The sequence below is a fragment of the Macaca fascicularis genome, chromosome 1 (assembly GCF_037993035.2).
Source record: "Macaca fascicularis isolate 582-1 chromosome 1, T2T-MFA8v1.1".
Taxonomy (NCBI): domain Eukaryota; kingdom Metazoa; phylum Chordata; class Mammalia; order Primates; family Cercopithecidae; genus Macaca; species Macaca fascicularis.
In genome coordinates this window covers 93,992,395-94,280,752 of record NC_088375.1, presented here as the reverse complement: position 1 = coordinate 94,280,752, position 288,358 = coordinate 93,992,395, and positions in this window count along the sequence as shown.

The window sequence follows — 288,358 nt, the reverse complement described above, 5'->3', positions numbered from 1 at the left end:
GGATCCCTTTGAAGACTATAGGGCCAAAGGAAATATCCTCCGATAACAAAGAGAAAGAAGCTTTCTGAGAAACTTCTTTGTGTTCTGTGAAATCATCTCACAGGGTTACAGCTTTCCCCTCAAGAAGCCTTTCGCTAAGATAGTTCTTGTGGAATTGGCAAAGTGATATTTGGAAGCCCATAGAGGGCTATGGTGAAAAAGGAAATATCCTCAGATGAAATCTGGAAAGAAGCTTTCTGAGAAACTGCTTAGTGTTCTGTTAATTCATCTCACAGAGTTACATCTGTATTTCCTGGATCTCTTTGCTAGCCTTATTTCTGTGGAATCTGAGAACAGATATTTCGGATCCCTTTGCAGACTATAGGGCCAAAGGAAATATCCTGCGATAACAAAGAGAAAGAAGCTTTCTGAGAAACTTCTTTGTGTTCTGTGAAATCATCTCACAGAGTTACAGCTTTCCCCTCAAGAAGACTTTTGCTAAGACAGTTTTGTGGAATTGACAAAGTGATATTTGGAAGCCCATAGAGGGCTATGGAGAAAAAGGAAATATCCTCAGATGAAATCTGGAAAGAAGCTTTCTGAGAAACTGCTTAGTGTTCTGTTAATTCATCTCACAGAGTTACATCTGTATTTCGTGGATCTCTTTTCTAGCCTTATTTCTGTGGAATCTGAGAACAGATATTTCGGATCCCTTTGAAGACTATAGGGCCAAAGGAACTATCCTCCGATAACAAAGAGAAAGAAGCTTTCTGAGAAACTTCTTTGTGTTCTGTGAAATCATCTCACAGAGTTACAGCTTTCCCCTCAAGAAGCCTTTCGCTAAGACAGTTCTTGTGGAATTGGCAAAGAGATATTTGGAAGCCCATAGAGGGCTATGGTGAAAAAGGAAATATCCTCAGATGAAATATGGAAAGAAGCTTTCTGAGAAACTGCTTAGTGTTCTGTTAATTCATCTCAAAGAGTTATATCTGTATTTCGTGGATCTCTTTGCTAGCCTTATTTGTGTGGAATCTGAGAACAGATATTTCGGATCCCTTTGAAGACTATGCAGCCAAAGGAAATATCCTGCGATAACAAAGAGAAAGAAGCTTTCTGAGAAACTTCTTTGTGTTCTGTGAAATCATCTCACAGAGTTACAGCTTTCCCCTCAAGAAGCCTTTCGCTAAGACAGTTCTTGTGGAATTGGCAAAGTGATATTTGGAAGCCCATAGAGGGCTATGGTGAAAAAGGAAATATCCTCAGATGAAATCTGGAAAGAAGCTTTCTGAGAAACTGCTCTGTGATGTGTGATTTCCACTCACAGAGTTACATCTGTATTTCGTGGATCTCTTTGCTAGCCTTATTTCTGTGGAATCTTAGAACAGATATTTCGGATCCCTTTGAAGACTATAGGGCCAAAGGAAATATCCTCCGATAACAAAGAGAAAGAAGCTTTCTGAGAAACTTCTTTGTGTTCTGTGAAATCATCTCACAGAGTTACAGCTTTCCCCTCAAGAAGCCTTTCGCTAAGACAGTTCTTGTGGAATTGGCAAAGTGATATTTGGAAGCCCATAGAGGGCTATGGTGAAAAAGGAAATATCCTCAGATGAAATCTGGAAAGAAGCTTTCTGAGAAACTGCTTAGTGTTCTGTTAATTCATCTCACAGAGTTACATCTGTATTTCGTGGATCTCTTTGCTAGCCTTATTTCTGTGGAATCTGAGAACAGATATTTCGGATCCCTTTGAAGACTATAGGGCCAAAGGAAATATCCTCCGATAACAAAGAGAAAGAAGCTGTCTGAGAAACTTCTTTGTGTTCTGTGAAATCATCTCACAGGGTTACAGCTTTCCCCTCAAGAAGCCTTTCGCTAAGACAGTTCTTGTGGAATTGGCAAAGTGATATTTGCAAGCCCATAGAGGGCTATGGTGAAAAAGGAAATATCCTCAGATGACATCTGGAAAGAAGCTTTCTGAGAAACTGCTAAGTGTTCTGTTAATTCATCTCACAGAGTTACGTCTTTATTTCGTGGATCTCTTTGCTAGCCTTATTTCTGTGGAATCTGAGAACAGATATTTCGGATCCCTTTGAAGACTATAGGGCCAAAGGAAATATCCTCCGATAACAAAGAGAAAGAAGCTTTCTGAGAAACTTCTTTGTGTTCTGTGAAATCATCTCACAGAGTTACAGCTTTCCCCTCAAGAAGCCTTTCGCTAAGACAGTTCTTGTGGAATTGGCAAAGTGATATTTGGAAGCCCATAGAGGGCTATGGTGAAAAAGGAAATATCCTCAGATGAAATCTGGAAAGAAGCTTTCTGAGAAACTGCTTAGTGTTCTGTTAATTCATCTCACAGAGTTACATCTGTATTTCGTGGATCTCTTTGCTAGCCTTATTTCTGTGGAATCTGAGAACAGATATTTCGGATCCCTTTGCAGACTATAGGGCCAAAGGAAATATCCTGCGATAACAAAGAGAAAGAAGCTTTCTGAGAAACTTCTTTGTGTTCTGTGAAATCATCTCACAGAGTTACAGCTTTCCCCTCAAGAAGCCTTTCGCTAAGACAGTTTTGTGGAATTGACAAAGTGATATTTGGAAGCCCATAGAGGGCTATGGAGAAAAAGGAAATATCCTCAGATAAAATCTGGAAAGAAGCTTTCTGAGAAACTGCTCTGTGATGTGTGATTTCCACTCACAGAGTTACATCTGTATTTCGTGGATCTCTTTGCTAGCCTTATTTCTGTGGAATCTGAGAACAGATATTTCGGATCCCTTTGAAGACTATAGGGCCAAAGGAACTATCCTCCGATAACAAAGAGAAAGAAGCTTTCTGAGAAACTTCTTTGTGTTCTGTGAAATCATCTCACAGAGTTACAGCTTTCCCCTCAAGAAGCCTTTCGCTAAGACAGTTCTTGTGGAATTGGCAAAGTGATATTTGGAAGCCCATAGAGGGCTATGGTAAAAAAGGAAATATCCTCAGACGACATCTGGAAAGAAGCTTTCTGAGAAACTGCTAAGTGTTCTGTTAATTCATCTCACAGAGTTACATCTTTATTTCGTGGATCTCTTTGCTAGCCTTATTTCTGTGGAATCTGAGAACAGATATTTCGGATCCCTTTGAAGACTATAGGGCCAAAGGAAATATCCTCCGATAACAAAGAGAAAGAAGCTTTCTGAGAAACTTCTTTGTGTTCTGTGAAATCATCTCCCAGAGTTACAGCTTTCCCCTCAAGAAGCCTTTCGCTAAGACAGTTCTTCTGGAATTGGCAAAGTGATATTTGGAAGCCCATACAGGGCTATGGTGAAAAAGGAAATATCCTCAGATGAAATCTAGAAAGAAGCTTTCTGAGAAACTGCTTAGGGTTCTGTTAATTCATCTCACAGAGTTACATCTGTATTTCGTGGATCTCTTTGCTAGCCTTATTTCTGTGGAATCTGAGAACAGATATTTCGGATCCCTTTGAAGACTAGAGGGCCAAAGGAAATAACCTGCGATAACAAAGAGAAAGAAGCTTTCTGAGAAACTTCTTTGTGTTCTGTGAAATCATCTCACAGAGTTACAGCTTTCCCCTCAAGTAGCCTTTCGCTAAGACAGTTCTGGTGGAATTTCCAAATTGATATTTGGAAGCCCATAGAGGGCTATGGTGAAAAAGGAAATATCCTCAGATCAAATCTGGAAAGAAGCTTTCTGAGAAACTGCTTAGTGTTCTGTTAATTCATCTCACAGAGTTACATCTGTATTTCATGGATCTCTTTGCTAGCCTTATTTCTGTGGAATCTGAGAACAGATATTTCGGATCCCTTTGAAGACTATAGGGCCAATGGAAATATCCTCCAATAACAAAGAGAAAGAAGCTTTCTGAGAAACTTCTTTGTGTTCTGTGAAATCATCTCACAGAGTTACAGCTTTCCCCTCAAGAAGCCTTTCGCTAAGACAGTTCTTGTGGAATTGGCAAAGTGATATTTGGAAGCCCATAGAGGGCGATGGTGAAAAAGGAAATATCCTCAGATGAAATCTGGAAAGAAGCTTTCTGAGAAACTGCTTAGTGTTCTGTTAATTCATCTCACAGAGTTACATCTGTATTTCGTGCATCTCTTTGCTAGCCTTATTTCTGTGGAATCTGAGAACAGATATTTCGGATCCCTTAGAAGACTATAGGGCCAAAGGAAATATCCTCCGATAACAAAGAGAAAGAAGCTTTCTGAGAAACTTCTTTGTGTTCTGTGAAATCATCTCTCAGGGTTACAGCTTTCCCCTCAAGAAGCCTTTCGCTAAGACAGTTCTTGTGGAATTGGCAAAGTGATATTTGGAAGCCCATAGAGGGCTAAGGTGAAAAAGGAAATATCCTCAGATGACATCTGGAAAGAAGCTTTCTGAGAAACTGCTTAGTGTTCTGTTAATTCATCTCACAGAGTTACATCTTTATTTCGTGGATCTCTTTGCTAGCCTTATTTCTGTGGAATCTGAGAACAGATATTTCGGATCCCTTTGATGACTATAGGGCCAAAGGAAATATCCTCCGATAACAAAGAGAAAGAAGCTTTCTGAGAAACTTCTTTGTGTTCTGTGAAATCATCTCACAGAGTTACAGCTTTCCCCTCAAGAAGCCTTTCGCTAAGACAGTTCTTGTGGAATTGGCAAAGTGATATTTGGAAGCCCATAGAGGGCTATGGTGAAAAAGGAAATATCCTCAGATGAAATCTGGAAAGAAGCTTTCTGAGAAACTGCTTAGTGTTCTGTTAATTCATCTCACAGAGTTACATCTGTATTTCGTGGATCTCTTTGCTAGCCTTATTTCTGTGGAATCTGAGAACAGATATTTCGGATCCCTTTGAAGACTATAGGGCCAAAGGAAATATCCTCCGATAACAAAGAGAAAGAAGCTTTCTGAGAAACTTCTTTGTGTTCTGTGAAATCATCTCACAGAGTTACAGCTTTCCCCTCAAGAAGCCTTTCGCTAATACAGTTCTGGTGGAATTGGCAAAGTGATATTTGGAAGTCCATAGAGGGCTATGGTGAAAAAGGAAATATCCTCAGATGAAATCTGGAAAGAAGCTTTCTGAGGAACTGCTTAGTGTTCTGTTAATTCATCTCACAGAGTTACATCTGTATTTCGTGGATCTCTTTGCTAGCCTTATTTCTGTGGAATCTGAGAACAGATATTTCGGATCCCTTTGAAGACTATAGGGCCAAAGGAAATATCCTCCGATAACAAAGAGAAAGAAGCTTTCTGAGAAACTTCTTTGTGTTCTGTGAAATCATCTCACAGAGTTACAGCTTTCCCCTCAAGAAGCCTTTCGCTAAGACAGTTCTTGTGGAATTGGCAAAGTGATATTTGGAAGCCCATAGAGGGCTATGGTGAAAAAGGAAATATCCTCAGATGAAATCTGGAAAGAAGCTTTCTGAGAAACTGCTCTGTGATGTGTGACTTCCACTCACAGAGTTACATCTGTATTTCGTGGATCTCTTTGCTAGCCTTATTTCTGTGGAATCTGAGAACAGATATTTCGGATCCCTTTGAAGACTATAGGGCCAAAGGAAATATCCTCCGATAACAAAGAGAAAGAAGCTTTCTGAGAAACTTCTTTGTGTTCTGTGAAATCATCTCACAGAGTTACAGCTTTCCCCTCAAGAAGCCTTTCGCTAAGACAGTTCTTCTGGAATTGGCAAAGTGATATTTGGAAGCCCATAGAGGGCTATGGTGAAAAAGGAAATATCCTCAGATGAAATCTGGAAAGAAGCTTTCTGAGGAACTGCTTAGTGTTCTGTTAATTCATCTCACAGAGTTACATCTGTATTTCATGGATCTCTTTGCTAGCCTTATTTCTGTGGAATCTGAGAACAGATATTTCGGATCCCTTTGAAGACTATAGGGCCAATGGAAATATCCTCCAATAACAAAGAGAAAGAAGCTTTCTGAGAAACTTCTTTGTGTTCTGTGAAATCATCTCACAGAGTTACAGCTTTCCCCTCAAGAAGCCTTTCGCTAAGACAGTTCTTGTGGAATTGGCAAAGTGATATTTGGAAGCCCATAGAGGGCTAAGGTGAAAAAGGAAATATCCTCAGATGAAATCTGGAAAGAAGCTTTCTGAGAAACTGCTTAGTGTTCTGTTAATTCATCTCACAGAGTTACATCTGTATTTCGTGCATCTCTTTGCTAGCCTTATTTCTGTGGAATCTGAGAACAGATATTTCGGATCCCTTAGAAGACTATAGGGCCAAAGGAAATATCCTCCGATAACAAAGAGAAAGAAGCTTTCTGAGAAACTTCTTTGTGTTCTGTGAAATCATCTCTCAGGGTTACAGCTTTCCCCTCAAGAAGCCTTTCGCTAAGACAGTTCTTGTGGAATTGGCAAAGTGATATTTGGAAGCCCATAGAGGGCTAAGGTGAAAAAGGAAATATCCTCAGATGACATCTGGAAAGAAGCTTTCTGAGAAACTGCTTAGTGTTCTGTTAATTCATCTCACAGAGTTACATCTTTATTTCGTGGATCTCTTTGCTAGCCTTATTTCTGTGGAATCTGAGAACAGATATTTCGGATCCCTTTGATGACTATAGGGCCAAAGGAAATATCCTCCGATAACAAAGAGAAAGAAGCTTTCTGAGAAACTTCTTTGTGTTCTGTGAAATCATCTCACAGAGTTACAGCTTTCCCCTCAAGAAGCCTTTCGCTAAGACAGTTCTTGTGGAATTGGCAAAATGATATTTGGAAGCCCATAGAGGGCTATGGTGAAAAAGGAAATATCCTCAGATGAAATCTGGAAAGAAGCTTTCTGAGAAACTGCTTAGTGTTCTGTTAATTCATCTCACAGAGTTACATCTGTATTTCGTGGATCTCTTTGCTAGCCTTATTTCTGTGGAATCTGAGAACAGATATTTCGGATCCCTTTGAAGACTATAGGGCCAAAGGAAATATCCTCCGATAACAAAGAGAAAGAAGCTTTCTGAGAAACTTCTTTGTGTTCTGTGAAATCATCTCACAGAGTTACAGCTTTCCCTTCAAGAAGCCTTTCGCTAATACAGTTCTGGTGGAATTGGCAAAGTGATATTTGGAAGTCCATAGAGGGCTATGGTGAAAAAGGAAATATCCTCAGATGAAATCTGGAAAGAAGCTTTCTGAGGAACTGCTTAGTGTTCTGTTAATTCATCTCACAGAGTTACATCTGTATTTCGTGGATCTCTTTGCTAGCCTTATTTCTGTGGAATCTGAGAACAGATATTTCGGATCCCTTTGAAGACTATAGGGCCAAAGGAAATATCCTCCGATAACAAAGAGAAAGAAGCTTTCTGAGAAACTTCTTTGTGTTCTGTGAAATCATCTCACAGAGTTACAGCTTTCCCCTCAAGAAGCCTTTCGCTAAGACAGTTCTTGTGGAATTGGCAAAGTGATATTTGGAAGCCCATAGAGGGCTATGGTGAAAAAGGAAATATCCTCAGATGAAATCTGGAAAGAAGCTTTCTGAGAAACTGCTTAGTGTTCTGTTAATTCATCTCACAGAGTTACATCTGTATTTCGTGGATCTCTTTGCTAGCCTTATTTCTGTGGAATCTGAGAACAGATATTTCGGATCCCTTTGAAGACTATAGGGCCAAAGGAAATATCCTCCGATAACAAAGAGAAAGAAGCTTTCTGAGAAACTTCTTTGTGTTCTGTGAAATCATCTCACAGAGTTACAGCTTTCCCCTCAAGAAGCCTTTCGCTAAGACAGTTCTTCTGGAATTGGCAAAGTGATATTTGGAAGCCCATAGAGGGCTATGGTGAAAAAGGAAATATCCTCAGATGAAATCTGGAAAGAAGCTTTCTGAGGAACTGCTTAGTGTTCTGTAAATTCATCTCAAAAAGTTACATCTGTATTTCGTGGATGTATTTGCTAGCCTTATTTCTGTGGAATCTGAGAACAGATATTTCGGATCGCTTTGAAGACTATAGGGCCAAAGGAAATATCCTCCGATAACAAAGAGAAAGAAGCTTTCGGAGAAACTTCTTTGTGTTCTGTGAAATCATCTCACAGAGTTACAGCTTTCCCCTCAAGAAGCCTTTCGCTAAGACAGTTCTTGTTGAATTGGCAAAGTGATATTTGGAAGCCCATAGAGGGCTATGGTGAAAAAGGAAATATCCTCAGATGAAATCTGGAAAGAAGCTTTCTGAGAATCTGCTTAGTGTTCTGTTAATTCATCTCACACGGTTACATTTGTATTTCGTGGATCTCTTGGCTAGCCTTATTTCTGTGGAATCTGAGAACAGATATTTCGGATCCCTTTGTAGACTATAGGGCCAAAGGAAATATTCTCCGATAACAAAGAGAAAGAAGCTTTCTGATAAACTTCTTTGTGTTCTGTGAAATCATCTCACAGAGTTACAGCTTTTCCCTCAAGAAGCCTTTTGCTAAGACAGTTCTTGTGGAATTGGCAAAGTGATATTTGGAAGCCCATAGAGGGCTATGGTGAAAAAGGAAATATCCTCAGATGAAATCTGGAAAGAAGCCTTCTGAGAAACTGCTTAGTGTTCTGTTAATTCATCTCAAAGAGTTATATCTGCATTTCGTGGATCTCTTTGCTAGCCTTATTTCTGTGGAATCTGAGAACAGATATTTCGGATCCCTTTGAAGACTATAGGGCCAAAGGAAATATCCTCTGATAACAAAGAGAAAGAAGCTTTCTGAGAAACTTCTTTGTCTTCTGTGAAATCATCTCACAAGGTTACAGCTTTCCCCTCAAGAAGCCTTTCGCTAAGACAGTTCTTGTGGAATTGGCAAAGTGATATTTGGAAGCCCATAGAGGGCTACGGTGAAAAAGGAAATACCCTCAGATGAAATCTGGAAAGAAGCTTTCTGAGAAACTGCTCTGTGATGTGTGACTTCCACTCACAGAGTTACATCTGTATTTCGTGGATCTCTTTGCTAGCCTTATTTCTGTGGAATCTGAGAACAGATATTTCGGATCCTTTGAAGACTATAGGGCCAAAGGAAATATCCTCCGATAACAAAGAGAAAGAAGCTTTCTGAGAAACTTCTTTGTGTTCTGTGAAATCGTCTCACAGAGTTACAGCTTTCCCTTCTAGAAGCCTTTCGCTAAGACAGTTCTTCTGGCATTGGCAAAGTGATATTTGGAAGCCCATAGTGGGCTATGGTGAAAAAGGAAATATCCTCAGATGAAATCTGGAAAGAAGCTTTCTGAGAAACTGCTTGGTGTTCTGTTAATTCATCTCACAGAGTTACATCTGTATTTCGTGGATCTCTTTGCTTGCCTTATTTCTGTGGAATCTGAGAACAGATATTTCGGATCCCTTTGAAGACTATAGGGCCAAAGGAAATATCCTCCGATAACAAACAGAAAGAAGCTTTCTGAGAAACTTCTTTGTGTTCTGTGAAATCATCTCACAGAGTTACAGCTTTCCCCTCAAGAAGCCTTTCGCTAAGACAGTTCTTGTGGAATTGGCAAAGTGATATTTGGAAGCCCTTAGAGGGCTATGGTGAAAAAGGAAATATCCTCAGATGAAATCTGGAAAGAAGCTTTCTGAGAAACTGCTTAGTGTTCTGTGAATTCATCTCACAGAGTTACATCTGTATTTCGTGGATCTCTTTGCTAGCCTTATTTCTGTGGAATCTGAGAACAGATATTTCGGATCCCTTTGAAGACTATAGGGCCAAAGGAAATATCCTCCGATAACAAAGAGAAAGAAGCTTTCTGAGAAACTTCTTTGTGTTCTGTGAAATCATCTCACAGAGTTACAGCTTTTCCCTCAAGAAGCCTTTCGCTAAGACAGTTCTTGTGGAATTGGCAAAGTGATATTTGGAAGCCCATAGAGGGCTATTTTGAAAAAGGAAATATCCTCAGATGAAATCTGGAAAGAAGCTTTCTGAGAAACTGCTTAGTGTTCTGTTAATTCATCTCACAGAGTTACATCTGTATTTCGTGGATGTATTTGCTAGCCTTATTTCTGTGGAATCTGAGAACAGATATTTCGGATCAATTTGAAGACTATAGGGCCAAAGGAAATATCCTCCGATAACAAAGAGAAAGAAGCTTTCTGAGAAACTTCTTTGTGTTCTGTGAAATCATCTCACAGAGTTAGAGCTTTCCCCTCAAGAAGCCTTTCGCTAAGACAGTTCTTGTGGAATTGGCAAAGTGATATTTGGAAGCCCATAGAGGGCTATGGTGAAAAAGGAAATATCCTCAGATGAAATCTGGAAAGAAGCTTTCTGAGGAACTGCTTAGTGTTCTGTTAATTCATCTCACAGAGTTACATCTGTATTTCGTGGATCTCTTTGCTAGCCTTATTTCTGTGGAATCTGAGAACAGATATTTCGGATCCCTTTGAAGACTATAGGGCCAAAGGAAATATCCACCGATAACAAAGAGAAAGAAGCTTTCTGAGAAACTTCTTTGTGTTCTGTGAAATCATCTCACAGAGTTACAGCTTTCCCTCCAGAAGCCTTTCGCTAAGACAGTTCTTGTGGAATTGGCAAAGTGATATTTGGAAGCCCTTAGAGGACTATGTTGAAAAAGGAAATATCCTCAGATGAAATCTGGAAAGAAGCTTTCTGAGAAACTGCTTAGTGTTCTGTTAATTCATCTCACAGAGTTACATCTGTATTTCGTGGATCTCTTTGCTAGCCTTATTTCTGTGGAATCTGAGAACAGATATTTCGGATCCCTTTGAAGACTATAGGGCCAAAGGAAATATCTTCCGATAACAAAGAGAAAGAAGCTTTCGGAGAAACTTCTTTGTGTTCTGTGAAATCATCTCACAGAGTTACAGCTTTCCCCTCAAGAAGCCTTTCGCTAAGACAGTTCTTGTTGAATTGGCAAAGTGATATTTGGAAGCCCATAGAGGGCTATGGTGAAAAAGGAAATATCCTCAGATGAAATCTGGAAAGAAGCTTTCTGAGAATCTGCTTAGTGTTCTGTTAATTCATCTCACACGGTTACATTTGTATTTCGTGGATCTCTTGGCTAGCCTTATTTCTGTGGAATCTGAGAACAGATATTTCGGATCCCTTTGAAGACTATAGGGCCAAAGGAAATATTCTCCGATAACAAAGAGAAAGAAGCTTTCTGAGAAACTTCTTTGTGTTCTGTGAAATCATCTCACAGAGTTACAGCTTTTCCCTCAAGAAGCCTTTTGCTAAGACAGTTCTTGTGGAATTGGCAAAGTGATATTTGGAAGCCCATAGAGGGCTATGGTGAAAAAGGAAATACCCTCAGATGAAATCTGGAAAGAAGCTTTCTGAGAAACTGCTCTGTGATGTGTGACTTCCACTCACAGAGTTACATCTGTATTTCGTGGATCTCTTTGCTAGCCTTATTTCTGTGGAATCTGAGAACAGATATTTCGGATCCTTTGAAGACTATAGGGCCAAAGGAAATATCCTCCGATAACAAAGAGAAAGAAGCTTTCTGAGAAACTTCTTTGTGTTCTGTGAAATCGTCTCACAGAGTTACAGCTTTCCCTTCTAGAAGCCTTTCGCTAAGACAGTTCTTCTGGCATTAGCAAAGTGATATTTGGAAGCCCATAGAGGGCTATGGTGAAAAAGGAAATATCCTCAGATGAAATCTGGAAAGAAGCTTTCTGAGAAACTGCTTGGTGTTCTGTTAATTCATCTCACAGAGTTACATCTGTATTTCGTGGATCTCTTTGCTTGCCTTATTTCTGTGGAATCTGAGAACAGATATTTCGGATCCCATTGAAGACTATAGGGCCAAAGGAAATATCCTCCGATAACAAACAGAAAGAAGCTTTCTGAGAAACTTCTTTGTGTTCTGTGAAATCATCTCACAGAGTTACAGCTTTCCCCTCAAGAAGCCTTTCGCTAAGACAGTTCTTGTGGAATTGGCAAAGTGATATTTGGAACCCCATAGAGTGCTATGGTGAAAAAGGAAATATCCTCAGATGAAATCTGGAAACAAGCTTTCTGAGAAACTGCTTAGTGTTCTGTAAATTCATCTCATAGAGTTACTTCTGTATTTCGTTGATCTCTTTGCTAGCCATATTTCTGTGGAATCAGAGAACAGATATTTCGGATCCCTTTGAAGACTATAGGGCCAAAGGAAATATCCTGCGATAACAAAGAGAAAGAAGCTTTCTGAGAAACTTCTTTGTGTTCTGTGAAATCGTCTCACAGAGTTACAGCTTTCCCTTCAAGAAGCCATTCGCTAAGACAGTTCTTGTGGAATTGGCAAAGTGATATTTGGAAGCCCATAGTGGGCTATGGTGAAAAAGGAAATATCCTCAGATGAAATCTGGAAAGAAGCTTTCTGAGAAACTGCTTAGTGTTCTGTTAATTCATCTCACAGAGTTACATCTGTATTTCGTGGATCTCTTTGCTAGCCTTATTTCTGTGGAATCTGAGAACAGATATTTCGGATCCTTTTGAAGACTATAGGGCCAAAGGAAATATCCTCCGATAACAAAGAGAAAGAAGCTTTCTGAGAAACTTCTTTGTGTTCTGTGAAATCATCTCACAGAGTTACAGCTTTCCCCTCAAGAAGACTTTCGCTAAGACAGTTCTTGTGGAATTGGCAAAGTCATATTTGGAAGCCCATAGAGTGCTATGGTGAAAAAGGAAATATCCTCAGATGAAATCTGGAAACAAGCTTTCTGAGAAACTGCTTAGTGTTCTGTTAATTCATCTCATAGAGTTACATCTGTATTTCGTGGATCTCTTTGCTAGCCATATTTCTGTGGAATCTGAGAACAGATATTTCGGATCCCTTTGAAATCTATAGGGCCAAAGGAAATATCCTCCGATAACAAAGAGAAAGAAGCTTTCTGTGAAAGTTCTTTGTGTTCTGTGAAATCATCTCACAGAGTTACAGCTTTCCCCTCAAGAAGCCTTTCGCTAAGACAGTTCTTGTGGAATTGGCAAAGTGATATTTGGAAGCCCATAGAGGGCTATGGTGAAAAAGGAAATATCCTCAGATGAAATCTGGAAAGAAGATTTCTGAGAAACTGCTTAGTGTTCTGTTAATTCATCTCACAGAGTTACATCTGTATTTCGTGGATCTGTTTGCTAGCCTTATTTCTGTGGAATCTGAGAACAGATATTTCGGATCCCTTTGAAGACTATACGGCCAAAGGAAATATCCTCCGATAACAAAGAGAAAGAAGCTTTCTGAGAAACTTCTTTGTGTTCTGTGAAATCATCTCACAGAGTTACATCTTTCTCCTCAAGAATCCTTTCGCTAAGACAGTTCTTGTGGAATCGGCAAAGTCATATTTGGAAGCCCATAGAGTGCTATGGTGAAAAAGGAAATATCCTCAGATGAAATGTGGAAAGAAGCTTTCTGAGAAACTGCTTAGTGTTCTGTAAATTTATCTCACAGAGTTACATCTGTATTTCGTGGATCTCTTTGCTAGCCTTATTTCTGTGGAATCTGAGAACAGATATTTCGGATCCCTTTGAAGACTATAGGGCCAAAGGAAATATCCTCCGATAACAAAGGAAAGAAGCTTTCTGAGAAACTTCTTTGTGTTCTGTGAAATCGTCTCACAGAGTTACAGCTTTCCCCTCAAGAAGCCTTTCGCTAAGACAGTTCTTGTGGAATTGGCAAAGTGATATTTGGAAGCCCATAGAGGGCTATGGTGAAAAAGGAAATATCCTCAGATGAAATCTGGAAAGAAGCTTTCTGAGAAACTGCTTAGTGTTTTGTTAATTCATGTCACACGGTTACATCTGTATTTCGTGGATCTCTTTGCTAGCCTTATTTCTTTGGAATCTGAGAACAGATATTTCGGATCCCTTGGAAGACTATAGGGCCAAAGGAAATATCCTGCGATAACAAAGAGAAAGAAGCTTTCTGAGAAACCTCTTTGTGTTCTGTGAAATCATCTCACAGAGTTACAGCTTTCCCCTCAAGAAGCCTTTCGCTAGGGCTGTTCTTGTGGAATTGGCAAAGTGATATTTGGAAGCCCTTAGAGGGCTATGGTGAAAAAGGAAATATCCTCAGATGAAATCTGGAAAGAAGCTTTCTGAGAAACTGCTTAGTGTTCTGTTAATTCGTCTCACAGAGTTTCGTCTGTATTTCGTGGATCTCTTTGCTAGCCTTATTTCTGTGGAATCTGAGAACAGATATTTCGGATCCCTTTGAAGACTATAGGGCCAAAGGAAATATCCTCCGATAACAAAGAGAAAGAAGGTTTCTGAGAAACATCTTTGTGTTCTGTGAAATCATCTCACAGAGTTACAGCTTTCCCCTCAAGAAGCCTTTCGCTAAGACAGTTCTTGTGGAATTGGCAAAGTGATATTTGGAAGCCCATAGAGGGCTATGGTGAAAAAGTAAATATCCTCAGATGAAATCTGGAAAGAAGCTTTCTGAGAAACTGCTTAGTGTTCTGTTAATTCATCTCACAGAGTTACATCTGTATTTCGTGGATCTCTTTGCTAGCCTTATTTCTGTGGAATCTGAGAACAGATATTTCGGATCCCTTAGAAGACTATAGGGACAAAGGAAATATCCTCCGATAACAAAGAGAAAGAAGCTTTCTGAGAAACTTCTTTGTGTTCTGTGAAATCATCTCACAGAGTTACAGCTTTCCCCTCAAGAAGCCTTTCGCTAAGACAGTTCTGGTGGAATTGGCAAAGTGATATTTGGAAGCCCATAGAGGGCTATGGTGAAAAAGGAAATATCCTCAGATGAAATCTGGAAAGAAGCTTTCTGAGAAACTGCTTAGTGTTCTGTTAATTCATCTCACAGAGTTACATCTGTATTTCGTGGATCTCTTTGCTAGCCTTTTTTCTGTGGAATCTGAGAACAGATATTTCGGATCCCTTTGAAGACTATAGGACCAAAGGAAATATCCTCCGATAACAAAGAGAAAGAAGCTTTCTGAGAAACTTCTTTGTGTTCTGTGAAATCATCTCACAGAGTTACAGCTTTCCCCTCAAGAAGCCTTTCGCTAAGACAGTTCTTGTGGAATTGGCAAAGTGATATTTGGAAGCCCTTAGAGGGCTATGTTGAAAAAGGAAATATCCTCAGATGAAATCTGGAAAGAAGCTTTCTGAGAAACTGCTTAGGGTTCTGTTAATTCATCTCACAGAGTTACATCTGTATTTCGTGGATCTCTTTGCTAGCCTTATTTCTGTGGAATCTGAGAACAGATATTTCGCATCCCTTTGAGGACTAAAGGGCGAAAGGAAAAAACCTGCGATAACAAAGAGAAAGAAGCTTTCTGAGAAACTTCTTTGTGTTCTGTGAAATCATCTCACAGAGTTACAGCTTTCCCCTCAAGAAGCCTTTCGCTAAGACAGTTCTTTTGGAATTGGGAAAGTGATATTTGGAAGCCCATAGAGGGCTATGGTGAAAAAGGAAATATCCTCAGATCAAATCTGGAAAGAAGCTTTCTGAGAAACTGCTTAGTGTTCTGTTAATTCATCTCACAGAGTTACATCTGTATTTCGTGGATTTCTTTGCTAGCCTTATTTCTGTGGAATCTGAGAACAGATATTTCGGATCCCTTTGAAGACTATAGGGCCAAAGGAAATATCCTCCAATAACAAAGAGAAAGAAGCTTTCTGAGAAACATCTTTGTGTTCTGTGAAATCATCTCACAGAGTTACAGCTTTCCCCTCAAGAAGCCTTTCGCTAAGACAGTTCTTGTGGAATTGGCAAAGTGATATTTGGAAGCCCATAGAGGGCGATGGTGAAAAAGGAAATATCCTCAGATGAAATCTGGAAAGAAGCTTTCTGAGAAACTGCTTAGTGTTCTGTTAATTCATCTCACAGAGTTACATCTGTATTTCGTGGATCTCTTTGCTAGCCTTATTTCTGAGGAATCTGAGAACAGATATTTCGGATCCCTTTGAAGACTATAGGGCCAAAGGAAATATCCTCCGATAACAAAGAGAAAGAAGCTTTCTGAGAAACTTCTTTGTGTTCTGTGAAATCATCTCACAGAGTTACAGCTTTCCCCTCAAGAAGCCTTTTGCTAAGACAGTTCTTGTGGAATTGGCAAAGTGATATTTGGAAGCCCATAGAGGGCTATGGTGAAAAAGCAAATATCCTCAGATGAAATCTGGAAAGCAGCTTTCTGAGAAACTGCTTAATGTTCTGTTAATTCATCTCACAGAGTTACATCTGTATTTCGTGGATCTCTTTGCTAGCCTTATTTCTGTGGAATCTGAGAACAGATATTTCGGATCCCTTTGAAGACTATAGGGCCAAAGGAAATATCCTCCGATAACAAAGAGAAAGAAGCTTTCTGAGAAAGTTCTTTGTGTTCTGTGAAATCATCTCACAGAGTTACAGCTTTCCCCTCAAGAAGCCTTTCGCTAAGACAGTTCTTGTGGAATTGGCAAAGTGATATTTGGAAGCCCTTAGAGGGCTATGGTGAAAAAGGAAATATCCTCAGATGAAATCTGGAAAGAAGATTTCTGAGAAACTGCTTAGTGTTCTGTTAATTCATCTCACAGAGTTACATCTGTATTTCGTGGATCTCTTTGCTAGCCTTATTTCTGTGGAATCTGAGAACAGATATTTCGGATCCCTTTGAAGACTATACGGCCAAAGGAAATATCCTCCGATAACAAAGAGAAAGAAGCTTTCTGAGAAACTTCTTTGTGTTCTGTGAAATCATCTCACAGAGTTACATCTTTCTCCTCAAGAAGCCTTTCGCTAAGACAGTTCTTGTGGAATCGGCAAAGTCATATTTGGAAGCCCATAGAGTGCTATGGTGAAAAAGGAAATATCCTCAGATGAAATCTGGAAAGAAGCTTTCTGAGAAACTGCTTAGTGTTCTGTAAATTTATCTCACAGAGTTACATCTGTATTTTGTGGATGTATTTGCTAGCCTTATTTCTGTGGAATCTGAGAACAGATATTTCGGATCCCTTTGAAGACTATAGGGCCAAAGGAAATATCCTGCGATAACAAAGAGAAAGAAGCTTTCTGAGAAACTTCTTTGTGTTCTGTGAAATCATCTCACAGAGTTACAGCTTTCCCCTCAAGAAGCCTTTCGCTAAGACAGTTCTTGTGGAATTGGCAAAGTGATATTTGGAAGCCCATAGAGGGCTATGGTGAAAAAGGAAATATCCTCAGATGAAATCTGGAAAGAAGCTTTCTGAGAAACTGCTTAGTGTTTTGTTAATTCATGTCACACGGTTACATCTGTATTTCGTGGATCTCTTTGCTAGCCTTATTTCTTTGGAATCTGAGAACAGATATTTCGGATCCCTTGGAAGACTATAGGGCCAAAGGAAATATCCTGCGATAACAAAGAGAAAGAAGCTTTCTGAGAAACCTCTTTGTGTTCTGTGAAATCATCTCACAGAGTTACAGCTTTCCCCTCAAGAAGCCTTTCGCTAGGGCAGTTTTTGTGGAATTGGCAAAGTGATATTTGGAAGCCCTTAGAGGGCTATGGTGAAAAAGGAAATATCCTCAGATGAAATCTGGAAAGAAGCTTTCTGAGAAACTGCTTAGTGTTCTGTTAATTCGTCTCACAGAGTTTCATCTGTATTTCGTGGATCTCTTTGCTAGCCTTATTTCTGTGGAATCTGAGAACAGATATTTCGGATCCCTTTGAACACTAGAGGGCCAAAGGAAATATCCTCCGATAACAAAGAGAAAGAAGCTTTCTGAGAAACATCTTTGTGTTCTGTGAAATCATCTCACAGAGTTACAGCTTTCCCCTCAAGAAGCCTTTAGCTTAGACAGTTCTTGTGGAATTGGCAAAGTGATATTTCGAAGCCCATAGAGGGCTATGGTGAAAAAGGAAATATCCTCAGATGAAATCTGGAAAGAAGCTTTCTGAGAAACTGCTTAGTGTTCTGTTAATTCATCTCACAGAGTTACATCTGTATTTCGTGGATCTCTTTCCTAGCCTTATTTCTGTGGAATCTGAGAACAGATATTTCGGATCCCTTAGAAGACTATAGGGCCAAAGGAAATATCCTCCGATAACAAAGAGAAAGAAGCTTTCTGAGAAACTTCTTTGTGTTCTGTGAAATCATCTCACAGGGTTACAGCTTTCCCCTCAAGAAGCCTTTCGCTAAGACAGTTCTTGTGGAATTGGCAAAGTGATATTTGGAAGCCCATAGAGGGCTATGGTGAAAAAGGAAATATCCTCAGATGACATCTGGAAAGAAGCTTTCTGAGAAACTGCTTAGTGTTCTGTTAATTCATCTCACAGAGTTACATCTTTATTTCGTGGATCTCTTTGCTAGCCTTATTTCTGTGGAATCTGAGAACAGATATTTCGGATCCCTTTGAAGACTATAGGGCCAAAGGAAATATCCTCCGATAACAAAGAGAAAGAAGCTTTCTGAGAAACTTCTTTGTGTTCTGTGAAAACATCTCACAGAGTTACAGCTTTCCCCTCAAGAAGCCTTTCGCTAAGACAGTTCTGGTGGAATTGGCAAAGTGATATTTGGAAGCCCATAGAGGGCTATGGTGAAAAAGGAAATATCCTCAGATGAAATCTGGAAAGAAGCTTTCTGCGAAACTACTTAGTGTTCTGTTAATTCATCTCACAGAGTTACATCTGTATTTCGTGGATCTCTTTGCTAGCCTTATTTCTGTGGAATCTGAGAACAGATATTTCGGATCCCTTTCAAGACTATAGGGCCAAAGGAAATATCCTCCGATAACAAAGAGAAAGAAGCTTTCTGAGAAACTTCTTTTTGTTCTGTGAAATCATCTCACAGAGTTACAGCTTTCCCCTCAAGAAGCCTTTCGCTAAGACAGTTCTTGTGGAATTGGCAAAGTGATATTTGGAAGCCCATAGAGGGCTATGGTGAAAAAGGCAATATCCTCAGATGAAATCTGGAAAGAAGCTTTCTGAGAAACTGCTTAGGGTTCTGTTAATTCATCTCACAGAGTTACATCTGTATTTCGTGGATCTCTTTGCTAGCCTTATTTCTGTGGAATCTGAGAACAGATATTTCGGATCCCTTTGAGGACTAAAGGGCGAAAGGAAAAAACCTGCGATAACAAAGAGAAAGAAGCTTTCTGAGAAACTTCTTTGTGTTCTGTGAAATCATCTCACAGAGTTACAGCTTTCCCCTCAAGAAGCCTTTCGCTAAGACAGTTCTTGTGGAATTGGGAAAGTGATATTTGGAAGCCCATAGAGGGCTATGGTGAAAAAGGAAATATCCTCAGATGAAATCTGGAAAGAAGCTTTCTGAGAAACTGCTTAGTGTTCTGTTAATTCATCTCACAGAGTTACATCTGTATTTCGTGGATCTCTTTCCTAGCCTTATTTCTGTGGAATCTGAGAACAGATATTTCGGATCCCTTAGAAGACTATAGGGCCAAAGGAAATATCCTCCGATAACAAAGAGAAAGAAGCTTTCTGAGAAACTTCTTTGTGTTCTGTGAAATCATCTCACAGGGTTACAGCTTTCGCCTCAAGAAGCCTTTCGCTAAGACAGTTCTTGTGGAATTGGCAAAGTGATATTTGGAAGCCCATAGAGGGCTATGGTGAAAAAGGAAATATCCTCAGATGACATCTGGAAAGAAGCTTTCTGAGAAACTGCTTAGTGTTCTGTTAATTCATCTCACAGAGTTACATCTTTATTTCGTGGATCTCTTTGCTAGCCTTATTTCTGTGGAATCTGAGAACAGATATTTCGGATCCCTTTGAAGACTATAGGGCCAAAGGAAATATCCTCCGATAACAAAGAGAAAGAAGCTTTCTGAGAAACTTCTTTGTGTTCTGTGAAAACATCTCACAGAGTTACAGCTTTCCCCTCAAGAAGCCTTTCGCTAAGACAGTTCTGGTGGAATTGGCAAAGTGATATTTGGAAGCCCATAGAGGGCTATGGTGAAAAAGGAAATATCCTCAGATGAAATCTGGAAAGAAGCTTTCTGCGAAACTACTTAGTGTTCTGTTAATTCATCTCACAGAGTTACATCTGTATTTCGTGGATCTCTTTGCTAGCCTTATTTCTGTGGAATCTGAGAACAGATATTTCGGATCCCTTTCAAGACTATAGGGCCAAAGGAAATATCCTCCGATAACAAAGAGAAAGAAGCTTTCTGAGAAACTTCTTTTTGTTCTGTGAAATCATCTCACAGAGTTACAGCTTTCCCCTCAAGAAGCCTTTCGCTAAGACAGTTCTTGTGGAATTGGCAAAGTGATATTTGGAAGCCCATAGAGGGCTATGGTGAAAAAGGCAATATCCTCAGATGAAATCTGGAAAGAAGCTTTCTGAGAAACTGCTTAGGGTTCTGTTAATTCATCTCACAGAGTTACATCTGTATTTCGTGGATCTCTTTGCTAGCCTTATTTCTGTGGAATCTGAGAACAGATATTTCGGATCCCTTTGAGGACTAAAGGGCGAAAGGAAAAAACCTGCGATAACAAAGAGAAAGAAGCTTTCTGAGAAACTTCTTTGTGTTCTGTGAAATCATCTCACAGAGTTACAGCTTTCCCCTCAAGAAGCCTTTCGCTAAGACAGTTCTTGTGGAATTGGGAAAGTGATATTTGGAAGCCCATAGAGGGCTATGGTGAAAAAGGAAATATCCTCAGATGAAATCTGGAAAGAAGCTTTCTGAGAAACTGCTTAGTGTTCTGTTAATTCATCTCACAGAGTTACATCTGTATTTCGTGGATCTCTTTGCTAGCCTTATTTCTGTGGAATCTGAGAACAGATATTTCGGATCCCTTTGAAGACTATAGAGCCAAGGAAATATCCTCCGATAACAAAGAGAAAGAAGCTTTCTGAGAAACTTCTTTGTGTTCTGTGAAATCATCTCACAGAGTTACAGCTTTCCCCTCAAGAAGCCTTTCGCTAAGACAGTTCTTGTGGAATTGGCAAAGTGATATTTGGAAGCCCATAGAGGGCTATGGTGAAAAAGGAAATATCCTCAGATGAAATCTGGAAAGAAGCTTTCTGAGAAACTGCTTAGTGTTCTGTTAATTCATCTCAAAGAGTTATATCTGTATTTCGTGGATCTCCTTTCTAGCCTTATTTCTGTGGAATCTGAGAACAGATATTTCGGATCCCTTTGAAGACTGTAGGGACAAAGGAAATATCCTGCGATAACAAAGAGAAAGAAGCTTTCTGAGAAACTTCTTTGTGTTCTGTGAAATCATCTCACAGAGTTACAGCTTTCCCCTCAAGAAGCCTTTCGCTAAGACAGTTCTTGTGGAATTGGCAAAGTGATATTTGGAAGCCCATAGAGGGCTATGGTGAAAAAGGAAATACCCTCAGATGAAATCTGGAAAGAAGCTTTCTGAGAAACTGCTCTGTGAGTGTGACTTCCACTCACAGAGTTACATCTGTATTTCGTGGATCTCTTTGCTAGCCTTATTTCTGTGGAATCTGAGAACAGATATTTCGGATCCTTTTGAAGACTATAGGGCCAAAGGAAATATCCTCCGATAACAAAGAGAAAGAAGCTTTCTGAGAAACTTCTTTGTGTTCTGTGAAATCATCTCACAGAGTTACAGCTTTCCCCTCAAGAAGACTTTCGCTAAGACAGTTCTTGTGGAATTGGCAAAGTCATATTTGGAAGCCCATAGAGTGCTATGGTGAAAAAGGAAATATCCTCAGATGAAATCTGGAAACAAGCTTTCTGAGAAACTGCTTAGTGTTCTGTTAATTCATCTCATAGAGTTACATCTGTATTTCGTGGATCTCTTTGCTAGCCATATTTCTGTGGAATCTGAGAACAGATATTTCGGATCCCTTTGAAGACTATAGGGCCAAAGGAAATATCCTCCGATAACAAAGAGAAAGAGGCTTTCTGTGAAAGTTCTTTGTGTTCTGTGAAATCATCTCACAGAGTTACAGCTTTCCCCTCAAGAAGCCTTTCGCTAAGACAGTTCTTGTGGAATTGGCAAAGTGATATTTGGAAGCCCATAGAGGGCTATGGTGAAAAAGGAAATATCCTCAGATGAAATCTGGAAAGAAGATTTCTGAGAAACTGCTTAGTGTTCTGTTAATTCATCTCACAGAGTTACATCTGTATTTCGTGGATCTGTTTTCTAGCCTTATTTCTGTGGAATCTGAGAACAGATATTTCGGATCCCTTTGAAGACTATACGGCCAAAGGAAATATCCTCCGATAACAAAGAGAAAGAAGCTTTCTGAGAAACTTCTTTGTGTTCTGTGAAATCATCTCACAGAGTTACATCTTTCTCCTCAAGAATCCTTTCGCTAAGACAGTTCTTGTGGAATCGGCAAAGTCATATTTGGAAGCCCATAGAGTGCTATGGTGAAAAAGGAAATATCCTCAGATGAAATGTGGAAAGAAGCTTTCTGAGAAACTGCTTAGTGTTCTGTAAATTTATCTCACAGAGTTACATCTGTATTTCGTGGATCTCTTTGCTAGCCTTATTTCTGTGGAATCTGAGAACAGATATTTCGGATCCCTTTGAAGACTATAGGGCCAAAGGAAATATCCTCCGATAACAAAGGAAAGAAGCTTTCTGAGAAACTTCTTTGTGTTCTGTGAAATCGTCTCACAGAGTTACAGCTTTCCCCTCAAGAAGCCTTTCGCTAAGACAGTTCTTGTGGAATTGGCAAAGTGATATTTGGAAGCCCATAGAGGGCTATGGTGAAAAAGGAAATATCCTCAGATGAAATCTGGAAAGAAGCTTTCTGAGAAACTGCTTAGTGTTTTGTTAATTCATGTCACACGGTTACATCTGTATTTCGTGGATCTCTTTGCTAGCCTTATTTCTTTGGAATCTGAGAACAGATATTTCGGATCCCTTGGAAGACTATAGGGCCAAAGGAAATATCCTGCGATAACAAAGAGAAAGAAGCTTTCTGAGAAACCTCTTTGTGTTCTGTGAAATCATCTCACAGAGTTACAGCTTTCCCCTCAAGAAGCCTTTCGCTAGGGCAGTTCTTGTGGAATTGGCAAAGTGATATTTGGAAGCCCTTAGAGGGCTATGGTGAAAAAGGAAATATCCTCAGATGAAATCTGGAAAGAAGCTTTCTGAGAAACTGCTTAGTGTTCTGTTAATTCGTCTCACAGAGTTTCGTCTGTATTTCGTGGATCTCTTTGCTAGCCTTATTTCTGTGGAATCTGAGAACAGATATTTCGGATCCCTTTGAAGACTATAGGGCCAAAGGAAATATCCTCCGATAACAAAGAGAAAGAAGGTTTCTGAGAAACATCTTTGTGTTCTGTGAAATCATCTCACAGAGTTACAGCTTTCCCCTCAAGAAGCCTTTCGCTAAGACAGTTCTTGTGGAATTGGCAAAGTGATATTTGGAAGCCCATAGAGGGCTATGGTGAAAAAGTAAATATCCTCAGATGAAATCTGGAAAGAAGCTTTCTGAGAAACTGCTTAGTGTTCTGTTAATTCATCTCACAGAGTTACATCTGTATTTCGTGGATCTCTTTGCTAGCCTTATTTCTGTGGAATCTGAGAACAGATATTTCGGATCCCTTAGAAGACTATAGGGCCAAAGGAAATATCCTCCGATAACAAAGAGAAAGAAGCTTTCTGAGAAACTTCTTTGTGTTCTGTGAAATCATCTCACAGAGTTACAGCTTTCCCCTCAAGAAGCCTTTCGCTAAGACAGTTCTGGTGGAATTGGCAAAGTGATATTTGGAAGCCCATAGAGGGCTATGGTGAAAAAGGAAATATCCTCAGATGAAATCTGGAAAGAAGCTTTCTGAGAAACTGCTTAGTGTTCTGTTAATTCATCTCACAGAGTTACATCTGTATTTCGTGGATCTCTTTGCTAGCCTTTTTTCTGTGGAATCTGAGAACAGATATTTCGGATCCCTTTGAAGACTATAGGGCCAAAGGAAATATCCTCCGATAACAAAGAGAAAGAAGCTTTCTGAGAAACTTCTTTGTGTTCTGTGAAATCATCTCACAGAGTTACAGCTTTCCCCTCAAGAAGCCTTTCGCTAAGACAGTTCTTGTGGAATTGGCAAAGGGATATTTGGAAGCCCATAGAGGGCTATGTTGAAAAAGGAAATATCCTCAGATGAAATCTGGAAAGAAGCTTTCTGAGAAACTGCTTAGGGTTCTGTTAATTCATCTCACAGAGTTACATCTGTATTTCGTGGATCTCTTTGCTAGCCTTATTTCTGTGGAATCTGAGAACAGATATTTCGCATCCCTTTGAGGACTAAAGGGCGAAAGGAAAAAACCTGCGATAACAAAGAGAAAGAAGCTTTCTGAGAAACTTCTTTGTGTTCTGTGAAATCATCTCACAGAGTTACAGCTTTCCCCTCAAGAAGCCTTTCGCTAAGACAGTTCTTGTGGAATTGGGAAAGTGATATTTGGAAGCCCATAGAGGGCTATGGTGAAAAAGGAAATATCCTCAGATCAAATCTGGAAAGAAGCTTTCTGAGAAACTGCTTAGTGTTCTGTTAATTCATCTCACAGAGTTACATCTGTATTTCGTGGATTTCTTTGCTAGCCTTATTTCTGTGGAATCTGAGAACAGATATTTCGGATCCCTTTGAAGACTATAGGGCCAAAGGAAATATCCTCCAATAACAAAGAGAAAGAAGCTTTCTGAGAAACATCTTTGTGTTCTGTGAAATCATCTCACAGAGTTACAGCTTTCCCCTCAAGAAGCCTTTCGCTAAGACAGTTCTTGTGGAATTGGCAAAGTGATATTTGGAAGCCCATAGAGGGCGATGGTGAAAAAGGAAATATCCTCAGATGAAATCTGGAAAGAAGCTTTCTGAGAAACTGCTTAGTGTTCTGTTAATTCATCTCACAGAGTTACATCTGTATTTCGTGGATCTCTTTGCTAGCCTTATTTCTGTGGAATCTGAGAACAGATATTTCGGATCCCTTTGAAGACTATAGGGCCAAAGGAAATATCCTCCGATAATAAAGAGAAAGAAGCTTTCTGAGAAACTTCTTTGTGTTCTGTGAAATCATCTCACAGAGTTACAGCTTTCCCCTCAAGAAGCCTTTCGCTAAGACAGTTCTTGTGGAATTGGCAAAGTGATATTTGGAAGCCCATAGAGGGCTATGGTGAAAAAGCAAATATCCTCAGATGAAATCTGGAAAGCAGCTTTCTGAGAAACTGCTTAATGTTCTGTTAATTCATCTCACAGAGTTACATCTGTATTTCGTGGATCTCTTTGCTAGCCTTATTTCTGTGGAATCTGAGAACAGATATTTCGGATCCCTTTGAAGACTATAGGGCCAAAGGAAATATCCTCCGATAACAAAGAGAAAGAAGCTTTCTGAGAAAGTTCTTTGTGTTCTGTGAAATCATCTCACAGAGTTACAGCTTTCCCCTCAAGAAGCCTTTCGCTAAGACAGTTCTTGTGGAATTGGCAAAGTGATATTTGGAAGCCCATAGAGGGCTATGGTGAAAAAGGAAATATCCTCAGATGAAATCTGGAAAGAAGCTTTCTGAGAAACTGCTTAGTGTTCTGTTAATTCATCTCACAGAGTTACATCTGTATTTCGTGGATCTCATTGCTAGCCTTATTTCTGTGGAATCTGAGAACAGATATTTAGGATCCCTTTGAAGACTATAGGGCCAAAGGAAATATCCTCCGATAACAAAGAGAAAGAAGCTTTCTGAGAAACTTCTTTGTGTTCTGTGAAATCATCTCACAGAATTACAGCTTTCACCTCAAGAAGCCTTTCGCTAAGACAGTTCTTGTGGAATTGTCAAAGTGATATTTGGAAGCCCATAGAGGGCTATGGTGAAAAAGGAAATATCCTCAGATGAAATCTGGAAAGAAGCTTTCTGAGAAACTGCTTAGTGTTCTGTTAATTCATCTCAAAGAGTTACATCTGTATTTCGTGGATCTCTTTGCCAGCTTTATTTCTGTGGAATCTGAGAACAGATATTTCGGATCCCTTTGAAGACTATAGGGCCAAAGGAAATATCCTGCGATAACAAAGGGAAAGAAGCTTTCTGAGAAACTTCTTTGTGTTCTGTGAAATCATCTCACAGAGTTACAGCTTTCCCCTCAAGAAGCCTTTCGCTAAGACAGTTCTTGTGGAATTGGCAAAGTGATATTTGGAAGCCCATACAGGGCCATGGTGAAAAAGGAAATAGCCTCAGATGAAATCTGGAAAGAAGCTTTCTGAGAAACTGCTCTGTGATGTGTGACTTCCACTCACAGAGTTACATCTGTATTTCGTGGATCTATTTGCTAGCCTTATTTCTGTGGAATCTGAGAACAGATATTTCGGATCCTTTGAAGACTATAGGGCCAAAGGAAATATCCTCTGATAACAAAGAGAAAGAAGCTTTCTGAGAAACTTCTTTGTGTTCTGTGAAATCATCTCACAGAGTTACAGCTTTCACTTCAAGAAGCCTTTCGCTAAGACAGTTCTTGTGGCATTGGCAAAGTGATATTTGGAAGCCCATAGAGGGCTATGGTGAAAAAGGAAATATCCTCAGATGAAATCTGGAAAGAAGCTTTCTGAGAAACTGCTTAGTGTTCTGTTAATTCGTCTCACAGAGTTACATCTGTATTTCGTGGATCTCTTTGCTAGCCTTATTTCTGTGGAATCTGAGAACAGATATTTCGGATCCCTTTGAAGACTATAGGGCCGAAGGAAATATCCTCCGATAACAAAGAGAAAGAAGCTTTCTGAGAAACTTCTTTGTGTTCTGTGAAATCATCTAACAGAGTTACAGCTTTCCCCTCAAGAAGCCTTTCGCTTAGACAGTTCTTGTGGAATTGGCAAAGTGATATTTGGAAGCCCATAGAGGGCTATGGTGAAAAAGGAAATATCCTCAGATGAAATCTGGAAAGAAGCTTTCTGAGAAACTGCTTAGTGTTCTGTTAATTCATCTCACAGAGTTACATCTGTATTTCGTGGATCTCTTTCCTAGCCTTATTTCTGTGGAATCTGAGAACAGATATTTCGGATCCCTTAGAAGACTATAGGGCCAAAGGAAATATCCTCCGATAACAAAGAGAAAGAAGCTTTCTGAGAAACTTCTTTGTGTTCTGTGAAATCATCTCACAGGGTTACAGCTTTCCCCTCAAGAAGCCTTTCGCTAAGACAGTTCTTGTGGAATTGGCAAAGTGATATTTGGAAGCCCATAGAGGGCTATGGTGAAAAAGGAAATATCCTCAGATGAAATCTGGAAAGAAGCTTTCTGAGAAACTGCTTAGGGTTCTGTTAATTCATCTCACAGAGTTACATCTGTATTTCGTGGATCTCTTTGCTAGCCTTATTTCTGTGGAATCTGAGAACAGATATTTCGGATCCCTTTGAGGACTAAAGGGCGAAAGGAAAAAACCTGCGATAACAAAGAGAAAGAAGCTTTCTGAGAAACTTCTTTGTGTTCTGTGAAATCATCTCACAGAGTTACAGCTTTCCCCTCAAGAAGACTTTCGCTAAGACAGTTCTTGTTGAATTGGGAAAGTGATATTTGGAAGCCCATAGAGGGCTATGGTGAAAAAGGAAATATCCTCAGATGAAATCTGGAAAGAAGCTTTCTGAGAAACTGCTTAGTGTTCTGTTAATTCATCTCACAGAGTTACATCTGTATTTCGTGGATCTCTTTGCTAGCCTTATTTCTGTGGAATCTGAGAACAGATATTTCGGATCCCTTTGAAGACTATAGGGCCAAGGAAATATCCTCCGATAACAAAGAGAAAGAAGCTTTCTGAGAAACTTCTTTGTGTTCTGTGAAATCATCTCACAGAGTTACAGCTTTCCCCTCAAGAAGCCTTTCGCTAAGACAGTTCTTGTGGAATTGGCAAAGTGATATTTGGAAGCCCATAGAGGGCTATGGTGAAAAAGGAAATATCCTCAGATGAAATCTGGAGAGAAGCTTTCTGAGAAACTGCTTAGTGTTCTGTTAATTCATCTCAAAGAGTTACATCTGTATTTCGTGGATCTCCTTGCTAGCCTTATTTCTGTGGAATCTGAGAACAGATATTTCGGATCCCTTTGAAGACTATACGGCAAAGGAAATATCCTGCGATAACAAAGAGAAAGAAGCTTTCTGAGAAACTTCTTTGTGTTCTGTGAAATCATCTCACAGAGTTACATCTTTCTCCTCAAGAAGCCTTTCGCTAAGACAGTTCTTGTGGAATCGGCAAAGTCATATTTGGAAGCCCATAGAGTGCTATGGTGAAAAAGGAAATATCCTCAGATGAAATCTGGAAAGAAGCTTTCTGAGAAACTGCTTAGTGTTCTGTAAATTTATCTCACAGAGTTACATCTGTATTTCGTGGATCTCTTTGCTAGCCTTATTTCTGTGGAATCTGAGAACAGATATTTCGGATCCCTTTGAAGACTATAGGGCCAAAGGAAATATCCTCTGATAACAAAGAGAAAGAAGCTTTCTGAGAAACTTCTTTGTGTTCTGTGAAATCATCTCACAGAGTTACAGCTTTCCCCTCAAGAAGCCTTTCTCTAAGACAGTTCTTGTGGAATTGGCAAAGTGATATTTGGAAGCCCATAGAGGGCTATGGTGAAAAAGGAAATATCCTCAGATGAAATCTGGAAAGAAGTTTTCTGAGAAACTGCTTAGTGTTCTGTTAATTCATCTCACAGAGTTACATCTGTATTTCGTGGATCTCTTTGCTAGCCTTATTTCTGTGGAATCTGAGAACAGATATTTCGGATCCCTTAGAAGACTATAGGGACAAAGGAAATATCCTCCGATAACAAAGAGAAAGAAGCTTTCTGAGAAACTTCTTTGTGTTCTCTGAAATCATCTCACAGGGTTACAGCTTTCCCCTCAAGAAGCCTTTCGCTAAGACAGTTCTTGTGGAATTGGCAAAGTGATATTTGGAAGACAATAGAGGGCTATGGTGAAAAAGGAAATATCCTCAGATGAAATCTGGAAAGAAGCTTTCTGAGAAACTGCTCTGTGTTGTGTGACTTCCACTCACAGAGTTACATCTGCATTTCGTGGATCTCTTTGCTAGCCTTATTTCTGTGGAATCTGAGAACAGATATTTCGGATCCCTTTGAAGACTATAGGGCCAAAGGAAATATCCTCCGATAACAAAGAGAAAGAAGCTTTCTGAGAAACTTCTTTGTGTTCTGTGAAATCATCTCACAGAGTTACAGCTCTCCCCTCAAGAAGCCTTTCGCTAAGACAGTTCTTGTGGAATTGGCAAAGTCATATTTGGAAGCCCATTGTGTGCTATGGTGAAAAAGGAAATATCCTCAGATGAAATCTGGAAACAAGATTTCTGAGAAACTGCTTAGTGTTCTGTAAATTCATCTCACAGAGTTACATCTGTATTTCGTGGATCTCTTTGCTAGCCTTATTTCTGTGGAATCTGAGAACATATATTTCGGATCCCTTTGAAGACTATAGGGCCAAAGGAAATATCCTCCGATAACAAAGAGAAAGAAGCTTTCTGAGAAAGTTCTTTGTGTTCTGTGAAATCATCTCACAGAGTTACAGCTTTCCCCTCAAGAAGCCTTTCGCTAAGACAGTTCTTGTGGAATTGGCAAAGTGATATTTGGAAGCCCTTAGAGGACTATGGTGAAAAAGGAAATATCCTCAGATGAAATCTGGAAAGAAGCTTTCTGAGAAACTGCTTAGTGTTCTGTTAATTCATCTCACAGAGTTACATCTGTATTTCGTAGATCTCTTTGCTAGCCTTATTTCTGTGGAATCTGAGAACAGATATTTCGGATCCCTTTGAAGACTATAGGGCCAAAGGAAATATCCTCCGATAACAAAGAGAAAGAAGCTTTCTGAGAAACTTCTTTGTGTTCTGTGAAATCATCTCACAGAATTACAGCTTTCCCCTCAAGAAGCCTTTCGCTAAGACAGTTCTTGTGGAATTGGCAAAGTGATATTTGGAAGCCCATAGAGGGCTATGGTGAAAAAGGAAATATCCTCAGATGAAATCTGGAAAGAAGCTTTCTGAGAAACTGCTTAGTGTTCTGTTAATTCATCTCACAGAGTTACATCTGCATTTCGTGGATCTCATTGCTAGCCTTATTTCTGTGGAATCTGAGAACAGATATTTAGGATCCCTTTGAAGACTATAGGGCCAAAGGAAATATCCTCCGATAACAAAGAGAAAGAAGCTTTCTGAGAAACTTCTTTGTGTTCTGTGAAATCATCTCACAGAATTACAGCTTTCACCTCAAGAAGCCTTTCGCTAAGACAGTTCTTGTGGAATTGTCAAAGTGATATTTGGAAGCCCATAGAGGGCTATGGTGAAAAAGGAAATATCCTCAGATGAAATCTGGAAAGAAGCTTTCTGAGAAACTGCTTAGTGTTCTGTTAATTCATCTCAAAGAGTTACATCTGTATTTCGTGGATCTCTTTGCCAGCTTTATTTCTGTGGAATCTGAGAACAGATATTTCGGATCCCTTTGAAGACTATAGGGCCAAAGGAAATATCCTGCGATAACAAAGGGAAAGAAGCTTTCTGAGAAACTTCTTTGTGTTCTGTGAAATCATCTCACAGAGTTACAGCTTTCCCCTCAAGAAGCCTTTCGCTAAGACAGTTCTTGTGGAATTGGCAAAGTGATATTTGGAAGCCCATACAGGGCCATGGTGAAAAAGGAAATAGCCTCAGATGAAATCTGGAAAGAAGCTTTCTGAGAAACTGCTCTGTGATGTGTGACTTCCACTCACAGAGTTACATCTGTATTTCGTGGATCTATTTGCTAGCCTTATTTCTGTGGAATCTGAGAACAGATATTTCGGATCCTTTGAAGACTATAGGGCCAAAGGAAATATCCTCTGATAACAAAGAGAAAGAAGCTTTCTGAGAAACTTCTTTGTGTTCTGTGAAATCATCTCACAGAGTTACAGCTTTCACTTCAAGAAGCCTTTCGCTAAGACAGTTCTTGTGGCATTGGCAAAGTGATATTTGGAAGCCCATAGAGGGCTATGGTGAAAAAGGAAATATCCTCAGATGAAATCTGGAAAGAAGCTTTCTGAGAAACTGCTTAGTGTTCTGTTAATTCATCTCACAGAGTTACATCTGTATTTCGTGGATCTCTTTGCTAGCCTTATTTCTGTGGAATCTGAGAACAGATATTTCGGATCCCTTTGAAGACTATAGGGCCGAAGGAAATATCCTCCGATAACAAAGAGAAAGAAGCTTTCTGAGAAACTTCTTTGTGTTCTGTGAAATCATCTAACAGAATTACAGCTTTCCCCTCAAGAAGCCTTTCGCTAAGACAGTTCTTGTGGAATTGTCAAAGTGATATTTGGAAGCCCATAGAGGGCTATGGTGAAAAAGGAAATATCCTCAGATGAAATCTGGAAAGAAGCTTTCTGAGAAACTGCTTAGTGTTCTGTTAATTCATCTCAAAGAGTTACATCTGTATTTCGTGGATCTCTTTGCTAGCTTTATTTCTGTGTAATCTGAGAACAGATATTTCGGATCCCTTTGAAGACTATAGGGCCAAAGGAAATATCCTGCGATAACAAAGAGAAAGAAGCTTTCTGAGAAACTTCTTTGTGTTCTGTGAAATCATCTCACAGAGTTACAGCTTTCCCCTCAAGAAGCCTTTCGCTAAGACAGTTCTTGTGGAATTGGCAAAGTGATATTTGGAAGCCCATACAGGGGAGTGGTTAAAAAGGAAATAGCCTCAGATGAAATCTGGAAAGAAGCTTTCTGAGAAACTGCTCTGTGATGTGTGACTTCCACTCACAGAGTTACATCTGTATTTCGTGGATCTCTTTGCTAGCCTTATTTCTGTGGAATCTGAGAACAGATATTTCGGATCCTTTGAAGACTATAGGGCCAAAGGAAATATCCTCTGATAACAAAGAGAAAGAAGCTTTCTGAGAAACTTCTTTGTGTTCTGTGAAATCATCTCACAGAGTTACAGCTTTCACTTCAAGAAGCCTTTCGCTAAGACAGTTCTTGTGGCATTGGCAAAGTGATATTTGGAAGCCCATAGAGGGCTATGGTGAAAAAGGAAATATCCTCAGATGAAATCTGGAAAGAAGCTTTCTGAGAAACTGCTTAGTGTTCTGTTAATTCATCTCACAGAGTTACGTCTGTATTTCGTGGATCTCTTTGCTAGCCTTATTTCTGTGGAATCTGAGAACAGATATTTCGGATCCCTTTGAAGACTATAGGGCCGAAGGAAATATCTTCCGATAACAAAGAGAAAGAAGCTTTCTGAGAAACTTCTTTGTGTTCTGTGAAATCATCTCACAGAGTTTCAGCTTTCCCCTCAAGAAGCCTTTCGCTAAGACAGTTCTTGTGGAATTGGCAAAGTGATATTTGGAAGCCCATAGAGGGCTATGGTGAAAAAGGAAATATCCTCAGATGAAATCTGGAAAGAAGCTTTCTGAGAAACTGCTTAGTGTTCCGTTAATTCATCTCACAGAGTTACATCTGTATTTCGTGGATCTCTTTGCTAGCCTTATTTCTGTGGAATCTGAGAACAGATATTTCGGATCCCTTTGAAGACTATAGGGCCAAAGGAAATATCCTCCGATAACAAAGAGAAAGAAGCTTTCTGAGAAACTTCTTTGTGTTCTGTGAAATCATCTCACAGAGTTACAGCTTTCCCCTCAAAGAGCCTTTCGCTAAGACAGTCTTGTGGAATTGGCAAAGTGATATTTGGAAGACAATAGTGGGCTATGGTGAAAAAGGAAATATCCTCAGATGAAATCTGGAAAGAAGCTTTCTGAGAAACTGCTCTGTGATGTGTGACTTCCACTCACGGAGTTACATCTGTATTTCGTGGATCTCTTTGCTAGCTTTATTTCTGTGGAATCTGAGAAGAGATATTTCGGATCCCTTTGAAGACTATAGGGCCAAAGGAAATATCCTCCGATAACAAAGAGAAAGAAGCTTTCTGAGAAACTTCTTTGTGTTCTGTGAAATCATCTCACAGAGTTACAGCTTTCCCCTCAAGAAGCCTTTCGCTAAGACAGTTCTTGTGGGATTGGCAAAGTCATATTTGGAAGCCCATAGAGTGCTATGGTGAAAAAGGAAATATCCTCAGATGAAATCTGGAAACAAGCTTTCTGAGAAACTGCTTAGTGTTCTGTAAATTCATCTCACAGAGTTACATCTGTATTTCGTGGATCTCTTTGCTAGCCTTATTTCTGTGGAATCTGAGAACAGATATTTCGGATCCCTTTGAAGACTAGAGGGCCAAAGGAAATATCCTCCGATAACAAAGAGAAAGAAGCTTTCTGAGAAACTTCTTTGTGTTCTGTGAAATCATCTCACAGAGTTACAGCTTTCCCCTCAAGAAGCCTTTCGCTAAGACAATTCTTGTGGAATTGGCAAAGTCATATTTGGAAGCCCATAGAGGGCTATGGTGAAAAAGGAAATATCCTCAGATGAAATCTGGAAACAAGCTTTCTGAGAAACTGCTTAGTGTTCTGTTAATTCATCTCACAGAGTTACATCTGTTTTTCGTGGATCTCATTGCTAGCGTTATTTCTGTGGAATCTGAGAACAGATATTTCGGATCCCTTTGAAGACTATAGGGCCAAAGGAACTATCCTCCGATAACAAAGAGAAAGAAGCTTTCTGAGAAACTTCTTTGTGTTCTGTGAAATCATCTCACAGAATTACAGCTTTCACCTCAAGAAGCCTTTCGCTAAGACAGTTCTTGTGGAATTGGCAAAGTGATATTTGGAAGCCCATAGAGGGCTATGGTGAAAAAGGAAATATCCTCAGATGAAATCTGGAAAGAAGCTTTCTGAGAAACTGCTTAGTGTTCTGTTAATTCATCTCACAGAGTTACATCTGTATTTCGTGGATCTCTTTGCTAGCCTTATTTCTGTGGAATCTGAGAACAGATATTTCGGATCCCTTTGAAGACTATAGGGCCGAAGGAAATATCCTCCGATAACAAAGAGAAAGAAGCTTTCTGAGAAACTTCTTTGTGTTCTGTGAAATCATCTCACAGAGTTACAGCTTTCCCCTCAAGAAGCCTTTCGCTAAGACAGTTCTTGTGGAATTGGCAAAGTGATATTTGGAAGCCCATAGAGGGCTATGGTGAAAAAGGAAATATCCTCCGATGAAATCTGGAAAGAAGCTTTTTGAGAAACTGCTTAGTGTTCTGTTAATTCATCTCACAGAGTTACATCTGTATTTCGTGGATCTCTTTGCTAGCCTTATTTCTGTGGAATCTGAGAACAGATATTTCGGATCCCTTTGAAGACTATAGGGCCAAAGGAAATATCCTCCGATAACAAAGAGAAAGAAGCTTTCTGAGAAACTTCTTTGTGTTCTGTGAAATCATCTCACAGAGTTACAGCTTTCCCCTCAAGGAGCCTTTCGCTAAGACAGTCTTGTGGAATTGGCAAAGTGATATTTGGAAGCCCATAGAGGGCTACGGTGAAAAAGGAAATATCCTCAGATGAAATCTGGAAAGAATCCTTCTGAGAAACTGCTTAGTGTTCTGTTAATTCATCTCAAAGAGTTATATCTGTATTTCGTGGATCTCTTTGCTAGCCTTATTTCTGTGGAATCTGAGAACAGATATTTCGGATCCCTTTGAAGACTATAGGGCCAAAGGAAATATCCTCCGATAACAAAGAGAAAGAAGCTTTCTGAGAAACTTCTTTGTCTTCTGTGAAATCATCTCACAAGGTTACAGCTTTCCCCTCAAGAAGCCTTTCGCTAAGACAGTTCTTGTGGAATTGGCAAAGTGATATTTGGAAGCCCATAGAGGGCTATGGTGAAAAAGGAAATACCCTCAGATGAAATCTGGAAAGAAGCTTTCTGAGAAACTGCTCTGTGATGTGTGACTTCCACTCACAGAGTTACATCTGTATTTCGTGGATCTCTTTGCTAGCCTTATTTCTGTGGAATCTTAGAACAGATATTTCGGATCCTTTGAAGACTATAGGGCCAAAGGAAATATCCTCCGATAACAAAGAGAAAGAAGCTTTCTGAGAAACTTCTTTGTGTTCTGTGAAATCGTCTCACAGAGTTACAGCTTTCCCTTCTAGAAGCCTTTCGTTAAGACAGTTCTTCTGGCATTGGCAAAGTGATATTTGGAAGCCCATAGAGGGCTATGGTGAAAAAGGAAATATCCTCAGATGAAATCTGGAAAGAAGCTTTCTGAGAAACTGCTTAGTGTTCTGTGAATTCATCTCACAGAGTTACATCTGTATTTCGTGGATCTCTTTGCTTGCCTTATTTCTGTGGAATCTGAGAACAGATATTTCGGATTCCTTTGAAGACTATAGGGCCAAAGGAAATATCCTCCGATAACAAACAGAAAGAAGCTTTCTGAGAAACTTCTTTGTGTTCTGTGAAATCATCTCACAGAGATACAGCTTTCCCCTCAAGAAGCCTTTCGCTAAGACAGTTCTTGTGGAATTGGCAAAGTGATATTTGGAAGCCCTTAGAGGACTATGGTGAAAAAGGAAATATCCTCAGATGAAATCTGGAAAGAAGCTTTCTGAGAAACTGCTTAGTGTTCTGTTAATTCATCTCACAGAGTTACATCTGTATTTCGTAGATCTCTTTGCTAGCCTTATTTCTGTGGAATCTGAGAACAGATATTTCGGATCCCTTTGAAGACTATAGGGCCAAAGGAAATATCCTCCGATAACAAAGAGAAAGAAGCTTTCTGAGAAACTTCTTTGTGTTCTGTGAAATCATCTCACAGAATTACAGCTTTCCCCTCAAGAAGCCTTTCGCTAAGACAGTTCTTGTGGAATTGGCAAAGTGATATTTGGAAGCCCATAGAGGGCTATGGTGAAAAAGGAAATATCCTCAGATGAAATCTGGAAAGAAGCTTTCTGAGAAACTGCTTAGTGTTCTGTTAATTCATCTCACAGAGTTACATCTGTATTTCGTGGATCTCATTGCTAGCCTTATTTCTGTGGAATCTGAGAACAGATATTTAGGATCCCTTTGAAGACTATAGGGCCAAAGGAAATATCCTCCGATAACAAAGAGAAAGAAGCTTTCTGAGAAACTTCTTTGTGTTCTGTGAAATCATCTCACAGAATTACAGCTTTGCCCTCAAGAAGCCTTTCGCTAAAACAGTTCTTGTGGAATTGGCAAAGTGATATTTGGAAGCCCATAGAGGGCTATGGTGAAAAAGGAAATATCCTCAGATGAAATCTGGAAAGAAGCTTTCTGAGAAACTGCTTAGTGTTCTGTTAATTCATCTCAAAGAGTTACATCTGTATTTCGTGGATCTCTTTGCCAGCTTTATTTCTGTGGAATCTGAGAACAGATATTTCGGATCCCTTTGAAGACTATAGGGCCAAAGGAAATATCCTGCGATAACAAAGGGAAAGAAGCTTTCTGAGAAACTTCTTTGTGTTCTGTGAAATCATCTCACAGAGTTACAGCTTTCCCCTCAAGAAGCCTTTCGCTAAGACAGTTCTTGTGGAATTGGCAAAGTGATATTTGGAAGCCCATACAGGGCCATGGTGAAAAAGGAAATAGCCTCAGATGAAATCTGGAAAGAAGCTTTCTGAGAAACTGCTCTGTGATGTGTGACTTCCACTCACAGAGTTACATCTGTATTTCGTGGATCTATTTGCTAGCCTTATTTCTGTGGAATCTGAGAACAGATATTTCGGATCCTTTGAAGACTATAGGGCCAAAGGAAATATCCTCTGATAACAAAGAGAAAGAAGCTTTCTGAGAAACTTCTTTGTGTTCTGTGAAATCATCTCACAGAGTTACAGCTTTCACTTCAAGAAGCCTTTCGCTAAGACAGTTCTTTGGCATTGGCAAAGTGATATTTGGAAGCCCATAGAGGGCTATGGTGAAAAAGGAAATATCCTCAGATGAAATCTGGAAAGAAGCTTTCTGAGAAACTGCTTAGTGTTCTGTTAATTCATCTCACAGAGTTACATCTGTATTTCGTGGATCTCTTTGCTAGCCTTATTTCTGTGGAATCTGAGAACAGATATTTCGGATCCCTTTGAAGACTATAGGGCCGAAGGAAATATCCTCCGATAACAAAGAGAAAGAAGCTTTCTGAGAAACTTCTTTGTGTTCTGTGAAATCATCTAACAGAATTACAGCTTTCCCCTCAAGAAGCCTTTCGCTAAGACAGTTCTTGTGGAATTGTCAAAGTGATATTTGGAAGCCCATAGAGGGCTATGGTGAAAAAGGAAATATCCTCAGATGAAATCTGGAAAGAAGCTTTCTGAGAAACTGCTTAGTGTTCTGTTAATTCATCTCAAAGAGTTACATCTGTATTTCGTGGATCTCTTTGCTAGCTTTATTTCTGTGTAATCTGAGAACAGATATTTCGGATCCCTTTGAAGACTATAGGGCCAAAGGAAATATCCTGCGATAACAAAGAGAAAGAAGCTTTCTGAGAAACTTCTTTGTGTTCTGTGAAATCATCTCACAGTGTTACAGCTTTCCCCTCAAGAAGCCTTTCGCTAAGACAGTTCTTGTGGAATTGGCAAAGTGATATTTGGAAGCCCATACAGGGGAATGGTTAAAAAGGAAATAGCCTCAGATGAAATCTGGAAAGAAGCTTTCTGAGAAACTGCTCTGTGATGTGTGACTTCCACTCACAGAGTTACATCTGTATTTCGTGGATCTCTTTGCTAGCCTTATTTCTGTGGAATCTGAGAACAGATATTTCGGATCCTTTGAAGACTATAGGGCCAAAGGAAATATCCTCTGATAACAAAGAGAAAGAAGCTTTCTGAGAAACTTCTTTGTGTTCTGTGAAATCATCTCACAGAGTTACAGCTTTCCCCTCAAAGAGCCTTTCGCTAAGACAGTCTTGTGGAATTGGCAAAGTGATATTTGGAAGACAATAGTGGGCTATGGTGAAAAAGGAAATATCCTCAGATGAAATCTGGAAAGAAGCTTTCTGAGAAACTGCTTAGTGTTTTGTTAATTCATGTCACAGGGTTACATCTGTATTTCGTGGATCTCTTTGCTAGCCTTATTTCTTTGGAATCTGAGAACAGATATTTCGGATCCCTTGGAAGACTATAGGGCCAAAGGAAATATCCTCCGATAACAAAGAGAAAGAAGCTTTCTGAGAAACTTCTTTGTGTTCTGTGAAATCATCTCACAGAGTTACAGCTTTCCCCTCAAGAAGCCTTTCGCTAAGACAGTTCTGGTGGAATTGGCAAAGTGATATTTGGAAGCCCATAGAGGGCTATGGTGAAAAAGGAAATATCCTCAGATGAAATCTGGAAAGAAGATTTCTGAGAAACTGCTTAGTGTTCTGTTAATTCATCTCACAGAGTTACATCTGTATTTCGTGGATCTCTTTGCTAGCCTTTTTTCTGTGGAATCTGAGAACAGATATTTCGGATCCCTTTGAAGACTATAGGGCCAAAGGAAATATCCTCCGATAACAAAGAGAAAGAAGCTTTCTGAGAAACTTCTTTGTGTTCTGTGAAATCATCTCACAGAGTTACAGCTTTCCCCTCAAGAAGCCTTTCGCTAAGACAGTTCTTGTGGAATTGGCAAAGTGATATTTGGAAGCCCATAGAGGGCTATGTTGAAAAAGGAAATATCCTCAGATGAAATCTGGAAAGAAGCTTTCTGAGAAACTGCTTAGGGTTCTGTTAATTCATCTCACAGAGTTACATCTGTATTTCGTGGATCTCTTTGCTAGCCTTATTTCTGTGGAATCTGAGAACAGATATTTCGCATCCCTTTGAGGACTAAAGGGCGAAAGGAAAAAACCTGCGATAACAAAGAGAAAGAAGCTTTCTGAGAAACTTCTTTGTGTTCTGTGAAATCATCTCACAGAGTTACAGCTTTCCCCTCAAGAAGCCTTTCGCTAAGACAGTTCTGGTGGAATTGGCAAAGTGATATTTGGAAGCCCATAGAGGGCTATGGTGAAAAAGGAAATATCCTCAGATGAAATCTGGAAAGAAGCTTTCTGAGAAACTGCTTAGTGTTCTGTTAATTCATCTCACAGAGTTACATCTGTATTTCGTGGATCTCTTTGCTAGCCTTATTTCTGTGGAATCTGAGAACAGATATTTCGGATCCCTTTGAAGACTATAGGGCCAAAGGAAATATCCTGCGATAACAAAGATAAAGAAGCTTTCTGAGAAACTTCTTTGTGTTCTGTTAAGTCATCTCACAGAGTTACAGCTTTCCCCTCAAGAAGCCTTTCGCTAAGACAGTTCTTGTGGAATTGGCAAAGTGATATTTGGAAGCCCATAGAGGGCTATGGTGAAAAAGGAAATATCCTCAGATGAAATCTGGAAAGAAGCTTTCTGAGAAACTGCTTAGTGTTCTGTTAATTCATCTCACAGAGTTACATCTGTATTTCGTGGATCTCTTTGCTAGCCTTATTTCTGTGGAATCTGAGAACAGATATTTCGGATCCCTTTGAAGACTATAGGGCCAAAGGAAATATCCTGCGATAACAAAGAGAAAGAAGCTTTCTGAGAAACTTCTTTGAGTTCTGTGAAATCATCTCACAGAGTTACAGCTTTCCCCTCAAGAAGCCTTTCGCTAAGATAGTTCTGGGGAATTGGCAAAGTGATATTTGGAAGCCCATAGAGGGCTATGGTGAAAAAGGAAATATCCTCAGATGAAATGTGAAAAGAAGCTTTCTGAGAAACTGCTTAGTGTTCTGTTAATTCATCTCACAGAGTTACATGTGTATTTCGTGGATCTCTTTGCTAGCCTTATTTCTGTGGAATCTGAGAACAGATATTTCGGATCCCTTTGAAGACTATAGGGCCAAAGGAAATATCCTCCGATAACAAAGAGAAAGAAGCTTTCTGAGAAACTTCTTTGTGTTCTGTGAAATCATCTCACAGAGTTACAGCTTTCCCCTCAAGAAGCCTTTCGCTAAGACAGTTCTTGTGGAATTGGCAAAGTGATATTTGGAAGCCCATAGAGGGCTATGGTGAAAAAGGAAATATCCTCAGATGAAATCTGGAAACAAGCTTTCTGAGAAACTGCTTAGTGTTCTGTAAATTCATCTCACAGAGTTACATCGGTATTTCGTGGATCTCTTTGCTAGCCTTATTTCTGTGGAATCTGAGAACAGATATTTCGGATCCCTTTGAAGACTATAGGGCCAAAGGAAATATCCTCCGATAACAAAGAGAAAGAAGCTTTCTGAGAAACTTCTTTGTGTTCTGTGAAATCATCTCAGAGAGTTACAGCTTTCCCCTCAAGAAGCCTTTCGCTAAGACAGTTCTTGTGGAATTGGCAAAGTGATATTTGGAAGCCCATAGAGGGCTATGGTGAAAAAGGAAATATCCTCGGATGAAATCTGGAAAGAAGCTTTCTGAGAAACTGCTTAGTGTTCTGTTAATTCATCTCAAAGAGTTATATCTGTATTTCGTGGATCTCTTTGCTAGCCTTATTTCTGTGGAATCTGAGAACAGATATTTCGGATCCCTTTGACGACTATAGGGCCAAAGGAAATATCCTCCGATAACAAAGAGAAAGAAGCTTTCTGAGAAACTTCTTTGTGTTCTGTGAAATCATCTCACAGAGTTACAGCTTTCCCCTCAAGAAGCCTTTCGCTAAGACAGTCTTGTGTAATTGGCAAAGTGATATTTGGAAGCCCGCAGAGGGCTATGGTGAAAGAGGAAATATCCTCAGAAGAAATCTGGAAAGAAGCTTTCTGAGAAACTGCTCTGTGATGTGTGACTTCCACTCACAGAGTTACGTCTGTATTTCGTGGATCTCTTTGCTAGCCTTATTTCTGTGGAATCTGAGAACAGATATTTCGGATCCCTTTGAAGACTATAGGGCCAAAGGAAATATCCTCCGATAACAAAGAGAAAGAAGCTTTCTGAGAAACTTCTGTGTGTTCTGTGAAATCATCTCACAGAGTTACAGCTTTCCCCTCAAGAAGCCTTTCGCTAAGACAGTTCTTGTGGCATTGGCAAAGTGATATTTGGAAGCCCATAGAGGACTATGGTGAAAAAGGAAATATCCTCAGACGAAATCTGGAAAGAAGCTTCATAGAAAATGCTTAGTGTTCTGTTGATTCATCTCACAGAGTTACATCTGTATTTCGTGGATCTCTTTGCTAGCCTTATTTCTGTGGAATCTGAGAACAGATATTTCGGATCCCTTTGAAGACTATAGGGCCAAAGGAAATATCCTCAGATAACAAAGAGAAAGAAGGTTTCTGAGAAACTTCTTTGTGTTCTGTGAAATCATCTCACAGAGTTACGGCTTTCCCCTCAAGAAGCCTTTCGCTAAGACAGTTCTTGTGGAATTGGCAAAGTGATATTTGGAAGCCCATAGAGGGCTATGGTGAAAAAGGAAATATCCTCAGATGAAATCTGGAAACAAGCTTTCTGAGAAACTGCTTAGTGTTCTGTAAATTCATCTCACAGAGTTACATCTGTATTTCGTGGATCTCTTTGCTAGCTTTATTTCTGTGGAATCTGAGAACAGATATTTCGGATCCCTTTCAAGACTATAGGGCCAAAGGAAATATCCTCCGATAACAAAGAGAAAGAAGCTTTCTGAGAAAGTTCTTTGTGTTCTGTGAAATCATCTCACAGAGTTAAAGCTTTCCCCTCAAGAAGCCTTTCGCTAAGACAGTTCTTGTGGAATTGGCAAAGTAATATTTGGAAGCCCATAGAGGGCTATGGTGAAAAAGGAAATAGCCTCCGATGAAATCTGGAAAGAAGCTTTCTGAGAAACTGCTCTGTGATGTCTGACTTCCACTCACAGAGTTACATCTGTATTTCGTGGATCTCTTTGCTAGCCTTATTTCTGTGGAATCTGAGAACAGATATTTCGGATCCCTTTGAAGACTATAGGGCCAAAGGAAATATCCTCCGATAACAAAGAGAAAGAAGCTTTCTGAGAAACTTCTTTGTGTTCTGTGAAATCATCTCACAGAGTTACAGCTTTCCCCTCAAGAAGCCTTTCGCTAAGATAGTTCTGGGGAATTGGCAAAGTGATATTTGGAAGCCCATAGAGGGCTATGGTGAAAAAGGAAATATCCTCAGATGAAATCTGGAAAGAAGCTTTCTGAGAAACTGTTTAGTGTTCTGTTAATTCATCTCACAGAGTTACATCTGTATTTCGTGAATCTCTTTGCTAGCCTTATTTCTGTGGAATCTGAGAACAGATATTTCGGATCCCTTTGAAGACTATAGGGCCAAAGGAAATATCCTCCGATAACAAAGAGAAAGAAGCTTTCTGAGAATCTTCTTTGTGTTCTGTGAAATCATCTCACAGAGTTACAGCTTCCCCTCAAGAAGCCTTTCGCTAAGACAGTTCTTGTGGAATTGGCAAAGTGATATTTGGAAGCCCATAGAGGGCTATGGTGAAAAAGGAAATATCCTCGGATGAAAGCTGGAAAGAAGCTTTCTGAGAAACTTCTTACTGTTCTGTTAATTCATCTCACAGAGGTACATCTGTATTTCGTGGATCTCTTTGCTAGCCTTATTTCTGTGGAATCTGAGAACAGATATTTCGGATCCCTTTGAAGACTATAGGGCCAAAGGAAATATCCTCCGATAACAAAGAGAAAGAAGCTTTCTGAGACACTTCTTTGTGTTCTGTGAAATCATCTCACAGAGTTACAGATTTCCCCTCAAGAAGCCTTTCGCTAAGACAGTCTTGTGTAATTGGCAAAGTGATATTTGGAAGCCCGCAGAGGGCTATGGTGAAAGAGGAAATATCCTCAGAAGAAATCTGGAAAGAAGCTTTCTGAGAAACTGCTCTGTGATGTGTGACTTCCACTCACAGAGTTACGTCTGTATTTCGTGTATCTCTTTGCTAGCCTTATTTCTGTGGAATCTGAGAACAGATATTTCGGATCCCTTTGAAGACTATAGGGCCAAAGGAAATATCCTCCGATAACAAAGAGAAAGAAGCTTTCTGAGAAACTTCTGTGTGTTCTGTGAAATCATCTCACAGAGTTACAGCTTTCCCCTCAAGAAGCCTTTCGCTAAGACAGTTCTTGTGGCATTGGCAAAGTGATATTTGTAAGCCCATAGAGGACTATGGTGAAAAAGGAAATATCCTCAGATGAAATCTGGAAAGAAGCTTTCTGAGAAACTGCTTAGTGTTCTGTTGATTCATCTCACAGAGTTACATCTGTATTTCGTGGATCTCTTTGCTAGCCTTATTTCTGTGGAATCTGAGAACAGATATTTCGGATCCCTTTGAAGACTATAGGGCCAAAGGAAATATCCTCAGATAACAAAGAGAAAGAAGGTTTCTGAGAAACTTCTTTGTGTTCTGTGAAATCATCTCACAGAGTTACAGCTTTCCCCTCAAGAAGCCTTTCGCTAAGACAGTTCTTGTGGAATTGGCAAAGTCATATTTGGAAGCCCATAGAGGGCTACGGTGAAAAAGGAAATATCCTCAGATGAAATCTGGAAACAAGCTTTCTGAGAAACTGCTTAGTGTTCTGTAAATTCATCTCACAGAGTTACATCTGTATTTCGTGGATCTCTTTGCTAGCTTTATTTCTGTGGAATCTGAGAACAGATATTTCGGATCCCTTTCAAGACTATAGGGCCAAAGGAAATATCCTGCGATAACAAAGAGAAAGAAGCTTTCTGAGAAAGTTCTTTGTGTTCTGTGAAATCATCTCACAGAGTTAAAGCTTTCCCCTTAAGAAGCCTTTCGCTAAGACAGTTCTTGTGGAATTGGCAAAGTGATACTTGGAAGCCCTTAGAGGGCTATGGTGAAAAAGGAAACATCCTCAGATGAAATCTGGAAAGAAGTTTTCTGAGAAACTGCTTAGTGTTCTGTTAATTCATCTCACAGAGTTACATCTGTATTTCGTGGATCTCTTTGCTAGCCTTATTTCTGTGGAATCTGAGAACAGATATTTCGGATCCCTTTGAAGACTATAGGGCCAAATGAAATAGCCTCCGATAACAAAGAGAAAGAAGCTTTGTGAGAAACTTCTTTGTGTTCTGTGAAATCATCTCACAGAGTTACAGCTTTCCCCTCAAGAAGCATTTCGCTAAGACAGTTCTTGTGGAATTGGCAAAGTGATATTTGGAAGCCCATAGAGGGCTATGGTGAAAAAGGAAATATCCTCAGATGAAATCTGGAAAGAAGCTTTCTGAGAAACTGCTTAGTGTTCTGTTAATTCATCTCACAGAGTTACATCTGTATTTCGTGGATCTCTTTGCTAGCCTTATTTCTGTGGAATCTGAGAACAGATATTTCGGATCCCTTTGAAGACTATAGGGCCAAAGGAAATATCCTACGATAAAAAAGAGAAAGAAGCTTTCTGAGAAACTTCTTTGTGTTCTGTGAAATCCTCTCACAGAGTTACAGCTTTCCGCTCAAGAAGCCTTTCGCTAAGACAGTTCTTGTGGAATTGGCAAAGTGATATTTGGAAGCCCATAGAGGGCTATGGTGAAAAAGGAAATAGCCTCCGATGAAATCTGGAAAGAAGCTTTCTGAGAAACTGCTCTGTGATGTCTGACTTCCACTCACAGAGTTACATCTGTATTTCGTGGATCTCTTTGCTAGCCTTATTTCTGTGGAATCTGAGAACAGATATTTCGGATCCTTTGAAGACTATAGGGCCAAAGGAAATATCCTCTGATAACAAAGAGAAAGAAGCTTTCTGAGAAACTTCTTTGTGTTCTGTGAAATCATCACACAGAGTTACAGCTTTCCCTTCAAGAAGCCTTTCGCTAAGACAGTTCTTGTGGCATTGGCAAAGTGATATTTGGAAGCCCATAGAGGGCTATGGTGAAAAAGGAAATATCCTCATATGAAATCTGGAAAGAAGCTTTCTGAGAAACTGCTTAGTGTTCTGTTACTTCATCTCACAGAGTTACATCTGTATTTCGTGGATCTCTTTGCTAGCCTTATTTCTGTGGAATCTGAGAACAGATATTTCGGATCCCGTTGAAGACTATAGGGCCAAAGGAAATATCCTCCGATAACAAAGAGAAAGAAGTTTTCTGAGAAACTTCTTTGTGTTCTGTGAAATCATCTCACAGAGTTACAGCTTTCCCCTCAAGAAGCCTTTCGCTAAAACAGTTCTTTTGGAATTGGTAAAGTCATATTTGGAAGCCCATAGAGTGCTATGGTGAAAAAGGAAATATCCTCAGATGAAATCTGGAAATAAGCTTTCTGAGAAACTGCTTAGTGTTCTGTTAATTCATCTCACAGAGTTACATCTGTATTTCGTGGATCTCTTTGCTAGCCTTATTTCTGTGGAATCTGAGAACAGATATTTCGGATCCCTTTGAAGACTATAGGGCCAAAGGAAATATCCTCCGATAACAAAGAGAAAGAAGCTTTCTGAGAAACTTCTTTGTGTTCTGTGAAATCATCTCACAGAGTTACAGCTTTCCCCTCAAGAAGCCTTTCGCTAAGATAGTTCTGGGGAATTGGCAAAGTGATATTTGGAAGCCCATAGAGGGCTATGGTGAAAAAGGAAATATCCTCAGATGAAATCTGGAAAGAAGCTTTCTGAGAAACTGCTTAGTGTTCTGTTAATTCATCTCACAGAGTTACATCTGTATTTCGTGGATCTCTTTGCTAGCCTTATTTCTGTGGAATCTGAGAACAGATATTTCGGATCCCTTTGAAGACTATAGGGCCAAAGGAAATATCCTCCGATAACAAAGAGAAAGAAGCTTTCTGAGAATCTTCTTTGTGTTCTGTGAAATCATCTCACAGAGTTACAGCTTCCCCTCAAGAAGCCTTTCGCTAAGACAGTTCTTGTGGAATTGGCAAAGTGATATTTGGAAGCCCATAGAGGGCTATGGTGAAAAAGGAAATATCCTCAGATGAAATCTGGAAAGCAGCTTTCTGAGAAACTGCTTAGTGTTCTGTTAATTCATCTCACAGAGTTACATCTGTATTTCGTGGATCTCTTTGCTAGCCTTATTTCTGTGGAATCTGAGAACAGATATTTCGGATCCCTTTGAAGACTATAGGGCCAAAGGAAATATCCTCCGATAACAAAGAAAAAGAAGCTTTCTGAGAAACTTCTTTGTGTTCTGTGAAATCATCTCACAGAGTTACAGCTTTCCCCTCAAGAAGCCTTTCGCTAAGACAGTTCTTGTGGAATTGGCAAAGTGATATTTGGAAGCCCATAGAGGGCTATGGTGAAAAAGGAAATAGCCTCAGATGAAATCTGGAAAGAAGCCTTCTGAGAAACTGCTCTGTGATGTCTGACTTCCACTCACAGATTTACATCTGTATTTCGTGGATCTCTTTGCTAACCTTATTTCTGTGGAATCTGAGAACAGATATTTCGGATCCTTTGAAGACTATAGGGCCAAAGGAAATATCCTCTGATAACAAAGAGAAAGAAGCTTTCTGAGACACTTCTTTGTGTTCTGTGAAATCATCTCACAGAGTTACAGCTTTCCCTTCAAGAAGCCTTTCGCTAAGACAGTTCTTGTGGCATTGGCAAAGTGATATTTGGAAGCCCATAGAGGGCTATGGTGAAAAAGGAAATATCCTCAGATGAAATCTGGAAAGAAGCTTTCTGACAAACTGCATAGTGTTCTGTTAATTCATCTCACAGAGTTACATCTGTATTTCGTGGATCTCTTTGCTAGCCTTATTTCTGTGGAATCTGAGAACAGATATTTCGGATCCCTTTGAAGACTATAGGGCCAAAGGAAATATCCTCCGATAACAAAGAGAAAGAAGCTTTCTGAGAAACTTCTTTGTGTTCTGTGAAATCATCTCACAGAGTTACAGCTTTCCCCTCAAGAAGCCTTTCGCTAAGACAGTTCTTGTGGAATTGGTAAAGTCATATTTGGAAGCCCATAGAGTGCTATGGTGAAAAAGGAAATATCCTCAGATGAAATCTGGAAATAAGCTTTCTGAGAAACTGCTTAGTGTTCTGTAAATTCATCTCACAGAGTTACATCTGTATTTCGTGGATCTCTTTGCTAGCCTTATTTCTGTGGAATCTGAGAACAGATATTTCGGATCCCTTTGAAGACTATAGGGCCAAAGGAAATATCCTCCGATAACAAAGAGAAAGAAGCTTTCTGAGAAACTTCTTTGTGTTCTGTGAAATCATCTCACAGAGTTACAGCTTTCCCCTCAAGAAGCCTTTCGCTAAGATAGTTCTGGGGAATTGGCAAAGTGATATTTGGAAGCCCATAAAGGGCTATGGTGAAAAAGGAAATATCCTCAGATGAAATCTGGAAAGAAGCTTTCTGAGAAACTGCTTAGTGTTCTGTTAATTCATCTCACAGAGTTACATCTGTATTTCGTGGATCTCTTTGCTAGCCTTATTTCTGTGGAATCTGAGAACAGATATTTCGGATCCCTTTGAAGACTATAGGGCCAAAGGAAATATCCTGCGATAACAAAGATAAAGAAGCTTTCTGAGAAACTTCTTTGTGTTCTGTGAAGTCATCTCACAGAGTTACAGCTTTCCCTCAAGAAGCCTTTCGCTAAGACAGTTCTTGTGGAATTGGCAAAGTGATATTTGGAAGCCCATAGAGGGCTATGGTGAAAAAGGAAATATCCTCAGATGAAATGTGAAAAGAAGCTTTCTGAGAAACTGCTTAGTGTTCTGTTAATTCATCTCACAGAGTTACATCTGTATTTCGTGGATCTCTTTGCTAGCCTTATTTCTGTGGAATCTGAGAACAGATATTTCGGATCCCTTTGAAGACTATAGGGCCAAAGGAAATATCCTCCGATAACAAAGAGAAAGAAGCTTTCTGAGAAACTTCTTTGAGTTCTGTGAAATCATCTCACAGAGTTACAGCTTTCCCCTCAAGAAGCCTTTCGCTAAGATAGTTCTGGGGAATTGGCAAAGTGATATTTGGAAGCCCATAGAGGGCTATGGTGAAAAAGGAAATATCCTCAGATGAAATGTGAAAAGAAGCTTTCTGAGAAACTGCTTAGTGTTCTGTAAATTCATCTCACAGAGTTACATGTGTATTTCGTGGATCTCTTTGCTAGCCTTATTTCTGTGGAATCTGAGAACAGATATTTCGGATCCCTTTGAAGACTATAGGGCCAAAGGAAATATCCTCCGATAACAAAGAGAAAGAAGCTTTCTGAGAAACTTCTTTGTGTTCTGTGAAATCATCTCACAGAGTTAAAGCTTTCCTCTCAAGAAGCCTTTCGCTAAGACAGTTCTTGTGGAATTTGCAAAGTGATACTTGGAAGCCCTTAGAGGGCTATGGTGAAAAAGGAAATATCCTCAGATGAAATCTGGAAAGAAGTTTTCTGAGAAACTGCTTAGTGTTCTGTTAATTCATCTCACAGAGTCACATCTGTATTTCGTGGATCTCTTTGCTAGCCTTATTTCTGTGGAATCTGAGAACAGATATTTCGGATCCCTTTGAAGACTATAGGGCCAAAGGAAATAGCCTCCGATAACAAAGAGAAATAAGCTTTCTGAGAAACTTCTTTGTGTTCTGTGAAATCATCTCACAGAGTTACAGATTTCCCCTCAAGAAGCCTTTCGCTAAGACAGTCTTGTGTAATTGGCAAAGTGATATTTGGAAGCCCGCAGAGGGCTATGGTGAAAGAGGAAATATCCTCAGAAGAAATCTGGAAAGAAGCTTTCTGAGAAACTGCTCTGTGATGTGTGACTTCCACTCACAGAGTTACGTCTGTATTTCGTGTATCTCTTTGCTAGCCTTATTTCTGTGGAATCTGAGAACAGATATTTCGGATCCCTTTGAAGACTATAGGGCCAAAGGAAATATCCTCCGATAACAAAGAGAAAGAAGCTTTCTGAGAAACTTCTGTGTGTTCTGTGAAATCATCTCACAGAGTTACAGCTTTCCCCTCAAGAAGCCTTTCGCTAAGACAGTTCTTGTGGCATTGGCAAAGTGATATTTGTAAGCCCATAGAGGACTATGGTGAAAAAGGAAATATCCTCAGATGAAATCTGGAAAGAAGCTTTCTGAGAAACTGCTTAGTGTTCTGTTGATTCATCTCACAGAGTTACATCTGTATTTCGTGGATCTCTTTGCTAGCCTTATTTCTGTGGAATCTGAGAACAGATATTTCGGATCCCTTTGAAGACTATAGGGCCAAAGGAAATATCCTCAGATAACAAAGAGAAAGAAGGTTTCTGAGAAACTTCTTTGTGTTCTGTGAAATCATCTCACAGAGTTACAGCTTTCCCCTCAAGAAGCCTTTCGCTAAGACAGTTCTTGTGGAATTGGCAAAGTCATATTTGGAAGCCCATAGAGGGCTACGGTGAAAAAGGAAATATCCTCAGATGAAATCTGGAAACAAGCTTTCTGAGAAACTGCTTAGTGTTCTGTAAATTCATCTCACAGAGTTACATCTGTATTTCGTGGATCTCTTTGCTAGCTTTATTTCTGTGGAATCTGAGAACAGATATTTCGGATCCCTTTCAAGACTATAGGGCCAAAGGAAATATCCTGCGATAACAAAGAGAAAGAAGCTTTCTGAGAAAGTTCTTTGTGTTCTGTGAAATCATCTCACAGAGTTAAAGCTTTCCCCTTAAGAAGCCTTTCGCTAAGACAGTTCTTGTGGAATTGGCAAAGTGATACTTGGAAGCCCTTAGAGGGCTATGGTGAAAAAGGAAACATCCTCAGATGAAATCTGGAAAGAAGTTTTCTGAGAAACTGCTTAGTGTTCTGTTAATTCATCTCACAGAGTTACATCTGTATTTCGTGGATCTCTTTGCTAGCCTTATTTCTGTGGAATCTGAGAACAGATATTTCGGATCCCTTTGAAGACTATAGGGCCAAATGAAATAGCCTCCGATAACAAAGAGAAAGAAGCTTTGTGAGAAACTTCTTTGTGTTCTGTGAAATCATCTCACAGAGTTACAGCTTTCCCCTCAAGAAGCATTTCGCTAAGACAGTTCTTGTGGAATTGGCAAAGTGATATTTGGAAGCCCATAGAGGGCTATGGTGAAAAAGGAAATATCCTCAGATGAAATCTGGAAAGAAGCTTTCTGAGAAACTGCTTAGTGTTCTGTTAATTCATCTCACAGAGTTACATCTGTATTTCGTGGATCTCTTTGCTAGCCTTATTTCTGTGGAATCTGAGAACAGATATTTCGGATCCCTTTGAAGACTATAGGGCCAAAGGAAATATCCTACGATAAAAAAGAGAAAGAAGCTTTCTGAGAAACTTCTTTGTGTTCTGTGAAATCCTCTCACAGAGTTACAGCTTTCCGCTCAAGAAGCCTTTCGCTAAGACAGTTCTTGTGGAATTGGCAAAGTGATATTTGGAAGCCCATAGAGGGCTATGGTGAAAAAGGAAATAGCCTCCGATGAAATCTGGAAAGAAGCTTTCTGAGAAACTGCTCTGTGATGTCTGACTTCCACTCACAGAGTTACATCTGTATTTCGTGGATCTCTTTGCTAGCCTTATTTCTGTGGAATCTGAGAACAGATATTTCGGATCCTTTGAAGACTATAGGGCCAAAGGAAATATCCTCTGATAACAAAGAGAAAGAAGCTTTCTGAGAAACTTCTTTGTGTTCTGTGAAATCATCACACAGAGTTACAGCTTTCCCTTCAAGAAGCCTTTCGCTAAGACAGTTCTTGTGGCATTGGCAAAGTGATATTTGGAAGCCCATAGAGGGCTATGGTGAAAAAGGAAATATCCTCATATGAAATCTGGAAAGAAGCTTTCTGAGAAACTGCTTAGTGTTCTGTTACTTCATCTCACAGAGTTACATCTGTATTTCGTGGATCTCTTTGCTAGCCTTATTTCTGTGGAATCTGAGAACAGATATTTCGGATCCCGTTGAAGACTATAGGGCCAAAGGAAATATCCTCCGATAACAAAGAGAAAGAAGTTTTCTGAGAAACTTCTTTGTGTTCTGTGAAATCATCTCACAGAGTTACAGCTTTCCCCTCAAGAAGCCTTTCGCTAAAACAGTTCTTTTGGAATTGGTAAAGTCATATTTGGAAGCCCATAGAGTGCTATGGTGAAAAAGGAAATATCCTCAGATGAAATCTGGAAATAAGCTTTCTGAGAAACTGCTTAGTGTTCTGTTAATTCATCTCACAGAGTTACATCTGTATTTCGTGGATCTCTTTGCTAGCCTTATTTCTGTGGAATCTGAGAACAGATATTTCGGATCCCTTTGAAGACTATAGGGCCAAAGGAAATATCCTCCGATAACAAAGAGAAAGAAGCTTTCTGAGAAACTTCTTTGTGTTCTGTGAAATCATCTCACAGAGTTACAGCTTTCCCCTCAAGAAGCCTTTCGCTAAGATAGTTCTGGGGAATTGGCAAAGTGATATTTGGAAGCCCATAGAGGGCTATGGTGAAAAAGGAAATATCCTCAGATGAAATCTGGAAAGAAGCTTTCTGAGAAACTGCTTAGTGTTCTGTTAATTCATCTCACAGAGTTACATCTGTATTTCGTGGATCTCTTTGCTAGCCTTATTTCTGTGGAATCTGAGAACAGATATTTCGGATCCCTTTGAAGACTATAGGGCCAAAGGAAATATCCTCCGATAACAAAGAGAAAGAAGCTTTCTGAGAATCTTCTTTGTGTTCTGTGAAATCATCTCACAGAGTTACAGCTTCCCCTCAAGAAGCCTTTCGCTAAGACAGTTCTTGTGGAATTGGCAAAGTGATATTTGGAAGCCCATAGAGGGCTATGGTGAAAAAGGAAATATCCTCAGATGAAATCTGGAAAGCAGCTTTCTGAGAAACTGCTTAGTGTTCTGTTAATTCATCTCACAGAGTTACATCTGTATTTCGTGGATCTCTTTGCTAGCCTTATTTCTGTGGAATCTGAGAACAGATATTTCGGATCCCTTTGAAGACTATAGGGCCAAAGGAAATATCCTCCGATAACAAAGAAAAAGAAGCTTTCTGAGAAACTTCTTTGTGTTCTGTGAAATCATCTCACAGAGTTACAGCTTTCCCCTCAAGAAGCCTTTCGCTAAGACAGTTCTTGTGGAATTGGCAAAGTGATATTTGGAAGCCCATAGAGGGCTATGGTGAAAAAGGAAATATCCTCAGATGAAATCTGGAAAGAAGCTTTCTGAGAAACTGCTTAGTGTTCTGTTAATTCATCTCACAGAGTTACATCTGTATTTCGTGGATCTCTTTGCTAGCCTTATTTCTGTGGAAACTGAGAACAGATATTTCGGATCCCTTTGAAGACTATAGGGCCAAAGGAAATATCCTCCGATAACAAAGAGAAAGAAGCTTTCTGAGAAACTTCTTTGTGTTCTGTGAAATCATCTCACAGAGTTACAGCTTTCCGCTCAAGAAGCCTTTCGCTAAGACAGTTCTTGTGGAATTGGCAAAGTGATATTTGGAAGCCCATAGAGGGCTATGGTGAAAAAGGAAATAGCCTCAGATGAAATCTGGAAAGAAGCCTTCTGAGAAACTGCTCTGTGATGTCTGACTTCCACTCACAGATTTACATCTGTATTTCGTGGATCTCTTTGCTAACCTTATTTCTGTGGAATCTGAGAACAGATATTTCGGATCCTTTGAAGACTATAGGGCCAAAGGAAATATCCTCTGATAACAAAGAGAAAGAAGCTTTCTGAGACACTTCTTTGTGTTCTGTGAAATCATCTCACAGAGTTACAGCTTTCCCTTCAAGAAGCCTTTCGCTAAGACAGTTCTTGTGGCATTGGCAAAGTGATATTTGGAAGCCCATAGAGGGCTATGGTGAAAAAGGAAATATCCTCAGATGAAATCTGGAAAGAAGCTTTCTGACAAACTGCATAGTGTTCTGTTAATTCATCTCACAGAGTTACATCTGTATTTCGTGGATCTCTTTGCTAGCCTTATTTCTGTGGAATCTGAGAACAGATATTTCGGATCCCTTTGAAGACTATAGGGCCAAAGGAAATATCCTCCGATAACAAAGAGAAAGAAGCTTTCTGAGAAACTTCTTTGTGTTCTGTGAAATCATCTCACAGAGTTACAGCTTTCCCCTCAAGAAGCCTTTCGCTAAGACAGTTCTTGTGGAATTGGTAAAGTCATATTTGGAAGCCCATAGAGTGCTATGGTGAAAAAGGAAATATCCTCAGATGAAATCTGGAAATAAGCTTTCTGAGAAACTGCTTAGTGTTCTGTAAATTCATCTCACAGAGTTACATCTGTATTTCGTGGATCTCTTTGCTAGCCTTATTTCTGTGGAATCTGAGAACAGATATTTCGGATCCCTTTGAAGACTATAGGGCCAAAGGAAATATCCTCCGATAACAAAGAGAAAGAAGCTTTCTGAGAAACTTCTTTGTGTTCTGTGAAATCATCTCACAGAGTTACAGCTTTCCCCTCAAGAAGCCTTTCGCTAAGATAGTTCTGGGGAATTGGCAAAGTGATATTTGGAAGCCCATAAAGGGCTATGGTGAAAAAGGAAATATCCTCAGATGAAATCTGGAAAGAAGCTTTCTGAGAAACTGCTTAGTGTTCTGTTAATTCATCTCACAGAGTTACATCTGTATTTCGTGGATCTCTTTGCTAGCCTTATTTCTGTGGAATCTGAGAACAGATATTTCGGATCCCTTTGAAGACTATAGGGCCAAAGGAAATATCCTGCGATAACAAAGATAAAGAAGCTTTCTGAGAAACTTCTTTGTGTTCTGTGAAGTCATCTCACAGAGTTACAGCTTTCCCTCAAGAAGCCTTTCGCTAAGACAGTTCTTGTGGAATTGGCAAAGTGATATTTGGAAGCCCATAGAGGGCTATGGTGAAAAAGGAAATATCCTCAGATGAAATGTGAAAAGAAGCTTTCTGAGAAACTGCTTAGTGTTCTGTTAATTCATCTCACAGAGTTACATCTGTATTTCGTGGATCTCTTTGCTAGCCTTATTTCTGTGGAATCTGAGAACAGATATTTCGGATCCCTTTGAAGACTATAGGGCCAAAGGAAATATCCTCCGATAACAAAGAGAAAGAAGCTTTCTGAGAAACTTCTTTGAGTTCTGTGAAATCATCTCACAGAGTTACAGCTTTCCCCTCAAGAAGCCTTTCGCTAAGATAGTTCTGGGGAATTGGCAAAGTGATATTTGGAAGCCCATAGAGGGCTATGGTGAAAAAGGAAATATCCTCAGATGAAATGTGAAAAGAAGCTTTCTGAGAAACTGCTTAGTGTTCTGTAAATTCATCTCACAGAGTTACATGTGTATTTCGTGGATCTCTTTGCTAGCCTTATTTCTGTGGAATCTGAGAACAGATATTTCGGATCCCTTTGAAGACTATAGGGCCAAAGGAAATATCCTCCGATAACAAAGAGAAAGAAGCTTTCTGAGAAACTTCTTTGTGTTCTGTGAAATCATCTCACAGAGTTAAAGCTTTCCTCTCAAGAAGCCTTTCGCTAAGACAGTTCTTGTGGAATTTGCAAAGTGATACTTGGAAGCCCTTAGAGGGCTATGGTGAAAAAGGAAATATCCTCAGATGAAATCTGGAAAGAAGTTTTCTGAGAAACTGCTTAGTGTTCTGTTAATTCATCTCACAGAGTCACATCTGTATTTCGTGGATCTCTTTGCTAGCCTTATTTCTGTGGAATCTGAGAACAGATATTTCGGATCCCTTTGAAGACTATAGGGCCAAAGGAAATAGCCTCCGATAACAAAGAGAAAGAAGCTTTCTGAGAAACTTCTTTGTGTTCTGTGAAATCATCTCACAGAGTTACAGCTTTCCCCTCAAGAAGCCTTTCGCTAAGACAGTTCTTGTGTAATTGGCAAAGTGATATTTGGAAGCCTGCAGAGGGCTATGGTGAAAGAGGAAATATCCTCAGAAGAAATCTGGAAAGAAGCTTTCTGAGAAACTGCTCTGTGATGTGTGACTTCCACTCACAGAGTTACGTCTGTATTTCGTGGATCTCTTTGCTAGCCTTATTTCTGTGGAATCTGAGAACAGATATTTCGGATCCCTTTGAAGACTATAGGGCCAAAGGAAATATCCTACGATAAGAAAGAGAGAGAAGCTTTCTGAGAAACTTCTTTGTGTTCTGTGAAATCCTCTCACAGAGTTACAGCTTTCCCCTCAAGAAGCCTTTCGCTAAGACAGTTCTTGTGGCATTGGCAAAGTGATATTTGGAAGCCCTTAGAGGACTATGGTGAAAAAGGAAATATCCTCAGATGAAATCTGGAAAGAAGCTTTCTGAGAAACTGCTTAGTGTTCTGTTGATTCATCTCACAGAGTTACATCTGTATTTCGTGGATCTCTTTGCTAGCCTTATTTCTGTGGAATCTGAGAACAGATATTTCGGATCCCTTTGAAGACTATAGGGCCAAAGGAAATATCCTCAGATAACAAAGAGAAAGAAGGTTTCTGAGAAACTTCTTTGTGTTCTGTGAAATCATCTCACAGAGTTACAGCTTTCCCCTCAAGAAGCCTTTCGCTAAGACAGTTCTTGTGGAATTGGCAAAGTCATATTTGGAAGCCCATAGAGGGCTATGGTGAAAAAGGAAATATCCTCAGATGAAATCTGGAAAGAAGCTTTCTGAGAAACTGCTTAGTGTTCTGTAAATTCATCTCACAGAGTTACATCTGTATTTCGTGGATCTCTTTGCTAGCTTTATTTCTGTGGAATCTGAGAACAGATATTTCGGATCCCTTTCAAGACTATAGGGCCAAAGGAAATATCCTGCGATAACAAGAGAAAGAAGCTTTCTGAGAAAGTTCTTTGTGTTCTGTGAAATCATCTCACAGAGTTAAAGCTTTCCCCTCAAGAAGCCTTTCGCTAAGACAGTTCTTGTGGAATTGGCAAAGTGATACTTGGAAGCCCTTAGAGGGCAATGGTGAAAAAGGAAACATCCTCAGATGAAATCTGGAAAGAAGTTTTCTGAGAAACTGCTTAGTGTTCTGTTAATTCATCTCACAGAGTTACATCTGTATTTCGTGGATCTCTTTGCTAGCCTTATTTCTGTGGAATCTGAGAACAGATATTTCGGATCCCTTTGAAGACTATAGGGCCAAATGAAATAGCCTCCGATAACAAAGAGAAAGAAGCTTTCTGAGAAACTTCTTTGTGTTCTGTGAAATCATCTCACAGAGTTACAGCTTTCCCCTCAAGAAGCATTTCGCTAAGACAGTTCTTGTGGAATTGGCAAAGTGATATTTGGAAGCCCATAGAGGGCTATGGTGAAAAAGGAAATATCCTCAGATGAAATCTGGAAAGAAGCTTTCTGAGAAACTGCTTAGTGTTCTGTTAATTCATCTCACAGAGTTACATCTGTATTTCGTGGATCTCTTTGCTAGCCTTATTTCTGTGGAATCTGAGAACAGATATTTCGGATCCCTTTGAAGACTATAGGGCCAAAGGAAATATCCTACGATAAAAAAGAGAAAGAAGCTTTCTGAGAAACTTCTTTGTGTTCTGTGAAATCCTCTCACAGAGTTACAGCTTTCCGCTCAAGAAGCCTTTCGCTAAGACAGTTCTTGTGGAATTGGCAAAGTGATATTTGGAAGCCCATAGAGGGCTATGGTGAAAAAGGAAATAGCCTCCGATGAAATCTGGAAAGAAGCTTTCTGAGAAACTGCTCTGTGATGTCTGACTTCCACTCACAGAGTTACATCTGTATTTCGTGGATCTCTTTGCTAGCCTTATTTCTGTGGAATCTGAGAACAGATATTTCGGATCCTTTGAAGACTATAGGGCCAAAGGAAATATCCTCTGATAACAAAGAGAAAGAAGCTTTCTGAGAAACTTCTTTGTGTTCTGTGAAATCATCACACAGAGTTACAGCTTTCCCTTCAAGAAGCCTTTCGCTAAGACAGTTCTTGTGGCATTGGCAAAGTGATATTTGGAAGCCCATAGAGGGCTATGGTGAAAAAGGAAATATCCTCATATGAAATCTGGAAAGAAGCTTTCTGAGAAACTGCTTAGTGTTCTGTTAATTCATCTCACAGAGTTACATCTGTATTTCGTGGATCTCTTTGCTAGCCTTATTTCTGTGGAATCTGAGAACAGATATTTCGGATCCCGTTGAAGACTATAGGGCCAAAGGAAATATCCTCCGATAACAAAGAGAAAGAAGCTTTCTGAGAAACTTCTTTGTGTTCTGTGAAATCATCTCACAGAGTTACAGCTTTCCCCTCAAGAAGCCTTTCGCTAAAACAGTTCTTTTGGAATTGGTAAAGTCATATTTGGAAGCCCATAGAGTGCTATGGTGAAAAAGGAAATATCCTCAGATGAAATCTGGAAATAAGCTTTCTGAGAAACTGCTTAGTGTTCTGTTAATTCATCTCACAGAGTTACATCTGTATTTCGTGGATCTCTTTGCTAGCCTTATTTCTGTGGAATCTGAGAACAGATATTTCGGATCCCTTTGAAGACTATAGGGCCAAAGGAAATATCCTGCGATAACAAAGAGAAAGAAGCTTTCTGAGAAACTTCTTTGTGTTCTGTGAAATCATCTCACAGAGTTACAGCTTTCCCCTCAAGAAGCCTTTCGCTAAGACAGTTCTTGTGGAATTGGCAAAGTGATATTTGGAAGCCCATAGAGGGCTTGGTGAAAAGGAAATATCCTCAGATGAAATCTGGAAAGAAGCTTTCTGAGAAACTGCTTAGTGTTCTGTTAATTCATCTCAAAGAGTTATATCTGTATTTCGTGGATCTCTTTGCTAGCCTTATTTCTGTGGAATCTGAGAACAGATATTTCGGATCCCTTTGAAGACTATAGGGCCAAAGGAACAATCCTCCGATAACAAAGAGAAAGAAGCTTTCTAAGAAACTTCTTTGTGTTCTGTGAAATCATCTCACAGAGTTGCAGCTTTCCCCTCAAGAAGCCTTTCGCTAAGACAGTTCTTGTGGAATTGGCAAAGTGATATTTGGAAGCCCATAGAGGACTATGGTGGAAAAGGAAATATCCTCAGATGAAATCAGGAAAGAAGCTTTCTGAGAAACTGCTTAGTGTTCTGTTAATTCATCTCACAGAGTTACATCTGTGTTTCGTGGATCTCTTTGCTAGCCTTATTTCTGTGGAATCTGAGAACAGATATTTCGGATCCCTTTGAAGACTATAGGGCCAAAGGTAATATCCGCCGATAACAAAGAGAAAGAAGCTTTCTGAGAAACTTCTTTGTGTTCTGTGAAATCATCTCACAGAATTACAGCTTTTCCCTCAAGAAGCCTTTGGCTAAGACAGTTCTTTTGGAATTGGCAAAGTGATATTTGGAAGCCCATAGAGGGCTATGGTGAAAAAGGAAATATCCTCAGATGAAATCTGGAAAGAAGCTTTCTGAGAAACTGCTTAGGGTTCTGTTAATTCATCTCACAGAGTTACATCTGTATTTCGTGGATCTCTTTGCTAGCCTTATTTCTGTGGAATCTGAGAACAGATATTTCGGATCCCTTTGAAGACTATAGGGCCAAAGGAAATATCCTGCGATAACAAAGAGAAAGAAGCTTTCTGAGAAACTTCTTTGTGTTCTGTGAAATCATCTCACAGAGTTAAAGCTTTCCCCTCAAGAAGTCTTTCGCTAAGACAGTTCTTGTGGAATTGGCAAAGTGATATTTGGAAGCCCATAGAGGGCTATGGTGAAAAAGGAAATATCCTCAGATGAAATCTGGAAAGCAGCTTTCTGAGAAACTGCTTAGTGTTCTGTTAATTCATCTCACAGAGTTACATCTGTATTTCGTGGATCTCTTTGCTCGCCTTATTTCTGTGGAATCTGAGAACAGATATTTCGGATCCCTTTGAAGACTATAGGGCCAAAGGAAATATCCTCCGATAACAAAGAGAAAGAAGCTTTCTGAGAAACTTCTTTGTGTTCTGTGAAATCATCTCAGAGAGTTACAGCTTTCCCCTCAAGAAGCCTTTCGCTAAGACAGTTCTTGTGGAATTGGCAAAGTGGTATTTGGAAGCCCATAGAGGGCTATGGTGAAAAAGGAAATATCCTCAGATGAAATCTGGAAAGAAGCTTTCTGAGAAACTGCTTAGTGTTCTGTTAATTCATCTCACAGAGTTACATCTGTATTTCGTGGATCTCTTTGCTAGCCTTATTTCTGTGGAAACTGAGAACAGATATTTCGGATCCCTTTGAAGACTATAGGGCCAAAGGAAATATCCTCCGATAACAAAGAGAAAGAAGCTTTCTGAGAAACTTCTTTGTGTTCTGTGAAATCCTCTCACAGAGTTACAGCTTTCCGCTCAAGAAGCCTTTCGCTAAGACAGTTCTTGTGGAATTGGCAAAGTGATTTTTGGAAGCCCATAGAGGGCTATGATGAAAAAGGAAATAGCCTCAGATGAAATCTGGAAAGAAGCTTTCTGAGAAACTGCTCTGTGATGTCTGACTTCCACTCACAGATTTACATCTGTATTTCGTGGATCTCTTTGCTAACCTTATTTCTGTGGAATCTGAGAACAGATATTTCGGATCCTTTGAAGACTATAGGGCCAAAGGAAATATCCTCCGATAACAAAGGGAAAGAAGCTTTCTGAGAAACTTCTTTGTGTTCTGTGAAATCATCTCACAGAGTTACAGCTTTCCCTTCAAGAAGCCTTTCGCTAAGACAGTTCTTGTGGCATTGGCAAAGTGATATTTGGAAGCCCATAGAGGGCTATGGTGAAAAAGGAAATATCCTCAGATGAAATCTGGAAAGAAGCTTTCTGACAAACTGCTTAGTGTTCTGTTAATTCATCTCACAGAGTTACATCTGTATTTCGTGGATCTCTTTGCTAGCCTTATTTCTGTGGAATCTGAGAACAGATATTTCGGATCCCTTTGAAGACTATAGGGCCAAAGGAAATATCCTCCGATAACAAAGAGAAAGAAGCTTTCTGAGAAACTTCTTTGTGTTCTATGAAATCATCTCACAGAGTTACAGCTTTCCCCTCAAGAAGCCTTTCGCTAAGACAGTTCTTGTGGAATTGGTAAAGTCATATTTGGAAGCCCATAGAGTGCTATGGTGAAAAAGGAAATATCCTCAGATGAAATCTGGAAATAAGCTTTCTGAGAAACTGCTTAGTGTTCTGTAAATTCATCTCACAGAGTTACATCTGTATTTCGTGGATCTCTTTGCTAGCCTTATTTCTGTGGAATCTGAGAACAGATATTTCGGATCCCTTTGAAGACTATAGGGCCAAAGGAAATATCCTCCGATAACAAAGAGAAAGAAGCTTTCTGAGAAACTTCTTTGTGTTCTGTGAAATCATCTCACAGAGTTACAGCTTTCCCCTCAAGAAGCCTTTCGCTAAGATAGTTCTGGGGAATTGGCAAAGTGATATTTGGAAGCCCATAAAGGGCTATGGTGAAAAAGGAAATATCCTCAGATGAAATCTGGAAAGAAGCTTTCTGAGAAACTGCTTAGTGTTCTGTTAATTCATCTCACAGAGTTACATCTGTATTTCGTGGATCTCTTTGCTAGCCTTATTTCTGTGGAATCTGAGAACAGATATTTCGGATCCCTTTGAAGACTATAGGGCCAAAGGAAATATCCTCCGATAACAAAGAGAAAGAAGCTTTCTGAGAATCTTCTTTGTGTTCTGTGAAATCATCTCACAGAGTTACAGCTTCCCCTCAAGAAGCCTTTCGCTAAGACAGTTCTTGTGGAATTGGGAAACTGATATTTGGAAGCCCATAGAGGGCTATGGTGAAAAAGGAAATATCCTCAGATGAAATCTGGAAAGAAGCTTTCTGAGAAACTTCTTAATGTTCTGTTAATTCATCTCACAGAGGTACATCTGTATTTCGTGGATCTCTTTGCTAGCCTTATTTCTGTGGAATCTGAGAACAGATATTTCGGATCCCTTTGAAGTCTATAGGGCCAAAGGAAATATCCTGCGATAACAAAGATAAAGAATCTTTCTGAGAAACTTCTTTGTGTTCTGTGAAGTCATCTCACAGAGTTACAGCTTTCCCCTCAAGAAGCCTTTCGCTAAGACAGTTCTTGTGGGATTGGCAAAGTGATATTTGGAAGCCCATAGAGGGCTATGGTGAAAAAGGAAATATCCTCAGATGAAATCTGGAAAGAAGCTTTCTGAGAAACTGCTTAGTGTTCTGTTAATTCATCTCACAGAGTTACATCTGTATTTCGTGGATCTCTTTGCTAGCCTTATTTCTGTGGAATCTGAGAACAGATATTTCGGATCCCTTTGAAGACTATAGGGCCAAAGGAAATATCCTGCGATAACAAAGAGAAAGAAGCTTTCTGAGAAACTTCCTTGTGTTCTGTGAAATCATCTCACAGAGTTACAGCTTTCCCTTCAAGAAGCCTTTCGCTAAGACAGTTCTTGTGGCATTGGCAAACTGATATATGGAAGCCCATAGAGGGCTATGGTGAAAAAGGAAATATCCTCATATGAAATCAGGAAAGAAGCTTTCTGAGAAGCTGCTTAGTGTTCTGTTAATTCATCTCACAAAGTTACATCTGTATTTCGTGGATCTCTTTGCTAGCCTTATTTCTGTGGAATCTGAGAACAGATATTTCGGATCCTTTGAAGACTATAGGGCCAAAGGAAATATCCTCTGATAACAAAGAGAAAGAAATTTTCAGAGAAACTTCCTTGTGTTCTGTGAAATCATCTCACAGAGTTACAGCTTTCCCTTCAAGAAGCCTTTCGCTAAGACAGTTCTTGTGGCATTGGCAAAGTGATATATGGAAGCCCATAGAGGGCTATGGTGAAAAAGGAAATATCCTCATATGAAATCAGGAAAGAAGCTTTCCGAGAAGCTGCTTAGTGTTCTGTTAATTCATCTCACAAAGTTACATCTGTATTTCGTGGATCTCTTTGCTAGCCTTATTTCTGTGGAATCTGAGAACAGATATTTCGGATCCCTTTGAGGACTATAGGGCCAAAGGAAATATCCTCCGATAACAAAGAGAAAGAAGCTTTCTGAGAAACTTCTTTGTGTTCTGTGAAATCATCTCACAGAGTTACAGCTTTCCCCTCAAGAAGCCTTTCGCTAAGATAGTTCTTGTGGAATTGGCAACGTGATATTTGGAAGCCCATAGAGGGCTATGGTGAAAAAGGAAATATCCTCAGATGAAATCTGGAAAGAAGCTTTCTGAGAAACTGCTTAGTGTTCTGTTAATTCATCTCACAGAGTTACATCTGTATTTCGTGGATCTCTTTGCTAGCCTTATTTCTGTGGAATCTGAGAACAGATATTTCGGATCCCTTTGAAGACTATAGGGCCAAAGGAAATATCCTGCGATAACAAAGAGAAAGAAGCTTTCTGAGAAACTTCTTTGTGTTCTGTGAAATCATCTCACAGAGTTAAAGCTTTCCCCTCAAGAAGCCTTTCGCTAAGATAGTTCTTGTGGAATTGGCAAAGTGATATTTGGAAGCCCATAGAGGGCTATGGTGAAAAAGGAAATATCCTCAGATGAAATCTGGAAAGCAGCTTTCTGAGAAACTGCTTAGTGTTCTGTTAATTCATCTCACAGAGTTACATCTGTATTTCGTGGATATCCTTGCTAGCCTTATTTCTGTGGAATCTGAAAACAGATATTTCGGATCCCTTTGAAGACTATAGGGCCAAAGGAAATATCCTCCGATAAAAAGAGAAAGAAGCTTTCTGAGAAAGTTCTTTGTGTTCTGTGAAATCATCTCACAGAGTTAAAGCTTTCCCCTCAAGAAGCCTTTCGCTAAGACAGTTCTTGAGGAATTGGCAAAGTGATACTTGGAAGCCCTTAGAGGGCTATGGTGAAAAAGGAAATATCCTCAGATGAAATCTGGAAAGAAGTTTTCTGAGAAACTGCTTAGTGTTCTGTTAATTCATCTCACAGAGTTACATCTGTATTTCGTGGATCTCTTTGCTAGCCTTATTTCTGTGGAATCTGAGAACAGATATTTCGGATCCCTTTGAAGACTATAGGGCCAAAGGAAATAGCCTCCGATAACAAAGAGAAAGAAGCTTTCTGAGAAACTTCTTTGTGTTCTGTGAAATCATCTCACAGAGTTACAGCTTTCCCCTCAAGAAGCCTTTCGCTAAGACAGTTCTTGTGGAATTGGCAAAGTGATATTTGGAAGCCCATAGAGGGCTATGGTGAAAAAGGAAATATCCTCAGATGAAATCTGGAAAGAAGCTTTCTGAGAAACTGCTTAGTGTTCTGTTAATTCATCTCACAGAGTTACATCTGTATTTCGTGGATCTCTTTGCTAGCCTTATTCTGTGGAATCTGAGAACAGATATTTCGGATCCCTTTGAAGACTACAGGGCCAAAGGAAATATCCTCCGATAACAAAGAGAAAGAAGCTTTCTGAGAAACTTCTTTGTGTTCTGTGAAATCATCTCACAGAGTTACAGCTTTCCGCTCAAGAAGCCTTTCGCTAAGACAGTTCTTGTGGAATTGGCAAAGTGATATTTGGAATCCCATAGAGGGCTATGGTGAAAAAGGAAATAGCCTCAGATGAAATCTGGAAAGAAGCTTTCTGAGAAACTGCTCTGTGATGTCTGACTTCCACTCACAGGGTTACATCTGTATTTCGTGGATCTCTTTGCTAGCCTTATTTCTGTGGAATCTGAGAACAGATATTCCAGATCCTTTGAAGACTATAGGTCCAAAGGAAATATCCTCTGATAAGAAAGAGAAAGAAGCTTTCTGAGAAACTTCTTTGTGTTCTGTGAAATCATCTCACAGAGTTACAGCTTTCCCTTCAAGAAGCCTTTCGCTAAGACAGTTGTTGTGGCATTGGCAAAATGATATTTGGAAGCCCATAGAGGGCTATTGTGAAAAAGGAAATATCCTCATATGAAATCTGGAAAGAAGCTTTCTGGGAAACTGCTTAGTGTTCTGTTAATTCATCTCACGGAGTTACATCTGTATTTCGTGGATCTCTTTGCTAGCCTTATTTCTGTGGAATCTGAGAACAGATATTTCGGATCCTTTGAAGACTATAGGGCCAAAGGAAATATCCTCTGATAACAAAGAGAAAGAAGTTTTCTGAGAAACTTCCTTGTGTTCTGTGAAATCCTCTCACAGAGTTACAGCTTTCCCTTCAAGAAGCCTTTCGCTAAGACAGTTCTTGTGGCATTGGCAAAGTGATATATGGAAGCCCATAGAGGGCTATGGTGAAAAAGGAAATATCCTCATATGAAATCAGGAAAGAAGCTTTCTGAGAAGCTGCTTAGTGTTCTGTTAATTCATCTCACAAAGTTACATCTGTATTTCGTGGATCTCTTTGCTAGCCTTATTTCTGTGGAATCTGAGAACAGATATTTCGGATCCCTTTGAGGACTATAGGGCCAAAGGAAATATCCTCCGATAACAAAGAGAAAGAAGCTTTCTGAGAAACTTCTTTGTGTTCTGTGAAATCATCTCACATAGTTACAGCTTTCCCCTCAAGAAGCCTTTCGCTAAGATAGTTCTTGTGGAATTGGCAAAGTGATATTTGGAAGCCCATAGAGGGCTATGGTGAAAAAGGAAATATCCTCAGATGAAATCTGGAAAGAAGCTTTCTGAGAAACTGCTTAGTGTTCTGTTAATTCATCTCACAGAGTTACATCTGTATTTCGTGGATCTCTTTGCTAGCCTTATTTCTGTGGAATCTGAGAACAGATATTTCGGATCCCTTTGAAGACTATAGGGCCAAAGGAAATATCCTGCGATAACAAAGAGAAAGAAGCTTTCTGAGAAACTTCTTTGTGTTCTGTGAAATCATCTCACAGAGTTAAAGCTTTCCCCTCAAGAAGCCTTTCGCTAAGATAGTTCTTGTGGAATTGGCAAAGTGATATTTGGAAGCCCATAGAGGGCTATGGTGAAAAAGGAAATATCCTCAGATGAAATCTGGAAAGCAGCTTTCTGAGAAACTGCTTAGTGTTCTGTTAATTCATCTCACAGAGTTACATCTGTATTTCGTGGATATCCTTGCTAGCCTTATTTCTGTGGAATCTGAAAACAGATATTTCGGATCCCTTTGAAGACTATAGGGCCAAAGGAAATATCCTGCGATAACAAAGAGAAAGAAGCTTTCTGAGAAACTTCTTTGTGTTCTGTGAAATCATCTCACAGAGTTACAGCTTTCCCCTCAAGAAGCCTTTCGCTAAGACAGTTCTTGTGGAATTGGCAAAGTGATATTTGGAAGCCCATAGAGGGCTATGGTGAAAAAGGAAATATCCTCAGATGAAATCAGGAAAGAAGCTTTCTGAGAAACTGCTTAGTGTTCTGTTAATTCATCTCACAGAGTTACATCTGTATTTCGTGGATCTCTTTGCTAGCCTTATTTCTGTGGAATCTGAGAACAGATATTTCGGATCCCTTTGAAGACTATAGGGCCAAAGGTAATATCCTCCGATAACAAAGAGAAAGAAGCTTTCTGAGAAACTTCTTTGTGTTCTGTGAAATCATCTCACAGAGTTACAGCTTTCACCTCAAGAAACCTTTCGCTAAGACAGTTCTTGTGGAATTGGCAAAGTGATATTTGGAAGCCCATAGAGGGCTATGGTGAAAAAGGAAATATCCTCAGATGAAATCTGGAAAGAAGCTTTCTGAGAAACTGCTTAGTGTTCTGCTAATTCATCTCACAGAGTTACATCTGTATTTCGTGGATCTCTTTGCTAGCCTTATTTCTGTGGAATCTGAGAACAGATATTTCGGATCCCTTTGAAGACTATAGGGCCAAAGGAAATATCCTGCGATAACAAAGAGAAAGAAGCTTTCTGAGAAACTTCTTTGTGTTCTGTAAAATCATCTCACAGAGTTACAGCTTTCCCCTCAAGAAACCTTTCGCTAAGACAGTCTTGTGGAATTGGCAAAGTGATATTTGGAAGCCCGCAGAGGGCTATGGTGAAAAAGGAAATATCCTCAGAAGAAATCTGGAAAGAAGCTTTCTGAGAAACTGCTCTGTGATGTGTGACTTCCACTCACAGAGTTACATCTGTATTTCGTGGACCTCTTTGCTAGCCTTATTTCTGTGGAATCTGAGAACAGATATTTCGGATCCCTTTGAAGACTATAGGGCCAAAGGAAATATCCTCCGATAAAAAGAGAAAGAAGCTTTCTGAGAAAGTACTTTGTGTTCTGTGAAATCATCTCACAGAGTTAAAGCTTTCCCCTCAAGAAGCCTTTCGCTAAGACAGTTCTTGAGGAATTGGCAAAGTGATACTTGGAAGCCCTTAGAGGGCTATGGTGAAAAAGGAAATATCCTCAGATGAAATCTGGAAAGAAGTTTTCTGAGAAACTGCTTAGTGTTCTGTTAATTCATCTCACAGAGTTACATCTGTATTTCGTGGATCTCTTTGCTAGCCTTATTTCTGTGGAATCTGAGAACAGATATTTCGGATCCCTTTGAAGACTATGGGGCCAAAGGAAATAGCCTCCGATAACAAAGAGAAAGAAGCTTTCTGAGAAACTTCTTTGTGTTCTGTGAAATCATCTCACAGAGTTACAGCTTTCCCCTCAAGAAGCCTTTCGCTAAGACAGTTCTTGTGGAATTGGCAAAGTGATATTTGGAAGCCCATAGAGGGCTATGGTGAAAAAGGAAATATCCTCAGATGAAATCTGGAAAGAAGCTTTCTGAGAAACTGCTTAGTGTTCTGTTAATTCATCTCACAGAGTTACATCTGTATTTCGTGGATCTCTTTGCTAGCCTTATTCTGTGGAATCTGAGAACAGATATTTCGGATCCCTTTGAAGACTACAGGGCCAAAGGAAATATCCTCCGATAACAAAGAGAAAGAAGCTTTCTGAGAAACTTCTTTGTGTTCTGTGAAATCATCTCACATAGTTACAGCTTTCCGCTCAAGAAGCCTTTCGCTAAGACAGTTCTTGTGGAATTGGCAAAGTGATATTTGGAATCCCATAGAGGGCTATGGTGAAAAAGGAAATAGCCTCAGATGAAATCTGGAAAGAAGCTTTCTGAGAAACTGCTCTGTGATGTCTGACTTCCACTCACAGGGTTACATCTGTATTTCGTGGATCTCTTTGCTAGCCTTATTTCTGTGGAATCTGAGAACAGATATTCCAGATCATTTGAAGACTATAGGTCCAAAGGAAATATCCTCTGATAAGAAAGAGAAAGAAGCTTTCTGAGAAACTTCTTTGTGTTCTGTGAAATCATCTCACAGAGTTACAGCTTTCCCTTCAAGAAGCCTTTCGCTAAGACAGTTGTTGTGGCATTGGCAAAATGATATTTGGAAGCCCATAGAGGGCTATTGTGAAAAAGGAAATATCCTCATATGAAATCTGGAAAGAAGCTTTCTGGGAAACTGCTTAGTGTTCTGTTAATTCATCTCACAGAGTTACATCTGTATTTCGTGGATCTCTTTGCTAGCCTTATTTCTGTTTAATCTGAGAACAGATATTTCGGATCCTTTGAAGACTATAGGGCCAAAGGAAATATCCTCTGATAACAAAGAGAAAGAAGTTTTCTGAGAAACTTCCTTCTGTTCTGTGAAATCCTCTCACAGAGTTACAGCTTTCCCTTCAAGAAGCCTTTCGCTAAGACAGTTCTTGTGGCATTGGCAAAGTGATATATGGAAGCCCATAGAGGGCTATGGTGAAAAAGGAAATATCCTCATATGAAATCAGGAAAGAAGCTTTCTGAGAAGCTGCTTAGTGTTCTGTTAATTCATCTCACAAAGTTACATCTGTATTTCGTGGATCTCTTTGCTAGCCTTATTTCTGTGGAATCTGAGAACAGATATTTCGGATCCCTTTGAGGACTATAGGGCCAAAGGAAATATCCTCCGATAACAAAGAGAAAGAAGCTTTCTGAGAAACTTCTTTGTGTTCTGTGAAATCATCTCACATAGTTACAGCTTTCCCCTCAAGAAGCCTTTCGCTAAGATAGTTCTTGTGGAATTGGCAAAGTGATGTTTGGAAGCCCATAGAGGGCTATGGTGAAAAAGGAAATATCCTCAGATGAAATCTGGAAAGAAGCTTTCTGAGAAACTGCTTAGTGTTCTGTTAATTCATCTCACAGAGTTACATCTGTATTTCGTGGATCTCTTTGCTAGCCTTATTTCTGTGGAATCTGAGAACAGATATTTCGGATCCCTTTGAAGACTATAGGGCCAAAGGAAATATCCTGCGATAACAAAGAGAAAGAAGCTTTCTGAGAAACTTCTTTGTGTTCTGTGAAATCATCTCACAGAGTTAAAGCTTTCCCCTCAAGAAGCCTTTCGCTAAGATAGTTCTTGTGGAATTGGCAAAGTGATATTTGGAAGCCCATAGAGGGCTATGGTGAAAAAGGAAATATCCTCAGATGAAATCTGGAAAGCAGCTTTCTGAGAAACTGCTTAGTGTTCTGTTAATTCATCTCACAGAGTTACATCTGTATTTCGTGGATATCCTTGCTAGCCTTATTTCTGTGGAATCTGAAAACAGATATTTCGGATCCCTTTGAAGACTATAGGGCCAAAGGAAATATCCTGCGATAACAAAGAGAAAGAAGCTTTCTGAGAAACTTCTTTGTGTTCTGTGAAATCATCTCACAGAGTTACAGCTTTCCCCTCAAGAAGCCTTTCGCTAAGACAGTTCTTGTGGAATTGGCAAAGTGATATTTGGAAGCCCATAGAGGGCTATGGTGAAAAAGGAAATATCCTCAGATGAAATCAGGAAAGAAGCTTTCTGAGAAACTGCTTAGTGTTCTGTTAATTCATCTCACAGAGTTACATCTGTATTTCGTGGATCTCTTTGCTAGCCTTATTTCTGTGGAATCTGAGAACAGATATTTCGGATCCCTTTGAAGACTATAGGGCCAAAGGTAATATCCTCCGATAACAAAGAGAAAGAAGCTTTCTGAGAAACTTCTTTGTGTTCTGTGAAATCATCTCACAGTGTTACAGCTTTCACCTCAAGAAACCTTTCGCTAAGACAGTTCTTGTGGAATTGGCAAAGTGATATTTGGAAGCCCATAGAGGGCTATGGTGAAAAAGGAAATATCCTCAGATGAAATCTGGAAAGAAGCTTTCTGAGAAACTGCTTAGTGTTCTGCTAATTCATCTCACAGAGTTACATCTGTATTTCGTGGATCTCTTTGCTAGCCTTATTTCTGTGGAATCTGAGAACAGATATTCCAGATCCTTTGAAGACTATAGGTCCAAAGGAAATATCCTCTGATAAGAAAGAGAAAAAAGCTTTCTGAGAAACTTCTTTGTGTTCTGTGAAATCATCTCACAGAGTTACAGCTTTCCCTTCAAGAAGCCTTTCGCTAAGACAGTTGTTGTGGCATTGGCAAAATGATATTTGGAAGCCCATAGAGGGCTATTGTGAAAAAGGAAATATCCTCATATGAAATCTGGAAAGAAGCTTTCTGGGAAACTGCTTAGTGTTCTGTTAATTCATCTCACAGAGTTACATCTGTATTTCGTGGATCTCTTTGCTAGCCTTATTTCTGGGGAATCTGAGAACAGATATTTCGGATCCTTTGAAGACTATAGGTCCAAAGGAAATATCCTCTGATAACAAAGAGAAAGAAGCTTTCTGAGAAACTTCTTTGTGTTCTGTGAAATCCTCTCACAGAGTTACAGCTTTCCCTTCAAGAAGCCTTTCGCTAAGACAGTTCTTGTGGAATTGGCAAAGTGATATTTGGAAGCCCATAGAGGGCTATGGTGAAAAAGGAAATATCCTCAGATGAAATCTGGAAAGAAGCTTTCTGAGAAACTGCTTAGTGTTCTGTTAATTCATCTCACAGAGTTACATCTGTATTTCGTGGATCCCTTTGCTAGCCTTATTTCTGTGGAATCTGAGAACAGATATTTCGGATCCCTTTGAAGACTATAGGGCCATAGGAAATATCCGCCGATAACAAAGAGAAAGAAGCTTCCTGAGAAACTTCTTTGTGTTCTGTGAAATCATCTCACAGAGTTACGGCTTTCCCCTCCGGAAGCCTTTCGCTAAGACAGTTCTTGTGGAATTGGCAAAGTCATATTTGGAAGCCCATAGAGTGGTATGGTGAAAAAGGAAATATCCTCAGATGAAATCTGGAAACAAGCTTTCTGAGAAACTGCTTAGTGTTCTGTAAATTCATCTCACAGAGTTACATCTGTATTTCGTGGATCTCTTTGCTAGCCTTATTTCTGTGGAATCTGAGAACAGATATTTCGGATCCCTTTGAAGACTATAGGGCCAAAGGAAATATCCTCCGATAACAAAGAGAAAGAAGCTTTCTGAGAAAGTTCTTTGTGTTCTATGAAATCATCTCACAGAGTTACAGCTTTCCCCTCAAGAAGCCTTTCGCTAAGACAGTTCTTGTGAAATTGGCAAAGTGATATTTGGAAGCACTTAGAGGGCTATGGTGAAAAAGGAAAAATCCTCAGATGAAATCTGGAAAGAAGTTTTCTGAGAAACTGCTTAGTGTTCCGTTAATTCATCTCTCAGAGTTACATCTGTATTTCGTGGATCTCTTTGCTAGCCTTATTTCTGTGGAATCTGAGAACAGATATTCCGGATCCCTTTGAAGACTATAGGGCCAAAGGAAATATCCTCCGATAACAAAGAGAAAGAGGCTTTCTGAGAAACTTCTTCGTGTTCTGTGAAATCATCTCACAGAGTTACAGCCTTCCCCTCAAGAAGCCTTTCGCTAAGACAGTTCTTGTGTAATTCGCAAAGTGATATTTGGAAGCCCATAGAGGGCTATGGTGAAAAAGGAAATATCCTCAGATGAAATCTGGAAAGAAGCTTTCTGAGAAACTGCTTAGTGTTCTGTTAATTCATCTCACAGAGTTACATCTGTATTTCGTTGATCTCTTTGCTAGCCTTATTTCTGTGGAATCTGAGAACAGATATTTCGGATCTCTTTGAAGACTATAGGGCCAAAGGAAATATCCTCCGATAACAAAGAGAAAGAAGCTTTCTGAGAAAGTTCTTTGTGTTCTGTGAAATCATCTCACAGAGTTAAAGCTTTCCGCTCAAGAAGCCTTTCGCTAAGACAGTTCTTGTGGAATTGGCAAAGTGATATTTGGAAGCCCATAGAGGGCTATGGTGAAGAAGGAAATAGCCTCAGATGAAATCTGGAAAGAAGCTTTCTGAGAAACTGCTTAGTGTTCTGTTAATTCATCTCACAGAGTTACATCTGTATTTCGTGGATCTCTTTGCTAGACTTATTTCTGTGGAATCTGAGAACAGATATTTCGGATCCCTTTGAAGACTATAGGGCCAAAGGAAATATCCTGCGATAACAAAGAGAAAGAAGCTTGCTGAGAAACTTCTTCGTGTTCTGTGAAATCATCTCACAGAGTTACAGCTTTTCCCTCAAGAAGCCTTTCGCTAAGACAGTTGTTGTGGAATTGGCAAAATGATATTTGGAAGCCCATAGAGGGCTATGGTGAAAAAGGAAATAGCCTCAGATGAAATCTGGAAAGAAGCTTTCTGAGAAACTGCTCTGTGATGTCTGACTTCCACTCACAGAGTTACATCTGTATTTCGTGGATCTCTTTGCTAGCCTTATTTCTGTGGAATCTGAGAATAGATATTTCGGATCCTTTGAAGACTATAGCGCCAAAGGAAATATCCTCTGATAACAAAGAGGAAGAAGCTTTCTGAGAAACTTCTTTGTGTTCTGTGAAATCATCTCACAGAGTTACAGCTTTCCCTTCAAGAAGCCTTTCGCTAAGACAGTTCTTGTGGCATTGGCAAAGTGATATTTGGAAGCCCATAGAGGGCTATGTTGAAAAAGGAAATATCCTCATATGAAATCTGGAAAGAAGCTTTCTGAGAAACTGCTTAGTGTTCTGTTAATTCATCTCACAGAGTTACATCTGTATTTCGTGGATCTCTTTGCTAGCCTTATTTCTGTGGAATCTGAGAACAGATATTTCGGATCCCTTTGAAGACTATAGGGCCAAAGGAAATATCCTCCGATAACAAAGAGAAAGAAGCTTTCTGAGAAACTTCTTTGAGTTCTGTGAAATCATCTCACAGAGTTACAGCTTTCCCCTCAAGAAGCCTTTCGCTAAGACAGTTCTTGTGGAATTGGTAAAGTCATATTTGGAAGCCCATAGAGGGCTATGTTGAAAAAGGAAATATCCTCAGATGAAATCTGGAAAGAAGCGCTCTGAGAAACTGCTTAGTGTTCTGTTAATTCATCTCACAGAGTTACATCTGTATTTCGTGGATCTCTTTGCTAGCCTTATTTCTGTGGAAACTGAGAACAGATATTTCGGATCCCTTTGAAGACTATAGGGCCAAAGGAAATATCCTCCGATAACAAAGAGAAAGAAGCTTTCTGAGAAACTTCTTTGTGTTCTGTGAAATCATCTCACAGAGTTACAGCTTTCCGCTCAAGAAGCCTTTCGCTAAGACAGTTCTTGTGGAATTGGCAAAGTGATATTTGGAAGCCCATAGAGGGCTATGGTGAAAAAGGAAATAGCCTCAGATGAAATCTGGAAAGAAGCTTTCTGAGAAACTGCTCTGTGATGTCTGACTTCCACTCACAGATTTACATCTGTATATCGTGGATCTCTTTGCTAACCTTATTTCTGTGGAATCTGAGAACAGATATTTCGGATCCTTTGAAGACTATAGGGCCAAAGGAAATATCCTCCGATAACAAAGAGAAAGAAGCTTTCTGAGAAACTTCTTTGGGTTATGTGAAATCATCTCACAGAGTTACAGCTTTCCCTTCAAGAAGCCTTTCGCTAAGACAGTTCTTGTGGCATTGGCAAAGTGATATTTGGAAGCCCATAGAGGGCTATGGTGAAAAAGGAAATATCCTCAGATGAAATCTGGAAAGAAGCTTTCTGACAAACTGCTTAGTGTTCTGTTAATTCATCTCACAGAGTTACATCTGTATTTCGTGGATCTCTTTGCTAGCCTTATTTCTGTGGAATCTGAGAACAGATATTTCGGATCCCTTTGAAGACTATAGGGCCAAAGGAAATATCCTCCGATAACAAAGAGAAAGAAGCTTTCTGAGAAACTTCTTTGTGTTCTGTGAAATCATCTCACAGAGTTACAGCTTTCCCCTCAAGAAGCCTTTCGCTAAGACAGTTCTTGTGGAATTGGTAAAGTCATATTTGGAAGCCCATAGAGTGCTATGGTGAAAAAGGAAATATCCTCAGATGAAATCTGGAAATAAGCTTTCTGAGAAACTGCTTAGTGTTCTGTAAATTCATCTCACAGAGTTACATCTGTATTTCGTGGATCTCTTTGCTAGCCTTATTTCTGTGGAATCTGAGAACAGATATTTCGGATCCCTTTGAAGACAATAGGGCCAAAGGAAATAGCCTCCGATAACAAAGAGAAAGAAGCTTTCTGAGAAACTTCTTTGTGTTCTGTGAAATCATCTCACAGAGTTACAGCTTTCCCCTCAAGAAGCCTTTCGCTAAGATAGTTCTGGGGAATTGGCAAAGTGATATTTGGAAGCCCATAAAGGGCTATGGTGAAAAAGGAAATATCCTCAGATGAAATCTGGAAAGAAGCTTTCTGAGAAACTGCTTAGTGTTCTGTTAATTCATCTCACAGAGTTACATCTGTATTTCGTGGATCTCTTTGCTAGCCTTATTTCTGTGGAATCTGAGAACAGATATTTCGGATCCCTTTGAAGACTATAGTGCCAAAGGAAATATCCTGCGATAACAAAGATAAAGAAGCTTTCTGAGAAACTTCTTTCTGTTCTGTGAAGTCATCTCACAGAGTTACAGCTTTCCCCTCAAGAAGCCTTTCGCTAAGACAGTTCTTGTGGAATTGGCAAAGTGATATTTGGAAGCCCATAGAGGGCTATGGTGAAAAAGGAAATATCCTCAGATGAAATCTGGAAAGAAGCTTTCTGAGAAACTGCTTAGTGTTCTGTTAATTCATCTCACAGAGTTACATCTGTATTTCGTGGATCCCTTTGCTAGCCTTATTTCTGTGGAATCTGAGAACAGATATTTCGGATCCCTTTGAAGACTATAGGGCCATAGGAAATATCCGCCGATAACAAAGAGAAAGAAGCTTCCTGAGAAACTTCTTTGTGTTCTGTGAAATCATCTCACAGAGTTACGGCTTTCCCCTCAGGAAGCCTTTCGCTAAGACAGTTCTTGTGGAATTGGCAAAGTCATATTTGGAAGCCCATAGAGTGGTATGGTGAAAAAGGAAATATCCTCAGATGAAATCTGGAAACAAGCTTTCTGAGAAACTGCTTAGTGTTCTGTAAATTCATCTCACAGAGTTACATCTGTATTTCGTGGATCTCTTTGCTAGCCTTATTTCTGTGGAATCTGAGAACAGATATTTCGGATCCCTTTGAAGACTATAGGGCCAAAGGAAATATCCTCCGATAACAAAGAGAAAGAAGCTTTCTGAGAAAGTTCTTTGTGTTCTATGAAATCATCTCACAGAGTTACAGCTTTCCCCTCAATAAGCCTTTCGCTAAGACAGCTCTTGTGTAATTCGCAAAGTGATATTTGGAAGCCCATAGAGGGCTATGGTGAAAAAGGAAATATCCTCAGATGAAATCTGGAAAGAAGCTTTCTGAGAAACTGCTTAGTGTTCTGTTAATTCATCTCACAGAGTTACATCTGTATTTCGTGGATCTCTTTGCTAGCCTTATTTCTGTGGAATCTGAGAACAGATATTTCGGATCTCTTTGAAGACTATAGGGCCAAAGGAAATATCCTCCGATAACAAAGAGAAAGAAGCTTTCTGAGAAAGTTCTTTGTGTTCTGTGAAATCATCTCACAGAGTTAAAGCTTTCCGCTCAAGAAGCCTTTCGCTAAGACAGTTCTTGTGGAATTGGCAAAGTGATATTTGGAAGCCCATAGAGGGCTATGGTGAAGAAGGAAATAGCCTCAGATGAAATCTGGAAAGAAGCTTTCTGAGAAACTGCTTAGTGATCTGTTAATTCATCTCACAGAGTTACATCTGTATTTCGTGGATCTCTTTGGTAGCCTTATTTCTGTGGAATCTGAGAACAGATATTTCGGATCCCTTTGAAGACTATAGGGCCAAAGGAAATATCCTGCGATAACAAAGAGAAAGAAGCTTGCTGAGAAACTTCTTCGTGTTCTGTGAAATCATCTCACAGAATTACAGCTTTTCCCTCAAGAAGCCTTTCGCTAAGACAGTTGTTGTGGAATTGGCAAAGTGATATTTGGAAGCCCATAGAGGGCTATGGTGAAAAAGGAAGTAGCCTCAGATGAAATCTGGAAAGAAGCTTTCTGAGAAACTGCTCTGTGATGTCTGACTTCCACTCACAGAGTTACATCTGTATTTCGTGGATCTCTTTGCTAGCCTTATTTCTGTGGAATCTGAGAATAGATATTTCGGATCCTTTGAAGACTATAGCGCCAAAGGAAATATCCTCTGATAACAAAGAGGAAGAAGCTTTCTGAGAAACTTCTTTGTGTTCTGTGAAATCATCTCACAGAGTTACAGCTTTCCCTTCAAGAAGCCTTTCGCTAAGACAGTTCTTGTGGCATTGGCAAAGTGATATTTGGAAGCCCATAGAGGGCTATGTTGAAAAAGGAAATATCCTCATATGAAATCTGGAAAGAAGCTTTCTGAGAAACTGCTTAGTGTTCTGTTAATTCATCTCACAGAGTTACATCTGTAATTCGTGGATCTCTTTGCTAGCCTTATTTCTGTGGAATCTGAGAACAGATATTTCGGATCCCTTTGAAGACTATAGGGCCAAAGGAAATATCCTCCGATAACAAAGAGAAAGAAGCTTTCTGAGAAACTTCTTTGTGTTCTGTGAAATCATCTCACAGAGTTACAGCTTTCCCCTCAAGAAGCCTTTCGCTAAGACAGTTCTTGTGGAATTGGTAAAGTCATATTTGGAAGCCCATAGAGGGCTATGGTGAAAAAGGAAATATCCTCAGATGAAATCTGGAAAGAAGCTTTCTGAGAAACTGCTTAGTGTTCTGTTAATTCATCTCACAGAGTTACATCTGTATTTCGTGGATCTCTTTGCTAGCCTTATTTCTGTGGAAACTGAGAACAGATATTTCGGATCCCTTTGAAGACTATAGGGCCAAAGGAAATATCCTCCGATAACAAAGAGAAAGAAGCTTTCTGAGAAACTTCTTTGTGTTCTGTGAAATCATCTCACAGAGTTACAGCTTTCCGCTCAAGAAGCCTTTCGCTAAGACAGTTCTTGTGGAATTGGCAAAGTGATATTTGGAAGCCCATAGAGGGCTATGGTGAAAAAGGAAATAGCCTCAGATGAAATCTGGAAAGAAGCTTTCTGAGAAACTGCTCTGTGATGTCTGACTTCCACTCACAGATTTACATCTGTATTTCGTGGATCTCTTTGCTAACCTTATTTCTGTGGAATCTGAGAACAGATATTTCGGATCCTTTGAAGACTATAGGGCCAAAGGAAATATCCTCCGATAACAAAGAGAAAGAAGCTTTCTGAGAAACTTCTTTGTGTTCTGTGAAATCATCTCACAGAGTTACAGCTTTCCCTTCAAGAAGCCTTTCGCTAAGACAGTTCTTGTGGCATTGGCAAAGTGATATTTGGAAGCCCATAGAGGGCTATGGTGAAAAAGGAAATATCCTCAGATGAAATCTGGAAAGAAGCTTTCTGACAAACTGCTTAGTGTTCTGTTAATTCATCTCACAGAGTTACATCTGTATTTCGTGGATCTCTTTGCTAGCCTTATTTCTGTGGAATCTGAGAACAGATATTTCGGATCCCTTTGAAGACTATAGGGCCAAAGGAAATATCCTCCGATAACAAAGAGAAAGAAGCTTTCTGAGAAACTTCTTTGTGTTCTGTGAAATCATCTCACAGAGTTACAGCTTTCCCCTCAAGAAGCCTTTCGCTAAGATAGTTCTGGGGAATTGGCAAAGTGATATTTGGAAGCCCATAAAGGGCTATGGTGAAAAAGGAAATATCCTCAGATGAAATCTGGAAAGAAGCTTTCTGAGAAACTGCTTAGTGTTCTGTTAATTCATCTCACAGAGTTACATCTGTATTTCGTGGATCTCTTTGCTAGCCTTATTTCTGTGGAATCTGAGAACAGATATTTCGGATCCCTTTGAAGACTATAGGGCCAAAGGAAATATCCTCCGATAACAAAGAGAAAGAAGCTTTCTGAGAATCTTCTTTGTGTTCTGTGAAATCATCTCACAGAGTTACAGCTTCCCCTCAAGAAGCCTTTCGCTAAGACAGTTCTTGTGGAATTGGCAAAGTGATATTTGGAAGCCCATAGAGGGCTATGGTGAAAAAGGAAATATCCTCAGATGAAATCTGGAAAGAAGCTTTCTGAGAAACTTCTTAATGTTCTGTTAATTCATCTCACAGAGGTACATCTGTATTTCGTGGATCTCTTTGCTAGCCTTATTTCTGTGGAATCTGAGAACAGATATTTCGGATCCCTTTGAAGACTATAGGGCCAAAGGAAATATCCTGAGATAACAAAGATAAAGAAGCTTTCTGAGAAACTTCTTTGTGTTCTGTGAAGTCATCTCACAGAGTTACAGCTTTCCCCAAAAGAAGCCTTTGGCTAAGACAGTTCTTGTGGAATTGGCAAAGTGATATTTGGAAGCCCATAGAGGGCTATGGTGAAAAAGGAAATATCCTCAGATGAAATCTGGAAAGAAGCTTTCTGAGAAACTGCTTAGTGTTCTGTTAATTCATCTCACAGAGTTACATCTGTATTTCGTGGATCTCTTTGCTAGCCTTATTTCTGTGGAATCTGAGAACAGATATTTCGGATCCCTTTGAAGACTATAGGGCCAAAGGAAATATCCTCCGATAACAAAGAGAAAGAAGCTTTCTGAGAAAGTTCTTTGTGTTCTGTGAAATCATCTCACAGAGTTAAAGCTTTCCTCTCAAGAAGCCTTTCGCTAAGACAGTTCTTGTGGAATTGGCAAAGTGATACTTGGAAGCCCTTAGAGGGCTATGGTGAAAAAGGAAATATCCTCAGATGAAATCTGGAAAGAGGTTTTCTGAGAAACTGCTTAGTGTTCTGTTAATTCATCTCACAGAGTCACATCTGTATTTCGTGGATCTCTTTGCTAGCCTTATTTCTGTGGAATCTGAGAACAGATATTTCGGATCCCTTTGAAGACTATAGGGCCAAAGGAAATATCCTCCGATAACAAAGAGAAAGAAGCTTTCTGAGAAACTTCTTTGTGTTCTGTGAAATCATCTCACAGAGTTACAGCTTTCCCCTCAAGAAGCCTTTCGCTAAGACAGTTCTTGTGGAATTGGCAAAGTGATATTTGGAAGCCCATAGAGGGCTATGGTGAAAAAGGAAATATCCTCAGTTGAAATCTGGAAAGAAGCTTTCTGAGAAACTGCTTAGTGTTCTGTTAATTCATCTCACAGAGTTACATCTGTATTTCGTGGATCTCTTTGCTAGCCTTATTTCTGTGGAATCTGAGAACAGATATTTCGGATCCCTTTGAAGACTATAGGGCCAAAGGAAATATCCTCCGATAACAAAGAGAAAGAAGCTTTCTGAGAAACTTCTTTGTGTTCTGTGAAATCATCTCACAGAGTTAAAGCTTTCCCCTCAAGAAGTCTTTCGCTACGACAGTTCTTGTGGAATTGTCAAAGTGATATTTGGAAGCCCATAGAGGGCTATGGTGAAAAAGGAAATATCCTCAGATGAAATCCGGAAAGCAGCTTTCTGAGAAAATGCTTATTGTTCTCTTAATTCATCTCACAGAGTTACATCTGTATTTCGTGGATCTCTTTGCTAGCCTTATTTCTGTGGAATCTGAGAACAGATATTTCGGATCCCTTTGAAGACTATAGGGCCAAAGGTAATATCCTCCGATAACAAAGAGAAAGAAGCTTTCTGAGAAACTTCTTTGTGTTCTGTGAAATCATCTCAGAGAGTTACAGCTTTCCCCTCAAGAAGCCTTTCGCTAAGACAGTTCTTGTGGAATTGGCAAAGTGATATTTGGAAGCCCATAGAGGGCTATGGTGAAAAAGGAAATATCCTCAGATGAAATCTGGAAAGAAGCTTTCTGAGAAACTGCTTAGTGTTCTGTTAATTCATCTCACAGAGTTACATCTGTATTTCGTGGATCTCTTTGCGAGCCTTATTTCTGTGGAATCTGAGAACAGATATTTCGGATCCCTTTGAAGACTATAGGGCCAAAGGAAATATCCTCCGATAACAAAGAGAAAGAAGCTTTCTGAGAAACTTCTTTGTGTTCTGTGAAATCATCTCACAGAGTTACAGCTTTCCGCTCAAGAAGCCTTTCGCTAAGACAGTTCTTGTGGAATTGGCAAAGTGATATTTGGAAGCCCATAGAGGGCTATGGTGAAAAAGGAAATAGCCTCAGATGAAATCTGGAAAGAAGCTTTCTGAGAAACTGCTCTGTGATGTCTGACTTCCACTCACAGAGTTACATCTGTATTTCGTGGATCTCTTTGCTAGCCTTATTTCTGTGGAATCTGAGAACAGATATTTCGGATCCTTTGAAGACTATAGGGCCAAAGGAAATATCCTCTGATAACAAAGAGAAAGAAGCTTTCTGAGAAACTTCTTTGTGTTCTGTGAAATCATCTCACAGAGTTACAGCTTTCCCTTCCAGAAGCCTTTCGCTAAGACAGTTCTTGTGGAATTGGCAAAGTGATATTTGGAAGCCCATAGAGGGCTATGGTGAAAAAGGAAATATCCTCAGATGAAATCTGGAAAGAAGCTTTCTGACAAACTGCTTAGTGTTCTGTTAATTCATCTCACAGAGTTACATCTGTATTTCGTGGATCTCTTTGCTAGCCTTATTTCTGTGGAATCTGAGAACAGATATTTCGGATCCCTTTGAAGACTATAGGGCCAAAGGAAATATCCTCCGATAACAAAGAGAAAGAAGCTTTCTGAGAAACTTCTTTGTGTTCTGTGAAATCATCTCACAGAGTTACAGCTTTCCCCTCAAGAAGCCTTTCGCTAAGACAGTTCTTGTGGAATTGGTAAAGTCATATATGGAAGCCCATAGAGTGCTATGGTGAAAAAGGAAATATCCTCAGATGAAATCTGGAAATAAGCTTTCTGAGAAACTGCTTAGTGTTCTGTAAATTCATCTCACAGAGTTACATCTGTATTTCGTGGATCTCTTTGCTAGCCTTATTTCTGTGGAATCTGAGAACAGATATTTCGGATCCCTTTGAAGACTATAGGGCCAAAGGAAATATCCTTCGATAACAAAGAGAAAGAAGTTTTCTGAGAAACTTCCTTGTGTTCTGTGAAATCATCTCACAGAGTTACAGCTTTCCCTTCAAGAAGCCTTTCGCTAAGACAGTTCTTGTGGCATTGGCAAAGTGATATATGGAAGCCCATAGAGGGCTATGGTGAAAAGGAAATATCCTCATATGAAATCAGGAAAGAAGCTTTCTGAGAAGCTGCTTAGTGTTCTGTTAATTCATCTCACAAAGTTACATCTGTATTTCGTGGATCTCTTTGCTAGCCTTATTTCTGTGGAATCTGAGAACAGATATTTCGGATCCTTTGAAGACTATAGGGCCAAAGGAAATATCCTCTGATAACAAAGAGAAAGAAGTTTTCTGAGAAACTTCCTTGTGTTCTGTGAAATCATCTCACAGAGTTACAGCTTTCCCTTCAAGAAGCCTTTCGCTAAGACAGTTCTTGTGGCATTGGCAAAGTGATATATGGAAGCCCATAGAGGGCTATGGTGAAAAAGGAAATATCCTCATATGAAATCAGGAAAGAAGCTTTCTGAGAAGCTGCTTAGTGTTCTGTTAATTCATCTCACAAAGTTACATCTGTATTTCGTGGATCTCTTTGCTAGCCTTATTTCTGTGGAATCTGAGAACAGATATTTCGGATCCCTTTGAGGACTATAGGGCCAAAGGAAATATCCTCCGATAACAAAGAGAAAGAAGCTTTCTGAGAAACTTCTTTGTGTTCTGTGAAATCATCTCACAGAGTTACAGCTTTCCCCTCAAGAAGCCTTTCGCTAAGATAGTTCTTGTGGAATTGGCAAAGTGATATTTGGAAGCCCATAGAAGGCTATGGTGAAAAAGGAAATATCCTCAGATGAAATCTGGAAAGAAGCTTTCTGAGAAACTGCTTAGTGTTCTGTTAATTCATCTCACAGAGTTACATCTGTATTTCGTGGATCTCTTTGCTAGCCTTATTTCTGTGGAATCTGAGAACAGATATTTCGGATCCCTTTGAAGACTATAGGGCCAAAGGAAATATCCTGCGATAACAAAGAGAAAGAAGCTTTCTGAGAAACTTCTTTGTGTTCTGTGAAATCATCTCACAGAGTTAAAGCTTTCCCCTCAAGAAGCCTTTCGCTAAGATAGCTCTTGTGGAATTGGCAAAGTGATATTTGGAAGCCCCTAGAGGGGCTATGGTGAAAAAGGAAATATCCTCAGATGAAATCTGGAAAGCAGCTTTCTGAGAAACTGCTTAGTGTTCTGTTAATTCATCTCACAGCGTTACATCTGTATTTCGTGGATATCCTTGCTAGCCTTATTTCTGTGGAATCTGAAAACAGATATTTCGGATCCCTTTGAAGACTATAGGGCCAAAGGAAATATCCTGCGATAACAAAGAGAAAGAAGCTTTCTGAGAAACTTCTTTGTGTTCTGTGAAATCATCTCACAGAGTTACAGCTTTCCCCTCAAGAAGCCTTTCTCTAAGACAGTTCTTGTGGAATTGGCAAAGTCCTATTTGGAAGCCCATAGAGGGCTATGGTGAAAAAGGAAATATCCTCAGATGAAATCTGGAAAGAAGCTTTCTGAGAAACTGCTTAGTGTTCTGCTAATTCATCTCACAGAGTTACATCTGTATTTCGTGGATCTCTTTGCTAGCCTTATTTCTGTGGAATCTGAGAACAGATATTTCGGATCCCTTTGAAGACTATAGGGCCAAAGGAAATATCATGCGATAACAAAGAGAAAGAAGCTTTCTGAGAAACTTCTTTGTGTTCTGTAAAATCATCTCACAGAGTTACAGCTTTCCCCTCAAGAAACCTTTCGCTAAGACAGTCTTGTGGAATTGGCAAAGTGATATTTGGAAGCCCGCAGAGGGCTATGGTGAAAAAGGAAATATCCTCAGAAGAAATCTGGAAAGAAGCTTTCTGAGAAACTGCTCTGTGATGTGTGACTTCCACTCACAGAGTTACATCTGTATTTCGTGGATCTCTTTGCTAGCCTTATTTCTGTGGAATCTGACAACAGATATTTCGGATCCCTTTGAAGACTATAGGGCCAAAGGAAATATCCTCCCATAAAAAGAGAAAGAAGCTTTCTGAGAAAGTTCTTTGTGTTCTGTGAAATCATCTCACAGAGTTAAAGCTTTCCCCTCAAGAAGCCTTTCGCTAAGACAGTTCTTGAGGAATTGGCAAAGTGATACTTGGAAGCCCTTAGAGGGCTATGGTGAAAAAGGAAATATCCTCAGATGAAATCTGGAAAGAAGTTTTCTGAGAAACTGCTTAGTGTTCTGTTAATTCATCTCACAGAGTTACATCTGTATTTCGTGGATCTCTTTGCTAGCCTTATTTCTGTGGAATCTGAGAACAGATATTTCGGATCCCTTTGAAGACTATAGGGCCAAAGGAAATAGCCTCCGATAACAAAGAGAAAGAAGCTTTCTGAGAAACTTCTTTGTGTTCTGTGAAATCATCTCACAGAGTTACAGCTTTCCCCTCAAGAAGCCTTTCGCTAAGACAGTTCTTGTGGAATTGGCAAAGTGATATTTGGAAGCCCATAGAGGGCTATGGTGAAAAAGGAAATATCCTCAGATGAAATCTGGAAAGAAGCTTTCTGAGAAACTGCTTAGTGTTCTGTTAATTCATCTCACAGAGTTACATCTGTATTTCGTGGATCTCTTTGCTAGCCTTATTTCTGTGGAATCTGAGAACAGATATTTCGGATCTCTTTGAAGACTATAGGGCCAAAGGAAATATCCTCCGATAACAAAGAGAAAGAAGCTTTCTGAGAAACTTCTTTGTGTTCTGTGAAATCATCTCACAGAGTTACATCTTTCCCCTCAAGAAGCCTTTCGCTAAGACAGTTCTTGTGGAATTGGTAAAGTCATATTTGGAAGCCCATAGAGGGCTATGCTGAAAAAGGAAATATCCTCAGATGAAATCTGGAAAGAAGCTTTCTGAGAAACTGCTTAGTGTTCTGTTAATTCATCTCACAGAGTTACATCTGTATTTCGTGGATCTCTTTGCTAGCCTTATTTCTGTGGAAACTGAGAACAGATATTTCGGATCCCTTTGAAGACTATAGGGCCAAAGGAAATATCCTCCGATAACAAAGAGAAAGAAGCTTTCTGAGAAACTTCTTTGTGTTCTGTGAAATCATCTCACAGAGTTACAGCTTTCCGCTCAAGAAGCCTTTCGCTAAGACAGTTCTTGTGGAATTGGCAAAGTGATATTTGGAAGCCCATAGAGGGCTATGGTGAAAAAGGAAATAGCCTCAGATGAAATCTGGAAAGAAGCTTTCTGAGAAACTGCTCTGTGATGTCTGACTTCCACTCACAGATTTACATCTGTATTTCGTGGATCTCTTTGCTAACCTTATTTCTGTGGAATCTGAGAACAGATATTTCGGATCCTTTGAAGACTATAGGGCCAAAGGAAATATCCTCCGATAACAAAGAGAAGGAAGCTTTCTGAGAAACTTCTTTGTGTTCTGTGAAATCATCTCACAGAGTTACAGCTTTCCCTTCAAGAAGCCTTTCGCTAAGACAGTTCTTGTGGCATTGGCAAAGTGATATTTGAAAGCCCATAGAGGGCTATGGTGAAAAAGGAAATATCCTCAGATGAAATCTGGAAAGAAGCTTTCTGACAAACTGCTTAGTGTTCTGTTAATTCATCTCACAGAGTTACATCTGTATTTCGTGGATCTCTTTGCTAGCCTTATTTCTGTGGAATCTGAGAACAGATATTTCGGATCCCTTTGAAGACTATAGGGCCAAAGGAAATATCCTCCGATAACAAAGAGAAAGAAGCTTTCTGAGAAACTTCTTTGTGTTCTGTGAAATCATCTCACAGAGTTACAGCTTTCCCCTCAAGAAGCCTTTCGCTAAGACAGTTCTTGTGGAATTGGTAAAGTCATATTTGGAAGCCCATAGAGTGCTATGGTGAAAAAGGAAATATCCTCAGATGAAATCTGGAAATAAGCTTTCTGAGAAACTGCTTAGTGTTCTGTAAATTCATCTCACAGAGTTACATCTGTATTTCGTGGATCTCTTTGCTAGCCTTATTTCTGTGGAATCTGAGAACAGATATTTCGGATCCCTTTGAAGACTATAGGGCCAAAGGAAATATCCTCCGATAACAAAGAGAAAGAAGCTTTCTGAGAAACTTCTTTGTGTTCTGTGAAATCATCTCACAGAGTTACAGCTTTCCCCTCAAGAAGCCTTTCGCTAAGATAGTTCTGGGGAATTGGCAAAGTGATATTTGGAAGCCCATAAAGGGCTATGGTGAAAAAGGAAATATCCTCAGATGAAATCTGGAAAGAAGCTTTCTGAGAAACTGCTTAGTGTTCTGTTAATTCATCTCACAGAGTTACATCTGTATTTCGTGGATCTCTTTGCTAGCCTTATTTCTGTGGAATCTGAGAACAGATATTTCGGATCCCTTTGAAGACTATAGGGCCAAAGGAAATATCCTCCGATAACAAAGAGAAAGAAGCTTTCTGAGAATCTTCTTTGTGTTCTGTGAAATCACCTCACAGAGTTACAGCTTCCCCTCAAGAAGCCTTTCGCTAAGACAGTTCTTGTGGAATTGGCAAAGTGATATTTGGAAGCCCATAGAGGGCTATGGTGAAAAAGAAAATATCCTCAGATGAAATCTGGAAAGAAGCTTTCTGAGAAACTTCTTAATGTTCTGTTAATTCATCTCACAGAGGTACATCTGTATTTCGTGGATCTCTTTGCTAGCCTTATTTCTGTGGAATCTGAGAACAGATATTTCGGATCCCTTTGAAGACTATAGGGCCAAAGGAAATATCCTGCGATAACAAAGATAAAGAAGCTTTCTGAGAAACTTCTTTGTGTTCTGTGAAGTCATCTCACAGAGTTACAGCTTTCCCCTCAAGAAGCCTTTCGCTAAGACAGTTCTTGTGGAATTGGCAAAGTGATATTTGGAAGCCCATAGAGGGCTATGGTGAAAAAGGAAATATCCTCAGATGAAATCTGGAAAGAAGCTTTCTGAGAAACTGCTTAGTGTTCTGTTAATTCATCTCACAGAGTTACATCTGTATTTCGTGGATCTCTTTGCTAGCCTTATTTCTGTGGAATCTGAGAACAGATATTTCGGATCCCTTTGAAGACTATAGGGCCAAAGGAAATATCCTCCGATAACAAAGAGAAAGAAGCTTTCTGAGAAACTTCTTTGTGTTCTGTGAAATCATCTCACAGAGTTAAAGCTTTCCTCTCAAGAAGCCTTTCGCTAAGACAGTTCTTGTGGAATTGGCAAAGTGATACTTGGAAGCCCTTAGAGGGCTATGGTGAAAAAGGAAATATCCTCAGATGAAATCTGGAAAGAGGTTTTCTGAGAAACTGCTTAGTGTTCTGTTAATTCATCTCACAGAGTCACATCTGTATTTCGTGGATCTCTTTGCTAGCCTTATTTCTGTGGAATCTGAGAACAGATATTTCGGATCCCTTTGAAGACTATAGGGCCAAAGGAAATAGCCTCCGATAACAAAGAGAAAGAAGCTTTCTGAGAAACTTCTTTGTGTTCTGTGAAATCATCTCACAGAGTTACAGCTTTCCCCTCAAGAAGCCTTTCGCTAAGACAGTTCTTGTGGAATTGGCAAAGTGATATTTGGAAGCCCATAGAGTGCTATGGTGAAAAAGGAAATATCCTCAGATGAAATCTGGAAAGAAGCTTTCTGAGAAACTGCTTAGTGTTCTGTTAATTCATCTCACAGAGTTACATCTGTATTTCGTGGATCTCTTTGCTAGCCTTATTTCTGTGGAATCTGAGAACAGATATTTCGGATCCCTTTGAAGACTATAGGGCCAAAGGAAATATCCTCCGATAACAAAGAGAAAGAAGCTTTCTGAGAAACTTCTTTGTGTTCTGTGAAATCATCTCACAGAGTTAAAGCTTTCCCCTCAAGAAGTCTTTCGCTAAGACAGTTCTTGTGGAATTTTCAAAGTGATATTTGGAAGCCCATAGAGGGCTATGGTGAAAAAGGAAATATCCTCAGATGAAATCTGGAAAGCAGCTTTCTGAGAAAATGCTTATTGTTCTCTTAATTCATCTCACAGAGTTACATCTGTATTTCGTGGATCTCTTTGCTAGCCTTATTTCTGTGGAATCTGAGAACAGATATTTCGGATCCCTTTGAAGACTATAGGGCCAAAGGTAATATCCTCCGATAACAAAGAGAAAGAAGCTTTCTGAGAAACTTCTTTGTGTTCTGTGAAATCATCTCAGAGAGTTACAGCTTTCCCCTCAAGAAGCCTTTCGCTAAGACAGTTCTTGTGGAATTGGCAAAGTGATATTTGGAAGCCCATAGAGGGCTATGGTGAAAAAGGAAATATCCTCAGATGAAATCTGGAAAGAAGCTTTCTGAGAAACTGCTTAGTGTTCTGTTAATTCATCTCACAGAGTTACATCTGTATTTCGTGGATCTCTTTGCTAGCCTTATTTCTGTGGAATCTGAGAACAGATATTTCGGATCCCTTTGAAGACTATAGGGCCAAAGGAAATATCCTCCGATAACAAAGAGAAAGAAGCTTTCTGAGAAACTTCTTTGTGTTCTGTGAAATCATCTCACAGAGTTACAGCTTTCCGCTCAAGAAGCCTTTCGCTAAGACAGTTCTTGTGGAATTGGCAAAGTGATATTTGGAAGCCCATAGAGGGCTATGGTGAAAAAGGAAATATCCTCAGAAGAAATCTGGAAAGAAGCTTTCTGAGAAACTGCTCTGTGATGTCTGACTTCCACTCACAGAGTTACATCTGTATTTCTTGGATCTCTTTGCTAGCCTTATTTCTGTGGAATCTGAGAACAGATATTTCGGATCCTTTGAAAACTATAGGGCCAAAGGAAATATCCTCTGATAACAAAGAGAAAGAAGCTTTCTGAGAAACTTCTTTGTGTTCTGTGAAATCATCTCACAGAGTTACAGCTTTCCCTTCAAGAAGCCTTTCGCTAAGACAGTTCTTGTGGCATTGGCAAAGTGATATTTGGAAGCCCATAGAGGGCTATGGTGAAAAAGGAAATATCCTCAGATGAAATCTGGAAAGAAGCTTTCTGACAAACTGCTTAGTGTTCTGTTAATTCATCTCACAGAGTTACATCTGTATTTCGTGGATCTCTTTGCTAGCCTTATTTCTGTGGAATATGAGAACAGATATTTCGGATTCCTTTGAAGACTATAGGGCCAAAAGAAATATCCTCCGATAACAAAGACAAAGAAGCTTTCTGAGAAACTTCTTTGTGTTCTGTGAAATCATCTCACAGAGTTACAGCTTTCCCCTCAAGAAGCCTTTCGCTAAGACAGTTCTTGTGGAATTGGTAAAGTCATATTTGGAAGCCCATAGAGTGCTATGGTGAAAAAGGAAATATCCTCAGATGAAATCAGGAAAGAAGCTTTCTGAGAAACTGCTTAGTGTTCTGTAAATTCATCTCACAGAGTTACATCTGTATTTCGTGGATCTCTTTGCTAGCCTTATTTCTGTGGAATCTGAGAACAGATATTTCGGATCCCTTTGAAGACTATAGGGCCAAAGGAAATATCCTCCGATAACAAAGAGAAAGAAGTTTTCTGAGAAACTTCCTTGTGTTCTGTGAAATCATCTCACAGAGTTACAGCTTTCCCTTCAAGAAGCCTTTCGCTAAGACAGTTCTTGTGGCATTGGCAAAGTGATATATGGAAGCCCATAGAGGGCTATGGTGAAAAAGGAAATATCCTCATATGAAATCAGGAAAGAAGCTTTCTGAGAAGCTGCTTAGTGTTCTGTTAATTCATCTCACAAAGTTACATCTGTATTTCGTGGATCTCTTTGCTAGCCTTATTTCTGTGGAATCTGAGAACAGATATTTCGGATCCTTTGAAGACTATAGGGCCAAAGGAAATATCCTCTGATAACAAAGAGAAAGAAGTTTTCTGAGAAACTTCCTTGTGTTCTGTGAAATCATCTCACAGAGTTACAGCTTTCCCTTCAAGAAGCCTTTCGCTAAGACAGTTCTTGTGGCATTGGCAAAGTGATACATGGAAGCCCATAGAGGGCTATGGTGAAAAAGGAAATATCCTCATATGAAATCAGGAAAGAAGCTTTCTGAGAAGCTGCTTAGTGTTCTGTTAATTCATCTCACAAAGTTACATCTGTATTTCGTGGATCTCTTTGCTAGCCTTATTTCTGTGGAATCTGAGAACAGATATTTCGGATCCCTTTGAGGACTATAGGGCCAAAGGAAATATCCTCCGATAACAAAGAGAAAGAAGCTTTCTGAGAAACTTCTTTGTGTTCTGTGAAATCATCTCACAGAGTTACAGCTTTCCCCTCAAGAAGCCTTTCGCTAAGATAGTTCTTGTGGAATTGGCAAAGTGATATTTGGAAGCCCATAGAGGGCTATGGTGAAAAAGGAAATATCCTCAGATGAAATCTGGAAAGAAGCTTTCTGAGAAACTGCTTAGTGTTCTGTTAATTCATCTCACAGAGTTACATCTGTATTTCGTGGATCTCCTTGCTAGCCTTATTTCTGTGGAATCTGAGAACAGATATTTCGGATCCTTTGAAGACTATAGGGCCAAAGGAAATATCCTCTGATAACAAAGAGAAAGAAGCTTTCTGAGAAACTTCTTTGTGTTCTGTGAAATCCTCTCACAGAGTTACAGCTTTCCCTTCAAGAAGCCTTTCGCTAAGACAGTTCTTGTGGAATTGGCAAAGTGATATTTGGAAGCCCATAGAGGGCTATGGTGAAAAAGGAAATATCCTCAGATGAAATCTGGAAAGAAGCTTTCTGAGAAACTGCTTAGTGTTCTGTTAATTCATCTCACAGAGTTACATCTGTATTTCGTGGATCCCTTTGCTAGCCTTATTTCTGTGGAATCTGAGAACAGATATTTCGGATCCCTTTGAAGATATAGGGCCATAGGAAATATCCGCCGATAACAAAGAGAAAGAAGCTTCCTGAGAAACTTCTTTGTGTTCTGTGAAATCATCTCACAGAGTTACGGCTTTCCCCTCAGGAAGCCTTTCGCTAAGACAGTTCTTGTGGAATTGGCAAAGTCATATTTGGAAGCCCATAGAGTGGTATGGTGAAAAAGGAAATATCCTCAGATGAAATCTGGAAACAAGCTTTCTGAGAAACTGCTTAGTGTTCTGTAAATTCATCTCACAGAGTTACATCTGTATTTCGTGGATCTCTTTGCTAGCCTTATTTCTGTGGAATCTGAGAACAGATATTTCGTATCCCTTTGAAGACTATAGGGCCAAAGGAAATATCCTCCGATAACAAAGAGAAAGAAGCTTTCTGAGAAAGTTCTTTGTGTTCTATGAAATCATCTCACAGAGTTACAGCTTTCCCCTCAAGAAGCCTTTCGCTAAGACAGTTCTTGTGAAATTGGCAAAGTGATATTTGGAAGCACTTAGAGGGCTATGGTGAAAAAGGAAAAATCCTCAGATGAAATCTGGAAAGAAGTTTTCTGAGAAACTGCTTAGTGTTCCGTTAATTCATCTCACAGAGTTACATCTGTATTTCGTGGATCTCTTTGCTAGCCTTATTTCTGTGGAATCTGAGAACAGATATTCCGGATCCCTTTGAAGACTATAGGGTCAAAGGAAATATCCTCCGATAACAAAGAGAAAGAAGCTTTCTGAGAAACTTCTTTGTGTTCTGTGAAATCATCTCACAGAGTTACAGCTTTCCCCTCAAGAAGCCTTTCGCTAAGACAGTCTTGTGGAATTGGCAAAGTGATATTTGGAAGCCCATAGAGGGCTATGGTGAAAAAGGAAATATCCTCAGATGAAATCTGGAAAGAAGCTTTCTGAGAAACTGCTTAGTGTTCTGTTAATTCATCTCACAGAGTTACATCTGTATTTCGTGGATCTCTTTGCTATCCTTATTTCTGTGGAATCTGAGAACAGATATTTCGGATGCCTTTGAAGACTATAGGGCCAAAGGAAATATCCTCCGATAACAAAGAGAAAGAAGCTTTCTGAGAAACTTCTTCGTGTTCTGTGAAATCATCTCACAGAGTTACAGCCTTCCCCTCAAGAAGCCTTTCGCTAAGACAGTTCTTGTGTAATTCGCAAAGTGATATTTGGAAGCCCATAGAGGGCTATGGTGAAAAAGGAAATATCCTCAGATGAAATCTGGAAAGAAGCTTTCTGACAAACTGCTTAGTGTTCTGTTAATTCATCTCACAGAGTTACATCTGTATTTCGTGGATCTCTTTGCTAGCCTTATTTTTGTGGAATCTGAGAACAGATATTTCGGATCCCTTTGAAGACTATAGGGCCAAAGGAAATATCCTCCGATAACAAAGAGAAAGAAGCTTTCTGAGAAAGTTCTTTGTGTTCTGTGAAATCATCTCACAGAGTTACAGCTTTCCGCTCAAGAAGCCTTTCGCTAAGACAGTTCTTGTGGAATTGGCAAAGTGATATTTGGAAGCCCATAGAGGGCTATGGTGAAGAAGGAAATAGCCTCAGATGAAATCTGGAAAGAAGCTTTCTGAGAAACTGCTTAGTGTTCTGTTAATTCATCTCACAGAGTTACATCTGTATTTCGTGGATCTCTTTGCTAGCCTTATTTCTGTGGAAACTGAGAACAGATATTTCGGATCCCTTTGAAGACTATAGGGCCAAAGGAAATATCCTGCGAAAACAAAGAGAAAGAAGCTTGCTGAGAAACTTCTTCGTGTTCTGTGAAATCATCTCACAGAGTTACAGCTTTTCCCTCAAGAAGCCTTTCGCTAAGACAGTTGTTGTGGAATTGGCAAAGTGATATTTGGAAGCCCATAGAGGGCAATGGTGAAAAAGGAAATAGCCTCAGATGAAATCTGGAAAGAAGCTTTCTGAGAAACTGCTCTGTGATGTCTGACTTGCACTCACAGAGTTACATCTGTATTTCGTGGATCTCTTTGCTAGCCTTATATCTGTGGAATCTGAGAATAGATATTTCGGATCCTTTGAAGACTATAGCGCCAAAGGAAATATCCTCTGATAACAAAGAGGAAGAAGCTTTCTGAGAAACCTCTTTGTGTTCTGTGAAATCATCTCACAGAGTTACAGCTTTCCCTTCAAGAAGCCTTTCGCTAAGACAGTTCTTGTGGCATTGGCAAAGTGATATTTGGAAGCCCATAGAGGGCTATGTTGAAAAAGGAAATATCCTCATATGAAATCTGGAAAGAAGCTTTCTGAGAAACTGCTTAGTGTTCTGTTAATTCATCTCACAGAGTTACATCTGTATTTCGTGGATCTCTTTGCTAGCCTTATTTCTGTGGAATCTGAGAACAGATATTTCGGATCCCTTTGAAGACTATAGGGCCAAAGGAAATATCCTCCGATAACAAAGAGAAAGAAGCTTTCTGAGAAACTTCTTTGTGTTCTGTGAAATCATCTCACAGAGTTACAGCTTTCCCCTCAAGAAGCCTTTCGCTAAGACAGTTCTTGTGGAATTGGTAAAGTCATATTTGGAAGCCCATAGAGTGCTATGGTGAAAAAGGAAATATCGTCAGATGAAATCTGGAAAAAAGCTTTCTGAGAAACTGCTTAGTGTTCTGTAAATTCATCTCACAGAGTTACATCTGTATTTCGTGGATCTCTTTGCTAGCCTTATTTCTGTGGAATCTGAGAACAGATATTTCGGATCCCTTTGAAGACTATAGGGCCAAAGGAAATATCCTCCGATAACAAAGAGAAAGAAGCTTTCTGAGAAACTTCTTTGTGTTCTGTGAAATCATCTCACAGAGTTACAGCTTTCGCCTCAAGAAGCCTTTCGCTAAGATAGTTCTTGTGGAATTGGCAAAGTGATATTTGGAAGCCCATAGAGGGCTATGGTGTAAAAGGAAATATCCTCAGATGAAATCTGGAAATAAGCTTTCTGAGAAACTGCTTAGTGTTCTGTAAATTCATCTCACAGAGTTACATCCGTATTTCGTGGATCTCTTTGCTAGCCTTATTTCTGTGGAATCTGAGAACAGATATTTCGGATCCCTTTGAAGACTATAGGGCCAAAGGAAATATCCTGCGATAACAAAGAGAAAGAAGCTTTCTGAGAAACTTCTTTGTGTTCTGTGAAATCATCTCACAGAGTTAAAGCTTTCCCCTCAAGGAGCCTTTCTCTAAGACAGTTCTTGTGGAATTGGCAAAGTGATATTTGGAAGCCCTTAGAGGGCTATGGTGAAAAAGGAAATATCCTCAGATGAAATCTGGAAAGAGGTTTTCTGAGAAACTGCTTAGTGTTCTGTTAATTCATCTCACAGAGTCACATCTGTATTTCGTGGATCTCTTTGCTAGCCTTATTTCTGTGGAATCTGAGAACAGATATTTCGGATCCCTTTGAAGACTATAGGGCCAAAGGAAATAGCCTCCGATAACAAAGAGAAAGAAGCTTTCTGAGAAACTTCTTTGTGTTCTGTGAAATCATCTCACAGAGTTACAGCTTTCCCCTCAAGAAGCCTTTCGCTAAGACAGTTCTTGTGGAATTGGCAAAGTGATATTTGGAAGCCCATAGAGTGCTATGGTGAAAAAGGAAATATCCTCAGATGAAATCTGGAAAGAAGCTTTCTGAGAAACTGCTTAGTGTTCTGTTAATTCATCTCACAGAGTTACATCTGTATTTCGTGGATCTCTTTGCTAGCCTTATTTCTGTGGAATCTGAGAACAGATATTTCGGATCCCTTTGAAGACTATAGGGCCAAAGGAAATATCCTCCGATAACAAAGAGAAAGAAGCTTTCTGAGAAACTTCTTTGTGTTCTGTGAAATCATCTCACAGAGTTAAAGCTTTCCCCTCAAGAAGTCTTTCGCTAAGACAGTTCTTGTGGAATTTTCAAAGTGATATTTGGAAGCCCATAGAGGGCTATGGTGAAAAAGGAAATATCCTCAGATGAAATCTGGAAAGCAGCTTTCTGAGAAAATGCTTATTGTTCTCTTAATTCATCTCACAGAGTTACATCTGTATTTCGTGGATCTCTTTGCTAGCCTTATTTCTGTGGAATCTGAGAACAGATATTTCGGATCCCTTTGAAGACTATAGGGCCAAAGGTAATATCCTCCGATAACAAAGAGAAAGAAGCTTTCTGAGAAACTTCTTTGTGTTCTGTGAAATCATCTCAGAGAGTTACAGCTTTCCCCTCAAGAAGCCTTTCGCTAAGACAGTTCTTGTGGAATTGGCAAAGTGATATTTGGAAGCCCATAGAGGGCTATGGTGAAAAAGGAAATATCCTCAGATGAAATCTGGAAAGAAGCTTTCTGAGAAACTGCTTAGTGTTCTGTTAATTCATCTCACAGAGTTACATCTGTATTTCGTGGATCTCTTTGCTAGCCTTATTTCTGTGGAATCTGAGAACAGATATTTCGGATCCCTTTGAAGACTATAGGGCCAAAGGAAATATCCTCCGATAACAAAGAGAAAGAAGCTTTCTGAGAAACTTCTTTGTGTTCTGTGAAATCATCTCACAGAGTTACAGCTTTCCGCTCAAGAAGCCTTTCGCTAAGACAGTTCTTGTGGAATTGGCAAAGTGATATTTGGAAGCCCATAGAGGGCTATGGTGAAAAAGGAAATATCCTCAGAAGAAATCTGGAAAGAAGCTTTCTGAGAAACTGCTCTGTGATGTCTGACTTCCACTCACAGAGTTACATCTGTATTTCTTGGATCTCTTTGCTAGCCTTATTTCTGTGGAATCTGAGAACAGATATTTCGGATCCTTTGAAGACTATAGGGCCAAAGGAAATATCCTCTGATAACAAAGAGAAAGAAGCTTTCTGAGAAACTTCTTTGTGTTCTGTGAAATCATCTCACAGAGTTACAGCTTTCCCTTCAAGAAGCCTTTCGCTAAGACAGTTCTTGTGGCATTGGCAAAGTGATATTTGGAAGCCCATAGAGGGCTATGGTGAAAAAGGAAATATCCTCAGATGAAATCTGGAAAGAAGCTTTCTGACAAACTGCTTAGTGTTCTGTTAATTCATCTCACAGAGTTACATCTGTATTTCGTGGATCTCTTTGCTAGCCTTATTTCTGTGGAATATGAGAACAGATATTTCGGATCCCTTTGAAGACTATAGGGCCAAAAGAAATATCCTCCGATAACAAAGACAAAGAAGCTTTCTGAGAAACTTCTTTGTGTTCTGTGAAATCATCTCACAGAGTTACAGCTTTCCCCTCAAGAAGCCTTTCGCTAAGACAGTTCTTGTGGAATTGGTAAAGTCATATTTGGAAGCCCATAGAGTGCTATGGTGAAAAAGGAAATATCCTCAGATGAAATCAGGAAAGAAGCTTTCTGAGAAACTGCTTAGTGTTCTGTAAATTCATCTCACAGAGTTACATCTGTATTTCGTGGATCTCTTTGCTAGCCTTATTTCTGTGGAATCTGAGAACAGATATTTCGGATCCCTTTGAAGACTATAGGGCCAAAGGAAATATCCTCCGATAACAAAGAGAAAGAAGTTTTCTGAGAAACTTCCTTGTGTTCTGTGAAATCATCTCACAGAGTTACAGCTTTCCCTTCAAGAAGCCTTTCGCTAAGACAGTTCTTGTGGCATTGGCAAAGTGATATATGGAAGCCCATAGAGGGCTATGGTGAAAAAGGAAATATCCTCATATGAAATCAGGAAAGAAGCTTTCTGAGAAGCTGCTTAGTGTTCTGTTAATTCATCTCACAAAGTTACATCTGTATTTCGTGGATCTCTTTGCTAGCCTTATTTCTGTGGAATCTGAGAACAGATATTTCGGATCCTTTGAAGACTATAGGGCCAAAGGAAATATCCTCTGATAACAAAGAGAAAGAAGTTTTCTGAGAAACTTCCTTGTGTTCTGTGAAATCATCTCACAGAGTTACAGCTTTCCCTTCAAGAAGCCTTTCGCTAAGACAGTTCTTGTGGCATTGGCAAAGTGATACATGGAAGCCCATAGAGGGCTATGGTGAAAAAGGAAATATCCTCATATGAAATCAGGAAAGAAGCTTTCTGAGAAGCTGCTTAGTGTTCTGTTAATTCATCTCACAAAGTTACATCTGTATTTCGTGGATCTCTTTGCTAGCCTTATTTCTGTGGAATCTGAGAACAGATATTTCGGATCCCTTTGAGGACTATAGGGCCAAAGGAAATATCCTCCGATAACAAAGAGAAAGAAGCTTTCTGAGAAACTTCTTTGTGTTCTGTGAAATCATCTCACAGAGTTACAGCTTTCCCCTCAAGAAGCCTTTCGCTAAGATAGTTCTTGTGGAATTGGCAAAGTGATATTTGGAAGCCCATAGAGGGCTATGGTGAAAAAGGAAATATCCTCAGATGAAATCTGGAAAGAAGCTTTCTGAGAAACTGCTTAGTGTTCTGTTAATTCATCTCACAGAGTTACATCTGTATTTCGTGGATCTCCTTGCTAGCCTTATTTCTGTGGAATCTGAGAACAGATATTTCGGATCCTTTGAAGACTATAGGGCCAAAGGAAATATCCTCTGATAACAAAGAGAAAGAAGCTTTCTGAGAAACTTCTTTGTGTTCTGTGAAATCCTCTCACAGAGTTACAGCTTTCCCTTCAAGAAGCCTTTCGCTAAGACAGTTCTTGTGGAATTGGCAAAGTGATATTTGGAAGCCCATAGAGGGCTATGGTGAAAAAGGAAATATCCTCAGATGAAATCTGGAAAGAAGCTTTCTGAGAAACTGCTTAGTGTTCTGTTAATTCATCTCACAGAGTTACATCTGTATTTCGTGGATCCCTTTGCTAGCCTTATTTCTGTGGAATCTGAGAACAGATATTTCGGATCCCTTTGAAGATATAGGGCCATAGGAAATATCCGCCGATAACAAAGAGAAAGAAGCTTCCTGAGAAACTTCTTTGTGTTCTGTGAAATCATCTCACAGAGTTACGGCTTTCCCCTCAGGAAGCCTTTCGCTAAGACAGTTCTTGTGGAATTGGCAAAGTCATATTTGGAAGCCCATAGAGTGGTATGGTGAAAAAGGAAATATCCTCAGATGAAATCTGGAAACAAGCTTTCTGAGAAACTGCTTAGTGTTCTGTAAATTCATCTCACAGAGTTACATCTGTATTTCGTGGATCTCTTTGCTAGCCTTATTTCTGTGGAATCTGAGAACAGATATTTCGTATCCCTTTGAAGACTATAGGGCCAAAGGAAATATCCTCCGATAACAAAGAGAAAGAAGCTTTCGGAGAAAGTTCTTTGTGTTCTATGAAATCATCTCACAGAGTTACAGCTTTCCCCTCAAGAAGCCTTTCGCTAAGACAGTTCTTGTGAAATTGGCAAAGTGATATTTGGAAGCACTTAGAGGGCTATGGTGAAAAAGGAAAAATCCTCAGATGAAATCTGGAAAGAAGTTTTCTGAGAAACTGCTTAGTGTTCCGTTAATTCATCTCACAGAGTTACATCTGTATTTCGTGGATCTCTTTGCTAGCCTTATTTCTGTGGAATCTGAGAACAGATATTCCGGATCCCTTTGAAGACTATAGGGTCAAAGGAAATATCCTCCGATAACAAAGAGAAAGAAGCTTTCTGAGAAACTTCTTTGTGTTCTGTGAAATCATCTCACAGAGTTACAGCTTTCCCCTCAAGAAGCCTTTCGCTAAGACAGTCTTGTGGAATTGGCAAAGTGATATTTGGAAGCCCATAGAGGGCTATGGTGAAAAAGGAAATATCCTCAGATGAAATCTGGAAAGAAGCTTTCTGAGAAACTGCTTAGTGTTCTGTTAATTCATCTCACAGAGTTACATCTGTATTTCGTGGATCTCTTTGCTATCCTTATTTCTGTGGAATCTGAGAACAGATATTTCGGATGCCTTTGAAGACTATAGGGCCAAAGGAAATATCCTCCGATAACAAAGAGAAAGAAGCTTTCTGAGAAACTTCTTCGTGTTCTGTGAAATCATCTCACAGAGTTACAGCCTTCCCCTCAAGAAGCCTTTCGCTAAGACAGTTCTTGTGTAATTCGCAAAGTGATATTTGGAAGCCCATAGAGGGCTATGGTGAAAAAGGAAATATCCTCAGATGAAATCTGGAAAGAAGCTTTCTGACAAACTGCTTAGTGTTCTGTTAATTCATCTCACAGAGTTACATGTGTATTTCGTGGATCTCTTTGCTAGCCTTATTTTTGTGGAATCTGAGAACAGATATTTCGGATCCCTTTGAAGACTATAGGGCCAAAGGAAATATCCTCCGATAACAAAGAGAAAGAAGCTTTCTGAGAAAGTTCTTTGTGTTCTGTGAAATCATCTCACAGAGTTACAGCTTTCCGCTCAAGAAGCCTTTCGCTAAGACAGTTCTTGTGGAATTGGCAAAGTGATATTTGGAAGCCCATAGAGGGCTATGGTGAAGAAGGAAATAGCCTCAGATGAAATCTGGAAAGAAGCTTTCTGAGAAACTGCTTAGTGTTCTGTTAATTCATCTCACAGAGTTACATCTGTATTTCGTGGATCTCTTTGCTAGCCTTATTTCTGTGGAAACTGAGAACAGATATTTCGGATCCCTTTGAAGACTATAGGGCCAAAGGAAATATCCTGCGAAAACAAAGAGAAAGAAGCTTGCTGAGAAACTTCTTCGTGTTCTGTGAAATCATCTCACAGAGTTACAGCTTTTCCCTCAAGAAGCCTTTCGCTAAGACAGTTGTTGTGGAATTGGCAAAGTGATATTTGGAAGCCCATAGAGGGCAATGGTGAAAAAGGAAATAGCCTCAGATGAAATCTGGAAAGAAGCTTTCTGAGAAACTGCTCTGTGATGTCTGACTTGCACTCACAGAGTTACATCTGTATTTCGTGGATCTCTTTGCTAGCCTTATATCTGTGGAATCTGAGAATAGATATTTCGGATCCTTTGAAGACTATAGCGCCAAAGGAAATATCCTCTGATAACAAAGAGGAAGAAGCTTTCTGAGAAACCTCTTTGTGTTCTGTGAAATCATCTCACAGAGTTACAGCTTTCCCTTCAAGAAGCCTTTCGCTAAGACAGTTCTTGTGGAATTGGCAAAGTGATATTTGGAAGCCCATAGAGGGCTATGTTGAAAAAGGAAATATCCTCATATGAAATCTGGAAAGAAGCTTTCTGAGAAACTGCTTAGTGTTCTGTTAATTCATCTCACAGAGTTACATCTGTATTTCGTGGATCTCTTTGCTAGCCTTATTTCTGTGGAATCTGAGAACAGATATTTCGGATCCCTTTGAAGACTATAGGGCCAAAGGAAATATCCTCCGATAACAAAGAGAAAGAAGCTTTCTGAGAAACTTCTTTGTGTTCTGTGAAATCATCTCACAGAGTTACAGCTTTCCCGTCAAGAAGCCTTTCGCTAAGACAGTTCTTGTGGAATTGGTAAAGTCATATTTGGAAGCCCATAGAGTGCTATGGTGAAAAAGGAAATATCGTCAGATGAAATCTGGAAAAAAGCTTTCTGAGAAACTGCTTAGTGTTCTGTAAATTCATCTCACAGAGTTACATCTGTATTTCGTGGATCTCTTTGCTAGCCTTATTTCTGTGGAATCTGAGAACAGATATTTCGGATCCCTTTGAAGACTATAGGGCCAAAGGAAATATCCTCCGATAACAAAGAGAAAGAAGCTTTCTGAGAAACTTCTTTGTGTTCTGTGAAATCATCTCACAGAGTTACAGCTTTCGCCTCAAGAAGCCTTTCGCTAAGATAGTTCTTGTGGAATTGGCAAAGTGATATTTGGAAGCCCATAGAGGGCTATGGTGTAAAAGGAAATATCCTCAGATGAAATCTGGAAATAAGCTTTCTGAGAAACTGCTTAGTGTTCTGTAAATTCATCTCACAGAGTTACATCCGTATTTCGTGGATCTCTTTGCTAGCCTTATTTCTGTGGAATCTGAGAACAGATATTTCGGATCCCTTTGAAGACTATAGGGCCAAAGGAAATATCCTGCGATAACAAAGAGAAAGAAGCTTTCTGAGAAACTTCTTTGTGTTCTGTGAAATCATCTCACAGAGTTAAAGCTTTCCCCTCAAGGAGCCTTTCTCTAAGACAGTTCTTGTGGAATTGGCAAAGTGATATTTGGAAGCCCTTAGAGGGCTATGGTGAAAAAGGAAATATCCTCAGATGAAATCTGGAAAGCAGCTTTCTGAGAAACTGCTTAGTGTTCTGTTAATTCATCTCACAGAGTTACAGCTGTATTTCGTGGATCTCTTTGCTAGCCTTATATCTGTGGAATCTGAGAACAGATATTTCGGATCCCTTTGAAGACTATAGGGCCAAAGGAAATATCCTGCGATAACAAAGAGAAAAAAGCTTTCTGAGAAACTTCTTTGTGTTCTGTGAAATCATCTCACAGAGTTACAGCTTTCCCCTCAAGAAGCCTTTCGCTAAGACAGTTCTTGTGGAATTGGCAAAGTGATATCTGGAAGCCCATAGAAGGCTATGGTGAAAAAGGAAATATCCTCAGATGAAATCAGGAAAGAAGCTTTCTGAGAAACTGCTTAGTGTTCTGTTAATTCATCTCACAGAGTTACATCTGTATTTCGTGGATCTCTTTGCTAGCCTTATTTCTGTGGAATCTGAGAACAGATATTTCGGATCCCTTTGAAGACTATAGGGCCAAAGATAATATCCTCCGATAACAAAGAGAAAGAAGCTTTCTGAGAAACTTCTTTGTGTTCTGTGAAATCATCTCACAGAGTTACAGCTTTTCCCTCAAGAAGCCTTTCGCTAAGACAGTTCTTGTGGAATTGGCAAAGTGATATTTGGAAGCCCATAGAGGTCTATGGTGAAAAAGGAAATATCCTCAGATGAAATCTGGAAAGAAACTTTCTGAGGAACTGCTTAGTGTTCTGTTAATTCATCTCACAGAGTTACATCTGTATTTCGTGGATCTCTTTGCTAGCCTTATTTCTGTAGAATCTGAGAACAGATATTTCGGATCCCTTTGAAGCCTATAGGGCCAAAGGAACTATCCTCCGATAACAAAGAGAAAGAAGCTTTCTGAGAAACTTCTTTGTGTTCTGTGAAATCATCTCACAGAGTTACAGCTTTCCCCTCAAGAAACCTTTCGCTAAGATAGTTCTTGTGGAATTGGCAAAGTGATATTTGGAAGCCCATAGAGGGCTATGGTGAAAAAGGAAATAGCCTCAGATGAAATCTGGAAAGAAGCTGTCTGAGAAACTGCTCTGTGATGTCTGACTTCCACTCACAGAGTTACATCTGTATTTCGTGGATCTCTTTGCTAGCCTTATTTCTGTGGAATCTGAGAACAGATATTTCGGATCCTTTGAAGACTATAGGGCCAAAGGAAATATCCTCTGATAACAAAGAGAAAGAAGCTTTCTGAGAAACTTCTTTGTGTTCTGTGAAATCATCTCACAGAGTTACAGCTTTCCCTTCAAGAAGCCTTTCGCTAAGACAGTTCTTGTGGCATTGGCAAAGTGATATTTCGAAGCCCATAGAGGGCTATGGTGAAAAAGGAAGTATCCTCAGATGAAATCTGGAAATAAGCTTTCTGAGAAACTGCTTAGTGTTCTGTTAATTCATCTCACAAAGTTACATCTGTATTTCGTGGATCTCTTTGCTAGCCTTATTTCTGTGGAATCTGAGAACAGATATTTCGGATCCCTTTGAGGACTATAGGGCCAAAGGAAATATCCTCCGATAACAAAGAGAAAGAAGCTTTCTGAGAAACTTCTTTGTGTTCTGTGAAATCATCTCACAGAGTTACAGCTTTCCCCTCAAGAAGCCTTTCGCTAAGATAGTTCTTGTGGAATTGGCAAAGTGATATTTGGAAGCCCCTAGAGGGCTATGGTGAAAAAGGAAATATCCTCAGATGAAATCTCGAAAGCAGCTTTCTGAGAAACTGCTTAGTGTTCTGTTAATTCATCTCACAGAGTTACATCTGTATTTCGTGGATATCCTTGCTAGCCTTATTTCTGTGGAATCTGAAAACAGATATTTCGGATCCCTTTGAAGACTATAGGGCCAAAGGAAATATCCTGCGATAACAAAGAGAAAGAAGCTTTCTGAGAAACTTCTTTGTGTTCTGTGAAATCATCTCACAGAGTTACAGCTTTCCCCTCAAGAAGCCTTTCGCTAAGACAGTTCTTGTGGAATTGGAAAAGTGATATTTGGAAGCCCATAGAGGGCTATGGTGAAAAAGGAAATATCCTCAGATGAAATCAGGAAAGAAGCTTTCTGAGAAACTGCTTAGTGTTCTGTTAATTCATCTCACAGAGTTACATCTGTATTTCGTGGATCTCTTTGCTAGCCTTATTTCTGTGGAATCTGAGAACAGATATTTCGGATCCCTTTGAAGACTATAGGGCCAAAAGTAATATCCTCCGATAACAAAGAGAAAGAAGCTTTCTGAGAAACTTCTTTGTGTTCTGTGAAATCATCTCACAGAGTTACAGCTTTCCCCTCAAGAAACCTTTCGCTAAGACAGTTCTTGTGGAATTGGCAAAGTGATATTTGGAAGCCCATAGAGGGCTATGGTGAAAAAGGAAATATCCTCAGATGAAATCTGGAAAGAAGCTTTCTGAGAAACTGCTTAGTGTTCTGCTAATTCATCTCACAGAGTTACATCTGTATTTCGTGGATCTCTTTGCTAGCCTTATTTCTGTGGAATCTGAGAACAGATATTTCGGATCCCTTTGAAGACTATAGGGCCAAAGGAAATATCCTGCGATAACAAAGAGAAAGAAGCTTTCTGAGAAACTTCTTTGTGTTCTGTAAAATCATCTCACAGAGTTACAGCTTTCCCCTCAAGAAACCTTTCGCTAAGACAGTCTTGTGGAATTGGCAAAGTGATATTTGGAAGCCCGCAGAGGGCTATGGTGAAAAAGGAAATATCCTCAGAAGAAATCTGGAAAGAAGCTTTCTGAGAAACTGCTCTGTGATGTGTGACTTCCACTCACAGAGTTACATCTGTATTTCGTGGATCTCTTTGCTAGCCTTATTTCTGTGGAATCTGAGAACAGATATTTCGGATCCCTTTGAAGACTATAGGGCCAAAGGAAATATCCTCCGATAAAAAGAGAAAGAAGCTTTCTGAGAAAGTTCTTTGTGTTCTGTGAAATCATCTCACAGAGTTAAAGCTTTCCCCTCAAGAAGCCTTTCGCTAAGACAGTTCTTGAGGAATTGGCAAAGTGATACTTGGAAGCCCTTAGAGGGCTATGGTGAAAAAGGAAATATCCTCAGATGAAATCTGGAAAGAAGTTTTCTGAGAAACTGCTTAGTGTTCTGTTAATTCATCTCACAGAGTTACATCTGTATTTCGTGGATCTCTTTGCTAGCCTTATTTCTGTGGAATCTGAGAACAGATATTTCGGATCCCTTTGAAGACTATAGGGCCAAAGGAAATAGCCTCCGATAACAAAGAGAAAGAAGCTTTCTGAGAAACTTCTTTGTGTTCTGTGAAATCATCTCACAGAGTTACAGCTTTCCCCTCAAGAAGCCTTTCGCTAAGACAGTTCTTGTGGAATTGGCAAAGTGATATTTGGAAGCCCATAGAGGGCTATGGTGAAAAAGGAAATATCCTCAGATGAAATCTGGAAAGAAGCTTTCTGAGAAACTGCTTAGTGTTCTGTTAATTCATCTCACAGAGTTACATCTGTATTTCGTGGATCTCTTTGCTAGCCTTATTCTGTGGAATCTGAGAACAGATATTTCGGATCCCTTTGAAGACTACAGGGCCAAAGGAAATATCCTCCGATAACAAAGAGAAAGAAGCTTTCTGAGAAACTTCTTTGTGTTCTGTGAAATCATCTCACAGAGTTACAGCTTTCCCCTCAAGACGCCTTTCGCTAAGACAGTTCTTGTGGAATTGGCAAAGTGATATTTGGAAGCCCATAGAGGACTATGGTGAAAAAGGAAATAGCCTCAGATGAAATCTGGAAAGAAGCTTTCTGGGAAACTGCTCTGTGATGTCTGACTTCCACTCACAGGGATACATCTGTATTTCGTGGATCTCTTTGCTAGCCTTATTTCTGTGGAATCTGAGAATAGATATTCCAGATCCTTTGAAGACTATAGGTCCAAAGGAAATATCCTCTGATAAGAAAGAGAAAGAAGCTTTCTGAGAAACTTCTTTGTGTTCTGTGAAATCATCTCACAGAGTTACAGCTTTCCCTTCAAGAAGCCTTTCGCTAAGACAGTTGTTGTGGCATTGGCAAAATGATATTTGGAAGCCCATAGAGGGCTATTGTGAAAAAGGAAATATCCTCATATGAAATCTGGAAAGAAGCTTTCTGGGAAACTGCTTAGTGTTTTGTTAATTCATCTCACAGAGTTACATCTGTATTTCGTGGATCTCTTTGCTAGCCTTATATCTGTGGAATCTGAGAACAGATATTTCGGATCCCTTTGAAGACTATAGGGCCAAAGGAAATATCCTGCGATAACAAAGAGAAAGAAGCTTTCTGAGAAACTTCTTTGTGTTCTGTGAAATCATCTCACAGAGTTACAGCTTTCCCCTCAAGAAGCTTTCGCTAAGACAGTTCTTGTGGAATTGGCAAAGTGATATCTGGAAGCCCATAGAAGGCTATGGTGAAAAAGGAAATATCCTCAGATGAAATCAGGAAAGAAGCTTTCTGAGAAACTGCTTAGTGTTCTGTTAATTCATCTCACAGAGTTACATCTGTATTTCGTGGATCTCTTTGCTAGCCTTATTTCTGTGGAATCTGAGAACAGATATTTCGGATCCCTTTGAAGACTATAGGGCCAAAGGTAATATCCTCCGATAACAAAGAGAAAGAAGCTTTCTGAGAAACTTCTTTGTGTTCTGTGAAATCATCTCACAGAGTTACAGCTTTTCCCTCAGGAAGCCTTTCGCTAAGACAGTTCTTGTGGAATTGGTAAAGTGATATTTGGAAGCCCATAGAGGTCTATGGTGAAAAAGGAAATATCCTCAGATGAAATCTGGAAAGAAACTTTCTGAGGAACTGCTTAGTGTTCTGTTAATTCATCTCACAGAGTTACATCAGTATTTCGTGGATCTCTTTGCTAGCCTTATTTCTGTGGAATCTGAGAACAGATATTTCGGATCCCTTTGAAGCCTATAGGGCCAAAGAAACTATCCTCCGATAACAAAGAGAAAGAAGCTTTCTGAGAAACTTCTTTGTGTTCTGTGAAATCATCTCACAGAGTTACAGCTTTCCCCTCAAGAAACCTTTCGCTAAGATAGTTCTTGTGGAATTGGCAAAGTGATATTTGGAAGCCCATAGAGGGCTATGGTGAAAAAGGAAATATCCTCAGATGAAATCTGGAAAGAAGCTTTCTGAGAAACTGCTTAGTGTTCTGTTAATTCATCTCACAGAGTTACATCTGTATTTCGTGGATCTCTTTGCTAGCCTTATTTCTGTGGAATCTGAGAACAGATATTTCGGATCCCTTTGAAGACTATAGGGCCAAAGGAAATATCCTCCGATAACAAAGAGAAAGAAGCTTTCTGAGAAACTTCTTTGTGTTCTGTGAAATCATCTCACAGAGTTACAGCTTTCCGCTCAAGAAGCCTTTCGCTAAGACAGTTCTTTTGGAATTGGCAAAGTCATATTTGGAAGCCCATAGAGGGCTATGGTGAAAAAGGAAATAGCCTCAGATGAAATCTGGAAAGAAGCTTTCTGAGAAACTGCTCTGTGATGTCTGACTTCCACTCAGAGTTACATCTGTATTTCGTGGATCTCTTTGCTAGCCTTATTTCTGTGGAATCTGAGAACAGATATTTCGGATCCCTTTGAAGACTATAGGGCCAAAGGTAATATCCTCCGACAACAAAGAGAAAGAAGCTTTCTGAGAAACTTCTTTGTGTTCTGAGAAATCATCTCACAGAGTTACAGCTTTTCCCTCAAGAAGCCTTTCGCTAAGACAGTTCTTGTGGAATTGGCAAAGTGATATTTGGAAGCCCTTAGAGGTCTATGGTGAAAAAGGAAATATCCTCAGATGAAATCTGGAAAGAAGCTTTCTGAGGAACTGCTTAGTGTTCTGTTAATTCATCTCACAGAGTTACATGTGTATTTCGTGGATCTCTTTGCTAGCCTTATTTCTGTGGAATCTGAGAACAGATATTTCGGATCCCTTTGAAGCCTATAGGGCCAAAGGAACTATCCTCCGATAACAAAGAGAAAGAAGCTTTCTGAGAAACTTCTTTGTGTTCTGTGAAATCATCTCACAGAGTTACAGCTTTCCCCTCAAGAAACCTTTCGCTAAGATAGTTCTTTTGGAATTGGCAAGGTGATATTTGGAAGCCCATAGAGGGCTATGGTGAAAAAGGAAATATCCTCAGATGAAATCTGGAAAGAAGCTTTCTGAGAAACTGCTTAGTGTTCTGTTAATTCATCTCACAGAGTTACATCTGTATTTCGTGGATCTCTTTGCTAGCCTTATTTCTGTGGAATCTGAGAACAGATATTTCGGATCCCTTTGAAGACTATAGGGCCAAAGGAAATATCCTGCGATAACAAAGAGAAAGAAGCTTTCTGAGAAACTTCTTTGTGTTCTGTGAAATCATCTCACAGAGTTAAAGCTTTCCCCTCAAGTAGTCTTTCGCTAAGACAGTTCTTGTGGAATTGGCAAAGTGATATTTGGAAGCCCATAGAGGGCTATGGTGAAAAAGGAAATACCCTCAGATGAAATCTGGAAAGAAGCTTTCTGAGAAACTGCTTAGTGTTCTGTTAATTCATCTCACAGAGTTACATCTGTATTTCGTGGATCTCTTTGCTAGCCTTATTTCTGTGGAATCTGAGAACAGATATTTCGGATCCCTTTGAAGACTATAGAGCCAAAGGAAATATCCTCCGATAACAAAGAGAAAGAAGCTTTCTTAGAAACTTCTTTGTGTTCTGTGAAATCATCTCACAGAGTTACAGCTTTCCCCTCAAGACGCCTTTCGCTAAGACAGTTCTTGTGGAATTGGCAAAGTGATATTTGGAAGCCCATAGAAGGCTATGGTGAAAAAGGAAATATCCTCAGATGAAATCTGGAAAGAAGCTTTCTGAAAAACTGCTTAGTGTTCTGTTAATTCAACTCACAGAGTTACATCTGTATTTCGTGGATCTCTTTGCTAGCCTTATTTCTGTGGAATCTGAGAACAGATATTTCGGATCCCTTTGAAGACTATAGGGCCAAAGGAAATATCCTCCGATAACAAAGAGAAAGAAGCTTTCTGAGAAACTTCTTTGTGTTCTGTGAAATCATCTCACAGAGTTACAGCTTTCCGCTCAAGAAGACTTTCGCTAAGACAGTTCTTGTGGAATTGGCAAAGTCATATTTGGAAGCCCATAGAGGGCTATGGTGAAAAAGGAAATAGCCTCAGATGAAATCTGGAAAGAAGCTTTCTGAGAAACTGCTCTGTGATGTCTGACTTCCACTCACAGAGTTACATCTGTATTTCGTGGATCTCTTTGCTAGCCTTATTTCTGTGGAATCTGAGAACAGATATTTCGGATCCTTTGAAGACTATAGGGCCAAAGGAAATATCCTCTGATAACAAAGAGAAAGAAGCTTTCTGAGAAACTTCTTTGTGTTCTGTGAAATCATCTCACAGAGTAACAGCTTTCCCTTCAAGAAGCCTTTCGCTAAGACAGTTCCTGTGGCATTGGCAAAGTGATATTTGGAAGCCCATAGAGGGCTATGGTGAAAAAGGAAATATCCTCAGATGAAATCTGGGAAGAAGCTTTCTGAGAAACTGCTTAGTGTTCTGTTAATTCATCTCACAGAGTTACATCTGTATTTCGTGGATCTCTTTGCTAGCCTTTTTTCTGTGGAATCTGAGAACAGATATTTCGGATTCCTTTGAAGACTATAGGGCCAAAGGAAATATCCTCCGATAACAAAGAGAAAGAAGCTTTCTGAGAAACTTCTTTGTGTTCTGTGAAATCATCTCACAGAGTTACAGCTTTCCCCTCAAGAAGCCTTTCGCTAAGACAGTTCTTGTGGAATTGGCAAAGTCATATTTGGAAGCCCATAGAGTGCTATGGTGAAAAAGGAAATATCCTCAGATGAAATCTGGAAAGCAGCTTTCTGAGAAACTGCTTAGTGTTCTGTAAATTCATCTCACAGAGTTACATCTGTATTTCGTGGATCTCTTTGCTAGCCTTATATCTGTGGAATCTGAGAACAGATATTTCGGATCCCTTTGAAGACTATAGGGCCAAAGGAAATATCCTGCGATAACAAAGAGAAAGAAGCTTTCTGAGAAACTTCTTTGTGTTCTGTGAAATCATCTCACAGAGTTACAGCTTTCCCCTCAAGAAGCCTTTCGCTAAGACAGTTCTTGTGGAATTGGCAAAGTGATATTTGGAAGCCCATAGAGGGCTATGGTGAAAAAGGAAATATCCTCAGATGAAATCAGGAAAGAAGATTTCTGAGAAACTGCTTAGTGTTCTGTTAATTCATCTCACAGAGTTACATCTGTATTTCGTGGATCTCTTTGCTAGCCTTATTTCTGTGGAATCTGAGAACAGATATTTCGGATCCCTTTGAAGACTATAGGGCCAAAGGTAATATCCTCCGATAACAAAGAGAAAGAAGCTTTCTGAGATACTTCTTTGTGTTCTGTGAAATCATCTCACAGAGTTACAGCTTTTCCCTCAAGAAGCCTTTCGCTAAGATAGTTCTTGTGGAATTGGCAAAGTGATATTTGGAAGCCCATAGAGGGCTATGGTGAAAAAGGAAATATCCTCAGATGAAATCTGGAAAGAAGCTTTCTGAGAAACTGCTTAGTGTTCTGTTAATTCACCTCACAGAGTTACATCTGTATTTCGTGGATCTCTTTGCTAGCCTTATTTCTGTGGAATCTGAGAACAGATATTTCGGATCCCTTTGAAGACTATAGGGCCAAAGGAAATATCCTGCGATAACAAAGAGAAGAAAGCTTTCTGAGAAACTTCTTTGTGTTCTGTGAAAACATCTCACAGAGTTAAAGCTTTCCCCTGAAGAAGTCTTTCGCTAAGACAGTTCTTGTGGAATTGGCAAAGTGATATTTGGAAGCCCGTAGAGGGCTATGGTGAAAAAGGAAATATCCTCAGATGAAATCTGGAAAGCAGCTTTCTGAGAAAATGCTTAGTGTTCTGTTAATTCATCTCACAGAGTTACATCTGTATTTCGTGGATCTCTTTGCTAGCCTTATTTCTGTGGAATCTGAGAACAGATATTTCGGATCCCTTTGAAGACTATAGGGCCAAAGGAAATATCCTGCGATAACAAAGAGAAAGAAGCTTTCTGAGAAACTTCTTTGTGTTCTGTGAAATCATCTCACAGAGTTACAGCTTTCCGCTCAAGTAGCCTTTCGCTAAGACAGTTCTTGTGGAATTGGCAAAGTCATATTTGGAAGCCCATAGAGGGCTATGGTGAAAAAGGAAATAGCCTCAGATGAAATCTGGAAAGAAGCTTTCTGAGAAACTGCTCTGTGATGTCTGACTTCCACTCACAGAGTTACATCTGTATTTCGTGGATCTCTTTGCTAGCCTTATTTCTGTGGAATCTGAGAACAGATATTTCGGATCCTTTGAAGACTATAGGGCCAAAGGAAATATCCTCCGATAACAAAGAGAAAGAAGCTTTCTGAGAAACTTCTTTGTGTTCTGTGAAATTATCTCACAGAGTTACAGCTTTCCCCTCAAGAAGCCTTTCGCTAAGACAGTTCTTGTGGAATTGGTAAAGTCATATTTGGAAGCCCATAGAATGCTATGGTGAAAAAGGAAATATCCTCAGATGAAATCTGGAAATAAGCTTTCTGAGAAACTGCTTAGTGTTCTGTTACTTCATCTCACAGAGTTACATCTGTATTTCGTGGATCTCTTTGCTAGCCTTTTTTCTGTGGAATCTGAGAACAGATATTTCGGATCCCTTTGAAGACTATAGGGCCAAAGGAAATATCCTCCGATAACAAAGAGAAAGAAGCTTTCTGAGAAACTTCTTTGTGTTCTGTGAAATCATCTCAAAGAGTTACAGCTTTCCCCTCAAGAAGCCTTTCGCTAAGATAGTTCTTGTGGAATTGGCAAAGTGATATTTGGAAGCCCATAGAGGGCTATGGTGAAAAAGGTATATCCTCAGATGAAATCTGGAAAGAAGCTTTCTGAGAAACTGCTTAGTGTCTGTTAATTCATGTCACACGGTTACATCTGTATTTCGTGGATCTCTTTGCTAGCCTTATTTCTGTGGAATCTGAGAACAGATATTTCGGATCCCTTTGAAGATTATAGGGCCAAAGGAAATATCCTCCGATAACAAAGAGAAAGAAGCTTTCTGAGAAACTTCTTTGTGTTCTGTGAAATCATCTCACAGAGTTACAGCTTTCCCCTCAAGAAGCCTTTCGCTAAGACAGTTCTTGTGGAATTGGCAAAGTGATATTTGGAAGCCCATAGAGGGCTATGGTGAAAAAGGAAATAGCCTCAGATGAAATCTGGAAAGAAGCTTTCTGAGAAACTGCTCTGTGATGTCTGACTTCCACTCACAGAGTTACATCTGTATTTCGTAGATCTCTTTGCTAGCCTTATTTCTGTGGAATCTGAGAACAGATATTTCGGATCCTTTGAAGACTATAGGGCCAAAGGAAATATCCTCTGATAACAAAGAGAAAGAAGCTTTCTGAGAAACTTCTTTGTGTTCTGTGAAATCATCTCACAGAGTTACAGCTTTCCCTTCAAGAAGCCTTTCGCTAAGACAGTTCTTGTGGCATTGCCAAAGTGATATTTGGAAGCCCATAGAGGGCTATGGTGAAAAAGGAAATATCCTCATATGAAATCTGGAAAGAAGCTTTCTGAGAAACTGCTTAGTGTTCTGTTAATTCATCTCACAGAGTTACATCTGTATTTCGTGGATCTCTTTGCTAGCCTTATTTCTGTGGAATCTGAGAACAGATATTTCGGATCCCTTTGAAGACTATAGGGCCAAAGGAAATATCCTCCGATAACAAAGAGAAAGAAGCTTTCTGAGAAACTTCTTTGTGTTCTGTGAAATCATCTCACAGAGTTACAGCTTTCCCCTCAAGAAGCCTTTCGCTAAGACAGTTCTTGTGGAATTGGTAAAGTCATATGTGGAAGCCCATAGAGTGCTATGGTGAAAAAGGAAATATCCTCAGATGAAATCTGGAAAGAAGCTTTCTGAGAAACTGCTTAGTGTTCTGTAAATTCATCTCACAGAGTTACATCTGTATTTCGTGGATCTCTTTGCTAGCCTTTTTTCTGTGGAATCTGAGAACAGATATTTCGGATCCCTTTGAAGACTATAGGGCCAAAGGAAATATCCTGCGATATCAAAGAGAAAGAAGCTTTCTGAGAAACTTCTTTGTGTTCTGTGAAATCATCTCACAGAGTTACAGCTTTCCCCTCAAGAAGCCTTTCGCTAAGATAGTTCCTGTGGAATTGGCAAAGTGATATTTGGAAGCCCCTAGAGGGCTATGGTGAAAAAGGAAATATCCTCTGATGTAATCTGGAAAGAAGCTTTCTGAGAAACTGCTTAGTGTTCTGTTAATTCATCTCACAGAGTTACATCTCTATTTCGTGGATCTCTTTGCCAGCCTTATTTCTGTGGAATCTGATAACAGATATTTCGGATCCCTTTGAAGACTATAGGGCCAAAGGAAATATCCTGCGATAACAAAGAGAAAGAAGCTTTCTGAGAAACTTCTTTGTGTTCTGTGAAATCATCTCACAGAGTTACAGCTTTCCCCTCAAGAAGCCTTTCGCTAAGACAGTTCTTGTGGAATTGGCAAAGTGATATTTGGAAGCCCATAGAGGGCTATGGTGAAAAAGGAAATAGCCTCAGATGAAATCTGGAAAGAAGCTTTCTGAGAAACTGCTCTGTGATGTGTGACTTCCACTCACAGAGTTACATCTGTATTTCGTGGATCTCTTTGCTAGCCTTATTTCTGTGGAATCTGAGAACAGATATTTCGGATCCTTTGAAGACTATAGGGCCAAAGGAAATATCCTCTGATAACAAAGAGAAAGAAGCTTTCTGAGAAACTTCTTTGTGTTCTGTGAAATCATCTCAGAGAGTTACAGCTTTCCCTTCAAGAAGCCTTTCGCTAAGACAGTTCCTGTGGCATTGGCAAAGTGATATTTGGAAGCCCATAGAGGGCTAGGGTGAAAAAGGAAATATCCTCAGATGAAATCTGGGAAGAAGCTTTCTGAGAAACTGCTTAGTGTTCTGTTAATTCATCTCACAGAGTTACATCTGTATTTCGTGAAACTCTTTGCTAGCCTTATTTCTGTGGAATCTGAGAACAGATATTTCGGATTCCTTTGAAGACTATAGGGCCAAAGGAAATATCCTCCGATAACAAAGAGAAAGAAGCTTTCTGAGAAACTTCTTTGTGTTCTGTGAAATCATCTCACAGAGTTACAGCTTTCCCCTCAAGAAGCCTTTCGCTAAGACAGTTCTTGTAGAATTGGCAAAGTCATATTTGGAAGCCCATAGAGTGCTATGGTGAAAAAGGAAATATCCTCAGATGAAATCTGGAAAGCAGCTTTCTGAGAAACTGCTTAGTGTTCTGTAAATTCATCTCACAGAGTTACATCTGTATTTCGTGGATCTCTTTGCTAGCCTTATATCTGTGGAATCTGAGAACAGATATTTCGGATCCCTTTGAAGACTATAGGGCCAAAGGAAATATCCTGCGATAACAAAGAGAAAGAAGCTTTCTGAGAAACTTCTTTGTGTTCTGTGAAATCATCTCACAGAGTTACAGCTTTCCCCTCAAGAAGCCTTTCGCTAAGACAGTTCTTGTGGAATTGGCAAAGTGATATTTGGAAGCCCATAGAGGGCTATGGTGAAAAAGGAAATATCCTCAGATGAAATCAGGAAAGAAGATTTCTGAGAAACTGCTTAGTGTTCTGTTAATTCATCTCACAGAGTTACATCTGTATTTCGTGGATCTCTTTGCTAGCCTTATTTCTGTGGAATCTGAGAACAGATATTTCGGATCCCTTTGAAGACTATAGGGCCAAAGGTAATATCCTCCGATAACAAAGAGAAAGAAGCTTTCTGAGAAACTTCTTTGTGTTCTGTGAAATCATCTCACAGAGTTACAGCTTTTCCCTCAAGAAGCCTTTCGCTAAGATAGTTCTTGTGGAATTGGCAAAGTGATATTTGGAAGCCCATAGAGGTCTATGGTGAAAAAGGAAATATCCTCAGATGAAATCTGGAAAGAAGCTTTCTGAGGAACTGCTTAGTGTTCTGTTAATTCATCTCACAGAGTTACATCTGTATTTCGTGGATCTCTTTGCTAGCCTTATTTCTGTGGAATCTGAGAACAGATATTTCGGATCCCTTTGAAACCTATAGGGCCAAAGGAACTATCCTCCGATAACAAAGAGAAAGAAGCTTTCTGAGAAACTTCTTTGTGTTCTGTGAAATCATCTCACAGAGTTACAGCTTTCCCCTCAAGAAACCTTTCGCTAAGATAGTTCTTGTGGAATTGGCAAAGTGATATTTGGAAGCCCATAGAGGGCTATGGTGAAAAAGGAAATATCCTCAGATGAAATCTGGAAAGAAGCTTTCTGAGAAACTGCTTAGAGTTCTGTTAATTCATCTCACAGAGTTACATCTGTATTTCGTGGATCTCTTCGCTAGCCTTATTTCTGTGGAATCTGAGAACAGATATTTCGGATCCCTTTGAAGACTATAGGGCCAAAGGAAATATCCTGCGATAACAAAGAGAAGGAAGCTTTCTGAGAAACTTCTTTGTGTTCTGTGAAATCATCTCACAGAGTTACAGCTTTCCCCTCAAGACGCCTTTCGCTAAGACAGTTCTTGTGGAATTGGCAAAGTGATATTTGGAAGCCCTTAGAGGGCTATGGTGAAAAAGGAAATATCTTCAGATGAAATCTGGAAAGAAGCTTTCTGAGAAACTGCTTAGTGTTCTGTTAATTCATCTCACAGAGTTACATCTGTATTTCGTGGATCTCTTTGCTAGCCTTATTTCTGTGGAATCTGAGAACAGATATTTCGGATCCCTTTGAAGACTATAGGTCCAAAGGAATTATCCTCCGATAACAAAGAGAAAGAAGCTTTCTGAGAAACTTCTTTGTGTTCTGTGAAATCATCTCACAGAGTTACAGCTTTCCGCTCAAGAAGCCTTTCGCTAAGACAGTTCTTGTGGAATTGGCAAAGTCATATTTGGAAGCCCATAGAGGGCTATGGTGAAAAAGGAAATAGCCTCAGATGAAATCTGGAAAGAAGCTTTCTGAGAAACTGCTCTGTGATGTCTGACTTCCACTCACAGAGTTACATCTGTATTTCGTGGATCTCTTTGCTAGCCTTATTTCTGTGGAATCTGAGAACAGATATTTCGGATCCTTTGAAGACTATAGGGCCAAAGGAAATATCCTCTGATAACAAAGAGAAAGAAGCTTTCTGAGAAACTTTTTTGTGTTCTGTGAAATCATCTCACAGAGTTACAGCTTTCCCTTCAAGAAGCCTTTCGCTAAGACAGTTCTTGTGGCATTGCCAAAGTGATATTTGGAAGCCCATAGAGGGCTATGGTGAAAAAAGGAAATATCCTCAGATGAAATCTGGAAAGAAGCTTTCTGAGAAACTGCTTAGTGTTCTGTTAATTCATCTCACAGAGTTACATCTGTATTTCGTGGATCTCTTTGCTAGCCTTATTTCTGTGGAATCTGAGAACAGATATTTCGGATCCCTTTGAAGACTATAGGGCCAAAGGAAATATCCTCCGATAACAAAGAGAAAGAAGCTTTCTGAGAAACTTCTTTGTGTTCTGTGAAATCATCTCACAGAGTTACAGCTTTCCCCTCAAGAAGCCTTTCGCTAAGACAGTTCTTGTGGAATTGGTAAAGTCATATTTGGAAGCCCATAGAATGCTATGGTGAAAAAGGAAATATCCTCAGATGAAATCTGGAAATAAGCTTTCTGAGAAACTGCTTAGTGTTCTGTTAATTCATCTCACAGAGTTACATCTGTATTTCGTGGATCTCTTTGCTAGCCTTTTTTCTGTGGAATCTGAGAACAGATATTTCGGATACCTTTGAAGACTATAGGGCCAAAGGAAATATCCTCCGATAACAAAGAGAAAGAAGCTTTCTGAGAAACTTCTTTGTGTTCTGTGAAATCATCTCAAAGAGTTACAGCTTTCCCCTCAAGAAGCCTTTCGCTAAGATAGTTCTTGTGGAATTGGCAAAGTGATATTTGGAAGCCCATAGAGGGCTATGGTGAAAAAGGAAATATCCTCAGATGAAATCTGGAAAGAAGCTTTCTGAGAAACTGCTTAGTGTTCTGTTAATTCATCTCACAGAGTTACATCTGTATTTCATGGATCTCTTTGCTAGCCTTATTTCTGTGGAATCTGAGAACAGATATTTCGGATCCCTTTGAAGACTATAGGGCCAAAGGAAATATCCTGCGATAACAAAGAGAAAGAAGCTTTCTGAGAAACTTCTTTGTGTTCTGTGAAATCATCTCACACAGTTACAGCTTTCCCCTCAAGAAGCCTTTCGCTAAGACAGTTCTTGTGGAATTGGCAAAGTGATATTTGGAAGCCCATAGAGGGCTATGGTGAAAAAGGAAATAGCCTCAGATGAAATCTGGAAAGAAGCTTTCTGAGAAACTGCTCTGTGATGTGTGACTTCCACTCACAGAGTTACATCTGTATTTCTTGGATCTCTTTGCTAGCCTTATTTCTGTGGAATCTGAGAACAGATATTTCGGATCCTTTGTGGACTATAGGGCCAAAGGAAATATCCTCTGATAACAAAGAGAAAGAAGCTTTCTGAGAAACTTCTTTGTGTTCTGTGAAATCATCTCACAGAGTAACAGCTTTCCCTTCAAGAAGCCTTTCGCTAAGACAGTTCTTGTGGCATTTGCAAAGTGATATTTGGAAGCCCATAGAGGGCTATGGTGAAAAAGGAAATATCCTCAGATGAAATCTGGGAAGAAGCTTTCTGAGAAACTGCTTATTGTTCTGTTAATTCATCTCACAGAGTTACATCTGTATTTCGTGGATCTCTTTGCTAGCCTTTTTTCTGTGGAATCTGAGAACAGATATTTCGGATCCCTTTGAAGACTATAGGGCCAAAGGAAATATCCTCCGATAACAAAGAGAAAGAAACTTTCTGAGAAACTTCTTTGTGTTCTGTGAATTCATCTCACAGAGTTACAGCTTTCCCCTCAAGAAGCCTTTCGCTAAGACAGTTCTTGTGGAATTGGCAAAGTCATATTTGGAAGCCCATAGAGTGCTATGGTGAAAAAGGAAATATCCTCAGATGAAATCTGGAAAGCAGCCTTCTGAGAAACTGCTTAGTGTTCTGTAAATTCAGCTCACAGAGTTACATCTGTATTTCGTGGATCTCTTTGCTAGCCTTATTTCCGTGGAATCTGAGAACAGATATTTCGGATCCCTTTGAAGACTATAGGGCCAAAGGAAATATCCTCCGATAACAAAGAGAAAGAAGCTTTCTGAGAAAGTTCTTTGTGTTCTGTGAAATCATCTCACAGAGTTAAAGCTTTCCCCTCAAGAAGCCTTTCGCTAAGACAGTCTTGTGGAATTGGCAAAGTGATACTTGGAAGCCCTTAGAGGGCTATGGTGAAAAAGGAAATATCCTCAGATGAAATCTGGAAAGAAGTTTTCTGAGGAACTGCTTAGTGTTCTGTTAATTCATCTCACAGAGTTACTTCTGTATTTCGTGGATCTCTTTGCTAGACTTATTTCTGTGGAATCTGAGAACAGATATTTCGGATCCCTTTGAAGACTATAGGTCCAAAGGAATTATCCTCCGATAACAAAGAGAAAGAAGCTTTCTGAGAAACTTCTTTGTGTTCTGTGAAATCATCTCACAGAGTTACAGCTTTCCGCTCAAGAAGCCTTTCGCTAAGACAGTTCTTGTGGAATTGGCAAAGTCATATTTGGAAGCCCATAGAGGGCTATGGTGAAAAAGGAAATAGCCTCAGATGAAATCTGGAAAGAAACTTTCTGAGAAACTGCTCTGTGATGTCTGACTTCCACTCACAGAGTTACATCTGTATTTCGTGGATCTCTTTGCTAGCCTTATTTCTGTGGAATCAGAGAACAGATATTTCGGATCCCTTTGAAGACTATAGGGCCAAAGGAAATATCCTCCGATAACAAAGAGAAAGAAACTTTCTGAGAAACTTCTTTGTGTTCTGTGAAATCATCTCACAGAGTTACAGCTTTCCCCTCAAGAAGCCTTTCGCTAAGACAGTTCTTGTGGAATTGGCAAAGTCATATTTGGAAGCCCATAGAGTGCTATGGTGAAAAAGGAAATATCCTCAGATGAAATCTGGAAAGCAGCTTTCTGAGAAACTGCTTAGTGTTCTGTAAATTCATCTCACAGAGTTACATCTGTATGTCGTGGATCTCTTTGCTAGCCTTATTTCTGTGGAATCTGAGAACAGATATTTCGGATCCCTTTGAAGACTATAGGGCCAAAGGAAATATCCTCCGATAGCAAAGAGAAAGAAGCTTTCTGAGAAAGTTCTTTGTGTTCTGTGAAATCATCTCACAGAGTTAAAGCTTTCCCCTCAAGAAGCCTTTCGCTAAGACAGTCTTGTGGAATTGGCAAAGTGATACTTGGAAGCCCTTAGAGGGCTATGGTGAAAAAGGAAATATCCTCAGATGAAGTCTGGAAAGAAGTTTTCTGAGGAACTGCTTAGTGTTCTGTTAATTCATCTCACAGAGTTACTTCTGTATTTCGTGGATCTCTTTGCTAGCCTTATTTCTGTGGAATCTGAAAACAGATATTTCGGATCCCTTTGAAGACTATAGGGCCAAAGGAACTATCCTCCGATAACAAAGAGAAAGAAGCTTTCTGAGAAACTTCTTTGTGTTCTGTGAAATCATCTCACAGAGTTACAGCTTTCCCCTCAAGAAACCTTTCGCTAAGATAGTTCTTGTGGAATTGGCAAAGTGATATTTGGAAGCCCATAGAGGGCTATGGTGAAAAAGGAAATATCCTCAGATGAAATCTGGAAAGAAGCTTTCTGAGAAACTGCTTAGTGTTCTGTTAATTCATCTCACAGAGTTACATCTGTATTTCGTGGATCTATTTGCTAGCCTTATTTCTGTGGAATCTGAGAACAGATATTTCGGATCCCTTTGAAGACTATAGGGCCAAAGGAAATATCCTGCGATAACAAAGAGAAGGAAGCTTTCTGAGAAACTTCTTTGTGTTCTGTGAAAACATCTCACAGAGTTAAAGCTTTCCCCTGAAGAAGTCTTTCGCTAAGACAGTTCTTGTGGAATTGGCAAAGTGATATTTGGAAGCCCATAGAGGGCTATGGTGAAAAAGGAAATATCCTCAGATGAAATCTGGAAAGCAGGTTTCTGAGAAAATGCTTAGTGTTCTGTTAATTCATCTCACAGAGTTACATCTGTATTTCGTGGATGTCTTTGCTAGCCTTATTTCTGTGGAATCTGAGAACAGATATTTCGGATCCCTTTGAAGACTATAGGGCCAAAGGAAATATCCTCCGATAACAAAGAGAAAGAAGCTTTCTGAGAAACTTCTTTGTGTTCTGTGAAATCATCTCACAGAGTTACAGCTTTCCCCTCAAGAAGCCTTTCGCTAAGACAGTTCTTGTGGAATTGGCAAAGTGATATTTGGAAGCCCATAGAGGGCTATGGTGAAAAAGGAAATAGCCTCAGATGAAATCTGGAAAGAAGCTTTCTGAGAAACTGCTCTGTGATGTCTGACTTCCACTCACAGAGTTACATCTGTATTTCTTGGATCTCTTTGCTAGCCTTATTTCTGTGGAATCTGAGAACAGATATTTCGGATCCTTTGAAGACTATAGGGCCAAAGGAAATATCCTCTGATAACAAAGAGAAAGAAGCTTTCTGAGAAACTTCTTTGTGTTCTGTGAAATCATCTCACAGAGTTACAGCTTTCCCTTCAAGAAGCCTTTCGCTAAGACAGTTCTTGTGGCATTGCCAAAGTGATATTTGGAAGCCCATAGAGGGCTATGGTGAAAAAGGAAATATCCTCATATGAAATCTGGAAAGAAGCTTTCTGAGAAACTGCTTAGTGTTCTGTTAATTCATCTCACAGAGTTACATCTGTATTTCGTGGATCTCTTTGCTAGCCTTATTTCTGTGGAATCTGAGAACAGATATTTCGGATCCCTTTGAAGACTATAGGGCCAAAGGAAATATCCTCCGATAACAAAGAGAAAGAAGCTTTCTGAGAAACTTCTTTGTGTTCTGTGAAATCATCTCACAGAGTTACAGCTTTCCCCTCAAGAAGCCTTTCGCTAAGACAGTTCTTGTGGAATTGGTAAAGTCATATGTGGAAGCCCATAGAGTGCTATGGTGAAAAAGGAAATATCCTCAGATGAAATCTGGAAAGAAGCTTTCTGAGAAACTGCTTAGTGTTCTGTAAATTCATCTCACAGAGTTACATCTGTATTTCGTGGATCTCTTTGCTAGCCTTTTTTCTGTGGAATCTGAGAACAGATATTTCGGATCCCTTTGAAGACAATAGGGCCAAAGGAAATATCCTGCGATATCAAAGAGAAAGAAGCTTTCTGAGAAACTTCTTTGTGTTCTGTGAAATCATCTCACAGAGTTACAGCTTTCCCCTCAAGAAGCCTTTCGCTAAGATAGTTCCTGTGGAATTGGCAAAGTGATATTTGGAAGCCCCTAGAGGGCTATGGTGAAAAAGGAAATATCCTCTGATGAAATCTGGAAAGAAGCTTTCTGAGAAACTGCTTAGTGTTCTGTTAATTCATCTCACAGAGTTACATCTCTATTTCGTGGATCTCTTTGCTAGCCTTATTTCTGTGGAATCTGATAACAGATATTTCGGATCCCTTTGAAGACTATAGGGCCAAAGGAAATATCCTGCGATAACAAAGAGAAAGAAGCTTTCTGAGAAACTTCTTTGTGTTCTGTGAAATCATCTCACAGAGTTACAGCTTTCCCCTCAAGAAGCCTTTCGCTAAGACAGTTCTTGTGGAATTGGCAAAGTGATATTTGGAAGCCCATAGAGGGCTATGGTGAAAAAGGAAATAGCCTCAGATGAAATCTGGAAAGAAGCTTTCTGAGAAACTGCTCTGTGATGTGTGACTTCCACTCACAGAGTTACATCTGTATTTCGTGGATCTCTTTGCTAGCCTTATTTCTGTGGAATCTGAGAACAGATATTTCGGATCCTTTGAAGACTATAGGGCCAAAGAAAATATCCTCTGATAACAAAGAGAAAGAAGCTTTCTGAGAAACTTCTTTGTGTTCTGTGAAATCATCTCACAGAGTAACAGCTTTCCCTTCAAGAAGCCTTTCGCTAAGACAGTTCCTGTGGCATTGGCAAAGTGATATTTGGAAGCCCATAGAGGGCTATGGTGAAAAAGGAAATATCCTCAGATGAAATCTGGGAAGAAGCTTTCTGAGAAACTGCTTAGTGTTCTGTTAATTCATCTCACAGAGTTACATCTGTATTTCGTGAAACTCTTTGCTAGCCTTATTTCTGTGGAATCTGAGAACAGATATTTCGGATTCCTTTGAAGACTATAGGGCCAAAGGAAATATCCTCCGATAACAAAGAGAAAGAAGCTTTCTGAGAAACTTCTTTGTGTTCTGTGAAATCATCTCACAGAGTTACAGCTTTCCCCTCAAGAAGCCTTTCGCTAAGACAGTTCTTGTAGAATTGGCAAAGTCATATTTGGAAGCCCATAGAGTGCTATGGTGAAAAAGGAAATATCCTCAGATGAAATCTGGAAAGCAGCTTTCTGAGAAACTGCTTAGTGTTCTGTAAATTCATCTCACAGAGTTACATCTGTATTTCGTGGATCTCTTTGCTAGCCTTATATCTGTGGAATCTGAGAACAGATATTTCGGATCCCTTTGAAGACTATAGGGCCAAAGGAAATATCCTGCGATAACAAAGAGAAAGAAGCTTTCTGAGAAACTTCTTTGTGTTCTGTGAAATCATCTCACAGAGTTACAGCTTTCCCCTCAAGAAGCCTTTCGCTAAGACAGTTCTTGTGGAATTGGCAAAGTGATATTTGGAAGCCCATAGAGGGCTATGGTGAAAAAGGAAATATCCTCAGATGAAATCAGGAAAGAAGATTTCTGAGAAACTGCTTAGTGTTCTGTTAATTCATCTCACAGAGTTACATCTGTATTTCGTGGATCTCTTTGCTAGCCTTATTTCTGTGGAATCTGAGAACAGATATTTCGGATCCCTTTGAAGACTATAGGGCCAAAGGTAATATCCTCCGATAACAAAGAGAAAGAAGCTTTCTGAGAAACTTCTTTGTGTTCTGTGAAATCATCTCACAGAGTTACAGCTTTTCCCTCAAGAAGCCTTTCGCTAAGATAGTTCTTGTGGAATTGGCAAAGTGATATTTGGAAGCCCATAGAGGTCTATGGTGAAAAAGGAAATATCCTCAGATGACATCTGGAAAGAAGCTTTCTGAGGAACTGCTTAGTGTTCTGTGAATTCATCTCACAGAGTTACATCTGTATTTCGTGGATCTCTTTGCTAGCCTTATTTCTGTGGAATCTGAGAACAGATATTTCGGATCCCTTTGAAACCTATAGGGCCAAAGGAACTATCCTCCGATAACAAAGAGAAAGAAGCTTTCTGAGAAACTTCTTTGTGTTCTGTGAAATCATCTCACAGACTTACAGCTTTCCCCTCAAGAAACCTTTCGCTAAGATAGTTCTTGTGGAATTGGCAAAGTGATATTTGGAAGCCCATAGAGGGCTATGGTGAAAAAGGAAATATCCTCAGATGAAATCTGGAAAGAAGCTTTCTGAGAAACTGCTTAGTGTTCTGTTAATTCATCTCACAGAGTTACATCTGTATTTCGCGGATCTCTTCGCTAGCCTTATTTCTGTGGAATCTGAGAACAGATATTTCGGATCCCTTTGAAGACTATAGGGCCAAAGGAAATATCCTGCGATAACAAAGAGAAGGAAGCTTTCTGAGAAACTTCTTTGTGTTCTGTGAAATCATCTCACAGAGTTACAGCTTTCCCCTCAAGACGCCTTTCGCTAAGACAGTTCTTGTGGAATTGGCAAAGTGATATTTCGAAGCCCTTAGAGGGCTATGGTGAAAAAGGAAATATCTTCAGAAGAAATCTGGAAAGAAGCTTTCTGAGAAACTGCTTAGTGTTCTGTTAATTCATCTCACAGAGTTACATCTGTATTTCGTGGATCTCTTTGCTAGCCTTATTTCTGTGGAATCTGAGAACAGATATTTCGGATCCCTTTGAAGACTATAGGTCCAAAGGAATTATCCTCCGATAACAAAGAGAAAGAAGCTTTCTGAGAAACTTCTTTGTGTTCTGTGAAATCATCTCACAGAGTTACAGCTTTCCGCTCAAGAAGCCTTTCGCTAAGACAGTTCTTGTGGAATTGGCAAAGTCATATTTGGAAGCCCATAGATTGCTATGGTGAAAAAGGAAATAGCCTCAGATGAAATCTGGAAAGAAGCTTTCTGAGAAACGGCTCTGTGATGTCTGACTTCCACTCACAGAGTTACATCTGTATTTCGTGGATCTCTTTGCTAGCCTTATTTCTGTGGAATCTGAGAACAGATATTTCGGATCCTTTGAAGACTATAGGGCCAAAGGAAATATCCTCTGATAACAAAGAGAAAGAAGCTTTCTGAGAAACTTTTTTGTGTTCTGTGAAATCATCTCACAGAGTTACAGCTTTCCCTTCAAGAAGCCTTTCGCTAAGACAGTTCTTGTGGCATTGCCAAAGTGATATTTGGAAGCCCATAGAGGGCTATGGTGAAAAAAGGAAATATCCTCAGATGAAATCTGGAAAGAAGCTTTCTGAGAAACTGCTTAGTGTTCTGTTAATTCATCTCACAGAGTTACATCTGTATTTCGTGGATCTCTTTGCTAGCCTTATTTCTGTGGAATCTGAGAACAGATATTTCGGATCCCTTTGAAGACTATAGGGACAAAGGAAATATCCTCCGATAACAAAGAGAAAGAAGCTTTCTGAGAAACTTCTTTGTGTTCTGTGAAATCATCTCACAGAGTTACAGCTTTCCCCTCAAGAAGCCTTTCGCTAAGACAGTTCTTGTGGAATTGGTAAAGTCATATTTGGAAGCCCATAGAATGCTATGGTGAAAAAGGAAATATCCTCAGATGAAATCTGGAAATAAGCTTTCTGAGAAACTGCTTAGTGTTCTGTTAATTCATCTCACAGAGTTACAACTGTATTTCGTGGATCTCTTTGCTAGCCTTTTTTCTGTGGAATCTGAGAACAGATATTTCGGATCCCTTTGAAGACTATAGGGCCAAAGGAAATATCCTCCGATAACAAAGAGAAAGAAGCTTTCTGAGAAACTTCTTTGTGTTCTGTGAAATCATCTCAAAGAGTTACAGCTTTCCCCTCAAGAAGCCTTTCGCTAAGATAGTTCTTGTGGAATTGGCAAAGTGATATTTGGAAGCCCATAGAGGGCTATGGTGAAAAAGGAAATATCCTCAGATGAAATCTGGAAAGAAGCTTTCTGAGAAACTGCTTAGTGTTCTGTTAATTCATCTCACAGAGTTACATCTGTATTTCGTGGATCTCTTTGCTAGCCTTATTTCTGTGGAATCTGAGAACAGATATTTCGGATCCCTTTGAAGACTATAGGGCCAAAGGAAATATCCTGCGATAACAAAGAGAAAGAAGCTTTCTGAGAAACTTCTTTGTGTTCTGTGAAATCATCTCAAACAGTTACAGCTTTCCCCTCAAGAAGCCTTTCGCTAAGACAGTTCTTGTGGAATTGGCAAAGTGATATTTGGAAGCCCATAGAGGGCTATGGTGAAAAAGGAAATAGCCTCAGATGAAATCTGGAAAGAAGCTTTCTGAGAAACTGCTCTGTGATGTGTGACTTCCACTCACAGAGTTACATCTGTATTTCTTGGATCTCTTTGCTAGCCTTATTTCTGTGGAATCTGAGAACAGATATTTCGGATCCTTTGAAGACTATAGGGCCAAAGGAAATATCCTCTGATAACAAAGAGAAAGAAGATTTCTGAGAAACTTCTTTGTGTTCTGTGAAATCATCTCACAGAGTAACAGCTTTCCCTTCAAGAAGCCTTTCGCTAAGACAGTTCTTGTGGCATTTGCAAAGTGATATTTGGAAGCCCATAGAGGGCTATGGTGAAAAAGGAAATATCCTCAGATGAAATCTGGGAAGAAGCTTTCTGAGAAACTGCTTATTGTTCTGTTAATTCATCTCACAGAGTTACATCTGTATTTCGTGGATCTCTTTGCTAGCCTTTTTTCTGTGGAATCTGAGAACAGATATTTCGGATCCCTTTGAAGACTATAGGGCCAAAGGAAATATCCTCCGATAACAAAGAGAAAGAAACTTTCTGAGAAACTTCTTTGTGTTCTGTGAAATCATCTCACAGAGTTACAGCTTTCCCCTCAAGAAGCCTTTCGCTAAGACAGTTCTTGTGGAATTGGCAAAGTCATATTTGGAAGCCCATAGAGTGCTATGGTGAAAAAGGAAATATCCTCAGATGAAATCTGGAAAGCAGCCTTCTGAGAAACTGCTTAGTGTTCTGTAAATTCAGCTCACAGAGTTACATCTGTATTTCGTGGATCTCTTTGCTAGCCTTATTTCTGTGGAATCTGAGAACAGATATTTCGGATCCCTTTGAAGACTATAGGGCCAAAGGAAATATCCTCCGATAACAAAGAGAAAGAAGCTTTCTGAGAAAGTTCTTTGTGTTCTGTGAAATCATCTCACAGAGTTAAAGCTTTCCCCTCAAGAAGCCTTTCGCTAAGACAGTCTTGTGGAATTGGCAAAGTGATACTTGGAAGCCCTTAGAGGGCTATGGTGAAAAAGGAAATATCCTCAGATGAAATCTGGAAAGAAGCTTTCTGAGAAACTGCTTAGTGTTCTGTTAATTCATCTCACAGAGTTACATCTGTATTTCGTGGATCTCTTTGCTAGCCTTATTTCTGTGGAATCTGAGAACAGATATTTCGGTTCCCTTTGAAGACTATAGGGCCAAAGGAAATATCCTGCGATAACAAAGAGAAAGAAGCTTTCTGAGAAACTTCTTTGTGTTCTGTGAAATCATCTCACACAGTTACAGCTTTCCCCTCAAGAAGCCTTTCGCTAAGACCGTTCTTGTGGAATTGGCAAAGTGATATTTGGAAGCCCATAGAGGGCTATGGTGAAAAAGGAAATAGCCTCAGATGAAATCTGGAAAGAAGCTTTCTGAGAAACTGCTCTGTGATGTGTGACTTCCACTCACAGAGTTACATCTGTATTTCTTGGATCTCTTTGCTAGCCTTATTTCTGTGGAATCTGAGAACAGATATTTCGGATCCTTGAAGACTATAGGGCCAAAGGAAATATCCTCTGATAACAAAGAGAAAGAAGCTTTCTGAGAAACTTCTTTGTGTTCTGTGAAATCATCTCACAGAGTAACAGCTTTCCCTTCAAGAAGCCTTTCGCTAAGACAGTTCTTGTGGCATTTGCAAAGTGATATTTGGAAGCCCATAGAGGGCTATGGTGAAAAAGGAAATATCCTCAGATGAAATCTGGGAAGAAGCTTTCTGAGAAACTGCTTAGTGTTCTGTTAATTCATCTCACAGAGTTACATCTGTATTTCGTGGATCTCTTTGCTAGCCTTTTTTCTGTGGAATCTGAGAACAGATATTTCGGATCCCTTTGAAGACTATAGGGCCAAAGGAAATATCCTCCGATAACAAAGAGAAAGAAACTTTCTGAGAAACTTCTTTGTGTTCTGTGAAATCATCTCACAGAGTTAAAGCTTTCCCCTCAAGAAGCCTTTCGCTAAGACAGTCTTGTGGAATTGGCAAAGTGATACTTGGAAGCCCTTACAGGGCTATGGTGAAAAAGGAAATATCCTCAGATGAAATCTGGAAAGAAGTTTTCTGAGGAACTGCTTAGTGTTCTGTTAATTCATCTCACAGAGTTACTTCTGTATTTCGTGGATCTCTTTGCTAGCCTTATTTCTGTGGAATCTGAGAACAGATATTTCGGATCCCTTTGAAGACTATAGGTCCAAAGGAATTATCCTCCGATAACAAAGAGAAAGAAGCTTTCTGAGAAACTTCTTTGTGTTCTGTGAAATCATCTCACAGAGTTACAGCTTTCCGCTCAAGAAGCCTTTCGCTAAGACAGTTCTTGTGGAATTGGCAAAGTCATATTTGGAAGCCCATAGAGGGCTATGGTGAAAAAGGAAATAGCCTCAGATGAAATCTGGAAAGAAACTTTCTGAGAAACTGCTCTGTGATGTCTGACTTCCACTCACAGAGTTACATCTGTATTTCGTGGATCTCTTTGCTAGCCTTATTTCTGTGGAATCAGAGAACAGATATTTCGGATCCCTTTGAAGACTATAGGGCCAAATGAAATATCCTCCGACAACAAAGAGAAAGAAACTTTCTGAGAAACTTCTTTGTGTTCTGTGAAATCATCTCACAGAGTTACAGCTTTCCCCTCAAGAAGCCTTTCGCTAAGACAGTTCTTGTGGAATTGGCAAAGTCATATTTGGAAGCCCGTAGAGTGCTATGGTGAAAAAGGAAATATCCTCAGATGAAATCTGGAAAGCAGCTTTCTGAGAAACTGCTTAGTGTTCTGTTAATTCATCTCACAGAGTTACATCTGTATTTCGTGGATCTCTTTGCTAGCCTTATTTCTGTGGAATCTGAGAACAGATATTTCGGATCCCTTTGAAGACTATAGGGCCCAAGGAAATATCCTCCGATAACAAAGAGAAAGAAGCTTTCTGAGAAAGTTCTTTGTGTTCTGTGAAATCATCTCACAGAGTTAAAGCTTTCCCCTCAAGAAGCCTTTCGCTAAGACAGTCTTGTGGAATTGGCAAAGTGATACTTGGAAGCCCTTAGAGGGCTATGGTGAAAAAGGAAATATCCTCAGATGAAATCTGGAAAGAAGTTTTCTGAGGAACTGCTTAGTGTTCTGTTAATTCATCTCACAGAGTTACTTCTGTATTTCGTGGATCTCTTTGCTAGCCTTATTTCTGTGGAATCTGAAAACAGATATTTCGGATCCCTTTGAAGACTATAGGGCCAAAGGAACTATCCTCCGATAACAAAGAGAAAGAAGCTTTCTGAGAAACTTCTTTGTGTTCTGTGAAATCATCTCACAGAGTTACAGCTTTCCCCTCAAGAAACCTTTCGCTAAGATAGTTCTTGTGGAATTGGCAAAGTGATATTTGGAAGCCCATAGAGGGCTATGGTGAAAAAGGAAATATCCTCAGATGAAATCTGGAAAGAAGCTTTCTGAGAAACTGCTTAGTGTTCTGTTAATTCATCTCACAGAGTTACATCTGTATTTCGTGGATCTATTTGCTAGCCTTATTTCTGTGGAATCTGAGAACAGATATTTCGGATCCCTTTGAAGACTATAGGGCCAAAGGAAATATCCTGCGATAACAAAGAGAAGGAAGCTTTCTGAGAAACTTCTTTGTGTTCTGTGAAAACATCTCACAGAGTTAAAGCTTTCCCCTGAAGAAGTCTTTCGCTAAGACAGTTCTTGTGGAATTGGCAAAGTGATATTTGGAAGCCCATAGAGGGCTATGGTGAAAAAGGAAATATCCTCAGATGAAATCTGGAAAGCAGGTTTCTGAGAAAATGCTTAGTGTTCTGTTAATTCATCTCACAGAGTTACATCTGTATTTCGTGGATGTCTTTGCTAGCCTTATTTCTGTGGAATCTGAGAACAGATATTTCGGATCCCTTTGAAGAATATAGGGCCAAAGGAAATATCCTCCGATAACAAAGAGAAAGAAGCTTTCTTAGAAACTTCTTTGTGTTCTGTGAAATCATCTCACAGAGTTACAGCTTTCCCCTCAAGACGCCTTTCGCTAAGACAGTTCTTGTGGAATTGGCAAAGTGATATTTGGAAGCCCTTAGAGGGCTATGGTGAAAAAGGAAATATCCTCAGATGAAATCTGGAAAGAAGCTTTCTGAGAAACTGCTTAGTGTTCTGTTAATTCATCTCACAGAGTTACATCTGTATTTCGTGGATCTCTTTGCTAGCCTTATTTCTGTGGAATTTGAGAACAGATATTTCGGATCCCTTTGAAGACTATAGGTCCAAAGGAATTATCCTCCGATAACAAAGAGAAAGAAGTTTTCTGAGAAACTTCTTTGTGTTCTGTGAAATCATCTCACAGAGTTACAGCTTTCCGCTCAAGAAGCCTTTCGCTAAGACAGTTCTTGTGGAATTGGCAAAGTCATATTTGGAAGCCCATAGAGGGCTATGGTGAAAAAGGAAATAGCCTCAGATGAAATCTGGAAAGAAACTTTCTGAGAAACTGCTCTGTGATGTCTGACTTCCACTCACAGAGTTACATCTGTATTTCGTGGATCTCTTTGCTAGCCTTATTTCTGTGGAATCAGAGAACAGATATTTCGGATCCCTTTGAAGACTATAGGGCCAAAGGAAATATCCTCCGATAACAAAGAGAAAGAAGCTTTCTGAGAAACTTCTTTGTGTTCTGTGAAATCATCTCACAGAGTTACAGCTTTCCCCTCAAGAAGCCTTTCGCTAAGACAGTTCTTGTGGAATTGGCAAAGTCATATTTGGAAGCCCATAGAGGGCTATGGTGAAAAAGGAAATATCCTCAGATGAAATCTGGAAAGAAGCTTTCTGACAAACTGCTTAGTGTTCTGTTAATTCATCTCAAAGAGTTATATCTGTATTTCGTGGATCTCTTTGCTAGCCTTATTTCTGTGGAATCTGAGAACAGATATTTCGGATCCCTTTGAAGACTATAGGGCCAAAGGAAATATCCTGCGATAACAAAGAGAAAGAAGCTTTCTGAGAAACTTCTTTGTGTTCTGTGAAATCATCTCACAGAGTTACAGCTTTCCTCTCAAGAAGCCTTTCGCTAAGACAGTTCTTGTGGAATTGGCAAAGTGATATTTGGAAGCCCATAGAGGGCTATGATGAAAAAGGAAATAGCCTCAGATGAAATCTGGAAAGAAGCTTTCTGAGAAACTGCTCTGTGATGTTTGACTTCCACTCACAGAGTTACATCTGTATTTCGTGGATCTCTTTGCTAGCCTTATTTCTGTGGAATCTGAGAACAGATATTTCGGATCTTTTGAAGACTATAGGGCCAAAGGAAATATCCTCTGATAACAAAGAGAAAGAAGCTTTCGGAGAAACTTCTTTGTGTTCTGTGAAATCACCTCACAGAGTAACAGCTTTCCCTTCAAGAAGCCTTTCGCTAAGACAGTTCTTGTGGCATTGGCAAAGTGATATTTGGAAGCCCATAGAGGGCTATGGTGAAAAAGGAAATATCCTCAGATGAAATCTGGAAAGAAGCTTTCTGAGAAACTGCTTAGTGTTCTGTTAATTCATCTCACAGTGTTACATCTGTATTTCGTGGATCTCTTTGCTAGCCTTATTTCTGTGGAATCTGAGAACAGATATTTCGGATCCCTTTGAAGACTATAGGGCCAAAGGAAATATCCTCCGATAACAAAGAGAAAGAAGCTTTCTGAGAAACTTCTTTGTGTTCTGTGAAATCATCTCACAGAGTTACAGCTTTCCCCTCCAGAAGCCTTTCGCTAAGACAGTTCTTGTGGAATTGGTAAAGTCATATTTGGAAGCCCATAGACTGCTATGGTGAAAAAGGAAATATCCTCAGATGAAATCTGGAAACAAGCTTTCTGAGAAACTGCTTAGTGTTCTGTAAATTCATCTCACAGAGTTACATCTGTATTTCGTGGATCTCTTTGCTAGCCTTATTTCTGTGGAATCTGAGAACAGATATTTCGGATCCCTTTGAAGACTATAGGGCCAAAGGAAATATCCTGCGATAACAAAGAGAAAGAAGCTTTCTGAGAAACTTCTTTGTGTTCTGTGAAATCATCTCACACAGTTACAGCTTTCCCCTCAAGAAGCCTTTCGCTAAGACCGTTCTTGTGGAATTGGCAAAGTGACATTTGGAAGCCCATAGAGGGCTATGGTGAAAAAGGAAATAGCCTCAGATGAAATCTGGAAAGAAGCTTTCTGAGAAACTGCTCTGTGATGTGTGACTTCCACTCACAGAGTTACATCTGTATTTCTTGGATCTCTTTGCTAGCCTTATTTCTGTGGAATCTGAGAACAGATATTTCGGATCCTTTGAAGACTATAGGGCCAAAGGAAATATCCTCTGATAACAAAGAGAAAGAAGCTTTCTGAGAAACTTCTTTGTGTTCTGTGAAATCATCTCACAGAGTAACAGCTTTCCCTTCAAGAAGCCTTTCGCTAAGACAGTTCTTGTGGCATTTGCAAAGTGATATTTGGAAGCCCATAGAGGGCTATGGTGAAAAAGGAAATATCCTCAGATGAAATCTGGGAAGAAGCTTTCTGAGAAACTGCTTAGTGTTCTGTTAATTCATCTCACAGAGTTACATCTGTATTTCGTGGATCTCTTTGCTAGCCTTTTTTCTGTGGAATCTGAGAACAGATATTTCGGATCCCTTTGAAGACTATAGGGCCAAAGGAAATATCCTCCGATAACAAAGAGAAAGAAACTTTCTGAGAAACTTCTTTGTGTTCTGTGAAATCATCTCACAGAGTTAAAGCTTTCCCCTCAAGAAGCCTTTCGCTAAGACAGTCTTGTGGAATTGGCAAAGTGATACTTGGAAGCCCTTACAGGGCTATGGTGAAAAAGGAAATATCCTCAGATGAAATCTGGAAAGAAGTTTTCTGAGGAACTGCTTAGTGTTCTGTTAATTCATCTCACAGAGTTACTTCTGTATTTCGTGGATCTCTTTGCTAGCCTTATTTCTGTGGAATCTGAGAACAGATATTTCGGATCCCTTTGAAGACTATAGGTCCAAAGGAATTATCCTCCGATAACAAAGAGAAAGAAGCTTTCTGAGAAACTTCTTTGTGTTCTGTGAAATCATCTCACAGAGTTACAGCTTTCCGCTCAAGAAGCCTTTCGCTAAGACAGTTCTTGTGGAATTGGCAAAGTCATATTTGGAAGCCCATAGAGGGCTATGGTGAAAAAGGAAATAGCCTCAGATGAAATCTGGAAAGAAACTTTCTGAGAAACTGCTCTGTGATGTCTGACTTCCACTCACAGAGTTACATCTGTATTTCGTGGATCTCTTTGCTAGCCTTATTTCTGTGGAATCAGAGAACAGATATTTCGGATCCCTTTGAAGACTATAGGGCCAAATGAAATATCCTCCGATAACAAAGAGAAAGAAACTTTCTGAGAAACTTCTTTGTGTTCTGTGAAATCATCTCACAGAGTTACAGCTTTCCCCTCAAGAAGCCTTTCGCTAAGACAGTTCTTGTGGAATTGGCAAAGTCATATTTGGAAGCCCATAGAGTGCTATGGTGAAAAAGGAAATATCCTCAGATGAAATCTGGAAAGCAGCTTTCTGAGAAACTGCTTAGTGTTCTGTAAATTCATCTCACAGAGTTACATCTGTATTTCGTGGATCTCTTTGCTAGCCTTATTTCTGTGGAATCTGAGAACAGATATTTCGGATCCCTTTGAAGACTATAGGGCCCAAGGAAATATCCTCCGATAACAAAGAGAAAGAAGCTTTCTGAGAAAGTTCTTTGTGTTCTGTGAAATCATCTCACAGAGTTAAAGCTTTCCCCTCAAGAAGCCTTTCGCTAAGACAGTCTTGTGGAATTGGCAAAGTGATACTTGGAAGCCCTTACAGGGCTATGGTGAAAAAGGAAATATCCTCAGATGAAATCTGGAAAGAAGTTTTCTGAGGAACTGCTTAGTGTTCTGTTAATTCATCTCACAGAGTTACTTCTGTATTTCGTGGATCTCTTTGCTAGCCTTATTTCTGTGGAATCTGAAAACAGATATTTCGGATCCCTTTGAAGACTATAGGGCCAAAGGAACTATCCTCCGATAACAAAGAGAAAGAAGCTTTCTGAGAAACTTCTTTGTGTTCTGTGAAATCATCTCACAGAGTTACAGCTTTCCCCTCAAGAAACCTTTCGCTAAGATAGTTCTTGTGGAATTGGCAAAGTGATATTTGGAAGCCCATAGAGGGCTATGGTGAAAAAGGAAATATGCTCAGATGAAATCTGGAAAGAAGCTTTCTGAGAAACTGCTTAGTGTTCTGTTAATTCATCTCACAGAGTTACATCTGTATTTCGTGGATCTATTTGCTAGCCTTATTTCTGTGGAATCTGAGAACAGATATTTCGGATCCCTTTGAAGACTGTAGGGCCAAAGGAAATATCCTGCGATAACAAAGAGAAGGAAGCTTTCTGAGAAACTTCTTTGTGTTCTGTGAAAACATCTCACAGAGTTAAAGCTTTCCCCTGAAGAAGTCTTTCGCTAAGACAGTTCTTGTGGAATTGGCAAAGTGATATTTGGAAGCCCATAGAGGGCTATGGTGAAAAAGGAAATATCCTCAGATGAAATCTGGAAAGCAGGTTTCTGAGAAAATGCTTAGTGTTCTGTTAATTCATCTCACAGAGTTACATCTGTATTTCGTGGATGTCTTTGCTAGCCTTATTTCTGTGGAATCTGAGAACAGATATTTCGGATCCCTTTGAAGAATATAGGGCCAAAGGAAATATCCTCCGATAACAAAGAGAAAGAAGCTTTCTTAGAAACTTCTTTGTGTTCTGTGAAATCATCTCACAGAGTTACAGCTTTCCTCTCAAGAAGCCTTTCGCTAAGACAGTTCTTGTGGAATTGGCAAAGTGATATTTGGAAGCCCATAGAGGGCTATGGTGAAAAAGGAAATAGCCTCAGATGAAATCTGGAAAGAAGCTTTCTGAGAAACTGCTCTGTGATGTTTGACTTCCACTCACAGAGTTACATCTGTATTTCGTGGATCTCTTTGCTAGCCTTATTTCTGTGGAATCTGAGAACAGATATTTCGGATCTTTTGAAGACTACAGGGCCAAAGGAAATATCCTCTGATAACAAAGAGAAAGAAGCTTTCGGAGAAACTTCTTTGTGTTCTGTGAAATCATCTCACAGAGTAACAGCTTTCCCTTCAAGAAGCCTTTCGCTAAGACAGTTCTTTTGGCATTGGCAAAGTGATATTTGGAAGCCCATAGAGGGCTATGGTGAAAAAGGAAATATCCTCAGATGAAATCTGGAAAGAAGCTTTCTGAGAAACTGCTTAGTGTTCTGTTAATTCATCTCACAGTGTTACATCTGTATTTCGTGGATCTCTTTGCTAGCCTTATTTCTGTGGAATCTGAGAACAGATATTTCGGATCCCTTTGAAGACTATAGGGCCAAAGGAAATATCCTCCGATAACAAAGAGAAAGAAGCTTTCTGAGAAACTTCTTTGTGTTCTGTGAAATCATCTCACAGAGTTACAGCTTTCCCCTCCAGAAGCCTTTCGCTAAGACAGTTCTTGTGGAATTGGTAAAGTCATATTTGGAAGCCCATAGAGTGCTATGGTGAAAAAGGAAATATCCTCAGATGAAATCTGGAAACAAGCTTTCTGAGAAACTGCTTAGTGTTCTGTAAATTCATCTCACAGAGTTACATCTGTATTTCGTGGATCTCTTTGCTAGCCTTATTTCTGTGGATCTGAGAACAGATAGCTCGGATCCCTTTGAAGACTATAGGGCCACAGGAAATATCCTCCGATAACAAAGAGAAAGAAGCTTTCTGAGAAACTTCTTTGTGTTCTGTAAAATCATCTCACAGAGTTACAGCTTTCCCCACAAGAAGCCTTTCGCTAAGATAGTTCTTGTGGAATTGGCAAAGTGATATTTGGAAGCCCATAGAGGGCTATGGTGAAAAAGGAAATATCCTCAGATGAAATCTGGAAAGAAGCTTTCTGAGAAACTGCTCTGTGATGTGTGACTTCCACTCACAGAGTTACATCTGTATTTCGTGGATCTCTTTGCTAGCCTTATTTCTCTGGAATCTGAGAACAGATATTTCGGATCCCTTTGAAGACTATAGGGCCAAAGGAAATATCCTCCGATAACAAAGAGAAAGAAGCATTCTGAGAAAGTTCTTTGTGTTCTGTGAAATCATCTCACAGAGTTAAAGCTTTCCCCTCAAGAAGCCTATCGCTAAGACAGTTCTTGAGGAATTGGCAAAGTGATACTTGGAAGCCCTTAGAGGGCTATGGTGAAAAAGGAAATATCCTCAGATGAAATCTGGAAAGAAGTTTTCTGAGAAACTGCTTAGTGTTCTCTTAATTCATCTCACAGAGTTACATCTGTATTTCGTGGATCTCTTTGCTAGCCTTATTTCTGTGGAATCTGAGAACAGATATTTCGGATCCCTTTGAAGACTATAGGGCCAAAGGAAATAGCCTCCGATAACAAAGAGAAAGAAGCTTTCTGAGAAACTTCTTTGTGTTCTGTGAAATCTTCTCACAGAGTTACAGCTTTCCCCTCAAGAAGCCTTTTGCTAAGACAGTTCTTGTGGAATTGGCAAAGTGATATTTGGAAGCCCATAGAGGGCTACGGTGAAAAAGGTAATATCCTCAGATGAAATCTGGAAAGAAGCTTTCTGAGAAACTGCTTAGTGTTCTGTTAATTCATCTCACAGAGTTACATCTGTATTTCGTGGATCTCTTTGCTAGCCTTATTTCTGTGGAATCTGAGAACAGATATTTCGGATCCCTTTGAAGACTATAGGGCCAAAGGAAATATCCTCCGATAACAAAGAGAAAGAAGCTTTCTGAGAAACTTCTTTGTGTTCTGTGAAATCATCTCACAGAGTTACAGCTTTCCGCTCAAGAAGCCTTTCGCTAAGACAGTTCTTGTGGAATTGGCAAAGTGATATTTGGATGCCCATAGAGGGCTATGGTGAAAAAGGAAATAGCCTCAGATGACATCTGGAAAGAAGCTTTCTGAGAAACTGCTCTGTGATGTCTGACTTCCACTCACAGAGTTACATCTGTATTTCGTGGATCTCTTTGCTAGCCTTATTTCTGTGGAATCTGAGAACAGATATTTCGGATCCTTTGAAGACTATAGGGCCAAAGGAAATATCCTCTGATAACAAGGAGAAAGAAGCTTTCTGAGAAACTTCTTTGTGTCTGTGAAATCATCTCACAGAGTTACAGCTTTCCCTTCAAGAAGCCTTTCGCTAAGACAGTTCTTGTGGCATTGGCAAAGTGATATTTGGAAGCCCATAGAGGGCTATTGTGAAAAAGGAAATATCCTCATATGAAATCTGGAAAGAAGCTTTCTGAGAAACTGCTTAGTGTTCTGTTAATTCATCTCACAGAGTTACATCTGTATTTCGTGGATCTCTTTGCTAGCCTTATTTCTGTGGAATTTGAGAACAGATATTTCGGATCCCTTTGAAGACTATAGGTCCAAAGGAATTATCCTCCGATAACAAAGAGAAAGAAGCTTTCTGAGAAACTTCTTTGTGTTCTGTGAAATCATCTCACAGAGTTACAGCTTTCCGCTCAAGAAGCCTTTCGCTAAGACAGTTCTTGTGGAATTGGCAAAGTCATATTTGGAAGCCCATAGAGGGCTATGGTGAAAAAGGAAATAGCCTCAGATGAAATCTGGAAAGAAACTTTCTGAGAAACTGCTCTGTGATGTCTGACTTCCACTCACAGAGTTACATCTGTATTTCGTGGATCTCTTTGCTAGCCTTATTTCTGTGGAATCAGAGAACAGATATTTCGGATCCCTTTGAAGACTATAGGGCCAAAGGAAATATCCTCCGATAACAAAGAGAAAGAAGCTTTCTGAGAAACTTCTTTGTGTTCTGTGAAATCATCTCACAGAGTTACAGCTTTCCCCTCAAGAAGCCTTTCGCTAAGACAGTTCTTGTGGAATTGGCAAAGTCATATTTGGAAGCCCATAGAGGGCTATGGTGAAAAAGGAAATATCCTCAGATGAAATCTGGAAAGAAGCTTTCTGACAAACTGCTTAGTGTTCTGTTAATTCATCTCAAAGAGTTATATCTGTATTTCGTGGATCTCTTTGCTAGCCTTATTTCTGTGGAATCTGAGAACAGATATTTCGGATCCCTTTGAAGACTATAGGGCCAAAGGAAATATCCTGCGATAACAAAGAGAAAGAAGCTTTCTGAGAAACTTCTTTGTGTTCTGTGAAATCATCTCACAGAGTTACAGCTTTCCTCTCAAGAAGCCTTTCGCTAAGACAGTTCTTGTGGAATTGGCAAAGTGATATTTGGAAGCCCATAGAGGGCTATGGTGAAAAAGGAAATAGCCTCAGATGAAATCTGGAAAGAAGCTTTCTGAGAAACTGCTCTGTGATGTTTGACTTCCACTCACAGAGTTACATCTGTATTTCGTGGATCTCTTTGCTAGCCTTATTTCTGTGGAATCTGAGAACAGATATTTCGGATCTTTTGAAGACTACAGGGCCAAAGGAAATATCCTCTGATAACAAAGAGAAAGAAGCTTTCGGAGAAACTTCTTTGTGTTCTGTGAAATCATCTCACAGAGTAACAGCTTTCCCTTCAAGAAGCCTTTCGCTAAGACAGTTCTTTTGGCATTGGCAAAGTGATATTTGGAAGCCCATAGAGGGCTATGGTGAAAAAGGAAATATCCTCAGATGAAATCTGGAAAGAAGCTTTCTGAGAAACTGCTTAGTGTTCTGTTAATTCATCTCACAGTGTTACATCTGTATTTCGTGGATCTCTTTGCTAGCCTTATTTCTGTGGAATCTGAGAACAGATATTTCGGATCCCTTTGAAGACTATAGGGCCAAAGGAAATATCCTCCGATAACAAAGAGAAAGAAGCTTTCTGAGAAACTTCTTTGTGTTCTGTGAAATCATCTCACAGAGTTACAGCTTTCCCCTCCAGAAGCCTTTCGCTAAGACAGTTCTTGTGGAATTGGCAAAGTGATATTTGGATGCCCATAGAGGGCTATGGTGAAAAAGGAAATAGCCTCAGATGACATCTGGAAAGAAGCTTTCTGAGAAACTGCTCTGTGATGTCTGACTTCCACTCACAGAGTTACATCTGTATTTCGTGGATCTCTTTGCTAGCCTTATTTCTGTGGAATCTGAGAACAGATATTTCGGATCCTTTGAAGACTATAGGGCCAAAGGAAATATCCTCTGATAACAAGGAGAAAGAAGCTTTCTGAGAAACTTCTTTGTGTCTGTGAAATCATCTCACAGAGTTACAGCTTTCCCTTCAAGAAGCCTTTCGCTAAGACAGTTCTTGTGGCATTGGCAAAGTGATATTTGGAAGCCCATAGAGGGCTATTGTGAAAAAGGAAATATCCTCATATGAAATCTGGAAAGAAGCTTTCTGAGAAACTGCTTAGTGTTCTGTTAATTCATCTCACAGAGTTACATCTGTATTTCGTGGATCTCTTTGCTAGCCTTATTTCTGTGGAATTTGAGAACAGATATTTCGGATCCCTTTGAAGACTATAGGTCCAAAGGAATTATCCTCCGATAACAAAGAGAAAGAAGCTTTCTGAGAAACTTCTTTGTGTTCTGTGAAATCATCTCACAGAGTTACAGCTTTCCGCTCAAGAAGCCTTTCGCTAAGACAGTTCTTGTGGAATTGGCAAAGTCATATTTGGAAGCCCATAGAGGGCTATGGTGAAAAAGGAAATAGCCTCAGATGAAATCTGGAAAGAAACTTTCTGAGAAACTGCTCTGTGATGTCTGACTTCCACTCACAGAGTTACATCTGTATTTCGTGGATCTCTTTGCTAGCCTTATTTCTGTGGAATCAGAGAACAGATATTTCGGATCCCTTTGAAGACTATAGGGCCAAAGGAAATATCCTCCGATAACAAAGAGAAAGAAGCTTTCTGAGAAACTTCTTTGTGTTCTGTGAAATCATCTCACAGAGTTACAGCTTTCCCCTCAAGAAGCCTTTCGCTAAGACAGTTCTTGTGGAATTGGCAAAGTCATATTTGGAAGCCCATAGAGGGCTATGGTGAAAAAGGAAATATCCTCAGATGAAATCTGGAAAGAAGCTTTCTGACAAACTGCTTAGTGTTCTGTTAATTCATCTCAAAGAGTTATATCTGTATTTCGTGGATCTCTTTGCTAGCCTTATTTCTGTGGAATCTGAGAACAGATATTTCGGATCCCTTTGAAGACTATAGGGCCAAAGGAAATATCCTGCGATAACAAAGAGAAAGAAGCTTTCTGAGAAACTTCTTTGTGTTCTGTGAAATCATCTCACAGAGTTACAGCTTTCCTCTCAAGAAGCCTTTCGCTAAGACAGTTCTTGTGGAATTGGCAAAGTGATATTTGGAAGCCCATAGAGGGCTATGGTGAAAAAGGAAATAGCCTCAGATGAAATCTGGAAAGAAGCTTTCTGAGAAACTGCTCTGTGATGTTTGACTTCCACTCACAGAGTTACATCTGTATTTCGTGGATCTCTTTGCTAGCCTTATTTCTGTGGAATCTGAGAACAGATATTTCGGATCTTTTGAAGACTACAGGGCCAAAGGAAATATCCTCTGATAACAAAGAGAAAGAAGCTTTCGGAGAAACTTCTTTGTGTTCTGTGAAATCATCTCACAGAGTAACAGCTTTCCCTTCAAGAAGCCTTTCGCTAAGACAGTTCTTTTGGCATTGGCAAAGTGATATTTGGAAGCCCATAGAGGGCTATGGTGAAAAAGGAAATATCCTCAGATGAAATCTGGAAAGAAGCTTTCTGAGAAACTGCTTAGTGTTCTGTTAATTCATCTCACAGTGTTACATCTGTATTTCGTGGATCTCTTTGCTAGCCTTATTTCTGTGGAATCTGAGAACAGATATTTCGGATCCCTTTGAAGACTATAGGGCCAAAGGAAATATCCTCCGATAACAAAGAGAAAGAAGCTTTCTGAGAAACTTCTTTGTGTTCTGTGAAATCATCTCACAGAGTTACAGCTTTCCCCTCCAGAAGCCTTTCGCTAAGACAGTTCTTGTGGAATTGGTAAAGTCATATTTGGAAGCCCATAGAGTGCTATGGTGAAAAAGGAAATATCCTCAGATGAAATCTGGAAACAAGCTTTCTGAGAAACTGCTTAGTGTTCTGTAAATTCATCTCACAGAGTTACATCTGTATTTCGTGGATCTCTTTGCTAGCCTTATTTCTGTGGATCTGAGAACAGATAGCTCGGATCCCTTTGAAGACTATAGGGCCACAGGAAATATCCTCCGATAACAAAGAGAAAGAAGCTTTCTGAGAAACTTCTTTGTGTTCTGTAAAATCATCTCACAGAGTTACAGCTTTCCCCACAAGAAGCCTTTCGCTAAGATAGTTCTTGTGGAATTGGCAAAGTGATATTTGGAAGCCCATAGAGGGCTATGGTGAAAAAGGAAATATCCTCAGATGAAATCTGGAAAGAAGCTTTCTGAGAAACTGCTCTGTGATGTGTGACTTCCACTCACAGAGTTACATCTGTATTTCGTGGATCTCTTTGCTAGCCTTATTTCTCTGGAATCTGAGAACAGATATTTCGGATCCCTTTGAAGACTATAGGGCCAAAGGAAATATCCTCCGATAACAAAGAGAAAGAAGCATTCTGAGAAAGTTCTTTGTGTTCTGTGAAATCATCTCACAGAGTTAAAGCTTTCCCCTCAAGAAGCCTATCGCTAAGACAGTTCTTGAGGAATTGGCAAAGTGATACTTGGAAGCCCTTAGAGGGCTATGGTGAAAAAGGAAATATCCTCAGATGAAATCTGGAAAGAAGTTTTCTGAGAAACTGCTTAGTGTTCTCTTAATTCATCTCACAGAGTTACATCTGTATTTCGTGGATCTCTTTGCTAGCCTTATTTCTGTGGAATCTGAGAACAGATATTTCGGATCCCTTTGAAGACTATAGGGCCAAAGGAAATAGCCTCCGATAACAAAGAGAAAGAAGCTTTCTGAGAAACTTCTTTGTGTTCTGTGAAATCTTCTCACAGAGTTACAGCTTTCCCCTCAAGAAGCCTTTTGCTAAGACAGTTCTTGTGGAATTGGCAAAGTGATATTTGGAAGCCCATAGAGGGCTACGGTGAAAAAGGTAATATCCTCAGATGAAATCTGGAAAGAAGCTTTCTGAGAAACTGCTTAGTGTTCTGTTAATTCATCTCACAGAGTTACATCTGTATTTCGTGGATCTCTTTGCTAGCCTTATTTCTGTGGAATCTGAGAACAGATATTTCGGATCCCTTTGAAGACTATAGGGCCAAAGGAAATATCCTCCGATAACAAAGAGAAAGAAGCTTTCTGAGAAACTTCTTTGTGTTCTGTGAAATCATCTCACAGAGTTACAGCTTTCCGCTCAAGAAGCCTTTCGCTAAGACAGTTCTTGTGGAATTGGCAAAGTGATATTTGGATGCCCATAGAGGGCTATGGTGAAAAAGGAAATAGCCTCAGATGACATCTGGAAAGAAGCTTTCTGAGAAACTGCTCTGTGATGTCTGACTTCCACTCACAGAGTTACATCTGTATTTCGTGGATCTCTTTGCTAGCCTTATTTCTGTGGAATCTGAGAACAGATATTTCGGATCCTTTGAAGACTATAGGGCCAAAGGAAATATCCTCTGATAACAAGGAGAAAGAAGCTTTCTGAGAAACTTCTTTGTGTCTGTGAAATCATCTCACAGAGTTACAGCTTTCCCTTCAAGAAGCCTTTCGCTAAGACAGTTCTTGTGGCATTGGCAAAGTGATATTTGGAAGCCCATAGAGGGCTATTGTGAAAAAGGAAATATCCTCATATGAAATCTGGAAAGAAGCTTTCTGAGAAACTGCTTAGTGTTCTGTTAATTCATCTCACAGAGTTACATCTGTATTTCGTGGATCTCTTTGCTAGCCTTATTTCTGTGGAATCTGAGAACAGATATTTCGGATCCTTTGAAGACTATAGGGCCAAAGGAAATATCCTCTGATAACAAAGAGAAAGAAGCTTTCTGAGAAACTTCTTTGTGTTCTGTGAAATCATCTCACAGAGTTACAGCTTTCCCTTCAAGAAGCCTTTCGCTAAGACAGTTCTTGTGGCATTGGCAAAGTGATATTTGGAAGCCCATAGAGGGCTATGGTGAAAAAGGAAATATCCTCAGATGAAATCTGGAAAGAAGCTTTTTGAGAAACTGCTTAGTGTTCTGTTAATTCATCTCACAGAGTTACATCTGTATTTCGTGAATCCCTTTGCTAGCCTTATTTCTGTGGAATCTGAGAACAGATATTTCGGATCCCTTTGAAGACTATAGGGCCAAAGGAAATATCCTGCGATAACAAAGAGAAAGAAGCTTCCTGAGAAACTTCTTTGTGTTCTGTGAAATCATCTCACAGAGTTACAGCTTTCCGCTCATGAAGCCTTTCGCTAAGACAGTTCTTGTGGAATTGGCAAAGTCATATTTGGAAGCCCATAGAGTGCTATGGTGAAAAAGGAAATATCCTCAGATGAAATCTGGAAAGCAGCTTTCTGAGAAACTGCTTAGTGTTCTGTAAATTCATCTCACAGAGTCACATCTGTATTTCGTGGATCTCTTTGCTAGCCTTATTTCTGTGGAATCTGAGAACAGATATTTCGGATCCCTTTGAAGACTATAGGGCCAAAGGAAATATCCTCCGATAACAAAGACAAAGAAGCTTTCTGAGAAAGTTCTTTGTGTTCTATGAAATCATCTCACAGAGTTACAGCTTTCCCCTCAAGAAGCCTTTCGCTAAGACAGTTCTTGTGGAATTGGCAAAGTGATATTTCTAAGCACTTAGAGGGCTATGGTGAAAAAGAAAATATCCTCAGATGAAATCTGGAAAGAAGTTTTCTGAGAAACTGCTTAGTGTTCCGTTAATTCATCTCACAGAGTTACATCTGTATTTCGTGGATCTCTTTGCTAGCCTTATTCCTGTGGAATCTGAGAACAGATATTTCGGATCCCTTTGAAGACTATAGGGCCAAAGGAAATATCCTCCGATAACAAAGAGAAAGAAGCTTTCTGAGAAACTTCTTTGTGTTCTGAGAAATCATCTCACAGAGTTACAGCTTTCCCCTCAAGAAACCTTTCGCTAAGATAGTTCTTGTGGTATTGGCAAAGTGATATTTGGAAGCCCATAGAGGGCTATGGTGAAAATGGAAATATCCTCAGATGAAATCTTTAAAGAAGCTTTCTGAGAAACTGCTTAGTGTTCTGTTAATTCATCTCACAGAGTTACATCTGTATTTCGTGGATCTCTTTGCTAGCCTTATTTCTGTGGAATCTGAGAACAGATATTTCGGATCCCTTTGAAGACTATAGGGCCAAAGGAAATATCCTCCGATAACAAAGAGAAAGAAGCTTTCTGAGAAAGTTCTTTGTGTTCTGTGAAATCATCTCACAGAGTTACAGCTTTCCGCTCAAGAAGCCTTTCGCTAAGACAGTTCTTGTGGAATTGGCAAAGTGATATTTGGAAGCCCATAGAGGGCTATGGTGAAGAAGGAAATAGCCTCAGATGAAATCTGGAAAGAAGCTTTCTGAGAAACTGCTCTGTGATGTGTGACTTCCACTCACAGAGTTACATCTGTATTTCGTGGATCTCTTTGCTAGCCTTATTTCTGTGGAATCTGAGAACAGATATTTCGGATCCCTTTGAAGACTATAGGGCCAAAGGAAATATCCTCTGATAACAAAGAGAAAGAAGCTTTCTGAGAAACTTCTTTGTGTTCTGTGAAATCATCTCACAGAGTTACAGCTTTCCCTTCAAGAAGCCTTTCGCTAAGACAGTTCTTGTGGCATTGGCAAAGTGATATTTGGAAGCCCATAGAGGGCTATGGTGAAAAAGGAAATATCCTCAGATGAAATCTGGAAAGAAGCTTTTTGAGAAACTGCTTAGTGTTCTGTTAATTCATCTCACAGAGTTACATCTGTATTTCGTGGATCCCTTTGCTAGCCTTATTTCTGTGGAATCTGAGAACAGATATTTCGGTTCCCTTTGAAGACTATAGGGCCAAAGGAAATATCCGCCGATAACAAAGAAAAGAAGCTTCCTGAGAAACTTCTTTGTGTTCTGTGAAATCATCTCACAGAGTTACAGCTTTCCCCTCAGGAAGCCTTTCGCTAAGACAGTTCTTGTGGAATTGGAAAAGTCATATTTGGAAGCCCATAGAGTGCTATGGTGAAAAAGGAAATATCCTCAGATGAAATCTGGAAACAAGCTTTCTGAGAAACTGCTTAGTGTTCTGTAAATTCATCTCACAGAGTTACATCTGTATTTCGTGGATCTCTTTGCTAGCCTTATTTCTGTGGAATCTGAGAACAGTATTTCGGATCCCTTTGAAGACTATAGGGCCAAAGGAAATATCCTCCGATAACAAAGAGAAAGAAGCTTTCTGAGAAAGTTCTTTGTGTTCTATGAAATCATCTCACAGAGTTACAGCTTTCCCCTCAAGAAGCCTTTCTCTAAGACAGTTCTTGTGGAATTGGCAAAGTGATATTTGGAAGCACTTAGAGGGCTATGGTGAAAAAGGAAATATCCTCAGATGAAATCTGGAAAGAAGTTTTCTGAGAAACTGCTTAGTGTTCCGTTAATTCATCTCACAGAGTTACATCTGTATTTCGTGGATCTCTTTGCTAGCCTTATTTCTGTTTAATCTGAGAACAGATATTTCGGATCCCTTTGAAGACTATAGGGCCAAAGGAAATATCCTCCGATAACAAAGAGAAAGAAGCTTTCTGAGAAACTTCTTTGTGTTCTGTGAAATCATCTCACAGAGTTACAGCGTTCCGCTCAAGAAGCCTTTCGCTAAGACAGTTCTTGTGGAATTGGCAAAGTGATATTTGGAAGCCCATAGAGGGCTATGGTGAAAAAGGAAATAGCCTCAGATGAAATCTGGAAAGAAGCTTTCTGAGAAACTGCTCTGTGATGTGTGACTTCCACTCACAGAGTTACATCTGTATTTCGTGGATCTCTTTGCTAGCCTTATTTCTGTGGAATCTGAGAACAGATATTTCGGATCCTTTGAAGACTATAGGGCCAAAGGAAATATCCTCTGATAAAAAAGAGAAAGAAGCTTTCTGAGAAACTTCTTTGTGTTCTGTGAAATCATCTCACAGAGCTACAGCTTTCCCTTCAAGAAGCCTTTCGCTAAGACAGTTCTTGTGGCATTGGCAAAGTGATATTTGGAAGCCCATAGAGGGCTATTGTGAAAAAGGAAATATCCTCATATGAAATCTGGAAAGAAGCTTTCGGAGAAACTGCTTAGTGTTCTGTTAATTCATCTCACAGAGTTACATCTGTATTTCGTGGATCTCTTTGCTAGCCTTATTTCTGTGGAATCTGAGAACAGATATTTCGGATCCCTTTGAAGACTATAGGGCCAAAGGAAATATCCTCTGATAACAAAGAGAAAGAAGCTTTCTGAGAAACTTCTTTGTGTTCTGTGAAATCATCTCACAGAGTTACAGCTTTCCCTTCAAGAAGCCTTTCGCTAAGACAGTTCTTGTGGAATTGGCAAAGTGATATTTGGAAGCCCATAGAGGGCTATGGTGAAAAAGGAAATATCCTCAGATGAAATCTGGAAAGAAGCTTTTTGAGAAACTGCTTAGTGTTCTGTTAATTCATCTCACAGAGTTACATCTGTATTTCGTGGATCCCTTTGCTAGCCTTATTTCTGTGGAATCTGAGAACAGATATTTCGGTTCCCTTTGAAGACTATAGGGCCAAAGGAAATATCCGCCGATAACAAAGAGAAAGAAGCTTCCTGAGAAACTTCTTTGTGTTCTGTGAAATCATCTCACAGAGTTACAGCTTTCCCCTCAGGAAGCCTTTCGCTAAGACAGTTCTTGTGGAATTGGAAAAGTCATATTTGGAAGCCCATAGAGTGCTATGGTGAAAAAGGAAATATCCTCAGATGAAATCTGGAAACAAGCTTTCTGAGAAACTGCTTAGTGTTCTGTAAATTCATCTCACAGAGTTACATCTGTATTTCGTGGATCTCTTTGCTAGCCTTATTTCTGTGGAATCTGAGAACAGTAGTTCGGATCCCTTTGAAGACTATAGGGCCAAAGGAAATATCCTCCGATAACAAAGAGAAAGAAGCTTTCTGAGAAAGTTCTTTGTGTTCTATGAAATCATCTCACAGAGTTACAGCTTTCCCCTCAAGAAGCCTTTCTCTAAGACAGTTCTTGTGGAATTGGCAAAGTGATATTTGGAAGCACTTAGAGGGCTATGGTGAAAAAGGAAATATCCTCAGATGAAATCTGGAAAGAAGTTTTCTGAGAAACTGCTTAGTGTTCCGTTAATTCATCTCACAGAGTTACATCTGTATTTCGTTGATCTCTTTGCTAGCCTTATTTCTGTTTAATCTGAGAACAGATATTTCGGATCCCTTTGAAGACTATAGGGCCAAAGGAAATATCCTCCGATAAGAAAGAGAAAGAAGCTTTCTGAGAAACTTCTTCGTGTTCTGTGAAATCATCTCACAGAATTACAGCCTTCCCCTCAAGAAGCCTTTCGCTAAGACAGTTCTTGTGTAATTGGCAAAGTGATATTTGGAAGCCCATAGAGGCTATGGTGAAAAAGGAAATATCCTCAGAAGAAATCTGGAAAGAAGCTTTCTGAGTAACTGCTTAGTGTTCTGTTAATTCATCTCACAGAGTTACATCTGTATTTCGTGGATCTCTTTGCTAGCCTTATTTCTGTGGAATCTGAGAACAGATATTTCGGATCCCTTTGAAGACTATAGGGCCAAAGGAAATATCCTCCGATAACAAAGAGAAAGAAGCTTTCTGAGAAACTTCTTTGTGTTCTGTGAAATCATCTCACAGAGTTACAGCTTTCCGCTCAAGAAGTCTTTCGCTAAGACAGTTCTTGTGGAATTGGCAAAGTGACATTTGGAAGCCCATAGAGGGCTATGGTGAAGAAGGAAATATCCTCAGATGAAATCTGGAAAGAAGCTTTCTGAGAAACTGCTTAGTGTTCTGTGAATTCATCTCACAGAGTTACATCTGTATTTCGTGGATCTCTTTGCTAGCCTTATTTCTGTGGAATCTGAGAACAGATATTTCGGATCCTTTGAAGACTATAGGGCCAAAGGAAATATCCTCTGATAACAAGGAGAAAGAAGCTTTCTGAGAAACTTCTTTGTGTTCTGTGAAATCATCTCACAGAGTTACAGCTTTCCCCTCAAGAAGCCTTTCGCTAAGACAGTTCCTGTGACATTGGCAAAGTGATATTTGGAAGCCCATAGAGGGCTATTGTGAAAAAGGAAATATCCTCAGATGAAATCTGGAAAGAAGCTTTCTGAGAAACTGCTTAGTGTTCGGTTAGTTCATCTCACAGAGTTACATCTGTATTTCGTGGATCTCTTTGCTAGCGTTATTTCTGTGGAACTGAGAACAGATATTTCGGATCCTTTGAAGACTATAGGGCCAAAGGAAATATCCTCTGATAACAAAGAGAAAGAAGCTTTCTGAGAAACTTCTTTGTGTTCTGTGAAATCATCTCACAGAGTTACAGCTTTCCGCTCAAGAAGCCTTTCGCTAAGACAGTTCTTGTGGAATTGGCAAAGTGATATTTGGAAGCCCATAGAGGGCTATGGTGAAGAAGGAAATAGCCTCAGATGAAATCTGGAAAGAAGCTTTCTGAGAAACTGCTCTGTGATGTGTGACTTCCACTCACAGAGTTACATCTGTATTTCGTGGATCTCTTTGCTAGCCTTATTTCTGTGGAATCTGAGAACAGATATTTCGGATCCTTTGAAGACTATAGGGCCAAAGGAAATATCCTCTGATAAAAAAGAGAAAGAAGCTTTCTGAGAAACTTCTTTGTGTTCTGTGAAATCATCTCACAGAGTTACAGCTTTCCCTTCAAGAAGCCTTTCGCTAAGACAGTTCTTGTGGCATTGGCAAAGTGATATTTGGAAGCCCATAGAGGGCTGTTGTGAAAAAGGAAATATCCTCATATGAAATCTGGAAAGAAGCTTTCGGAGAAACTGCTTAGTGTTCTGTTAATTCATCTCACAGAGTTACATCTGTATTTCGTGGATCTCTTTGCTAGCCTTATTTCTGTGGAATCTGAGAACAGATATTTCGGATCCCTTTGAAGACTATAGGGCCAAAGGAAATATCCTCTGATAACAAAGAGAAAGAAGCTTTCTGAGAAACTTCTTTGTGTTCTGTGAAATCATCTCACAGAGTTACAGCTTTCCCTTCAAGAAGCCTTTCGCTAAGACAGTTCTTGTGGCATTGGCAAAGTGATATTTGGAAGCCCATAGAGGGCTATGGTGAAAAAGGAAATATCCTCAGATGAAATCTGGAAAGAAGCTTTTTGAGAAACTGCTTAGTGTTCTGTTAATTCATCTCACAGAGTTACATCTGTATTTCGTGGATCCCTTTGCTAGCCTTATTTCTGTGGAATCTGAGAACAGATATTTCGGTTCCCTTTGAAGACTATAGGGCCAAAGGAAATATCCGCCGATAACAAAGAAAAGAAGCTTCCTGAGAAACTTCTTTGTGTTCTGTGAAATCATCTCACAGAGTTACAGCTTTCCCCTCAGGAAGCCTTTCGCTAAGACAGTTCTTGTGGAATTGGAAAAGTCATATTTGGAAGCCCATAGAGTGCTATGGTGAAAAAGGAAATATCCTCAGATGAAATCTGGAAACAAGCTTTCTGAGAAACTGCTTAGTGTTCTGTAAATTCATCTCACAGAGTTACATCTGTATTTCGTGGATCTCTTTGCTAGTCTTATTTCTGTGGAATCTGAGAACAGTATTTCGGATCCCTTTGAAGACTATAGGGCCAAAGGAAATATCCTCCGATAACAAAGAGAAAGAAGCTTTCTGAGAAAGTTCTTTGTGTTCTATGAAATCATCTCACAGAGTTACAGCTTTCCCCTCAAGAAGCCTTTCTCTAAGACAGTTCTTGTGGAATTGGCAAAGTGATATTTGGAAGCACTTAGAGGGCTATGGTGAAAAAGGAAATATCCTCAGATGAAATCTGGAAAGAAGTTTTCTGAGAAACTGCTTAGTGTTCCGTTAATTCATCTCACAGAGTTACATCTGTATTTCGTGGATCTCTTTGCTAGCCTTATTTCTGTTTAATCTGAGAACAGATATTTCGGATCCCTTTGAAGACTATAGGGCCAAAGGAAATATCCTCCGATAACAAAGAGAAAGAAGCTTTCTGAGAAACTTCTTCGTGTTCTGTGAAATCATCTCACAGAGTTACAGCGTTCCGCTCAAGAAGCCTTTCGCTAAGACAGTTCTTGTGGAATTGGCAAAGTGATATTTGGAAGCCCATAGAGGGCTATGGTGAAAAAGGAAATAGCCTCAGATGAAATCTGGAAAGAAGCTTTCTGAGAAACTGCTCTGTGATGTGTGACTTCCACTCACAGAGTTACATCTGTATTTCGTGGATCTCTTTGCTAGCCTTATTTCTGTGGAATCTGAGAACAGATATTTCGGATCCTTTGAAGACTATAGGGCCAAAGGATATATCCTCTGATAAAAAAGAGAAAGAAGCTTTCTGAGAAACTTCTTTGTGTTCTGTGAAATCATCTCACAGAGCTACAGCTTTCCCTTCAAGAAGCCTTTCGCTAAGACAGTTCTTGTGGCATTGGCAAAGTGATATTTGGAAGCCCATAGAGGGCTATTGTGAAAAAGGAAATATCCTCATATGAAATCTGGAAAGAAGCTTTCGGAGAAACTGCTTAGTGTTCTGTTAATTCATCTCACAGAGTTACATCTGTATTTCGTGGATCTCTTTGCTAGCCTTATTTCTGTGGAATCTGAGAACAGATATTTCGGATCCCTTTGAAGACTATAGGGCCAAAGGGAATATCCTCTGATAACAAAGAGAAAGAAGCTTTCTGAGAAACTTCTTTGTGTTCTGTGAAATCATCTCACAGAGTTACAGCTTTCCCTTCAAGAAGCCTTTCGCTAAGACAGTTCTTGTGGAATTGGCAAAGTGATATTTGGAAGCCCATAGAGGGCTATGGTGAAAAAGGAAATATCCTCAGATGAAATCTGGAAAGAAGCTTTTTGAGAAACTGCTTAGTGTTCTGTTAATTCATCTCACAGAGTTACATCTGTATTTCGTGGATCCCTTTGCTAGCCTTATTTCTGTGGAATCTGAGAACAGATATTTCGGTTCCCTTTGAAGACTATAGGGCCAAAGGAAATATCCGCCGATAACAAAGAGAAAGAAGCTTCCTGAGAAACTTCTTTGTGTTCTGTGAAATCATCTCACAGAGTTACAGCTTTCCCCTCAGGAAGCCTTTCGCTAAGACAGTTCTTGTGGAATTGGAAAAGTCATATTTGGAAGCCCATAGAGTGCTATGGTGAAAAAGGAAATATCCTCAGATGAAATCTGGAAACAAGCTTTCTGAGAAACTGCTTAGTGTTCTGTAAATTCATCTCACAGAGTTACATCTGTATTTCGTGGATCTCTTTGCTAGCCTTATTTCTGTGGAATCTGAGAACAGTATTTCGGATCCCTTTGAAGACTATAGGGCCAAAGTAAATATCCTCCGATAACAAAGAGAAAGAAGCTTTCTGAGAAAGTTCTTTGTGTTCTATGAAATCATCTCACAGAGTTACAGCTTTCCCCTCAAGAAGCCTTTCTCTAAGACAGTTCTTGTGGAATTGGCAAAGTGATATTTGGAAGCACTTAGAGGGCTATGGTGAAAAAGGAAATATCCTCAGATGAAATCTGGAAAGAAGTTTTCTGAGAAACTGCTTAGTGTTCCGTTAATTCATCTCACAGAGTTACATCTGTATTTCGTTGATCTCTTTGCTAGCCTTATTTCTGTTTAATCTGAGAACAGATATTTCGGATCCCTTTGAAGACTATAGGGCCAAAGGAAATATCCTCCGATAAGAAAGAGAAAGAAGCTTTCTGAGAAACTTCTTCGTGTTCTGTGAAATCATCTCACAGAATTACAGCCTTCCCCTCAAGAAGCCTTTCGCTAAGACAGTTCTTGTGTAATTGGCAAAGTGATATTTGGAAGCCCATAGAGGCTATGGTGAAAAAGGAAATATCCTCAGAAGAAATCTGGAAAGAAGCTTTCTGAGTAACTGCTTAGTGTTCTGTTAATTCATCTCACAGAGTTACATCTGTATTTCGTGGATCTCTTTGCTAGCCTTATTTCTGTGGAATCTGAGAACAGATATTTCGGATCCCTTTGAAGACTATAGGGCCAAAGGAAATATCCTCCGATAACAAAGAGAAAGAAGCTTTCTGAGAAACTTCTTTGGGTTCTGTGAAATCATCTCACAGAGTTACAGCTTTCCGCTCAAGAAGTCTTTCGCTAAGACAGTTCTTGTGGAATTGGCAAAGTGACATTTGGAAGCCCATAGAGGGCTATGGTGAAGAAGGAAATATCCTCAGATGAAATCTGGAAAGAAGCTTTCTGAGAAACTGCTTAGTGTTCTGTGAATTCATCTCACAGAGTTACATCTGTATTTCGTGGATCTCTTTGCTAGCCTTATTTCTGTGGAATCTGAGAACAGATATTTCGGATCCTTTGAAGACTATAGGGCCAAAGGAAATATCCTCTGATAACAAGGAGAAAGAAGCTTTCTGAGAAACTTCTTTGTGTTCTGTGAAATCATCTCACAGAGTTACAGCTTTCCCCTCAAGAAGCCTTTCGCTAAGACAGTTCCTGTGACATTGGCAAAGTGATATTTGGAAGCCCATAGAGGGCTATTGTGAAAAAGGAAATATCCTCAGATGAAATCTGGAAAGAAGCTTTCTGAGAAACTGCTTAGTGTTCGGTTAGTTCATCTCACAGAGTTACAACTGTATTTCGTGGATCTCTTTGCTAGCGTTATTTCTGTGGAACTGAGAACAGATATTTCGGATCCTTTGAAGACTATAGGGCCAAAGGAAATATCCTCTGATAACAAAGAGAAAGAAGCTTTCTGAGAAACTTCTTTGTGTTCTGTGAAATCATCTCACAGAGTTACAGCTTTCCCTTCAAGAAGCCTTTCGCTAAGACAGTTCTTGTGGCATTGGCAAAGTTATATTTGGAAGCCCATAGAGGGCTATGGTGAAAAAGGAAATATCCTCAGATGAAATCTGGAAAGAAGCTTTCTGAGAAACTGCTTAGTGTTCTGTTAATTCATCTCACAGAGTTACATCTGTATTTCGTGGATCCCTTTGCTAGCCTTATTTCTGTGGAATCTGAGAACAGATATTTCGGATCCCTTTGAAGACTATAGGGCCAAAGGAAATATCCGCCGATAACAAAGAGAAAGAAGCTTTCTGAGAAACTTCTTTGTGTTCTGTGAAATCATCTCACAGAGTTACAGCTTTCCCCTCAAGAAGCCTTTCGCTAAGACAGTTCTTGTGGAATTGGCAAAGTCATATTTGGAAGCCCATAGAGTGCTATGGTGAAAAAGGAAATATCCTCAGATGAAATCTGGAAACAAGCTTTCTGAGAAACTGCTTAGTGTTCTGTAAATTCATCTCACAGAGTTACATCTGTATTTCGTGGATCTCTTTGCTAGCCTTATTTCTGTGGAATCTGAGAACAGATATTTCGGATCCCTATGAAGACTATAGGGCCAAAGGAAATATCCTCCGATAACAAAGAGAAAGAAGCTTTCTGAGAAAGTTCTTTGTGTTCTATGAAATCATCTCACAGAGTTACAGATTTCCCCTCAAGAAGCCTTTCGCTAAGACAGTTCTTGTGGAATTGGCAAAGTGATATTTGGAAGCCCTTAGAGGGCTATGGTGAAAAAGGAAATATCTTCAGATGAAATCTGGAAAGAAGCTTTCTGAGAAACTGCTTTGTGTTCTGTTAATTCATCTCACAGAGTTTCATCTGCATTTCGTGGATCTCTTTGCTAGACTTATTTTTGTGGAATCTGAGAACAGATATTTTGGATCCCTTTGAAGACTATAGGGCCAAAGTAAATATCCTCCGATAACAAAGAGAAAGAAGCTTTCTGAAAAACTTCTTTGTGTTCTGTGAAATCATCTCACAGAGTTACAGCTTTCCCCTCAAGAAGCCTTTCGCTAAGACAGTCTTGTGGAATTGGCAAAGTGATATTTGGAAGCCCATAGAAGGCTATGGTGAAAAAGGAAATATCCTCAGAAGAAATCTGGAAAGAAGCTTTCTGAGAAACTGCTCTGTGATGTGTGACTTCCACTCACAGAGTTACATCTGTATTTCGTGGATGTCTTTGCTAGCCTTATTTCTGTGGAATCTGAGAACAGATATTTCGGATCCCTTTGAAGACTATATGGCCAAAGGAAATATCCTCCTCTAACAAAGAGAAAGAAGCTTTCTGAGAAACTTCTTTGTGTTCTGTGAAATCATCTCACACAGTTACAACTTTCCCCTCAAGAAGCCTTTCGCTAAGATAGTTCTTGTGGAATTGGCAAAGTGATATTTGGAAGCCCATAGAGGGCTATGGTGAAAAAGGAAATATCCTCAGATGAAATCTGGAAAGAAGCTTTCTGAGAAACTGCTTAGTGTTCTGTTAATTCACATCACTGAGTTACATCTGTATTTCGTGGATGTCTTTGCTAGCCTTATTTCTGTGGAATCTGAGAACAGATATTTTGGATCCACTTGAAGACTATAGTGCCAAAGGAAATATCCTCCGATAACAAAGAGAAAGAAGCTTTCTGAGAAACTTCTTTGTGTTCTGTGAAATCATCTCACAGAGTTACAGCTTTCCCCACAAGAAGCCTTTCGCTAAGATAGTTCTTGTGGAATTGGCAAAGTGATATTTGGAAGCCCATAGAGGGCTATGGTGAAAAAGGAAATATCCTCAGATGAAATCTGGAAAGCAGCTTTCTGAGAAACTGCTTAGTGTTCTGTTAATTCATCTCACAGAGTTACATCTGTATTTCGTGGATCTCTTTGCTAGCCTTATTTCTGTGGAATCTGAGAACAGATATTTCGGATCCCTTTGAAGACTATAGGGCCAAAGGAAATATCCTCCGATAACAAAGAGAAAGAAGCTTTCTGAGAAACTTCTTTGTGTTCTGTGAAATCATCTCACAGAGTTACAGCTTTCCGCTCAAGAAGTCTTTCGCTAAGACAGTTCTTGTGGAATTGGCAAAGTGACATTTGGAAGCCCATAGAGGGCTATGGTGAAGAAGGAAATATCCTCAGATGAAATCTGGAAAGAAGCTTTCTGAGAAACTGCTTAGTGTTCTGTGAATTCATCTCACAGAGTTACATCTGTATTTCGTGGATCTCTTTGCTAGCCTTATTTCTGTGGAATCTGAGAACAGATATTTCGGATCCTTTGAAGACTATAGGGCCAAAGGAAATATCCTCTGATAACAAGGAGAAAGAAGCTTTCTGAGAAACTTCTTTGTGTTCTGTGAAATCATCTCACAGAGTTACAGCTTTCCCCTCAAGAAGCCTTTCGCTAAGACAGTTCCTGTGACATTGGCAAAGTGATATTTGGAAGCCCATAGAGGGCTATTGTGAAAAAGGAAATATCCTCAGATGAAATCTGGAAAGAAGCTTTCTGAGAAACTGCTTAGTGTTCGGTTAGTTCATCTCACAGAGTTACAACTGTATTTCGTGGATCTCTTTGCTAGCGTTATTTCTGTGGAACTGAGAACAGATATTTCGGATCCTTTGAAGACTATAGGGCCAAGGGAAATATCCTCTGATAACAAAGAGAAAGAAGCTTTCTGAGAAACTTCTTTGTGTTCTGTGAAATCATCTCACAGAGTTACAGCTTTCCCTAGAGAAGCCTTTCGCTAAGACAGTTCTTGTGGCATTGGCAAAGTTATATTTGGAAGCCCATAGAGGGCTATGGTGAAAAAGGAAATATCCTCAGATGAAATCTGGAAAGAAGCTTTCTGAGAAACTGCTTAGTGTTCTGTTAATTCATCTCACAGAGTTACATCTGTATTTCGTGGATCCCTTTGCTAGCCTTATTTCTGTGGAATCTGAGAACAGATATTTCGGATCCCTTTGAAGACTATAGGGCCAAAGGAAATATCCGCCGATAACAAAGAGAAAGAAGCTTTCTGAGAAACTTCTTTGTGTTCTGTGAAATCATCTCACAGAGTTACAGCTTTCCCCTCAAGAAGCCTTTCGCTAAGACAGTTCTTGTGGAATTGGCAAAGTCATATTTGGAAGCCCATAGAGTGCTATGGTGAAAAAGGAAATATCCTCAGATGAAATCTGGAAACAAGCTTTCTGAGAAACTGCTTAGTGTTCTGTAAATTCATCTCACAGAGTTACATCTGTATTTCGTGGATCTCTTTGCTAGCCTTATTTCTGTGGAATCTGAGAACAGATATTTCGGATCCCTATGAAGACTATAGGGCCAAAGGAAATATCCTCCGATAACAAAGAGAAAGAAGCTTTCTGAGAAAGTTCTTTGTGTTCTATGAAATCATCTCACAGAGTTACAGATTTCCCCTCAAGAAGCCTTTCGCTAAGACAGTTCTTGTGGAATTGGCAAAGTGATATTTGGAAGCCCTTAGAGGGCTATGGTGAAAAAGGAAATATCTTCAGATGAAATCTGGAAAGAAGCTTTCTGAGAAACTGCTTTGTGTTCTGTTAATTCATCTCACAGAGTTTCATCTGCATTTCGTGGATCTCTTTGCTAGACTTATTTTTGTGGAATCTGAGAACAGATATTTTGGATCCCTTTGAAGACTATAGGGCCAAAGTAAATATCCTCCGATAACAAAGAGAAAGAAGCTTTCTGAAAAACTTCTTTGTGTTCTGTGAAATCATCTCACAGAGTTACAGCTTTCCCCTCAAGAAGCCTTTCGCTAAGACAGTCTTGTGGAATTGGCAAAGTGATATTTGGAAGCCCATAGAAGGCTATGGTGAAAAAGGAAATATCCTCAGAAGAAATCTGGAAAGAAGCTTTCTGAGAAACTGCTCTGTGATGTGTGACTTCCACTCACAGAGTTACATCTGTATTTCGTGGATGTCTTTGCTAGCCTTATTTCTGTGGAATCTGAGAACAGATATTTCGGATCCCTTTGAAGACTATATGGCCAAAGGAAATATCCTCCTCTAACAAAGAGAAAGAAGCTTTCTGAGAAACTTCTTTGTGTTCTGTGAAATCATCTCACACAGTTACAACTTTCCCCTCAAGAAGCCTTTCGCTAAGATAGTTCTTGTGGAATTGGCAAAGTGATATTTGGAAGCCCATAGAGGGCTATGGTGAAAAAGGAAATATCCTCAGATGAAATCTGGAAAGAAGCTTTCTGAGAAACTGCTTAGTGTTCTGTTAATTCACATCACTGAGTTACATCTGTATTTCGTGGATGTCTTTGCTAGCCTTATTTCTGTGGAATCTGAGAACAGATATTTTGGATCCACTTGAAGACTATAGTGCCAAAGGAAATATCCTCCGATAACAAAGAGAAAGAAGCTTTCTGAGAAACTTCTTTGTGTTCTGTGAAATCATCTCACAGAGTTACAGCTTTCCCCACAAGAAGCCTTTCGCTAAGATAGTTCTTGTGGAATTGGCAAAGTGATATTTGGAAGCCCATAGAGGGCTATGGTGAAAAAGGAAATATCCTCAGATGAAATCTGGAAAGCAGCTTTCTGAGAAACTGCTTAGTGTTCTGTTAATTCATCTCACAGAGTTACATCTGTATTTCGTGGATCTCTTTGCTAGCCTTATTTCTGTGGAATCTGAGAACAGATATTTCGGATCCCTTTGAAGACTATAGGGCCAAAGGAAATATCCTCCGATAACAAAGAGAAAGAAGCTTTCTGAGAAACTTCTTTGTGTTCTGTGAAATCATCTCACAGAGTTACAGCTTTTCCCTCAAGAAGCCTTTCGCTAAGACAGTTCTTGTGGAATTGGCAAAGTGATATTTGGAAGCCCATAGAGGGCTATGGTGAAAAAGGAAATATCCTCAGATGAAATCTGGAAAGAAGCTTTCTGAGAAACTGCTTAGTGTTCTCTTAATTCATCTCAAAGAGTTATATCTGTATTTCGTGGATCTCTTTGCTAGCCTTATTTCTGTGGAATCTGAGAACAGATATTTCGGATCCCTTTGAAGACTATAGGGCCAAAGGAAATATCCTGCGATAACAAAGAGAAAGAAGCTTTCTGAGAAACTTCTTTGTGTTCTGTGAAATCATCTCACAGAGTTACAGCTTTCCCCTCAAGAAGCCTTTCGCTAAGACAGTTCTTGTGGAATTGGCAAAGTGATATTTGGAAGCCCATAGAGGGCTATGGTGAAAAAGGAAATATCCTCAGATGAAATCTGGAAAGAAGCTTTCTGAGAAACTGCTTAGTGTTCTGTTAATTCATCTCACAGAGTTACATCTGTATTTCCTGGATCTCTTTGCTAGCCTTATTTCTGTGGAATCTGAGAACAGATTTTTCGGATCCCTTTGAAGAGTATAGGGCCAAAGGTAATATCCTCCGATAACAAAGAGAAAGAAGCTTTCTGAGAAACTTCTTTTTGTTCTGTGAAATCATCTCACAGAGTTACAGCTTTTCCCTCAAGAAGCCTTTCGCTAAGACAGTTCTTGTGGAATTGGCAAAGTGATATTTGGAAGCCTATAGAGGGCTACGGTGAAAAAGGAAATATCCTCAGATGAAATCTGGAAAGAAGGTTTCTGAGGAACTGCTTATTGTTCTGTTAATTCATCTCACAGAGTTACATCTGTATTTCGTGGATCTCTTTGCTAGCCTTATTTCTGTGGAATCTGAGAACAGATATTTCGGATCCCTTTGAAGCCTATAGGGCCAAAGGAACTATCCTCCGATAACAAAGAGAAAGAAGCTTTCTGAGAAACTTCTTTGTGTTCTGAGAAATCATCTCACAGAGTTACAGCTTTCCCCTCAAGAAACCTTTCGCTAAGATAGTTCTTGTGGAATTGGCAAAGTGATATTTGGAAGCCCATAGAGGGCTATGGTGAAAATGGAAATATCCTCAGATGAAATATGGAAAGAAGCTTTCTGAGAAACTGCTTAGTGTTCTGTTAATTCATCTCACAGAGTTTCATCTGTATTTCGTGGATCTCTTTGCTAGCCTTATTTCTGTGGAATCTGAGAACAGATATTTCGGATCCCTTTGAAGACTATAGGGCCAAAGGAAATATCCTGTGATAACAAAGAGAAAGAAGCTTTCTGAGAAACTTCTTTGTGTTCTGTGAAATCATCTCACAGAGTTACAGCTTTCCGCTCAAGAAGCCTTTCGCTAAGACAGTTCTTGTGGAATTGGCAAAGTGATATTTGGAAGCCCATAGAGGGCTATGGTGAAAAAGAAAATAGCCGCAGATGAAATCTGGAAAGAAGCTTTCTGAGAAACTGCTCTGTGATGTCTGACTTCCACTCACAGAGTTACATCTGTATTTCGTGGATCTCTTTGCTAGCCTTATTTCTGTGGAATCTGAGAACAGATATTTTGGATCCCTTTGAAGACTATAGGGCCAAAGGAAATATCCTCCGATAACAAAGAGAAAGAAGCTTTCTGAGAAACTTCTTTGCGTTCTGTGAAATCATCTCACAGAGTTACAGCTTTCCCCTCAAGAAGCCTTTCGCTAAGACAGTTATTGTGGAATTGGCAAAGTGATATTTGGAAGCCCTTAGAGGGCTATGGTGAAAAAGGAAATATCCTCAGATGAAATCTGGAAAGAAGCTTTCTGAGAAACTGCTTAGTGTTCTTTTAATTCATCTCACAGAGTTACATCTGTATTTCGTGGATCTCTTTGCTAGCCTTATTTCTGTGGAACCTGAGAACAGATATTTCGGATCCCTTTGAAGACTATCTGGCCAAAGGAAATATCCTCTGATAACAAAGAGAAAGAAGCTTTCTGAGAAACTTCTTTGTGTTCTGTGAAATCATCTCACACAGTTACAGCTTTCCCCTCAAGAAGCCTTTCGCTAAGACAGTTCTTGTGGAATTGGCAAAGTGATATTTGGAACCCCATAGAGGGCTATGGTGAAAAAGGAAATATCCTCAGATGAAATCTGAAAAGAAGCTTTCTGAGAAACTGCTCTGTGATGTGTGACTTCCACTCACAGAGTTACATCTGTATTTCTTGGATCTCTTTGCTAGCATTATTTCTGTGGAATCTGAGAACAGATATTTCGGATCCCTTTGAAGACTATAGGGCCAAAGGAAATATCCTCCGATAACAAAGAGAAGGAAGCTTTCTGAGAAACTTCTTTGTGTTCTGTGAAATCATCTCACAGAGTTACAGCTTTCCCCTCAAGAAGCCTTTCGCTAAGACAGTTCTTGTGGAATTGGCAAAGTGATATTTGGAAGCCTTTAGAGGGCTATGGTGAAAAAGGAAATATCCTCAGATGAAATCTGGAAAGAAGCTTTCTGAGAAACTGCTTAGTGTTCTGTTAATTCATCTCACAGAGTTACATCTGTATTTCGTGGATCTCTTTGCTAGCCTTATTTCTGTGGAATCTGAGAACAGATATTTCGGATCCCTTTGAAGACTATAGGGCCACAGGAAATATCCTCCGATAACAAAGAGAAAGAAGCTTTCTGAGAAACTTCTTTGTGTTCTGTAAAATCATCTCACAGAGTTACAGCTTTCCCCACAAGAAGCCTTTCGCTAAGATAGTTCTTGTGGAATTGGCAAAGTGATATTTGGAAGCCCATAGAGGGCTATGGTGAAAAAGGAAATATCCTCAGATGAAATCTGGAAAGAAGCTTTCTGAGAAACTGCTCTGTGATGTGTGACTTCCACTCACAGAGTTACATCTGTATTTCGTGGATCTCTTTGCTAGCCTTATTTCTCTGGAATCTGAGAACAGATATTTCGGATCCCTTTGAAGACTATAGGGCCAAAGGAAATATCCTCCGATAACAAAGAGAAAGAAGCATTCTGAGAAAGTTCTTTGTGTTCTGTGAAATCATCTCACAGAGTTAAAGCTTTCCCCTCAAGAAGCCTATCGCTAAGACAGTTCTTGAGGAATTGGCAAAGTGATATTTGGAAGCCCATAGAGGGCTATGGTGAAAAAGGAAATATCCTCAGATGAAATCTGGAAAGAAGCTTTCTGAGAAACTGCTTAGTGTTCTGTTAATTCATCTCTCAGAGTTACATCTGTATTTCGTGGATCCCTTTGCTAGCCTTATTTCTGTGGAATCTGAGAACAGATATTTCGGATCCCTTTGAAGACTATAGGGCCAAAGGAAATATCCGCCGATAACAAAGAGAAAGAAGCTTTCTGAGAAACTTCTTTGTGTTCTGTGAAATCATCTCACAGAGTTACAGCTTTCCCCTCAAGAAGCCTTTCGCTAAGACAGTTCTTGTGGAATTGGCAAAGTCATATTTGGAAGCCCATAGAGTGCTATGGTGAAAAAGGAAATATCCTCAGATGAAATCTGGAAACAAGCTTTCTGAGAAACTGCTTAGTGTTCTGTAAATTCATCTCACAGAGTTACATCTGTATTTCGTGGATCTCTTTGCTAGCCTTATTTCTGTGGAATCTGAGAACAGATATTTCGGATCCCTATGAAGACTATAGGGCCAAAGGAAATATCCTCCGATAACAAAGAGAAAGAAGCTTTCTGAGAAAGTTCTTTGTGTTCTATGAAATCATCTCACAGAGTTACAGATTTCCCCTCAAGAAGCCTTTCGCTAAGACAGTTCTTGTGGAATTGGCAAAGTGATATTTGGAAGCCCTTAGAGGGCTATGGTGAAAAAGGAAATATCCTCAGATGAAATATGGAAAGAAGCTTTCTGAGAAACTGCTTTGTGTTCTGTTAATTCATCTCACAGAGTTTCATCTGTATTTCGTGGATCTCTTTGCTAGCCTTATTTCTGTGGAATCTGAGAACAGATATTTCGGATCCCTTTGAAGACTATAGGGCCAAAGGAAATATCCTGCGATAACAAAGAGAAAGAAGCTTTCTGAGAAACTTCTTTGTGTTCTGTGAAATCATCTCACAGAGTTACAGCTTTCCGCTCAAGAAGCCTTTCGCTAAGACAGTTCTTGTGGAATTGGCAAAGTGATATTTGGAAGCCCATAGAGGGCTATGGTGAAAAAGAAAATAGCCGCAGATGAAATCTGGAAAGAAGCTTTCTGAGAAACTGCTCTGTGATGTCTGACTTCCACTCACAGAGTTACATCTGTATTTCGTGGATCTCTTTGCTAGCCTTATTTCTGTGGAATCTGAGAACAGATATTTTGGATCCCTTTGAAGACTATAGGGCCAAAGGAAATATCCTCCGATAACAAAGAGAAAGAAGCTTTCTGAGAAACTTCTTTGCGTTCTGTGAAATCATCTCACAGAGTTACAGCTTTCCCCTCAAGAAGCCTTTCGCTAAGACAGTTATTGTGGAATTGGCAAAGTGATATTTGGAAGCCCTTAGAGGGCTATGGTGAAAAAGGAAATATCCTCAGATGAAATCTGGAAAGAAGCTTTCTGAGAAACTGCTTAGTGATCTTTTAATTCATCTCACAGAGTTACATCTGTATTTCGTGGATCTCTTTGCTAGCCTTATTTCTGTGGAACCTGAGAACAGATACTTCGGATCCCTTTGAAGACTATCTGGCCAAAGGAAATATCCTCTGATAACAAAGAGAAAGAAGCTTTCTGAGAAACTTCTTTGTGTTCTGTGAAATCATCTCACACAGTTACAGCTTTCCCCTCAAGAAGCCTTTCGCTAAGACAGTTCTTGTGGAATTGGCAAAGTGATATTTGGAACCCCATAGAGGGCTATGGTGAAAAAGGAAATATCCTCAGATGAAATCTGAAAAGAAGCTTTCTGAGAAACTGCTCTGTGATGTGTGACTTCCACTCACAGAGTTACATCTGTATTTCTTGGATCTCTTTGCTAGCATTATTTCTGTGGAATCTGAGAACAGATATTTCGGATCCCTTTGAAGACTATAGGGCCAAAGGAAATATCCTCCGATAACAAAGAGAAGGAAGCTTTCTGAGAAACTTCTTTGTGTTCTGTGAAATCATCTCACAGAGTTACAGCTTTCCCCTCAAGAAGCCTTTCGCTAAGACAGTTCTTGTGGAATTGGCAAAGTGATATTTGGAAGCCTTTAGAGGGCTATGGTGAAAAAGGAAATATCCTCAGATGAAATCTGGAAAGAAGCTTTCTGAGAAACTGCTTAGTGTTCTGTTAATTCATCTCACAGAGTTACATCTGTATTTCGTGGATCTCTTTGCTAGCCTTATTTCTGTGGAATCTGAGAACAGATATTTCGGATCCCTTTGAAGACTATAGGGCCACAGGAAATATCCTCCGATAACAAAGAGAAAGAAGCTTTCTGAGAAACTTCTTTGTGTTCTGTAAAATCATCTCACAGAGTTACAGCTTTCCCCACAAGAAGCCTTTCGCTAAGATAGTTCTTGTGGAATTGGCAAAGTGATATTTGGAAGCCCATAGAGGGCTATGGTGAAAAAGGAAATATCCTCAGATGAAATCTGGAAAGAAGCTTTCTGAGAAACTGCTCTGTGATGTGTGACTTCCACTCACAGAGTTACATCTGTATTTCGTGGATCTCTTTGCTAGCTTTATTTCTCTGGAATCTGAGAACAGATATTTCGGATCCCTTTGAAGACTATAGGGCCAAAGGAAATATCCTCCGATAACAAAGAGAAAGAAGCATTCTGAGAAAGTTCTTTGTGTTCTGTGAAATCATCTCACAGAGTTAAAGCTTTCCCCTCAAGAAGCCTATCGCTAAGACAGTTCTTGAGGAATTGGCAAAGTGATACTTGGAAGCCCTTAGAGGGCTATGGTGAAAAAGGAAATATCCTCAGATGAAATCTGGAAAGAAGTTTTCTGAGAAACTGCTTAGTGTTCTCTTAATTCATCTCACAGAGTTACATCTGTATTTCGTGGATCTCTTTGCTAGCCTTATTTCTGTGGAATCTGAGAACAGATATTTCGGATCCCTTTGAAGACTATAGGGCCAAAGGAAATAGCCTCCGATAACAAAGAGAAAGAAGCTTTCTGAGAAACTTCTTTGTGTTCTGTGAAATCTTCTCACAGAGTTACAGCTTTCCCCTCAAGAAGCCTTTTGCTAAGACAGTTCTTGTGGAATTGGCAAAGTGATATTTGGAAGCCCATAGAGGGCTACGGTGAAAAAGGTAATATCCTCAGATGAAATCTGGAAAGAAGCTTTCTGAGAAACTGCTTAGTGTTCTGTTAATTCATCTCACAGAGTTACATCTGTATTTCGTGGATCTCTTTGCTAGCCTTATTTCTGTGGAATCTGAGAACAGATATTTCGGATCCCTTTGAAGACTATAGGGCCAAAGGAAATATCCTCCGATAACAAAGAGAAAGAAGCTTTCTGAGAAACTTCTTTGTGTTCTGTGAAATCATCTCACAGAGTTACAGCTTTCCGCTCAAGAAGCCTTTCGCTAAGACAGTTCTTGTGGAATTGGCAAAGTGATATTTGGATGCCCATAGAGGGCTATGGTGAAAAAGGAAATAGCCTCAGATGACATCTGGAAAGAAGCTTTCTGAGAAACTGCTCTGTGATGTCTGACTTCCACTCACAGAGTTACATCTGTATTTCGTGGATCTCTTTGCTAGCCTTATTTCTGTGGAATCTGAGAACAGATATTTCGGATCCTTTGAAGACTATAGGGCCAAAGGAAATATCCTCTGATAACAAGGAGAAAGAAGCTTTCTGAGAAACTTCTTTGTGTCTGTGAAATCATCTCACAGAGTTACAGCTTTCCCTTCAAGAAGCCTTTCGCTAAGACAGTTCTTGTGGCATTGGCAAAGTGATATTTGGAAGCCCATAGAGGGCTATTGTGAAAAAGGAAATATCCTCATATGAAATCTGGAAAGAAGCTTTCTGAGAAACTGCTTAGTGTTCTGTTAATTCATCTCACAGAGTTACATCTGTATTTCGTGGATCTCTTTGCTAGCCTTATTTCTGTGGAATCTGAGAACAGATATTTCGGATCCTTTGAAGACTATAGGGCCAAAGGAAATATCCTCTGATAACAAAGAGAAAGAAGCTTTCTGAGAAACTTCTTTGTGTTCTGTGAAATCATCTCACAGAGTTACAGCTTTCCCTTCAAGAAGCCTTTCGCTAAGACAGTTCTTGTGGCATTGGCAAAGTGATATTTGGAAGCCCATAGAGGGCTATGGTGAAAAAGGAAATATCCTCAGATGAAATCTGGAAAGAAGCTTTTTGAGAAACTGCTTAGTGTTCTGTTAATTCATCTCACAGAGTTACATCTGTATTTCGTGAATCCCTTTGCTAGCCTTATTTCTGTGGAATCTGAGAACAGATATTTCGGATCCCTTTGAAGACTATAGGGCCAAAGGAAATATCCTGCGATAACAAAGAGAAAGAAGCTTCCTGAGAAACTTCTTTGTGTTCTGTGAAATCATCTCACAGAGTTACAGCTTTCCGCTCAAGAAGCCTTTCGCTAAGACAGTTCTTGTGGAATTGGCAAAGTCATATTTGGAAGCCCATAGAGTGCTATGGTGAAAAAGGAAATATCCTCAGATGAAATCTGGAAAGCAGCTTTCTGAGAAACTGCTTAGTGTTCTGTAAATTCATCTCACAGAGTTACATCTGTATTTCGTGGATCTCTTTGCTAGCCTTATTTCTGTGGAATCTGAGAACAGATATTTCGGATCCCTTTGAAGACTATAGGGCCAAAGGAAATATCCTCCGATAACAAAGACAAAGAAGCTTTCTGAGAAAGTTCTTTGTGTTCTATGAAATCATCTCACAGAGTTACAGCTTTCCCCTCAAGAAGCCTTTCGCTAAGACAGTTCTTGTGGAATTGGCAAAGTGATATTTGTAAGCACTTAGAGGGCTATGGTGAAAAAGGAAATATCCTCAGATGAAATCTGGAAAGAAGTTTTCTGAGAAACTGCTTAGTGTTCCGTTAATTCATCTCACAGAGTTACATCTGTATTTCGTGGATCTCTTTGCTAGCCTTATTCCTGTGGAATCTGAGAACAGATATTTCGGATCCCTTTGAAGACTATAGGGCCAAAGGAAATATCCTCCGATAACACAGAGAAAGAAGCTTTCTGAGAAACTTCTTTGTGTTCTGAGAAATCATCTCACAGAGTTACAGCTTTCCCCTCAAGAAACCTTTCGCTAAGATAGTTCTTGTGGTATTGGCAAAGTGATATTTGGAAGCCCATAGAGGGCTATGGTGAAAATGGAAATATCCTCAGATGAAATCTTTAAAGAAGCTTTCTGAGAAACTGCTTAGTGTTCTGTTAATTCATCTCACAGAGTTACATCTGTATTTCGTGGATCTCTTTGCTAGCCTTATTTCTGTGGAATCTGAGAACAGATATTTCGGATCCCTTTGAAGACTATAGGGCCAAAGGAAATATCCTCCGATAACAAAGAGAAAGAAGCTTTCTGAGAAAGTTCTTTGTGTTCTGTGAAATCATCTCACAGAGTTACAGCTTTCCGCTCAAGAAGCCTTTCGCTAAGACAGTTCTTGTGGAATTGGCAAAGTGATATTTGGAAGCCCATAGAGGGCTATGGTGAAGAAGGAAATAGCCTCAGATGAAATCTGGAAAGAAGCTTTCTGAGAAACTGCTCTGTGATGTGTGACTTCCACTCACAGAGTTACATCTGTATTTCGTGGATCTCTTTGCTAGCCTTATTTCTGTGGAATCTGAGAACAGATATTTCGGATCCTTTGAAGACTATAGGGCCAAAGGAAATATCCTCTGATAAAAAAGAGAAAGAAGCTTTCTGAGAAACTTCTTTGTGTTCTGTGAAATCATCTCACAGAGTTACAGCTTTCCCTTCAAGAAGCCTTTCGCTAAGACAGTTCTTGTGGCATTGGCAAAGTGATATTTGGAAGCCCATAGAGGGCTGTTGTGAAAAAGGAAATATCCTCATATGAAATCTGGAAAGAAGCTTTCGGAGAAACTGCTTAGTGTTCTGTTAATTCATCTCACAGAGTTACATCTGTATTTCGTGGATCTCTTTGCTAGCCTTATTTCTGTGGAATCTGAGAACAGATATTTCGGATCCCTTTGAAGACTATAGGGCCAAAGGAAATATCCTCTGATAACAAAGAGAAAGAAGCTTTCTGAGAAACTTCTTTGTGTTCTGTGAAATCATCTCACAGAGTTACAGCTTTCCCTTCAAGAAGCCTTTCGCTAAGACAGTTCTTGTGGCATTGGCAAAGTGATATTTGGAAGCCCATAGAGGGCTATGGTGAAAAAGGAAATATCCTCAGATGAAATCTGGAAAGAAGCTTTTTGAGAAACTGCTTAGTGTTCTGTTAATTCATCTCACAGAGTTACATCTGTATTTCGTGGATCCCTTTGCTAGCCTTATTTCTGTGGAATCTGAGAACAGATATTTCGGTTCCCTTTGAAGACTATAGGGCCAAAGGAAATATCCGCCGATAACAAAGAAAAGAAGCTTCCTGAGAAACTTCTTTGTGTTCTGTGAAATCATCTCACAGAGTTACAGCTTTCCCCTCAGGAAGCCTTTCGCTAAGACAGTTCTTGTGGAATTGGAAAAGTCATATTTGGAAGCCCATAGAGTGCTATGGTGAAAAAGGAAATATCCTCAGATGAAATCTGGAAACAAGCTTTCTGAGAAACTGCTTAGTGTTCTGTAAATTCATCTCACAGAGTTACATCTGTATTTCGTGGATCTCTTTGCTAGCCTTATTTCTGTGGAATCTGAGAACAGTATTTCGGATCCCTTTGAAGACTATAGGGCCAAAGGAAATATCCTCCGATAACAAAGAGAAAGAAGCTTTCTGAGAAAGTTCTTTGTGTTCTATGAAATCATCTCACAGAGTTACAGCTTTCCCCTCAAGAAGCCTTTCTCTAAGACAGTTCTTGTGGAATTGGCAAAGTGATATTTGGAAGCACTTAGAGGGCTATGGTGAAAAAGGAAATATCCTCAGATGAAATCTGGAAAGAAGTTTTCTGAGAAACTGCTTAGTGTTCCGTTAATTCATCTCACAGAGTTACATCTGTATTTCGTGGATCTCTTTGCTAGCCTTATTTCTGTTTAATCTGAGAACAGATATTTCGGATCCCTTTGAAGACTATAGGGCCAAAGGAAATATCCTCCGATAACAAAGAGAAAGAAGCTTTCTGAGAAACTTCTTTGTGTTCTGTGAAATCATCTCACAGAGTTACAGCGTTCCGCTCAAGAAGCCTTTCGCTAAGACAGTTCTTGTGGAATTGGCAAAGTGATATTTGGAAGCCCATAGAGGGCTATGGTGAAAAAGGAAATAGCCTCAGATGAAATCTGGAAAGAAGCTTTCTGAGAAACTGCTCTGTGATGTGTGACTTCCACTCACAGAGTTACATCTGTATTTCGTGGATCTCTTTGCTAGCCTTATTTCTGTGGAATCTGAGAACAGATATTTCGGATCCTTTGAAGACTATAGGGCCAAAGGAAATATCCTCTGATAAAAAAGAGAAAGAAGCTTTCTGAGAAACTTCTTTGTGTTCTGTGAAATCATCTCACAGAGCTACAGCTTTCCCTTCAAGAAGCCTTTCGCTAAGACAGTTCTTGTGGCATTGGCAAAGTGATATTTGGAAGCCCATAGAGGGCTATTGTGAAAAAGGAAATATCCTCATATGAAATCTGGAAAGAAGCTTTCGGAGAAACTGCTTAGTGTTCTGTTAATTCATCTCACAGAGTTACATCTGTATTTCGTGGATCTCTTTGCTAGCCTTATTTCTGTGGAATCTGAGAACAGATATTTCGGATCCCTTTGAAGACTATAGGGCCAAAGGAAATATCCTCTGATAACAAAGAGAAAGAAGCTTTCTGAGAAACTTCTTTGTGTTCTGTGAAATCATCTCACAGAGTTACAGCTTTCCCTTCAAGAAGCCTTTCGCTAAGACAGTTCTTGTGGAATTGGCAAAGTGATATTTGGAAGCCCATAGAGGGCTATGGTGAAAAAGGAAATATCCTCAGATGAAATCTGGAAAGAAGCTTTTTGAGAAACTGCTTAGTGTTCTGTTAATTCATCTCACAGAGTTACATCTGTATTTCGTGGATCCCTTTGCTAGCCTTATTTCTGTGGAATCTGAGAACAGATATTTCGGTTCCCTTTGAAGACTATAGGGCCAAAGGAAATATCCGCCGATAACAAAGAGAAAGAAGCTTCCTGAGAAACTTCTTTGTGTTCTGTGAAATCATCTCACAGAGTTACAGCTTTCCCCTCAGGAAGCCTTTCGCTAAGACAGTTCTTGTGGAATTGGAAAAGTCATATTTGGAAGCCCATAGAGTGCTATGGTGAAAAAGGAAATATCCTCAGATGAAATCTGGAAACAAGCTTTCTGAGAAACTGCTTAGTGTTCTGTAAATTCATCTCACAGAGTTACATCTGTATTTCGTGGATCTCTTTGCTAGCCTTATTTCTGTGGAATCTGAGAACAGTAGTTCGGATCCCTTTGAAGACTATAGGGCCAAAGGAAATATCCTCCGATAACAAAGAGAAAGAAGCTTTCTGAGAAAGTTCTTTGTGTTCTATGAAATCATCTCACAGAGTTACAGCTTTCCCCTCAAGAAGCCTTTCTCTAAGACAGTTCTTGTGGAATTGGCAAAGTGATATTTGGAAGCACTTAGAGGGCTATGGTGAAAAAGGAAATATCCTCAGATGAAATCTGGAAAGAAGTTTTCTGAGAAACTGCTTAGTGTTCCGTTAATTCATCTCACAGAGTTACATCTGTATTTCGTTGATCTCTTTGCTAGCCTTATTTCTGTTTAATCTGAGAACAGATATTTCGGATCCCTTTGAAGACTATAGGGCCAAAGGAAATATCCTCCGATAAGAAAGAGAAAGAAGCTTTCTGAGAAACTTCTTCGTGTTCTGTGAAATCATCTCACAGAATTACAGCCTTCCCCTCAAGAAGCCTTTCGCTAAGACAGTTCTTGTGTAATTGGCAAAGTGATATTTGGAAGCCCATAGAGGCTATGGTGAAAAAGGAAATATCCTCAGAAGAAATCTGGAAAGAAGCTTTCTGAGTAACTGCTTAGTGTTCTGTTAATTCATCTCACAGAGTTACATCTGTATTTCGTGGATCTCTTTGCTAGCCTTATTTCTGTGGAATCTGAGAACAGATATTTCGGATCCCTTTGAAGACTATAGGGCCAAAGGAAATATCCTCCGATAACAAAGAGAAAGAAGCTTTCTGAGAAACTTCTTTGTGTTCTGTGAAATCATCTCACAGAGTTACAGCTTTCCGCTCAAGAAGTCTTTCGCTAAGACAGTTCTTGTGGAATTGGCAAAGTGACATTTGGAAGCCCATAGAGGGCTATGGTGAAGAAGGAAATATCCTCAGATGAAATCTGGAAAGAAGCTTTCTGAGAAACTGCTTAGTGTTCTGTGAATTCATCTCACAGAGTTACATCTGTATTTCGTGGATCTCTTTGCTAGCCTTATTTCTGTGGAATCTGAGAACAGATATTTCGGATCCTTTGAAGACTATAGGGCCAAAGGAAATATCCTCTGATAACAAGGAGAAAGAAGCTTTCTGAGAAACTTCTTTGTGTTCTGTGAAATCATCTCACAGAGTTACAGCTTTCCCCTCAAGAAGCCTTTCGCTAAGACAGTTCCTGTGACATTGGCAAAGTGATATTTGGAAGCCCATAGAGGGCTATTGTGAAAAAGGAAATATCCTCAGATGAAATCTGGAAAGAAGCTTTCTGAGAAACTGCTTAGTGTTCGGTTAGTTCATCTCACAGAGTTACATCTGTATTTCGTGGATCTCTTTGCTAGCGTTATTTCTGTGGAACTGAGAACAGATATTTCGGATCCTTTGAAGACTATAGGGCCAAAGGAAATATCCTCTGATAACAAAGAGAAAGAAGCTTTCTGAGAAACTTCTTTGTGTTCTGTGAAATCATCTCACAGAGTTACAGCTTTCCGCTCAAGAAGCCTTTCGCTAAGACAGTTCTTGTGGAATTGGCAAAGTGATATTTGGAAGCCCATAGAGGGCTATGGTGAAGAAGGAAATAGCCTCAGATGAAATCTGGAAAGAAGCTTTCTGAGAAACTGCTCTGTGATGTGTGACTTCCACTCACAGAGTTACATCTGTATTTCGTGGATCTCTTTGCTAGCCTTATTTCTGTGGAATCTGAGAACAGATATTTCGGATCCTTTGAAGACTATAGGGCCAAAGGAAATATCCTCTGATAAAAAAGAGAAAGAAGCTTTCTGAGAAACTTCTTTGTGTTCTGTGAAATCATCTCACAGAGTTACAGCTTTCCCTTCAAGAAGCCTTTCGCTAAGACAGTTCTTGTGGCATTGGCAAAGTGATATTTGGAAGCCCATAGAGGGCTGTTGTGAAAAAGGAAATATCCTCATATGAAATCTGGAAAGAAGCTTTCGGAGAAACTGCTTAGTGTTCTGTTAATTCATCTCACAGAGTTACATCTGTATTTCGTGGATCTCTTTGCTAGCCTTATTTCTGTGGAATCTGAGAACAGATATTTCGGATCCTTTGAAGACTATAGGGCCAAAGGAAATATCCTCTGATAACAAAGAGAAAGAAGCTTTCTGAGAAACTTCTTTGTGTTCTGTGAAATCATCTCACAGAGTTACAGCTTTCCCTTCAAGAAGCCTTTCGCTAAGACAGTTCTTGTGGCATTGGCAAAGTGATATTTGGAAGCCCATAGAGGGCTATGGTGAAAAAGGAAATATCCTCAGATGAAATCTGGAAAGAAGCTTTTTGAGAAACTGCTTAGTGTTCTTTTAATTCATCTCACAGAGTTACATCTGTATTTCGTGGATCCCTTTGCTAGCCTTATTTCTGTGGAATCTGAGAACAGATATTTCGGTTCCCTTTGAAGACTATAGGGCCAAAGGAAATATCCGCCGATAACAAAGAAAAGAAGCTTCCTGAGAAACTTCTTTGTGTTCTGTGAAATCATCTCACAGAGTTACAGCTTTCCCCTCAGGAAGCCTTTCGCTAAGACAGTTCTTGTGGAATTGGAAAAGTCATATTTGGAAGCCCATAGAGTGCTATGGTGAAAAAGGAAATATCCTCAGATGAAATCTGGAAACAAGCTTTCTGAGAAACTGCTTAGTGTTCTGTAAATTCATCTCACAGAGTTACATCTGTATTTCGTGGATCTCTTTGCTAGCCTTATTTCTGTGGAATCTGAGAACAGTATTTCGGATCCCTTTGAAGACTATAGGGCCAAAGGAAATATCCTCCGATAACAAAGAGAAAGAAGCTTTCTGAGAAAGTTCTTTGTGTTCTATGAAATCATCTCACAGAGTTACAGCTTTCCCCTCAAGAAGCCTTTCTCTAAGACAGTTCTTGTGGAATTGGCAAAGTGATATTTGGAAGCACTTAGAGGGCTATGGTGAAAAAGGAAATATCCTCAGATGAAATCTGGAAAGAAGTTTTCTGAGAAACTGCTTAGTGTTCCGTTAATTCATCTCACAGAGTTACATCTGTATTTCGTGGATCTCTTTGCTAGCCTTATTTCTGTTTAATCTGAGAACAGATATTTCGGATCCCTTTGAAGACTATAGGGCCAAAGGAAATATCCTCCGATAACAAAGAGAAAGAAGCTTTCTGAGAAACTTCTTCGTGTTCTGTGAAATCATCTCACAGAGTTACAGCGTTCCGCTCAAGAAGCCTTTCGCTAAGACAGTTCTTGTGGAATTGGCAAAGTGATATTTGGAAGCCCATAGAGGGCTATGGTGAAAAAGGAAATATCCTCAGATGAAATCTGGAAAGAAGCTTTCTGAGAAACTGCTTAGTGTTCGGTTAGTTCATCTCACAGAGTTACATCTGTATTTCGTGGATCTCTTTGCTAGCGTTATTTCTGTGGAACTGAGAACAGATATTTCGGATCCTTTGAAGACTATAGGGCCAAAGGAAATATCCTCTGATAACAAAGAGAAAGAAGCTTTCTGAGAAACTTCTTTGTGTTCTGTGAAATCATCTCACAGAGTTACAGCTTTCCCTTCAAGAAGCCTTTCGCTAAGACAGTTCTTGTGGCATTGGCAAAGTTATATTTGGAAGCCCATAGAGGGCTATGGTGAAAAAGGAAATATCCTCAGATGAAATCTGGAAAGAAGCTTTCTGAGAAACTGCTTAGTGTTCTGTTAATTCATCTCACAGAGTTACATCTGTATTTCGTGGATCCCTTTGCTAGCCTTATTTCTGTGGAATCTGAGAACAGATATTTCGGATCCCTTTGAAGACTATAGGGCCAAAGGAAATATCCGCCGATAACAAAGAGAAAGAAGCTTTCTGAGAAACTTCTTTGTGTTCTGTGAAATCATCTCACAGAGTTACAGCTTTCCCCTCAAGAAGCCTTTCGCTAAGACAGTTCTTGTGGAATTGGCAAAGTCATATTTGGAAGCCCATAGAGTGCTATGGTGAAAAAGGAAATATCCTCAGATGAAATCTGGAAACAAGCTTTCTGAGAAACTGCTTAGTGTTCTGTAAATTCATCTCACAGAGTTACATCTGTATTTCGTGGATCTCTTTGCTAGCCTTATTTCTGTGGAATCTGAGAACAGATATTTCGGATCCCTATGAAGACTATAGGGCCAAAGGAAATATCCTCCGATAACAAAGAGAAAGAAGCTTTCTGAGAAAGTTCTTTGTGTTCTATGAAATCATCTCACAGAGTTACAGATTTCCCCTCAAGAAGCCTTTCGCTAAGACAGTTCTTGTGGAATTGGCAAAGTGATATTTGGAAGCCCTTAGAGGGCTATGGTGAAAAAGGAAATATCTTCAGATGAAATCTGGAAAGAAGCTTTCTGAGAAACTGCTTTGTGTTCTGTTAATTCATCTCACAGAGTTTCATCTGCATTTCGTGGATCTCTTTGCTAGACTTATTTTTGTGGAATCTGAGAACAGATATTTTGGATCCCTTTGAAGACTATAGGGCCAAAGTAAATATCCTCCGATAACAAAGAGAAAGAAGCTTTCTGAAAAACTTCTTTGTGTTCTGTGAAATCATCTCACAGAGTTACAGCTTTCCCCTCAAGAAGCCTTTCGCTAAGACAGTCTTGTGGAATTGGCAAAGTGATATTTGGAAGCCCATAGAAGGCTATGGTGAAAAAGGAAATATCCTCAGAAGAAATCTGGAAAGAAGCTTTCTGAGAAACTGCTCTGTGATGTGTGACTTCCACTCACAGAGTTACATCTGTATTTCGTGGATGTCTTTGCTAGCCTTATTTCTGTGGAATCTGAGAACAGATATTTCGGATCCCTTTGAAGACTATACGGCCAAAGGAAATATCCTCCGATAACAAAGAGAAAGAAGCTTTCTGAGAAACTTCTTTGTGTTCTGTGAAATCATCTCACACAGTTACAACTTTCCCCTCAAGAAGCCTTTCGCTAAGACAGTTCTTGTGGAATTGGCAAAGTGATATTTGGAAGCCTATAGAGGGCTACGCTGAAAAAGGAAATATCCTCAGATGAAATCTGGAAAGAAGGTTTCTGAGGAACTGCTTATTGTTCTGTTAATTCATCTCACAGAGTTACATCTGTATTTCGTGGATCTCTTTGCTAGCCTTATTTCTGTGGAATCTGAGAACAGATATTTCGGATCCCTTTGAAGCCTATAGGGCCAAAGGAACTATCCTCCGATAACAAAGAGAAAGAAGCTTTCTGAGAAACTTCTTTGTGTTCTGAGAAATCATCTCACAGAGTTACAGCTTTCCCCTCAAGAAACCTTTCGCTAAGATAGTTCTTGTGGAATTGGCAAAGTGATATTTGGAAGCCCATAGAGGGCTATGGTGAAAATGGAAATATCCTCAGATGAAATCTTTAAAGAAGCTTTCTGAGAAACTGCTTAGTGTTCTGTTAATTCATCTCACAGAGTTACATCTGTATTTCGTGGATCTCTTTGCTAGCCTTATTTCTGTGGAATCTGAGAACAGATATTTCGGATCCCTTTGAAGACTATAGGGCCAAAGGAAATATCCTGCGATAACAAAGAGAAAGAAGCTTTCTGAGAAACTTCTTTGTGTTCTGTGAAATCATCTCACAGAGTTACAGCTTTCCGCTCAAGAAGCCTTTCGCTAAGACAGTTCTTGTGGAATTGGCAAAGTGATATTTGGAAGCCCATAGAGGGCTATGGTGAAAAAGAAAATAGCCGCAGATGAAATCTGGAAAGAAGCTTTCTGAGAAACTGCTCTGTGATGTCTGACTTCCACTCACAGAGTTACATCTGTATTTCGTGAATCTCTTTGCTAGCCTTATTTCTGTGGAATCTGAGAACAGATATTTTGGATCCCTTTGAAGACTATAGGGCCAAAGGAAATATCCTCCGATAACAAAGAGAAAGAAGCTTTCTGAGAAACTTCTTTGCGTTCTGTGAAATCATCTCACAGAGTTACAGCTTTCCCCTCAAGAAGCCTTTCGCTAAGACAGTTATTGTGGAATTGGCAAAGTGATATTTGGAAGCCCTTAGAGGGCTATGGTGAAAAAGGAAATATCCTGAGATGAAATCTGGAAAGAAGCTTTCTGAGAAACTGCTTAGTGTTCTTTTAATTCATCTCACAGAGTTACATCTGTATTTCGTGGATCTCTTTGCTAGCCTTATTTCTGTGGAATCTGAGAACAGATACTTCGGATCCCTTTGAAGACTATCTGGCCAAAGGAAATATCCTCTGATAACAAAGAGAAAGAAGCTTTCTGAGAAACTTCTTTGTGTTCTGTGAAATCATCTCACACAGTTACAGCTTTCCCCTCAAGAAGCCTTTCGCTAAGACAGTTCTTGTGGAATTGGCAAGGTGATATTTGGAAGCCCATAGAGGGCTATGGTGAAAAAGGAAATATCCTCAGATGAAATCTGAAAAGAAGCTTTCTGAGAAACTGCTCTGTGATGTGTGACTTCCACTCACAGAGTTACATCTGTATTTCTTGGATCTCTTTGCTAGCATTATTTCTGTGGAATCTGAGAACAGATATTTCGGATCCCTTTGAAGACTATAGGGCCAAAGGAAATATCCTCCGATAACAAAGAGAAGGAAGCTTTCTGAGAAACTTCTTTGTGTTCTGTGAAATCATCTCACAGAGTTACAGCTTTCCCCTCAAGAAGCCTTTCGCTAAGACAGTTCTTGTGGAATTGGCAAAGTGATATTTGGAAGCCCTTAGAGGGCTATGGTGAAAAAGGAAATATCCTCAGATGAAATCTGGAAAGAAGCTTTCTGAGAAACTGCTTAGTGTTCTGTTAATTCATCTCACAGAGTTACATCTGTATTTCGTGGATCTCTTTACTAGCCTTATTTCTGTGGAATCTGAGAACAGATATTTCGGATCCCTTTGAAGACTATAGGGCCAAAGGAAATATCCTCCGATAACAAAGAGAAAGAAGCTTTCTGAGAAACTTCTTTGTGTTCTGTGAAATCATCTCACAGAGTTACAGCTTTCCCCTCAAGAAGCCTTTCGCTAAGACAGTTCTTGTGGAATTGGCAAAGTGATATTTGGAAGCCCATAGAGGGCTATGTTGAAAAAGGAAATATCCTCAGATGAAATCTGGAAAGAAGCTTTCTGAGAAACTGCTTAGTGTTCTGTAAATTCTTCTCACAGATTTACATCTGCATTTCGTGGATCTCTTTGCTAGCCTTATTTCTGTGGAATCTGAGAACAGATATTTCGGATCCTTTGAAGACTATAGGGCCAAAGGAAATATCCTCTGATAACAAGGAGAAAGAAGCTTTCTGAGAAACTTCTTTGTGTTCTGTGAAATCATCTCACAGAGTTACAGCTTTCCCCTCAAGAAGCCTTTCGCTAAGACAGTTCCTGTGGCATTGGCAAAGTGATATTTGGAAGCCCATAGAGGGCTATTGTGAAAAAGGAAATATCGTCAGATGAAATCTGGAAAGAAGCTTTCTGAGAAACTGCTTAGTGTTCGGTTAGTTCATCTCACAGAGTTACATCTGTATTTCGTGGATCTCTTTGCTAGCGTTATTTCTGTGGAACTGAGAACAGATATTTCGGATCCTTTGAAGACTATAGGGCCAAAGGAAATATCCTCTGATAACAAAGAGAAAGAAGCTTTCTGAGAAACTTCTTTGTGTTCTGTGAAATCATCTCACAGAGTTACAGCTTTCCCTTCAAGAAGCCTTTCGCTAAGACAGTTCTTGTGGCATTGGCAAAGTGATATTTGGAAGCCCATAGAGGGCTATGGTGAAAAAGGAAATATCCTCAGATGAAATCTGGAAAGAAGCTTTCTGAGAAACTGCTTAGTGTTCTGTTAATTCATCTCTCAGAGTTACATCTGTATTTCGTGGATCCCTTTGCTAGCCTTATTTCTGTGGAATCTGAGAACAGATATTTCGGATCCCTTTGAAGACTATAGGGCCAAAGGAAATATCCGCCGATAACAAAGAGAAAGAAGCTTTCTGAGAAACTTCTTTGTGTTCTGTGAAATCATCTCACAGAGTTACAGCTTTCCCCTCAAGAAGCCTTTCGCTAAGACAGTTCTTGTGGAATTGGCAAAGTCATATTTGGAAGCCCATAGAGTGCTATGGTGAAAAAGGAAATATCCTCAGATGAAATCTGGAAACAAGCTTTCTGAGAAACTGCTTAGTGTTCTGTAAATTCATCTCACAGAGTTACATCTGTATTTCGTGGATCTCTTTGCTAGCCTTATTTCTGTGGAATCTGAGAACAGATATTTCGGATCCCTATGAAGACTATAGGGCCAAAGGAAATATCCTCCGATAACAAAGAGAAAGAAGCTTTCTGAGAAAGTTCTTTGTGTTCTATGAAATCATCTCACAGAGTTACAGATTTCCCCTCAAGAAGCCTTTCGCTAAGACAGTTCTTGTGGAATTGGCAAAGTGATATTTGGAAGCCCTTAGAGGGCTATGGTGAAAAAGGAAATATCCTCAGATGAAATATGGAAAGAAGCTTTCTGAGAAACTGCTTTGTGTTCTGTTAATTCATCTCACAGAGTTTCATCTGTATTTCGTGGATCTCTTTGCTAGCCTTATTTCTGTGGAATCTGAGAACAGATATTTCGGATCCCTTTGAAGACTATAGGGCCAAAGGAAATATCCTGCGATAACAAAGAGAAAGAAGCTTTCTGAGAAACTTCTTTGTGTTCTGTGAAATCATCTCACAGAGTTACAGCTTTCCGCTCAAGAAGCCTTTCGCTAAGACAGTTCTTGTGGAATTGGCAAAGTGATATTTGGAAGCCCATAGAGGGCTATGGTGAAAAAGAAAATAGCCGCAGATGAAATCTGGAAAGAAGCTTTCTGAGAAACTGCTCTGTGATGTCTGACTTCCACTCACAGAGTTACATCTGTATTTCGTGGATCTCTTTGCTAGCCTTATTTCTGTGGAATCTGAGAACAGATATTTTGGATCCCTTTGAAGACTATAGGGCCAAAGGAAATATCCTCCGATAACAAAGAGAAAGAAGCTTTCTGAGAAACTTCTTTGCGTTCTGTGAAATCATCTCACAGAGTTACAGCTTTCCCCTCAAGAAGCCTTTCGCTAAGACAGTTATTGTGGAATTGGCAAAGTGATATTTGGAAGCCCTTAGAGGGCTATGGTGAAAAAGGAAATATCCTCAGATGAAATCTGGAAAGAAGCTTTCTGAGAAACTGCTTAGTGTTCTTTTAATTCATCTCACAGAGTTACATCTGTATTTCGTGGATCTCTTTGCTAGCCTTATTTCTGTGGAACCTGAGAACAGATACTTCGGATCCCTTTGAAGACTATCTGGCCAAAGGAAATATCCTCTGATAACAAAGAGAAAGAAGCTTTCTGAGAAACTTCTTTGTGTTCTGTGAAATCATCTCACACAGTTACAGCTTTCCCCTCAAGAAGCCTTTCGCTAAGACAGTTCTTGTGGAATTGGCAAAGTGATATTTGGAACCCCATAGAGGGCTATGGTGAAAAAGGAAATATCCTCAGATGAAATCTGAAAAGAAGCTTTCTGAGAAACTGCTCTGTGATGTGTGACTTCCACTCACAGAGTTACATCTGTATTTCTTGGATCTCTTTGCTAGCATTATTTCTGTGGAATCTGAGAACAGATATTTCGGATCCCTTTGAAGACTATAGGGCCAAAGGAAATATCCTCCGATAACAAAGAGAAGGAAGCTTTCTGAGAAACTTCTTTGTGTTCTGTGAAATCATCTCACAGAGTTACAGCTTTCCCCTCAAGAAGCCTTTCGCTAAGACAGTTCTTGTGGAATTGGCAAAGTGATATTTGGAAGCCCATAGAGGGCTATGTTGAAAAAGGAAATATCCTCAGATGAAATCTGGAAAGAAGCTTTCTGAGAAACTGCTTAGTGTTCTGTAAATTCTTCTCACAGAGTTACATCTGCATTTCGTGGATCTCTTTGCTAGCCTTATTTCTGTGGAATCTGAGAACAGATATTTCGGATCCCTTTGAAGACTATAGGGCCAAAGGAAATATCCTCCGATAACAAGTAGAAAGAAGCTTTCTGAGAAAGTTCTTTGTGTTCTGTGAAATCATCTCACAGAGTTAAAGCTTTCCCCTCAAGAAGCCATTCGCTAAGACAGTTCTTGTGGAATTGGCAAAGTGATATTTGGAAGCCCTTAGAGGGCTATGGTGAAAAGGAAATATCCTCAGATGAAATCTGGAAAGAAGCTTTCTGAGAAACTGCTTAGTGTTCTGTTAATTCATCTCACAGAGTTACATCTGTATTTCGTGGATCTCTTTGCTAGCCTTATTTCTGTGGAATCTGAGAACAGATATTTCGGATCCCTTTGAAGACTATAGGGCCAAAGGAAATATCCTGCGATAACAAAGAGAAAGAAGCTTTCTGAGAAACTTCTTTGTGTTCTGTGAAATCATCTCACAGAGTTACAGCTTTCCGCTCAAGAAGCCTTTCGCTAAGACAGTTCTTGTGGAATTGGCAAAGTGATATTTGGAAGCCCATAGAGGGCTATGGTGAAAAAGAAAATAGCCGCAGATGAAATCTGGAAAGAAGATTTCTGAGAAACTGCTCTGTGATGTCTGACTTCCACTCACAGAGTTACATCTGTATTTCGTGGATCTCTTTGCTAGCCTTATTTCTGTGGAATCTGAGAACAGATATTTCGGATCCCTTTGAAGACTATAGGGCCAAAGGAAATATCCTGCGATAACAAAGAGAAAGAAGATTTCTGAGAAACTTCTTTGTGTTCTGTGAAATCATCTCACAGAGTTACAGCTTTCCGCTCAAGAAGCCTTTCGCTAAGACAGTTCTTGTGGAATTGGCAAAGTGATATTTGGAAGCCCATAGAGGGCTATGGTGAAAAAGAAAATAGCCGCAGATGAAATCTGGAAAGAAGCTTTCTGAGAAACTGCTCTGTGATGTCTGACTTCCACTCACAGAGTTACATCTTTATTTCGTGGATCTCTTTGCTAGCCTTATTTCTGTGGAATCTGAGAACAGATATTTCGGATCCTTTGAAGACTATAGGGCCAAAGGAAATATCCTCTGATAACAAAGAGAAAGAAGCTTTCTGAGAAACTTCTTTGTGTTCTGTGAAATCATCTCACAGAGTTAAAGCTTCCCCCTCAAGAAGCCTTTCGCTAAGACAGTTCTTGTGGAATTGGCAAAGTGATATTTGGAAGCCCTTAGAGGGCTACGGTGAAAAGGAAATTTCCTCAGATGAAATCTGGAAAGAAGCTTTCTGAGAAACTGCTTAGTGTTCTGTTAATTCATCTCACAGAGTTACATCTGTATTTCGTGGATCTCTTTGCTAGCCTTATTTCTGTGGAATCTGAGAACAGATATTTCGGATCCCTTTGAAGACTATAGGGCCAAAGGAAATATCCTCCGATAACAAAGAGAAAGAAGCTTTCTGAGAAACTTCTTTGTGTTCTGTGAAATCATCTCACAGAGTTACAGCTTTCTCCTCAAGAAGCCTTTCGCTAAGTCAGTCTCGTGGAATTGGCAAAGTGATATTTCGAAGCCCTTAGAGGGCTATGGTGAAAAAGGAAATATCCTCAGAAGAAATCTGGAAAGAACCTTTCTGAGAACCTGCTCTGTGATGTGTGACTTCCACTCAGAGATTTACATCTGTATTTCGTGGATCTCTTTGCTAGCCTTATTTCTGTGGAATCTGAGAACAGATATTTCGGATCCCTTTGAAGACTATAGGGCCAAAGGAAATATCCTCCGATAACAAAGAGAAAGAAGCTTTCTGAGAAACTTCTTTGTGTTCTGTGAAATCATCTCACAGAGTTACAGCTTTCCCCTCAAGAAGCCTTTCGCTAAGATAGTTCTTGTGGAATTGGCAAAGTGATATTTGGAAGCCCGTTGAGGGCTATGGTGAAAAAGGAAATATCCTCAGATGAAATCTGGAAAGAAGCTTTCTGAGAAACTGCTTAGTGTTCTGTTAATTCATCTCACAGAGTTACATCTGTATTTCGTGGATCTCTTTGCTAGCCTTATTTCTGTGGAATTTGAGAACAGATATTTTGGATCCCTATGAAGACTATAGGGCCAAAGGAAATATCCTCCGATAACAAAGAGAAAGAAGCTTTCTGAGAAACTTCTTTGTGTTCTGTGAAATCATCTCACAGAGTTACAGCTTTCCCCTCAAGAAGCCTTTCGCTAAGACAGTTCTTGTGGAATTGGCAAAGAGATATTTGGAAGCCCTTAAGGGGCTACGGTGAAAAGGGAAATATCCTCAGATGAAATCTGGAAAGAAGCTTTCTGAGAAACTGCTTAGTGTTCTTTTAATTCATCTCACAGAGTTTCATCTGTATTTCGCGGATCTCTTTGCTAGCCTTATTTCTGTGGAATCTGAGAACAGATACTTCGGATCCCTTTGAAGACTATCTGGCCAAAGGAAATATCCTCTGATAACAAAGAGAAAGAAGCTTTCTGAGAAACTTCTTTGTGTTCTGTGAAATCATCTCACACAGTTACTGCTTTCCCCTCAAGTAGCCTTTCGCTAAGACACTTCTTGTGGAATTGGCAAAGTGATATTTGGAAGCCCATAGAGGGCTATGGTGAAAAAGGAAACATCCTCAGATGAAATCTGAAAAGAAGCTCTCTGAGAAACTGCTCTGTGATGTGTGACTTCCACTCACAGAGTTACATCTGTATTTCTTGGATCTCTTTGCTAGCATTATTTCTGTGGAATCTGAGAACAGATATTTCGGATCCCTTTGAAGACTATAGGGCCAAAGGAAATATCCTCCGATAACAAAGAGAAAGAAGCTTTCTGAGAAACTTCTTTGTGTTCTGTGAAATCATCTCACAGAGTTACAGCTTTCCCCTCAAGAAGCCTTTCGCTAAGACAGTTCTTGTGGAATTGGCAAAGTGATATTTGGAAGCCCATAGAGGGCTATGTTGAAAAAGGAAATATCCTCAGATGAAATCTGGAAAGAAGCTTTCTGAGAAACTGCTTAGTGTTCTGTTAATTCATCTCACAGAGTTACATCTGCATTTCGTGGATCTCTTTGCTAGCCGTATTTCTGTGGAATCTGAGAACAGATATTTCGGATCCCTTTGAAGACTATAGGGCCAAAGGAAATATCCTCAGATAACAAATAGAAAGAATCTTTCTGAGAAAGTTCTTTGTGTTCTGTGAAATCATCTCACAGAGTTAAAGCTTTCCCCTCAAGAAGCCATTCGCTAAGACAGTTCTTGTGGAATTGGCAAAGTGATATTTGGAAGCCCTTAGAGGGCTATGGTGAAAAGGAAATATCCTCAGATGAAATCTGGAAAGAAGCTTTCTGAGAAACTGCTTAGTGTTCTGTTAATTCATCTCACAGAGTTACATCTGTCTTTCGTGGATCTCTTTGCTAGCCTTATTTCTGTGGAATCTGAGAACAGATATTTCGGATCCCTTTGAAGACTATAGGGCCAAAGGAAATATCCTGCGATAACAAAGAGAAAGAAGCTTTCTGAGAAACTTCTTTGTGTTCTGTGAAATCATCTCACAGAGTTACAGCTTTCCGCTCAAGAAGCCTTTCGCTAAGACAGTTCTTGTGGAATTGGCAAAGTGATATTTGGAAGCCCATAGAGGGCTATGGTGAAAAAGAAAATAGCCGCAGATGAAATCTGGAAAGAAGCTTTCTGAGAAACTGCTCTGTGATGTCTGACTTCCACTCACAGAGTTACATCTGTATTTCGTGGATCTCTTTGCTAGCCTTATTTCTGTGGAATCTGAGAACAGATATTTCGGATCCCTTTGAAGACTATAGGGCCAAAGGAAATATCCTCCGATAACAAAGAGAAAGAAGCTTTCTGAGAAACTTCTTTGTGTTCTGTGAAATCATCTCACAGAGTTACAGCTTTCCCCTCAAGAAACCTTTCGCTAAGTCAGTCTCGTGGAATTGGCAAAGTGATATTTGGAAGCCCTTAGAGGGCTATGGTGAAAAAGGAAATATCCTCAGAAGAAATCTGGAAAGAACCTTTCTGAGAAACTGCTCTGTGATGTGTGACTTCCACTCACAGAGTTACATCTGTATTTCGTGGATCTCTTTGCTAGCCTTATTTCTGTGGAATCTGAGAACAGATATTTCGGATCCCTTTGAAGACTATAGGGCCAAAGGAAATATCCTCCGATAACAAAGAGAAAGAAGCTTTCTGAGAAACTTCTTTGTGTTCTGTGAAATCATCTCACAGAGTTACAGCTTTCCCCTCAAGAAGCCTTTCGCTAAGATAGTTCTTGTGGAATTGGCAAAGTGATATTTGGAAGCCCATAGAGGGCTATGGTGAAAAAGGAAATATCCTCAGATGAAATCTGGAAAGAAGCTTTCTGAGAAACTGCTTAGTGTTCTGTTAATTCATCTCACAGAGTTACATCTGTATTTCGTGGATCTCTTTGCTAGCCTTATTTCTGTGGAATCTGAGAACAGATATTTTGGATCCCTTTGAAGACTATAGGGCCAAAGGAAATATCCTCCGATAACAAAGAGAAAGAAGCTTTCTGAGAAACTTCTTTGTGTTCTGTGAAATCATCTCACAGAGTTACAGCTTTCCCCTCAAGAAGCCTTTCGCTAAGACAGTTCTTGTGGAATTGGCAAAGTGATATTTGGAAGCCCTTAGAGGGCTATGGTGAAAAAGGAAATATCCTCAGATGAAATCTGGAAAGAAGCTTTCTGAGAAACTGCTTAGTGTTCTTTTAATTCATCTCACAGAGTTACATCTGTATTTCGTGGATCTCTTTGCTAGCCTTATTTCTGTGGAATCTGAGAACAGATACTTCGGATCCCTTTGAAGACTATCTGGCCAAAGGAAATATCCTCTGATAACAAAGAGAAAGAAGCTTTCTGAGAAACTTCTTTGTGTTCTGTGAAATCATCTCACACAGTTACTGCTTTCCCCTCAAGAAGCCTTTCGCTAAGACAGTTCTTGTGGAATTGGCAAAGTGATATTTGGAAGCCCATAGAGGGCTATGGTGAAAAAGGAAATATCCTCAGATGAAATCTGAAAAGAAGCTTTCTGAGAAACTGCTCTGTGATGTGTGACTTCCACTCACAGAGTTACATCTGTATTTCTTGGATCTCTTTGCTAGCCTTATTTCTGTGGAATCTGAGAACAGATATTTCGGATCCCTTTGAAGACTATAGGGCCAAAGGAAATATCCTCCGATAACAAAGAGAAGGAAGCTTTCTGAGAAACTTCTTTGTGTTCTGTGAAATCATCTCACAGAGTTACAGCGTTCCCCTCAAGAAGCCTTTCGCTAAGACAGTTCTTCTGGAATTGGCAAAGTGATATTTGGAAGCCCTTAGAGGGCTATGGTGAAAAAGGAAATATCCTCAGATGAAATCTGGAAAGAAGCTTTCTGAGAAACTGCTTAGTGTTCTGTTAATTCATCTCACAGAGTTACATCTGTATTTCGTGGATCTCTTTGGTAGCCTTATTTCTGTGGAATCTGAGAACAGATATTTCGGATCCCTTTGAAGACTATAGGGCCAAAGGAAATATCCTCCGATAACAAAGAGAAAGAAGCTTTCTGAGAAACTTCTTTGTGTTCTGTGAAATCACCTCACAGAGTTACAGCTTTCCCCTCAAGAAGCCTTTCGCTAAGACAGTTCTTGTGGAATTGGCAAAGTGATATTTGGAAGCCCATAGAGGGCTAGGGTGAAAAAGGAAATATCCTCAGATGAAATCTGGAAAGAAGCTTTCTGAGAAACTGCTTAGTGTTCTGTAAATTCATCTCACAGAGTTACATCTGCATTTCGTGGATCTCTTTGCTAGCCTTATTTCTGTGGAATCTGAGAACAGATATTTCGGATCCCTTTGAAGACTATAGGGCCAAAGGAAATATCCTCAGATAACAAATAGAAAGAAGCTTTCTGAGAAAGTTCTTTGTGTTCTGTGAAATCATCTCACAGAGTTAAAGCTTTCCCCTCAAGAAGCCATTCGCTAAGACAGTTATTGTGGAATTGGCAAAGTGATATTTGGAAGCCCTTAGAGGGCAATGGTGAAAAGGAAATATCCTCAGATGAAATCTGGAAAGAAGCTTTCTGAGAAACTGCTTAGTGTTCTGTTAATTCATCTCACAGAGTTACATCTGTATTTCGTGGATCTCTTTGCTAGCCTTATTTCTGTGGAATCTGAGAACAGATATTTCGGATCCCTTTGAAGACTATAGGGCCAAAGGAAATATCTTCCGATAACAAAGAGAAAGAAGCTTTCTGAGAAACTTCTTTGTGTTCTGTGAAAACATCTCACAGAGTTACAGCTTTCCCCTCAAGAAGCCTTTCGCTAAGACAGTTCTTGTGGAATTGGCAAAGTGATATTTGGAAGCCCATAGAGGGCTATGGTGAAAAAGGAAATATCCTCAGATGAAATGTGGAAAGAAGCTTTCTGAGAAACTGCTTTGTGTTCTGTTAATTCATCTCACAGAGTTTCATCTGCATTTCGTGGATCTCTTTGCTAGCCTTATTTCTGTGGAATCTGAGAACAGATATTTTGGATCCCTTTGAAGACTATAGGGCCAAAGGAAATATCCTCCGATAACAAAGATAAAGAAGCTTCCTGAGAAACTTCTTTGTGTTCTGTGAAATCATCTCACAGAGTTACAGCTTTCCCCTCAAGAAGCCTTTCGCTAAGATAGTTCTTGTGGAATTGGCAAAGTGATATTTGGAAGCCCATAGAGGGCTATGGTGAAAAAGGAAATATCCTCAGATGAAATCTGGAAAGAAGCTTTCTGAGAAACTGCTTAGTGTTCTGTTAATTCATCTCACAGAGTTACATCTGTATTTCGTGGATCTCTTTGCTAGCCTTATTTCTGTGGAATCTGAGAACAGATATTTTGGATCCCTTTGAAGACTATAGGGCCAAAGGAAATATCCTCCGATAACAAAGAGAAAGAAGCTTTCTGAGAAACTTCTTTGTGTTCTGTGAAATCATCTCACAGAGATACAGCTTTCCCCTCAAGAAGCCTTTCGCTAAGACAGTTCTTGTGGAATTGGCAAAGTGATATTTGGAAGCCCTTAGAGGGCTATGGTGAAAAAGGAAATATCCTCAGATGAAATCTGGAAAGAAGCTTTCTGAGAAACTGCTTAGTGTTCTTTTAATTCATCTCACAGAGTTACATCTGTATTTCGTGGATCTCTTTGCTAGCCTTATTTCTGTGGAATCTGAGAACAGATACTTCGGATCCCTTTGAAGACTATCTGGCCAAAGGAAATATCCTCTGATAACAAAGAGAAAGAAGCTTTCTGAGAAACTTCTTTGTGTTCTGTGAAATCATCTCACACAGTTACTGCTTTCCCCTCAAGAAGCCTTTCGCTAAGACAGTTCTTGTGGAATTGGCAAAGTGATATTTGGAAGCCCATAGAGGGCTCTGGTGAAAAAGGAAATATCCTCAGATGAAATCTGAAAAGAAGCTTTCTGAGAAACTGCTCTGTGATGTGTGACTTCCACTCACAGAGTTACATCTGTATTTCTTGGATCTCTTTGCTAGCCTTATTTCTGTGGAATCTGAGAACAGATATTTCGGATCCCTTTGAAGACTATAGGGCCAAAGGAAATATCCTCCGATAACAAAGAGAAGGAAGCTTTCTGAGAAACTTCTTTGTGTTCTGTGAAATCATCTCACAGAGTTACAGCTTTCCCCTCAAGAAGCCTTTCGCTAAGACAGTTCTTGTGGAATTGGCAAAGTGATATTTGGAAGCCCTTAGAGGGCTATGGTGAAAAAGGAAATATCCTCAGATGAAATCTGGAAAGAAGCTTTCTGAGAAACTGCTTAGTGTTCTGTAAATTCATCTCACAGAGTTACATCTGCATTTCGTGGATCTCTTTGCTAGCCTTATTTCTGTGGAATCTGAGAACAGATATTTCGGATCCCTTTGAAGACTATAGGGCCAAAGGAAATATCCTCAGATAACAAATAGAAAGAAGCTTTCTGAGAAAGTTCTTTGTGTTCTGTGAAATCATCTCACAGAGTTAAAGCTTTCCCCTCAAGAAGCCATTCGCTAAGACAGTTCTTGTGGAATTGGCAAAGTGATATTTGGAAGCCCTTAGAGGGCTATGGTGAAAAGGAAATATCCTCAGATGAAATCTGGAAAGAAGCTTTCTGAGAAACTGCTTAGTGTTCTGTTAATTCATCTCACAGAGTTACATCTGTATTTCGTGGATCTCTTTGCTAGCCTTATTTCTGTGGAATCTGAGAACAGATATTTCGGATCCCTTTGAAGACTATAGGGCCAAAGGAAATATCTTCCGATAACAAAGAGAAAGAAGCTTTCTGAGAAACTTCTTTGTGTTCTGTGAAAACATCTCACAGAGTTACAGCTTTCCCCTCAAGAAGCCTTTCGCTAAGACAGTTCTTGTGGAATTGGCAAAGTGATATTTGGAAGCCCATAGAGGGCTATGGTGAAAAAGGAAATATCCTCAGATGAAATGTGGAAAGAAGCTTTCTGAGAAACTGCTTTGTGTTCTGTTAATTCATCTCACAGAGTTTCATCTGCATTTCGTGGATCTCTTTGCTAGCCTTATTTCTGTGGAATCTGAGAACAGATATTTCGGATCCCTTTGAAGACTATAGGGCCAAAGGAAATATCCTCCGATAACAAAGAGAAAGAAGCTTCCTGAGAAACTTCTTTGTGTTCTGTGAAATCATCTCACAGAGTTACAGCTTTCCCCTCAAGAAGCCTTTCGCTAAGATAGTTCTTGTGGAATTGGCAAAGTGATATTTGGAAGCCCTTAGAGGGCTATGGTGAAAAAGGAAATATCCTCAGATGAAATCTGGAAAGAAGCTTTCTGAGAAACTGCTTAGTGTTCTGTTAATTCATCTCACAGAGTTACATCTGTATTTCGTGGATCTCTTTGCTAGCCTTATTTCTGTGGAATCTGAGAACAGATATTTTGGATCCCTTTGAAGACTATAGGGCCAAAGGAAATATCCTCCGATAACAAAGAGAAAGAAGCTTTCTGAGAAACTTCTTTGTGTTCTGTGAAATCATCTCACAGAGATACAGCTTTCCCCTCAAGAAGCCTTACACTAAGACAGTTCTTGTGGAATTGGCAAAGTGATATTTGGAAGCCCTTAGAGGGCTATGGTGAAAAAGGAAATATCCTGAGATGAAATCTGGAAAGAAGCTTTCTGAGAAACTGCTTAGTGTTCTGTTAATTCATCTCACAGAGTTACATCTGTATTTCGTGGATCTCTTTGCTAGCCTTATTTCTGTGGAATCTGAGAACAGATATTTCGGATCCCTTTGAAGACTATAGGGCCAAAGGAAATATCCTCCGATAACAAAGAGAAAGAAGCTTTCTGAGAAACTTCTTTGTGTTCTGTGAAATCATCTCACAGAGTTACAGCTTTCACCTCAAGAAGCCTTTCGCTAAGTCAGTCTCGTGGAATTGGCAAAGTGATATTTGGAAGCCCTTAGAGGGCTATGGTGAAAAAGGAAATATCCTCAGAAGAAATCTGGAAAGAACCTTTCTGAGAAACTGCTCTGTGATGTGTGACTTCCACTCACAGAGTTACATCTGTATTTCGTGGATCTCTTTGCTAGCCTTATTTCTGTGGAATCTGAGAACAGATATTTCGGATCCCTTTGAAGACTATAGGGCCAAAGGAAATATCCTCCGATAACAAAGAGAAAGAAGCTTTCTGAGAAACTTCTTTGTGTTCTGTGAAATCATCTCACAGAGTTACAGCTTTCCCCTCAAGAAGCCTTTCGCTAAGATAGTTCTTGTGGAATTGGCAAAGTGATATTTGGAAGCCCATAGAGGGCTATGGGAAAAAGGAAATATCCTCAGATGAAATCTGGAAAGAAGCTTTCTGAGAAACTGCTTAGTGTTCTGTTAATTCATCTCACAGAGTTACATCTGTATTTCGTGGATCTCTTTGCTAGCCTTATTTCTGTGGAATCTGAGAACAGATATTTTGGATCCCTTTGAAGACTATAGGGCCAAAGGAAATATCCTCCGATAACAAAGAGAAAGAAGCTTTCTGAGAAACTTCTTTGTGTTCTGTGAAATCATCTCACAGAGTTACAGCTTTCCCCTCAAGAAGCCTTTCGCTAAGACAGTTCTTGTGGAATTGGCAAAGTGATATTTGGAAGCCCTTAGAGGGCTATGGTGAAAAAGGAAATATCCTCAGATGAAATCTGGAAAGAAGCTTTCTGAGAAACTGCTTAGTGTTCTTTTAATTCATCTCACAGAGTTACATCTGTATTTCGTGGATCTCTTTGCTAGCCTTATTTCTGTGGAATCTGAGAACAGATATTTCGGATCCCTTTGAAGACTATAGGGCCAAAGGAAATATCCTCCGATAACAAATGGAAAGAAGCTTTCTGAGAAAGTTCTTTGTGTTCTGTGAAATCATCTCTCAGAGTTAAAGCTTTCACCTCAAGAAGCCATTCGCTAAGACAGTTCTGGTGGAATTGGCAAAGTGATATTTGGAAGCCCTTAGAGGGCTATGGTGAAAAGGAAATATCCTCAGATGAAATCTGGAAAGAAGCTCTGAGAAACTGCTTAGTGTTCTGTTAATTCATCTCACAGAGTTACATCTGTATTTCGTGGATCTCTTTGCTAGCCTTATTTCTGTGGAATCTGAGAACAGATATTTCGGATCCCTTTGAAGACTATAGGGCCAAAGGAAATATCTTCCGGTAACAAAGAGAAAGAAGCTTTCTGAGAAACTTCTTTGTGTTCTGTGAAATCATCTCACAGAATTACAGCTTTCCCCTCAAGAAGCCTTTCTCTAAGACAGTTATTGTGGAATTGGCAAAGTGATATTTGGAAGCCCATAGAGGGCTATGGTGAAAAAGGAAATATCCTCAGATGAAATCTGGAAAGAAGCTTTCTGAGAAACTGCTTTGTGTTCTGTTAATTCATCTCACAGAGTTTCATCTGCATTTCGTGGATCTCTTTGCTAGCCTTATTTCTGTGGAATCTGAGAACAGATATTTCGGATCCCTTTGAAGACTATAGGGCCAAAGGAAATATCCTCCGATAACAAAGAGAAAGAAGCTTCCTGAGAAACTTCTTTGTGTTCTGTGAAATCATCTCACAGAGTTACAGCTTTCCCCTCAAGAAGCCTTTCGCTAAGATAGTTCTTGTGGAATTGGCAAAGTGATATTTGGAAGCCCTTAGAGGGCTATGGTGAAAAAGGAAATATCCTCAGATGAAATCTGGAAAGAAGCTTTCTGAGAAACTGCTTAGTGTTCTGTTAATTCATCTCACAGAGTTACATCTGTATTTCGTGGATCTCTTTGCTAGCCTTATTTCTGTGGAATCTGAGAACAGATATTTTGGATCCCTTTGAAGACTATAGGGCCAAAGGAAATATCCTCCGATAACAAAGAGAAAGAAGCTTTCTGAGAAACTTCTTTGTGTTCTGTGAAATCATCTCACAGAGTTACAGCTTTCCCCTCAAGAAGCCTTACGCTAAGACAGTTCTTGTGGAATTGGCAAAGTGATATTTGGAAGCCCTTAGAGGGCTATGGTGAAAAAGGAAATATCCTGAGATGAAATCTGGAAAGAAGCTTTCTGAGAAACTGCTTAGTGTTCTGTTAATTCATCTCACAGAGTTACATCTGTATTTCGTGGATCTCTTTGCTAGCCTTATTTCTGTGGAATCTGAGAACAGATACTTCGGATCCTTTTGAAGACTATAGGGCCAAAGGAAATATCCTCCGATAAGAAAGAGAAAGAAGCTTTCTGAGAAACTTCTTTGTGTTCTGTGAAATCATCTCACAGAGTTACAGCTTTCCCCTCAAGAAGCCTTTCGCGAAGACAGTTCTTGTGGAATTGGCAAAGTGATATTTGGAAGCCCATAGAGGGCTATGGTGAAAAAGGAAATATCCTCAGATGAAATCTGGAAAGAAGCTTTCTGAGAAACTGCTCTGTGATGTGTGACTTCCACTCACAGAGTTACATCTGTATTTCGTGGATCTCTTTGCTAGCCTTATTTCTGTGGAATCTGAGAACAGATATTTCGGATCCCTTTGAAGACTATAGGGCCAAAGGAAATATCCTCCGATAACAAAGAGAAAGAAGCTTTCTGAGAAACTTCTTTGTGTTCTGTGAAATCATCTCACAGAGTTACAGCTTTCCCCTCAAGAAGCCTTTCGCTAAGACAGTTCTTGTGGAATTGGCAAAGTGATATTTGGAAGCCCATAGAGGGCTATGGTGAAAAAGGAAATATCCTCAGATGAAATCTGGAAGGAAGCTTTCTGAGAAACTGCTTAGTGTTCTGTGAATTCATCTCACAGAGTTACATCTGTATTTCGTGGATCTCTTTGCTAGCCTTATTTCTGTGGAATCTGAGAACAGATATTTCGGATCCCTTTGAAGACTATAGGGCCAAAGGAAATATCCTCCGATAACAAAGAGAAAGAAGCTTTCTGAGAAACTTCTTTGTGTTCTGTGAAATCATCTCACAGACTTACAGCTTTCCCCTCAAGAAGCCTTTCGCTAAGACAGTTCTTGTGGAATTGGCAAAGTGATATTTGGAAGCCCATAGAGGGCTATGTTGAAAAAGGAAATATCCTCAGATGAAATCTGGAAAGAAGCTTTCTGAGAAACTGCTTAGTGTTCTGTGAATTCATCTGACAGAGTTATATCTGTATTTCGTGGATCTCTTTGCTAGCCTTATTTCTGTGGAATCTGAGAACAGGTATTTCGGATCCCTTTGAAGACTATAGGGCCAAAGGAAATATCCTCAGATAACAAATAGAAAGAAGCTTTCTGAGAAAGTTCTTTGTGTTCTGTGAAATCATCTCACAGAGTTAAAGCTTTCCCCTCAAGAAGCCTTTCGCTAAGACAGTTCTTGTGGAATTGGCAAAGTGATATTTGGAAGCCCATAGAGGGCTGTGGTGAAAAGGAAATATCCTCAGATGAAATCTGGAAAGAAGCTTTCTGAGAAACTGCTTAGTGTTCTGTTAATTCATCTCACAGAGTTACATCTGTATTTCGTGGATCTCTTTGCTAGCCTTATTTCTGTGCAATCTGAGAACAGATATTTCGGATCCCTTTGAAGACTATAGGGCCAAAGGAAATATCTTCCGATAACAAAGAGAAAGAAGCTTTCTGAGAAACTTCTTTGTGTTCTGTGAAATCATCTCACAGAGTTACAGCTTTCCCCTCAAGAAGCCTTTCGCTAAGACAGTTCTTGTGGAATTGGCAAAGTGATATTTGGAAGCCCATAGAGGGCTATGGTGAAAAAGGAAATATCCTCAGATGAAATCTGGAAAGAAGCTTTCTGAGAAACTGCTTTGTGTTCTGTTAATTCATCTCACAGAGTTTCATCTGCATTTCGTGGATCTCTTTGCTAGCCTTATTTCTGTGGAATCTGAGAACAGATATTTCGGATCCCTTTGAAGACTATAGGGCCAAAGGAAATATCCTCCGATAACAAAGAGAAAGAAGCTTTCTGAGAAACTTCTTTGTGTTCTGTGAAATCATCTCACAGAGTTACAGCTTTCCCCTCAAGAAGCCTTTCGCTAAGTTAGTCTTGTGGAATTGGCAAAGTGATATTTGGAATCCCGTAGAGGGCTATGGTGAAAAAGGAAATATCCTCAGAAGAAATCTGGAAAGAAGCTTTCTGAGAAACTGCTCTGTGATGGGTGACTTCCACTCACAGAGTTACATCTGTATTTCGTGGATCTCTTTGCTAGCCTTATTTCTGTGGAATCTGAGAACAGATATTTCGGATCCCTTTGAAGACTATAGGGCCAAAGGAAATATCCTCCGATAACAAAGAGAAAGAAGCTTTCTGAGAAACTTCTTTGTGTTCTGTGAAATCATCTCACAGAGTTACAGCTTTCCCCTCAAGAAGCCTTTCGCTAAGACAGTTCTTGTGGAATTGGCAAAGTGATATTTGGAAGCCCATAGAGGGCTATGTTGAAAAAGGAAATATCCTCAGATGAAATCTGGAAAGAAGCTTTCTGAGAAACTGCTTAGTGTTCTGTGAATTCATCTGACAGAGTTATATTTGTATTTCGTGGATCTCTTTGCTAGCCTTATTTCTGTGGAATCTGAGAACAGGTATTTCGGATGCCTTTGAAGACTATAGGGCCAAAGGAAATATCCTCAGATAACAAATAGAAAGAAGCTTTCTGAGAAAGTTCTTTGTGTTCTGTGAAATCATCTCACAGAGTTAAAGCTTTCCCCTCAAGAAGCCTTTCGCTAAGACAGTTCTTGTGGAATTGGCAAAGTGATATTTGGAAGCCCTTAGAGGGCTATGGTGAAAAGGAAATATCCTCAGATGAAATCTGGAAAGAAGCTTTCTGAGAAACTGCTTTGTGTTCTGTTAATTCATCTCACAGAGTTTCATCTGCATTTCGTGGATCTCTTTGCTAGCCTTATTTCTGTGGAATCTGAGAACAGATATTTCGGATCCCTTTGAAGACTATAGGGCCAAAGGAAATATCCTCCGATAACAAAGAGAAAGAAGCTTTCTGAGAAACTTCTTTGTGTTCTGTGAAATCATCTCACAGAGTTACAGCTTTCCCCTCAAGAAGCCTTTCGCTAAGACAGTTCTTGTGGAATTGGCAAAGTGATATTTGGAAGCCCATAGAGGGCTATGTTGAAAAAGGAAATATCCTCAGATGAAATCTGGAAAGAAGCTTTCTGAGAAACTGCTTAGTGTTCTGTAAATTCATCACACAGAGTTACATCTGCATTTCGTGGATCTCTTTGCTAGCCTTATTTCTGTGGAATCTGAGAACAGATATTTCGGATCCCTTTGAAGACTATAGGGCCAAAGGAAATATCCTCAGATAACAAATAGAAAGAAGCTTTCTGAGAAAGTTCTTTGTGTTCTGTGAAATCATCTCACAGAGTTAAAGCTTTCCCCTCAAGAAGCCATTCGCTAAGACAGTTCTTGTGGAATTGGCAAAGTGATATTTGGAAGCCTTAGAGGGCTATGGTGAAAAGGAAATATCCTCAGATGAAATCTGGAAAGAAGCTTTCTGAGAAACTGCTTAGTGTTCTGTTAATTCATCTCACAGAGTTACATCTGTATTTCGTGGATCTCTTTGCTAGCCTTATTTCTGTGGAATCTGAGAACAGATATTTCGGATCCCTTTGAAGACTATAGGGCCAAAGGAAATATCTTCCGATAACAAAGAGAAAGAAGCTTTCTGAGAAACTTCTTTGTGTTCTGTGAAATCATCTCACAGAGTTACAGCTTTCCTCTCAAGAAGCCTTTCGCTAAGACAGTTCTTGTGGAATTGGCAAAGTGATATTTGGAAGCCCATAGAGGGCTATGGTGAAAAAGGAAATATCCTCAGATGAAATCTGGAAAGAAGCTTTCTGAGAAACTGCTTTGTGTTCTGTTAATACATCTCACAGTGTTTCATCGGCATTTCGTGGATCTCTTTGCTAGCCTTATTTCTGTGGAATCTGAGAACAGATATTTCGGATCCCTTTGAAGACTATAGGGCCAAAGGAAATATCCTCCGATAACAAAGAGAAAGAAGCTTCCTGAGAAACTTCTTTGTGTTCTGTGAAATCATCTCACAGAGTTACAGCTTTCCCCTCAAGAAGCCTTTCGCTAAGATAGTTCTTCTGGAATTGGCAAAGTGATATTTGGAAGCCCTTAGAGGGCTACGGTGAAAAAGGAAATATCCTCAGATGAAATCTGGAAAGAAGCTTTCTGAGAAACTGCTTAGTGTTCTGTTAATTCATCTCACAGAGTTACATCTGTATTTCGTGGATCTCTTTGCTAGCCTTATTTCTGTGGAATCTGAGAACAGATATTTTGGATCCCTTTGAAGACTATAGGGCCAAAGGAAATATCCTCCGATAACAAAGAGAAAGAAGCTTTCTGAGAAACTTCTTTGTGTTCTGTGAAATCATCTCACAGAGTTACAGCTTTCCCCTCAAGAAGCCTTACGCTAAGACAGTTCTTGTGGAATTGGCAAAGTGATATTTGGAAGCCCTTAGAGGGCTATGGTGAAAAAGGAAATATCCTGAGATGAAATCTGGAAAGAAGCTTTCTGAGAAACTGCTTAGTGTTCTGTTAATTCATCTCACAGAGTTACATCTGTATTTCGTGGATCTCTTTGCTAGCCTTATTTCTGTGGAATCTGAGAACAGATACTTCGGATCCTTTTGAAGACTATAGGGCCAAAGGAAATATCCTCCGATAAGAAAGAGAAAGAAGCTTTCTGAGAAACTTCTTTGTGTTCTGTGAAATCATCTCACAGAGTTACAGCTTTCCCCTCAAGAAGCCTTTCGCGAAGACAGTTCTTGTGGAATTGGCAAAGTGATATTTGGAAGCCCATAGAGGGCTATGGTGAAAAAGGAAATATCCTGAGATGAAATCTGGAAAGAAGCTTTCTGAGAAACTGCTTAGTGTTCTGTTAATTCATCTCACAGAGTTACATCTGTATTTCGTGGATCTCTTTGCTAGCCTTATTTCTGTGGAATCTGAGAACAGATATTTCGGATCCCTTTGAAGACTATAGGGCCAAAGGAAATATCCTCCGATAACAAAGAGAAAGAAGCTTTCTGAGAAACTTCTTTGTGTTCTGTGAAATCATCTCACAGAGTTACAGCTTTCCCCTCAAGAAGCCTTTCGCTAAGACAGTTCTTGTGGAATTGGCAAAGTGATATTTGGAAGCCCATAGAGGGCTATGTTGAAAAAGGAAATATCCTCAGATGAAATCTGGAAAGAAGCTTTCTGAGAAACTGCTTAGTGTTCTGTAAATTCATCTCACAGAGTTACATCTGCATTTCGTGGATCTCTTTGCTAGCCTTATTTCTGTGGAATCTGAGAACAGATATTTCGGATCCCTTTGAAGACTATAGGGCCAAAGGAAATATCCTCCGATAACAAATGGAAAGAAGCTTTCTGAGAAAGTTCTTTGTGTTCTGTGAAATCATCTCACAGAGTTAAAGCTTTCCCCTCAAGAAGCCATTCGCTAAGACAGTTCTTGTGGAATTGGCAAAGTGATATTTGGAAGCCCTTAGAGGGCTATGGTGAAAAGGAAATATCCTCAGATGAAATCTGGAAAGAAGCTTTCTGAGAAACTGCTTAGTGTTCTGTTAATTCATCTCACAGAGTTACATCTGTATTTCGTGGATCTCTTTGCTAGCCTTATTTCTGTGGAATCTGAGAACAGATATTTCGGATCCCTTTGAAGACTATAGGGCCAAAGGAAATATCTTCCGGTAACAAAGAGAAAGAAGCTTTCTGAGAAACTTCTTTGTGTTCTGTGAAATCATCTCACAGAATTACAGCTTTCCCCTCAAGAAGCCTTTCTCTAAGACAGTTCTTGTGGAATTGGCAAAGTGATATTTGGAAGCCCATAGAGGGCTATGGTGAAAAAGGAAATATCCTCAGATGAAATCTGGAAAGAAGCTTTCTGAGAAACTGCTTTGTGTTCTGTTAATACATCTCACAGTGTTTCATCGGCATTTCGTGGATCTCTTTGCTAGCCTTATTTCTGTGGAATCTGAGAACAGATATTTCGGATCCCTTTGAAGACTATAGGGCCAAAGGAAATATCCTCCGATAACAAAGAGAAAGAAGCTTCCTGAGAAACTTCTTTGTGTTCTGTGAAATCATCTCACAGAGTTACAGCTTTCCCCTCAAGAAGCCTTTCGCTAAGATAGTTCTTCTGGAATTGGCAAAGTGATATTTGGAAGCCCTTAGAGGGCTACGGTGAAAAAGGAAATATCCTCAGATGAAATCTGGAAAGAAGCTTTCTGAGAAACTGCTTAGTGTTCTGTTAATTCATCTCACAGAGTTACATCTGTATTTCGTGGATCTCTTTGCTAGCCTTATTTCTGTGGAATCTGAGAACAGATATTTTGGATCCCTTTGAAGACTATAGGGCCAAAGGAAATATCCTCCGATAACAAAGAGAAAGAAGCTTTCTGAGAAACTTCTTTGTGTTCTGTGAAATCATCTCACAGAGTTACAGCTTTCCCCTCAAGAAGCCTTACGCTAAGACAGTTCTTGTGGAATTGGCAAAGTGATATTTGGAAGCCCTTAGAGGGCTATGGTGAAAAAGGAAATATCCTGAGATGAAATCTGGAAAGAAGCTTTCTGAGAAACTGCTTAGTGTTCTGTTAATTCATCTCACAGAGTTACATCTGTATTTCGTGGATCTCTTTGCTAGCCTTATTTCTGTGGAATCTGAGAACAGATACTTCGGATCCTTTTGAAGACTATAGGGCCAAAGGAAATATCCTCCGATAAGAAAGAGAAAGAAGCTTTCTGAGAAACTTCTTTGTGTTCTGTGAAATCATCTCACAGAGTTACAGCTTTCCCCTCAAGAAGCCTTTCGCGAAGACAGTTCTTGTGGAATTGGCAAAGTGATATTTGGAAGCCCATAGAGGGCTATGGTGAAAAAGGAAATATCCTGAGATGAAATCTGGAAAGAAGCTTTCTGAGAAACTGCTTAGTGTTCTGTTAATTCATCTCACAGAGTTACATCTGTATTTCGTGGATCTCTTTGCTAGCCTTATTTCTGTGGAATCTGAGAACAGATATTTCGGATCCCTTTGAAGACTATAGGGCCAAAGGAAATATCCTCCGATAACAAAGAGAAACAAGCTTTCTGAGAAACTTCTTTGTGTTCTGTGAAATCATCTCACAGAGTTACAGCTTTCCCCTCAAGAAGCCTTTCGCTAAGACAGTTCTTGTGGAATTGGCAAAGTGATATTTGGAAGCCCATAGAGGGCTATGTTGAAAAAGGAAATATCCTCAGATGAAATCTGGAAAGAAGCTTTCTGAGAAACTGCTTAGTGTTCTGTAAATTCATCTCACAGAGTTACATCTGCATTTCGTGGATCTCTTTGCTAGCCTTATTTCTGTGGAATCTGAGAACAGATATTTCGGATCCCTTTGAAGACTATAGGGCCAAAGGAAATATCCTCCGATAACAAATGGAAAGAAGCTTTCTGAGAAAGTTCTTTGTGTTCTGTGAAATCATCTCACAGAGTTAAAGCTTTCCCCTCAAGAAGCCATTCGCTAAGACAGTTCTTGTGGAATTGGCAAAGTGATATTTGGAAGCCCTTAGAGGGCTATGGTGAAAAGGAAATATCCTCAGATGAAATCTGGAAAGAAGCTTTCTGAGAAACTGCTTAGTGTTCTGTTAATTCATCTCACAGAGTTACATCTGTATTTCGTGGATCTCTTTGCTAGCCTTATTTCTGTGGAATCTGAGAACAGATATTTCGGATCCCTTTGAAGACTATAGGGCCAAAGGAAATATCTTCCGGTAACAAAGAGATAGAAGCTTTCTGAGAAACTTCTTTGTGTTCTGTGAAATCATCTCACAGAATTACAGCTTTCCCCTCAAGAAGCCTTTCTCTAAGACAGTTCTTGTGGAATTGGCAAAGTGATATTTGGAAGCCCATAGAGGGCTATGGTGAAAAAGGAAATATCCTCAGATGAAATCTGGAAAGAAGCTTTCTGAGAAACTGCTTTGTGTTCTGTTAATTCATCTCACAGAGTTTCATCTGCATTTCGTGGATCTGTTTGCTAGCCTTATTTCTGTGGAATCTGAGAACAGATATTTCGGATCCCTTTGAAGACTATAGGGCCAAAGGAAATATCCTCCGATAACAAAGAGAAAGAAGCTTCCTGAGAAACTTCTTTGTGTTCTGTGAAATCATCTCACAGAGTTACAGCTTTCCCCTCAAGAAGCCTTTCGCTAAGATAGTTCTTGTGGAATTGGCAAAGTGATATTTGGAAGCCCTTAGAGGGCTATGGTGAAAAAGGAAATATCCTCAGATGAAATCTGGAAAGAAGCTTTCTGAGAAACTGCTTAGTGTTCTGTTAATTCATCTCACAGAGTTACATCTGTATTTCGTGGATCTCTTTGCTAGCCTTATTTCTGTGGAATCTGAGAACAGATATTTTGGATCCCTTTGAAGACTATAGGGCCAAAGGAAATATCCTCCGATAACAAAGAGAAAGAAGCTTTCTGAGAAACTTCTTTGTGTTCTGTGAAATCATCTCACAGAGTTACAGCTTTCCCCTCAAGAAGCCTTACGCTAAGACAGTTCTTGTGGAATTGGCAAAGTGATATTTGGAAGCCCTTAGAGGGCTATGGTGAAAAAGGAAATATCCTGAGATGAAATCTGGAAAGAAGCTTTCTGAGAAACTGCTTAGTGTTCTGTTAATTCATCTCACAGAGTTACATCTGTATTTCGTGGATCTCTTTGCTAGCCTTATTTCTGTGGAATCTGAGAACAGATACTTCGGATCCTTTTGAAGACTATAGGGCCAAAGGAAATATCCTCCGATAAGAAAGAGAAAGAAGCTTTCTGAGAAACTTCTTTGTGTTCTGTGAAATCATCTCACAGAGTTACAGCTTTCCCCTCAAGAAGCCTTTCGCGAAGACAGTTCTTGTGGAATTGGCAAAGTGATATTTGGAAGCCCATAGAGGGCTATGGTGAAAAAGGAAATATCCTCAGATGAAATCTGGAAAGAAGCTTTCTGAGAAACTGCTCTGTGATGTGTGACTTCCACTCACAGAGTTACATCTGTATTTCGTGGATCTCTTTGCTAGCCTTATTTCTGTGGAATCTGAGAACAGATATTTCGGATCCCTTTGAAGACTATAGGGCCAAAGGAAATATCCTCCGATAACAAAGAGAAAGAAGCTTTCTGAGAAACTTCTTTGTGTTCTGTGAAATCATCTCACAGAGTTACAGCTTTCCCCTCAAGAAGCCTTTCGCTAAGACAGTTCTTGTGGAATTGGCAAAGTGATATTTGGAAGCCCATAGAGGGCTATGGTGAAAAAGGAAATATCCTCAGATGAAATCTGGAAGGAAGCTTTCTGAGAAACTGCTTAGTGTTCTGTGAATTCATCTCACAGAGTTACATCTGTATTTCGTGGATCTCTTTGCTAGCCTTATTTCTGTGGAATCTGAGAACAGATATTTCGGATCCCTTTGAAGACTATAGGGCCAAAGGAAATATCCTCCGATAACAAAGAGAAAGAAGCTTTCTGAGAAACTTCTTTGTGTTCTGTGAAATCATCTCACAGACTTACAGCTTTCCCCTCAAGAAGCCTTTCGCTAAGACAGTTCTTGTGGAATTGGCAAAGTGATATTTGGAAGCCCATAGAGGGCTATGTTGAAAAAGGAAATATCCTCAGATGAAATCTGGAAAGAAGCTTTCTGAGAAACTGCTTAGTGTTCTGTGAATTCATCTGACAGAGTTATATCTGTATTTCGTAGATCTCTTTGCTAGCCTTATTTCTGTGGAATCTGAGAACAGGTATTTCGGATCCCTTTGAAGACTATAGGGCCAAAGGAAATATCCTCAGATAACAAATAGAAAGAAGCTTTCTGAGAAAGTTCTTTGTGTTCTGTGAAATCATCTCACAGAGTTAAAGCTTTCCCCTCAAGAAGCCTTTCGCTAAGACAGTTCTTGTGGAATTGGCAAAGTGATATTTGGAAGCCCATAGAGGGCTGTGGTGAAAAGGAAATATCCTCAGATGAAATCTGGAAAGAAGCTTTCTGAGAAACTGCTTAGTGTTCTGTTAATTCATCTCACAGAGTTACATCTGTATTTCGTGGATCTCTTTGCTAGCCTTATTTCTGTGGAATCTGAGAACAGATATTTCGGATCCCTTTGAAGACTATAGGGCCAAAGGAAATATCTTCCGATAACAAAGAGAAAGAAGCTTTCTGAGAAACTTCTTTGTGTTCTGTGAAATCATCTCACAGAGTTACAGCTTTCCCCTCAAGAAGCCTTTCGCTAAGACAGTTCTTGTGGAATTGGCAAAGTGATATTTGGAAGCCCATAGAGGGCTATGGTGAAAAAGGAAATATCCTCAGATGAAATCTGGAAAGAAGCTTTCTGAGAAACTGCTTTGTGTTCTGTTAATTCATCTCACAGAGTTTCATCTGCATTTCGTGGATCTCTTTGCTAGCCTTATTTCTGTGGAATCTGAGAACAGATATTTCGGATCCCTTTGAAGACTATAGGGCCAAAGGAAATATCCTCCGATAACAAAGAGAAAGAAGCTTTCTGAGAAACTTCTTTGTGTTCTGTGAAATCATCTCACAGAGTTACAGCTTTCCCCTCAAGAAGCCTTTCGCTAAGTTAGTCTTGTGGAATTGGAAAGTGATATTTGGAATCCCGTAGAGGGCTATGGTGAAAAAGGAAATATCCTCAGAAGAAATCTGGAAAGAAGCTTTCTGAGAAACTGCTCTGTGATGGGTGACTTCCACTCACAGAGTTACATCTGTATTTCGTGGATCTCTTTGCTAGCCTTATTTCTGTGGAATCTGAGAACAGATATTTCGGATCCCTTTGAAGACTATAGGGCCAAAGGAAATATCCTCCGATAACAAAGAGAAAGAAGCTTTCTGAGAAACTTCTTTGTGTTCTGTGAAATCATCTCACAGAGTTACAGCTTTCCCCTCAAGAAGCCTTTCGCTAAGACAGTTCTTGTGGAATTGGCAAAGTGATATTTGGAAGCCCATAGAGGGCTATGTTGAAAAAGGAAATATCCTCAGATGAAATCTGGAAAGAAGCTATCTGAGAAACTGCTTAGTGTTCTGTGAATTCATCTGACAGAGTTACATCTGTATTTCGTGGATCTCTTTGCTAGCCTTATTTCTGTGGAATCTGAGAACAGATATTTTGGATCCCTTTGAAGACTATAGGGCCAAAGGAAATATCCTCCGATAACAAAGAGAAAGATGCTTTCTGAGAAACTTCTTTGTGTTCTGTGAAATCATCTCACAGAGTTACAGCTTTCCCCTCAAGAAGCCTTACGCTAAGACAGTTCTTGTGGAATTGGCAAAGTGATATTTGGAAGCCCTTAGAGGGCTATGGTGAAAAAGGAAATATCCTGAGATGAAATCTGGAAAGAAGCTTTCTGAGAAACTGCTTAGTGTTCTGTTAATTCATCTCACAGAGTTACATCTGTATTTCGTGGATCTCTTTGCTAGCCTTATTTCTGTGGAATCTGAGAACAGATACTTCGGATCCTTTTGAAGACTATAGGGCCAAAGGAAATATCCTCCGATAAGAAAGAGAAAGAAGCTTTCTGAGAAACTTCTTTGTGTTCTGTGAAATCATCTCACAGAGTTACAGCTTTCCCCTCAAGAAGCCTTTCGCGAAGACAGTTCTTGTGGAATTGGCAAAGTGATATTTGGAAGCCCATAGAGGGCTATGGTGAAAAAGGAAATATCCTCAGATGAAATCTGGAAAGAAGCTTTCTGAGAAACTGCTTAGTGTTCTGTAAATTCATCTCACAGAGTTACATCTGCATTTCGTGGATCTCTTTGCTAGCCTTATTTCTGTGGAATCTGAGAACAGATATTTCGGATCCCTTTGAAGACTATAGGGCCAAAGGAAATATCCTCAGATAACAAATAGAAAGAAGCTTTCTGAGAAAGTTCTTTGTGTTCTGTGAAATCATCTCACAGAGTTACAGCTTTCCCCTCAAGAAGCCTTTCGCTAAGACAGTTCTTGTGGAATTGGCAAAGTGATATTTGGAAGCCCATAGAGGGCTATGGTGAAAAAGGAAATATCCTCAGATGAAATCTGGAAAGAAGCTTTCTGAGAAACTGCTTTGTGTTCTGTTAATTCATCTCACAGAGTTTCATCTGCATTTCGTGGATCTCTTTGCTAGCCTTATTTCTGTGGAATCTGAGAACAGATATTTCGGATCCCTTTGAAGACTATAGGGCCAAAGGAAGTATCCTCCGATAACAAAGAGAAAGAAGCTTTCTGAGAAACTTCTTTGTGTTCTGTGAAATCATCTCACAGAGTTACAGCTTTCCCCTCAAGAAGCCTTTCGCTAAGTTAGTCTTGTGGAATTGGCAAAGTGATATTTGGAATCCCGTAGAGGGCTATGGTGAAAAAGGAAATATCCTCAGAAGAAATCTGGAAAGAAGCTTTCTGAGAAACTGCTCTGTGATGGGTGACTTCCACTCACAGAGTTACATCTGTATTTCGTGGATCTCTTTGCTAGCCTTATTTCTGTGGAATCTGAGAACAGATATTTCGGATCCCTTTGAAGACTATAGGGCCAAAGGAAATATCCTCCGATAACAAAGAGAAAGAAGCTTTCTGAGAAACTTCTTTGTGTTCTGTGAAATCATCTCACAGAGTTACAGCTTTCCCCTCAAGAAGCCTTTCGCTAAGACAGTTCTTGTGGAATTGGCAAAGTGATATTTGGAAGCCCATAGAGGGCTATGTTGAAAAAGGAAATATCCTCAGATGAAATCTGGAAAGAAGCTATCTGAGAAACTGCTTAGTGTTCTGTGAATTCATCTGACAGAGTTACATCTGTATTTCGTGGATCTCTTTGCTAGCCTTATTTCTGTGGAATCTGAGAACAGATATTTTGGATCCCTTTGAAGACTATAGGGCCAAAGGAAATATCCTCCGATAACAAAGAGAAAGATGCTTTCTGAGAAACTTCTTTGTGTTCTGTGAAATCATCTCACAGAGTTACAGCTTTCCCCTCAAGAAGCCTTACGCTAAGACAGTTCTTGTGGAATTGGCAAAGTGATATTTGGAAGCCCTTAGAGGGCTATGGTGAAAAAGGAAATATCCTGAGATGAAATCTGGAAAGAAGCTTTCTGAGAAACTGCTTAGTGTTCTGTTAATTCATCTCACAGAGTTACATCTGTATTTCGTGGATCTCTTTGCTAGCCTTATTTCTGTGGAATCTGAGAACAGATACTTCGGATCCTTTTGAAGACTATAGGGCCAAAGGAAATATCCTCCGATAAGAAAGAGAAAGAAGCTTTCTGAGAAACTTCTTTGTGTTCTGTGAAATCATCTCACAGAGTTACAGCTTTCCCCTCAAGAAGCCTTTCGCGAAGACAGTTCTTGTGGAATTGGCAAAGTGATATTTGGAAGCCCATAGAGGGCTATGGTGAAAAAGGAAATATCCTCAGATGAAATCTGGAAAGAAGCTTTCTGAGAAACTGCTTAGTGTTCTGTAAATTCATCTCACAGAGTTACATCTGCATTTCGTGGATCTCTTTGCTAGCCTTATTTCTGTGGAATCTGAGAACAGATATTTCGGATCCCTTTGAAGACTATAGGGCCAAAGGAAATATCCTCAGATAACAAATAGAAAGAAGCTTTCTGAGAAAGTTCTTTGTGTTCTGTGAAATCATCTCACAGAGTTAAAGCTTTCCCCTCAAGAAGCCATTCGCTAAGACAGTTCTTGTGGAATTGGCAAAGTGATATTTGGAAGCCCTTAGAGGGCTATGGTGAAAAGGAAATATCCTCAGATGAAATCTGGAAAGAAGCTTTCTGAGAAACTGCTTAGTGTTCTGTTAATTCATCTCACAGAGTTACATCTGTATTTCGTGGATCTCTTTGCTAGCCTTATTTCTGTGGAATCTGAGAACAGATATTTCGGATCCCTTTGAAGACTATAGGGCCAAAGGAAATATCTTCCGATAACAAAGAGAAAGAAGCTTTCTGAGAAACTTCTTTGTGTTCTGTGAAATCATCTCACAGAGTTACAGCTTTCCTCTCAAGAAGCCTTTCGCTAAGACAGTTCTTGTGGAATTGGCAAAGTGATATTTGGAAGCCCATAGAGGGCTATGGTGAAAAAGGAAATATCCTCAGATGAAATCTGGAAAGAAGCTTTCTGAGAAACTGCTTTGTGTTCTGTTAATTCATCTCACAGTGTTTCATCTGCATTTCGTGGATCTCTTTGCTAGCCTTATTTCTGTGGAATCTGAGAACAGATATTTCGGATCCCTTTGAAGACTATAGGGCCAAAGGAAATATCCTCCGATAACAAAGAGAAAGAAGCTTCCTGAGAAACTTCTTTGTGTTCTGTGAAATCATCTCACAGAGTTACAGCTTTCCCCTCAAGAAGCCTTTCGCTAAGATAGTTCTTCTGGAATTGGCAAAGTGATATTTGGAAGCCCTTAGAGGGCTACGGTGAAAAAGGAAATATCCTCAGATGAAATCTGGAAAGAAGCTTTCTGAGAAACTGCTCTGTGATGTGTGACTTCCACTCACAGAGTTACATCTGTATTTCGTGGATCTCTTTGCTAGCCTTATTTCTGTGGAATCTGAGAACAGATATTTCGGATCCCTTTGAAGACTATAGGGCCAAAGGAAATATCCTCCGATAACAAAGAGAAAGAAGCTTTCTGAGAAACTTCTTTGTGTTCTGTGAAATCATCTCACAGAGTTACAGCTTTCCCCTCAAGAAGCCTTTCGCTAAGACAGTTCTTGTGGAATTGGCAAAGTGATATTTGGAAGCCCTTAGAGGGCTATGGTGAAAAAGGAAATATCCTCAGATGAAATCTGGAAGGAAGCTTTCTGAGAAACTGCTTAGTGTTCTGTGAATTCATCTCACAGAGTTACATCTGTATTTCGTGGATCTCTTTGCTAGCCTTATTTCTGTGGAATCTGAGAACAGATATTTCGGATCCCTTTGAAGACTGTAGGGCCAAAGGAAATATCCTCCGATAACAAAGAGAAAGAAGCTTTCTGAGAAACTTCTTTGTGTTCTGTGAAATCATCTCACAGACTTACAGCTTTCCCCTCAAGAAGCCTTTCGCTAAGACAGTTCTTGTGGAATTGGCAAAGTGATATTTGGAAGCCCATAGAGGGCTATGTTGAAAAAGGAAATATCCTCAGATGAAATCTGGAAAGAAGCTTTCTGAGAAACTGCTTAGTGTTCTGTGAATTCATCTGACAGAGTTATATCTGTATTTCGTGGATCTCTTTGCTAGCCTTATTTCTGTGGAATCTGAGAACAGATATTTCGGATCCCTTTGAAGACTATAGGGCCAAAGGAAATATCCTCAGATAACAAATAGAAAGAAGCTTTCTGAGAAAGTTCTTTGTGTTCTGTGAAATCATCTCACAGAGTTAAAGCTTTCCCCTCAAGAAGCCTTTCGCTAAGACAGTTCTTGTGGAATTGGCAAAGTGATATTTGGAAGCCCTTAGAGGGCTATGGTGAAAAGGAAATACCCTCAGATGAAATCTGGAAAGAAGCTTTCTGAGAAACTGCTTAGTGTTCTGTTAATTCATCTCACAGAGTTACATCTGTATTTCGTGGATCTCTTTGCTAGCCTTATTTCTGTGGAATCTGAGAACAGATATTTCGGATCCCTTTGAAGACTATAGGGCCAAAGGAAATATCTTCCGATAACAAAGAGAAAGAAGCTTTCTGAGAAACTTCTTTGTGTTCTGTGAAATCATCTCACAGAGTTACAGCTTTCCCCTCAAGAAGCCTTTCGCTAAGACAGTTCTTGTGGAATTGGCAAAGTGATATTTGGAAGCCCATAGAGGGCTATGGTGAAAAAGGAAATATCCTCAGATGAAATCTGGAAAGAAGCTTTCTGAGAAACTGCTTTGTGTTCTGTTAATTCATCTCACAGTGTTTCATCTGCATTTCGTGGATCTCTTTGCTAGCCTTATTTCTGTGGAATCTGAGAACAGATATTTCGGATCCCTTTGAAGACTATAGGGCCAAAGGAAATATCCTCCGATAACAAAGAGAAAGAAGCTTCCTGAGAAACTTCTTTGTGTTCTGTGAAATCATCTCACAGAGTTACAGCTTTCCCCTCAAGAAGCCTTTCGCTAAGATAGTTCTTCTGGAATTGGCAAAGTGATATTTGGAAGCCCTTAGAGGGCTACGGTGAAAAAGGAAATATCCTCAGATGAAATCTGGAAAGAAGCTTTCTGAGAAACTGCTTAGTGTTCTGTTAATTCATCTCACAGAGTTACATCTGTATTTCGTGGATCTCTTTGCTAGCCTTATTTCTGTGGAATCTGAGAACAGATATTTTGGATCCCTTTGAAGACTATAGGGCCAAAGGAAATATCCTCCGATAACAAAGAGAAAGAAGCTTTCTGAGAAACTTCTTTGTGTTCTGTGAAATCATCTCACAGAGTTACAGCTTTCCCCTCAAGAAGCCTTACGCTAAGACAGTTCTTGTGGAATTGGCAAAGTGATATTTGGAAGCCCTTAGAGGGCTATGGTGAAAAAGGAAATATCCTGAGATGAAATCTGGAAAGAAGCTTTCTGAGAAACTGCTTAGTGTTCTGTTAATTCATCTCACAGAGTTACATCTGTATTTCGTGGATCTCTTTGCTAGCCTTATTTCTGTGGAATCTGAGAACAGATACTTCGGATCCTTTTGAAGACTATAGGGCCAAAGGAAATATCCTCCGATAAGAAAGAGAAAGAAGCTTTCTGAGAAACTTCTTTGTGTTCTGTGAAATCATCTCACAGAGTTACAGCTTTCCCCTCAAGAAGCCTTTCGCTAAGACAGTTCTTGTGGAATTGGCAAAGTGATATTTGGAAGCCCATAGAGGGCTATGGTGAAAAAGGAAATATCCTCAGATGAAATCTGGAAAGAAGCTTTCTGAGAAACTGCTTAGTGTTCTGTAAATTCATCTCACAGAGTTACATCTGCATTTCGTGGATCTCTTTGCTAGCCTTATTTCTGTGGAATCTGAGAACAGATATTTCGGATCCCTTTGAAGACTATAGGGCCAAAGGAAATATCCTCAGATAACAAATAGAAAGAAGCTTTCTGAGAAAGTTCTTTGTGTTCTGTGAAATCATCTCACAGAGTTAAAGCTTTCCCCTCAAGAAGCCATTCGCTAAGACAGTTCTTGTGGAATTGGCAAAGTGATATTTGGAAGCCCTTAGAGGGCTATGGTGAAAAGGAAATATCTTCAGATGAAATCTGGAAAGAAGCTTTCTGAGAAACTGCTTAGTGTTCTGTTAATTCATCTCACAGAGTTACATCTGTATTTCGTGGATCTCTTTGCTAGCCTTATTTCTGTGGAATCTGAGAACAGATATTTCGGATCCCTTTGAAGACTATAGGGCCAAAGGAAATATCTTCCGATAACAAAGAGAAAGAAGCTTTCTGAGAAACTTCTTTGTGTTCTGTGAAATCATCTCACAGAGTTACAGCTTTCCTCTCAAGAAGCCTTTCGCTAAGACAGTTCTTGTGGAATTGGCAAAGTGATATTTGGAAGCCCATAGAGGGCTATGGTGAAAAAGGAAATATCCTCAGATGAAATCTGGAAAGAAGCTTTCTGAGAAACTGCTTTGTGTTCTGTTAATTCATCTCACAGTGTTTCATCTGCATTTCGTGGATCTCTTTGCTAGCCTTATTTCTGTGGAATCTGAGAACAGATATTTCGGATCCCTTTGAAGACTATAGGGCCAAAGGAAATATCCTCCGATAACAAAGAGAAAGAAGCTTCCTGAGAAACTTCTTTGTGTTCTGTGAAATCATCTCACAGAGTTACAGCTTTCCCCTCAAGAAGCCTTTCGCTAAGATAGTTCTTCTGGAATTGGCAAAGTGATATTTGGAAGCCCTTAGAGGGCTACGGTGAAAAAGGAAATATCCTCAGATGAAATCTGGAAAGAAGCTTTCTGAGAAACTGCTTAGTGTTCTGTTAATTCATCTCACAGAGTTACATCTGTATTTCGTGGATCTCTTTGCTAGCCTTATTTCTGTGGAATCTGAGAACAGATATTTTGGATCCCTTTGAAGACTATAGGGCCAAAGGAAATATCCTCCGATAACAAAGAGAAAGAAGCTTTCTGAGAAACTTCTTTGTGCTCTGTGAAATCATCTCACAGAGTTACAGCTTTCCCCTCAAGAAGCCTTACGCTAAGACAGTTCTTGTGGAATTGGCAAAGTGATATTTGGAAGCCCTTAGAGGGCTATGGTGAAAAAGGAAATATCCTGAGATGAAATCTGGAAAGAAGCTTTCTGAGAAACTGCTTAGTGTTCTGTTAATTCATCTCTCAGAGTTACATCTGTATTTCGTGGATCTCTTTGCTAGCCTTATTTCTGTGGAATCTGAGAACAGATACTTCGGATCCTTTTGAAGACTATAGGGCCAAAGGAAATATCCTCCGATAAGAAAGAGAAAGAAGCTTTCTGAGAAACTTCTTTGTGTTCTGTGAAATCATCTCACAGAGTTACAGCTTTCCCCTCAAGAAGCCTTTCGCGAAGACAGTTCTTGTGGAATTGGCAAAGTGATATTTGGAAGCCCATAGAGGGCTATGGTGAAAAAGGAAATATCCTCAGATGAAATCTGGAAAGAAGCTTTCTGAGAAACTGCTCTGTGATGTGTGACTTCCACTCACAGAGTTACATCTGTATTTCGTGGATCTCTTTGCTAGCCTTATTTCTGTGGAATCTGAGAACAGATATTTCGGATCCCTTTGAAGACTATAGGGCCAAAGGAAATATCCTTCGATAACAAAGAGAAAGAAGCTTTCTGAGAAACTTCTTTGTGTTCTGTGAAATCATCTCACAGAGTTACAGCTTTCCCCTCAAGAAGCCTTTCGCTAAGACAGTTCTTGTGGAATTGGCAAAGTGATATTTGGAAGCCCTTAGAGGGCTATGGTGAAAAAGGAAATATCCTCAGATGAAATCTGGAAGGAAGCTTTCTGAGAAACTGCTTAGTGTTCTGTGAATTCATCTCACAGAGTTACATCTGTATTTCGTGGATCTCTTTGCTAGCCTTATTTCTGTGGAATCTGAGAACAGATATTTCGGATCCCTTTGAAGACTGTAGGGCCAAAGGAAATATCCTCCGATAACAAAGAGAAAGAAGCTTTCTGAGAAACTTCTTTGTGTTCTGTGAAATCATCTCACAGACTTACAGCTTTCCCCTCAAGAAGCCTTTCGCTAAGACAGTTCTTTTGGAATTGGCAAAGTGATATTTGGAAGCCCATAGAGGGCTATGTTGAAAAAGGAAATATCCTCAGATGAAATCTGGAAAGAAGCTTTCTGAGAAACTGCTTAGTGTTCTGTGAATTCATCTGACAGAGTTATATCTGTATTTCGTGGATCTCTTTGCTAGCCTTATTTCTGTGGAATCTGAGAACAGATATTTCGGATCCCTTTGAAGACTATAGGGCCAAAGGAAATATCCTCAGATAACAAATAGAAAGAAGCTTTCTGAGAAAGTTCTTTGTGTTCTGTGAAATCATCTCACAGAGTTAAAGCTTTCCCCTCAAGAAGCCTTTCGCTAAGACAGTTCTTGTGGAATTGGCAAAGTGATATTTGGAAGCCCATAGAGGGCTATGGTGAAAAAGGAAATATCCTCAGATGAAATCTGGAAAGAAGCTTTCTGAGAAACTGCTTTGTGTTCTGTTAATTCATCTCACAGTGTTTCATCTGCATTTCGTGGATCTCTTTGCTAGCCTTATTTCTGTGGAATCTGAGAACAGATATTTCGGATCCCTTTGAAGACTATAGGGCCAAAGGAAATATCCTCCGATAACAAAGAGAAAGAAGCTTCCTGAGAAACTTCTTTGTGTTCTGTGAAATCATCTCACAGAGTTACAGCTTTCCCCTCAAGAAGCCTTTCGCTAAGATAGTTCTTCTGGAATTGGCAAAGTGATATTTGGAAGCCCTTAGAGGGCTACGGTGAAAAAGGAAATATCCTCAGATGAAATCTGGAAAGAAGCTTTCTGAGAAACTGCTTAGTGTTCTGTTAATTCATCTCACAGAGTTACATCTGTATTTCGTGGATCTCTTTGCTAGCCTTATTTCTGTGGAATCTGAGAACAGATATTTTGGATCCCTTTGAAGACTATAGGGCCAAAGGAAATATCCTCCGATAACAAAGAGAAAGAAGCTTTCTGAGAAACTTCTTTGTGTTCTGTGAAATCATCTCACAGAGTTACAGCTTTCCCCTCAAGAAGCCTTACGCTAAGACAGTTCTTGTGGAATTGGCAAAGTGATATTTGGAAGCCCTTAGAGGGCTATGGTGAAAAAGGAAATATCCTGAGATGAAATCTGGAAAGAAGCTTTCTGAGAAACTGCTTAGTGTTCTGTTAATTCATCTCACAGAGTTACATCTGTATTTCGTGGATCTCTTTGCTAGCCTTATTTCTGTGGAATCTGAGAACAGATACTTCGGATCCTTTTGAAGACTATAGGGCCAAAGGAAATATCCTCCGATAAGAAAGAGAAAGAAGCTTTCTGAGAAACTTCTTTGTGTTCTGTGAAATCATCTCACAGAGTTACAGCTTTCCCCTCAAGAAGCCTTTCGCGAAGACAGTTCTTGTGGAATTGGCAAAGTGATATTTGGAAGCCCATAGAGGGCTATGGTGAAAAAGGAAATATCCTCAGATGAAATCTGGAAAGAAGCTTTCTGAGAAACTGCTCTGTGATGGGTGACTTCCACTCACAGAGTTACATCTGTATTTCGTGGATCTCTTTGCTAGCCTTATTTCTGTGGAATCTGAGAACAGATATTTCGGATCCCTTTGAAGACTATAGGGCCAAAGGAAATATCCTCCGATAACAAAGAGAAAGAAGCTTTCTGAGAAACTTCTTTGTGTTCTGTGAAATCATCTCACAGAGTTACAGCTTTCCCCTCAAGAAGCCTTTCGCTAAGATAGTTCTTGTGGAATTGGCAAAGTGATATTTGGAAGCCCATAGAGGTCTATGGTGAAAAAGGAAATATCCTTAGATGAAATCTGGAAAGAAGCTTTCTGAGAAACTGCTTAGTGTTCTGTTAATTCATCTCACAGAGTTACATCTGTATTTCGTGGATCTCTTTGCTAGCCTTATTTCTGTGGAATCTGAGAACAGGTATTTCGGATCCCTTTGAAGACTATAGGGGGAAAGGAAATATCCTCCGATAACAAAGAGAAAGAAGCTTTCTGAGAAACTTCTTTGTGTTCTGTGAAATCATCTCACAGAGTTACACCTTTCCCCTCAAGAAGCCTTTCGCTAAGACAGTTCTTGTGGAATTGGCAAAGTGATATTTGGAAGCCCATAGAGGGCTATGGTGAAAAAGGAAATATCCTCAGATGAAATCTGGAAAGAAGCTTTCTGAGAAACTGCTTAGTGTTCTGTGAATTCATCTCACAGAGTTACATCTGTATTTCGTGGATCTCTTTGCTAGCCTTATTTCTGTGGAAACTGAGAACAGATATTTCGGATCCCTTTGAAGACTATAGGGCCAAAGGAAATATCCTCAGATAACAAAAAGAAAGAAGCTTTCTGAGAAAGTTCTTTGTGTTCTGTGAAATCATCTCACAGAGTTAAAGCTTTCCCCTCAAGAAGCCTTTCGCTAAGACAGTTCTTGTGAAATTGGCAAAGTGATATTTGGAAGCCCATAGAGTGCTATGGTGAAAAGGAAATATCCTCAGATGAAATCTGGAAAGAAGCTTTCTGAGAAACTGCTTAGTGTTCTGTTAATTCATCTCACAGAGTTACATCTGTATTTCGTGGATCTCTTTGCTAGCCTTATTTCTGTGGAATCTGAGAACTGATATTTCGGATCCCTTTGAAGACTATAGGGCCAAAGGAAATATCTTCCGATAACAAAGAGAAAGAAGCTTTTTGAGAAACTTCTTTGTGTTCTGTGAAATCATCTGACAGAGTTACAGCTTTCCCCTCAAGAAGCCTTTCGCTAAGACAGTTCTTGTGGAATTGGCAAAGTGATATTTGGAAGCCCATAGAGGGCTATGGTGAAAAAGGAAATATCCTCAGATGAAATCTGGAAAGAAGCTTTCTGAGAAACTGCTTTGTGTTCTGTTAATTCATCTCACAGAGTTTCATCTGCATTTCGTGGATCTCTTTGCTAGCCTTATTTCTGTGGAATCTGAGAACAGATATTTCGGATCCCTTTGAAGACTATAGGGACAAAGGAAATATCCTCCGATAACAAAGAGAAAGAAGCTTTCTGAGAAACTTCTTTGTGTTCTGTGAAATCATCTCACAGAGTTACAGCTTTCCCCTCAAGAAGCCTTTCGCTAAGTCAGTCTTGTGGAATTGGCAAAATGATATTTGGAAGCCCGTAGAGGGCTACGGTGAAAAAGGAAATATCCTCAGAAGAAATCTGGAAAGAAGCTTTCTGAGAAACTGCTTAGTGTTCTGTTAATTCATCTCACAGAGTTAAATCTGTATTTCGTGGATCTCTTTGCTAGCCTTATTTCTGTGGAATCTGAGAACAGATATTTCGGATCCCTTTGAAGACTATAGGGCCAAAGGAAATATCCTCCGATAACAAAGAGAAAGAAGCTTTCTGAGAAACTTCTTTGTGTTCTGTGAAATCATCTCACAGAGTTACAGCTTTCCCCTCAAGAAGCCTTTCGCTAAGACAGTTCTTGTGGAATTGGCAAAGTGATATTTGGAAGCCCATAGAGGGCTATGGTGAAAAAGGAAATATCTTCAGATGAAATCTGGAAGGAAGCTTTCTGAGAAACTGCTTAGTGTTCTGTGAATTCATCTCACAGAGTTACATCTGTATTTCGTGGATCTCTTTGCTAGCCTTATTTCTGTGGAATCTGAGAACAGATATTTCGGATCCCTTTGAAGACTATAGGGCCAAAGGAAATATCCTCCGATAACAAAGAGAAAGAAGCTTTCTGAGAAACTTCTTTGTGTTCTGTGAAATCATCTCACAGACTTACAGCTTTCCCCTCAAGAAGCCTTTCGCTAAGACAGTTCTTGTGGAATTGGCAAAGTGATATTTGGAAGCCCATAGAGTGCTATGTTGAAAAAGGAAATATCCTCAGATGAAATCTGGAAAGAAGCTTTCTGAGAAACTGCTTAGTGTTCTGTGAATTCATCTGACAGAGTTATATCTGTATTTCGTGGATCTCTTTGCTAGCCTTATTTCTGTGGAATCTGAGAACAGATATTTCGGATCCCTTTGAAGACTATAGGGCCAAAGGAAATATCCTCAGATAACAAATAGAAAGAAGCTTTCTGAGAAAGTTCTTTGTGTTCTGTGAAATCATCTCACAGAGTTAAAGCTTTCCCCTCAAGAAGCCTTTCGCTAAGACAGTTCTTGTGGAATTGGCAAAGTGATATTTGGAAGCCCTTAGAGGGCTATGGTGAAAAGGAAATACCCTCAGATGAAATCTGGAAAGAAGCTTTCTGAGAAACTGCTTAGTGTTCTGTTAATTCATCTCACAGAGTTACATCTGTATTTCGTGGATCTCTTTGCTAGCCTTATTTCTGTGGAATCTGAGAACAGATATTTCGGATCCCTTTGAAGACTATAGGGCCAAAGGAAATATCTTCCGATAACAAAGAGAAAGAAGCTTTCTGAGAAACTTCTTTGTGTTCTGTGAAATCATCTCACAGAGTTACAGCTTTCCCCTCAAGAAGCCTTTCGCTAAGACAGTTCTTGTGGAATTGGCAAAGTGATATTTGGAAGCCCATAGAGGGCTATGGTGAAAAAGGAAATATCCTCAGATGAAATCTGGAAAGAAGCTTTCTGAGAAACTGCTTTGTGTTCTGTTAATTCATCTCACAGAGTTTCATCTGCATTTCGTGGATCTCTTTGCTAGCCTTATTTCTGTGGAATCTGAGAACAGATATTTCGGATCCCTTTGAAGACTATAGGGCCAAAGGAAATATCCTCCGATAACAAAGAGAAAGAAGCTTTCTGAGAAACTTCTTTGTGTTCTGTGAAATCATCTCACAGAGTTACAGCTTTCCCCTCAAGAAGCCTTTCGCTAAGTTAGTCTTGTGGAATTGGCAAAGTGATATTTGGAATCCCGTAGAGGGCTATGGTGAAAAAGGAAATATCCTCAGAAGAAATCTGGAAAGAAGATTTCTGAGAAACTGCTCTGCGATGGGTGACTTCCACTCACAGAGTTACATCTGTATTTCGTGGATCTCTTTGCTAGCCTTATTTCTGTGGAATCTGAGAACAGATATTTCGGATCCCTTTGAAGACTATAGGGCCAAAGGAAATATCCTCCGATAACAAAGAGAAAGAAGCTTTCTGAGAAACTTCTTTGTGTTCTGTGAAATCATCTCACAGAGTTACAGCTTTCCCCTCAAGAAGCCTTTCGCTAAGACAGTTCTTGTGGAATTGGCAAAGTGATATTTGGAAGCCCATAGAGGGCTATGTTGAAAAAGGAAATATCCTCAGATGAAATCTGGAAAGAAGCTTTCTGAGAAACTGCTTAGTGTTCTGTGAATTCATCTGACAGAGTTATATCTGTATTTCGTGGATCTCTTTGCTAGCCTTATTTCTGTGGAATCTGAGAACAGGTATTTCGGATCCCTTTGAAGACTATAGGGCCAAAGGAAATATCCTCAGATAACAAATAGAAAGAAGCTTTCTGAGAAAGTTCTTTGTGTTCTGTGAAATCATCTCACAGAGTTAAAGCTTTCCCCTCAAGAAGCCTTTCGCTAAGACAGTTCTTGTGGAATTGGCAAAGTGATATTTGGAAGCCCTTAGAGGGCTATGGTGAAAAGGAAATATCCTCAGATGAAATCTGGAAAGAAGCTTTCTGAGAAACTGCTTAGTGTTCTGTTAATTCATCTCACAGAGTTACATCTGTATTTCGTGGATCTCTTTGCTAGCCTTATTTCTGTGGAATCTGAGAACAGATATTTCGGATCCCTTTGAAGACTATAGGGACAAAGGAAATATCTTCCGATAACAAAGAGAAAGAAGCTTTCTGAGAAACTTCTTTGTGTTCTGTGAAATCATCTCACAGAGTTACAGCTTTCCCCTCAAGAAGCCTTTCGCTAAGACAGTTCTTGTGGAATTGGCAAAGTGATATTTGGAAGCCCATAGAGGGCTATGGTGAAAAAGGAAATATCCTCAGATGAAATCTGGAAAGAAGCTTTCTGAGAAACTGCTTTGTTTTCTGTTAATTCATCTCACAGAGTTTCATCTGCATTTCGTGGATCTCTTTGCTAGCCTTATTTCTGTGGAATCTGAGAACAGATATTTCGGATCCCTTTGAAAACTATAGGGCCAAAGGAAATATCCTCCGATAACAAAGAGAAAGAAGCTTTCTGAGAAACTTCTTTGTGTTCTGTGAAATCATCTCACAGAGTTACAGCTTTCCCCTCAAGAAGCCTTTCGCTAAGTTAGTCTTGTGGAATTGGCAAAGTGATATTTGGAATCCCGTAGAGGGCTATGGTGAAAAAGGAAATATCCTCAGAAGAAATCTGGAAAGAAGCTTTCTGAGAAACTGCTCTGTGATGGGTGACTTCCACTCACAGAGTTACATCTGTATTTCGTGGATCTCTTTGCTAGCCTTATTTCTGTGGAATCTGAGAACAGATATTTTGGATCCCTTTGAAGACTATAGGGCCAAAGGAAATATCCTCCGATAACAAAGAGAAAGAAGCTTTCTGAGAAACTTCTTTGTGTTCTGTGAAATCATCTCACAGAGTTACAGCTTTCCCCTCAAGAAGCCTTTCGCTAAGACAGTTCTTGTGGAATTGGCAAAGTGATATTTGGAAGCCCATAGAGGGCTATGGTGAAAAAGGAAATATCCTCAGATGAAATCTGGAAAGAAGCTTTCTGAGAAACTGCTTAGTGTTCTGTTAATTCATCTCACAGAGTTTCATCTGCATTTCGTGGATCTCTTTGCTAGCCTTATTTCTGTGGAATCTGAGAACAGGTATTTCGGATCCCTTTGAAGACTATAGGGGGAAAGGAAATATCCTCCGATAACAAAGAGAAAGAAGCTTTCTGAGAAACTTCTTTGTGTTCTGTGAAATCATCTCACAGAGTTACAGCTTTCCCCTCAACAAGCCTTTCGCTAAGACAGTTCTTGTGGAATTGGCAAAGTGATATTTGGAAGCCCATAGAGGGCTATGGTGAAAAAGGAAATATCCTCAGATGAAATCTGGAAAGAAGCTTTCTGAGAAACTGCTTAGTGTTCTGTGAATTCATCTCACAGAGTTACATCTGTATTTCGTGGATCTCTTTGCTAGCCTTATTTCTGTGGAAACTGAGAACAGATATTTCGGATCCCTTTGAAGACTATAGGGCCAAAGGAAATATCCTCAGATAACAAAAAGAAAGAAGCTTTCTGAGAAAGTTCTTTGTGTTCTGTGAAATCATCTCACAGAGTTAAAGCTTTCCCCTCAAGAAGCCTTTCGCTAAGACAGTTCTTGTGAAATTGGCAAAGTGATATTTGGAAGCCCATAGAGTGCTATGGTGAAAAGGAAATATCCTCAGATGAAATCTGGAAAGAAGCTTTCTGAGAAACTGCTTAGTGTTCTGTTAATTCATCTCACAGAGTTACATCTGTATTTCGTGGATCTCTTTGCTAGCCTTATTTCTGTGGAATCTGAGAACTGATATTTCGGATCCCTTTGAAGACTATAGGGCCAAAGGAAATATCTTCCGATAACAAAGAGAAAGAAGCTTTTTGAGAAACTTCTTTGTGTTCTGTGAAATCATCTGACAGAGTTACAGCTTTCCCCTCAAGAAGCCTTTCGCTAAGACAGTTCTTGTGGAATTGGCAAAGTGATATTTGGAAGCCCATAGAGGGCTATGGTGAAAAAGGAAATATCCTCAGATGAAATCTGGAAAGAAGCTTTCTGAGAAACTGCTTAGTGTTCTGTTAATTCATCTCACAGAGTTTCATCTGCATTTCGTGGATCTGTTTGCTAGCCTTATTTCTGTGGAATCTGAGAACAGATATTTCGGATCCCTTTGAAGACTATAGGGCCAAAGGAAATATCCTCCGATAACAAAGAGAAAGAAGCTTTCTGAGAAACTTCTTTGTGTTCTGTGAAATCATCTCACAGAGTTACAGCTTTCCCCTCAAGAAGCCTTTCGCTAAGTCAGTCTTGTGGAATTGGCAAAATGATATTTGGAAGCCCGTAGAGGGCTACGGTGAAAAAGGAAATATCCTCAGAAGAAATCTGGAAAGAAGCTTTCTGAGAAACTGCTTAGTGTTCTGTTAATTCATCTCACAGAGTTAAATCTGTATTTCGTGGATCTCTTTGCTAGCCTTATTTCTGTGGAATCTGAGAACAGATATTTCGGATCCCTTTGAAGACTATAGGGCCAAAGGAAATATCCTCCGATAACAAAGAGAAAGAAGCTTTCTGAGAAACTTCTTTGTGTTCTGTGAAATCATCTCACAGAGTTACAGCTTTCCCCTCAAGAAGCGTTTCGCTAAGATAGTTCTTGTGGAATTGGCAAAGTGATATTTGGAAGCCCATAGAGGTCTATGGTGAAAAAGGAAATATCCTCAGATGAAATCTGGAAAGAAGCTTTCTGAGAAACTGCTTAGTGTTCTGTTAATTCATCTCACAGAGTTACATCTGTATTTCGTGGATCTCTTTGCTAGCCTTATTTCTGTGGAATCTGAGAACAGATATTTCGGATCCCTTTGAAGACTATAGGGCCAAAGGAAATATCCTCCGATAACAAAGAGAAAGAAGCTTTCTGAGAAACTTCTTTGTGTTCTGTGAAATCATCTCACAGACTTACAGCTTTCCCCTCAAGAAGCCTTTCGCTAAGACAGTTCTTGTGGAATTGGCAAAGTGATATTTGGAAGCCCATAGAGGGCTATGGTGAAAAAGGAAATATCTTCAGATGAAATCTGGAAGGAAGCTTTCTGAGAAACTGCTCTGTGATGTGTGACTTCCACTCACAGAGTTACATCTGTATTTCGTGGATCTCTTTGCTAGCCTTATTTCTGTGGAATCTGAGAACAGATATTTCGGATCCCTTTGAAGACTATAGGGCCAAAGGAAATATCCTCCGATAACAAAGAGAAAGAAGCTTTCTGAGAAACTTCTTTGTGTTCTGTGAAATCATCTCACAGAGTTACAGCTTTCCCCTCAAGAAGCCTTTCGCTAAGACAGTTCTTGTGGAATTGGCAAAGTGATATTTGGAAGCCCATAGAGGGCTATGGTGAAAAAGGAAATATCTTCAGATGAAATCTGGAAGGAAGCTTTCTGAGAAACTGCTTAGTGTTCTGTGAATTCATCTCACAGAGTTACATCTGTATTTCGTGGATCTCTTTGCTAGCCTTATTTCTGTGGAATCTGAGAACAGATATTTCGGATCCCTTTGAAGACTATAGGGCCAAAGGAAATATCCTCCGATAACAAAGAGAAAGAAGCTTTCTGAGAAACTTCTTTGTGTTCTGTGAAATCATCTCACAGACTTACAGCTTTCCCCTCAAGAAGCCTTTCGCTAAGACAGTTCTTGTGGAATTGGCAAAGTGATATTTGGAAGCCCATAGAGTGCTATGTTGAAAAAGGAAATATCCTCAGATGAAATCTGGAAAGAAGCTTTCTGAGAAACTGCTTAGTGTTCTGTGAATTCATCTGACAGAGTTATATCTGTATTTCGTGGATCTCTTTGCTAGCCTTATTTCTGTGGAATCTGAGAACAGATATTTCGGATCCCTTTGAAGACTATAGGGCCAAAGGAAATATCCTCAGATAACAAATAGAAAGAAGCTTTCTGAGAAAGTTCTTTGTGTTCTGTGAAATCATCTCACAGAGTTAAAGCTTTCCCCTCAAGAAGCCTTTCGCTAAGACAGTTCTTGTGGAATTGGCAAAGTGATATTTGGAAGCCCTTAGAGGGCTATGGTGAAAAGGAAATACCCTCAGATGAAATCTGGAAAGAAGCTTTCTGAGAAACTGCTTAGTGTTCTGTTAATTCATCTCACAGAGTTACATCTGTATTTCGTGGATCTCTTTGCTAGCCTTATTTCTGTGGAATCTGAGAACAGATATTTCGGATCCCTTTGAAGACTATAGGGCCAAAGGAAATATCTTCCGATAACAAAGAGAAAGAAGCTTTCTGAGAAACTTCTTTGTGTTCTGTGAAATCATCTCACAGAGTTACAGCTTTCCCCTCAAGAAGCCTTTCGCTAAGACAGTTCTTGTGGAATTGGCAAAGTGATATTTGGAAGCCCATAGAGGGCTATGTTGAAAAAGGAAATATCCTCAGATGAAATCTGGAAAGAAGCTTTCTGAGAAACTGCTTTGTGTTCTGTTAATTCATCTCACAGAGTTTCATCTGCATTTCGTGGATCTCTTTGCTAGCCTTATTTCTGTGGAATCTGAGAACAGATATTTCGGATCCCTTTGAAGACTATAGGGCCAAAGGAAATATCCTCCGATAACAAAGAGAAAGAAGCTTTCTGAGAAACTTCTTTGTGTTCTGTGAAATCATCTCACAGAGTTACAGCTTTCCCCTCAAGAAGCCTTTCGCTAAGTTAGTCTTGTGGAATTGGCAAAGTGATATTTGGAATCCCGTAGAGGGCTATGGTGAAAAAGGAAATATCCTCAGAAGAAATCTGGAAAGAAGATTTCTGAGAAACTGCTCTGCGATGGGTGACTTCCACTCACAGAGTTACATCTGTATTTCGTGGATCTCTTTGCTAGCCTTATTTCTGTGGAATCTGAGAACAGATATTTCGGATCCCTTTGAAGACTATAGGGCCAAAGGAAATATCCTCCGATAACAAAGAGAAAGAAGCTTTCTGAGAAACTTCTTTGTGTTCTGTGAAATCATCTCACAGAGTTACAGCTTTCCCCTCAAGAAGCCTTTCGCTAAGACAGTTCTTGTGGAATTGGCAAAGTGATATTTGGAAGCCCATAGAGGGCTATGTTGAAAAAGGAAATATCCTCAGATGAAATCTGGAAAGAAGCTTTCTGAGAAACTGCTTAGTGTTCTGTGAATTCATCTGACAGAGTTATATCTGTATTTCGTGGATCTCTTTGCTAGCCTTATTTCTGTGGAATCTGAGAACAGGTATTTCGGATCCCTTTGAAGACTATAGGGCCAAAGGAAATATCCTCAGATAACAAATAGAAAGAAGCTTTCTGAGAAAGTTCTTTGTGTTCTGTGAAATCATCTCACAGAGTTAAAGCTTTCCCCTCAAGAAGCCTTTCGCTAAGACAGTTCTTGTGGAATTGGCAAAGTGATATTTGGAAGCCCTTAGAGGGCTATGGTGAAAAGGAAATATCCTCAGATGAAATCTGGAAAGAAGCTTTCTGAGAAACTGCTTAGTGTTCTGTTAATTCATCTCACAGAGTTACATCTGTATTTCGTGGATCTCTTTGCTAGCCTTATTTCTGTGGAATCTGAGAACAGATATTTCGGATCCCTTTGAAGACTATAGGGCCAAAGGAAATATCTTCCGATAACAAAGAGAAAGAAGCTTTCTGAGAAACTTCTTTGTGTTCTGTGAAATCATCTCACAGAGTTACAGCTTTCCCCTCAAGAAGCCTTTCGCTAAGACAGTTCTTGTGGAATTGGCAAAGTGATATTTGGAAGCCCATAGAGGGCTATGGTGAAAAAGGAAATATCCTCAGATGAAATCTGGAAAGAAGCTTTCTGAGAAACTGCTTTGTGTTCTGTTAATTCATCTCACAGAGTTTCATCTGCATTTCGTGGATCTCTTTGCTAGCCTTATTTCTGTGGAATCTGAGAACAGATATTTCAGATCCCTTTGAAGACTATAGGGCCAAAGGAAATATCCTCCGATAACAAAGAGAAAGAAGCTTTCTGAGAAACTTCTTTGTGTTCTGTGAAATCATCTCACAGAGTTACAGCTTTCCCCTCAAGAAGCCTTTCGCTAAGTTAGTCTTGGGGAATTGGCAAAGTGATATTTGGAATCCCGTAGAGGGCTATGGTGAAAAAGGAAATATCCTCAGAAGAAATCTGGAAAGAAGCTTTCTGAGAAACTGCTCTGTGATGGGTGACTTCCACTCACAGAGTTACATCTGTATTTCGTGGATCTCTTTGCTAGCCTTATTTCTGTGGAATCTGAGAACAGATATTTTGGATCCCTTTGAAGACTATAGGGCCAAAGGAAATATCCTCCGATAACAAAGAGAAAGAAGCTTTCTGAGAAACTTCTTTGTGTTCTGTGAAATCATCTCACAGAGTTACAGCTTTCCCCTCAAGAAGCCTTTCGCTAAGACAGTTCTTGTGGAATTGGCAAAGTGATATTTGGAAGCCCATAGAGGGCTATGGTGAAAAAGGAAATATCCTCAGATGAAATCTGGAAAGAAGCTTTCTGAGAAACTGCTTTGTGTTCTGTTAATTCATCTCACAGAGTTTCATCTGCATTTCGTGGATCTCTTTGCTAGCCTTATTTCTGTGGAATCTGAGAACAGGTATTTCGGATCCCTTTGAAGACTATAGGGGGAAAGGAAATATCCTCCGATAACAAAGAGAAAGAAGCTTTCTGAGAAACTTCTTTGTGTTCTGTGAAATCATCTCACAGAGTTACAGCTTTCCCCTCAAGAAGCCTTTCGCTAAGACAGTTCTTGTGGAATTGGCAAAGTGATATTTGGAAGCCCATAGAGGGCTATGGTGAAAAAGGAAATATCCTCAGATGAAATCTGGAAAGAAGCTTTCTGAGAAACTGCTTAGTGTTCTGTGAATTCATCTCACAGAGTTACATCTGTATTTCGTGGATCTCTTTGCTAGCCTTATTTCTGTGGAAACTGAGAACAGATATTTCGGATCCCTTTGAAGACTATAGGGCCAAAGGAAATATCCTCAGATAACAAAAAGAAAGAAGCTTTCTGAGAAAGTTCTTTGTGTTCTGTGAAATCATCTCACAGAGTTAAAGCTTTCCCCTCTAGAAGCCTTTCGCTAAGACAGTTCTTGTGAAATTGGCAAAGTGATATTTGGAAGCCCATAGAGTGCTATGGTGAAAAGGAAATATCCTCAGATGAAATCTGGAAAGAAGCTTTCTGAGAAACTGCTTAGTGTTCTGTTAATTCATCTCACAGAGTTACATCTGTATTTCGTGGATCTCTTTGCTAGCCTTATTTCTGTGGAATCTGAGAACTGATATTTCGGATCCCTTTGAAGACTATAGGGCCAAAGGAAATATCTTCCGATAACAAAGAGAAAGAAGCTTTTTGAGAAACTTCTTTGTGTTCTGTGAAATCATCTGACAGAGTTACAGCTTTCCCCTCAAGAAGCCTTTCGCTAAGACAGTTCTTGTGGAATTGGCAAAGTGATATTTGGAAGCCCATAGAGGGCTATGGTGAAAAAGGAAATATCCTCAGATGAAATCTGGAAAGAAGCTTTCTGAGAAACTGCTTTGTGTTCTGTTAATTCATCTCACAGAGTTTCATCTGCATTTCGTGGATCTCTTTGCTAGCCTTATTTCTGTGGAATCTGAGAACAGATATTTCGGATCCCTTTGAAGACTATAGGGCCAAAGGAAATATCCTCCGATAACAAAGAGAAAGAAGCTTTCTGAGAAACTTCTTTGTGTTCTGTGAAATCATCTCACAGAGTTACAGCTTTCCCCTCAAGAAGCCTTTCGCTAAGTCAGTCTTGTGGAATTGGCAAAATGATATTTGGAAGCCCGTAGAGGGCTACGGTGAAAAAGGAAATATCCTCAGAAGAAATCTGGAAAGAAGCTTTCTGAGAAACTGCTCTGTGATGTGTGACTTCAACTCACAGAGTTAAATCTGTATTTCGTGGATCTCTTTGCTAGCCTTATTTCTGTGGAATCTGAGAACAGATATTTCGGATCCCTTTGAAGACTATAGGGCCAAAGGAAATATCCTCCGATAACAAAGAGAAAGAAGCTTTCTGAGAAACTTCTTTGTGTTCTGTGAAATCATCTCACAGAGTTACAGCTTTCCCCTCAAGAAGCGTTTCGCTAAGATAGTTCTTGTGGAATTGGCAAAGTGATATTTGGAAGCCCATAGAGGTCTATGGTGAAAAAGGAAATATCCTCAGATGAAATCTCGAAAGAAGCTTTCTGAGGAACTGCTTAGTGTTCTGTTAATTCATCTCACAGAGTTACATCTGTATTTCGTGGATCTCTTTGCTAGTCTTATTTCTGTGGAATCTGAGAACAGATATTTTGGATCCCTTTGAAGACTATAGGGCCAAAGGAAATATCCTCCGATAACAAAGAGAAAGAAGATTTCTGAGAAACTTCTTTGTGTTCTGTGAAATCATCTCACAGAGTTACAGCTTTCCCCTCAAGAAGCCTTTCGCTAAGACAGTTCTTGTGGAATTGGCAAAGTGATATTTGGAAGCCCATAGAGGGCTATGGTGAAAAAGGAAATATCCTCAGATGAAATCTGGAAAGAAGCTTTCTGAGAAACTGCTTAGTGTTCTGTTAATTCATCTCAAAGAGTTATATCTGCATTTCGTGGATCTCTTTGCTAGCCTTATTTCTGTGGAATCTGAGAACAGATATTTCGGATCCCTTTGAAGACTATAGGGCCAAAGGAAATATCCTCCGATAACAAAGAGAAAGAAGCTTTCTGAGAAACTTCTTTGTGTTCTGTGAAAACATCTCACAGAGTTACAGCTTTCCCCTTAAGAAGCCTTTCGCTAAGACAGTTCTTGTGGAATTGGCAAAGTGATATTTGGAAGCCCATAGAGGGCTATGGTGAAAAAGGAAATATCCTCAGATGAAATCTGGAAAGAAGCTTTCTGAGAAACTGCTTTGTGTTCTGTTAATTCATCTCACAGAGTTTCATCTGCATTTCGTGGATCTCTTTGCTAGCCTTATTTCTGTGGAATCTGAGAACAGATATTTCGGATCCCTTTGAAGACTATAGGGCCAAAGGAAATATCCTCCGATAACAAAGAGAAAGAAGCTTTCTGAGAAACTTCTTTGTGTTCTGTGAAATCATCTCACAGAGTTACAGCTTTCCCCTCAAGAATCCTTTCGCTAAGTTAGTCTTGTGGAATTGGCAACGTGATATTTGGAATCCCGTAGAGGGCTATGGTGAAAAAGGAAATATCCTCAGAAGAAATCTGGAAAGAAGCTTTCTGAGAAACTGCTCTGTGATGGGTGACTTCCACTCACAGAGTTACATCTGTATTTCGTGGATCTCTTTGCTAGCCTTATTTCTGTGGAATCTGAGAACAGATATTTCGGATCCCTTTGAAGACTATAGGGCCAAAGGAAATATCCTCCGATAACAAAGAGAAAGAAGCTTTCTGAGAAACTTCTTTGTGTTCTGTGAAATCATCTCACAGAGTTACAGCTTTCCCCTCAAGAAGCCTTTCGCTAAGATAGTTCTTGTGGAATTGGCAAAGTGATATTTGGAAGCCCATAGAGGTCTATGGTGAAAAAGGAAATATCCTCAGATGAAATCTGGAAAGAAGCTTTCTGAGAAACTGCTTAGTGTTCTGTTAATTCATCTCACAGAGTTACATCTGTATTTCGTGGATCTCTTTGCTAGCCTTATTTCTGTGGAATCTGAGAACAGATATTTTGGATCCCTTTGAAGACTATAGGGCCAAAGGAAATATCCTCCGATAACAAAGAGAAAGAAGCTTTCTGAGAAACTTCTTTGTGTTCTGTGAAATCATCTCACAGAGTTACAGCTTTCCCCTCAAGAAGCCTTACGCTAAGACAGTTCTTGTGGAATTGGCAAAGTGATATTTGGAAGCCCTTAGAGGGCTATGGTGAAAAAGGAAATATCCTGAGATGAAATCTGGAAAGAAGCTTTCTGAGAAAGTGCTTAGTGTTCTTTTAATTCATCTCACAGAGTTACATCTGTATTTCGTGGATCTCTTTGCTAGCCTTATTTCTGTGGAATCTGAGAACAGATACTTCGGATCCCTTTGAAGACTATAGGGCCAAAGGAAATATCCTCCGATAACAAAGAGAAAGAAGCTTTCTGAGAAACTTCTTTGTGTTCTGTGAAATCATCTCACAGAGCTACAGCTTTCCCCTCAAGAAGCCTTACGCTAAGACAGTTCTTGTGGAATTGACAAAGTGATATTTGGAAGCCCATAGAGGGCTATGGTGAAAAAGGAAATATCCTCAGATGAAATCTGGAAAGAAGGTTTCTGAGAAACTGCTCTGTGATGTGTGACTTCCACTCACAGAGTTACATCTGAATTTGTGGATCTCTTTGCTAGCTTTATTTCTGTGGAATCTTAGAACAGATATTTCGGATCCCTTTGAAGACTATAGGGCCAAAGGAAATATTCTCCGATAACAAAGAGAAAGAAGCTTTCTGAGAAACTTCTTTGTGTTCTGTGAAATCATCTCACAGAGTTACAGCTTTCCCCTCAAGAAGCCTATCGCTAAGACAGTTCTTGTGGAATTGGCAAAGTGATATTTGGAAGCCCATAGAGGGCTGTGGTGAAAAAGGAAATATTCTCAGATGAAATCTGGAAAGAAGCTTTCTGAGAAACTGTTAAGTGTTCTGTGAATTCATCTCACAGAGTTACATCTGTATTTCGTGGATCTCTTTGCTAGCCTTATTTCTGTGGAATCTGAGAACAGATATTTCAGATCCCTTTGAAGACTATAGGGAAAAAGGAAATATCCTGCGATAACAAAGAGAAAGAAGCTTTCTGAGAAACTTCTTTGTGTTCTGTGAAATCATCTCACAGAGTTACAGCTTTCCCCTCAAGAAGCCTTTCGCTAAGACAGTTCTTGTGGAATTGGCAAAGTGATATTTGGAATAACATAAAGGGCTATGGTGAAAAAGGAAATAACCTCAGATGAAATCTGGAAAGAAGCTTTCTGAGGAACTGCTTAGTGTTCTGTTAATTCATCTCACAGAGTTACATCTGTATTTCGTGGATCTCTTTGCTAGCCTTATTTCTGTGGAATCTGAGAACAGATATTTTGGATCCCTTTGAAGACTATAGGGCCAAAGGAAATATCCTCCGATAACAAAGAGAAAGAAGATTTCTGAGAAACTTCTTTGTGTTCTGTGAAATCATCTCACAGAGTTACAGCTTTCCCCTCAAGAAGCCTTTCGCTAAGTTAGTCTTGGGGAATTGGCAAAGTGATATTTGGAATCCCGTAGAGGGCTATGGTGAAAAAGGAAATATCCTCAGAAGAAATCTGGAAAGAAGCTTTCTGAGAAACTGCTCTGTGATGGGTGACTTCCACTCACAGAGTTACATCTGTATTTCGTGGATCTCTTTGCTAGCCTTATTTCTGTGGAATCTGAGAACAGATATTTTGGATCCCTTTGAAGACTATAGGGCCAAAGGAAATATCCTCCGATAACAAAGAGAAAGAAGCTTTCTGAGAAACTTCTTTGTGTTCTGTGAAATCATCTCACAGAGTTACAGCTTTCCCCTCAAGAAGCCTTTCGCTAAGACAGTTCTTGTGGAATTGGCAAAGTGATATTTGGAAGCCCATAGAGGGCTATGGTGAAAAAGGAAATATCCTCAGATGAAATCTGGAAAGAAGCTTTCTGAGAAACTGCTTTGTGTTCTGTTAATTCATCTCACAGAGTTTCATCTGCATTTCGTGGATCTCTTTGCTAGCCTTATTTCTGTGGAATCTGAGAACAGGTATTTCGGATCCCTTTGAAGACTATAGGGGGAAAGGAAATATCCTCCGATAACAAAGAGAAAGAAGCTTTCTGAGAAACTTCTTTGTGTTCTGTGAAATCATCTCACAGAGTTACAGCTTTCCCCTCAAGAAGCCTTTCGCTAAGACAGTTCTTGTGGAATTGGCAAAGTGATATTTGGAAGCCCATAGAGGGCTATGGTGAAAAAGGAAATATCCTCAGATGAAATCTGGAAAGAAGCTTTCTGAGAAACTGCTTAGTGTTCTGTGAATTCATCTCACAGAGTTACATCTGTATTTCGTGGATCTCTTTGCTAGCCTTATTTCTGTGGAAACTGAGAACAGATATTTCGGATCCCTTTGAAGACTATAGGGCCAAAGGAAATATCCTCAGATAACAAAAAGAAAGAAGCTTTCTGAGAAAGTTCTTTGTGTTCTGTGAAATCATCTCACAGAGTTAAAGCTTTCCCCTCAAGAAGCCTTTCGCTAAGACAGTTCTTGTGAAATTGGCAAAGTGATATTTGGAAGCCCATAGAGTGCTATGGTGAAAAGGAAATATCCTCAGATGAAATCTGGAAAGAAGCTTTCTGAGAAACTGCTTAGTGTTCTGTTAATTCATCTCACAGAGTTACATCTGTATTTCGTGGATCTCTTTGCTAGCCTTATTTCTGTGGAATCTGAGAACTGATATTTCGGATCCCTTTGAAGACTATAGGGCCAAAGGAAATATCTTCCGATAACAAAGAGAAAGAAGCTTTTTGAGAAACTTCTTTGTGTTCTGTGAAATCATCTGACAGAGTTACAGCTTTCCCCTCAAGAAGCCTTTCGCTAAGACAGTTCTTGTGGAATTGGCAAAGTGATATTTGGAAGCCCATAGAGGGCTATGGTGAAAAAGGAAATATCCTCAGATGAAATCTGGAAAGAAGCTTTCTGAGAAACTGCTTTGTGTTCTGTTAATTCATCTCACAGAGTTTCATCTGCATTTCGTGGATCTCTTTGCTAGCCTTATTTCTGTGGAATCTGAGAACAGATATTTCGGATCCCTTTGAAGACTATAGGGCCAAAGGAAATATCCTCCGATAACAAAGAGAAAGAAGCTTTCTGAGAAACTTCTTTGTGTTCTGTGAAATCATCTCACAGAGTTACAGCTTTCCCCTCAAGAAGCCTTTCGCTAAGTCAGTCTTGTGGAATTGGCAAAATGATATTTGGAAGCCCGTAGAGGGCTACGGTGAAAAAGGAAATATCCTCAGAAGAAATCTGGAAAGAAGCTTTCTGAGAAACTGCTCTGTGATGTGTGACTTCAACTCACAGAGTTAAATCTGTATTTCGTGGATCTCTTTGCTAGCCTTATTTCTGTGGAATCTGAGAACAGATATTTCGGATCCCTTTGAAGACTATAGGGCCAAAGGAAATATCCTCCGATAACAAAGAGAAAGAAGCTTTCTGAGAAACTTCTTTGTGTTCTGTGAAATCATCTCACAGAGTTACAGCTTTCCCCTCAAGAAGCGTTTCGCTAAGATAGTTCTTGTGGAATTGGCAAAGTGATATTTGGAAGCCCATAGAGGTCTATGGTGAAAAAGGAAATATCCTCAGATGAAATCTCGAAAGAAGCTTTCTGAGGAACTGCTTAGTGTTCTGTTAATTCATCTCACAGAGTTACATCTGTATTTCGTGGATCTCTTTGCTAGCCTTATTTCTGTGGAATCTGAGAACAGATATTTTGGATCCCTTTGAAGACTATAGGGCCAAAGGAAATATCCTCCGATAACAAAGAGAAAGAAGATTTCTGAGAAACTTCTTTGTGTTCTGTGAAATCATCTCACAGAGTTACAGCTTTCCCCTCAAGAAGCCTTTCGCTAAGACAGTTCTTGTGGAATTGGCAAAGTGATATTTGGAAGCCCATAGAGGGCTATGGTGAAAAAGGAAATATCCTCAGATGAAATCTGGAAAGAAGCTTTCTGAGAAACTGCTTAGTGTTCTGTTAATTCATCTCAAAGAGTTATATCTGCATTTCGTGGATCTCTTTGCTAGCCTTATTTCTGTGGAATCTGAGAACAGATATTTCGGATCCCTTTGAAGACTATAGGGCCAAAGGAAATATCCTCCGATAACAAAGAGAAAGAAGCTTTCTGAGAAACTTCTTTGTGTTCTGTGAAAACATCTCACAGAGTTACAGCTTTCCCCTTAAGAAGCCTTTCGCTAAGACAGTTCTTGTGGAATTGGCAAAGTGATATTTGGAAGCCCATAGAGGGCTATGGTGAAAAAGGAAATATCCTCAGATGAAATCTGGAAAGAAGCTTTCTGAGAAACTGCTTTGTGTTCTGTTAATTCATCTCACAGAGTTTCATCTGCATTTCGTGGATCTCTTTGCTAGCCTTATTTCTGTGGAATCTGAGAACAGATATTTCGGATCCCTTTGAAGACTATAGGGCCAAAGGAAATATCCTCCGATAACAAAGAGAAAGAAGCTTTCTGAGAAACTTCTTTGTGTTCTGTGAAATCATCTCACAGAGTTACAGCTTTCCCCTCAAGAAGCCTTTCGCTAAGTTAGTCTTGTGGAATTGGCAACGTGATATTTGGAATCCCGTAGAGGGCTATGGTGAAAAAGGAAATATCCTCAGAAGAAATCTGGAAAGAAGCTTTCTGAGAAACTGCTCTGTGATGGGTGACTTCCACTCACAGAGTTACATCTGTATTTCGTGGATCTCTTTGCTAGCCTTATTTCTGTGGAATCTGAGAACAGATATTTCGGATCCCTTTGAAGACTATAGGGCCAAAGGAAATATCCTCCGATAACAAAGAGAAAGAAGCTTTCTGAGAAACTTCTTTGTGTTCTGTGAAATCATCTCACAGAGTTACAGCTTTCCCCTCAAGAAGCCTTTCGCTAAGATAGTTCTTGTGGAATTGGCAAAGTGATATTTGGAAGCCCATAGAGGTCTATGGTGAAAAAGGAAATATCCTCAGATGAAATCTGGAAAGAAGCTTTCTGAGAAACTGCTTAGTGTTCTGTTAATTCATCTCACAGAGTTACATCTGTATTTCGTGGATCTCTTTGCTAGCCTTATTTCTGTGGAATCTGAGAACAGATATTTTGGATCCCTTTGAAGACTATAGGGCCAAAGGAAATATCCTCCGATAACAAAGAGAAAGAAGCTTTCTGAGAAACTTCTTTGTGTTCTGTGAAATCATCTCACAGAGTTACAGCTTTCCCCTCAAGAAGCCTTTCGCTAAGACAGTTCTTGTGGAATTGGCAAAGTGATATTTGGAATAACATAAAGGGCTATGGTGAAAAAGGAAATAACCTCAGATGAAATCTGGAAAGAAGCTTTCTGAGGAACTGCTTAGTGTTCTGTTAATTCATCTCACAGAGTTACATCTGTATTTCGTGGATCTCTTTGCTAGCCTTATTTCTGTGGAATCTGAGAACAGATATTTTGGATCCCTTTGAAGACTATAGGGCCAAAGGAAATATCCTCCGATAACAAAGAGAAAGAAGATTTCTGAGAAACTTCTTTGTGTTCTGTGAAATCATCTCACAGAGTTACAGCTTTCCCCTCAAGAAGCCTTTCGCTAAGACAGTTCTTGTGGAATTGGCAAAGTGATATTTGGAAGCCCATAGAGGGCTATGGTGAAAAAGGAAATATCCTCAGATGAAATCTGGAAAGAAGCTTTCTGAGAAACTGCTTAGTGTTCTGTTAATTCATCTCACAGAATTACATCTGTATTTCGTGGATCTCTTTGCTTGCCTTATTTCTGTGGAATCTGAGAACAGATATTTCGGATCCCTTTGAAGACTATAGGGCCAAAGGAAATATCCTCCGATAACAAAGAGAAAGAAGCTTTCTGAGAAACTTCTTTGTGTTCTGTGAAATCATCTCACAGAGTTACAGCTTTCCCCTCAAGAAGCCTTTCGCTAAGACAGTTCTTGTGGAATTGGCAAAGTGATATTTGGAAGCCCTTAGAGGGCTATAGTGAAAAAGGGAATATCCTGAGATGAAATCTGGAAAGAAGCTTTCTGAGAAACTGCTTAGTGTTCTTTTAATTCATCTCACAGAGTTACATCTGTATTTCGTGGATCTCTTTGCTAGCCTTATTTCTGTGGAATCTGAGAACAGATACTTCGGATTCCTGTGAAGACTATAGGGCCATAGGAAATATCCTCCGATAACAAAGAGAAAGAAGCTTTCTAAGAAACTTCTTTGTGTTCTGTGAAATCATCTCACAGAGTTACAGCTTTCCCCTCAAGAAGCCTTTCGCTAAGACAGTTCTTGTGGAATTGGCAAAGGGATATTTGGAAGCCCATAGAGGGCTATGGTGAAAAAGGAAATATCCTCAGATGAAATCTGGAAAGAAGCTTTCTGAGAAACTGCTCTGTGATGTGTGACTTCCACTCACAGAGTTACATCTGTATTTCGTGGATCTCTTTGCTAGCCTTATTTCTGTGGAATCTGAGAACAGATATTTCGGATCCCTTTGAAGACTATAGGGCCAAAGGAAATATCCTCCGATAACAAAGAGAAAGAAGCTTTCTGAGAAACTTCTTTGTGTTCTGTGAAATCATCTCACAGAGTTACAGCTTTTCCCTCAAAAAGCCTTTCGCTAAGACAGTCTTGTGGAATTGGCAAAGTGATATTTGGAAGCCCGTAGAGGGCTATGGTGAAAAAGGAAATATCCTCAGAAGAAATCTGGAAAGAAGCTTTCTGAGAAACTGCTCTGTGATGTGTGACTGCCACTCACAGAGTTACATCTGTATTTCGTGGATCTCTTTGCTAGCCTTATTTCTGTGGAATCTGAGAACAGATATTTCGGATCCCTTTGAAGACTATAGGGCCAAAGGAAATATCCTCCGATAACAAAGAGAAAGAAGCTTTCTGAGAAACTTCTTTGTGTTCTGTGAAATCATCTCACAGAGTTACAGCTTTCCGCTCAAGAAGTCTTTCGCTAAGACAGTTCTTGTGGAATTGACCAAGTGATATTTGGAAGCCCATAGAGGGCTATGGTGAAAAAGGAAATATCCTCAGATGAAATCTGGAAAGAAGCTTTCTGAGAAACTGCTCTGTGATGTGTGACTTCCACTCACAGAGTTACATCTGTATTTCGTGGATCTCTTTGCTAGCCTTATTTCTGTGGAATCTGAGAACAGATATTTCGGATCCCTTTGAAGACTATAGGGCCAAAGGAAATATTCTCCGATAACAAAGAGAAAGAAGCTTTCTGAGAAACTTCTTTGTGTTCTGTGAAATCATCTCACAGAGTTACAGCTCTCCCCTCAAGAAGCCTATCGCTAAGACAGTTCTTGTGGAATTGGCAAAGTGATATTTGGAAGCCCATAGAGGGCTATGGTGAAAAAGGAAATATCCTGAGATGAAATCTGGAAAGAAGCTTTCTGAGAAAGTGCTTAGTGTTCTTTTAATTCATCTCACAGAGTTACATCTGTATTTCGTGGATCTCTTTGCTAGCCTTATTTCTGTGGAATCTGAGAACAGATATTTCGGATCCCTTTGAAGACTATAGGGCCAAAGGAAATATCCTCCGATAACAAAGAGAAAGAAGCTTTCTGAGAAACTTCTTTGTGTTCTGTGAAATCATCTCACAGAGTTACAGCTTTCCGCTCAAGAAGTCTTTCGCTAAGACAGTTCTTGTGGAATTGACAAAGTGATATTTGGAAGCCCATAGAGGGCTATGGTGAAAAAGGAAATATCCTCAGATGAAATCTGGAAAGAAGCTTTCTGAGAAACTGCTCTGTGATGTGTGACTTCCACTCACAGAGTTACATCTGTATTTCGTGGATCTCTTTGCTAGCCTTATTTCTGTGGAATCTGAGAACAGATATTTCGGATCCCTTTGAAGACTATAGGGCCAAAGGAAATATTCTCCGATAACAAAGAGAAAGAAGCTTTCTGAGAAACTTCTTTGTGTTCTTTGAAATCATCTCACCGAGTTACAGCTTTCCCCTCAAGAAGCCTATCGCTAAGACAGTTCTTGTGGAATTGGCAAAGTGATATTTGGAAGCCCATAGAGGGCTGTGGTGAAAAAGGAAATATTCTCAGATGAAATCTGGATTAAGCTTTCTGAGAAACTGTTTAGTGTTCTGTGAATTCATCTCACAGAGTTACATCTGTATTTCGTGGATCTCTTTGCTAGCCTTATTTCTGTGGAATCTGAGAACAGATTTTTCAGATCCCTTTGAAGACTATAGGGAAAAAGGAAATATCCTGCGATAACAAAGAGAAAGAAGCTTTCTGAGAAACTTCTTAGTGTTCTGTAAAATCATCTCACAGAGTTACAGCTTTCCCCTCAAGAAGCCTTTCGCTAAGACAGTTCTTGTGGAATTGGCAAAGTGATATTTGGAAGCCCATAAAGGGCTATGGAGAAAAAGGAAATATCCTCAGATGAAATCTGGAAAGAAGCTTTCTGAGGAACTGCTTAGTGTTCTGTTAATTCATCTCACAGAGTTACATCTGTATTTCGTGGATCTCTTGGCTAGCCTTATTTCTGTGGAATCTGAGAACAGATATTTTGGATCCCTTTGAAGACTATAGGGCCAAAGGAAATATCCTCCGATAACAAAGAGAAAGAAGCTTTCTGAGAAACTTCTTTGTGTTCTGTGAAATAATCTCACAGAGTTACAGCTTTCCCCTCAAGACGCCTTTCGCTAAGACAGTTCTTGTGGAATTGGCAAAGTGATATTTGGAAGCCCATAGAGGGCTATGGTGAAAAAGGAAATATCCTCAGATGAAATCTGGAAAGAAGCTTTCTGAGAAACTGCTTAGTGTTCTGTTAATTCATCTCAAAGAGTTATATCTGCATTTCGTGGATCTCTTTGCTAGCCTTATTTCTGTGGAATCTGAGAACAGATATTTAGGATCCCTTTGAAGATTATAGGGCCAAAGGAAATATCCTCCGATAACAAAGAGAAAGAAGCTTTCTGAGAAACTTCTTTGTGTTCTGTGAAATCATCTCACAGAGTTACAGCTTTCCCCTCAAGAAGCCTTTCGCTAAGACAGTTCTTGTGGAATTGGCAAAGTGATATTTGGAAGCCCATAGAGGGCTATGGTGAAAAAGGAAATATCCTCAGATGAAATCTGGAAAGAAGCTTTCTGAGAAACTACTCTGTGATGTGTGACTTCCACTCACAGAGTTACATCTGTATTTCGTGGATCTCTTTGCTAGCCTTATTTCTGTGGAATCTGAGAACAGATATTTCGGATCCCTTTGAAGACTATAGGGCCAAAGGAAATATCCTCCGATAACAAAGAGAAAGAAGCTTTCTGAGAAACTTCTTTGTGTTCTGTGAAATCATCTCATAGAGTTACAGCTTTCCCCTCAAGAAGCCTTTCGCTATGATAGTTCTTGTGGAATTGGCAAAGTGATATTTGGAAGCCCATAGGGGGCTATGGTGAAAAAGGAAATATCCTCAGATGAAATCTGGAAAGAAGCTTTCTGAGAAACTGCTTAGTGTTCTGTTAATTCATCTCACAGAATTACATCTGTATTTCGTGGATCTCTTTGCTTGCCTTATTTCTGTGGAATCTGAGAACAGATATTTCGGATCCCTTTGAAGACTATAGGGCCAAAGGAAATATCCTCCGATAACAAAGAGAAAGAAGCTTTCTGAGAAACTTCTTTGTGTTCTGTGAAATCATCTCACAGAGTTACAGCTTTCCCCTCAAGAAGCCTTTCGCTAAGACAGTTCTTGTGGAATTGGCAAAGTGATATTTGGAAGCCCTGAGAGGGCTATAGTGAAAAAGGGAATATCCTGAGATGAAATCTGGAAAGAAGCTTTCTGAGAAACTGCTTAGTGTTCTTTTAATTCATCTCACAGAGTTACATCTGTATTTCGTGAATCTCTTTGCTAGCCTTATTTCTGTGGTTCTGAGAACAGATACTTCGGATCCCTGTGAAGACTATAGGGCCAAAGGAAATATCCTCCGATAACAAAGAGAAAGAAGCTTTCTAAGAAACTTCTTTGTGTTCTGTGAAATCATCTCACAGAGTTACAGCTTTCCCCTCAAGAAGCCTTTCGCTAAGACAGTTCTTGTGGAATTGGCAAAGTGATATTTGGAAGCCCATAGAGGGCTATGGTGAAAAAGGAAATATCCTCAGATGAAATCTGGAAAGAAGCTTTCTGAGAAACTGCTCTGTGATGTGTGACTTCCACTGACAGAGTTACATCTGTATTTCGTGGATCTCTTTGCTAGCCTTATTTCTGTGGAATCTGAGAACAGATATTTCGGATCCCTTTGAAGACTATGGGGCCAACGGAAATATCCTGCGATAACAAAGAGAAAGAAGCTTTCTGAGAAACTTCTTTGTGTTCTGTGAAATCATCTCACAGAGTTACAGCTTTCCCCTCAAGAAGCCTTTCGCTAAGACAGTCTTGTGGAATTGGCAAAGTGATATTTGGAAGCCCGTAGAGGGCTATGGTGAAAAAGGAAATATCCTCAGAAGAAATCTGGAAAGAAGCTTTCTGAGAAACTGCTCTGTGATGTGTGACTGCCACTCACAGAGTTACATCTGTATTTCGTGGATCTCTTTGCTAGCCTTATTTCTGTGGAATGTGAGAACAGATATTTTGGATCCCTTTGAAGACTATAGGGCCAAAGGAAATATCCTCCGATAACAACGAGAAAGAAGCTTTCTGAGAAACTTCTTTGTGTTCTGTGAAAACATCTCACAGAGTTACAGCTTTCCCCTCAAGAAGCCTTTCTCTAAGATAGTTCTTGTGGAATTGGCAAAGTGATATTTGGAAGCCCATAGAGGGCTATGGTGAAAAAGGAAATATCCTCAGATGAAATCTGGAAAGAAGCTTTCTGAGAAACTGCTTAGTGTTCTGTTAATTCATCTCACAGAGTTACATCTGTATTTCGTGGATCTCTTTGCTAGCCTTATTTCTGTGGAATCTGAGAACAGATATTTTGGATCCCTTTGAAGACTATAGGGCCAAAGGAAATATCCTCCGATAACAAAGAGAAAGAAGCTTTCTGAGAAACTTCTTTGTGTTCTGTGAAATCATCTCACAGAGTTACTGCTTTCCCCTCAAGAAGCCTTTCGCTAAGACAGTTCTTGTGGAATTGGCAAAGTGATATTTGGAAGCCCATAGAGGGCTATGGTGAAAAAGGGAATATCCTGAGATGAAATCTGGAAAGAAGCTTTCTGAGAAACTGCTTAGTGTTCTTTTAATTCATCTCACAGAGTTACATCTGTATTTCGTGGATCTCTTTGCTAGCCTTATTTCTGTGGAATCTGAGAACAGATACTTCGGATCCCTGTGAAGACTATAGGGCCAAAGGAAATATCCTCCGATAACAAAGAGAAAGAAGCTTTCTGAGAAACTTCTTTGTGTTCTGTGAAATCAACTCACAGAGTTACAGCTTTCCCCTCAAGAAGCCTTTCGCTAAGACAGTTCTTGTGGAATTGGCAAAGTGATATTTGGAAGCCCATAGAGGGCTATGGTGAAAAAGGAAATATCCTCAGATGAAATCTGGAAAGAAGCTTTCTGAGAAACTGATCTGTGATGTGTGACTTCCACTCACAGAGTTACATCTGTATTTCGTGGATCTCTTTGCTAGCCTTATTTCTGTGGAATCTGAGAACAGATATTTCGGATCCCTTTGAAGACTATAGGGCCAAAGGAAATATCCTCCGATAACAAAGAGAAAGAAGCTTTCTGAGAAACTTCTTTGTGTTCTGTGAAATCATCTCACAGAGTTACAGCTTTCCCCTCAAGAAGCCTTTCGCTAAGACAGTCTTGTGGAATTGGCAAAGTGATATTTGGAAGCCCGTAGAGGGCTATGGTGAAAAAGGAAATATCCTCAGAAGAAATCTGGAAAGAAGCTTTCTGAGAAACTGCTCTGTGATGTGTGACTGCCACTCACAGAGTTACATCTGTATTTCGTGGATCTCTTTGCTAGCCTTATTTCTGTGGAATCTGAGAACAGATATTTCGGATCCCTTTGAAGACTATAGGGCCAAAGGAAATATCCTCCGATAACAAAGAGAAAGAAGCTTTCTGAGAAACTTCTTTGTGTTCTGTGAAATCATCTCACAGAGTTACAGCTTTCCCCTCAAGAAGCCTATCGCTAAGACAGTTCTTGTGGAATTGGCAAAGTGATATTTGGAAGCCCATAGAGGGCTGTGGTGAAAAAGGAAATATTCTCAGATGAAATCTGGAAAGAAGCTTTCTGAGAAACTGCTTAGTGTTCTGTGAATTCATCTCACAGAGTTACATCTGTATTTCGTGGATCTCTTTGCTAGCCTTATTTCTGTGGAATCTGAGAACAGATATTTCAGATCCCTTTGAAGACTATAGGGAAAAAGGAAATATCCTGCGATAACAAAGAGAAAGAAGCTTTCTGAGAAACTTCTTTGTGTTCTGTGAAATCATCTCACAGAGTTACAGCTTTCCCCTCAAGAAGCCTTTCGCTAAGACAGTTCTTGTGGAATTGGCAAAGTGATATTTGGAAGCCCATAGAGGGCTATGGTGAAAAAGGAAATATCCTCAGATGAAATCTGGAAAGAAGCTTTCTGAGAAACTGCTCTGTGATGTGTGACTTCCACTCACAGAGTTACATCTGTATTTCTTGGATCTCTTTGCTAGCCTTATTTCTGTGGAATCTGAGAACAGATATTTCGGATCCCTTTGAAGACTATAGGGCCATAGGAAATATCCTCCGATAACAAAGAGAAGGAAGCTTTCTGAGAAACTTCTTTGTGTTCTGTGAAATCATCTCACAGAGTTACAGCTTTCCCCTCAAGAAGCCTTTCGCTAAGACAGTTCTTGTGGAATTGGCAAAGTGATATTTGGAAGCCCATATAGGGCTATGGTGAAAAAGGAATTATCCTCAGATGAAATCTGGAAAGAAGCTTTCTGAGAAACTGCTCTGTGACGTGTGACTTACACTCACAGAGTTACATCTGTATTTTGTGGATCTCTTTGCTAGCCTTATTTCTCTGGAATCTGAGAACAGATATTTCGGATCCCTTTGAAGACTATAGGGCCAAAGGAAATATCCTGCGATAACAAAGAGAAAGAAGCTTTCTGAGAAACTTCTTTGTGTTCTGTGAAATCATCTCACAGAGTTACAGCTTTCCCCTCAAGAAGCCTTTCGCTAAGACAGTTCTTGTGGAATTGGCAAAGTGATATTTGGAAGCCCATAGAGGGCTATGGTGAAAAACGAATTATCCTCAGATGAAATCTGGAAAGAAGCTTTCTGAGAAACTGCTCTGTGATGTGTGACTTACACTAACAGAGTTACATATGTATTTCGTGGATCTCTTTGCTAGCCTTATTTCTGTGGAATCTGAGAACAGATATTTCGGATCCCTTTGAAGAATTTAGGGCCAAAGGAAATATCCTCCGATAACAAAGAGAAAGAAGATTTCTGAGAAACTTCTTTGTGTTCTTTGAAATCATCTCACAGAGTTACAGCTTTCCCCTCAAGAAGCCTTTCGCTAAGACAGTTCTTGTGGAATTGGCAAAGTGATATTTGGAAGCCCGTAGAGGGCTATGGTGAAAAAGGAAATATCCTCAGAAGAAATCTGGAAAGAAGCTTTCTGAGAAACTGCTCTGTGATGTGTGACTGCCACTCACAGAGTTACATCTGTATTTCGTGGATCTCTTTGCTAGCCTTATTTCTGTGGAATCTGAGAACAGATATTTCGGATCCCTTTGAAGACTATAGGGCCAAAGGAAATATCCTCCGATAACAAAGAGAAAGAAGCTTTCTGAGAAACTTCTTTGTGTTCTGTGAAATCATCTCACAGAGTTACAGCTTTCCCCTCAAGAAGCCTATCGCTAAGACAGTTCTTGTGGAATTGGCAAAGTGATATTTGGAAGCCCATAGAGGGCTGTGGTGAAAAAGGAAATATTCTCAGATGAAATCTGGAAAGAAGCTTTCTGAGAAACTGTTTAGTGTTCTGTGAATTCATCTCACAGAGTTACATCTGTATTTCGTGGATCTCTTTGCTAGCCTTATTTCTGTGGAATCTGAGAACAGATATTTCAGATCCCTTTGAAGACTTTAGGGCCAAAGGAAATATCCTCCGATAACAAAGAGAAAGAAGCTTTCTGAGAAACTTCTTTGTGTTCTGTGAAATCATCTCACAGAGTTACAGCTTTCCCCTCAAGAAGCCTTTCGCTAAGACAGTTCTTGTGTAATTGGCAAATTGATATTTGGAAGCCCTTAGAGGGCTATGGTGAAAAAGGAAATATCCTGAGATGAAATCTGGAAAGAAGCTTTCTGAGAAACTGCTTAGTATTCTGTTAATTCATCTCAAAGTGTTACATCTGTATTTCGTGGATCTCTTTGCTAGCCTTATTTCTGTGGAATCTGAGAACGGATATTTCGGATCCCTTTGAAGACTATAGGGCCAAAGGAAATATCCTTCGATAACAAAGAGAAAGAAGCTTTCTGAGAAACTTCTTTGTGTTCTGTGAAATCATCTCACAGAGTTACAGCTTTCCCCTCAAGAAGCCTTTCGCTAAGACAGTTTTTGTGGAATTGGCAAAGTGATATTTGGAAGCCCCTAGAGGGCTATGGTGAAAAAGGAAATATCCTCAGATGAAATCAGGAAAGAAGCTTTCTGAGAAACTGCTTAGTGTTCTGTTAATTCATCTCAAAGAGTTATATCTGTATTTCGTGGATCTCTTTGCTAGCCTTATTTCTGTGGAATCTGAGAACAGATATTTCGGATCTCTTTGAAGACTATAGGGCCAAAGGAAATATCCTGCGATAACAAAGAGAAGGAAGCTTTCTGAGAAAGTTCTTTGTGTTCTGGGAAATCATCTCACAGAGTTACAGCTTTCCCCTCAAGAAGCCTTTCGCTAAGACAGTTCTTGTGGAATTGGCAAAGTGATATTTGGAAGCCCATATAGGGCTATGGTGAAAAAGGAATTATCCTCAGATGAAATCTGGAAAGAAGCTTTCTGAGAAACTGCTCTGTGATGTGTGACTTACACTCACAGAGTTACATATGTATTTCGTGAATCTCTTTGCTAGCCTTATTTCTCTGGAATCTGAGAACAGATATTTCGGATCCCTTTGAAGACTATAGGGCCAAAGGAAATATCCTGCGATAACAAAGAGAAAGAAGCTTTCTGAGAAACTTCTTTGTGTTCTGTGAAATCATCTCACAGAGTTACACCTTTCCCCTCAAGAAGTCTTTCGCTAAGACAGTTCTTGTGGAATTGGCAAAGTGATATTTGGAAGCCCATAGAGGGCTATCGGGAAAAAGGAATTATCCTCAGATGAAATCTGGAAAGAAGCTTTCTGAGAAACTGCTCTGTGATGTGTGACTTACACTAACAGAGTTACATATGTATTTCGTGGATCTCTTTGCTAGCCTTATTTCTGTGGAATCTGAGAACAGATATTTCGGATCCCTTTGAAGACTTTAGGGCCAAAGGAAATATCCTCCGATAACAAAGAGAAAGAAGCTTTCTGAGAAACTTCTTTGTGTTCTTTGAAATCATCTCACAGAGTTACAGCTTTCCCCTCAAGAAGCCTTTCGCTAAGACAGTTCTTGTGGAATTGGCAAAGTGATATTTGGAAGCCCATAGAGGGCTATGGTGAAAAAGGAAATATCCTCAGATGAAATATGGAAAGAAGCTTTCTGAGAAACTGCTTAGTGTTCTGTTAATTCATCTCACAGAGTTACATCTGTATTTCGTGGATCTCTTTGCTAGCCTTATTTCTGTGGAATCTGAGATCAGATATTTCGGATCCCTTTGAAGACTATAGGGCCAAAGGAAATATCCTCCAATAACAAAGAGAAAGAAGCTTTCTGAGAAAGTTGTTTGTGTTCTGGGAAATCATCTCACAGAGTTACAGCTTTCCTCTCAAGAAGCCTTTCGCTAAGACAGTTCTTGTGGAATTGGCAAAGTGATATTTGGAAGCCCTTAGAGGGCTATGGTGAAAAAGGAAATATCCTCAGATGAAATCTGGAAATAAGGTTTCTGAGAAACTGCTTAGTGTTCTGTTAATTCATCTCACAGAGTTACATCTGTATTTCGTGGATCTCTTTGCTAGCCTTATTTCTGTGGAATCTGAGAACAGATATTTCGGATCCCTTTGAAGACTATAGGGCCAAGGAAATATCCTCCGATAACAAAGAGAAAGAAGCTTTCTGAGACACTTCTTTGTGTTCTGTGAAATCATCTCACAGAGTTACACCTTTCCCCACAAGAAGCCTTTCGCTAAGACAGTTCTTGTGGAATTGGCAAAGTGATATTTGGAAGCCCATAGAGGGCTATGGAGAAAAAGGAAATATCCTCAGATGAAATCTGGAAAGAAGCTTTCTGAGAAACTGCTTAGTGTTCTGTTAATTCATCTCAAAGAGTTACATCTGTATTTCGTGGATCTCTTTGCTAGCCTTATTTCTGTGGAATCTGAGAAAAGATACTTCGGATCCCTTTGAAGACTATAGGGCCAAAGGAAATATCCTGCGATAACAAAGAGAAAGAAGCTTTCTGAGAAACTTCTTTGTGTTCTGTGAAATCATCTCACGGAGTTACAGCTTACCCATCAAGAAGCCTTTTGCTAAGACAGTTCTTGTGGAAATGGCAAAGTGATATTTGGAATCCCTTAGAGGGCTATGGTGAAAAAGGAAATATCCTCAGATGAAATCTGGAAAGAAGCTTTCTGAGGAACTGCTTAGTGTTCTGTTAATTCATCTCACAGAGTTACATCTGTATTTCGTGGATTTCTTTGCTAGCCTTATTTCTGTGGAATCTGAGAACAGATATTTCGGATCCCTTTGAAGACTATAGGGCCAAAGGAAATATCCTCCGATAACAAAGAGAAAGAAGCTTTCTGAGAAACTTCTTTGTGTTCTGTGAAATCATCTCACAGAGTTACAGCTTTCCCCTCAAGAAGCCTTTCGCTAAGACAGTTCTTGTGGAATTGACAAAGTGATATTTGGAAGCCCATAGAGGGCTATGGTGAAAAAGGAAATAATCTCAGATGAAATCTGGAAAGAAGCTTTCTGAGAAACTGCTTAGTGTTCTGTTAATTCATCTCACAGAGTTACATCTGTATTTCGTGGATCTCTTTGCTAGCCTTATTTCTGTGGAGTCTGAGAACAGATATTTCGGATCCATTTGAAGACTATAGGGCCAAAGGAAATATCCTCCGATAACAAAGAGAAAGAAGCTTTCTGAGAAACTTCTTTGTGTTCTGTGAAATCATCTCACAGAGTTACAGCTTTCCCATCTAGAAGCCTTTCGCTAAGACAGTTCTTGTGGAATTGGGAAAGTGATATTTGGAAGCCCATAGAGGGCTATGGTGAAAAAGGAAATATCCTCAGATGAAATCTGGAAAGAAGCTTTCTGAGAAAATGCTCTGTGATGTGTGACTTCCACTCACAGAGTTACATCTGTATTTCGTGGATCTCTTTGCTAGCCTTATTTCTGTGGAATCTGAGAACAGATATTTCGGATCCCTTTGAAGACTATAGGCCAAAGGAAATATCCTCTGATAACAAAGAGAAAGAAGCTTTCTGAGAAACTTCTTTGTGTTCTGTGAAATCATCTCACAGAGTTAAAGCTTTCCCCTCAAGAAGCCTTTCGCTTAGACAGTTCTTGTGGAATTGGCAAAGTTATATTTGGAAGCCCATAGAGGGCTATGGTGAAAAAGGAAATATCCTCAGATGAAATCTGGAAAGAAGCTTTCTGAGAAACTGCTTAGTGTTCTGTAAATTCATCTCACAGAGTTACATCTGTATTTCGTGGATCTCTTTGCTAGCCTTATTTCTGTGGAATCTGAGAACAGATATTTCGGATCCCTTTGAAGACTATAGGGCCAAAGGAAATATCCTCCGATAACAAAGAGAAAGAAGCTTTCTGAGAAACTTCTTTGTGTTCTGTGAAATCATCTCACAGAGTTACAGCTTTCCCCTCAAGAAGCCTTTCGCTTAGACAGTTCTTGTGGAATTGGCAAAGTTATATTTGGAAGCCCATAGAGGGCTATGGTGAAAAAGGAAATATCCTCAGATGAAATCTGGAAAGAAGCTTTCTGAGAAACTGCTTAGTGTTCTGTAAATTCATCTCACAGAGTTACATCTGTATTTCGTGGATCTCTTTGCTAGCCTTATTTCTGTGGAATCTGAGAACAGATATTTCGGATCCCTTTGAAGACTATAGGGCCAAAGGAAATATCCTCCGATAACAAAGAGAAAGAAGCTTTCTGAGAAACTTCTTTGTGTTCTGTGAAATCATCTCACAGAGTTACAGCTTTCCCCTCAAGAAGCCTTTCGCTAAGACAGTTCTTGTGGAATTGGCAAAGTGATATTTGGAAGCCCTTAGAGGGCTATGGTGAAAAAGTAAATATCCTCAGATGAAATCTGGAAAGAAGCTTTCTGAGAAACTGCTTAGTGTTCTTTTAATTCATCTCACAGAGTTACATCTGTATTTCGTGGATCTCTTTGCTAGCCTTATTTCTGTGGAATCTGAGAACAGATATTTCGGATCCCTTTGAAGACTATAGGGTCAAAGGAAATATCCTCCGATAACAAAGAGAAAGAAGCTTTCTGAGAAACTTCTTTGTGTTCTGTGAAATCATCTCACAGAGTTACAGCTTTCCCCACAAGAAGCCTTTCTCGAAGACATTTCTTGTGGAATTGGCAAAGTGATATTTGGAAGCCCATAGAGGGCTATGGTGAAAAAGGAAATATCCTCAGATGAAATCTGGAAAGAAGCTTTCTGAGGAACTGCTTAGTGTTCTGTTAATTCATCTCACAGAGATACATCTGTATTTCGTGGATCTCTTTGCTAGCCTTATTTCTGTGGAATCTGAGAACAGATACTTCGGATCCCTTTGAAGACTATAGGTCCAAAGGAAATATCCTCCGATAACAAAGAGAAAGAAGCTTTCTGAGAAACTTCTTTGTATTCTGTGAAATCATCTCACAGAGTTACAGCTTTCCCCTCAAGAAGCCTTTCGCTAAGACAGTTCTTGTGGAATTGGCAAAGTGATATTTGGAAGCCCATAGAGGGCTATGGTGAAAAAGGAAATAGCCTCAGATGAAATCTGGAAAGAAGCTTTCTGAGAAACTGTTAGAGTTCTGCTAATTCATCTCACAGAGTTACATCTGTATTTCGTGGATCTCTTTGCTAGCCTTATTTCTGTGGAGTCTGAGAACAGATATTTCGGATCCCTTTGAAGACTACAGGGCCAAAGGAAATATCCTCCGATAATAAAGAGAAAGAAGCTTTCTGAGAAACTTCTTTGGGTTCTGTGAAATCATCTCACAGAGTTACAGCTTTCCCCTCAAGAAGCCTTTCGCTAAGACAGTTCTTGTGGAATTGGCAAAGTGATATTTGGAAGCCCATAGAGGGCTATGGTGAAAAAGGAAATATCCTCAGATGATATCTGGAAAGAAGCTTTCTGAGAAAATGCTCTGTGATGTGTGACTTCCACTCACAGAGTTACATCTGTATTTCGTGGATCTCTTTGCTAGCCTTATTTCTGTGGAATCTGAGAACAGATATTTCGGATCCCTTTGAAGACTATAGGGCCAAAGGAAATATCCTGCGATAACAAAGAGAAAGAAGCTTTCTGAGAAACTTCTTTGTGTTCTGTGAAATCATCTCACAGAGTTACATCTTTCCCCTCAAGAAGACTTTCGCTAAGACAGTTCTTGTGGAATTGGCAAAGTGATATTTGGAAGCCCATATAGGGCTATGGTGAAAAAGGAATTATCCTCAGATGAAATCTGGAAAGAAGCTTTCTGAGAAACTGCTCTGTGATGTGTGACTTACACTCACAGAGTTACATATGTATTTCGTGGATCTCTTTGCTAGCCTTATTTCTGTGGAATCTGAGAACAGATATTTCGGATCCCTTTGAAGACTATAGGGCCAAAGGAAATATCCTGCGATAACAAAGAGAAAGAAGCTTTCTGAGAAACTTCTTTGTGTTCTGTGAAATCATCTCACAGAGTTACAGCTTTCCCCTCAAGAAGCCTTTCGCTAAGACAGTTCTTGTGGAATTGGCAAAGTGATATTTGGAAGCCCATAGAGGGCTATGGTGAAAAAGGAATTATCCTCAGATGAAATCTGGAAAGAAGCTTTCTGAGAAACTGCTCTGTGATGTGTGACTTACACTAACAGAGTTACATATGTATTTCGTGGATCTCTTTGCTAGCCTTATTTCTGTGGAATCTGAGAACAGATATTTCGGATCCCTTTGAAGAATTTAGGGCCAAAGGAAATATCCTCCGATAACAAAGAGAAAGAAGATTTCTGAGAAACTTCTTTGTGTTCTTTGAAATCATCTCACAGAGTTACAGCTTTCCCCTCAAGAAGCCTTTCGCTAAGACAGTTCTTGTGGAATTGGCAAAGTGATATTTGGAAGCCCATAGAGGGCTATGGTGAAAAAGGAAATATCCTCAGATGAAATCTGGAAAGAAGCTTTCTGAGAAACTGCTTAGTGTTCTGTTAATTCATCTCACAGAGTTACATCTGTATTTCGTGGATCTCTTTGCTAGCCTTATATCTGTGGAATCTGAGATCAGATATTTCGGATCCCTTTGAAGACTATAGGGCCAAAGGAAATAAACTCCAATAACAAAGAGAAAGAAGCTTTCTGAGAAAGTTCTTTGTGTTCTGGGAAATCATCTCACAGAGTTACAGCTTTCCTCTCAAGAAGCCTTTCGCTAAGACAGTTCTTGTGGAATTGGCAAAGTGATATTTGGAAGCCCTTATAGGGCTATGGTGAAAAAGGAAATATCCTCAGATGAAATCTGGAAAGAAGCTTTCTGAGAAACTGCTTAGTGTTCTGTTAATTCATCTCACAGAGTTACATCTGCATTTCGTGGATCTCTTTGCTAGCCTTATTTCTGTGGAATCTGAGAACAGATATTTGGGATCCCTTTGAAGACTATAGGGCCAAAGGAAATATCCTCCGATAACAAAGAGAAAGAAGCTTTCTGAGAAACTTCTTTGTGTTCTGTGAAATCATCTCACAGAGTTACAGCTTTCCCCTCAAGAAGCCTTTCGCTAAGACAGTTCTTGTGGAATTGGCAAAGTGATATTTGGAAGCCCATAGAGGGCTGTGGTGAAAAAGGAAATATCCTCAGATGAAATCTGGAAAGAAGCTTTCTGAGAAACTGCTTATTGTTCTGTTAATTCATCTCAAAGAGTTACATCGGTATTTCGTGGATCTCTTTGCTAGCCTTATTTCTGTGGAATCCGAGAACAGATATTTCGGATCCCTTGGAAGACTATAGGGCCAAAGGAAATATCCTGCGATAAGAAAGAGAAAGAAGCTTTCTGAGAAACTTCTTTGTGTTCTGTGAAATCATCTCACAGAGTTACAGCTTTCCCCTCAAGAAGCCTTTCGCTAAGACAGTTCTTGTGGAATTGGCAAAGTGATATTTGGAAGCCCATAGAGGGCTGTGGTGAAAAAGGAAATATCCTCAGATGAAATCTGGAAAGAAGCTTTCTGAGAAACTGCTTAGTGTTCTGTTAATTCATCTCAAAGAGTTACATCGGTATTTCGTGGATCTCTTTGCTAGCCTTATTTCTGTGGAATCTGAGAACAGATATTTCGGATCCCTTTGAAGACTATAGGGCCAAAGGAAATATCCTGCGATAACAAAGAGAAAGAAGCTTTCTGAGAAACTTCTTTGTGTTCTGTGAAATCATCTCACAGAGTTACAGCTTTCCCCTCAAGAAGCCTTTCGCTAAGACAGTTCTTGTGGAATTGGCAAAGTTATATTTGGAAGCCTATAGAGGGCTATGGTGAAAAAGGAAATATCCTCAGATGAAATCTGGAAAGAAGCTTTCTGAGAAACTGCTTAGTGTTCTGTAAATTCATCTCACAGAGTTACATCTGTATTTCGTGGATCTCTTTGCTAGCCTTATTTCTGTGGAATCTGAGAACAGATATTTCGGATCCCTTTGATGACTATAGGGCCAAAGGAAATATCCTCCGATAACAAAGAGAAGGAAGCTTTCTGAGAAACTTCTTTGTGTTCTGTGAAATCATCTCACAGAGTTACAGCTTTGCCCTAAAGAAGCCTTTCGCTAAGACAGTTCTTGTGGAATTGGCAAAGTGATATTTGGAAGCCCTTAGAGGGCTATGGTGAAAAAGGAAATATCCTCAGATGAAATCTGGAAAGAAGCTTTCTGAGAAACTGCTTAGTGTTCTTTTAATTCATCTCACAGAGTTACATCTGAATTTCGTGGATCTCTTTGCTAGCCTTATTTCTGTGGAATCTGAGAACACATATTTCGGATCCCTTTGAAGACTATAGGGCCAAAGGAAATATCCTCCGATAACAAAGAGAAAGATGCTTTCTGATAAACTTCTTTGTGTTCTGTGAAATGATCTCACAGAGTTACAGCTTTCCCCACAAGAAGCCTTTCGCGAAGACAGTTCTTGTGGAATTGGCAAAGTGATATTTGGAAGCCCATAGAGGGCTATGGTGAAAAAGGAAATATCCTCAGATGAAATCTGGAAAGAAGCTTTCTGAGGAACTGCTTAGTGTTCTGTTAATTCATCTCACAGATTTACATCTGTAGTTCGTGGATCTCTTTGCTAGCCTTATTTCTGTGGAATCTGAGAACAGATATTTCGGATCCCTTTGAAGACTATAGGGCCAAAGGAAATATCCTCCGATAACAAAGAGAAAGAAGCTTTCTGAGAAACTTCTTTGTGTTCTGTGAAATCATCTCACAGAGTTACAGCTTTCCCCTCAAGAAGCCTTTCGCTAAGACAGTTCTTCTGGAATTGACAAAGTGATATTTGGAAGCCCATATAGGGCTATGGTGAAAAAGGAAATAGCCTCAGATGAAATCTGGAAAGAAGCTTTCTGAGAAACTGCTTAGTGTTCTGTTAATTCATCTCACAGAGTTACATCTGTATTTCGTGGATCTCTTTGCTAGCCTTATTTCTGTGGAGTCTGAGAACAGATATTTCGGATCAATTTGAAGACTATAGGGCCAAAGGAAATATCCTCCTATAACAAAGAGAGAGAAGCTTTCTGAGAAAGTTCTTTGTGTTCTGTGAAATCATCTCACAGAGTTACAGCTTTCCCCTCAAGAAGCCTTTCGCTAAGACAGTTCTTGTGGAATTGGCAAAGTGATATTTGGAAGCCCATAGAGGGCTATGGTGAAAAAGGAAATATCCTCAGATGAAGTCTGGAAAGAAGCTTTCTGAGAAACTGCTCTGTGATGTGTGACTTCCACTCACAGAGTTGCATCTGTATTTCGTGGATCTCTTTGCTAGCCTTATTTCTGTGGAATCTGAGAACAGATATTTCGGATCCCTTTGAAGACTATAGGGCCAAAGGAAATATCCTCCGATAACAAAGAGAAAGAAGCTTTCTGAGAAACTTCTTTGTGTTCTGTGAAATCATCTCACAGAGTTACAGCTTTCCCCTCAAGAAGCCTTTCGCTTAGACAGTTCTTGTGGAATTGGCAAAGTGATATTTGGAAGCCCATAGAGGGCTATGGTGAAAAAGGAAATATCCTCAGATGAAATCTGGAAAGAAGCTTTCTGAGAAACTGCTTAGTGTTCTGTAAATTCATCTCACAGAGTTACATCTGTATTTCGTGGATCTCTTTGCTAGCCTTATTTCTGTGGAATCTGAGAACAGATATTTCGGATCCCTTTGAAGACTATAGGGCCAAAGGAAATATCCTCCGATAACAAAGAGAAAGAAGCTTTCTGAGAAACTTCCTTGTGTTCTGTGAAATCATCTCACAGAGTTACAGCTTTCCCCTCAAGAAGCCTTTCGCTTAGACAGTTCTTGTGGAATTGGCAAAGTGATATTTGGAAGCCCTTAGAGGGCTATGGTGAAAAAGGAAATATCCTCAGATGAAGTCTGGAAAGAAGCTTTCTGAGAAACTGCTTAGTGTTCTGTAAATTCATCTCACAGAGTTACATCTGTATTTCGTGGATCTCTTTGCTAGCCTTATTTCTGTGGAATCTGAGAACAGATATTTCGGATCCCTTTGAAGACTATAGGGCCAAAGGAAATATCCTCCGATAACAAAGAGAAAGAAGCTTTCTGAGAAACTTCTTTGTGTTCTGTGAAATCATCTCACAGAGTTACAGCTTTCCCCTCAAGAAGCCTTTCGCTAAGACAGTTCTTGTGGAATTGGCAAAGTGATATTTGGAAGCCCATAGAGGGCTGTGGTGAAAAAGGAAATATCCTCAGATGAAATCTGGAAAGAAGCTTTCTGAGAAACTGCTTATTGTTCTGTTAATTCATCTCAAAGAGTTACATCGGTATTTCGTGGATCTCTTTGCTAGCCTTATTTCTGTGGAATCCGAGAACAGATATTTCGGATCCCTTGGAAGACTATAGGGCCAAAGGAAATATCCTGCGATAAGAAAGAGAAAGAAGCTTTCTGAGAAACTTCTTTGTGTTCTGTGAAATCATCTCACAGAGTTACAGCTTTCCCCTCAAGAAGCCTTTCGCTAAGACAGTTCTTGTGGAATTGGCAAAGTGATATTTGGAAGCCCATAGAGGGCTGTGGTGAAAAAGGAAATATCCTCAGATGAAATCTGGAAAGAAGCTTTCTGAGAAACTGCTTAGTGTTCTGTTAATTCATCTCAAAGAGTTACATCGGTATTTCGTGGATCTCTTTGCTAGCCTTATTTCTGTGGAATCTGAGAACAGATATTTCGGATCCCTTTGAAGACTATAGGGCCAAAGGAAATATCCTGCGATAACAAAGAGAAAGAAGCTTTCTGAGAAACTTCTTTGTGTTCTGTGAAATCATCTCACAGAGTTACAGCTTTCCCCTCAAGAAGCCTTTCGCTAAGACAGTTCTTGTGGAATTGGCAAAGTTATATTTGGAAGCCTATAGAGGGCTATGGTGAAAAAGGAAATATCCTCAGATGAAATCTGGAAAGAAGCTTTCTGAGAAACTGCTTAGTGTTCTGTAAATTCATCTCACAGAGTTACATCTGTATTTCGTGGATCTCTTTGCTAGCCTTATTTCTGTGGAATCTGAGAACAGATATTTCGGATCCCTTTGATGACTATAGGGCCAAAGGAAATATCCTCCGATAACAAAGAGAAAGAAGCTTTCTGAGAAACTTCTTTGTGTTCTGTGAAATCATCTCACAGAGTTACAGCTTTGCCCTCAAGAAGCCTTTCGCTAAGACAGTTCTTGTGGAATTGGCAAAGTGATATTTGGAAGCCCTTAGAGGGCTATGGTGAAAAAGGAAATATCCTCAGATGAAATCTGGAAAGAAGCTTTCTGAGAAACTGCTTAGTGTTCTTTTAATTCATCTCACAGAGTTACATCTGAATTTCGTGGATCTCTTTGCTAGCCTTATTTCTGTGGAATCTGAGAACACATATTTCGGATCCCTTTGAAGACTATAGGGCCAAAGGAAATATCCTCCGATAACAAAGAGAAAGATGCTTTCTGATAAACTTCTTTGTGTTCTGTGAAATGATCTCACAGAGTTACAGCTTTCCCCACAAGAAGCCTTTCGCGAAGACAGTTCTTGTGGAATTGGCAAAGTGATATTTGGAAGCCCATAGAGGGCTATGGTGAAAAAGGAAATATCCTCAGATGAAATCTGGAAAGAAGCTTTCTGAGGAACTGCTTAGTGTTCTGTTAATTCATCTCACAGATTTACATCTGTATTTCGTGGATCTCTTTGCTAGCCTTATTTCTGTGGAATCTGAGAACAGATATTTCGGATCCCTTTGAAGACTATAGGGCCAAAGGAAATATCCTCCGATAACAAAGAGAAAGAAGCTTTCTGAGAAACTTCTTTGTGTTCTGTGAAATCATCTCACAGAGTTACAGCTTTCCCCTCAAGAAGCCTTTCGCTAAGACAGTTCTTCTGGAATTGACAAAGTGATATTTGGAAGCCCATATAGGGCTATGGTGAAAAAGGAAATAGCCTCAGATGAAATCTGGAAAGAAGCTTTCTGAGAAACTGCTTAGTGTTCTGTTAATTCATCTCACAGAGTTACATCTGTATGACGTGGATCTCTTTGCTAGCCTTATTTCTGTGGAGTCTGAGAACAGATATTTCGGATCAATTTGAAGACTATAGGGCCAAAGGAAATATCCTCCTATAACAAAGAGAGAGAAGCTTTCTGAGAAAGTTCTTTGTGTTCTGTGAAATCATCTCACAGAGTTACAGCTTTCCCCTCAAGAAGCCTTTCGCTAAGACAGTTCTTGTGGAATTGGCAAAGTGATATTTGGAAGCCCATAGAGGGCTATGGTGAAAAAGGAAATATCCTCAGATGAAGTCTGGAAAGAAGCTTTCTGAGAAACTGCTCTGTGATGTGTGACTTCCACTCACAGAGTTGCATCTGTATTTCGTGGATCTCTTTGCTAGCCTTATTTCTGTGGAATCTGAGAACAGATATTTCGGATCCCTTTGAAGACTATAGGGCCAAAGGAAATATCCTGCGATAACAAAGAGAAAGAAGCTTTCTGAGAAACTTCTTTGTGTTCTGTGAAATCATCTCACAGAGTTACAGCTTTCCCCTCAAGAAGCCTTTCGCTAAGACAGTTCTTGTGGAATTGGCAAAGTGATATTTGGAAGCCCATATAGGGCTATGGTGAAAAAGGAATTATCCTCAGATGAAATCTGGAAAGAAGCTTTCTGAGAAACTGCTCTGTGATGTGTGACTTACACTCACAGAGTTACATATGTATTTCGTGGATCTCTTTGCTAGCCTTATTTCTGTGGAATCTGAGAACAGATATTTCGGATCCCTTTGAAGAATTTAGGGCCAAAGGAAATATCCTCCGATAACAAAGAGAAAGAAGATTTCTGAGAAACTTCTTTGTGTTCTTTGAAATCATCTCACAGAGTTACAGCTTTCCCCTCAAGAAGCCTTTCGCTAAGACAGTTCTTGTGGAATTGGCAAAGTGATATTTGGAAGCCCATAGAGGGCTATGGTGAAAAAGGAAATATCCTCAGATGAAATCTGGAAAGAAGCTTTCTGAGAAACTGCTTAGTGTTCTGTTAATTCATCTCACAGAGTTACATCTGTATTTCGTGGATCTCTTTGCTAGCCTTATATCTGTGGAATCTGAGATCAGATATTTCGGATCCCTTTGAAGACTATAGGGCCAAAGGAAATAAACTCCAATAACAAAGAGAAAGAAGCTTTCTGAGAAAGTTCTTTGTGTTCTGGGAAATCATCTCACAGAGTTACAGCTTTCCTCTCAAGAAGCCTTTCGCTAAGACAGTTCTTGTGGAATTGGCAAAGTGATATTTGGAAGCCCTTATAGGGCTATGGTGAAAAAGGAAATATCCTCAGATGAAATCTGGAAAGAAGCTTTCTGAGAAACTGCTTAGTGTTCTGTTAATTCATCTCACAGAGTTACATCTGCATTTCGTGGATCTCTTTGCTAGCCTTATTTCTGTGGAATCTGAGAACAGATATTTGGGATCCCTTTGAAGACTATAGGGCCAAAGGAAATATCCTCCGATAACAAAGAGAAAGAAGCTTTCTGAGAAACTTCTTTGTGTTCTGTGAAATCATCTCACAGAGTTACAGCTTTCCCCTCAAGAAGCCTTTCGCTAAGACAGTTCTTGTGGAATTGGCAAAGTGATATTTGGAAGCCCATAGAGGGCTGTGGTGAAAAAGGAAATATCCTCAGATGAAATCTGGAAAGAAGCTTTCTGAGAAACTGCTTATTGTTCTGTTAATTCATCTCAAAGAGTTACATCGGTATTTCGTGGATCTCTTTGCTAGCCTTATTTCTGTGGAATCCGAGAACAGATATTTCGGATCCCTTGGAAGACTATAGGGCCAAAGGAAATATCCTGCGATAAGAAAGAGAAAGAAGCTTTCTGAGAAACTTCTTTGTGTTCTGTGAAATCATCTCACAGAGTTACAGCTTTCCCCTCAAGAAGCCTTTCGCTAAGACAGTTCTTGTGGAATTGGCAAAGTGATATTTGGAAGCCCATAGAGGGCTGTGGTGAAAAAGGAAATATCCTCAGATGAAATCTGGAAAGAAGCTTTCTGAGAAACTGCTTAGTGTTCTGTTAATTCATCTCAAAGAGTTACATCGGTATTTCGTGGATCTCTTTGCTAGCCTTATTTCTGTGGAATCTGAGAACAGATATTTCGGATCCCTTTGAAGACTATAGGGCCAAAGGAAATATCCTGCGATAACAAAGAGAAAGAAGCTTTCTGAGAAACTTCTTTGTGTTCTGTGAAATCATCTCACAGAGTTACAGCTTTCCCCTCAAGAAGCCTTTCGCTAAGACAGTTCTTGTGGAATTGGCAAAGTTATATTTGGAAGCCTATAGAGGGCTATGGTGAAAAAGGAAATATCCTCAGATGAAATCTGGAAAGAAGCTTTCTGAGAAACTGCTTAGTGTTCTGTAAATTCATCTCACAGAGTTACATCTGTATTTCGTGGATCTCTTTGCTAGCCTTATTTCTGTGGAATCTGAGAACAGATATTTCGGATCCCTTTGATGACTATAGGGCCAAAGGAAATATCCTCCGATAACAAAGAGAAAGAAGCTTTCTGAGAAACTTCTTTGTGTTCTGTGAAATCATCTCACAGAGTTACAGCTTTGCCCTCAAGAAGCCTTTCGCTAAGACAGTTCTTGTGGAATTGGCAAAGTGATATTTGGAAGCCCTTAGAGGGCTATGGTGAAAAAGGAAATATCCTCAGATGAAATCTGGAAAGAAGCTTTCTGAGAAACTGCTTAGTGTTCTTTTAATTCATCTCACAGAGTTACATCTGAATTTCGTGGATCTCTTTGCTAGCCTTATTTCTGTGGAATCTGAGAACACATATTTCGGATCCCTTTGAAGACTATAGGGCCAAAGGAAATATCCTCCGATAACAAAGAGAAAGATGCTTTCTGATAAACTTCTTTGTGTTCTGTGAAATGATCTCACAGAGTTACAGCTTTCCCCACAAGAAGCCTTTCGCGAAGACAGTTCTTGTGGAATTGGCAAAGTGATATTTGGAAGCCCAAAGAGGGCTATGGTGAAAAAGGAAATATCCTCAGATGAAATCTGGAAAGAAGCTTTCTGAGGAACTGCTTAGTGTTCTGTTAATTCATCTCACAGATTTACATCTGTATTTCGTGGATCTCTTTGCTAGCCTTATTTCTGTGGAATCTGAGAACAGATATTTCGGATCCCTTTGAAGACTATAGGGCCAAAGGAAATATCCTCCGATAACAAAGAGAAAGAAGCTTTCTGAGAAACTTCTTTGTGTTCTGTGAAATCATCTCACAGAGTTACAGCTTTCCCCTCAATAAGCCTTTCGCTAAGACAGTTCTTCTGGAATTGACAAAGTGATATTTGGAAGCCCATATAGGGCTATGGTGAAAAAGGAAATAGCCTCAGATGAAATCTGGAAAGAAGCTTTCTGAGAAACTGCTTAGTGTTCTGTTAATTCATCTCACAGAGTTACATCTGTATTTCGTGGATCTCTTTGCTAGCCTTATTTCTGTGGAGTCTGAGAACAGATATTTCGGATCAATTTGAAGACTATAGGGCCAAAGGAAATATCCTCCTATAACAAAGAGAGAGAAGCTTTCTGAGAAAGTTCTTTGTGTTCTGTGAAATCATCTCACAGAGTTACAGCTTTCCCCTCAAGAAGCCTTTCGCTAAGACAGTTCTTGTGGAATTGGCAAAGTGATATTTGGAAGCCCATAGAGGGCTATGGTGAAAAAGGAAATATCCTCAGATGAAGTCTGGAAAGAAGCTTTCTGAGAAACTGCTCTGTGATGTGTGACTTCCACTCACAGAGTTGCATCTGTATTTCGTGGATCTCTTTGCTAGCCTTATTTCTGTGGAATCTGAGAACAGATATTTCGGATCCCTTTGAAGACTATAGGGCCAAAGGAAATATCCTGCGATAACAAAGAGAAAGAAGCTTTCTGAGAAACTTCTTTGTGTTCTGTGAAATCATCTCACAGAGTTACATCTTTCCCCTCAAGAAGACTTTCGCTAAGACAGTTCTTGTGGAATTGGCAAAGTGATATTTGGAAGCCCATATAGGGCTATGGTGAAAAAGGAATTATCCTCAGATGAAATCTGGAAAGAAGCTTTCTGAGAAACTGCTCTGTGATGTGTGACTTACACTCACAGAGTTACATATGTATTTCGTGGATCTCTTTGCTAGCCTTATTTCTCTGGAATCTGAGAACAGATATTTCGGATCCCTTTGAAGACTATAGGGCCAAAGGAAATATCCTGCGATAACAAAGAGAAAGAAGCTTTCTGAGAAACTTCTTTGTGTTCTGTGAAATCATCTCACAGAGTTACAGCTTTCCCCTCAAGAAGCCTTTCGCTAAGACAGTTCTTGTGGAATTGGCAAAGTGATATTTGGAAGCCCATAGAGGGCTATGGTGAAAAAGGAATTATCCTCAGATGAAATCTGGAAAGAAGCTTTCTGAGAAACTGCTCTGTGATGTGTGACTTACACTCACAGAGTTACATATGTATTTCGTGGATCTCTTTGCTAGCCTTATTTCTGTGGAATCTGAGAACAGATATTTCGGATCCCTTTGAAGAATTTAGGGCCAAAGGAAATATCCTCCGATAACAAAGAGAAAGAAGATTTCTGAGAAACTTCTTTGTGTTCTTTGAAATCATCTCACAGAGTTACAGCTTTCCCCTCAAGAAGCCTTTCGCTAAGACAGTTCTTGTGGAATTGGCAAAGTGATATTTGGAAGCCCATAGAGGGCTATGGTGAAAAAGGAAATATCCTCAGATGAAATCTGGAAAGAAGCTTTCTGAGAAACTGCTTAGTGTTCTGTTAATTCATCTCACAGAGTTACATCTGTATTTCGTGGATCTCTTTGCTAGCCTTATATCTGTGGAATCTGAGATCAGATATTTCGGATCCCTTTGAAGACTATAGGGCCAAAGGAAATAAACTCCAATAACAAAGAGAAAGAAGCTTTCTGAGAAAGTTCTTTGTGTTCTGGGAAATCATCTCACAGAGTTACAGCTTTCCTCTCAAGAAGCCTTTCGCTAAGACAGTTCTTGTGGAATTGGCAAAGTGATATTTGGAAGCCCTTATAGGGCTATGGTGAAAAAGGAAATATCCTCAGATGAAATCTGGAAAGAAGCTTTCTGAGAAACTGCTTAGTGTTCTGTTAATTCATCTCACAGAGTTACATCTGCATTTCGTGGATCTCTTTGCTAGCCTTATTTCTGTGGAATCTGAGAACAGATATTTGGGATCCCTTTGAAGACTATAGGGCCAAAGGAAATATCCTCCGATAACAAAGAGAAAGAAGCTTTCTGAGAAACTTCTTTGTGTTCTGTGAAATCATCTCACAGAGTTACAGCTTTCCCCTCAAGAAGCCTTTCGCTAAGACAGTTCTTGTGGAATTGGCAAAGTGATATTTGGAAGCCCATAGAGGGCTGTGGTGAAAAAGGAAATATCCTCAGATGAAATCTGGAAAGAAGCTTTCTGAGAAACTGCTTATTGTTCTGTTAATTCATCTCAAAGAGTTACATCGGTATTTCGTGGATCTCTTTGCTAGCCTTATTTCTGTGGAATCCGAGAACAGATATTTCGGATCCCTTGGAAGACTATAGGGCCAAAGGAAATATCCTGCGATAAGAAAGAGAAAGAAGCTTTCTGAGAAACTTCTTTGTGTTCTGTGAAATCATCTCACAGAGTTACAGCTTTCCCCTCAAGAAGCCTTTCGCTAAGACAGTTCTTGTGGAATTGGCAAAGTGATATTTGGAAGCCCATAGAGGGCTGTGGTGAAAAAGGAAATATCCTCAGATGAAATCTGGAAAGAAGCTTTCTGAGAAACTGCTTAGTGTTCTGTTAATTCATCTCAAAGAGTTACATCGGTATTTCGTGGATCTCTTTGCTAGCCTTATTTCTGTGGAATCTGAGAACAGATATTTCGGATCCCTTTGAAGACTATAGGGCCAAAGGAAATATCCTGCGATAACAAAGAGAAAGAAGCTTTCTGAGAAACTTCTTTGTGTTCTGTGAAATCATCTCACAGAGTTACAGCTTTCCCCTCAAGAAGCCTTTCGCTAAGACAGTTCTTGTGGAATTGGCAAAGTTATATTTGGAAGCCTATAGAGGGCTATGGTGAAAAAGGAAATATCCTCAGATGAAATCTGGAAAGAAGCTTTCTGAGAAACTGCTTAGTGTTCTGTAAATTCATCTCACAGAGTTACATCTGTATTTCGTGGATCTCTTTGCTAGCCTTATTTCTGTGGAATCTGAGAACAGATATTTCGGATCCCTTTGATGACTATAGGGCCAAAGGAAATATCCTCCGATAACAAAGAGAAAGAAGCTTTCTGAGAAACTTCTTTGTGTTCTGTGAAATCATCTCACAGAGTTACAGCTTTGCCCTCAAGAAGCCTTTCGCTAAGACAGTTCTTGTGGAATTGGCAAAGTGATATTTGGAAGCCCTTAGAGGGCTATGGTGAAAAAGGAAATATCCTCAGATGAAATCTGGAAAGAAGCTTTCTGAGAAACTGCTTAGTGTTCTTTTAATTCATCTCACAGAGTTACATCTGAATTTCGTGGATCTCTTTGCTAGCCTTATTTCTGTGGAATCTGAGAACACATATTTCGGATCCCTTTGAAGACTATAGGGCCAAAGGAAATATCCTCCGATAACAAAGAGAAAGATGCTTTCTGATAAACTTCTTTGTGTTCTGTGAAATGATCTCACAGAGTTACAGCTTTCCCCACAAGAAGCCTTTCGCGAAGACAGTTCTTGTGGAATTGGCAAAGTGATATTTGGAAGCCCATAGAGGGCTATGGTGAAAAAGGAAATATCCTCAGATGAAATCTGGAAAGAAGCTTTCTGAGGAACTGCTTAGTGTTCTGTTAATTCATCTCACAGATTTACATCTGTATTTCGTGGATCTCTTTGCTAGCCTTATTTCTGTGGAATCTGAGAACAGATATTTCGGATCCCTTTGAAGACTATAGGGCCAAAGGAAATATCCTCCGATAACAAAGAGAAAGAAGCTTTCTGAGAAACTTCTTTGTGTTCTGTGAAATCATCTCACAGAGTTACAGCTTTCCCCTCAATAAGCCTTTCGCTAAGACAGTTCTTCTGGAATTGACAAAGTGATATTTGGAAGCCCATATAGGGCTATGGTGAAAAAGGAAATAGCCTCAGATGAAATCTGGAAAGAAGCTTTCTGAGAAACTGCTTAGTGTTCTGTTAATTCATCTCACAGAGTTACATCTGTATTTCGTGGATCTCTTTGCTAGCCTTATTTCTGTGGAGTCTGAGAACAGATATTTCGGATCAATTTGAAGACTATAGGGCCAAAGGAAATATCCTCCTATAACAAAGAGAGAGAAGCTTTCTGAGAAAGTTCTTTGTGTTCTGTGAAATCATCTCACAGAGTTACAGCTTTCCCCTCAAGAAGCCTTTCGCTAAGACAGTTCTTGTGGAATTGGCAAAGTGATATTTGGAAGCCCATAGAGGGCTATGGTGAAAAAGGAAATATCCTCAGATGAAGTCTGGAAAGAAGCTTTCTGAGAAACTGCTCTGTGATGTGTGACTTCCACTCACAGAGTTGCATCTGTATTTCGTGGATCTCTTTGCTAGCCTTATTTCTGTGGAATCTGAGAACAGATATTTCGGATCCCTTTGAAGACTATAGGGCCAAAGGAAATATCCTCCGATAACAAAGAGAAAGAAGCTTTCTGAGAAACTTCTTTGTGTTCTGTGAAATCATCTCACAGAGTTACAGCTTTCCCCTCAAGAAGCCTTTCGCTTAGACAGCTCTTGTGGAATTGGCAAAGTGATATTTGGAAGCCCATAGAGGGCTATGGTGAAAAAGGAAATATCCTCAGATGAAATCTGGAAAGAAGCTTTCTGAGAAACTGCTTAGTGTTCTGTAAATTCATCTCACAGAGTTACATCTGTATTTCGTGGATCTCTTTGCTAGCCTTATTTCTGTGGAATCTGAGAACAGATATTTCGGATCCCTTTGAAGACTATAGGGCCAAAGGAAATATCCTCCGATAACAAAGAGAAAGAAGCTTTCTGAGAAACTTCCTTGTGTTCTGTGAAATCATCTCACAGACTTACAGCTTTCCCCTCAAGAAGCCTTTCGCTTAGACAGTTCTTGTGGAATTGGCAAAGTGATATTTGGAAGCCCTTAGAGGGATATGGTGAAAAAGGAAATATCCTCAGATGAAGTCTGGAAAGAAGCTTTCTGAGAAACTGCTTAGTGTTCTGCAAATTCATCTCACAGAGTTACATCTGTATTTCGTGGATCTCTTTGCTAGCCTTATTTCTGTGGAATCTGAGAACAGATATTTCGGATCCCTTTGAAGACTATAGGGCCAAAGGAAATATCCTCCGATAACAAAGAGAAAGAAGCTTTCTGAGAAACTTCTTTGTGTTCTGTGAAATCATCTCACAGAGTTACAGCTTTCCCCTCAAGAAGCCTTTCGCTAAGACAGTTCTTGTGGAATTGGCAAAGTGATATTTGGAAGCCCATAGAGGGCTGTGGTGAAAAAGGAAATATCCTCAGATGAAATCTGGAAAGAAGCTTTCTGAGAAACTGCTTATTGTTCTGTTAATTCATCTCAAAGAGTTACATCGGTATTTCGTGGATCTCTTTGCTAGCCTTATTTCTGTGGAATCCGAGAACAGATATTTCGGATCCCTTGGAAGACTATAGGGCCAAAGGAAATATCCTGCGATAAGAAAGAGAAAGAAGCTTTCTGAGAAACTTCTTTGTGTTCTGTGAAATCATCTCACAGAGTTACAGCTTTCCCCTCAAGAAGCCTTTCGCTAAGACAGTTCTTGTGGAATTGGCAAAGTGATATTTGGAAGCCCATAGAGGGCTGTGGTGAAAAAGGAAATATCCTCAGATGAAATCTGGAAAGAAGCTTTCTGAGAAACTGCTTAGTGTTCTGTTAATTCATCTCAAAGAGTTACATCGGTATTTCGTGGATCTCTTTGCTAGCCTTATTTCTGTGGAATCTGAGAACAGATATTTCGGATCCCTTTGAAGACTATAGGGCCAAAGGAAATATCCTGCGATAACAAAGAGAAAGAAGCTTTCTGAGAAACTTCTTTGTGTTCTGTGAAATCATCTCACAGAGTTACAGCTTTCCCCTCAAGAAGCCTTTCGCTAAGACAGTTCTTGTGGAATTGGCAAAGTTATATTTGGAAGCCTATAGAGGGCTATGGTGAAAAAGGAAATATCCTCAGATGAAATCTGGAAAGAAGCTTTCTGAGAAACTGCTTAGTGTTCTGTAAATTCATCTCACAGAGTTACATCTGTATTTCGTGGATCTCTTTGCTAGCCTTATTTCTGTGGAATCTGAGAACAGATATTTCGGATCCCTTTGATGACTATAGGGCCAAAGGAAATATCCTCCGATAACAAAGAGAAAGAAGCTTTCTGAGAAACTTCTTTGTGTTCTGTGAAATCATCTCACAGAGTTACAGCTTTGCCCTCAAGAAGCCTTTCGCTAAGACAGTTCTTGTGGAATTGGCAAAGTGATATTTGGAAGCCCTTAGAGGGCTATGGTGAAAAAGGAAATATCCTCAGATGAAATCTGGAAAGAAGCTTTCTGAGAAACTGCTTAGTGTTCTTTTAATTCATCTCACAGAGTTACATCTGAATTTCGTGGATCTCTTTGCTAGCCTTATTTCTGTGGAATCTGAGAACAGATATTTCGGATCCCTTTGAAGACTATAGGGCCAAAGGAAATATCCTCCGATAACAAAGAGAAAGATGCTTTCTGATAAACTTCTTTGTGTTCTGTGAAATGATCTCACAGAGTTACAGCTTTCCCCACAAGAAGCCTTTCGCGAAGACAGTTCTTGTGGAATTGGCAAAGTGATATTTGGAAGCCCATAGAGGGCTATGGTGAAAAAGGAAATATCCTCAGATGAAATCTGGAAAGAAGCTTTCTGAGGAACTGCTTAGTGTTCTGTTAATTCATCTCACAGATTTACATCTGTATTTCGTGGATCTCTTTGCTAGCCTTATTTCTGTGGAATCTGAGAACAGATATTTCGGATCCCTTTGAAGACTATAGGGCCAAAGGAAATATCCTCCGATAACAAAGAGAAAGAAGCTTTCTGAGAAACTTCTTTGTGTTCTGTGAAATCATCTCACAGAGTTACAGCTTTCCCCTCAAGAAGCCTTTCGCTAAGACAGTTCTTCTGGAATTGACAAAGTGATATTTGGAAGCCCATATAGGGCTATGGTGAAAAAGGAAATAGCCTCAGATGAAATCTGGAAAGAAGCTTTCTGAGAAACTGCTTAGTGTTCTGTTAATTCATCTCACAGAGTTACATCTGTATTTGGTGGATCTCTTTGCTAGCCTTATTTCTGTGGAGTCTGAGAACAGATATTTCGGATCAATTTGAAGACTATAGGGCCAAAGGAAATATCCTCCTATAACAAAGAGAGAGAAGCTTTCTGAGAAAGTTCTTTGTGTTCTGTGAAATCATCTCACAGAGTTACAGCTTTCCCCTCAAGAAGCCTTTCGCTAAGACAGTTCTTGTGGAATTGGCAAAGTGATATTTGGAAGCCCATAGAGGGCTATGGTGAAAAAGGAAATATCCTCAGATGAAGTCTGGAAAGAAGCTTTCTGAGAAACTGCTCTGTGATGTGTGACTTCCACTCACAGAGTTGCATCTGTATTTCGTGGATCTCTTTGCTAGCCTTATTTCTGTGGAATCTGAGAACAGATATTTCGGATCTCTTTGAAGACTATAGGGCCAAAGGAAATATCCTCCGATAACAAAGAGAAAGAAGCTTTCTGAGAAACTTCTTTGTGTTCTGTGAAATCATCTCACAGAGTTACAGCTTTCCCCTCAAGAAGCCTTTCGCTTAGACAGTTCTTGTGGAATTGGCAAAGTGATATTTGGAAGCCCATAGAGGGCTATGGTGAAAAAGGAAATATCCTCAGATGAAATCTGGAAAGAAGCTTTCTGAGAAACTGCTTAGTGTTCTGTAAATTCATCTCACAGAGTTACATCTGTATTTCGTGGATCTCTTTGCTAGCCTTATTTCTGTGGAATCTGAGAACAGATATTTCGGATCCCTTTGAAGACTATAGGGCCAAAGGAAATATCCTCCGATAACAAAGAGAAAGAAGCTTTCTGAGAAACTTCCTTGTGTTCTGTGAAATCATCTCACAGAGTTACAGCTTTCCCCTCAAGAAGCCTTTCGCTTAGACAGTTCTTGTGGAATTGGCAAAGTGATATTTGGAAGCCCTTAGAGGGCTATGGTGAAAAAGGAAATATCCTCAGATGAAATCTGGAAAGAAGCTTTCTGAGAAACTGCTTAGTGTTCTGTAAATTCATCTCACAGAGTTACATCTGTATTTCGTGGATCTCTTTGCTAGCCTTATTTCTGTGGAATCTGAGAACAGATATTTCGGATCCCTTTGAAGACTATAGGGCCAAAGGAAATATCCTCCGATAACAAAGAGAAAGAAGCTTTCTGAGAAACTTCTTTGTGTTTTGTGAAATCATCTCACAGAGTTACAGCTTTCCCCTCAAGAAGCCTTTCGCTAAGACAGTTCTTGTGGAATTGGCAAAGTGATATTTGGAAGCCCTTAGAGGGCTATGGTGAAAAAGTAAATATCCTCAGATGAAATCTGGAAAGAAGCTTTCTGAGAAACTGCTTAGTGTTCTTTTAATTCATCTCACAGAGTTACATCTGTATTTCGTGGATCTCTTTGCTAGCCTTATTTCTGTGGAATCTGAGAACAGATATTTCGGATCCCTTTGAAGACTATAGGGCCAAAGGAAATATCCTCCGATAACAAAGAGAAAGAAGCTTTCTGAGAAACTTCTTTGTGTTCTGTGAAATCATCTCACAGAGTTACAGCTTTCCCCACAAGAAGCCTTTCTCGAAGACATTTCTTGTGGAATTGGCAAAGTGATATTTGGAAGCCCATAGAGGGCTATGGTGAAAAAGGAAATATCCTCAGATGAAATCTGGAAAGAAGCTTTCTGAGGAACTGCTTAGTGTTCTGTTAATTCATCTCACAGAGATACATCTGTATTTCGTGGATCTCTTTGCTAGCCTTATTTCTGTGGAATCTGAGAACAGATACTTCGGATCCCTTTGAAGACTATAGGTCCAAAGGAAATATCCTCCGATAACAAAGAGAAAGAAGCTTTCTGAGAAACTTCTTTGTATTCTGTGAAATCATCTCACAGAGTTACAGCTTTCCCCTCAAGAAGCCTTTCGCTAAGACAGTTCTTGTGGAATTGGCAAAGTGATATTTGGAAGCCCATAGAGGGCTATGGTGAAAAAGGAAATAGCCTCAGATGAAATCTGGAAAGAAGCTTTCTGAGAAACTGTTAGAGTTCTGCTAATTCATCTCACAGAGTTACATCTGTATTTCGTGGATCTCTTTGCTAGCCTTATTTCTGTGGAGTCTGAGAACAGATATTTCGGATCCCTTTGAAGACTACAGGGCCAAAGGAAATATCTCCGATAATAAAGAGAAAGAAGCTTTCTGAGAAACTTCTTTGGGTTCTGTGAAATCATCTCACAGAGTTACAGCTTTCCCCTCAAGAAGCCTTTCGCTAAGACAGTTCTTGTGGAATTGGCAAAGTGATATTTGGAAGCCCATAGAGGGCTATGGTGAAAAAGGAAATATCCTCAGATGATATCTGGAAAGAAGCTTTCTGAGAAAATGCTCTGTGATGTGTGACTTCCACTCACAGAGTTACATCTGTATTTCGTGGATCTCTTTGCTAGCCTTATTTCTGTGGAATCTGAGAACAGATATTTCGGATCCCTTTGAAGACTATAGGGCCAAAGGAAATATCCTGCGATAACAAAGAGAAAGAAGCTTTCTGAGAAACTTCTTTGTGTTCTGTGAAATCATCTCACAGAGTTACAGCTTTCCCCTCAAGAAGACTTTCGCTAAGACAGTTCTTGTGGAATTGGCAAAGTGATATTTGGAAGCCCATATAGGGCTATGGTGAAAAAGGAATTATCCTCAGATGAAATCTGGAAAGAAGCTTTCTGAGAATCTGCTCTGTGATGTGTGACTTACACTCACAGAGTTACATATGTATTTCGTGGATCTCTTTGCTAGCCTTATTTCTGTGGAATCTGAGAACAGATATTTCGGATCCCTTTGAAGAATTTAGGGCCAAAGGAAATATCCTCCGATAACAAAGAGAAAGAAGATTTCTGAGAAACTTCTTTGTGTTCTTTGAAATCATCTCACAGAGTTACAGCTTTCCCCTCAAGAAGCCTTTCGCTAAGACAGTTCTTGTGGAATTGGCAAAGTGATATTTGGAAGCCCATAGAGGGCTATGGTGAAAAAGGAAATATCCTCAGATGAAATCTGGAAAGAAGCTTTCTGAGAAACTGCTTAGTGTTCTGTTAATTCATCTCACAGAGTTACATCTGTATTTCGTGGATCTCTTTGCTAGCCTTATATCTGTGGAATCTGAGATCAGATATTTCGGATCCCTTTGAAGACTATAGGGCCAAAGGAAATAAACTCCAATAACAAAGAGAAAGAAGCTTTCTGAGAAAGTTCTTTGTGTTCTGGGAAATCATCTCACAGAGTTACAGCTTTCCTCTCAAGAAGCCTTTCGCTAAGACAGTTCTTGTGGAATTGGCAAAGTGATATTTGGAAGCCCTTATAGGGCTATGGTGAAAAAGGAAATATCCTCAGATGAAATCTGGAAAGAAGCTTTCTGAGAAACTGCTTAGTGTTCTGTTAATTCATCTCACAGAGTTACATCTGCATTTCGTGGATCTCTTTGCTAGCCTTATTTCTGTGGAATCTGAGAACAGATATTTGGGATCCCTTTGAAGACTATAGGGCCAAAGGAAATATCCTCCGATAACAAAGAGAAAGAAGCTTTCTGAGAAACTTCTTTGTGTTCTGTGAAATCATCTCACAGAGTTACAGCTTTCCCCTCAAGAAGCCTTTCGCTAAGACAGTTCTTGTGGAATTGGCAAAGTGATATTTGGAAGCCCATAGAGGGCTGTGGTGAAAAAGGAAATATCCTCAGATGAAATCTGGAAAGAAGCTTTCTGAGAAACTGCTTATTGTTCTGTTAATTCATCTCAAAGAGTTACATCGGTATTTCGTGGATCTCTTTGCTAGCCTTATTTCTGTGGAATCCGAGAACAGATATTTCGGATCCCTTGGAAGACTATAGGGCCAAAGGAAATATCCTGCGATAACAAAGAGAAAGAAGCTTTCTGAGAAACTTCTTTGTGTTCTGTGAAATCATCTCACAGAGTTACAGCTTTCCCCTCAAGAAGCCTTTCGCTAAGACAGTTCTTGTGGAATTGGCAAAGTGATATTTGGAAGCCCATAGAGGGCTGTGGTGAAAAAGGAAATATCCTCAGATGAAATCTGGAAAGAAGCTTTCTGAGAAACTGCTTAGTGTTCTGTTAATTCATCTCAAAGAGTTACATCGGTATTTCGTGGATCTCTTTGCTAGCCTTATTTCTGTGGAATCTGAGAACAGATATTTCGGATCCCTTTGAAGACTATAGGGCCAAAGGAAATATCCTGCGATAACAAAGAGAAAGAAGCTTTCTGAGAAACTTCTTTGTGTTCTGTGAAATCATCTCACAGAGTTACAGCTTTCCCCTCAAGAAGCCTTTCGCTAAGACAGTTCTTGTGGAATTGGCAAAGTGATATTTGGAAGCCCATAGAGGGCTATGGTGAAAAAGGAAATATCCTCTGATGAAATCTGGAAAGAAGCTTTCTGAGAAACTGCTCTGTGATGTGTGACTTCCACTCACAGAGTTACATCTGTATTATGTGGATCTCTTTGCTAGACTTATTTCTGTTGAATCTGAGAACAGATATTTCGGATCCCTTTGAAGACTATAGGGCCAAAGGAAATATCCTCCGATAACAAAGAGAAAGAAGCTTTCTGAGAAACTTATTTGTGTTCTGTGAAATCATCTCACAGAGTTACAGCTTTCCCCTCAAGAAGCCTTTCGCTAAGACAGTTCTTGTGGAATTGGCAAAGTTATATTTGGAAGCCTATAGAGGGCTATGGTGAAAAAGGAAATATCCTCAGATGAAATCTGGAAAGAAGCTTTCTGAGAAACTGCTTAGTGTTCTGTAAATTCATCTCACAGAGTTACATCTGTATTTCGTGGATCTCTTTGCTAGCCTTATTTCTGTGGAATCTGAGAACAGATATTTCGGATCCCTTTGATGACTATAGGGCCAAAGGAAATATCCTCCGATAACAAAGAGAAAGAAGCTTTCTGAGAAACTTCTTTGTGTTCTGTGAAATCATCTCACAGAGTTACAGCTTTGCCCTCAAGAAGCCTTTCGCTAAGACAGTTCTTGTGGAATTGGCAAAGTGATATTTGGAAGCCCTTAGAGGACTATGGTGAAAAAGGAAATATCCTCAGATGAAATCTGGAAAGAAGCTTTCTGAGAAACTGCTTAGTGTTCTTTTAATTCATCTCACAGAGTTACATCTGAATTTCGTGGATCTCTTTGCTAGCCTTATTTCTGTGGAATCTGAGAACACATATTTCGGATCCCTTTGAAGACTATAGGGCCAAAGGAAATATACTCCGATAACAAAGAGAAAGATGCTTTCTGATAAACTTCTTTGTGTTCTGTGAAATGATCTCACAGAGTTACAGCTTTCCCCACAAGAAGCCTTTCGCGAAGACAGTTCTTGTGGAATTGGCAAAGTGATATTTGGAAGCCCATAGAGGGCTATGGTGAAAAAGGAAATATACTCAGATGAAATCTGGAAAGAAGCTTTCTGAGGAACTGCTTAGTGTTCTGTTAATTCATCTCACAGATTTACATCTGTATTTCGTGGATCTCTTTGCTAGCCTTATTTCTGTGGAATCTGAGAACAGATATTTCGGATCCCTTTGAAGACTATAGGGCCAAAGGAAATATCCTCCGATAACAAAGAGAAAGAAGCTTTCTGAGAAACTTCTTTGTGTTCTGTGAAATCATCTCACAGAGTTACAGCTTTCCCCTCAAGAAGCCTTTCGCTAAGACAGTTCTTCTGGAATTGACAAAGTGATATTTGGAAGCCCATATAGGGCTATGGTGAAAAAGGAAATAGCCTCAGATGAAATCTGGAAAGAAGCTTTCTGAGAAACTGCTTAGTGTTCTGTTAATTCATCTCACAGAGTTACATCTGTATTTCGTGGATCTCTTTGCTAGCCTTATTTCTGTGGAGTCTGAGAACAGATATTTCGGATCAATTTGAAGACTATAGGGCCAAAGGAAATATCCTCCTATAACAAAGAGAGAGAAGCTTTCTGAGAAAGTTCTTTGTGTTCTGAGAAATCATCTCACAGAGTTACAGCTTTCCCCTCAAGAAGCCTTTCGCTAAGACAGTTCTTGTGGAATTGGCAAAGTGATATTTGGAAGCCCATAGAGGGCTATGGTGAAAAAGGAAATATCCTCAGATGAAGTCTGGAAAGAAGCTTTCTGAGAAACTGCTCTGTGATGTGTGACTTCCACTCACAGAGTTGCATCTGTATTTCGTGGATCTCTTTGCTAGCCTTATTTCTGTGGAATCTGAGAACAGATATTTCGGATCCCTTTGAAGACTATAGGGCCAAAGGAAATATCCTCCGATAACAAAGAGAAAGAAGCTTTCTGAGAAACTTCTTTGTGTTCTGTGAAATCATCTCACAGAGTTACAGCTTTCCCCTCAAGAAGCCTTTCGCTTAGACAGTTCTTGTGGAATTGGCAAAGTGATATTTGGAAGCCCATAGAGGGCTATGGTGAAAAAGGAAATATCCTCAGATGAAATCTGGAAAGAAGCTTTCTGAGAAACTGCTTAGTGTTCTGTTAATTCATCTCACAGAGTTACATCTGTATTTCGTGGATCTCTTTGCTAGCCTTATTTCTGTGGAATCTGAGAACAGATATTTCGGATCCCTTTGAAGACTATAGGGCTAAAGGAAATATCCTCCGATAACAAAGAGAAAGAAGCTTTCTGAGAAACTTCCTTGTGTTCTGTGAAATCATCTCACAGAGTTACAGCTTTCCCCTCAAGAAGCCTTTCGCTTAGACAGTTCTTGTGGAATTGGCAAAGTGATATTTGGAAGCCCTTAGAGGGCTATGGTGAAAAAGGAAATATCCTCAGATGAAATCTGGAAAGAAGCTTTCTGAGAAACTGCTTAGTGTTCTTTTAATTCATCTCACAGAGTTACATCTGTATTTCGTGGATCTCTTTGCTAGCCTTATTTCTGTGGAATCTGAGAACAGATATTTCGGATCCCTTTGAAGACTATAGGGCCAAAGGAAATATCCTCCGATAACAAAGAGAAAGAAGCTTTCTGAGAAACTTCTTTGTGTTCTGTGAAATCATCTCACAGAGTTACAGCTTTCCCCACAAGAAGCCTTTCGCGAAGACAGTTCTTGTGGAATTGGCAAAGTGATATTTGGAAGCTCATAGAGGGCTATGGTGAAAAAGGAAATATCCTCAGATGAAATCTGGAAAGAAGCTTTCTGAGAAAATGCTCTGTGATGTGTGACTTCCACTCACAGAGTTACATCTGTATTTCGTGGATCTCTTTGCTAGACTTATTTCTGTGGAATCTGAGAACAGATATTTCGGATCCCTTTGAAGACTATAGGGCCAAAGGAAATATCCTCCGATAACAAAGAGAAAGAAGCTTTCTGAGAAACTTCTTTGTGTTCTGTGAAATCATCTCACAGAGTTACAGCTTTCCCCTCAAGAAGCCTTTCGCTAAGACAGTTCTTGTGGAATTGGCAAAGTGATATTTGGAAGCCCATAGAGGGCTACGGTGAAAAAGGAAATATCCTCAGATGAAATCTGGAAAGAAGCTTTCTGAGAAACTGCTTAGTGTTCTGTAAATTCATCTCACAGAGTTACATTTGTATTTCGTGGATGTATTTGCTAGCCTTATTTCTGTGGAATCTGAGAACAGATAATTCGGATCCCTTTGAAGACTATAGGGCCAAAGGAAATATCCTCCGATAACAAAGAGAAAGAAGCTTTCTGAGAAACTTCTTTGTGTTCTGTGAAATCATCTCACAGAGTTACAGCTTTCCCCTCAAGAAGCCTTTCGCTAAGACAGTTCTTGTGGAATTGGCAAAGTGATATTTGGAAGCCCATAGAGGGCTATGGTGAAAAAGGAAATATCCTCTGATGAAATCTGGAAAGAAGCTTTCTGAGAAACTGCTTAGTGTTCTTTTAATTCATCTCACAGAGTTACATCTGTATTTCGTGGATCTCTTTGCTAGCCTTATTTCTGTGGAATCTGAGAACAGATATTTCGGATCCCTTTGAAGACTATAGGGCCAAAGGAAATATCCTCCGATAACAAAGAGAAAGAAGCTTTCTGAGAAACTTCTTTGTGTTCTGTGAAATCATCTCACAGAGTTACAGCTTTCCCCACAAGAAGCCTTTCTCGAAGACATTTCTTGTGGAATTGGCAAAGTGATATTTGGAAGCCCATAGAGGGCTATGGTGAAAAAGGAAATATCCTCAGATGAAATCTGGAAAGAAGCTTTCTGAGGAACTGCTTAGTGTTCTGTTAATTCATCTCACAGAGATACATCTGTATTTCGTGGATCTCTTTGCTAGCCTTATTTCTGTGGAATCTGAGAACAGATACTTCGGATCCCTTTGAAGACTATAGGTCCAAAGGAAATATCCTCCGATAACAAAGAGAAAGAAGCTTTCTGAGAAACTTCTTTGTATTCTGTGAAATCATCTCACAGAGTTACAGCTTTCCCCTCAAGAAGCCTTTCGCTAAGACAGTTCTTGTGGAATTGGCAAAGTGATATTTGGAAGCCCATAGAGGGCTATGGTGAAAAAGGAAATAGCCTCAGATGAAATCTGGAAAGAAGCTTTCTGAGAAACTGTTAGAGTTCTGCTAATTCATCTCACAGAGTTACATCTGTATTTCGTGGATCTCTTTGCTAGCCTTATTTCTGTGGAGTCTGAGAACAGATATTTCGGATCCCTTTGAAGACTACAGGGCCAAAGGAAATATCTCCGATAATAAAGAGAAAGAAGCTTTCTGAGAAACTTCTTTGGGTTCTGTGAAATTATCTCACAGAGTTACAGCTTTCCTCTCAAGAAGCCTTTCGCTAAGACAGTTCTTGTGGAATTGGCAAAGTGATATTTGGAAGCCCATAGAGGGCTATGGTGAAAAAGGAAATATCCTCAGATGATATCTGGAAAGAAGCTTTCTGAGAAAATGCTCTGTGATGTGTGACTTCCACTCACAGAGTTACATCTGTATTTCGTGGATCTCTTTGCTAGCCTTATTTCTGTGGAATCTGAGAACAGATATTTCGGATCCCTTTGAAGACTATAGGGCCAAAGGAAATATCCTGCGATAACAAAGAGAAAGAAGCTTTCTGAGAAACTTCTTTGTGTTCTGTGAAATCATCTCACAGAGTTACAGCTTTCCCCTCAAGAAGACTTTCGCTAAGACAGTTCTTGTGGAATTGGCAAAGTGATATTTGGAAGCCCATATAGGGCTATGGTGAAAAAGGAATTATCCTCAGATGAAATCTGGAAAGAAGCTTTCTGAGAATCTGCTCTGTGATGTGTGACTTACACTCACAGAGTTACATATGTATTTCGTGGATCTCTTTGCTAGCCTTATTTCTCTGGAATCTGAGAACAGATATTTCGGATCCCTTTGAAGACTATAGGGCCAAAGGAAATATCCTGCGATAACAAAGAGAAAGAAGCTTTCTGAGAAACTTCTTTGTGTTCTGTGAAATCATCTCACAGAGTTACAGCTTTCCCCTCAAGAAGCCTTTCGCTAAGACAGTTCTTGTGGAATTGGCAAAGTGATATTTGGAAGCCCATAGAGGGCTATGGTGAAAAAGGAATTATCCTCAGATGAAATCTGGAAAGAAGCTTTCTGAGAAACTGCTCTGTGATGTGTGACTTACACTAACAGAGTTACATATGTATTTCGTGGATCTCTTTGCTAGCCTTATTTCTGTGGAATCTGAGAACAGATATTTCGGATCCCTTTGAAGAATTTAGGGCCAAAGGAAATATCCTCCGATAACAAAGAGAAAGAAGATTTCTGAGAAACTTCTTTGTGTTCTTTGAAATCATCTCACAGAGTTACAGCTTTCCCCTCAAGAAGCCTTTCGCTAAGACAGTTCTTGTGGAATTGGCAAAGTGATATTTGGAAGCCCATAGAGGGCTATGGTGAAAAAGGAAATATCCTCAGATGAAATCTGGAAAGAAGCTTTCTGAGAAACTGCTTAGTGTTCTGTTAATTCATCTCACAGAGTTACATCTGTATTTCGTGGATCTCTTTGCTAGCCTTAAATCTGTGGAATCTGAGATCAGATATTTCGGATCCCTTTGAAGACTATAGGGCCAAAGGAAATAAACTCCAATAACAAAGAGAAAGAAGCTTTCTGAGAAAGTTCTTTGTGTTCTGGGAAATCATCTCACAGAGTTACAGCTTTCCTCTCAAGAAGCCTTTCGCTAAGACAGTTCTTGTGGAATTGGCAAAGTGATATTTGGAAGCCCTTATAGGGCTATGGTGAAAAAGGAAATATCCTCAGATGAAATCTGGAAAGAAGCTTTCTGAGAAACTGCTTAGTGTTCTGTTAATTCATCTCACAGAGTTACATCTGCATTTCGTGGATCTCTTTGCTAGCCTTATTTCTGTGGAATCTGAGAACAGATATTTGGGATCCCTTTGAAGACTATAGGGCCAAAGGAAATATCCTGCGATAACAAAGAGAAAGAAGCTTTCTGAGAAACTTCTTTGTGTTCTGTGAAATCATCTCACAGAGTTACAGCTTTCCCCTCAAGAAGCCTTTCGCTAAGACAGTTCTTGTGGAATTGGCAAAGTGATATTTGGAAGCCCATAGAGGGCTGTGGTGAAAAAGGAAATATCCTCAGATGAAATCTGGAAAGAAGCTTTCTGAGAAACTGCTTAGTGTTCTGTTAATTCATCTCAAAGAGTTACATCGGTATTTCGTGGATCTCTTTGCTAGCCTTATTTCTGTGGAATCTGAGAACAGATATTTCGGATCCCTTTGAAGACTATAGGGCCAAAGGAAATATCCTGCGATAACAAAGAGAAAGAAGCTTTCTGAGAAACTTCTTTGTGTTCTGTGAAATCATCTCACAGAGTTACAGCTTTCCCCTCAAGAAGCCTTTCGCTAAGACAGTTCTTGTGGAATTGGCAAAGTGATATTTGGAAGCCCATAGAGGGCTATGGTGAAAAAGGAATTATCCTCAGATGAAATCTGGAAAGAAGCTTTCTGAGAAACTGCTCTGTGATGTGTGACTTCCACTCACAGAGTTACATCAATATTTCGTGGATCTCTTTGCTAGCCTTATTTCTGTGGAATCTGAGAACAGATATTTCGGATCCCTTTGAAGACTATAGGGCCAAAGGAAATATCCTCCGATAACAAAGAGAAAGAAGCTTTCTGAGAAACTTATTTGTGTTCTGTGAAATCATCTCACAGAGTTACAGCTTTCCCCTCAAGAAGCCTTTCGCTAAGACAGTTCTTGTGGAATTGGCAAAGTTATATTTGGAAGCCTATAGAGGGCTATGGTGAAAAAGGAAATATCCTCAGATGAAATCTGGAAAGAAGCTTTCTGAGAAACTGCTTAGTGTTCTGTGAATTCATCTCACAGAGTTACATCTGTATTTCGTGGATCTCTTTGCTAGCCTTATTTCTGTGGAATCTGAGAACAGATATTTCGGATGCCTTTGATGACTATAGGGCCAAAGGAAATATCCTCCGATAACAAAGAGAAAGAAGCTTTCTGAGAAACTTCTTTGTGTTCTGTGAAATCATCTCACAGAGTTACAGCTTTGCCCTCAAGAAGCCTTTCGCTAAGACAGTTCTTGTGGAATTGGCAAAGTGATATTTGGAAGCCCTTAGAGGGCTATGGTGAAAAAGGAAATATCCTCAGATGAAATCTGGAAAGAAGCTTTCTGAGAAACTGCTTAGTGTTCTTTTAATTCATCTCACAGAGTTACATCTGAATTTCGTGGATCTCTTTGCTAGCCTTATTTCTGTGGAATCTGAGAACACATATTTCGGATCCCTTTGAAGACTATAGGGCCAAAGGAAATATACTCCGATAACAAAGAGAAAGATGCTTTCTGATAAACTTCTTTGTGTTCTGTGAAATGATCTCACAGAGTTACAGCTTTCCCCACAAGAAGCCTTTCGCGAAGACAGTTCTTGTGGAATTGGCAAAGTGATATTTGGAAGCCCATAGAGGGCTATGGTGAAAAAGGAAATATACTCAGATGAAATCTGGAAAGAAGCTTTCTGAGGAACTGCTTAGTGTTCTGTTAATTCATCTCACAGATTTACATCTGTATTTCGTGGATCTCTTTGCTAGCCTTATTTCTGTGGAATCTGAGAACAGATATTTCGGATCCCTTTGAAGACTATAGGGCCAAAGGAAATATCCTCCGATAACAAAGAGAAAGAAGCTTTCTGAGAAACTTCTTTGTGTTCTGTGAAATCATCTCACAGAGTTACAGCTTTCCCCTCAAGAAGCCTTTCGCTAAGACAGTTCTTCTGGAATTGACAAAGTGATATTTGGAAGCCCATATAGGGCTATGGTGAAAAAGGAAATAGCCTCAGATGAAATCTGGAAAGAAGCTTTCTGAGAAACTGCTTAGTGTTCTGTTAATTCATCTCACAGAGTTACATCTGTATTTCGTGGATCTCTTTGCTAGCCTTATTTCTGTGGAGTCTGAGAACAGATATTTCGGATCAATTTGAAGACTATAGGGCCAAAGGAAATATCCTCCTATAACAAAGAGAGAGAAGCTTTCTGAGAAAGTTCTTTGTGTTCTGAGAAATCATCTCACAGAGTTACAGCTTTCCCCTCAAGAAGCCTTTCGCTAAGACAGTTCTTGTGGAATTGGCAAAGTGATATTTGGAAGCCCATAGAGGGCTATGGTGAAAAAGGAAATATCCTCAGATGAAGTCTGGAAAGAAGCTTTCTGAGAAACTGCTCTGTGATGTGTGACTTCCACTCACAGAGTTGCATCTGTATTTCGTGGATCTCTTTGCTAGCCTTATTTCTGTGGAATCTGAGAACAGATATTTCGGATCCCTTTGAAGACTATAGGGCCAAAGGAAATATCCTCCGATAACAAAGAGAAAGAAGCTTTCTGAGAAACTTCTTTGTGTTCTGTGAAATCATCTCACAGAGTTACAGCTTTCCCCTCAAGAAGCCTTTCGCTTAGACAGTTCTTGTGGAATTGGCAAAGTGATATTTGGAAGCCCATAGAGGGCTATGGTGAAAAAGGAAATATCCTCAGATGAAATCTGGAAAGAAGCTTTCTGAGAAACTGCTTAGTGTTCTGTTAATTCATCTCACAGAGTTACATCTGTATTTCGTGGATCTCTTTGCTAGCCTTATTTCTGTGGAATCTGAGAACAGATATTTCGGATCCCTTTGAAGACTATAGGGCTAAAGGAAATATCCTCCGATAACAAAGAGAAAGAAGCTTTCTGAGAAACTTCCTTGTGTTCTGTGAAATCATCTCACAGAGTTACAGCTTTCCCCTCAAGAAGCCTTTCGCTTAGACAGTTCTTGTGGAATTGGCAAAGTGATATTTGGAAGCCCTTAGAGGGCTATGGTGAAAAAGGAAATATCCTCAGATGAAATCTGGAAAGAAGCTTTCTGAGAAACTGCTTAGTGTTCTTTTAATTCATCTCACAGAGTTACATCTGTATTTCGTGGATCTCTTTGCTAGCCTTATTTCTGTGGAATCTGAGAACAGATATTTCGGATCCCTTTGAAGACTATAGGGCCAAAGGAAATATCCTCCGATAACAAAGAGAAAGAAGCTTTCTGAGAAACTTCTTTGTGTTCTGTGAAATCATCTCACAGAGTTACAGCTTTCCCCACAAGAAGCCTTTCGCGAAGACAGTTCTTGTGGAATTGGCAAAGTGATATTTGGAAGCTCATAGAGGGCTATGGTGAAAAAGGAAATATCCTCAGATGAAATCTGGAAAGAAGCTTTCTGAGAAAATGCTCTGTGATGTGTGACTTCCACTCACAGAGTTACATCTGTATTTCGTGGATCTCTTTGCTAGACTTATTTCTGTGGAATCTGAGAACAGATATTTCGGATCCCTTTGAAGACTATAGGGCCAAAGGAAATATCCTCCGATAACAAAGAGAAAGAAGCTTTCTGAGAAACTTCTTTGTGTTCTGTGAAATCATCTCACAGAGTTACAGCTTTCCCCTCAAGAAGCCTTTCGCTAAGACAGTTCTTGTGGAATTGGCAAAGTGATATTTGGAAGCCCATAGAGGGCTACGGTGAAAAAGGAAATATCCTCAGATGAAATCTGGAAAGAAGCTTTCTGAGAAACTGCTTAGTGTTCTGTAAATTCATCTCACAGAGTTACATTTGTATTTCGTGGATGTATTTGCTAGCCTTATTTCTGTGGAATCTGAGAACAGATAATTCGGATCCCTTTGAAGACTATAGGGCCAAAGGAAATATCCTCCGATAACAAAGAGAAAGAAGCTTTCTGAGAAACTTCTTTGTGTTCTGTGAAATCATCTCACAGAGTTACAGCTTTCCCCTCAAGAAGCCTTTCGCTAAGACAGTTCTTGTGGAATTGGCAAAGTGATATTTGGAAGCCCATAGAGGGCTATGGTGAAAAAGGAAATATCCTCTGATGAAATCTGGAAAGAAGCTTTCTGAGAAACTGCTTAGTGTTCTGTTAATTCATCTCACAGAGTTACATCTGCATTTCGTGGATCTCTTTGCTAGCCTTATTTCTGTGGAATCTGAGAACAGATATTTCGGATCCCTTTGAAGACTATAGGTCCAAAGGAAATATCCTCCGATAACAAAGAGAAAGAAGCTTTCTGAGAAACTTCTTTGTATTCTGTGAAATCATCTCACAGAGTTACAGCTTTCCCCTCAAGAAGCCTTTCGCTAAGACAGTTCTTGTGGAATTGGCAAAGTGATATTTGGAAGCCCATAGAGGGCTATGGTGAAAAAGGAAATAGCCTCAGATGAAATCTGGAAAGAAGCTTTCTGAGAAACTGTTTAGTGTTCTGTTAATTCATCTCACAGAGTTACATCTGTATTTCGTGGATCTCTTTGCTAGCCTTATTTCTGTGGAGTCTGAGAACAGATATTTCGGATCCCTTTGAAGACTATAGGGCCAAAGGAAATATCCTCCGATAATAGAGAGAAAGAAGCTTTCTGAGAAACTTCTTTGTGTTCTGTGAAATCATCTCACAGAGTTAAAGGTTTCCCCTCAAGAAGCCTTTCGCTAAGACAGTTCTTGTGAAATTGGCAAAGTGATATTTGGAAGCCCATAGAGGGCTATGGTGAAAAAGGAAATATCCTCAGATGAAATCTGGAAAGAAGCTTTCTGAGAAAATACTCTGTTATGTGTGACTTCCACTCACAGAGTTACATCTGTATTTCGTGGATCTCTTTGCTAGCCTTATTTCTGTGGAATCTGAGAACAGATATTTCGGATCCCTTTGAAGACTATAGGGCCAAAGGAAATATCCTCCGATAACAAAGAGAAACAAGCTTTCTTAGAAACTTCTTTGTGTTCTGTGAAATCATCTCACAGAGTTACAGCTTTCCCCTCAAGAAGCCTTTCGTTAAGACAGTTCTTGTGGAATTGGCAAAGTGATATTTGGAAGCCCATAGAGGGCTATGGTGAAAAAGGAAATATCCTCAGATGAAATCTGGAAAGAAGCTTTCTGAGAAACTGCTTAGTGTTCTGTTAATTCGTCTCACAGAGTTACATCTGCATTTCGTGGTTGTATTTGCTAGCCTTATTTCTGTGGAATCTGAGAACAGATATTTCGGATCCCTTTGAAGACTATAGGGCCAAAGGAAATATCCTCCGATAACAAAGAGAAAGAAGCTTTCTGAGAAACTTCTTTGTGTTCTGTGAAATCATCTCACAGAGTTACAGCTTTCCCCTCAAGAAGCCTTTCGCTAAGACAGTTCTTGTGGAATTGGCAAAGTGATATTTGGAAGCCCATAGAGGGCTATGGTGAAAAAGGAAATATCCTCAGATGAAGTCTGGAAAGAAGCTTTCTGAGAAACTGCTCTGTGATGTGTGACTTCCACTCACAGAGTTGCATCTGTATTTCGTGGATCTCTTTGCTAGCCTTATTTCTGTGGAATCTGAGAACAGATATTTCGGATCCCTTTGAAGACTATAGGGCCAAAGGAAATATCTTCCGATAACAAAGAGAAAGAAGCTTTCTGAGAAACTTCTTTGTGTTCTGTGAAATCATCTCACAGAGTTACATCTTTCCCCTCAAGAAGCCTTTCGCTAAGACAGTTCTTGTGGAATTGGCAAAGTGATATTTGGAAGCCCATAGAGGGCTATGGTGAAAAAGGAATTATCCTCAGATGAAATCTGGAAAGAAGCTTTCTGAGAAACTGCTCTGTGATGTGTGACTTACACTAACAGAGTTACATATGTATTTCGTGGATCTCTTTGCTAGCCTTATTTCTGTGGAATCTGAGAACAGATATTTCGGATCCCTTTGAAGAATTTAGGGCCAAAGGAAATATCCTCCGATAACAAAGAGAAAGAAGATTTCTGAGAAACTTCTTTGTGTTCTTTGAAATCATCTCACAGAGTTACAGCTTTCCCCTCAAGAAGCCTTTCGCTAAGACAGTTCTTGTGGAATTGGCAAAGTGATATTTGGAAGCCCATAGAGGGCTATGGTGAAAAAGGAAATATCCTCAGATGAAATCTGGAAAGAAGCTTTCTGAGAAACTGCTTAGTGTTCTGTTAATTCATCTCACAGAGTTACATCTGTATTTCGTGGATCTCTTTGCTAGCCTTATATCTGTGGAATCTGAGATCAGATATTTCGGATCCCTTTGAAGACTATAGGGCCAAAGGAAATAAACTCCAATAACAAAGAGAAAGAAGCTTTCTGAGAAAGTTCTTTGTGTTCTGGGAAATCATCTCACAGAGTTACAGCTTTCCTCTCAAGAAGCCTTTCGCTAAGACAGTTCTTGTGGAATTGGCAAAGTGATATTTGGAAGCCCTTAGAGGGCTATGGTGAAAAAGGAAATATCCTCAGATGAAATCTGGAAAGAAGCTTTCTGAGAAACTGCTTAGTGTTCTGTTAATTCATCTCACAGAGTTACATCTGCATTTCGTGGATCTCTTTGCTAGCCTTATTTCTGTGGAATCTGAGAACAGATATTTGGGATCCCTTTGAAGACTATAGGGCCAAAGGAAATATCCTCCGATAACAAAGAGAAAGAAGCTTTCTGAGAAACTTCTTTGTGTTCTGTGAAATCATCTCACAGAGTTACAGCTTTCCCCTCAAGAAGCCTTTCGCTAAGACAGTTCTTGTGGAATTGGCAAAGTGATATTTGGAAGCCCATAGAGGGCTGTGGTGAAAAAGGAAATATCCTCAGATGAAATCTGGAAAGAAGCTTTCTGAGAAACTGCTTATTGTTCTGTTAATTCATCTCAAAGAGTTACATCGGTATTTCGTGGATCTCTTTGCTAGCCTTATTTCTGTGGAGTCTGAGAACAGATATTTCGGATCCCTTTGAAGACTATAGGGCCAAAGGAAATATCCTCCGATAATAGAGAGAAAGAAGCTTTCTGAGAAACTTCTTTGTGTTCTGTGAAATCATCTCACAGAGTTACAGCTTTCCGCTCAAGAAGTCTTTCGCTAAGACAGTTCTTGTGGAATTGACAAAGTGATATTTGGAAGCCCATAGAGGGCTATGGTGAAAAAGGAAATATCCTCAGATGAAATCTGGAAAGAAGCTTTCTGAGAAACTGCTTAGTGTTCTGTTAATTCATCTCACAGAGTTACATCTGTATTTCGTGGATCTCTTTGCTAGCCTTATTTCTGTGGAATCTGAGAACAGATATTTCGGATCCCTTTGAAGACTATAGGGCCAAAGGAAATATTCTCCGATAACAAAGAGAAAGAAGCTTTCTGAGAAACTTCTTTGTGTTCTGTGAAATCATCTCACAGAGTTACAGCTTTCCCCTGAAGAAGCCTATCGCTAAGACAGTTCTTGTGGAATTGGCAAAGTGATATTTGGAAGCCCATAGAGGGCTATGGTGAAAAAGGAAATATCCTGAGATGAAATCTGGAAAGAAGCTTTCTGAGAAAGTGCTTAGTGTTCTTTTAATTCATCTCACAGAGTTACATCTGTATTTCGTGGATCTCTTTGCTAGCCTTATTTCTGTGGAATCTGAGAACAGATATTTCGGATCCCTTTGAAGACTATAGGGCCAAAGGAAATATCCTCCGATAACAAAGAGAAAGAAGCTTTCTGAGAAACTTCTTTGTGTTCTGTGAAATCATCTCACAGAGTTACAGCTTTCCGCTCAAGAAGTCTTTCGCTAAGACAGTTCTTGTGGAATTGACAAAGTGATATTTGGAAGCCCATAGAGGGCTATGGTGAAAAAGGAAATATCCTCAGATGAAATCTGGAAAGAAGCTTTCTGAGAAACTGCTCTGTGATGTGTGACTTCCACTCACAGAGTTACATCTGTATTTCGTGGATCTCTTTGCTAGCCTTATTTCTGTGGAATCTGAGAACAGATATTTCGGATCCCTTTGAAGACTATAGGGCCAAAGGAAATATTCTCCGATAACAAAGAGAAAGAAGCTTTCTGAGAAACTTCTTTGTGTTCTGTGAAATCATCTCACAGAGTTACAGCTTTCCCCTCAAGAAGCCTATCGCTAAGACAGTTCTTGTGGAATTGGCAAAGTGATATTTGGAAGCCCATAGAGGGCTGTGGTGAAAAAGGAAATATTCTCAGATGAAATCTGGATTAAGCTTTCTGAGAAACTGTTTAGTGTTCTGTGAATTCATCTCACAGAGTTACATCTGTATTTCGTGGATCTCTTTGCTAGCCTTATTTCTGTGGAATCTGAGAACAGATATTTCAGATCCCTTTGAAGACTATAGGGAAAAAGGAAATATCCTGCGATAACAAAGAGAAAGAAGCTTTCTGAGAAACTTCTTAGTGTTCTGTAAAATCATCTCACAGAGTTACAGCTTTCCCCTCAAGAAGGCTTTCGCTAAGACAGTTCTTGTGGAATTGGCAAAGTGATATTTGGAAGCCCATAAAGGGCTATGGAGAAAAAGGAAATATCCTCAGATGAAATCTGGAAAGAAGCTTTCTGAGGAACTGCTTAGTGTTCTGTTAATTCATCTCACAGAGTTACATCTGTATTTCGTGGATCTCTTTGCTAGCCTTATTTCTGTGGAATCTGAGAACAGATATTTTGGATCCCTTTGAAGACTATAGGGCCAAAGGAAATATCCTCCGATAACAAAGAGAAAGAAGCTTTCTGAGAAACTTCCTTGTGTTCTGTGAAATCATCTCACAGAGTTACAGCTTTCCCCTCAAGAAGCCTTTCGCTTAGACAGTTCTTGTGGAATTGGCAAAGTGATATTTGGAAGCCCTTAGAGGGCTATGGTGAAAAAGGAAATATCCTCAGATGAAATCGGGAAAGAAGCTTTCTGAGAAACTGCTTAGTGTTCTTTTAATTCATCTCACAGAGTTACATCTGTATTTCGTGGATCTCTTTGCTAGCCTTATTTCTGTGGAATCTGAGAACAGATATTTCGGATCCCTTTGAAGACTATAGGGCCAAAGGAAATATCCTCCGATAACAAAGAGAAAGAAGCTTTCTGAGAAACTTCTTTGTGTTCTGTGAAATCATCTCACAGAGTTACAGCTTTCCCCACAAGAAGCCTTTCGCGAAGACAGTTCTTGTGGAATTGGCAAAGTGATATTTGGAAGCTCATAGAGGGCTATGGTGAAAAAGGAAATATCCTCAGATGAAATCTGGAAAGAAGCTTTCTGAGAAAATGCTCTGTGATGTGTGACTTCCACTCACAGAGTTACATCTGTATTTCGTGGATCTCTTTGCTAGCCTTATTTCTGTGGAATCTGAGAACAGATATTTCGGATCCCTTTGAAGACTATAGGGCCAAAGGAAATATCCTCCGATAACAAAGAGAAAGAAGCTTTCTGAGAAATTTCTTTGTGTTCTGTGAAATCATCTCACAGAGTTACAGCTTTCCCCTCAAGAAGCCTTTCGCTAAGACAGTTCTTGTGGAATTGGCAAAGTGATATTTGGAAGCCCATAGAGGGCTACGGTGAAAAAGGAAATATCCTCAGATGAAATCTGGAAAGAAGCTTTCTGAGAAACTGCTTAGTGTTCTGTAAATTCATCTCACAGAGTTACATTTGTATTTCGTGGATGTATTTGCTAGCCTTATTTCTGTGGAATCTGAGAACAGATAATTCGGATCCCTTTGAAGACTATAGGGCCAAAGGAAATATCCTCCGATAACAAAGAGAAAGAAGCTTTCTGAGAAACTTCTTTGTATTCTGTGAAATCATCTCACAGAGTTACAGCTTTCCCCTCAAGAAGCCTTTCGCTAAGACAGTTCTTGTGGAATTGGCAAAGTGATATTTGGAAGCCCATAGAGGGCTATGGTGAAAAAGGAAATAGCCTCAGATGAAATCTGGAAAGAAGCTTTCTGAGAAACTGCTTAGTGTTCTGTTAATTCATCTCACAGAGTTACATCTGTATTTCGTGGATCTCTTTGCTAGCCTTATTTCTGTGGAGTCTGAGAACAGATATTTCGGATCCCTTTGAAGACTATAGGGCCAAAGGAAATATCCTCCGATAATAGAGAGAAAGAAGCTTTCTGAGAAACTTCTTTGTGTTCTGTGAAATCATCTCACAGAGTTAAAGGTTTCCCCTCAAGAAGCCTTTCGCTAAGACAGTTCTTGTGAAATTGGCAAAGTGATATTTGTAAGCCCATAGAGGGCTATGGTGAAAAAGGAAATATCCTCAGATGAAATCTGGAAAGAAGCTTTCTGAGAAAATACTCTGTTATGTGTGACTTCCACTCACAGAGTTACATCTGTATTTCGTGGATCTCTTTGCTAGCCTTATTTCTGTGGAATCTGAGAACAGATATTTCGGATCCCTTTGAAGACTATAGGGCCAAAGGAAATATCCTCCGATAACAAAGAGAAACAAGCTTTCTTAGAAACTTCTTTGTGTTCTGTGAAATCATCTCACAGAGTTACAGCTTTCCCCTCAAGAAGCCTTTCGTTAAGACAGTTCTTGTGGAATTGGCAAAGTGATATTTGGAAGCCCATAGAGGGCTATGGTGAAAAAGGAAATATCCTCAGATGAAATCTGGAAAGAAGCTTTCTGAGAAACTGCTTAGTGTTCTGTTAATTCGTCTCACAGAGTTACATCTGCATTTCGTGGTTGTATTTGCTAGCCTTATTTCTGTGGAATCTGAGAACAGATATTTCGGATCCCTTTGAAGACTATAGGGCCAAAGGAAATATCCTCCGATAACAAAGAGAAAGAAGCTTTCTGAGAAACTTCTTTGTGTTCTGTGAAATCATCTCACAGAGTTACAGCTTTCCCCTCAAGAAGCCTTTCGCTAAGACAGTTCTTGTGGAATTGGCAAAGTGATATTTGGAAGCCCATAGAGGGCTATGGTGAAAAAGGAAATATCCTCAGATGAAGTCTGGAAAGAAGCTTTCTGAGAAACTGCTCTGTGATGTGTGACTTCCACTCACAGAGTTGCATCTGTATTTCGTGGATCTCTTTGCTAGCCTTATTTCTGTGGAATCTGAGAACAGATATTTTGGATCCCTTTGAAGACTATAGGGCCAAAGGAAATATCTTCCGATAACAAAGAGAAAGAAGCTTTCTGAGAAACTTCTTTGTGTTCTGTGAAATCATCTCACAGAGTTACAGCTTTCCCCTCAAGAAGCCTTTCGCTTAGACAGTTCTTGTGGAATTGGCAAAGTCATATTTGGAAGCCCATAGAGGGCTATGGTGAAAAAGGAAATATCCTCAGATGAAATCTGGAAAGAAGCTTTCTTTGAAACTGCTTAGTGTTCTTTTAATTCATCTCACAGAGTTACATCTGTATTTCGTGGATCTCTTTGCTAGCCTTATTTCTGTGGAATCTGAGAACAGATATTTCGGATCCCTTTGAAGACTATAGGGCCAAAGGAAATATCCTCCGATAACAAAGAGAAAGAAGCTTTCTGAGAAACTTCTTTGTGTTCTGTGAAATCATCTCACAGAGTTACAGCTTTCCCCTCAAGAAGCCTTTCGCTAAGACAGTTCTTGTGGAATTGGCAAAGTGATATTTGGAAGCCCATAGAGGGCTACGGTGAAAAAGGAAATATCCTCAGATGAAATCTGGAAAGAAGCTTTCTGAGAAACTGCTTAGTGTTCTGTGAATTCATCTCACAGAATTACTTTTGTATTTCGTGGATGTATTTGCTAGCCTTATTTCTGTGGAATCTGAGAACAGATATTTCGGATCCCTTTGAAGACTATAGGGCCAAAGGAAATATCCTCTGATAACAAAGAGAAAGAAGCTTTCTGAGAAACTTCTTTGTGTTCTGTGAAATCATCTCACAGAGTTACAGCTTTCCCCTAAAGAAGCCTTTCGCTTAGACAGTTCTTGTGGAATTGGCAAAGTCATATTTGGAAGCCCATAGAGTGCTATGGTGAAAAAGGAAATATCCTCAGATGAAATCTGGAAAGAAGCTTTCTGAGAAACTGCTTAGTGTTCTGTAAATTCATCTCACAGAGTTACATCTGTATTTCGTGGATGTATTTGCTAGCCTTATTTCTGTGGAATCTGAGAACAGATAATTCGGATCCCTTTGAAAACTATAGGGCCAAAGGAAATATCCTCCGATAACAAACAGAAAGAAGCTTTCTGAGAAACTTCTTTGTGTTCTGTGAAATGATCTCACAGAGTTACAGCTTTCCCCTCAAGAAGCCTTTCGCTAAGACAGTTCTTGTGGAATTGGCAAAGTGATATTTGGAATCCCATAGAGGGCTATGGTGAAAAAGGAAATATCCTCAGATGAAATCTGGAAAGAAGCTTTCTGAGGAACTGCTTAGTGTTCTGTTAATTCATCTCACAGAGTTACATCTGCATTACGTGGATCTCTTTGCTAGCCTTATTTCTGTGGAATGTGAGAAGAGATATTTCGGATCCCTTTGAAGACTATAGGTCCAAAGGAAATATCCTCCGATAACAAAGAGAAAGAAGCTTTCTGAGAAACTTCTTTGTATTCTGTGAAATCATCTCACAGAGTTACAGCTTTCCCCTCAAGAAGCCTTTCGCTAAGACAGTTCTTGTGGAATTGGCAAAGTGATATTTGGAAGCCCATAGAGGGCTATGGTGAAAAAGGAAATATCCTCAGATGAAATCTGGAAAGAAGCTTTCTGAGAAACTGCTTAGTGTTCTGTTAATTCATCTCACAGAGTTACATCTGTATTTCGTGGATCTCTTTGCTAGCCTTATTTCTGTGGAGTCTGAGAACAGATATTTCGGATCCCTTTGAAGACTATAGGGCCAAAGGAAATATCCTCCGATAATAGAGAGAAAGAAGCTTTCTGAGAAACTTATTTGTGTTCTGTGAAATCATCTCACAGAGTTACAGGTTTCCCCTCAAGAAGCCTTTCGCTAAGACAGTTCTTGTGTAATTGGCAAAGTGATATTTGGAAGCCCATAGAGGGCTATGGTGAAAAAGGAAATATCCTCAGATGAAATCTGGAAAGAAGCTTTCTGAGAAAATACTCTGTCATGTGTGACTTCCACTCACAGAGTTACATCTGTATTTCGTGGATCTCTTTGCTAGCCTTATTTCTGTGGAATCTGAGAACAGATATTTCGGATCCCTTTGAAGACTATAGGGCCAAAGGAAATATTCTCCGATAACAAAGAGAAACAAGCTTTCTTAGAAACTTCTTTGTGTTCTGTGAAATCATCTCACAGAGTTACAGCTTTCCCCTCAAGAAGCCTTTCGTTAAGACAGTTCTTGTGGAATTGGCAAAGTGATATTTGGAAGCCCATAGAGGGCTATGGTGAAAAAGGAAATATCCTCAGATGAAATCTGGAAAGAAGCTTTCTGAGAAACTGCTTAGTGTTCTGTTAATTCGTCTCACAGAGTTACATCTGCATTTCGTGGTTGTATTTGCTAGCCTTATTTCTGTGGAATCTGAGAACAGATATTTCGGATCCCTTTGAAGACTATAGGGCCAAAGGAAATATCCTCCGATAACAAAGAGAAAGAAGCTTTCAGAGAAACTTCTTTGTGTTCTGTGAAATCATCTCACAGAGTTACAGCTTTCCCCTCAAGAAGCCTTTCGCTAAGACAGTTCTTGTGGAATTGGCAAAGTGATATTTGGAAGCCCATAGAGGGCTATGGTGAAAAAGGAAATATCCTCAGATGAAATCTGTAAACAAGCTTTCTGAGAAACTGCTTAGTGTTCTGTTAATTCATCTCAAAGAGTTATATCTGTATTTCTTCGATCTCTTTGCTAGCCTTATTTCTGTGGAATCTGAGAACAGATATTTCGGATCCCTTTGAAGACTATAGAGCCAAAGGAAATATCCTGCGATAAGAAAGAGAAAGAAGCTTTCTGAGAAACTTCTTTGTGTTCTGTGAAATCATCTCACAGAGTTACAGCTTTCCCCTCAAGAAGCCTTTCGCTAAGACAGTTCTTGTGGAATTGGCAAAGTGATATTTGGAAGCCCATAGAGGGCTATGGTGAAAAAGGAAATACCCTCAGATGAAATCTGGAAAGAAGCTTTCTGAGAAACTGCTTAGTGTTCTGTAAATTCATCTCACAGAGTTACATCTGTATTTCGTGGATCTCTTTGCTAGCCTTATTTCTGTGGAATCTGAGAACAGATATTTCGGATCCCTTTGAAGACTATAGGGCCAAAGGAAATATCCTGCGATAACAAAGAGAAAGAAGCTTTCTGAGAAACTTCTTTGTGTTCTGTGAAATCATATCAGAGTTACAGCTTTCCCCTCAAGAAGCCTTTCGCTAAGACAGTTCTTGTGGAATTGGCAAAGTGATATTTGGAAGCCCATAGAGGAATATGGTGAAAAAGGAATTATCCTCAGATGAAATATGGGAAGAAGCTTTCTGAGAAACTGCTCTGTGATGTGTGACTTCCACTCACAGACTTACATCTATATTTCGTGGATCTCTTTGCTAGCCTTATTTCTGTGGAATCTGAGAACAGATATTTCGGATCCCTTTGAAGACTATAGGGCCAAAGGAAATATCCTCCGATAACAAAGAGAAAGAAGCTTTCTGAGAAACTTCCTTGTGTTCTGTGAAATCATCTCACAGAGTTACAGCTTTCCCCTCAAGAAGCCTTTCGCTTAGACAGTTCTCGTGGAATTGGCAAAGTGATATTTGGAAGCCCTTAGAGGGCTATGGTGAAAAAGGAAATATCCTCAGATGAAATCTGGAAAGAAGCTTTCTGAGAAACTGCTTAGTGTTCTTTTAATTCATCTCACAGAGTTACATCTGTATTTCGTGGATCTCTTTGCTAGCCTTATTTCTGTGGAATCTGAGAACAGATATTTCGGATCCCTTTGAAGACTATAGGGCCAAAGGAAATATCCTCCGATAACAAAGAGAAAGAAGCTTTCTGAGAAACTTCTTTGTGTTCTGTGAAATCATCTCACAGAGTTACAGCTTTCCCCACAAGAAGCCTTTCGCTTAGACAGTTCTTGTGGAATTGGCAAAGTGATATTTGGAAGCTCATAGAGGGCTATGGTGAAAAAGGAAATATCCTCAGATGAAATCTGGAAAGAAGCTTTCTGAGAAAATGCTCTGTGATGTGTGACTTCCACTCACAGAGTTACATCTGTATTTCGTGGATCTCTTTGCTAGACTTATTTCTGTGGAATCTGAGAACAGATATTTCGGATCTCTTTGAAGACTATAGGGCCAAAGGAAATATCCTCCGATAACAAAGAGAAAGAAGCTTTCTGAGAAACTTCTTTGTGTTCTGTGAAATCATCTCACAGAGTTACAGCTTTCCCCTCAAGAAGCCTTTCGCTAAGACAGTTTTTGTGGAATTGGCAAAGTGATATTTGGAAGCCCATAGAGGGCTACGGTGAAAAAGGAAATATCCTCAGATGAAATCTGGAAAGAAGCTTTCTGAGAAACTGCTTAGTGTTCTGTAAATTCATCTCACAGAGTTACATTTGTATTTCGTGGATGTATTTGCTAGCCTTATTTCTGTGGAATCTGAGAACAGATATTTCGGATCCCTTTGAAGACTATAGGGCCAAAGGAAATATCCTCCGATAACAAAGAGAAAGAAGCTTTCTGAGAAACTTCTTTGTGTTCTGTGAAATCATCTCACAGAGTTACAGCTTTCCCCTCAAGATGCCTTTCGCTAACACAGTTCTCGTGGAATTGGCAAAGTCATATTTGGAAGCCCATGGAGTGCTATGGTGAAAAAGGAAATATCCTCAGATGAAATCTGGAAAGAAGCTTTCTGAGAAACTGCTTAGTGTTCTGTAAATTCATCTCACGGAGTTACATCTGTATTTCGTGGATGTATTTGCTAGCCTTATTTCTGTGGAATCTGAGAACAGATAATTCGGATCCCTTTGAAGACTATAGGGCCAAAGGAAATATCCTCCGATAACAAAGAGAAAGAAGCTTTCCGAGAAACTTCTTTGTGTTCTGTGAAATCATCTCACAGAGTTACAGCTTTCCCCTCAAGAAGCCTTTCGCTAAGACAGTTCTTGTGGAATTGGCAAAGTGATATTTGGAAGCCCATAGAGGGCTGTGGTGAAAAAGGAAATATCCTCAGATGAAATCTGGAAAGAAGCTTTCTGAGGAACTGCTTAGTGTTCTGTTAATTCATCTCACAGAGTTACATCTGCATTTCGTGGATCTCTTTGTTAGCCTTATTTCTGTGTAATGTGAGAACAGATATTTCGGATCCCTTTGAAGACTATAGGTCCAAAGGAAATATCCTCCGATAACAAAGAGAAAGAAGCTTTCTGAGAAACTTCTTTGTATTCTGTGAAATCATCTCACAGAGTTACAGCTTTCCCCTCAAGAAGCCTTTCGCTAAGACAGTTCTTTTGGAATTGGCAAAGTGATATTTGGAAGCCCATAGAGGGCTATGGTGAAAAAGGAAATAGCCTCAGATGAAATCTGGAAAGAAGCTTTCTGAGAAACTGCTTAGTGTTCTGTTAATTCATCTCACAGAGTTACATCTGTATTTCGTGGATCTCTTTGCTAGCCTTATTTCTGTGGAGTCTGAGAACAGATATTTCGGATCCCTTTGAAGACTATAGGGCCAAAGGAAATATCCTCCGATAATAGAGAGAAAGAAGCTTTCTGAGAAACTTCTTTGTGTTCTGTGAAATCATCTCACAGAGTTACAGCTTTCCGCTCAAGAAGTCTTTCGCTAAGACAGTTCTTGTGGAATTGACAAAGTGATATTTGGAAGCCCATAGAGGGCTATGGTGAAAAAGGAAATATCCTCAGATGAAATCTGGAAAGAAGCTTTCTGAGAAACTGCTCTGTGATGTGTGACTTCCACTCACAGAGTTACATCTGTATTTCGTGGATCTCTTTGCTAGCCTTATTTTTGTGGAATCTGAGAACAGATATTTCGGATCCCTTTGAAGACTATAGGGCCAATGGAAATATTCTCTGATAACAAAGAGAAAGAAGCTTTCTGAGAAACTTCTTTGTGTTCTGTGAAATCATCTCACAGAGTTACAGCTTTCCCCTCAAGAAGCCTATCGCTAAGACAGTTCTTGTGGAATTGGCAAAGTGATATTTGGAAGCCCATAGAGGGCTGTGGTGAAAAAGGAAATATTCTCAGATGAAATCTGGATTAAGCTTTCTGAGAAACTGTTTAGTGTTCTGTGAATTCATCTCACAGAGTTACATCTGTATTTCGTGGATCTCTTTGCTAGCCTTATTTCTGTGGAATCTGAGAACAGATATTTCAGATCCCTTTGAAGACTATAGGGAAAAAGGAAATATCCTGCGATAACAAAGAGAAAGAAGCTTTCTGAGAAACTTCTTAGTGTTCTGTAAAATCATCTCACAGAGTTACAGCTTTCCCCTCAAGAAGCCTTTCGCTAAGACAGTTCTTGTGGAATTGGCAAAGTGATATTTGGAAGCCCATAAAGGGCTATGGAGAAAAAGGAAATATCCTCAGATGAAATCTGGAAAGAAGCTTTCTGAGGAACTGCTTAGTGTTCTGTTAATTCATCTCACAGAGTTACATCTGTATTTCGTGGATCTCTTTGCTAGCCTTATTTCTGTGGAATCTGAGAACAGATATTTTGGATCCCTTTGAAGACTATAGGGCCAAAGGAAATATCCTCCGATAACAAAGAGAAAGAAGCTTTCTGAGAAACTTCTTTGTGTTCTGTGAAATAATCTCACAGAGTTACAGCTTTCCCCTCAAGACGCCTTTCGCTAAGACAGTTCTTGTGGAATTGGCAAAGTGATATTTGGAAGCCCATAGAGGGCTATGGTGAAAAAGGAAATATCCTCAGATGAAATCTGGAAAGAAGCTTTCTGAGAAACTGCTCTGTGATGTGTGACTTCCACTGACAGAGTTACATCTGTATTTCGTGAATGTCTTTGCTAGACTTATTTCTGTGGAATCTGAGAACAGATATTTCGGATCCCTTTGAAGACTATAGGGCCAAAGGAAATATCCTCCGATAACAAAGAGAAAGAAGCTTTCTGAGAAACTTCTTTGTGTTCTGTGAAATCATCTCACAGAGTTACAGCTTTCCCCTCAAGAAGCCTTTCGCTAAGACAGTCTTGTGGAATTGGCAAAGTGATGTTTGGAAGCCCGTAGAGGGCTATGGTGAAAAAGGAAATATCCTCAGAAGAAATCTGGAAAGAAGCTTTCTGAGAAACTGCTCTGTGATGTGTGACTGCCACTCACAGAGTTACATCTGTATTTCGTGGATCTCTTTGCTAGCCTTATTTCTGTGGAATGTGAGAACAGATATTTTGGATCCCTTTGAAGACTATAGGGCCAAAGGAAATATCCTCCGATAACAACGAGAAAGAAGCTTTCTGAGAAACTTCTTTGTGTTCTGTGAAAACATCTCACAGAGTTACAGCTTTCCCCTCAAGAAGCCTTTCGCTAAGACAGTTCTTGTGGAATTGGCAAAGTGATATTTGGAAGCCCGTAGAGGGCTATGGTGAAAAAGGAAATATCCTCAGATGAAATCTGGAAAGAAGCTTTCTGAGAAACTGCTCTGTGATGTGTGACTGCCACTCACAGAGTTACATCTGTATTTCGTGGATCTCTTTGCTAGCCTTATTTCTGTGGAATGTGAGAACAGATATTTCGGATCCCTTTGAAGACTATAGGGCCAAAGGAAATATCCTCCGATAACAAAGAGAAAGAAGCTTTCTGAGAAACTTCTTTGTGTTCTGTGAAATCATCTCACAGAGTTACAGCTTTCCCCTCAAGAAGCCTTTCGCTAAGATAGTTCTTGTGGAATTGGCAAAGTGATATTTGGAAGCCCATAGAGGGCTATGGTGAAAAAGGAAATATCCTCAGATGAAATCTGGAAAGAAGCTTTCTGAGAAACTGCTTAGTGTTCTGTTAATTCATCTCACAGAGTTACATCTGTATTTCGTGGATCTCTTTGCTAGCCTTATTTCTGTGGAATCTGAGAACAGATATTTTGGATCCCTTTGAAGACTATAGGGCCAAAGGAAATATCCTCCGATAACAAAGAGAAAGAAGCTTTCTGAGAAACTTCTTTGTGTTCTGTGAAATCATCTCACAGAGTTACTGCTTTCCCCTCAAGAAGCCTTTCGCTAAGACAGTTCTTGTGGAATTGGCAAAGTGATATTTGGAAGCCCATAGAGGGCTATGGTGAAAAAGGGAATATCCTGAGATGAAATCTGGAAAGAAGCTTTCTGAGAAACTGCTTAGTGTTCTTTTAATTCATCTCACAGAGTTACATCTGTATTTCGTGGATCTCTTTGCTAGCGTTATTTCTGTGGAATCTGAGAACAGATACTTCGGATCCCCGTGAAGACTATAGGGCCAAAGGAAATATCCTCCGATAACAAAGAGAAAGAAGCTTTCTGAGAAACTTCTTTGTGTTCTGTGAAATCAACTCACAGAGTTACAGCTTTCCCCTCAAGAAGCCTTTCGCTAAGACAGTTCTTGTGGAATTGGCAAAGTGATATTTGGAAGCCCATAGAGGGCTATGGTGAAAAAGGAAATATCCTCAGATGAAATCTGGAAAGAAGCTTTCTGAGAAACTGATCTGTGATGTGTGACTTCCACTCACAGAGTTACATCTGTATTTCGTGGATCTCTTTGCTAGCCTTATTTCTGTGGAATCTGAGAACAGATATTTCGGATCCCTTTGAAGACTATAGGGCCAAAGGAAATATCCTCCGATAACAAAGAGAAAGAAGCTTTCTGAGAAACTTCTTTGTGTTCTGTGAAATCATCTCACAGAGTTACAGCTTTCCCCTCAAGAAGCCTTTCGCTAAGACAGTCTTGTGGAATTGGCAAAGTGATATTTGGAAGCCCGTAGAGGGCTATGGTGAAAAAGGAAATATCCTCAGAAGAAATCTGGAAAGAAGCTTTCTGAGAAACTGCTCTGTGATGTGTGACTGCCACTCACAGAGTTACATCTGTATTTCGTGGATCTCTTTGCTAGCCTTATTTCTGTGGAATCTGAGAACAGATATTTCGGATCCCTTTGAAGACTATAGGGCCAAAGGAAATATCCTCCGATAACAAAGAGAAAGAAGCTTTCTGAGAAACTTCTTTGTGTTCTGTGAAATCATCTCACAGAGTTACAGCTTTCCCCTCAAGAAGCCTATCGCTAAGACAGTTCTTGTGGAATTGGCAAAGTGATATTTGGAAGCCCATAGAGGGCTGTGGTGAAAAAGGAAATATTCTCAGATGAAATCTGGAAAGAAGCTTTCTGAGAAACTGCTTAGTGTTCTGTGAATTCATCTCACAGAGTTACATCTGTATTTCGTGGATCTCTTTGCTAGCCTTATTTCTGTGGAATCTGAGAACAGATATTTCAGATCCCTTTGAAGACTATAGGGAAAAAGGAAATATCCTGCGATAACAAAGAGAAAGAAGCTTTCTGAGAAACTTCTTTGTGTTCTGTGAAATCATCTCACAGAGTTACAGCTTTCCCCTCAAGAAGCCTTTC